This window comes from Mirounga angustirostris, unplaced genomic scaffold (assembly GCF_029215605.1).
Source record: "Mirounga angustirostris isolate CCGP_5_RB_7025 unplaced genomic scaffold, mMirAng1.0.hap1 SCAF_7, whole genome shotgun sequence".
Classification (NCBI taxonomy): Eukaryota; Metazoa; Chordata; class Mammalia; order Carnivora; family Phocidae; genus Mirounga; species Mirounga angustirostris.
Window position 1 is genome coordinate 36,911,135 of NW_026991715.1, and position 288,358 is coordinate 37,199,492.

Consider the following 288,358-nt stretch of genomic DNA (forward strand, 5'->3'; position numbering starts at 1 on the left):
AAAATATGCAGCCAAGAATACTCTATCCAGCTAGGCTGTCATTGAAAATTGAAGGAGAGAAAAAAGCTTCCAGGACAAACAAAAACTAAAGGAATTTGCAAACACAAAACCAGCCCTACAGGAAATCTTGAAAGGGGTCCTCTAAGCAAATAGAGAGCCTAAAAGCAACATAGACCAGAAAGGAACACAGACAATATACGGTAACAGTCACCTTACAGGCAATACAATGGCACTAAATTCCTATCTTTCAATAGTTACCCTGAATGTAAATGGGCTAAATGCCCCAATCAAAAGACACAGGCTAACAGACTGGATTAAAAAACAAGACCCATCGATATGCTGTCTCCAAGAGACTCATTTTAGAACCAAAGACACCCCCAGATTGAAAGTGAGGGGGTGGAAAACCATTTACCATGCTAATGGACACCAAAAGAAAGCTGGGGTGGCAATCCTTATATCAGACAAATCAGATTTTAAACCAAAGACTGTAATAAGAGATGAGGAAGGACACTATATCATACTTAAAGGATCTATCCAACAAGAAGATTTAACAATTGTAAATATCTATGCCCCTAACACGGGAGCAGCCAGTTATATAAGGCAATTAATAACAAAAGCAAAGAAACACATCGACAACAATACAATAATAGTGGGGGACTTTAACATCCCCCTCACTGAAATGGACAGATCATCTAAGCAAAAGATCAACAAGGAAATAAAGACTTTAAATGACACACTGGATCAAATGGACTTCACAGACATATTCAGAACATTCCACCCCAAAGCAACGGAATACACATTCTTCTCTAGTGCCCATGGAACATTCTCCAGAATCGATCACATCCTAGGTCATAAATCAGGTCTCAACCGGTACCAAAAGATTGGGATCATTCCCTGCCTATTTTCAGACCACAATGCTTTGAAACTAGAACTCAATCACAAGAGGAAAGTCGGAAAGAACTCAAATACATGGAGGCTAAAGAGCATCCTACTGAAGAATGAATGGGTCAACCAGGAAATTAAAGAAGAATTAAAAAAATACATGGAAACCAATGAAAATGAAAACACAACTATTCAAAATCTTTGGGATGCAGCAAAGGCAGTCCTAAGAGGAAAGTATATAGCAATAATAGTAAAACTTACGAGTCTCATAGACAAAGAAGGCAAGAAAGGTCTCAAGTGCACAACCTAACCCTACACCTAAAGGAGCTGGAGAAAGAACAGCAAATAAAGCCTAAACCCAGCAGGAGAAGAGAAATAATAAAGATCAGAGCAGAAATCAATGAAATAGAAACTAAAAGAACAGTAGAACAGATCAACGAAACTAGGAGCTGGTTCTTTGAAAGAATTAACAAGATTGATAAACCCCTGGCCAGACTTATCAAAAAGAGAAGAGAAATGACCCAAATCAACCCAATCATGAATGAAAGAGGAGAGATCACCACCAACACCAAAGAAATACAAACAATTATAAGAACATATTATGAGCAACTCTATGGCAGCAAATTAGATAACCTGGAAGAGATGGAGGCATTCCTAGAGATGTATCAATTACCAAAACTGAACCAGGATGAAATAGAAAACCTGAACAGACCTATAACCACTAAGGAAATTGAAGCAGTCATCAAAAATCTCCCAAAAAACAAAAGCCCAGGGCCAGATGGCTTCCCAGGGTTATTCTACCAAACATTTCAAGAAGAATTAATACCTATTCTTCTGAAACTGTTCCAAAAAATAGAAACGGAAGGAAAACTTCCAAACTCATTTTATGAGGCCAGCATTACCTTGATCCCAAAACCAAAGACCCCATCAAAAAGGAGAATTACAGACCAATATCCCTGATGAACATGGATGCAAAAATTCTCACCAAAATACTAGCCAATAGGATCCAACAGTACATTAAAAGGATTATTCACCATGACCAAGTGGGTTTTATCCCTGGGCTGCAAGGTTGGTTCAACATCCACAAATCAATCAATGTGATACAATATATTAACAAAAGAAAGAACAAGAATCATATGATCCTCTCAATAGATGCAGAAAAAGCTTTTGACAAAGTACAGCATCCTTTCTTGATCAAAACTCTTCAGAGTATAGGGATAGAGGGTACATACCTCAATATCATAAAAGCCAATTATGAAAAACCTACAGCAAATATATTCTCAAAGGGGAAAAACTGAGAACTTTCCCCCTAAGGTCAGGAATGCGGCAGGGATGTCCACTATCACCACTGCTATTCAACATAGTATTGGAAGTCCTAGCCACAGCAATCAGACAACAAAAAGAAATCAAAGGCATCCAAATTGGCAAAGAAGTCAAACTCTCACTCTTTGCAGATGATATGATACTTTATGTGGAAAACCCAAAAGACTCCACCCCAAAACTGCTAGAACTCATACAGGAATTCAGTAAAGTGGCAGGATATAAAATCAATGAACAGAAGTCAGTGGCATTCCTATACACCAACAACAAGACAGAAGAAAGAGAAATTAAGGAGTCGATCCCATTTACAATCGCACCCAAAACCATAAGATACCTAGGAATAAATCTAACCAAAGAGACAAAGGATCTGTACTCAGAAAACTATAAAATACTCATGAAAGAAATTGAGGAAGACACAAAGAAATGGAAAAACGTTCCATGCTCATGGATTGGAAGAACAAATATTGTGAAGATGTCAATGCTACCTAGAGCAATCTACACATTCAATGCAATCCCCATCAAAACACCATCCACTTTTTTCAAAGAAATGGAACAAATAATCCTAAAATTTGTATGGAACCAGAAAAGACCCCACATAGCCAGAGGAATATTGAAAAAGAAAAGCAAAGCTCGTGGCGTCACAATTCCGGACTTCCAGCTCTATTACAAAGCTGTCATCATCAAGACAGCATGGTACTGGCACAAAAACAGACACATAGATCAATGGAACAGAATAGAGAGCCCAGAAATGGACCCTCAATTCTGTGGTCAACTAATCTTCGACAAAGCAGGAAAGAATGTCCAATGGAACAAAGACAGTCTAGTCTCTTCAACAAATGGTGTTGGGAAAATTGGATAGCCACATGCAGAAGAATGAAACTGGACCATTTCCTTACACCACACACAAAAATGGACTCCAAATGGTTGAAAGACCTCAATGTGAGACAGGAGTCCATCAAAATCCTAAAGGAGAACACAGGCAGCAACCTCTTTGACCTCAGCCGAAGCAACTTCTTCCTAGAAACATCGCCAAAGGCAAGGGAAGCAAGGGCAAAAATGAACTCTTGGGACTTCATCAAGATAAAAAGCTTTTGCAAAGCAAAGGAAACAGTCAACAAAACCAAAAGACAACCGACAGAATGGGAGAAGATATTTGCAAATGACATATCAGATAAAGGGCTAGTATCCAAAATCTATAAAGAACTCATCCAACTCAACACCCAAAGAACAAAGAATCCAATCAAGAAATGGGCAGAAGACATGAACAGACATTTTTCCAAAGAAGACATCCAAATGGCCAACAGACACATGAAAAAGTGCTCAATATCACTCGGCATCAGGGAAATCCAAATCAAAACCTCAATGAGATACCACCTCACACCAGTCAGAATGGCTAAAATGAACAAGTCAGGAAACGACAGATGTTGGCGGGGATGCGGAGAAAGGGGAACCCTCCTACACTGTTGGTGGGAATACAAGCTGGTGCAGCCACTCTGGAAAACAGTATGGAGGTTCCTCAAGAAGTTGAAAATAGAGCTACCATATGATCCAGCAATTGCACTACTGGGTATTTACCCCAAAGATACAAAAGTAGGGATCTGAAGGGCTACGTGCACCCCGATGTTTATAGCAGCAATGTCCACAATAGCCAAACTGTGGAAAGAGCCAAGATGTCCATCGACAGATGAATGGATAGAGAAGATGTGGTATATATATACAATGGAATATTATGCAGCCATCAAAAGGAATGAGATCTTGCCATTTGCAACGACGTGGATGGAACTGGAGGGTATTATGTTGAGTGAAATAAGTCAAACAGAGAAAGACATGTATCATATGATCTCACTGATATGAGGAATTCTTAATCGCAGGAAACAAACTGAGTGTTGTTGGAGTGGGGGGTGGGGTGGGAGGGATGGGGTGACTGGGTGATGGACACTGGGGAGGGTGTGTGCTCTGGTAAGCGCTGTGAATTGTGCAAGACCGTTGAATCTCAGATCTGTACCTCTGAAACAAATAATGCAATATATGTTAAGAAAAAAAAAAGAAGAAGAAGAAGGTAGCGGGAGGGGAAGAATGAAGCGGGGGAAATCGGAGGGGTAGACGAACCATGAGAGACGATGGACTCTGAAAAACAAACTGAGGGTTCTAGAGGGGAGGGGGGTGGGAGGATGGGTTAGCCTGGTGGTGGGTATTGAGGAGGGCACATTCTGCATGGAGCACTGGGTGTTGTGCACAAACAATGAATCATGGAACACTTCATCTAAAACTAATGATGTAATGTATGGGGATTAACATAAGAATAAAATAAAAAAAAAGAAAAAAAAAGAGTGTATGTTGGGTTTTATCACATGCTTTGTCTGCATCTGTTTGGAAAATCATACAGATTTTTCTTTTTTAGTTTTTCCACTATTGTCAGTTATATTGGTTGATCTTGAAACATGAATCCAACTCTGTATTCCTGGGGTAACCCCTTGGTCATGATGTGTCATCCTTTTAATATAGTTAGATTCTATTTGCTAAAGTGTTGTTTAGAATTTTTGTATCTATGTTTATGAGGGACAGTCTATAGTTTTCTTGTAATTATTGCCTAATTTTGGTATCAGGTTAATTAATGCTGGCTTCATAGAATGGATTGAGAATTATTCCCTCTTCAGTTTTTTGTTTGTGTTTTTTTTGGAAGAGTTTCTGTAGAATTGATATTACTTCTTCCTTAAATGTTGAATAGAATTGACCAGTGAAACCATCTGGGCCTGGAATTTTCTTGATGGAAAGGTTTTTAAGTACAAATTGAGTTTACCTGATAGAGGGCTGTTTTGGTTATATATTTCTTCCTGTTTTGAACATCTTTTTTGAGTTAAAATTCAAATACTATAATATTTACCCACTTAAAATGTATAATTCAGAGGCTTTTCATATCCTCCAAGTTGTGCAACCATCAGTACAATTTTTGAGCATTTTCATTAACCCCCAAAAGAAGACCAGTACCCATTAAGCAGTCACACCTCACTATCCCCTCCTCTTCCTCCTGCCCCTGGAACCACAGACCTACTCTGGACATTTAATATAAATGATTTATAAAATATGTGGTCTTTGTGATTAGCTTCTCTTACTTAACATAATATTGTCAAAGCCCATCTGTGTTGTATGCATGCCCCTGTACTTCATTCCTTTCTATTGCCAAATAATATTTCACTGTATAGATATACCACATTTTATTTATCCATTTATTAGTTGATGAACATTTACATTGTTTCCACTTTTTGGTTTCTTATAAATAATGCTGATCTGAATATTTGCATATAAGTTTTTATGTGGACATGTTTTCAGTTCTTTTGGGTATATTTAAAAAAAGATTTATAGTAGTGATTTTGAGCTCAGAATGTTCTCTATCTCATTAATGCCAATTCATGCAATTTAGTTCACATTTATATGCATCAGTTACAGGGAGAGCCTGGGGGAACTCTGCATGTGGGATGAAAGAGTAACAGGGTGGTTGCCTTTTTTTTGGCAGTCTCCTTACTGACCAGGAAATATTCTGTATAAAAGCCCTCAATCAAATCTGTAACTTCGCCACTTCTCCTCTGATCTTAATTGCCTTGGCACTGCTCTTCTCTGTGAGATACTCATTGGAAATGGAAGACCCTTTCTGAAAGAATGGTCCCTTCTTCTGGGGACCCTTGCCAAGGGCTGATAGTTGGGAATGTATGACATAATGAAAATGCAGGCCAGTATCCTAACAGTGTCCCCTAACCCTGTGTGTGACCTTTCTTTATTAGGGTATGTGAGGTTGAAAGTTTGTATACAGTCCTGGTGTTCACATCATTCTTCATCATTCACTTTTTCTGTGTACTTTTGGGGAGAGCATTAAAAAAAAATTCCCCTTTTAGATTTCCTTGAGGATTTAAAGAACAGCTAACATGTCTTGAGCACTTCTAGTGTGGTAGACACTGAGCTAAGCAGATTAAATACTGTATCTCATTTCCTTCTCTCATTCCTTTAAGATGATGTTACTCCATTTTTCATGTGGAACTGGAGTGGTTATAGAACTTTCCCAAGGTCACAGATAGAGTTAAAAGATAGAAGTAAGACTTGATCCCAGATTTATTGCATTATAAAGTTGTAGCTACCAAGGTCTTAGTTATTAACACTTAGTATTTGAGCCACACATCCTTTGTATTTAAAATGAGCTCATGTATGCTAGTTTTGTGTTTACTTGACATGTTTGTGGTCGCTTTGCACATGGTGGCCGTCTCAGGGTGAGTACAACACAGAATCAATTAAATATTAGGGGAGTACATTCTTGACCATAAGTAAAAGTACATATTGTGAAAAAAAAATATTAGGGGAAAATCTATTACTACTGAGTAAGCCCTTGTTTGTGCTCTGAACTTTAATTGATCCTTTAACGCCCAGCACCATGAAAACCTCTTCTGTAGGCTTCTCAGAAAAACAGCTGCATCAGTCTTTATGTATTCAAAGTACTTCATACTGGCTTCTGATGCAAATGGTGGCTATACATTTGCTTGTCTGCCTGTTATATATTTAAAAAATACATTTCCTTAAAAATATAGAGAGATAACATACATACCACAAAGTTTTCTCACTGTAAGTGTACAGTTGTATAATTTTTATTAAGTTTACTGGGTTGTGCAACCATCAGTATAATCCAGTTTTAGAACATTTCCATCTCCCCATAAAGCTCCCTCATGCCTACTGTCACCCAAGCCCTGTTGCCATCCCCAAGCACAGGCAGCCTTTGATCTGCTTCTGTATCTGTAGACACGCCTCTTCCGGACATCTCATATAAGTGAATCAAGTCACATGTGGTCTTTTGTGTCTGACTTTTTACTCAGCATATTGGTTTTGAAGTTCACCCATGTTAGAGCATGCATTCTGTCACTTTCTTATTGCTGTATAGTATTCTCTGGTATGGATATGCCACATTTTGTTTATGGCTTCATCAGTTGATGGACATTGGGGTGTTTGCACTTCTGGGCTGTTATGAATACTGTTGTGAACATTTGCATGCATGTCATTGTGTGCACATTTTCATTGCTTTTGAGTAGATACAGAGGAGTGGAATTGATGAGCCATGTGGTTACCATCTTTGATTCCTTGGGGGCAGAAACCTCACCTTGAAGTTTTAGTATTGCCTTTGTGGTCTTTAAATTCACTCATTTAGCATGCCCAACACATAGTGGGTCCTGAAACTCATCGGGAGAGATTTATGGTGCATCTTGTATGAACCTTTGGTTTTTATGCACACTCTCCCCGTTTCTCCATTTTGGAGAGTTTTATTCTTATCTCAGTTCCTTACAGTTTTAGCCAACAATCCTAACAGTATTGGATGGCCCCGATTCTTACTTCGAGCACAGCCGCACGTGTACTGAGACAGGACTCTAGGTGACAGTGACACATGAAGGATCCTAGAAAAGCTTATGGCTATTTTACAGTGTGTACACGATTCCTCTGTTGACCTGCATCAGTTTTCCTTTGTAAGCAACTTTATTCTTCAGTGCGAATGTAGCCCATATGCCCCATATCCCTTGGAGAAATGTTGATTTTCCTGTGGCTGTTGATGAGACAGGTTCCTTGTTGGATATTTGACAAAGTCAAGCATATTGTCTCTGGGCAGTTACTGTTTTTGACCAGCAACATCCCCAGGGGCTAGGACACATGCGTTTAGGAGAAGGAAATATCATTGTTCAGTGTCTAACTCGTAATTGATTATGGTAGCAGAAGGGATTAGATTAAAAGGAGATCATGTCACAAGGACTGACACAGAATGCTCAGTATGGGTTCTTCTAATCTAGTTAGGAGCTTCATATTAATAATTTCTCAGTAGTGCTTAAGAGCATGAACTCTGGAGCCAGATGCCCAATGTTTGTGGTTTTTTTTTTTTAAAGGTTCTATTTAACCACTTCAGAGCTTTGTGACCCTAGGCAAGGAACTCAGTTCTGTAAGCCCGTTTTCCCATATAAATGCAATGAAGGTAATCATGGTAGTTGACAGCACTTGTGAGGAGCATTTTACAGTGCTGCTGTGGAGCTTTGCTAACTTAAATGAGATAATGTATTGAAATGTGACGCCTGGCGCTTGGTTGAATGCTCAGTAAATGTAAAACATTAAGAACAGAAAAACAAAACCAGTTCCCCAGGAGGCTTGTGGACAAGAGGCATGTTCTTGGACATGATGGGATAAATGGCCTCATTACAGAGACTTGCCGTTCAGACCTCAATAAAACAGGCGTTAGCTGCTCTGAACCAGTTGCTTAAACTCTGAGTCTGTTGCCTTTTTTATAAATGTAGTCTCTTCCTCCGAATTTTTCTCCTTTCATGCATGCACCGGGTGAGGACTCGCTGTTGTGATGTGTGTGACGGTGTTCTCCAGCTCTGCTACTTGCCGGGGACACTGAGGCAGTGCTGTGCACGCACGCTGCTGCTGGACCTGGGCCTGTGCAGCGCTGAGCGCTGGGGAACGGTTTGCTAGACACACTGCTCCAATCATGTGTTCTGACTGACTGAGGCTACAGGGATCGTATTTGTCTCTCTCGTACTCGTTCTGCAGTATTTATCACCGAGCAAAGCGGGTACGTAGCAAATGCTTGGTATACTTAGGATGGCTAAGGCAAACTTGGGTTTTAAATCATAATGCCTTTTTTCTTGGTAAAGGGAGTCAGTGGTGGAGAAAAGAGTATTTTTTTTTAAATTTTTTTTTGAAAGATTTTATTTATTTGACAGAGAGAGACATAGTAAGAGAGGGAACACAAGCAGGGGGAGAGGGAGAGGGAGAAGCAGGCCTCCTGTGGAGCAGGGAGCCCGATGCGGGGCTCGATCCCAAGACCGGTGGGATCATGACCTGAGCCGAAGGCAGACGCTTAACGACTGAACCACCCAGGTGCCCCGAGAAAAGAGTATTTATAGGAAAGTTTGTCTGTGACATCATCCAGTCCACGGATCTGACCTCACACAAGGTACTTTGGGGAAATACTCAAGAGGTTGTATAGAAGAGCTGGTTTACCAGGTGAGCCCCTTCTGAATTTATGGTTTATACTGTGCCTCTGTGCTGCCGTATGTACTAAATATGTTTTTCTCTGGGAGAAAGAACTGATTTTAAATTAAGGCAAGAACTTTGGCTAGATAACATGTTTACATAAAATGTCACTTTTCATGATAAAGACTGATCGAGTGGGAGAACCCTTGGGCGTGGATTCTTCCTTCCCTTCGTACCCTTTGCGGGAATTGGCGTAGGACCATTCGAGGTGTGGACGGCATGGTCTGTGTCTCTGGCACCAGGGTGAAGTTCACTTGGGATTTCCACCCCATTAGCCTGCAAACATTGCCACATCCACTTCAGTGTCTTAAAAAAGTTGCCTGAAGTGATAACTCTGCCTTCAGTAGAAGGAGAAAAAAAAGGAAAATTGGAACTGCATGAGTTCTACAAAAGCATGTTGGAGTCACATAATGAAAAAGCAGATTTTTTTATTATGATGTTTCTCCATATTTGGCATTGCTGTAAATGGCTAACTAACATTTACTGCCAATTCAATACAAATATGTGGTTTGGTAATACCAGAACAGCAAATTTAAATGAAAAATAAAAGTTAAACATTTCCACACAAGATTTTACAGTCTGACATTTCACTGTGTAGGTAAAAAGACATTTTTTTTTTTTTACTACAGATTATTATTCAGCATGAATAAAAAACTACAACTTTTATTTTTAAACAGGAGTCACTGGTTTTAATTTTTACACATTTTTAAAATTACTGTGATAAAAAATAATGAAAAAGCTTCTTAATAATGCCATACACAGTATAATATAGATTTGTCCCCATTATATAGCATTTGTTTAATATACAAAATAGAATATTGACACACTTGAATCTATATGTAGTTAAGCAAGTTATTTGAGGAGGGTATTTTCATACAGCCTTTCATCAGAAAATAAAATCCTTCTTTTAGGCATTTTCTAGAGAGAAGACAATCCTTTCCTGAAAACCTGGTCACTAATCCCTGGTGGACCAGGCTGACTGATCACAGTCTGGAAAATGATGCAACTTCCATTCAGAGTGGTTAAAGTGTCCTTACATTCTTCTTCTCCCATCCAACTCTCAAACCAGGCACGTGAAAACACATTCTTGAGGGTGACCGGCCAACACTGAAATCTCACTGAGGGCTGCCAGGGTTCTTGAGTTTTGACAGACCAGAGTCTAATCTTACTATTCATTCCACAGTGATGTCGCTTTAGGGTATTAAACACAAAACTAAGCTAAGACTGATGGAGAAGAGGTGGTTTAGGTAAAAAACTGCCCCTGCCCCCCCACCCCCCAAGTTCTGAAGCGAGGTCAGCTTTCCTTTTGCACGCACACCCAGAGCTCACCTGATGCTAACTATCAAGCTCTTCAGACACGAGTCATGTTAGCTTTCCTTTTGGGGTGTCCTTTTCTTTTTCCTCTCTCCAGAAGGTAGATGCCCTTTCAGGTTCCCCTGCCAGAGTTTTAGACAAGCACTTGGACAGTGTCCCCAGCAAGGCCTAAAAACACCGAGAAGGACACATTTTTCCACCAGTAATTAAAAATACTTTTCAGGATTTGCTGTAAGTCACCTCGGCATGTTGCCAACTCTCCCTCAAGTTGCTACAAACTTAGTTTGGGATGACAAGACACCACCTACGTAGAAAATGAAGCTGCTTTCCAATAGCACCGGATCTTTTCTCACTTAAATCGTAACTCTACTCAAACGTAGCTAAGATAACCTTCTTCCTTCCCACTTATTTCACAAGGGCACAACTTCTTTTCCATGTAGGATACAGCCTCCTAGTTTCACAAATGTCAGTTGATTTTCTTTTGACCAAGTGCACGTGTCTCTTTTTTCACTGAACTCTATTTTTTTTGAGAACCAAAGTTGGAACTAAAATAAGAGTAACATGTGATGTGCTTTGTGGTTTTAACCATATAACCTTTCATAATGAACAATAATTTACCTTCCAGAAGCTCTTTTTGAGACTTAACACTGTCATTGATAATAATATTCAAGCGGTATTTCTTAGGCACCAAAAATTTCATATCCAGCTGGGTTACAGACCATCTTAAAATACTTTGAGATCAATTTAAACCATTACAAAAGGAACATTCCCTTTTAGAGAGCATTCAAAAAGCAAATGATTACATTTTTTATTAAATAATTTCTCCAAATACTGAAAAATAACAAATAACATTCAAAAAAGCATTCAAAGAAAACAAACATGTACTCGTTTTGTTTGGAAATGAACTCTAGTAGGATAGAAAGAAATTAGTGTATTATTTGGCAACCTACGGGATTCTGCACTATTTACAGACTGCTGGTACCTCTGCGCGTCTTATTGCCAAAGTCCTGAAGCCCCCGTGTTGACCACACTGCTGGAGGGGCTCTGTGCTCTGTGGGAAAGTAGCCCTGCTGTCAGGGAGTGCTGGGAGGGGGTGGGACGGCAGGCACCACCTCTCTGTCCCCGCCCCCCCCCCCCCAAACTGCACACTTGAGCCAGGGGAGACTCCGCCCACATACCTGGGCGGACAGACTCACTGTGGGAATGAGGAGGGCGGTCACCTACTGTGGGAGGCAGAGGATGACGCGCTCTGTGACCTGAATGGGATGGAGCCTCGGCAGCCTTCACAGCATACGGGGGCCGGTCTCCGTGTCCCTCGTCCCCTAGGGCAAACCTGTTGCGTTTCTGAGACCACTGCTGCCTGTATGAATGCTTGCACACGCTATAAATCATATGGGTTCTCCATCAACATTTCTTTGACCCCTACAAAAAATATATAACATGTCGTGATAAAACAATCTCATCTAAAAATCATTCTTATTTTACACTATACAAGCTATTTTACAATCATTTTAATAAATTGCATGTAAAGCTGCAGTAGCCCTTCCCTTCCCAGATTAGTGAATACCAATATGATATATATCTGAAACTATAACTAAATATAAAAATATATTAGAAGTTTCATATTTTTTAATATTAGATTTTCAGTTTTCTATTACACAAATAATTTGGCCACCTTGAATAGAAATCAGATTTCTTGTGGCTTAGTAAATATAAGTTTTGAGTTTACAGAAAGTTGGTAAGGTGCACACAGAAAGGGCTACTACAGCTTCTATTTTGTTTAAAATCATTCTCAACAGTGAGGAGAAGTTCACAAGACTTTTGTTAAACTCTATGGCACACAGAGGGATGTGAGGCATGTGTAGTCTTACAAACATGGAAGTCTGACAGTTTGAAATCACAAAAATCAGTAGCTGAGCTTTCCTGCACCGCCAGGAAAGAGAGACCAATTGGTGATGGATGGGAATGTGAAAATGGGTGTCTGGCTACCTTTGCCATATTGGAAATTTATTTGGGGGGTCAAGTTGAGTGAGAGGAAATACTTGGTCTGATTCATATCTCTCAGCTGGTTATCTGGAATCCTGACTTTTTCAAGAACTTATACAAACTACAACAAAAGGTCCTGAACGACCGTTGACCAACTTTCTTGCCATCTAGCCATAGCAGAGATAGGGCATTAAGTGCAAACAGGGCCTCTTGGTAGTTTTTTTGTTGGTGGTGGTGTTTTTTTTGTTTTTAAATTAGTCGTTTGCAACCATCATCCACAGTTTACCGAGCAGGTCACTGGACTAGGTGCTCTACACCAGTTAGGACAGTTAATTTGCACAACCTAGAGAATTCTCCACTGAAGCAGATATATACAAAATATGAGCTTTTTTGACGAGAATACTGGAGATATGAGTCAATTTTTGTGGTCTTCTGACAGCTAAGGGCCATCAGGTTAGAAGCACCAACCCATTTTCACACAGAAGATTAATGTTTAGAGTTTGTTTAGGAAAGCTATGAACTAGCTGCCCATCTTAAACAGCTGTACAATAACTTGGATACAAAAATTATGTAAGAAAAAATGAGCAAGCATAGTTTGCTGAATATAAAGGAAATTGTTAAAATCAGACAGTAATAGCTATAAAAGGCACAACTTCCCTTTTCTGATATACACTTGTAAACTTTTTTTCAGGTTTCCATGCATAAATCAAAAAATACTATCCTAACTATACAGGGGAAAATACACCAACAAAAATTCTAGAAAACTTTGTCCAGCCAGCTGTGAAAAGTATGAGCAGAAAGTTTGTCACGCAGACTTCGGGCACTGGGGGTTTAGGTGCCATCCTTCCCTGACAGTGGAGATCACCCCCCATGACTGTGGCTCATTTCTGGGGTCCACCTACTATCACTCTCTACTCTTCCCACCACTGAGAAGCGATGGCTTACCTGCTTCTGTTGCCAAGTCTTGGCCCTCTATAAACCACATGTAGTGCGTATTTAAAACAAAACGAAAACAAAGACCAGACAAAAACAGGAAAAAATAAAACAGCAAAACCGCTACAGGACAAATTGATAGTTTGTACAATAAAAGCTATAAATTCAACTTTCTTTAAGGCAACCTTTCTTGTTAAGGCAGTCACTTTTGATGAAACAGAAGTTTTTTGATATTTCCACTTGAATATTTTGGTATCTGATTGGTGATGATTTCAGCCAACATCTCTGGGAATTCAATACTCATGGTCTTATCCAAAAATGTTTGGAAGCAAAAGTTAAGGAGACTTTCAACCACCTGCAAGAGAAAATATACAAACGATTATTCTTAAAAACTTACTGGTAGGAATATCTTGTACTTTTTGGCCTCTAATTTAGAAAATACATCTGACCTAGAATATACCAATCTTTGCTGGACTCCACCAGATAAAGAAGTTCAGTTAAATAAAGTGGGCATTCAGGTTACCAGGCACATTTTGGATTCTTTAGAATTGTATACAGAATTACATGGTAAACTCTAGTACAATAATATGTGAAGGACATATGCTAATTTAATTGATTAGTCATATAAAAACAGGATATTGATGTTTTTTAGTTAAACAGTGCTATTCTGTACTGGCATCAGGATGTTCTATGCATGTGACTAGATGAAATAATATTTCATAACTGGCCTTAGGAGAAATGTGTGCCAAACTGAGGTTGACAACATGAGCTCCAACCATCACCAAAATCCGCCAACAGGAAAAAAACCAAAACAAAACCGAAACTATTGAGGTATCATTATATATAATCAATCAGATTATATGTAATTATAATTAACCCAATGTCCCAGACAATATTCCGGATATCAGGTCTTAGGTCTGACACTTACATCATGCATGGAGTCCAAGAGTTTTGTCAGTTGGTAAAAGCGCTGCCAGTTCTGGCTGGAGTTCCCTTCCCTCTTCACAATGGCTTTTCCTAGCTCTTTGATGTAGGTCATTCGAATTTCATCAAATAGCTCTTGGCTCTTCAAACCTTCCTTAGGAACTAAAAGGTTAAGATGTTGTCAAGAAAAGAATTTTCTCATGGTAACTCTGCCTGTGTGCCTGTAGGGCATTTGTTATTAATAGCACGCTTCCTGACATACACTATATATACACTCTGAATACATTCTATGAAAACACAAGCATTTCATGGGGTCAGGAAAGTACAGGCAAGAGAGATTAGGGGATAATAGAAAATTGGAGGATTTAACCTGGAGTCATGCCCTGCTGGGGAGCATGTATCTGCCTTCCCTTGTGTACTTAGAAAATACCTTATGGATTCTAGGTTGTAAAACTGGTATCAAGTCAGTCGTTTTATATTACTCTTCAAAAACTGGTACCAGGGAGAAGGACTGTGAACAGAAGGTTAATCATGTTGTCCGTGAATCCTGCAAAGACTGACTTTTGTACACGGCCAAATTTCTCAAAGTGTGTTCCTAGGAACTCTGGTTCTGTGTTAAATGGTTAGGGAAAAAAGGATTTGGTCAAAATGTAAGCAAAACTAAAGGCTAATACAAAGTTAGGCAGATTACTGGTTTTCAGGATTTGTCAGAGCCAAAATCAGGCACTTTCTAGGGAGGTGAGCATGTTGTTTCCCAAACTTCACTTCCTGTTGCTGACCTCTTAGAAAATGCTGGAATTCAGGAAAAGCACTGGCTTTAGGAACAAGAAGTTTTAATTCTTACTTGCCCTGTGGATTTGAGAATAACCTGCCTGAGCTGTGTCTCCTACTCTTCTCATTGAGGGTTTTTTTTTTTTAATTTGTATATATTGCAAAATGTTCACAATACATCTATACTTAACATCCATCACCATATATTAAACATATTTTTTCTTGCGATGAAAACGTTTAAAATTTACTCAGCAACTTTCACATATATAATATATAGTACTAATAACGATAATCACCATGCTGCATGTGACAGCCACGACTTATTTATTTTATGCCTGGAAGTTTGTCCTTTTTAACCCCCTTCCCCCGCTTTCTCCCACCCTTCAATCCGTCCTCCTGTGGAGACCACCAGTCTGTTCTCTGTACAAACGAGCCTATCTCCTTGTTTGTTTTTAGAGTCCACATATAAGTGAGATTCTATACTTATTTGTACTTGTCTTCCTCTGACTGGCTTCCTTCACTTAGCCTAATGCCCTCAAGGTCCATCCATGTTGTTGCGAGTAGCAAGATGGCACTCTTTTCGATGGTGGAATAATATTCCATCGAATATATGTATACTGTATATACCATATATATCCCATCTTTATCCATTCATCCATAGATGAACACTTCAGTTGTTTGTGTCTTGGTTATTGTAAATAGTTATTGCCATGAATATGAGGCTACATATATTTTTCAAGTTAGTGTTTTCATTTTGTGTGGACAGATGCCCAGAAGTGGAATTACCGGGTCATGCAGTAGTCCTATTTTTAACTTCTTGAGGAACATCCATACTGTTTTCCACAGTGGCTGCACCACTTTGCATTCCCACCAGAAGTGTGCAGAGTTCCCTCTTCTCCACACCTCTGCCAACACTTATTTCTTGTCTTTTTGATAACATTCTAATAGATGTGAGATGAGATATGGCTTTGATTTGCATTTCCCTGTTAATCACTAGTAATGATGAGCACCTTTTCACATGCCTTTTGGCCAGTCAGGATTTGCAAGTATTTTCTCCCATTCTGTAGGTTGCCTTTTCATTGTGTTGATCATTTTCTTTGCTGTGCAGAAGCTTTATAGTTAGATGTGGTGCCAGATTTTTATTTTTACTTTTTTGGCCTTTGCTTTTGGTGCTGGATTCAGAAAGTCATTGCCAAGACTGATGTTAAGGAGCTTACTGCCTCTGTTTTCTTCTAGGAGTTTTATAGTTTCAGGTCTTACGTTCAAGTCTTTGATTCATTTTTGGGTTAATTTTTGTGTATGGTGTAAGATAGTCGTCCACTTTCAGTCTTTTGCATATGGCTGTCCATTTTTCCCAGTATCATTTATTGAAGAAACTGTTCTTTCCCCATTGGACACTCTTGGCTACTTTGTTGTAAATTAATTGACCATCTATGTCTGGGTTTATGTCTGTGCTCTCTAATCTCTCCATTGAACTCTGTGCCTCTTGTCTCTTTTTATGCTGGCGCTGTCTTGTTTTTATGACTACAGCTTTGTAATATAGTTTGAAGCCAGGGAGTGTGATGCCTCTAGCTTTGTTCTTCATTCTCTAGGTTTCTTTGGCTATTCTGGGTCTTATTTATAGTTCCATACAGAATTTAGGATTATTTGTTCTGTGAAAAATGCCACTGGAATTTTAAGAGGGATTGCATTTGGAAATATGGACATTTTGACAGTATTCTTCCAATCCATGAATGTGGAATATCTTTCCATTTATTTCTGTCATCTTCAATTTCTCTCATCAGTGTCTTAAGAGTTTTCAGTGTACAGGTCTTTCACCTCCTTGTATACATTTTATTCCTAGATACTTTATTATTTTTGATGCAAATGTAAATGGAGTTATATTCTTAATTTCTCTTTCTGCTAGTTCATTATTAGTGTATAGAACTGCAACAGATTTTTGCATATTGATTTTGTATCCTGCATGGTTAGTAAATCTGTTCTAACAGTCTTTTTGTGGAGTCTTTAAGATTGTAATATCATGTCATCTGCCAAGAGAGTTTTATTTAGTCCTTTTAGATTTGAATGCCTTTTATTTCTTGTCTAATTGCTCTGGCTAGAACCTTAATACTGTGTTGAATAAAAGTGATGACAGGGGATATCCTTGTCTTAATTCCTGATCTTAAAGGGAAAGCTTTCAGCTTTTCACCATTGAGTATGATGTTAGCTGTGGGTTGTCATATATGGCCTTTATTATGCTGAGGTTATGTTCCCTATATACTCATTTTGTTGAAAGTTTTTATCATAAATGCTGAATTTTGTTAGATGCTTTTTCTGCACCTGTCGAGATGATTTTTACCTTTTATTTTGTTAATGCAGTATATCACTCTCCCTGGATTTGGACTAGAGCTAGAACAAGGAAAACATTCTGATTCTATGAAACAATACTTGGCACTTGTAAGATGTCAGTATTACTGTGAAAACGAAGGCTACTTAATCAGAAGTGGTAAGAGCCTACCATGTTAAAAATGGGTTAATATATTACAGATAACCTAATTATTGTTAATATCTTAAATATTAAAATTTAATATTTTCACTGATAGTTTATCCATAATTTTTTTTCTTGCATGTTACCCGATTTCTAAAAATAATGATGGGAGAAGCCCTATGCAGTGCTTACATTTAAAAGAATTTCATCTATCCCAAATTACCCCTAATTATCCTTGTAGCTCCATGAATTTTTTGCTTCGTGTGGTTAAGCCATATACTTAGAATAACTTTCCTGGTAGTAGAATGCTTTATGTAAGGAGTATCTTTAAATAAAGAGCTGTTTTTTGTTTTTTTTCCCCTACTTTAAAGTCTGTGCTGATAATAAATGTAGCTGCCATAGATTTCTTTTGGTTTAAAACAGTGGTCAGCAAACCATGACCAGTGGCCTAGTCCCACCAGGAGCCTGTGTTTGTAAATAAAGTTTTATTGCAACATAACCATGCTTGTTCTTTCTCTTGTTGACTGTGTTCATTCTATACGCAGCAGAGTTGAGCAGCTGTGATAGTGTGTATACAAAACTGAAAACATTTACCATCTGACACCCTATAGTGCAAGTTTATCATCACTGGGTTACTGGTATGGCCTTTTACTTCAGTCATTCAGTAGCTTTATTTACATATTCTCATGTCAACAGCATAAAGTTGGGTTTTTTTAAATACAGTCTTGGATTTTTTTGTGGGTCTTTTTTTACCTTGGAGCTTTTATCTCCTATTTAATGAAATTGCTGATAAATTTATTTATACATCATTTGTTACTTTCCCTTACCATGCATTTGCTTATGCTCTCCCCCCTCATTTCGTTTGGATTGCTTGCTTTTCCTTACCATGTTTGCCTCAGCTGCCACCCCCATCCACCAACTTGGTGGTTCGGTACTTTGCAGTCAAATGCTCTACCCCTGAGTTCGTTCGGTACTTTGTATACTTCTCCTATCTTTAGCCATCATTACTGAAATTTTTTTTTAAAAAGATTTTATTTGAGAGAGAGAGCGCACAAGCAGGGGGAACTGCAGGCAGAGGGAGAAGTAGACTCCCTGCTGAGCAAGGAGCCCAATGTGGGGCTTGATCTCAGGGCCCTGAGATCATGACCTGAGCCTAAGGCAGACGCTTAACCGACCGAGCCACCCAGGTGCCCCTGAAATTTAAACACTCATTCTTATCAACCTATCCTTCTTGCTTATATGTAATTATTGTGTATTTCAATTCTGTTTTTTAGACCCTTCAAAACACTACTGTTATTTTATACAATAAATATTAGTTTAAACGTATCTACAGATTTACCATGCTCTGTTCTTTTTTCCTTTTTGGAGATGGGACTCCTTTCCCTTAGCCTAAGTATACCCTTCAATCTTACTTTACTGAGGATCTCTGGTGGCAAACTTTCTTTTCACCTTCATTAAAAAAAGAATAGACTGGTACATTTGACTATTCACATGTCAGGTAATCGATATATTTGGGTTAAGAGCTATCATGTTTGTCACTGTTTTCTACTCATTGCACTGGTTCTTTCTTTTGTAATCCTTGCCTCTTTTCTACCTTCCGTGGTTTTTGCTGAGCATTTCGTATGATTCTAGATTCTCTCCTCTCAGTCTATTATTACTTATTTCTAAAGCTGTTTTCAGTGCTTGCCCTGGAGATCCCCATATACACAGACAACTGATCTACAGCTCCTTTAAATAAGACGGCTCTACTTGATCTGTAGTGCAGGTGCCTACAAACAGTACGTGTGGGTCCTCTCTCCTGTCGCGCATTTCCTTCATCCGCATGTTATGATCATCTCATGCACTGTTGCTAAATTACTTTCCACGGTTGTGGGTCAGATCACATAAGAAGAAAAATGAATTTTCATCTTTATTGTTTCCTCCTCTCATGCTCTCCTTTCTGTAGATCCACATTACTGAACTGCATCATTTTCATTTCCTCTGAAGAACTTCCTTAAACATTTTACGCAAGGCAGGTCTTGTAGTGACTAATTCTCTGTTTTTGTTTGAGACTCTATTTCACCCTTACTTTTGAAGGATAATTTCACTGGATACAAAATTGTAGATTGATTTAACACTAAATATTTCACTTGACTCTCTTCTTGCATGTGTAGTTGCTGATGAGAATCTGATGTCATTTTTATCCTTGTTCCTCTATGGGTAAGCTGTTTTTTTCCCCCTCTGGCTTCTTTCAGGATTTTTTCTTTGGTTTTCTCCAGTTTGAGTAAAATTCGCCTTGATGTAGATTTTTTGGTATTTATCTTTTTTGGAGTTTTTTGAGCTTCCCGGGTCTATGTTTTGGCATCTGTCATTAATTTTGGAAAATTCTCAGCCATTATTATTTCATATATTTCTTCCATTCCTTTCTTCTACTTCTTATGTCCCCGTTACTTCTATGTGACACATTGTGTAATGGCGCCCACAGTTCCTGAATACTCCATTCCATGTTGTTTTTATCCTTCTCTTTGCATTTGAGTTTGGGACTCTGCCATGTCTAATCTACTGATGAGCATTCTTCATTTGTATTACAGTATTTTTAGTCTCTAGCATTTCCTTTTGTTTCTTTCCTAGAGTTTCCACCTCTCTGCTTACATTACCCATGTGTTCTTCAATGTTGTTTTTTTCCATTAGAGCCCTTAACATAGTAATCATGGTTATGTTAAATTCCCTATCTGATAATTTTTTTTTTTAAGATTTTATTTATTTATTTGACAGAGAGAGACACAGCGAGAGAGGGAACACAAGCAGGGGGAGGGGGAGAGGGAGAAGCAGGCCTCCCGCGGAGCAGGGAGCCGGATGCGGGGCTCGATCCCAGGACCCTGAGATCACAACCTGAGCCGAAGGCAGACGCTTAACGACTGAGCCACCCAGGCGCCCCTCCCTATCTGATAATTTTAACATCTGTGTCATAGCTGAGCTGGGTCCGATGCTTGTGTGTCTCTTCAGACTGTTTTTTGTTGCTTTTTAGCTTGCATACCTTACCATCTTTTTTGTTTTTTTCCTGAAAGGTGGATATAGATAGATCAGAGTAGAGGTAATGATGCATTTAGTATGAGGTTTTATGTTAATCTGGCCAGGAGCTGGACTGTTTCATGTTGGCCATAGAGGTGTTTAACAGAAACTGAAACCTGTTTCCCTGTTTTTATTGGTTTCCCTTGTTGTTTTGGGTTTCCCGGAGAACTCCTTAAATGGCTGTGCTCTGCAGTTCTGGCAGCTGTAATCCAGTTACTGTCCTGGAGCCCTACAGGGTGGTTAGGTGTTGGGGATGTGGGGGGGTGGGTCTTAATCCTTTTATGATGACATCTGTGTTATCATGACCTTCAGGAGCGTTTCTGAACCTCCCCCCCCTCCCCAGGAGACAGGAAGGGAGAGGGGGCTGCAATGATCTTTCTGCCCTTTCCCTCAGGTCCGATAAAGCTCTCTTACAGCGGTTTCCCTCAGAGGGCAAAAACAGGGGGCTCTTTCTCTGATCTTCATGGTGAGAACGTGGTATGGCTTCTGCAGGTAAACTGCAAGGAAGTGTGGGGAGACAACCCCCATAGTTTTTAATTTTCAAGCTCTTCCTCTCTCTCCAGCAATTCATCAGAATTACGGTGAGTGTTCCAGCAGTTCCCAGCTCCCGATGCTTCTGTCCCCAGTAAGCTGATCATGGCTGTGCTTCTGTCTGCCTGTTTCTCTAGATTTTGATGTGGCCATTTGCCTTATGACCTCAATTATCTGATGGATCCAAGAAAAGCTACTGATTTTCAGTTCAGCTTCTTCTTGTTGAGGATGGGAATGGCAGCATCCAAGCTGTTTACTTGTAAGAGCTGAAGCTGGAAGTCCACCTTCATTTTCCAATATTTTTTTCCTTAGCACTGTTTCAGCCCTCCTCCCTCACTCATGCCTCTTATCCTGTTCATTTACGTACATGATTTACATGTACATATATATACATGTAAAAAACTGTATTCTGGCTAAAAATTTAATAAGTTTAAAGACAGAGGTTGGAAACATATGTGTAATATACCCTCTGAGTACAGCTAACCTCTTTGGGTTCTTGCCTGCTGGTGGTCTAGCATATTTTAGTGGGAGGTTAGGGTACCTATTCTAGTATTCTGTCAGACTAGAAATCTGATTATATCTAATGGTATGTATTTTATTCCTTCTTGGTTCTATGCTTTTTTTTTTTAAGGAACCAGTGATACTAGTTCAGTTTACTTTTTCGTATCCTCTGCAATGATAAAAGTACATGTAGTACTGTGAGTGTGGCATGTATAAAACGTAAATCACCTTTTTTTTACAAATAAGATTGGTTAGTATTTGGCACTGATCTGTACCTAGATATGATGATCAGAATTTTAACTGTTTAACTCAAAAGACATCAAGCTCACATCCTTAACAAGTGTGCTGTGTTAGGTAGCCTTAAGGTCTCTAGCAATGATCTTTTCCTTGAGGTTTTCTGAGAACAAAGGTAGTATGAAAGCATTAATGATACGTGTGCCTTGGAAAAGCTGAAACCATTAATGATACGTGTGCCTTGGAAAAGCTGAAACAGTCACATGCAACATCCATCCCTTCAAGTTATTTGACAGCTTTGAAACCAGAATTACTCATGGAAAGAAGACTTTTTGAAACATTGCAAATTTATTTGTATATGAAAGAAGTATTCAGTCATCAACTTTGTATTTTATAAACACTAACCTGGTATGTAATTTTTGTTGGAATAGCCTGTAAGTGTAGAACACCAACTGTTCACAGACATTTTATGGGTTGTTGAAAACGCCACCTTTTACTAACAAGAGACTTTGTATTTTTCAAAAGCTTTCTAGGTTCACTAAGTAATGCCTTTGCTGGCCACAACTAGCCTCACTCAAGTTTATACACCAGTCCCTTTAGATTGTTCCGTAAATGCTTGCTGCTCTTTTCTAGATGGAATACCTCCGTCCCCCAGGGCGGAAGCAGCACTGCATTGGCCAGTCCTTTAACAGCCAGCAGGTACGCCTTCCGTACGCCCTGTTTTTCTCCCATAATTTCTTAGACATAGTCCTCGTGTCACTAATTTTCGACCTAGTGGTGGTACCGAAGGTCACAGGGAGGAGGAGGTCTGTACACACTCCGGATGAACAGAGGCTCCTGCAGAGCTCACATACCTCTCTCTTTCCCCGTGGCACCTAGCTATCTTACTAATCTTGGTATCATTGGCTGTGCCTTTGTAAAATTCGGCATTTATGAAAACCCTAAGTTGTCTGACTAGCAGGGAATATACAAACACACCTCTGAAGTTTCTACACGTTTACATTTCATACTTCTGACATACTTAGAAGTGAATTTTAGAAGCCAAGAGGTGTTCTACCAACCTGAAGAGAGAAGCAATATGGTTTTCATACAGAGATACTCTTCATAAGAGACCTGAAGCCTCTGTAACTCGGAGGAAACATACATCATGTGTCTACATTGGTCATACATGCAGGGGAGGGCCATTCTGTTCCTGTGAAAGACAAACACCAGTGTTTGAGTTAAGTTACCCCCCAAAGTACACTTGTTTGTTTTATCTTACACAACTATGAACTTACAAAGGAAACTCTAACTATTGCTATTAATGCTAATTCCCTATAGGTGAGAACTGTGAGAAAGGAAACTTGTTCCTGGGTCCACAGGACCTAAAGAGAGTACTGAATAATCTAAGTTCACATTGGAGAAATTAGTTTTCTGTTGTGCATGCCATAGATTGTTTTATGTACTTAATTTCCGCAGGAATCCATTCTAAACACTTCTTACCAGTTGCTCATTTAAACCAGGGTTTGATGGCACCATTTGAGTCTGGTCGTTATCTGGTAGAGTGTAAGTCATACTGGCCAGGAAGTTTGTCTGGCTCGATCCCTGCTACTCGGACCAGGCTTACTAGGAATGTGATAAGTACATGCTGTTTCCTCTAATGCATTCTCCATCATGTTATCCTCTGTTTGAAAGCCTCCACTGGCTGCTTTTTGCTCCTGGAATACAATTTCAACTCCATTTCCTGGCCTACAAGCTTCCGCTTGATCCACTTCTCTCAAGCTCGTAAGGGAGTTCCACCTTTTGCTCTCGTTTCTTCTGCCAGCCCCTACTTTTCACACGACTCGTTCTTCTGTACTGTTTGGTGCTCGGCTCCCTACAGAGGTCTTCTGTGGTCCCCAAATCTAAAGTAGACTGCACCCCTTCCTCCCCCCAGTCACACTATTGTATCATGGCTCTCCAAAATAATTTCGTTTATTTATTTCATTTCCCCATTGGAATGTTAGCAGGGGCCTCATCTATTGTGCTCACAATTACAGCGCAAGCTCCTAAAATAGTGTCTGGCACTTGGTAGGGACTCATCTATCACCGAGAGGTATCACCAATAGAGAAAGAACACCAACTTTAACTCAGGATTCAGTTCAGCCAGGATTTCTGGACTAGGGTTTTATGCAGCTAGCTTGCCTGATAGCAGAAAGGTGAAATTTCTGCTTTAGGTAGTTTGTATTTATCCTGCCAGATAAGTGGCCTTGGACTGACCTCGTAGCAGTATAAAGATGTGTTCTGAATCTAGAATTAACCCAGGACTTGCAGCTTCTTTCACAGTCTTTAAAAATATCTGGAGCTAGTATCATCCAGTCTCTATTAAAACACTTAAAATAATGTGAGCTTACCACATGGTAAGGCAGGCCCATCCATTTAACACTACTCCAACAGATGCTTTTCTGGAACTTTTACACATTGTTTTGGGGCCTAGCTCACCCAAAAGATAAAAGAGTATCTCTGTAGGCTCTCCTCCTCACCCCCAACTGTGCCTTTCTCTTTCCTCCAAACATCCCGATTGTTGAATGATATAAATTTCCATACTCTTTGCCATTCTGGACATAATTAAAGTTGTCACTCTTAATTTTAATACAGCATCCTGTTCTAAACACAAACTACTCAGAATGGATCGACTCCTATAGGGTGCAATGGGACTACTCTAATAATGGGATTTAAGGTTTCATCGATTCTTCTGACCTCTGGTCAAAAGCACCCCAGCTCTCACAATTAAATCTTCATTTCTTACTCTGCTCTGACCATGGATATGTGTGTGAGAGGGTGAGAACTCCGTGGCTTCATTCTCCTAAAGGAGATAAGTTAGTAGGCACAGAAAGTTGTAATGTAAGGTAGAAAAGTGATAAGAGCTAGGGATATACAGCAGAGAGGTCTTAGAAGGTGCTGAGTTGAGATGCCTGAGGAACAGAGCCTCTGAGTGGGAGTGCTGTGAGAGAGACAAAGAGGCCAGGTTCTGGGAAGCCAGAAACCATGCTGAGTATGTACCCGGTGGGCAGGGTGGAGACTGCGAGGACATCTGCATGTTGGGGAGGTATGTAATGGGATCAAACTCTATTTTTGTAAGAAAAAAATTGTCAATATGATGGAGGACACACAGGAGGCAGAAAACTAGTCAGGAAACGACTGCAATGAGGTCCAGGGAAGGGATGCCTCAAATACTTCACAGATGGAAGCAGAGGCCTAGTGGAAACAAGAATAGCTCATGTATAAAATCTGAAAATCTGATTGGTTCTCTCCCATTTAAAAACAACTGTCCAAGTCCTAACATGGAGTAGGCCTTGCCATGACATGAGGATCCTTGCCATGACATAAGAATCCTTTGGCCTCCCCATCAGCCAAGATGTCCTCATCTGTAGTTGCCCCTATTCAAAGTGAGATCAACTGACCCCAGAGTTGACCCCAACTATATTAAAAAGTACCCTCCATGGTGGCTTGGTAGGTTAAGTGTCTGACTCTTGATATTGGCTCAGATCATGATCTCTCATGATGTCAGGTCCTGGGATGGAGTCCCTCGTTAGGCTCTGGGCTAGGCGGGGAGTCTGCTTGAGAAGCTCTCTCTCCCTCTTCCTCTGACCCTCCTCCTGCTTACTCACTCTCTAAAATGGATAAATCTTAAAAAACGTACCTTTCAATATGTCCTGGGACAGTAATAATAACGCCCCATGTCCATTTGGCCTGCCATTAAGCATTGATAAACAACTCTATTTCAAGAAACCTGACAGAATTGATTCAGTCCTGAATGATCACAATAGCAATCCATCAGGAAGACATCAGCTGGTTAAAAATACCCTATGAACACAGGGAAAATGACTCACAAATAACTTACTCATTAATAATCAGATCAGGAGCGAAACATAGCATGCTTCCACTTGATTGTCTATATGATCTCCAGCCCAGGGCAAATGCCATGAGGAACATCCATGAATATTGCAGTAGGGTCATTTGGTCGTCCAGGTGTAAGTTCCTGAAGCCTGAATTAAGAGAAGTAAAGGTGTGAGGAAACACTCTAGTCGCCAAAGAGAAGGCTATCTCTCTGGGAACTGCCACAGACCAGATAGGACTTTAGCCTTGTTTGGGGGGACCCCTGACAGAGAAAGTGAAGCACCGAGGGGGCATAGTTCTCCTCTGTCATCTGACACATTCAGATCAAAGCCCACAAGTGCTTTTTAATAGCATCCAATGTAATAAAACTTATTGTCACTTTCTCCCTGTTTAAGCAAATTGAGTCCTGACTTGGTACATTACTCAATGAATTTAGTTTTAAAAATGTCCCCTGATAGTTACACCTCTTTCCTTCTTGACAAGAGTAGGAATACAAGAGTAGGAATGACAGGAGGTCAGGGTACTTCATTCTTGCTCTGTCTCTTCTCTATCAGAGTGAACATAAGCTTGTCAAATCTGCAGCCGTAAAGTCTGGCTGACACCGACGTGGACCTCTGCTGTTCCACACCAAGTTCCAACAGGGGGACTTCAATTTCATATGATCTTAAAAATGAGATGAGCTCAGATTTCCATTCCATTTATCCAGTTAAGAGTTTAGTACATCCTGACAAAGTGTCACCATACCTGATTTTTACCAATTTTACCCTGAGTCTTAAAAGTGATACACTGAAGGAAAACAAATGAAGTTCTGAGAAGTATTCTACATGTTCTTGCCTAGATTTGGGTGAAAAAGGAATTCTGAGTAGGTGCTGTGACTCTAGTTCTGACAGGACCTTGTCTGACCTCAAATCACTCTGCTCTGAGCAACAATCTGAAAAGCAGGGAGCAGTGTACGAGTTTTATTATAAACTCTCCACTCCCATGCTTTCTGGCCTCTGCCCTGGTCAGGCCCCAGAACTGAGGAGGAGAAAACAGGGCAGGTCGTGGGACTTGGATGGACAGAGCCAGAGTGCCCCTGCTGAAGACTATACAGCTCTGTACCTTCGCCAAGTCCCCTTCCGAGGCTTACCTGGTATCGCCTTGGCCCATTTCACTGCCGCAATCACTTGCCGCCCACCTAACATGTTCAGTGTGGTCATGATCCGCCAAGTCGTATCTGGGATAGAGCTGTCATACCCTGCGTATAACACCTCAGGCTCAATGACCTCCAGCAGGGACACCAGCGTAGGGGTGAGCTGTGGTAATGTTGCAGGAACTATTGTTTTGTTAGCAGGATTTTCAGAAGTTTCTTGTGACGTTCCTGGAGTGGCCTGCTGAATTCCTTTTATCTTTTTCTTTGTTTTTCGAGCTGTGGGTGTTAAAAAATATATATATACACACAAGAAATGAGTTCTAATGGGAAGGTCTGGGTGGCAGAGTTTCTTCAGGGAAGTATTTTAATTTCTGAAACTATCAATTATAAAGTGACATGGAAGAAGAGAAGGCAAAGAGTCAAGAGGAACCCATTTGTATATGAAGCCAGGTAATTCTTCATTGGTTATCCTTTATATAAAATTAAGTGTCTTTCAATATTGTGCTAAAGCAATCTAAAGAAAGCACTTCTAGAGATTCTTGCATGAATTAATTTCTGTCTCACTTTCCCTCCAAAGTTGAAATTTTCATTGGTTCAATAAGGCAGTACTTTCACTAGCATTTGAAAGAAAGAATCCAAGCTTGTAATAGCAGACTAGATACTGGGGCTTAGGGTTAACCTAAAATTATGGTATTAAGGAAGAGAGCTATATTACTGGTAACTTCGCACAGGGTCCCCTTCGTCTCAAGAAAGTATTATGATGACATTGCAGATCCCATGCTAGAAGCAGTAACTCCCAACAGCAGAAATGTCCAGTTTTTATGTCTACATGAGAGCTGTTGAGTCTAGAAACATTTGGGGAGATGAAGAGAAAACTTTACATTTCTTCATATATTATTAGTGGGAAATTTCCCTTTTGTAAGAGATTTATATTGATTCCATAAACCTAAAGCATCCTTTTTCATATGTACAAAGTAAAGCTATATCAAATTATAATACAGATTCATATTCTTGAAGTTACAAATGAAGAGTGTTTCTTTTTAACTCCATATGCTGCTGAAGGCAACACAGAGTACTCTTAAATAGAAAGTACTCAGAGATCCAAGGAAGGGCAATGAACAGAATTCATATGAAAGAAGAAATGTATCCACCTCACTAATCAGGGATACAACCCATTTTGCTAAGACAAAAGTAAATATTCATCACCTTTAAAATTAATAATTGTTAGATTCTTTGTCCTTAAAATGACAGAATGGTCCCATTATTGTGTACTGTGTTGAATATGACAGGGAGAAACTGAAGAATTCTCACGTAACATTTCAAAACACAGAAAAAGGATCATGACAGAGCTGTTTTTTTTTACCATGCTCTACTGAAAACATAGTGTGGTGTGGTAGTAATGACCATAAATCTGAAGCCAGCATGTTAGAATTTAAACCCTGGCTCTGTCATGCAGTTGGTGGAGTCTCCCAGTTATTTCCTGGGCCTTAGTTTCCCTCTCTGTACAGTGAGGGTAATACTGGTACCTCGCTCAAAGGGTGGCTGTGGATTAAATCAATTAAAATATGTAAAAGGCTTAGAACAGTTGGTGGCTCCCATTAAGTGCTACAGAGCTATCATTACCTCCACTGGTGGTAGAATAGGGCTTTAGAGTATTTTGAATGTAGATAGTACAGCTGGAGAGAGGAGTGATCAACTTTAAAAAAAGAAAGTGCTACTACACCTAACATAAGGCAACACTTTAAACACCAAAGGTACATTTCAAAATCGTGGCAAGTACTTCATCCCCAATCAGTGCCCTGAGACAGTACTCTAAAGACCCCCATTCTCTACACCTTAACGCCTACACTCCACATGAGAACAGGGTGAAGGACAGTGACAGGCTGGCAGATTTTCAAAAATCTTCTGTATTTAGTATAGAATTAATTTCTTACAATTTATCTATAGCCCTGAGAGAACTAATGCTTTTGAATAAAGCTCAAAAATATTGACTAGAACCAGAATGAGGACTAGTATGTTTTCATATAACCTAAGAAGTTGTTAACTGAATTATCTCAGCAGCCACTATTTTTAAGCACTTGACTAAGATTTTTACTTGATATCAAGTTCCTGACTCCTAGGAGCATAGAGACCATCAGCATCTGATTTCTACAGAAGTGTTCTTGAGTCTGATAGTTTCCCTCCTTTTGTAATAGAAAGAAAGAAATCTTATTTAGTTTAAAATTTAGCTTAAAAATATTAGGTATGAAATCTGATGTCAAAAACCTCCCTGCCTTTAAGTTCCATGTGGTTCTTTATGCCAAAAATAAAGCTGTAATTTGGAATGATTACAATACACCCTAAAATGAAGTTAAAACATTGAGGATTTATCTGTACTCAACTGCCAGCATCGAGAAAGGCCACCTTAAAATAAATCTGGAGAATTACTTGGTATGGGGGGCAACGGCATCAAAATGTACCATTTCTGATACTAAGGTACATTTATGGAGAGAATCAGGCTCTGAGAAGAGCTGACTTGTTCTGCAACGTTATTTTGGGGCAGTCCTGAAAGGGAATGTTTCTAAAGATTATGGTAAAAAAAAAAACAACAAAATGAAACACTTGACCCCTCTCTCTTGTTCTTCAATACAGTTGATCCTTGAAAAACGTGGGAGTTAGGGGCGCCAAACCCCATGCAGTCAAAAATCTCCATATAACTGATTCTCCAAAAAGGTCACTGGTGGCCTACTGTTGAAGCCTTACCAAGAATACACCATTTGATTTACACATATTTTGTACATTCTGTTTGTTATATACTGCATTCCTACAATAAAGGAACCAGAGAAAAGATTTCATTAGGAAAATCCTAAGGAAGAGAAAATACATTTAAAAAATCCATTTTAAGTGGACCCGCACAATTCAAACCTGCATTTGTTCAAGGGTCCACTCTGTTATGCTCTGCCAAACAATTCTGGCACAGACACATACCTACTCCAACTAAAGGTTTTATATATACAGGAATAATTAAAGACAAAAATGAGGCTTTCACATTAAAACCACACAAGAAAACCTCTATGTATTTAGATTTTTAAAAAGCCTTTCAGTTTTTTATAATTAAAATTATGTTACGTATCATACATGCTACCTAGTAACTGATAAGAACTATGGAGAAGTGGACAGAGGTTAATCTGGCCCTGTTCCAAAGTGTTCTTAATAATGTAAGGATCTCAAATAACCTCTGTGAGTAGAAAATAGGATAGAGACTAGCACGAAGTAGCTCTTAACAAATGCTGGTTTCCCCACTATTCTCATATCTTACGTTGACATCTTATAAAACCATACAATGTATCTTTTTTTTTTAAATAGTGTTTTGAGAAACTGCAGCTCCGTCTCAACTGTATGCTTACATTTAAAGTAAATCTGATTGGAAAGGGCAGTGATGGTATTGTGGTAACAGAAACTGCGATGTCTCCAGCTGCCCTGGTTGTCTTGTAGTGAGGGAGGGCACTGTAGTTATTAGAGAGTTGTAAGAGAGAGGAGGAATTTTATATAAAGAAAATAAAATATATTTAAGTGGTCAGACAGCAGCAAATAGAAACTCGGTAAAATCAGGGCAGAAATAAAGAGAACAAAACAATTATCCCTGTGGCCCTTGAAAATGAATTACATGAATGTGCCATTCATCTCTGTGGCTTCTGTAACACCTACAAGAAGATGGGCTGCTATCACTTTCTTTAAATCAGTGCTTAATGTGTTGGCCCTTTGCAGTCAAGTTTAAGCAACCTAGTCACACTTAGAAAACATTGGGTTCAGTGACTGGTGCGTCATGACTGTCTTCAAGACGGCGCACTTCATCTGTCTGTGAAATTGGGGAATGAGCCTCTTCACAGTCAGACCCAGCAATCTATTTAATAGTTGAAAACAGGTGCACACACAGTGCGTGCTAGACAACACCAGCACCCGTCTCCGTTCTGCTGGAAGAACCACGCGCTTGCTCTTCTCCCTCCCACATCACGATGTGTTCTCTGGATTACCTCTAGGGTCGTTCCGCTGGTCTCCCTAGACAAGAGGAGTCTTTCTCAAGTACAAATCCGATGATGTCTCTGCCTGCCTGCCCACCCTCCTTTCTTCCTAACTTCTCCTTAGCTTTTCTAGATTTCAGATTCAATGTTGCTTCTGCCCAGGGAGCTTTCCAGGACAGAATGAGGCACCCCTCCTTGTGCTCCTGGGGCTCTGGCCCCTTCTGCAGCACGCCATGCTGTTCTGGGACAGACTCTGCAACCTCGGTAGACCGTACACTCCTTCACTGCAGACAGTCAGACTCAGTGCCTGTCTCTGGCCTGCCTCCTTGGTGGCTTCTGGAGAAGGAAAGTGCTACTATCCCAAGTACGAAGCGTGTGGGTTCCTCCATAGCCACCGCTACCTTCATGGACCTCGCGTCCTCAACTACAGCAGAATTCCAAACTTCTTTCATAGTGAAGTTTTTTAAATGATGAGATCAATGTTAATTATACAACTTGTTATAGAAACAGGGATATGAAACTCAAAATTCAGGTTTCTTCTTTACTTGGAAAGCAAAACCAAACCTATCCCAGTACCTCCTTGAGGAGTTACTTCCCCGGGCAGATTTATCGTCCATCTGCATCTCTCCAGCTATAGAGCCAAGTAAAAGGTGAATGAGAGGAAAATGGACAGGTAAATACATCTGACAGGGAAGCATTTTTAACTCTAGGGAAGAGTTTGGAGGCTGCAGAAAGGGAGGAGAAAAAGTTACGAGTAATGTTGCTTCAAAGCCACTGTTACCTAGTTGACTTCCTTGGTATATAGTCTGGCTCTAATGAAGGCTGTATGTACCGTAAGAGCTGGTGAAAAAAACTTAAGCAGAATATGAAATATTCATTAAAAAACTCCTAGTTTATAAGGCAGTCCTATAAAATTATATTAGGCACATATATTGTAATGACTAAATTAATACTTTTGCTTACTTTTATTTTAAAAAGGAAAATAATGCATTTTTATATGCATGCAGAGACCATTTCTTTCAGGCATTTACATTACCTTCCAGGTTCATTCCAGCTTGAAGACATTTTCGATAGCGGCATGCCGGACAGTTTTTCCTTCGAATCTTATCAATGATACAATCATTTCTTCCAGCACAAAGATAATTGTGCTGTCCTAGATGGAAAACAAAGGCACTGTCAAAATTTCCCAGGTTTTAAAGGATATTTTTATGGGGAGACTTGCTGTGTTTCTCTTGGGGCTTGAACACAGCCTAGGACCACAGGCACCGATTAAGAAAGGTACAGTGCACTTGCTAACATGGCCTTTACAGAGCTGTGAGCTCAGCTTAAAAAAGTCTCTTACTCTGTTCAACAAATAACTGTAGTTCATGAAAGTCACTGCAGTATATACATAGAGAAAAGGGCACCAATGCTCAGTGTAGCATCTGGTACATTTTCCCAAACTGAACACCTCCCTGACGGAGAAGCAGAACACGTGGCCACCCACCATCCTCTTGCCTCTTCCCAGGCACCGCCCTCCAAGGCCACCTCGTTTGAGATACAAGCAGAAACTTTTTCAAGCACAGTTTAAAAGCTACGGAGGGTCTGTAAGCACTCCTTCATTATGACTTCTCACTTAATGCTAAGGAGGGTTAAACAGAGAGGAAACTGCTTCCCAAATACTGAGTCCCACATGGGAAATGACTCTCACTCAGCATTAGGCCACCACCTGCAGAATCCAGGGTGCTTCCCCTTCAGCTCTAAGTGACCGATGGCACACACTTCATCTTGAATGGGAAGGCTGCCAGCAACTAGTTAGGGAAAGCACACCGCTGGCCAACTAACTAGTACGTGGATCTGCTGCGAATATTTGAATTGACCACTGACCCCAAATATTTACAATTGTTGCTGTCTGAAATCTTCTGGCACCTAGGATTTAAGACTGTGCTAAGAGGCAGAAGTGCAGTTTTCACCTGGCAAAAAAATTTAACAGGAGAAGACCCAAAGTCTCTGTACCCTTACCCACTGCAAAATGCACATTCTTGTACTTTTCTTTTACTCTGGTTATTGAATGTTGAAGGAAATTGAGGATCTGGCCTGCCAAAAACTCTGAAAGGACCCTCCCGCACAAGACCCATGCAGCTACATGAGCCCTGGGCAACTCAGAGTCCGTGAACCTCACACTAGAGGGGATGGTATTCACAGGACTACGGAACATTTCTCTTCTCAAAAGAAACCACCTTGAGAGAAAAGAGAAAAATCATTATCAAGTCACTAGGTTAAATATACCTCGTTCTGATTTCTGCGTAAGGATCCTTCCTTCGTGAGACAGTCTAAGACTTGGATGGAAACATACTCTGTTCACGTCCCTAGGATAAATCACCATGCTATTAAGCATGTATTTTGGGGACATGGTTAACTGTATCAGGTTCTAGTCTGTGTGAGGAGTAGGCCACCGAGGTGACTAGTGACCTACAGTTGAGCTTTGTTCCAGAGCTGCCCTCCAAGGCCAAATGTCTGTACCAGCTGTTTCCATTCCTTTCTGTGTCATGCATGTTTCGTGGCTTCTCTGGGTGACAGGAAATGGAAGCACTAATCCAGCCATCCTAACCTCTTTAAAGCAAAAGTAGGAACAATGGATGCGTCCATAGTTGGAGCAGTTAAAATATAAAGCAGTTCTACCCTGTAAGCATCCCCCAACATCACTGTCCTACAGAATCTGAGCTACTGGATCAGGGGGACACTGATGAATAATTTAAATAAGTTAAAATTAGTCCTTTCTGGCTATTCCTGTGAAGCTGGGCAAGTGTGTTTGTGTCTTATCTATAAAAGGAGGAGTTTCAACTAGTGGGCAGTATTTTACAAGACATGCATCACTCATAGTCACTCCTGGTCAATCCTGATAAGACAGTGAATCATTTTAGTTTGGAGTTCCTGTGTCTTCTACCACTTTGTAAATTCCTCTTCTACCTAATAGGAGATGTGAGGAGAAAAGACTTCAAGACAGCTGGAATTTTTTTTAACATTGTTTTGTTTGTATTGTATTTACTTTTATGGTTACCACCTATTTTTGGCAAGTGATTCTGGTTTCCATTTATGGTTGGTCTGGTAGCCAGCCTCCAAGATGGCCCCCAATGGTCTCTGCCTCCTTGTATTCACACTCCTGTGTAGTCCCTTCCCACACTATAACAGAATTGGTCTGTGTGACCAATAAAATATGGCAGGAGTCACAGTATGTCACATCTGAGATTAAGTCACAAGGACATGACTGCTTCCACAGTCCGCTTCTCCTGTGGATCATTTGTTCTGGGGGAGGCCAGCCGCTAGAGCAGCCCTAGCTTGAGTCCCACACAGCGAGGAACTGAGGCTTCCTGCCAAGCAGTATGACAGGTTTGGAAGTGGATCCTCCGGTCTCAGGCCGGATGACTGCATCCCCAGCCTACAGTCTGAATATGATTCGTGAGGGGCCCAGGACTGCCCTGCTACTCACCTCCTTCCAAATTCTGGACTCAGAAACTGCAGGACACAATCAGTGCCTGCTCTTTTAAGCCACTAATTTTTGGCCTCATTTATTACACAGCAGTAGATAACTAACACAGTAGGGACAGTAAAGTAGTTGTTTTTAAGCTTAAAAAACAACAGTGGGCCAAGAAAAAGGGCATGTTCTGGGGTTTGTGCACTTGGTTTGCCCTATTTGAAACATCCACATCTTAAATGTGAACTCTGTGAGCTTGAGCGTCTTTCTTTACCTGCTTTCAAAAACTGTGTGGTGTGGTAGAACATGCACTCATGAGCACCAGAAAGGCCCTGATATGAACTGCACCTCTGTTTCCCAGCTGTGTGATCTCAGTAATGTTCATTACATTTTCTGAGCCCTTATTTCCCCATCTGCAAAGCTGGAACATTCGCACCTAGCTTGCTGGGCTTCTGCAAGGGTTGAAGGCAGTTATGTAGAAGGCTCTTACAAATGACACCTACACATTGTGGGCGCTCAGCGAATGCTTGCTGGTAAATAACTCCCTTGGGACTGCTTTCATCTCTGTATCTAACTCGCAGACGAGAAAACTTTGGTCATCTACTCTGAGGGTCAGTGGGATCCCAGCGCTGCCACTTCCACACTCAGCCTCAGTTTCCTGGATGATCAGATGGGATTACTACAGCCTCTGAGAGCTCACAGAGCCCTTAATTCAGCGGTGTGACAAACCTAAAACGTAGTACTGGATTCATGGTACACTGAGGGTACTGGATGCTTATCGCCATTAGGACCCACCAACAAAGCTTACACATACTTCTGTGCAAAGGGGACGTAAGTCCGAGGGACTCCGTGGTGGGGGGGGAGGGCATCACTGAACTAGCATACATGGAAAGAAGTGAAGCTACCCAAAGTTTTCTTCTGTATGCAGAAAAGCGACTCCCAGAATACTGAGTTAAAAACCTCAAAATAGCCATTCAACCCAGATCAAGGATTTAGATAATAAATAAATAAAACTTGTGCAAATTTCTTAAAAACAGCAGAATGTTTGGGTATTTATATTATGCCAATCTGAGGGCGGGGGTAACCACTGTTTCCAGCAGGTGCTGAAAATGGAGTGCCAAGTGTAATGCAGACCTTACGAACGGCATCTCTGTAATTATCTAAGAAAGTGCTCCAAAGTAGGTATCTGGGCTTTAAAACACTTCCATCATGTCTAGAAAGGAAGAGTAAAACTGCTAGGAGTTAGGTTATCAAAAGATTACAGAATTTTAGAGCTGGAAAGGTCCGTTGAGAAAATGAAAATCCAAATAGGATTTACTTAACAGTCCACAGTTAAACCTTTTCCTACTAATTATGTCATCGAGCCATCAGACTTAAACACTACATAAACATTTTGAAATGGTATGGCTAATAGTCTATGAAATTTGTACCTAAAAGCAAGTATAAGAATTTAATCCTAAAGCAGGGGTTAAGCCCAGAGGGCATGGGGCCTGCAGTGGTATTTTACTGGGGAGGTATGTTTAGCATTTGTTTGTTTGTTTACACTTTTTGAAGTTAGGCCCTGGATGCTTTTAGGTAAGCTTGCTCTCTCCAACATCACTGCATGCCTTCCTTGCCCCAAATGTCTTCTCTTTGCCAGAATGACACACACTTGGTCCCTGTAGGCATTTGAATTTATAGCCCTGTTTTAAAGGATTTTTCATTCTCCTCCATTTTAACTAAAATAGTTTTTGAACCATTCTTTCTTCTAAGGTTCCATGGTCTCATTCTGAATTTCACTTTCAGAAATCAATTTATTAATGTTACTGTAATATTACTACTGCTGTCACTGTATTTATATCATGGAAATAACTCATGAGTTAGTGAAGTGCTGAAGTAGGTAAAGTGAGGACAAGAACAGGCTTCACTCTCTTGGGTCTGTGGTGGATTCTGTACCAGGAGGGCTGGGCGTTCCATGTGACCCCTCCATAGGACCCGGCAGCTGCTGACCTGGGCAAAGCCTGCATCCCTGTGCTCTGTGTGGGGTAACAGGAGTAATTTTATAGTTGGCTCATGTTACAAACTAATCCAAACAAAAGAAAATGACTCCTCTGACTCTTAAGGATATGCAAACAGTACTCTAGGCAAATAATAATAATGGATAATTACACTTCTTTAAAAATTAATATAATCAGAGCTTTAGGTAATGCATTCAGGCCACACTACCTTCAACCTGCTTTACAAGTTACTAAAGTACATGATTTTTTCCCAAGATGATTCACTGGTAACATGAAATAAGTAATTTGAGTAATTTCCAAAAATAATGGAATGAATTTCTCTCTCTTGAAGGAGTTGGTGTTATTGCCCTTGTCAGTAGGCTGAATCCATAACAAGGGTAAAGTTCATAATATAATATTCATATAGTGAAATCAGCTCCTCTGAAATACCTCTTTCTTGACCACCTCAGGCAGTTTATCACTTGCTTCTCAGTATTTTTTTTTTTTTAAAGATTTTATTTATTTATTTGAGAGAGAGAATGAGAGAGAGAGCATGAGAGGGGGGAGGGTCAGAGGGAGAAGCAGACTCTCCACCGAGCAGGGAGCCCGATGCGGGACTCGATCCAGGGACTCCAGGATCATGACCTGAGCCGAAGGCAGTCGCTTAACCAACTGAGCCACCCAGGCACCCCTGCTTCTCAGTATTTTAACCTCCGTACCTGGAAACTGTTACCTCATCCTTCACTTCAAGTAGACCGTTACCACCCAGAGGACAGGGACCAGCTCTTACGCTGAATTAAGATGCCTGGCTCAATAGGGAAAAAAAAAAAAAAAAAATCCCATCCAGAGACTTTCCCCTTCATAAGTTCTTACTGTCCCTCATTTCTGTCACACTGGAATAGTTGGTGGTTTCAGAACCAACTACCTGCTGGGAGTTAAAGCCCACAATTCTCGTACAATGAACATGATGTTACCACCCGAACCTAACACCGCCATTCCACACGCCATTCCATACCCCTTTCTTACAGTTACCTTCTGTTCTCTGACCAAACTCCTGCCCCTGAATTTATACTTTTCTATTTTATTCTAGTTCTGCTTGTGTTGCTTTTTAAAATCTCTTTCCCACTGGAAGGCCTAAGAGGCCACCTCCCCACCCCACCAGCATCTTCCTGACGTCCAGCCTGAATGGGGTTTACATAATAACAGAAACTTCAAAATCTACCTTGGGAGACAAGAACCCAATAGAGGAAAAATAAAACTCTTCAAAATACACACTACCTTCCACCGCTCTTTTGAAGAATACTTTGCAGCTCCCGCAAGTCAAGACCCCGTAATGACAGCCCGAGGCTTCGTCAGAGCACACAAGGCAGAGTTTGGGAGGTGGTCCCGTTGCCGCAGAGGAGCTGGATGGAGGAGAGCTGACATCTGGTCTCATCCCAGGGCTAAAGAAGGAAGAGGGCAGGGTTATGATGTAACTGTCATGAGTGTCAAAGAAGTATCAAAATCCACTTCTCTTACCTTCTCACTCCCCAGCGAGCATGTTTCACACTGAACTCTGGCTTCACGGACTAGTAGGCATTCCAACTGCCCACCTAAATATATTCAAAGAATGGATTCTTCTTTCAGACAAAATTAAGAGTGAGGTCATTTCTTTTTAAGTATTCCCTCAGAAGAATGGTGAAAACGAGATCCACTTAGAAACTGTAATTGTTAGTTGCTGAGGGCTTGTTTATATTCATCGTCCCCTTTATGAAGGTGTCCTGTGCGTACGGCGTCACTCACCGTTTCTAAGTGTGCAGCTGATGAGTCTGGCTTGCCGGATAGCCTGCATCTCCCACCGGGATCAAGACACAGTATGCATCCGTCACTTCGAAAAGATGCCTCCTAGCCCTTTAATTGCTTAGGACGTCAATTTGATTTTTTATTTTTAAGATCTTGTACAGGCATCTTTCTAAATTCATTCATGTCTCAGGACAGCTCTGCCTACGTCCTGCCCGGGAACTACAGCTTTTTACAGTACGTGAGCCTGGGCCGACATGTCATTCCCGGGGTCGTCTGGGCGGACCCTGCGGCTTAGGGGGGACGCAGGAGCCAGACTGTCTCTCAGCCCCGCGGCTGGCTCACGGTGAGAGCGGAAAGAGCGCGGGGCTTCCGCAGGGGGACCCTTGTTCTGCCCTCCCCACTCAGGAAGGGACGGCCTCAAGAAAAGGGAGGAAAGGGGGAATCTGCTGCTCCGCCCAGCTCCCGTTTTTCCTTTTGCGGACTTCTCACCCTGCTGAGTGCTGTTCTGGTGTTTGAAGATCCTCTATTCCTCATTTGTTTTGGAGATCTTCTACAAGCCCAAAAGCTCCTCTCAATTCTATCCGCAAATGAAGCTGCTGCCCCCCGCCGATCCTCTGTCTGTGGAAGAGGCTTCTGTCAAATGGACAGTGTCCCCGCCGCCCCCCCCCCCCCCCCCACCGGAGTTCCATGATGTTCTGTGCACACTCTCAGGAACTTCTGGAGACTTCTCTCTCAGAAGGTATCGATTCTCTGCTGGGTTTGGGAGAGTGGACGGAGCACATGCTGACAGCCTACAACGGGAGAGAGCCACCTGAAGTGACTCTGCTGTAGGTCTGGCGTGAGGTGCCCTGGATGGACGGAAGCTTGTGACTAATGCAGAGCTGCCGCTCTGGGCCGGAGTGTGACAGGGAAGTAGGAGGGCCTTTGAGGGAGTGAGCAGAGTGATGTGTCAGGGAAGCAAAAACTTCTTTGGCTTACGTCCTGAAGACGCTCCTATTCCTGCTCAGCCCATCTCTGTCATCTGACAGCTATTTTTAGAGACCAAGCAGTTGTTTATGGAAAATGAGTAGTAACATTTAAAGACTTGAAAGGTTGCTTCTGTAATTTTTCCTCAACCAATTATATGTGTTGACATACATTACAAACACATACGTGTATGTATCTTTTTTTTTTTTCAAATAGTGCTTTGTAGTAGAGTCGTAGCTCAGTGACGCTGTAGGCTCCGTTCCAGACCACAGACAGCAGGGACGGGGGTATCGCAAGAAAGCAAGTCAAATAACTTTCTTGGTTTCCTAGTGCATGTAAAAGTTAGATTTATATTATTTTGTAGTCTATTAAGGTGTGCAAGAGCTTTATGTCTACAAAAACAAGGTATAGGGACACCTGGCTGGCTTAGTCAGTTAAGCGACTGCCTTCGGCTCAGGTCATGATCCCAGGATCCTGGGATCGAGCCCCGGATCGGGCTCCCTGCTCAGTGGGGAGCCTGCTTCTCCTTCTGCCTGCCGCTCCCCCTGCTTGTGCACAGTCTCTCTAACAAATAAATAAAATCTTTAAAAAAAAAAAAACCCCAAAACAAAGTATATACCTTAATTTAAAAATACTTCATTGCTAAAAAAGGCTAACCATCATCTGAGTTTTCAGCGAGTCACCATCACAGATCACTATAACAACTATAGTAAAGAAAAAATCTGAAATAGAGAATTACCATAATGTGACAGAGATACAAATGAACAAATGCTGTGGGAAAAATGGCACGGAAAGGCTTGCTTGACTTCGCATTTTTTACAAACTGAAGCTCTGTGCCAACCCTAAGTGCATAAAGCAGAGTGCCCTGCACCGAGGTGTGCCTGTCCTCTAGCTGTAAAAGGCTTCATGAGTACAACCTCGTCGAGCCTCTCAGCAGCCCTATGGAAGGGGGGCGTCACCCCGAGATGAGGCCGCACGAGAGGAGGAGGGTGATCAGGGGGCCTGTTTGTAGTCAAACCGACATGCTTCGGGTCCCTGCCCTACCACTGAAAGGCCTGTGTGACCCTGGGCTGGTGGCTACTGCGTTGAGCCTCAGTTTCCACAAGCGGACTGGGAAGTAGGACATCACCTATGTGTGCGTGCGTGCGCGCGTTCACTGGGAAAACAGGAGAATACACACATCTAGCACATTGTTCCTGCATCGAGCAAGCACTCTGTAGATGTTCCTTCTTTGCGGTTTCAGGAAAACTGGAGATTTTAGGAAAAAGCATTATGTAAGTATTATATAAGTGGAAAGTAGGATAGAGCCTAAAACCCAGGACAGTATTCCCAGATTCTATCATAAATTAGAGCATACGCTGAACCACGAGCGACCGGCGGCAACGGAAAGGGCAAATGACATGAGCAAATGCACCAATGCAAGCGTAGTTAGGGATCTGTAACTCCAGTCCACCTCCTGGCCTCCCCTCAGTCCTTCCGCGCTACCTCACGTCGGCACAGAGTGTGTGTGTAACTGCCAAGAGTACCACAGACAGCAGTGGAAGCAGTCCGTACTTGTCGCACACAAATGAAGACACACGGCCCATGATGAACACCACTGGGAAACGCGGATGAGGACAACACGGTATGCAGCTCCAAGGGCGACCCTATGATACCGCTGAAGGACTCCAGTCCAACCGAAGGGCCAGCACGACAAGCAAACCACATGGAATCGCCATCTTTTAAGAGGGACACATGGCAAATACAGGACAGGAAGAAAGAGCGAGCACATAAGACTCCGAGTGTGTCTCACACCCCTTTGAATAGAAAAGCTACCGTGTCCTGGGTCTTTGATCAGCATGTGCCAACAGCTGTGCCAAATGTTCTGAAGATGCTAAGAGCTTCTCTTACGAACTGACTTTATCCACAGTGCTTTCTTTTAAGTGAAAACTCCTAGGAACAAAATGCCTTGTTCCAAACGCATACTTGAACGCTGTTGCCCATTTACAGTGGAGAGTGCGCTCAACACCAGCTTGTTCCTGAGGTCATGGGGTTTACATTAGAGTTGGGAGAGGAAAAACAACAACAACAACACATGCAAAGCTGGGTTTTTCTCTTCAGTTCTCCTGCAAGAGAAACAAGTGATGAGAGGAGGCTCATGGATGGATTGTGAGAACTAATCACAACTTGAGGAGCATGAAAAATGTGCGGGTAAATTACATCCTTTCATTTAGCCCACATTCACGACACGTGAATAGCAGGCACTGGGACGATACGGAGGTCATATCACATATGTGAGTCACACTGTGGGTGAAATGCGTCACTGAAATAATGAACCTTGAAACTTGGTGAATATTTTTTATCTGCCTCCTGTAACATGGGACTGCCTGGAGGACTGCAGGGAAGAGAAGTGCTATCAACACCCTTCCCTATGAGCCAGGGGAGGGTTAATGGTCCTCCAGGAGCTTAGAAGTTCAGATAATTGTAGATATTCTTTGTGATTCTACCTCAAAATACGACACTGTGGTTTTTTAAAGGTTAGTGCTGCAATGTGCAATGTGAAACCCTATCAGCGAACTTTTTCTGATGCTGTTACATTAACATCCACTGGTCTGTCTTGCACTTTGAATGGATCTTTTACCCATGCATGATTTCGTACCGTCATGCATTAGTCATTTGGAAAATATTGTTTCACTGAGTTAGGCAGATTTTCCAAATATTGACACAATTCATTAAACAATGTAAGAGTCACATCTGTCAAGCTCACAGTGGCAGACAGAAGTCTTAAAAAGTTCTAAATTTTGTTTGAAAGCTCAAATTTTTATAGACCAGCAACAAATACTGTCAGTTGTCTTCTGTGAAGTGATAACCTCACTTCAATCATTTTTGAGAAAACCTTTGCCAAGCACCCAAGGCTAAACACCAGAGTTTACTCACGGTAGGTCATGAAAAAGGTGGCTCTTCACCACACGACATAAACAATCTTACACCTACTCCTCTCTTTCACACAAGCCTAAGTGCTGTGTGCAGCCTAAGTGCATAATCAGCTTTATGCATCTTCCCATTTTGTCACACAGATGGATAGTAAAGGGACATTGTCAAAAGCGGAGGTTTAAGAAAATCAGTAATATTTTGCGTCCTCCAGGACATTCTTGAACTGTGCGCGCATAGCAGTGAAGACAATGACTACTGTACCCGCAGATGCCTGCAGTGTTACTCATCATTGCTTTTGGACCATCACTGCAAATGTCAACACAGTGAAAAAGGCAAACAGACTGTGTATGATCTTGAATGTATTTCTGAAAAGATCTTGGGGACTCCCAGGGGTCTGTGGACTACATAGAGAGAACTGCTGTTACAGAGAATAGTCGGGACTCTAAGGCAGGCGAGAATTCATAACCTAACTGCAATGTAGTAGCTCGGTGACCTTTTAATCTCTCTCAATCTCAACTGCCCTATTTCTAAATGGGGACTATAATGTGCCTGGCAGAATGATCCAGTATTGCTTACTCAGTTAGAGGCTTTCTCCCCCCAAAGACAACGGAACAGGGATGATAAACATTACAAACCCAAATGGTGGTGTTGGTTTAGCCTTCAAGTTAAATGAATTAAATCAACATTTTTTATTTGGAGAAAAAAAAAGGCAAAAACAGTATGACCTCAGAAAATGAGTATTAATTACCATGGGGAGAAAATCCTGAAAATAAAGCTACTACAACTGGATTTTTACCAACTACACATGGAACAGGTGTCTTCTCATAGGCTTACCAGTTTTTGTCCAAGTACTATAAACCAGTGGTTCTCATTTGGGAGCAGTTTTGACACCCCCCCCCCCCCGGGTGTCCCCACTTGGCAATGGGTGGAGACATTTTTTATTGTCACAACTGGGGAAATGCTACTGATATCTAGTGAGAAAAGATCGGAGTGCTGCTCAGCATCCCACAATGCACAGGACAATCCTCCACAACAAAGAATTACCCACTTTCAAATGTCAATAATGCTGAGGTTAAGAGCCCTGTGCCATAAATTCAACAAGGACCAGAAACATATTTTAAAACCTCTTAACTATGGTTAAGTGGAGCAAGCACCCTACTGAGGCAGCCTTAAATATTCTTTGATTCAAGATAAGTTCAAAGGGAGACTGAAAACAGAGCTGACACCAGGGACTATACAGGTCTAGTGATTAATTTATTTGTCCCTCTAGCACTGGCCCTAAAAGGTGGTTTTTACACACCGAAGTCACCTGCATTTTTCTTATCTCTTTTCATTAGGAAGAATGTAAATACTCCGCTGCACACACGAGGTGATTACATTTTCTGACTGCCCATTTATCCCTGCATTAGCTAAAGGATTACTGATGTGTTTGATAATAAGCTATGGACTAGTTTTCAAATCAAACAGAAAAATTGTCTGGTGGAAGGCTTTCACAGTATTTCTGTTAAATGGTTTTAACTAGCATACATTTTGTTGTTTAGTAAGAAACGCCGATGATTCTCTTTGCTTTGCCTTTGTTGAGAGAGGGTTCTACTGGTTTTAGCTTCAAGTGCATATTAAGACAGTTTCCCCAAACTATGCATCATTTATGCGCACTCATCTTGGGGAGAAGGTTAGAGCACCAAACACTATACTCTAATAAGCCAGGAGCATTTTCAGTAAAGGATGCATGAAGAAGGTAACGCCTTTGTCACACCTTTGAGACACCAATGGCCTGTCACTTAACATCTCTGGGCTTAGCTGTTGACTGAAAAATGAAGGTCTTCCATCAGTAAACTCTAAGAGCTTGCCCATGTTTCCCAGGGTGGGGCTGGAGGTATAGGTAGGGAAGAATACATCTGGGTCTGCAAAAAGCTTCTTCAGTCCTGTGTATTTATTTATATGGTCACCCTTGTCTACGTTTCTTTCTTCAAGTCTGATCTAACATGTTTCATGGAAGAAATGTATTTCTTTGTCTTTGGAAGGATCAGTCCTCAGTCTGGTCACTGTGTTAGGTAACTTGAAACCATAGGCTGCATGTGTTCAGCTCTGTTCCCTGCATCGGCAGACATGAATTTTAACCAGTAACGATGTTGTGGAGTGAGGATGTGTGTTCCTCACTTCTTAAGAGCACACAGGGATAATGATGGCCTGGTACATACAGAATTAGGAATGTGACCTCTTCAAAGAATTCAAGAACAGGTGTGACACAATGGCATGCTTACTACCTTCTCCTCATGTCTATCACACTAGATACCGAAGGTTGAAACTGATGGCTGTGGAGTTGTGTTTTTGAGCTCACATCTCACATGTAATGTTTTTTTCCCTATCTTTTCATGATTTGGTTTTTCTCATATACCAATGTATATATGTAGTTTGACTGGATTTTATTTTTAGGGAGTCAGGTGCCAATCAAGTTGGTTAAGCTACCGTGCTGTTCAGTAGGTAAATTCATTATGGGGTCCAGAGCTGAAGGCCATTGTAATTATAATTATCTGCAATCACCCTGTAAGCTTGAATTTAGGCTGGTCCCAGCATCTGTGGGAGTCATCCTGGGTTTCAGTCATATATGTCCAGTTTGTAAGATTAAGTAGACTTTATCAGCTATGGTCTATTTCGGGTTTGTAGTTTAATTTAGAATTGTGTTAAACTGATGGTTTGTATTTGACTTCATTTTACATTAGTTTGAAGTGAACTGTTTTTGAATTCTGGAATTTTGAACATTTATTGTAATCTGTAATACAGTTGCTGTGAAACACTTGAATAAAGATGTTAAGGAAACCAAACACTGGGGCGCCTGGGTGGCTCAGTCAGTTAAGCGACTGCCTTCGGCTCAGGTCATGATCCTGGAGTCCCGGGATCGAGTCCCGCATCGGGCTCCCTGCTCGGCAGGGAGTCTGCTTCTCCCTCTGACCCTCCTCCCTCTCATGCTCTCTGTCTCTCATTCTCTCTCTCGCAAATAAATAAATAAAATCTTTAAAAAAAAAAAAAAAAAAAAGGAAACCAAACACTGCTCATTTCTGCCCCAACTGACAAAAGGAACTTATTTCTAAGTTTCTATGCTTAGTAACTTGGGCTTAAATGCAGAAATTTTGCCAATTTCAACCCCCTTTCCAGTCTTTTTTATTACTCCCTGTGGCATGGTCATGTACCTTCTCCTTCTTGTCCACTGTGACTGCAGCCATCTCAACACACGCCTTCCCTCTCTTGCCTTAACCACAATGATGGTTTATACTAAAGAGTCCTCCTGACTTTCACTGCTTCTCCTTCCGGTCCTTCCCCATACTGCTAAAACTGCTTTTGTCCCTCATGGGTCTTTTAATAAACTCTCCGGGACTCCTCCACTATATATAGTTCAAGCCCAAAAGGGTCCATATTCTGGCTCTTGTTTCTTTCTCCAATTGTAGGTCTTCCCACCCCTCTACACAAACCATTAGGTTTATCACTTAGGGATCCTGGATTCTATAAATATTTATGAAGTGACTACTCTGTGCTACATGTTTCCTGGGAGTACTGTTCTAAGAACTGTTCCCCAAGCCTGGAGTGTCCACCATGGCTTTTCAGTTCCATGACAACCTCTAGACTCCCTTAAACACCGGCATGTAGCACTTTACATAGCTGATCCTGGGATACCTTTTGATAGAGGTTTCTATCAATAACTCCTCTTAGGTAAGGGCCATGGCTTAGGCCTGTTTATATTACCATCATCTTGTACAGTGTCCAGTAGATGTTATTGTATTTAGTTTATTTATACATCTTTATCTGTTCTGCAAAAGAATGTAAGGCAGCTAACATGGTAGATGTTTGAGATTCTAGCCAGAATATAGGTTATCACCTAACTACTACTAGGCGCTACTGTGGAAGCTCTTTCTTTATATACACTATCCCCTTTAATTTGTTCCACAAACCTATGAGGTGAGTTCTGTTTTTGAGATTTAGAGAAGGTGGCTTGCCTAAGGTGACATAGTAACTAGCAAAGCCAGGATTCAAACCCAGGCCCTTCGGCCAACAAAAACAGTGTTTTTAACTGATATTCCACCTCTCTCACAAAGATAAAGTGGCAAAACTAAGAAGCTGAGGTAGATCTAGGTCTTCAAATTGAGGTACGAAGGCCTTCTACTTTGTAGCCTGAGGTCTGACTTCTTTAGTGATACACAACGAAAGGTACCAAATTCCCTTCCAACCAGATTCTTCAAATCAAGATTTTTGCCCAAGTAACCATTGCCCCAAACAGGTCAAACAGATAAAAACAGCTGCCTTAAAATTGTGCAACAGTCTGTATTGTTGGACTAAATTTTCAAATGACCCACACAATAATGCTCATCTCATTCTGCACAATTAGCACAATTCCTAAATCCCTATAAAAACGTTTGTAAAATCAAACAAATTCAGAGCAGCTGTGTCCTTATTCATATTTTATATTAGTATAAAGGAAGGAACGAAACCCTCAGAACCAACCCCAACTTGATCTATGGCCACATGCTTCCTCCCTCAGTTCAAAGCCAAGGATTGATTTTTCATTTCTCAGATTTTTATACTAGTGCAAAAATTTCTTGGTTTCTCTATCATGCCAGTCTACCAGATGAGAGGGTTTTTTGTTGTTGTTGTTGTTGTTTTGTTGTATGGTGTTTTTGTTTTTCTTTTTGCTGTATACATTTTCCCTCGGGTTTTGGTGATGATGCTCTTACTTCACACCCTGGTTTCTAATATCCACTGAAACAATTTAAAGGAAGAATTCTAAGGATTGAATAAACAGTGAAAAGAATGGGCAACTTGTCCCTCGAAGAGGACCAAAAAAAGAGGTAAAGTCTTTAAAACTATGTAAAAGTTACTTAGTGGACATCTGCAATACAAGCAGGCAGATGAAGAATTTAAGACAAAAGGTTTTTAGGAGGTGAAACAAAACACTCCCAGTCATGGTAATACTCATATTTTAAGCCAGGTGATGGATATTTTAATTCTACATGCCAAGCTCCACAAAGCTAGGTACTTTAATAAGTATAATACCTCAAATAATCATTCCTACTAGTCCATTTTACTGATGACAGTTAAGCCATTTGTTTGCCCAAAGTCACATGAACACAACCTGGATCTGAATTCAGCACTGCCTTATTCCAAAATCTTTGCTCCTTATCTTTGTAACTGTGTTGCCTGGCAGAGACTTGCAGGGTAATATCCATTCAAGCTTGACAGAGTTTTTAAAATCTTGTGTGAGTCACCAAGTAGATAGTCTTGAGGTAAAGTTAAACATTAAAAATAATTTCTGCTTTTTCTCTCTTCTGTCATTAGTATCACAATAGAATAGAAATTGCCTATAATTAAGAGATTTGAGAGGTGGGAGGAAAAGGGGGATCCTGGGCTCACCTCCTTGCACGGACACATAAAAACCTGCAACTCTAAGTGGAACAGCTCTCGCAGAAAGAAGCAAAGACGAGCAGGAAAGATCATACGCAATGAAGGCTGTTAGAGAGCCCGACTGAGATGTGCAGGACGGGCAGAGACACAGTTTGGCCAGGCCCCACATGCCTGCTGGGGAGGCCCACGAGTGCGAGGGAGAGCACAACCACAGAGGCCCTCACTGAGGAAGGAGGGGTCTGAGCCCCGCATCAGGTGCCACTGCCCAGGTGAATGGCACCAATAATGACAGGCTTTGAAAAGCAATGGGGCTTACAGCCAAGAGAGCCAGAGGGCAGCAAGAAATGGGGACCGCACTCTTAAAGGGCATGCACGCATTCTCACTTGTGTGGGGGCCCAGGGCAGAGGCAGCAGTTTGAAAAGCACCTGGCTGACACGTGAAGGAAGTACATCCACTGGCGGTGGGGTGTGTGCCAGAGGGGCAGGGATCACTTGGAGCACTCCCTGGGGACATGACCCCGGCGGGCACCATTTTGTACTTGCCACTTCTACCTGGCTGGACTAGCACTGATGGACACCATTTCTAACACTTTCTCTCTATTGTGCTAGCACCATGCCTGGCCCCAGTGTTTCCCTGTGAACTCGCCCCATCCAGCCAACCTGGAGCCCCTCACAAGTGGCTTACCGCCTGACCTCTCCTGCAGGGACCACAGCCCCTGCCAAGCACCCTGCCCTGGGTGCCAGCCCAGCAAGTGGGAACACCTACAACAGCTGCAGCCAGCTGTGCAGGAGGCCTGGCCTGCCCACCAGTCCGGCCATACTGTTGGTGTCGGGCATTGCAGCCAACTCCTGCAGCCCGCCCCACACGCAGCAGTGAGTCCTTATGAATCGGGACCCACTGCAACAGCGGGGTGGACACAGCCCACCCAGGGGTTACTCCTTGGGCACCTGGGTCGGGTGACCAGGGCATTTTAGGTTACTGGACCCCACAGGACACCTTCTGCACAAAGCCACTCCTTCAAAACTAACAGATGTAACTGATCTACTACTACAGAGAAACAGACAAAATGAGATAGAAGTATGTTGCAAATTAAAGAGTAAGACAGAAATTCAGGAAAAAAAAATGAAACAGAGATAAGCAACCTACTGGATAAGGAATTCTAAGTAATGCTTATGAAAATGCTAACTGAATTCAGGAGATAAATGGATAAACACAGTGAGAATTCAACAAAGAAATAGAAAAAAAAAAAAATAATATATATATAAAGAACCAGAGCTGAAGAATACAATAATTGAAGTGAAAAATATACTAGAAGGAATCAAAAGCAGATGAGATGATGCACAAGAAGGGATCAGTGATCCTGGAAGAAAGGTTAGTAGAAATCACCCAATCGAAACTGCATAGAAAAAAATTTTAAAAACCTGAGCAAAGTTTAAGAAAATCCTCTGGGACAACACCAAGCATACTAACATTTGCATTGTAGGGGTCTTAGAAGGAGAAGAGAGAAAGAGACAAAAACCTATTTGAGGAAATAATGGCTGAAAACTTCCCTAACCTGGTGAAAGAAACATACAAGCCCATCCAAATAAGGTGGACCCAAAGAGACCCACACACATTATAGAGGATCTTCAAAGCAGCAAGAAAAAACTTGTTCCATAAAAGGGAAGAAGATTTTTCAGCAGAAACTTTACAGGCTGGAAGGGAGTGGTACTGAAAACACAATCAAGAATACTCTTTCTACCTGGCAAGATTATCATTCCAAACTGAAGGGGAAATAAAGGAGTTTTCCAGACAAAAACTAAAAACGCTCATCAACACCAAACCGGCCTTACAAAAAATGTTAAAGGGACTTTTTTAAATGAAAAAGAAAAGGCCATAACTAGAAATAAGGAAATTATAAAAAAAACCCAACAACACTCTGGTAAAGGTAAACTTATAGTAAAGGTAGTGGATCAAGCACCTACATAGCTAGTATAAAGGTTAAAAAACAAGAACAGTAAAATCATCTAGATCTATAGTACTTAGTCAAGGGATACACAAAATAATAAGATCTAAAATAGGACATCAAAAACATCAAAGGGGGATAAAAAGGTAGTGCTTTTGAACACACTTGAACTTAAGTGACCATCAACGTAAAGGAGACTGCTATATAGAGGTGCACAAAAAATAAAGAGGCAGGAAATCAGACATGACACTAAAGGAAGTCACCAAATCACAAGGAAAAGAGCAAGAGAAGAAGAAAGGAACAGAGAACTACCAAAACAACTAGAAACAATGAACAAAGTGGCAATAAATACCAATCTAGCAATAACTACCTTAAATGGACTAAATGCTCCAATTAAAAGACGTATGATAGCTGAATGGATTTTTAAAAAGACTCATCTATATGCAGCCTACAAGAGGCTAACTTCAGATACAAAGACACACGCAGACTGAAAGGGAAGGGATGGAAAAAATATTCCATGCAAATGTAAAAGAAAGCCATGGAAGCAATTCTTGTATCAGACAAAAAGAAAGTGTGTAACAAGAGACAAAGAAGATCACATAACAATAAAGGGATCAGTCCGACAAGCAGATATAACACTTCTAAGGATCTATGCAACCAACAGAGGGGCGCTTAAAGACACAAAGCAATTATTAATAACATAAAGGGAGAAGTTGACAGTAATCCAGTAATAGGGAGTTTAACACCTCACTTACATCAATGAACAGATCACCCAGACTGAAAATCAATAAGGAAACACTGGCTTTAAATGACACATGAGACCAGATGGATTTAATAGATATATACAGAACACTCTATCCCTAACGAGAAGAATACACAGTATTTTCAATTTCACATGGAATATCCTCCAGGATAGATCACCTGTTAGGCTACAAAACAAGTCTCAATAAATCTGAAAAGACTGATTCAAAACAAGCATCTTTTCACAGTGGTATGAAATTAGAAATCAATTATAAGATGAAAATTGGAAAAAAAAAACCCACAAGCCCATGGAGGCTGAACAACATGCTACTACTCAACAACCAATGGGTCAACAAAGCCAAGAGGAAATAAAAAATAGCTCGAGACACATGAAAATGGAAACAGAACAGTCCAAAATCTATGGTCCCAGCAAAAGCAGATCTAAAAAGTTTATAGCAAGATAGGCCTACCTCAAGAAATAAGAAAAATCTCAAATGAACACTCTAACTTTACACATAAAAGAACTAAAAAAAGAAAAGAACAAATGAAGTCCAAAGTAAGTAGAAGGAAGAAAATAATAAAGATCAGAGTGGAAATAAATGAAATAGGGACAAAAAAGCAACAGAAAAGATCAGTGAAACTAAGTCTTCTCTTTAAAAAGATAAACAAAATTGATAAACTTACAGCCAGAGTCATCAAAAGAGAGAGAGAGGAGGGTCCAAGTAAATAAAAATCAGAAATGAAAGAGGAAAAGTTACCACCAGTACATAAAAATACGAAGGATCCTATGAGACTTCTACAAACAATTATCTGCCAACAAATGGGACAACCTAGAAGAAATGATAAGTTCCTAGGAACAATCTTCCATGACTAAATCAAGAAGAAGTAAAAAACCTGAACAGACCAATTATTAGTAACACAATTGTTGGGAGTTTTTTGATTATTGATTCAAACAAAGTCTAGGAACAGATGGTGACCCAGGTGAATTCTACCAAATATTTAAAGTAGAGTTAATACTTATTCTCAAACTCATACAGAAAACTGAAAAGGAAAAAATGCTTCCAAACTCATTCTCTGAGGCCAGCATTATGCTGATACCAAAACCAGAGACACCACAAAAAAGGAAAATTACAGGCTAGTATCCCAGATGAACACTGATGCAAAAATCCCCAACAAAATATTAGCAAACCAAATTCAACAATACAGTAAAAGAATCTTACACCATGACCAAGTGGGATTTACTCCAGGAATGCAAAGATGGTTTCAGTATCTGCAAGTCAATCAATGTGATATACCACATGAACAACAACAAAAGGATAAAAATCATTTGATTATCTCAATAGCTACCCAAAAACCATGATATAATTCAACATCCATTTATGATAAAAACTCTCAAAGTGGATAGAGAGAAAGCATACTTCAACATAAAAGGCTATACATAACAAAGCCACAGCTAACACCATACTCAATGGTGAAAAGCTGAAAGCTTTTCCTCTAAGATCAGGAACAAGACAAGGATGCCCACTCTTGCCACTTTTATTCAACGTAGTATTGGAGAGCCTAGCAGCACAGCAATCAGATGAGAAAAAAATAAATAAAAGGGATCCAAACTGGAAAAGAAGTAAAACTGTAAAACTTTGCAGACAACCTGATACTATATATAGAAAATCTTAAAGGGTACACCAGAAAGCTAATCAGAACTTAAAATAAATGAATTCAGTACGGTTGCAGAGTGCAGAATTAATATACATAAACCTGTTGCATTTCTATACACTTCTCTTAAGAAAACAATCCCAGTGACGATTACATCAAAATGAATAGATTACCTAGGAATAAATTTAACCAAGGAAGTGAAAGACCTGTATGCCGAAAACTGTAAGATGTTGATGAAAGAAACTGAAGATGACACAAATAAATGGGAAGATATATCATGCTTATGGATTAAAACAATGAATGTTGTTAAAATGTCCATACTACACAAAGCAATCTACAGATGCAGTGCAGTCCCTATCAAAATACCAACAGTATTTTTCACAGAACTAGAACCAAGTAATCCTAAAATTTGTATGGAACCACAGAAGACCCCAAACAGCTAAAGGAATCTTGAGAAAGAACAAAGCTGGAGGTATCCTGCTGCCTGATTTCAAAGTATACTATAAGGCTGTAGTAATTAAAACAATTTGGTCCTGCCAAAAAAACGGACACACAGATTAATGGAACAGAACAGAGAGCCCAGAAATAAACCCATGCTTATATGGTCAATCTGTTTATGACAAAGGCAAGGGAGAAAAGATAATCTCTTCAATAAATGGTATTGGGAAAACGAAACAACAGGCATGACAATGAAATTGGATCACTTTAAGAAACTCAAAATGGATTAAAAGACTTATATATAAGACCAGAAACCATAAAATTCATAGAAGAAAACATAAGCAGTAAGCTCCTGGGCATCAGTCTGAGCAGTGTATCTTTGGATTTGTCTCCTCAGGCATGCAGAACCAAAGCAGCAAATACAAACAAATGGTAATACATGGAATTAAAAAGCTTTTGCATAGTGAAGGAAACAAAAAGACAAAACAAAACAAAAAGACAACTTCCTGAATGAGAGAAGGTATTTGTAAATGATACCCCTGATGAGGCTAATATCCAAAATATATAAGGCACTGACACAACTAAAAAAAAAAACCAAACAATCCAATTTAAAATGGATTCTGAGGACATGAATAGGCATTTCTCCAAAGAAGAAATCCAGAAGGTCAACAGACACATAAAAAGATGATCAACATCACTCATCATCAGGAAAACACGTCAAAACCACAGTGAGATATTGCCTTACACCTGTCAGTCTGGTGTTATTATTAAAAAGACAAGAAATAACAAGTGTTGGTGAGGATGTAGAGAAAAGAGAACTGCCGTGCACTGTTGGCGGGAATGCAAACTGGTGCAGCCTCTGTGGAAAACAGAGGGTCCTCAAAACATTAAAAATACAACTACCATACAATCAAGCTGTTTCCCTTATGAAAACACTAATTCAAAAAGATATATATATATACACACACCATGTTTACTGCAGCATTATTTCCAATAGCCAAGATATGGGAGCAACCTAAGTGTCCAGTAATAGATGAATGGATAAAGCAGCTGTGGTATATGTATGTATGAGGGAATATTACTCAGCTATAAAAAAAGAATGGAATCTTGCCATTGGTGACAGCAAGAATGAACCTAGAGGGTATTACGCTAAGTGAAAAAAGAAAAGAAAGACAAAGAAAGACAAATACTGTGTGATTTCACTTATATATGGAATCTAAAAACCAGAATGAACTAACAAAACAGAAAGAGACTCATAATATACAGAGAACAATCTGATGGTTGCCAGAGGGGAGGGAAATGGGCAGATGGGCAAATACAGGAAGGCGATTAGAAGATACAAAATTCAAGTTATAAATAAGATAGGGAAATGCAATGTACAGCATAGGCAATATACTTACTAATACTGTAACAATTCTGCATGGTGACAGATGGTAGCTAGATTTATCTTGGTGATCGGTTCATGTTTATAAACATTAAATCAGTATGGTGTGTACCTGAAACTAACATAATACTGTATTCTAACTATAATTCAATTTTTTAAAAAGGTATGAAAATATCCATGCTACCTCCATTTTCTTAGATTCTAGTTGTGTTAGCTTAAATCTTAAATTAGCATATTCACATTATAAATGATTAAGATGATGTCACAGTAGCCATTAAACACTAAATTACATGGCAACCATGCACCAAAAATGAAAACACAAATCAGAGTGTTTTGTATATTTATAATACTATTCTTACCTTAGAGGAGTTTTGAAGAAATTATGTTTAACTAACATAGTAGACTTTAGACTTTTTAGAGACACATTTCATTTTGTCAGAATATTGTTCCACCAAAGTATCCTGTTGAGGATATGTAATAATATCAATAGTATTCTATTTTTTTTTAACAAATGAGTAACACTTAATTTTAGTAAAATGAACTTGATATTACACAGCCTTAGCTAGAAAGGTGCTATCTAGCCACACTATCAGTTTTACAGATGGAAGGTTTATATCTATTGACTAGAAAAAAATTATGGGTGTAAATTAACATGTCAACCAGTGTCAAAGAGACTGATAAAGCCAAAAAAAAAAAAATTGTAGTTATTCAATATAAGAGCACTAAGGTACTGTAATTACACATTCAAATGGACTTATATAATAACAGCTACCCCTTATTTTGCATTTTTAGGTGCTAGGCACTTTTTGATATACATGGTCTATAATCTTCAGCACCATCCTAAAAGATCTACTAATCCCATTTTACAGATACAGAAATTAAGGCTCAGAAATGTAGAGAACTAGTCCCAGGGCCCTATAAAAATACTACTGAAAGACAAAGTCTAATTGAATTCAAGATCCCAAGTCTACTACTTCTTAAATTTTTATCACATACCAGTAATAAATTTTGGCTAACTATATGGTAGATTAAATTAGAATATGAAAATGGAAGAGCTCCTATTTCACAGAAAGTAAGGTACAGTGAGGCCTGAAATAACAGTTATCCTAGATCTAGAATTAGTACTTTTCACCAATAGCCATTATCTATTTATCTTGCATTCTCCAGATACAAAGGGTATAACTACATTTTAAAAAATACATGTGAATTGTTTAAATTCAGTACGTTCCTTACTCTGGGAAGATCCCTTGGTTATATAATTAAATGAGTCAAAACACACTGGAAAAGATAATGTACTGTGGTACTGTCTATAATGTGTATGTATACTGATTTAAATATTCAATATTAAAATATTTCTCCACATAATTTTCTCAACAAAATTTTATAAAAACAGTGATAAGCAACATAAGCTATCATGTAGTTCCACTTTTGCTAAATTTAGCAATAAAAAACAAGCAAGCTTTGGTTTTTCAGAGTCCATCTAAGTGTAGATAACGCTAGCTCATTCTAGAATATTCGTTAGAAAAGTAACTTCTGTTTTTTTCTAAAATGGTATCTGCTAACGTTTTAGAAACCATGTGGGAATGGAGAAGAAACTCTGAAAGCAAGTGATGAGGTGATTTTTGTTTTAAAGTTTTGGGGCTATATGGAACGTAAAAATTTCAAGGGCACAAGCAGCAGTTTTTGGAGAAGGGGTAAACGGTAACTCTTGTTGCGGGTGGGAAATTTGCAAGCTGGAAGCTTTGAAAGTGATAAACATTTATGATCAAATAATAGTAATTCCATTTATAAAATAATTTGCAGATTGAAAAATGAAACCAATATTGTATTCTCTCAAACTTGTCTTAAATGCTCTGTCAAAGTTTGTTTTCACAGAAGTGTTACAAAAATCGTTACTTTAACTAAACCAAATCCCTTACTTAAAAGAATAAGAATGTGAATAGTCATCCATTAAGAAAGCATTTTAAAGCTGAATTCTTACATAAGCAGTTGGTTGTGTATGCAGGAAACAGGACCTGCTAAATACCAGATTTGGCATTACTATCAAAGGATATCTCCAAAGTCTAGGAGAAGTGGAACTTCTGAAAATAACAGTCTTCAAGTTAAAATACCAAAGTAGTTTTCAGACTTGTTACTTTCAACAATACCATCACTTCAAACAACTTCACAATTCAACACAGTTCAACAAATAAAGCAACAAAAGAAATTGTAGGCTTTTGAGAATGGCAGGGGAGACAGGGAAGCAATACAACGATGACTTTGACAGAATTTTCATCCATAGTTTAAAACAAAACACAGAACATCTATCTGCCAAAACATCAGTCATAAAATTGATACTATAAGGACGTCATTAATTTATAGCATAAATATCTGACAAGTCTGGACTAAGTGTTTCACTGGCGATAAATGATTCTCCCACATTAATACTGAGAGCTGACATGTATTTCAGAGCAATAAGCAGCACATCACAGTGTGGACTGTTAACTGTTAGGGATAATCAGTGCATGAGCTGAGCTGTTCCAGGCTTATTTTAAGACACTTTGGACACCCTGAGTGTTCATTTTGGTTTCTGTACTTTCTATAAGAACCACAGGCTGAACCGTGACACCCGAACGGTAAGAATTAAAAGTACTGAGAGCAAGATGTTAGAGCCACTCTCTCAAAATTAAATGGAGGTGGTTGGCAAAAGTCTGCCTAGTTAGCTGGAGGAAGAAATGTGCACCCCTCCCAAAAGAGGGGGACAAATGGGCACACACAAATAGTAGCTGGAAACATCCCTGTTTGAAATTTGTTTTAAAGATTTATTTTATGAGAGAAAGAGAAAGATAGAGAGAGAATCCTAAAGCAGACTCCTCACTGAGCACAGAGCCTTACATAGGGCTGGATCCTGGGACCCCGAGATCATGACCTGAGCAGAAATCCAGAGTCGGCCACTTAACCAACTGAGCCCCCTGCCTGTTTAAAATTTTAATTTTTCTCACAATGCTCCAAGAGAGCAAAATAAAATACAGTAAAAATTTTGTGATTTTGAAAATGTAGTTTAACAGTGACTAAGGGAAACTTACAAGACAGAGAACAAGGGCTCACACTCCGCTGCCTCTGGAGTGGGGGGCTGACTGTCCTCGAGCACTGTACCTGGGGGCCTGAGGCTCTCATCTGGGACAGGAAGCCCTGCATTTCTCTCCCTGCTAGGATGCTCCATGCTATGGCAGCTCTAGGTGTGGGCCACCCCAGTTTTCAGTCATGGGGAAAAGAAACCTGAAAAAACTCAATTTTTTGAGTGTGGTTATCACCACACTGAGGAAAGCTCATTACTGTGTCCATAAAACCACACCTGTTTTTGTCCTAGTTCACTTCTTTACACTGAATCCATCAACAACTCCAAGATTATTGCTTTATAGTCATTTAGAAATATTCCACTAGACATAATAATTTGGCAAATAAAACTGAACTACAAGGTATTTTTTTTTAAATTATAAAATAAGTATTTCGTTAGAAAATTTAGAAAGCACCAAGAAGTTTAAATGAGAAAATAAAGCCATCATACATTTGTCAGAGAAAACCAGCAAACACTTTTATACATCTTTTATCTTTTAAAAAATGTATGTATTTATTTTGCGGAGAATATTACAGATGACTGCTTTGTATCCAGCTTTTTATATGTGAGGCACTGCTCATTCGTTCTTCATTCCTTAACATTTTGAGAAAATGTCAACAGGTTATCTATTACATGACTTTTTGATGGTTGCAAAGTACTTGGCAGTAACTTAGCTACTCCCTTATTACTGGCCATTCTTTGTTTCTGTTTTTCCACTGTAATAAATATCAATGCACAGACCTTTGCTAACATCTTCGACTATGTAACTTAAATTAAAATCCCACAAGGGCAAGGAAAGCCAATGGGCAATTTTACATACATGCTTTTTCATGCACGCTGTTAAACTGCCCACCTTCCCTTGTTTCAGGAAAGCAGATCCATGCATTTCCCCACATTTGCTCCTAAGAGAAAAACCTATCTGGTCAACTGTCAATTGATGAACACTGCCCATTTCCCTATTGGGGTGTTTGGTCTTCTCTTGATTTAGAAGACTGTTTTGGACAGTAAGTATTTCAACATTTAAGTCCACTGAGGACATACCTACAAAGCCCTAAATTTTAAATGAAATTTTAAAATATTCAAAGTCTGATGGAATAGCCCATTCAGAATCATTAGTGCTCACGTGGTACTTTTTTTAGCCACATTACCACTTCAAGTGTTGTGTGAGCTTGAAAATAAAATGACCAGCCACATGTAGTTCTGGTTAAACATGCTATCTCTAAGACATGCTTTAATTTCAGCTTCTTCTGGGACTCAGTAAAATGAGAGTAATGGCATTTATTTTTAATGGCATAAACCCTTAAGAGTAAAGACAAGAAGAGAACTGATATTCTGTCAATTATACGGCAATAATGGAAAAAAAAGAGATGATACCAGCAACATTTTACAGTGGAATGGGCATTCTGGGGCCGTTAAGTTAGGGGGCTGTGGGGGGGGAGAGCTAAGAAACAACCTAATATCACAATTTCTTCTTTTTAAAGATTTTATTTATTTATTTGAGAGAGAGAGAGCACATGAGAGGGGTTAGGGTCAGAGGGAGAAGCAGACTCCCTGCTGAGCAGGGAGCACGATGCGGGACTTGATCCAGGGACTCCAGGATCATGACCTGAGCCGAAGGCAGTTGCTTAACCAACTGAGCCACCCAGGCGCCCAGCAGTAAGAGGGGAGGCAAGACTATCCAGTGATCCAGCAACTCCGCCACCTGACATCTACTTCCAGAAATGCATATGCATGAAGAGATTCACGTGTATGGAAGGTGAGATGTGTAAGAATGAGGATCGGCTTTTGTAGAATATCACAACCAGAAACGGGTCAAGTGCTCAAAACAATGGGAAGGATGTATCCGCAGTGGTACAATGGTATACAGCAATGAACTGCAGTTACATATCCTAACGTGGATGAATTGTACGACACAAAATAACACACAGTTTATTTAAGTTCCAAACATGTGAACTAAGCTATGGTGTTGAAGGATGTACACACAGGGGGAAAGAGAGGCCTGAATATAATTATTGTACCTGTCAGGATAGTGGTCACCTATGAGGATGGGGAGCCAAGCAGAACTGTGATCCTGAAAGGTCCCACAGGAGGCGCCCAAGGCACAGGCCCTTTCTAATTACACGAATGCTGCTTTTTAATTATCCATTACATTGTCAGTGTGTAGGTGTATGTGTGTTTGTTCTTATGTATGCTTTGTTTCATAGTAAGAAAAATTCTTAATTCTAAAAAACCAATAGGAAAAGCAGCAGATAATCCCCATGTTACCTCTCCTACTCCAGTCACTGATGGTTTCTTGTTGGCATTTTTTCCCAAAACTCCTAGACTGGATCTCTTTCTTATTTTCTCTCTCATTTTTCCAGCTCTTTGTCTTTCTGCTCTTATTTCTGGCTTATTTTCTTATTACCTCCCAACCTTTCTACTGAGCTTTTTATTTATGCTGTAACCTTTTTAATTTAATTTAAAGTTTGGTTTTATCCCTTGAAAATTCCCTTTTTTAAACATTTTACTCTTATTTGATGAATGCAGTATTTTTCTTATCTCCAAGCATATAACCATAGGTTTTAGGAAAGTTCCTTCTCTCTGCATATTTTCTCTTTCCTTCAAGGTGGATTCTTCTGTTGTTTGTTTTGATCTCTGTTTTTCAAACTAGAAGCTGTCCTTCCTTTCACCCTATCTGTCCCCTTCTTCAAGGCAGAAGACTGGAGACCTTTCTCTGTGAACAGCAAAACAGAAGAGCTCTGGACAAGGATTCCAAACACAGTTTAGGATAGAGGTGTCTTTAAAAAAACAAAACAAAACAAAAAAACCCAGGAAGATTAAGTGAGCTGTTATATATCCAGTATCAATGGAATTCATCTGGTCTGAAGAACAGAGAGGAAAGAAAGATTGAAGGAATGTTAAGAGTGCCTTACGGGAGGAGGAGCAAGATGGCGGAGGAGTAGGAGACCTAAATTTCGTCTGGTCCCAGGAATTCAGCTAGATAGGGATCAAACCATTCTGAACACCTGCAAACTCAACAGGAGATCGAAGAAAAGAATAGCAGCAAATCTCTGAACAGAAAAGTGACCACTTTCTGGAAGGTAGGACGTTTGGAGAAGTGAATCCGAGGCGATATTTGGGAGGATAGACGGTGGGGGAGGGGGCCTCCCTCGGCCGCTTCTGGCAAGTGATAGAGCCTCGGAGCACAAAATCGGGACTTTTAGAAGTCGGCTCCACTGAGGGACGTCGCTCCAGTGGCTAAGCGGGGAGTGGAACCCTCGTGGGCACAGTGTGGTCTCAGGACCCTCAGGGTCACAGAAAGACCGGGGGTGCCTGAGTGCGGCAGAGCTCCCAGGTATCGGAGTGAGGAAGCCGGCTTCAGAGAGGGAGCTGAGGTGCGGGCTCTCAGCTCAGGGTGGCCACAAACCGTGATCCGTGGCACAGTCGGGCCACTGCTCCTCCAGCAGGGACCCAACAGCAGCAGATCCAAGGAGACTCCCCTTCCTCCCCCGGGAGGACTGGCACAGGAGCACACTGCAGGGATCTGCTGGGTTTGGAGACTCCACACGGGGGTCATGAGCCAGAGACAGAAATGCTCGGTCACAGGCCGAGTGAGCACGGAGTGTGGCCGGAGACCGGGGAGACGGGAGTGATTGACTGCTCTTCTCTGGGGGCTCACTGAGGAGCAGGTCCCGAGTTCTCGGCTCTCCAGGGCGCAGATTGGGGGGCCACCATTTCACTCTCGTCCTCCAAAGCTGTACGGAAAGCTTGTAGGGAACAAAAGCTCCCGAGAACAAACCCGAGCAGATTACTTAGCCTGGCCCCTGGCAAGGGCGGGGCAATTCTGCTTCCAGCAAAGACATTTGGGAACCATGGAAACAGGCCCCTGCCCCAGAAGATCAGCAAGAACAGCCAGCCAAGACCAAGTTTACCGATCAATGAGAACAGCAGAACTCCGTCACTAGGGGAATACTGCACATAGAATTCATGGCTTCCCCCCCCCCCCCCGATTCTCTAGTCTTTCAAAGTTAATTTTTTTAATTTTCTCTTTTTTTTTTGAATTTTTCTTTTTCCCTTTTTCAGCCAACATCTTAACATCCCTTTTTTTAAAAATCTTGTTTTTCATGTTTAGAGTTGTATCCTATCCCTTCATAGTAGTTAACTTTATTTTTGGTATATATATAAGTTGTTCTCTCTTTAAAATTTTGGGATACAGTTTCTTCTAACAGACCAAAATATACCCTATATCTCTAGTGTATGGCTTTGTTCTAGTCTCCTGCCTGATCACATTCTCTTTTTTTTTTTAAGTTCTCTTCTTTCTTTTATCAACTAACTTATCAATTCCTTTTATAAAATCTTTTATCATTTTCATCTTTACAGTCATATTTTATCCCTTCATTGTATTTACCCTTATTTTTGTACATATATAAGGTTTTCTTTCTTTAAATTTTGGTACGCACTTTCTTCTAACAGACCAAAATACACCCAAAATCTAGTGTGTGGCACTGATCTATTCACCAGCCTGATCATATTTGACCATATTCTTTTTTTTTTTTATCTTTTTCTATTTCTTTTTTCTTTCTTTCCCTTTCTTTTCCCCTGGTTTCAGGTCTCTTCTGATTTGTTTAATGTATATTTTTCTGGTGACATTGTTACCCCGTTAGCATTTTGTTCTCTCATTCATCTATTCTCCTCTGGACAAAATGACAAGATGGAAAAAAATCACCTCAAAAAAAAGATCACCTCAAAAAAAGAATAGGAGGCAGTACCAACTGCCAGGGACCTAATCAATACGCACATTAGTAAGATGTCAGAACTAGAGTTCAGAATGATGACTTTAAAGATACTAGCTGGGCTTGAAAAAAGCATGGAAGATACTAGAGAAACCCTTTCTGGAGAAATAAAAGAGCTAAAATCTAACCAAGTTGAAATCAAAAAGGCTATTAATGAGGTGCAATCAAAAATGGAGGCTCTAACTGCTAGGATAAATGAGGCAGAAGAGAGAATTAGTGATATAGAAGACCAAATGATGGAGAATAAAGAAGCTGAGAAAAAGATAAACAACTACTGGGTCACGAGGACAGAATTAGAGAGATAAGTGATACCATAAGATGAAACAATATTAGAATAATTGGGATCCCAGAAAAAGAAGAAAGAGAGAGGGGCAGAAGGTATATTGGAGCAAATTATAGAAGAGAACGTCCCCAATTTGGGGAAGGAAATAGGCATCAAAATCCAGGAGGCACAGAGAACCCCTCTCAAAATCAGTAAAAATAGGTCAACACCCCAACATCTAATAGTAAAACTTACAAGTCTCAGAGACAAAGAGAAAATCCTGAAAGCAGCTTGGAAGAAGAGGTCTGTAACCTACAATGGTAGAAACATTAGATTGGCAACAGACCTATCCACAGAGACCTGGCAGGCCAGAAAGGACTGGCATGATATATTCAGAGCACTAAATAAGAAAAATATGCAGCCAAGAACACTATATCCAGCTAGGCTGTCATTGAAAATAGAAGGAGAGATAAAAAGCTTCCAGGACAAACAAAACTAGAGGAATTTGCAAAAATGAAACCAGCCCTACAAGAAATACTGAAAGAGGTCCTCTAAGCAAAGAGAGAGCCTAAAAGTAACATAGACCAGAAAGGGACACAGACAATATACAGGAACAGTCACCTTGCAGGCAATACAATGGCACTAAATTCATATCTTTCAATAGTTACCCTGAATGTAAATAGGCTAAATGCCCCAATCAAAAAACACAGGGTATCACATTGGATAAAAAAACAAGATCCATCGATATGCTGTCTGCAAGAGACTCATTTTAGACCCAAAGACACCTCCAGATTGAAAGTGAGGGGGTGGAAAACCATTTACCATGCTAATGGACACCAAAAGAAAGCTGGGGTGGCAATCCTTATATCAGACAAATTAGATTTTAAACCAAAGGCTATAATAAGAGATGAGGAAGGACACTATACCCTACTTAAAGGATCTATCCAACAAGAAGATCTAACAATTGTAAATATCTATGCCCCTAACATGGGAACAGCCAATTATATAAGCCAATTAATAACAAAATCAAAGAAACACATCGACAACAATACAATAATAGTGGGGGACTTTAACACCCCCCTCACTGAAATGGACAGATCATCTAAGCAAAAGATCAACAAGGAAATAAAGGCTTTAAATGATACACTAGACCAAATATACTTCACAGATATATTCAAAACATTCCATCCCAAAGCAACAGAATACACATTCTTCTCTAGTGCCCATGGAACATTCTCCAGAATAGATCATATCCTGGGTCACAAATCAGGTCTCAACTGGTACCAAAGGACTGGGATCATTCCCTGCCTATTTTCAGACCACAATGCTTTGAAACTAGAACTCAATCACAAGAGGAAAGTCAGGAAGAACTCAAATACATGGAGGCTAAAGAGCATCCTACTGAAGAATGAATGGGTCAACCAGGAAATTAAAGAAGAATTTAAAAAAATCATGGAAACAAATGAAAATGAAAAAACAATTGTTCAAAATCTTTGGGATGCAGCAAAGGCGGTCCTAAGAGGAAAATATATAGCAATACAAGCCTTTCTCAAGAAACAAGAAAGGTCTCAAATACACAACCTAACCGTACACCTAAAGGAGCTGTAAAAGAACAGCAAATAAAGCCTAAACCCAGCAGGAGAAGAGAAATTATAAAGATCAGAGCAGAAATCAATGAAATAGAAACCAAAAGAACAGAACATATCAATGTAACTAGGAGCTGGTCCTTTGAAAGAATTAGTAAGATTGATAAATCCCTGGCCAGACTTATCAAAAAGAAAAGAGAAATGACCCAAATAAATAAAGTCATGAATAAAAGAGGAGAGATCACAACCAACACCAAAGAAATACAAACAATTATAAGAACATATTATGAGCAAACTATATGCCAGCAAATTAGATAATCTGGAAAAAATGGATGCATTCCTAGAGATGTATAAACTACCAAAACTGAACCAGGAAGAAATAAAAACCTGAACAGACCTATAACCACTAAGGAAACTGAAGCAGTAATCAAAAATCTCCCAACAAACAAGAGCCCAGGGACAGATGGCTTCCCAGAGGAATTCTACCAAACATTTAAAGAAGAATTACTTCTGAAACTGTTCCAAAAAATAGAATGGAAGGAAAACTTCCAAACTCATTTTATGAGGCCAGCATTACCTCGATCCCAAAATCAAACAAAGACCCCATCAAAAAGGAGAATTACAGACCAACATCCCTGATGGACATGGATGAAAAATTCTCACCAAAATACTAGCCAATAGGATCCAACAGTACATTAAAAGGATTATTCACCACGACCAAGTGGGATTTATTCCTGGGCTGCAGGGCTGGTTCAACATCTGCAAATCAATCAATGTGATACAATACATTAATAAAAGAAAGAACAAGAACCATATGATCCTCTCAATAGATGCAGAAAAAGCTTTTGACAAAGTACAGCATCCTTTCTTGATTAAAACTCTTCAGAGTATAGGGATAGAGGGCATGTACCCCAGTATCATAAAAGCCATCTATGAAAAACCCACAGCGAATATCATTCTCAATGGGGAAAAACTGAGAGCTTTCCCCATAAGGTCAGGAACATGGCAGGGATGTCCACTACCACCACTGCTATTCAACATAGTACTAGAAGTCCTAGCTACAGCAATCAGACAACAAAAAGAAATAAAAGGCATCCAAATTGGCAAAGAAGTCAAACTCTCACTCTTTGCAGATGATAGGATACTTTATGTGGAAAACCCAAAAGACTCCACCCCAAAACTGCTAGAACTCATACAGGAATTCAGTAAAGTGGCAGGATATAAAACCAATGCACAGAAATCAGTGGCATTCCTATACACCAACAAGACAGAAGAAAGAGAAATGAGAGTCGATCCCATTAAAACTGCACCCAAAATCATAAGAGACTTAGGAATAAATCTAATCAAAGAGGCAAAGAATCTGTACTCAGAAAACTATAAAATACTCATGAAAGAAACTGAGGAAGACACAAAGAAATGGAAAAATGTTCCATGCTCATGGACTGGAAGAACAAATATTGTGAAGATGTCAATGCTACCTAGAGCAATCTATACATTTAATGCAATCCCTATCAAAACACCATCCACTTTTTTCAAAGAAATGAAACAAATAATCCTAAAATTTGTATGGAACCAGAAAAGACCCCGAATGGCCAGAGGAATGTTGAAAAAGAAAAGCAAAGCTGGCGGCATCACAATTCTGGACTTCAAGCTCTATTACAAAGCTGTCATCAAGACATATGGTACTGGCACAAGAACAGACATATAGATCAATGGAAAAGAATAAAGAGCCCAGAAATGGACCCTCAATTCTGTGGTCAACTAATCTTCGACAAAGCAGGAAAGAATGTCCAATGGAAAAAAGACAGTCTCTTCAACAAATGGTGTCGGGAAAATTGGACAGCCACATGCAGAAGAATGAAACTGGACCATTTCCTTACACCACACACAAAAATAGACTCAAAATGGATGAAAGACCTCAATGTGAGACAGGAGTCCATCAAAATCCTAGAGGAGAACACAGGCAGCAACCTCTTTGACCTCAGCTGCAGCAACTTCTTCCTAGAAACATCGCCGAAGGCAAGGGAAGCAAGGGCAAAAATGAACTACTGGGACTTCATCAAGATAAAAAGCTTTTGCACAGCAAAAGAAACAGTCAACAAAACCAAAAGACAACTGACAGAATGGGAGAAGATATTTGCAAATGACATATCAGATAAAGGGTTAGTATTTAAAATCTATAAAGAACTTATCAAAGAACACCCAAAGAACAAATGATCCAATCAAGAAATGGGCAGAAGACCTGAACAGACATTTTTCCAAAGAAGACACCCAAATGGCCAACAGACACATGAAAAAGTGCTCAACATCGCTCGGCATCAGGGAAATCCAAATCAAAACCTCAATGAGATACCACCTCACACCAGTCAGAATGGCTAAAATTAACAAGTCAGGAAACAACAGATGTTGGTGAGATGCGGAGAAAGGGGAACCCTCCTACACTGTTGGTGGGAATGCAAGCTGGTGCAGCCACTCTGGAAAACAGTATGGAGGTTCCTCAAAAAGTTGAAAATAGAGCTACCGTACAACCCAGCAAATGCACTACTGGGTATTTACCCCTAAGATACAAATGTAGCAATCTGAAGGGGTACGTGCACCCTGATATTCATAGCAGCAATGTCCACAATAGCCAAACTATGGAAAGAGTCAAGATGTCCATCAACAGATGAATGGATAAAGAAGATGTGGTGTGTGTGTGTATATGTGTATATATATATGTATATATATATGGAATATTATGCACCCATCAAAAAACCCGAAATCTTGCCATTTGCAACAACGTGGATGGAACTAGAGGGTATTATTCTAAGCAAAATAAGTCAATCAGAGAAAGATATGTATCATATGATGTCACTCATATGAGGAATTCTTAGTCTCAGGAAACAAACTGAGGGTTGCTGGAGTGGTGGGATGTGGGAGGCATGGGGTGGCTGGGTGATAGACATTGGGAAGGGTATGTGCTATGGTGAGCGCTGTGAATTGTGTAAGACTGTTGAATCACAGACCTGTACCCTCTGAAACAAATAATACATTACATGTTAAAAAAAAAAAAAGAAGATAGTAGGAAGGGAAAAATGAAGGGGGGAGAATCGGAGGGGGAGACGAACCATGAGAGACTATGGACTCTGAGAAACAAAATGAGGGTTCTAGAGGGGAAGGGGGTGAGGGGATGGGTTAGCCTGGTGATGGGTATTAAAGAGGTCACGTATTGAATGGAGCACTGGGTGTTATACTCAAACAATGAATCATGGAACACTACGTCAAAAACAAATGATGTAATGTATGGTGATTAACATAACATAATAGAATAAAATTAAAAAAAAAAAGTGCCTTACGGACCTAAAAGACACTATCAAGTGGCCTAACATACACGTAAATGAAGTTCAAGAAGGAGAAGACCGTGAGAAAGGATCAGATACTACAAAAAAAACCCCCACACAAAAAAATTAATTTAGCATGGTCACAGGGCACAATAATCAAAAATCTACCTTCTTGGGCGCCTGGGTGGCTCAGTCGTTAAGCGTCTGCCTTCGGCTCAGGTCATGATCCCAGGGTCCTGGGATTGAGCCCCCGCATCGGACTCTCTGCTCAGCGGGAAGCCTGTTTCTCCCTCTCCCACTCCCCCTGCTTGTGTTCCCTCTCTCGCTGTGTCTCTCTCTGTCAAATAAATAAATAAAATCTTAAAAAAAAGAAAAAAAACTACCTTCTTTCTATATACTGCAACAAACAATTCAAAAATGAAATTAATATCATTCGTGATAGCAGCAAAACACAATCACATTTACAAATAAAACAGGAATGGGGCTCCTGGGTGGCTCAATCAGTTAAGTGTCTGCCTTTGGCTCAGGTCATGATCCTGGGGTCCTGGGATGGAGCCTCTTGTCAGTCTCCCTGCTCACAGGGAGCCTGCTTCTCTCTCTGCCCTTCCCCTCATGCTCTCTCTCTCTCATAAATAAATAAAATCTATAAAAACAAAGCAAAACAGGAATAAATGGTGCAGGGGTGGGGGGGTAACGTATGCAAAAGCTCTAAGGGAAAACCAGAAAACACTGCTCAAACTAAGTAAAGAAGATCTAACTAAATGAAGAGATGGACAGTGTTATCTGATGGATTGGTCTGCAAATTCTATGCATTACCAATCATAATCCCACCAGGCTTTTTTCTGTGTACAGAAACTGACAAGCTGATTCTAAAAATTTACAAATTGCAAAGACAGAGAAGATCCTAAACTTTGGCTCTGCCCTCTCGGGGAGGGCTAAATATCTTGAAAGATGCTATCATTCCTTTACCATATATTGAGTACCCGGCATTAAATATATATAATGAAGGCAGCTCATCCATTAAAACTGAAACAATTCTTCAGTCTGTGGGCATACACAAACTCTTCTTTCAGATGCTTTTTTAAGCTCTTGCAGTTTCAAAATAATAACCTGTATTACTTGGTTTAGTCGAAAGCCTGAAATACATATATATGTATATATATGTGTGTGTGTATATATATAATATTTATTTGAGGGGGGGTATCTAAAGCAGACCCCATGCAGAGCACAGAGCCCAACATGGGGCTCAATCCCAGGACCCCAAGATCATGACCTGAGCCAAAACCAAGAGTCGAATGCTTAACCGACTGAGCCACCCAGGTGCCCCAAAAGCCTGAAATATATTAAACAAGTCACTGCTCCAAACAAAGAATCAGCAAGTGAATAATGGAGTGTTAAAGGAAAGCCAAACAACTTAAAGGATAATTCTTTTTGCCAAAGGCTTGGTTGGATGTATTAACTCAGAATTACAGGTGTTCTTTGATTTATGAGGTTCTCATTTGAGTACTTTTAAAAATTAAAAGTAAATATCCTGATGGCTTACAGCAAAAGGAGATGCTTTGCTTAAGCAAAGTCATTAGAACAGTGAGTCTGAGAAGAGGTGAACAGAGAAGTAAATCACTCAGCAATCAGAATGCTAGGAAAAAAAGACCAAAGGAGAACGAACTGCATTCACCATCGGTCTTTCCAGAGTCATTGGTATACACTGCTCACACCTGCCCTAAGAATCATGCCTTCCAGTGTGAGAGGACAAGCCTTCTAACTGCCAAAACTCTTTTACAGGAACACAGGCATCAGACCCCTTAGTTTTTGCCTCTAGTTGTTCTACCATCAGAATGTTCACAGTAAAAGGACATTAAATGTTTAATATGAGCCTGTTCTTAAATATTCTTAGACAATTATTATTCTTTCATTATTACAGCAGAAAGAAAAGATCCATTTCAAATACACTGAGACGGAATACAGAATTATTCAGTGCCTACAACAGATAATATATGCAAATGCCCTCAATTTTTATTATGAATTGAACTGAAATGTTACTTCTGTGGGCTTGACGTGAATAGTTTGTGGCAAAGAAAATACAGAGCAGGAAGAGGGGAGAAACGAATGCCTTTCATTACACCGTGTCCTGGCTCACACCCATCTGCTGCCTGTCCAGGATGACGTGATTGTTGAGTCAGACGCTGTCCCACTGACGCCGTGTTCAAAATGACAAATTGGTCTCTCGGGCCTTTGACAGGAATCCAGAACAGCCACAGTCAAAACAGTATGAATAACAAAAAGGTGCCATGCAGGTGTTTCATGGGGAAAAAAGGAAGTCCTGAAACAGATTATGTTTCAAGAATAAGAGAATTTCTTTCCTTTTCATTACCCCACTTAATCTGTTAATTAATGTACCTAATTTAATTTGCAATTAATTGTTGCTGATTTTCACTTAATATGTGTCAGACACCGAACCAAATGCTGTATAGGAATTATTTTTGTTATTTTCATCTTCGTGACATATTTGAGATTGGGTTCTGTTATTATCCCCACTTTAAGGACAAGATGGTCAGCTGCTCAAGGCCACCAGAGTGGCAGCTCTATGAGAATGACAATCTAGATTCTCAGACCTCTTGCTGAGGAGTTTCTTCACTGGATTCTTTTGCTGCTCTTCACTTTGATGACATATGGGTAACATTTCTTATGGATACACATTTGAAGAAGCAACTTTTAGAAGTTGGAAAAGCCACCAAAAGGCTTCATGGCAGTTAAGAGAAAATGTTAACAAAAACCATGAGAAGGAGATGCTCCAAAATGTTTGCAGATGGAATCTGAAAATCCTGAGCAAGGAAGGAAGATGGAGTTCTTAACCAGGACCTAGGAAATGCGCTGTGTACTTAGGATTATAATTATAAGACAGACACAAATTATGCTTTCATAAGGCTTCTATGGTCCCTTATAGGAGACATACAAGGAAATGGGCAATTAGAATACACCGTGATTCGTGCTACCATGGGAGAATATGGAATGCAAGGGCCTAGAGAGAGGAATCCGGGAAGTCTACTTGGAGGAGATGGCACAAATGCGAAGAGCTGGAAAGGTAAGCATGAAAGGGAGGTTGAAGGAAACAAGGTAACATGTACAGAGGTCTCTTGGTACACAGAGTAACCTCTTCTGGGAAACTCAAAGTAAAGGCAACAGAAGATGACCGACAAAAATATTACAGAACATTAGAAAATTATGTCCAACCAAGGTTCCAACATAACCTCTAAATTATACATTAAATTTCATAAAGTGCAAATGCAAGATAGCATCTAGGGATGGGAAGATGGTAAGATAGAAATTGTAATAACACAGTGGTCCTCGTGCTATTTAGAATAGCATAGCATTCTAGTGCCAAGCAGACCACTCCCTGCCCCAACAAGAAATGGGCAACCAGAGAGACTTCAGATGTCCTACCACCAACTCACTGGGTAACCATCAACAACCCATGTAGTGTCCCTGAACTTCAAGCTCCCTCTTCCGTTATTCAAAGACAAAGACACTTACATTGCGGGGGGCAGGATGCTTGACCTAATTCTTTAAGTTCTAATATCCGTGATTCTGTCAGATACATGATGGTAAATAACCAGGGAGGACAGCAACAACAACATGATCTTAAGAGAACCAGTCATAGTAGCAAATACAACATCAACAACAAGGGCCTGAACTGCACAGGGCCATTTATATGCGAAGTTTTTTCACTAAGGATGTGGAAAATTATTGGATAGCGGGAACAATCTGAAGACACTTGGAGATGAACTGCTTATCATATCACAACAAAGAATAACGCATGTCCTGAATGCATAAAATATATGTAGATATTAGTCTATTTTACCACTTACTACCATAAAATACACAAATTGTAAAAAGTTCAAACTCATCAAAACCTATGTACACACAGACCTACAGACCGTACATGGTGCCATTAACAGTCAAGAGAAATGCAAACACATGTAAAGATGCAGTATTAAATCAGAACTGCATAAAATTAACAGTAGTCCACACTGCACTCCTGTAATAATTTCACAGCCACCTCCTATTGCTAGTCTCTGCCTAAAACACCATGTGACGCTCATCATCTCTGTGAGCGGTCCATCTCTCCAGCGAACTGCGTATCATGGTACAAAGTGATGTCTTGTGGTTCTCACCTATTTTTCACCGTGTTTCGTAGAGCGTGAATCACATCATGGAACCCATACAAAGTACCCCTAGTGCTGCGGGAAGTGCTCCCAGGAAGCAGAGAAAAGTCATGACATTGTAAGAAAAAGGTGAACTGCTTGGCAGGTACTGCAGACAGAGGGCCGCAGCTGTGGGTGCCCACCATTTCCGTATATAGGAGTTCAGCATAAGGACCACAGTAAAAAAATAAATAATAAACAAATTCAAAAAAAAGGAAAGGAAATTTGTGACATGGTCCCTGCAGCTACTTCAGCAGGCTTCCTTGTACTTTCTCTGAAATACCTTTTTATTTCATGTGGAATAGCATCTTTTATGTGGATTCAGGATTGCCACAAGAAAGACACACCTAGAGACCCTAATAGGATTCCAGAAAAAGCAAAGTCATTATATAACTTAAAGCAAAAGGAAAGTGAAGGATTTAAAACTAGAGAATTTAATGCCAGCAAAAGATGGTTTGATAATTTTAGAAAGAGGTTTGGCTTAAAAAATGTCAAGAGAACAGGCAAAGCAACTTCTGCCGACCAAGAGGCAGCAGACGCATTCCCAGACGCCATTAAGAAAATCAATGAGGAGAAAGGGTATACGCCTGAATAGGTTTTTATTGCAGACAGAGTATCCTATTCTGGAAAAAAAATGCCAAAAAGGAAATTTATTAGTAAGGAAGAGAAGTAAGCACAGGATTTAAGGCAGGAAGGGCCAGGCCAACTCTACTATTCGGTACAAATGCAGTGGGGTTTATGATCAGAGCTGCCCTTATCTGTAAAACTGCTAAGCCCCAAGCCTTTGAAAGGAGAAGATAAAACACCAGCCACCAGACTTCTGGTTATACAACAAGAAGGCCTGGATGGGAACCCTTTTTCTGGCTTGGTTCCATTGATGCTTTATCCTGGTAGTCAGAAAGTACCTTGCTAGTAAAGAACAGACTTTGATGATGCCCCTGCTCACCCACAACCCCAAAGATGCGAAGGTGGTGTACCTACCCCAAACACAGTGTCTCTAGCTCTGCCTCCCGATCAGGGGGTCATAAGGACTTTGGCAACTGATTATACAAGCTACTCTATGCAAAGAATCGTCAACACTATGGAAGAGAACCCTGACAGAGAGAGCACCATGCAAGTCTGGATGACCCCACTGAAGACGGCATTGTTGTTACTCGAGCTTGAAACAATAAATTCCTGCTGGACCAAACTGTGTCCAGACACTGTTGTGCAGGACTTCACAGTATTTACGAGAGAGCCCATTGAGGACAGGATCATGAGAGACATAGTTGATATGGAAAAGAAAAAAAAAAAAGTGGGAATGAAGGGTTTCACGGTATGGATCCTGTCGAAGTTCAAGAGCTCACAGCCACCACAGCAGGGGAGCTAACAGACAACTCGTCGTCTTCTGAGTGCTTCCGAGTCAGGGCCAGACAGTGAGGAGGGAGACACGGAACCAGCAGCGCCGGAGAACCAACTGACAATCTGGCTGAAGCGTTCTGATTATTCAAGACTGCTTCTGACCTCTTTTATGACACAGGCCTTTCTGTGATACAAGCACAGAAACTAAAGCAAATGATGGAAGATGGATTGGTATTACAGAGAGTCACTTTTGGAGAAAGGAAAAAGCAAAAGTCAGGCAGAAGTTAAGAGGTATTTCCATCACGTTACACTGAGTGTCTCTCCTGCCTCCTCTTCTCCATCCTCTGCCTCTACCGCCCGAGACACCAAGACCCACCCGTCTTCTTTCTCCTCCTCGGCCTCCTGAACATAAAGGCAACAAGGACAAAGACCTTTATGGTGATCCCCATCGCTGTACAGTTAATACACGTAGCTGCTGTGTCTGTGAGTGTCTTCGTGTGGAAATCTACTCGCTGTACTGCAAGAACCGTAGGACACGCCTCTGTGTCCTCCTCATCGCCACCTAAGTATTCGGTGAATAGGACACCAAGTGCAGGACTTGGATGGAAGTGGAAAGCCTGTCCGTACACAGGCATAAGATGGGCGACATGCAATATAAAATTCATAATGTGTTAGCTTTGTTACTTTGCTTTCAAAGAATTACATTACCATATAGTATGTGTCTCTTTCTCTCTCTCTTGTCATTGAAGGAACAGCATATGAGCTTATCATCACAAGTTTTTTTTTTTAAATGTAACCATGTTTCCAGTACTGTGTTATAAATATGACTGTAATACTGAATGCCACTAAAACTGTATAACAAGTCATTCATGAGTGGATAGGCTAGGCTACCATAAAGCAATCAGACTGTTGCTTCTTCATTATCAATGCATGAAGCCTTACACATAAATAAGTATGAATTTCTTTTTCACATTATCTTTTCATTTTTGATGTTCACTGTTACTAATACATAAAACATCTACATTGTTTTGTATCATGTAAGACAGTACTGATGTAGATGGTGACAAACGAGTCATCTTGTAGACACACACTTACAGTATCGATACAGTATTGTAAATACATCTTCTTTTTTTTAATCTTTAAAGATTTTATTTTTAAGTAATCTCTACACCCAATGTGGGGCTTGAACCTACAACCTCGCGATCAAGACTCATACACTGTACTGAATGAGCCAGCCAGGCGCCCCCGAATGTATTTTCTGTTATGGTTTTCTTAATACCATTTCTTTTCTCTAGCTTACTTTACTGGAAGAATACAGTATGTAGCACATACAAAATACATGTTAACTATATACTAAATACTGGTAAGGCCTGAGGTCAGTAGTAGGCTAATTAGCACACAGTTAAGTTTCTGAAGCATCAAAAGTTATACATGGATTTTTGACTGTGTGGGGGGGTCGGCCCCCCTCACCCCCATGTTGTTCAAGGGCCAACCATATTATGTATTCAAGACTAAGCAGTGTGCTATCACTTGACATCCCTTACCTTACTCAACCTGCACCACGACCATATGAGGTAGGAACTATTATTATTCCTAAGCAGGCGAGGAAAATGCAGACTCAGAGAAGTTGCCCCTCCGAGGTCATATAACTAGCAATTAATGGAGCCATATTTCTCTTCTAGGCATTCCAGCTACAGAGTCCAAGCCCTTAACAGCACTGTGTGCTCCATGTTGCCTCTATTTTGTGCACTGTTAGGAGAATAGCAGTACTGTTAGCCTGTGTCCATGGAGAGTATTTAGCTTTTTCAAAGTATTTTCATAGTAGTAATTTATCTTATTTTTCATGATATTCTTGGAAGGTAGACTGAGTATTATCATCCTGACTTAGTTCTCAAAGGTCCTGCGGGATTCAGGAATGGCCCTGCGACTAGAATCTAGGTTTCGTGACCACCCTTTCCGCACTCTTTGAAATATAGCACTTTACACACAGATTTAAAAATGCCAACATTGTGGAAACAGAAGTGGCAAATGTTTTCACTCAACTTCATACTTAATTAATTTATAAAAGGATGACTAATATTTGCCTTTTTAAATTTTTTAAAAAGATTTTATTTATTTGACAGAGACACAGCAAGAGAGGGAACACAAGCAGGGGGAGTGGGAGAGGGAGAAGCAGGCCTCCCATGGAGCAGGGAGCCCGATGCGGGGCTCGATCCCAGGACCCTGGGACCATGATCTGAGCTGAAGGCAGATGCTTAACCAACTGAGCTACCAAGGCGCCCATAGAGTTAGCATTCTTATTTCTCATATGTATTAGCCCCATCTTATGGATGAAGAAATTTAGGCTCAGAAAGGTCAGGTAATCTTATGTAAGAAAGTCACATAAGTAGGAAACAGCTGTCTCTGGATCCCGGATTAGGCAGACCACTCTGATGCCAAGCTCTTAACTGCTATGCTAAACATACAAACTTAGGCCTTTAATAAAAGAGTAGATTATTAAGATTATTAAGATGCATGCACTACATGCTGTCAGAGTCCCGAGTCTATGTTATCAAAGTAAGTTACTGCAAAGCTAGAGATAATTGGTAAGGGACTGAGCTATTTGCATTTGGTTAAATGACCTACAGGCTGTGCTCAACCAAGGGGCTGGGTCAGGGTCATTACTTTGCTGTGTCCTTTCCCCTCCCCCTTACAACAAGCTTACAATTCCATGGCATCTGCAGCCCCAACTCTTCTATCAATTATTTTTACAGGGTTATCACTTTGTTAAAGAATTAAAGGTTTCTTCTTCACTTGTAAATCTCATTTAAATTACATGACATTTCTTCTATCTATTATAAACAAGAGAAGGCACAGACACTGGCTTTTTGGGAAATCCGTTTTACTGTACACAGGGCTGGAAACTGCCAAGAGCTTTATAAGATACGAACTTTTGCTACCTATGAATTTTGGCCTAAAAAGGCCACCTATTCCCTCTAATCAAGAATGTGTAAGGGGTGCCTGGGTGGTGGAGTGAGTTGAGGGTCCGACTCTTGGTTTCGGCCTGGGTCATGATCTCGGGGTCCTGGGATCGAGCCCTGTGTCAGGCTCCAGGCTCAGCAGGGAGTCTGCTTGAGATTCTCTCTCCCTCTACCCCTCTCACTTATGCTCTCCTCTAAAATAAATAAATCTTAAAAAAAAAAAAAAAGAAAAGAAAGAATGTGTAAAACATTCCCATTGTAGAGACTTGAGCCAAACTAGACAGGGAGGAATACCATTTGGTGACATGACATTGATACACTCAGACAGGTAATCCCTCTATCAAACATATGGTACTAAAATGGTAGCTTTTTTTTGCAACCCCTGAAAACTCAAGAGCTTAATATGTAGAGGATAAAGCCTGAATTTCTTCACTTAGCAAATACAGCTCCCCATGGTCTGTGCCCAATCTGCTTTTCCAGGTTGAGCACAGGGTCAGCTTTCAATCTCTGTCTTCCAACCAGGGTATCTGAATTCCTGTGCGGACAGGACTTTTTGGTCTGAGGCCTGAACCCTCAGAATACAGATAGCCTGATTTACCCTGCACAGAGTTGTTCGGTGTTCATCTCTAATCTCAGGGCCTCCGTGAAGGTTTAAAATTTATAACTCCAAAATTAACACAGTGGGTAAGCACAGAGTGACAAAATTTGAGGCACCTGCTGCGCATGTTCCAAGCAGAGGTCAAGCAAAGTGACATTGTGCCTCCTTGCTTCAGCTTTTATCCTGGCAACAGTTTCCTTTTTGTGGTATATTTAGTTCCCTGTTTTTTTGCATTTGTGTGCTTTTTGTTGGTGATTTCCCTATTTAAAATGGCTCCCGAGTAGAACGCTGAAGCCCTCAGTATTCAGTATTCATAAGCACAAGGAGGCTATGTAGCTTAGGGAGGGGAAGTGTATCAGACAAGGTTTGATCAGGTGTGATTTACAGAGCCGCTGGCTATACGTTCACTATCAATGAATGAAGGATTTCATTAAATAAGGTATCATTAAACAGACACACAGAAAACAAGATTACATAATGATGGGTTGGCAAAAATATTGCGACCAGAGGCTCACAGGTACCTAACTTCCTATTTCCCCTAGGAACAACAGCTTAGTGTTAACTAATGCAACATTCATTGAGCCTATTTCACAACATAATTAGAGTGAATATGAGAACTGACTATATATCCATATGATGAACGGTATACACCCATTAAAAAGGATGATGTAGATTAGGGGTCAGCAAATTTTTTCCGTAAAAGGCTAGGTAACATTTAAGGCCTTGCAGACCATATGTTACTTATATTTGTTTTTAACACCCTTTAAAAATGTAAAAGCCATTCTTAGCTCATGGCTTTTGAAGGGCTGGGTTTGGCTTGTGGGCTATAGCTTGCCAACCCCTGATGTGCATCTAGATGCATTATCCTTATCCATCCATTATCTACATCCCTTATGTATATCAGTGCATCTATTCATAAATATTATATACATCTATTTCTTGTCAGAATATTAATTGCTTTTCCTTTTAAAAAAATCTAAGGGCTCAATTTAAGATTTTTATATAAATATAGAAAGCGAATATATTTTCCTATATTTGTAGATATTTTTCCACAAATGCTCCTTGGCAAATATCCAGGTAATGACTTTTCTCTCCATAAATGCCGTCCTAGTGAAATTTTATACAAATTCTTAATGCCTGCTGAGTGAGTGGGGGATGGGTCAGGGAAGAGGCCTCCTACATAGGTTTTTCTCTTCTTAGCGCTCCCAAGTCCTTGAGAAAGGATGGGGAGAGACGAAGATGATCATACTGTTTTTTTGTGGTGGTGGTTCAAAAATGGTAGCGCAGTTTTCTCTAGCTGCTTCGCTTTACAAAAACCCATTTCCCCACCGAAACCTTAAGTGTCCTCGCAAGTGCGTCCGATGACGGCCGCCCCTCCTCTGTTCCCACCCGAGAGACTCGCAGCCGAGAAGAGGGCTCAGGCATCTCCTCCGGCATGCCACCGTTGCCGTCACTCTCGTCCCATGGCTCCGTCGCCCTGCAGGTGTGGGGTCTACACAGCGGTGGGCTCATCTTTCGATCCCCAAATCCTTCCAGCTGCCATGTATCACTTCAAGAACTCTGGAACCAGGCTGTCTCCAACTCCGTCCTGTCACCCATGACTGTCTGTTCTCTGATGACTCTCCTCACACCCAGGCCTCAGTTTTTTGCTTCAGGTATCATGGTCTGAAAACACAGTATTTCCTAAAACAGACTCAACTTCTTTTCAACCTCCTAACTTGTTCCTTTCCTGCACAGTCTTGTTTCCTTGCCTCCAAACTTCATCCCTCACCATTCCTTTTCTTCCTGCATTTAACCATTATTTATGGACTGCCTAAATGTATGAGGCTCTGGGTTTACCTCAGTAAGGAAGATAACCATGGTTGTCTACTCTCACAGAACTTTTAGACTAGACTAGAGACAAGTAAACGGGAAGTTGTGATACAATGAGATAAATGCTAGGACAGGGGAAATGCCTGGTGCTGAGGAGGGGCCTCTAACCCAAATGTGGTGGTGGTGGGGGGGCGGTCAAGGATGGGCTTGCTTGGGGATATGATGTTTTAGCTGAGTTTTGGCTACCCAGGAAGAAGAGCGGGCTCTACTGGTGGACAGGATACGGGGGTTAGAGGTGGGGTGAAATATAGGGAACAGCATCATGCAAAGACACAGAGGTAAGAAAAAGGGAAGGAAAAGCAGTTTGGAAGGGCAACACAATAAAAAGCTTACCAGGTCATCATATAAGCCACGATAAGCTATGAGGCTGTCCAGAGGCAGTGAGGACTCCGAGGTGTTATACACAGGGGGCTGATCTGATCATTATCTGTATGTCCGAAAACTCTAGCTGCAGGAGAGAGTAGAGACTGAAGGTGACAACAAGAGAGCCATCAAGATGACGCTGCACTTAGCCTCACAAGGTTACCGCAGCCTGAGCTAAAGGTAAGACAAGGGAAGGAAGGAAGTAGATGGGTTTGTGAGGTATTGCTTAGTCAAGTCTGTGAGGTTTGACAACTGAAATAAGTGGTTAGAAGAAAAAAGGGGTAAATGAGGATTATGTCCAGACTTCTACACTGGGGGATGGGACTGATAAGGTACTGTACTCAGGAAGCATGGCTCAGAAGAAGCTGATGAATCATTCTGGACATGGAAGATTTTGGAAGATACTCAGTAGTTAGCTGGAACCAAGGGTCAGGAGGTCAAAACAATGTCTGACCTGGAGATATAGAAACTCTGGGTGTCCGCTGCATGTGGAACAGACTACAACTGAAGCATCAGAAGACAAGATTACTCAGAGAAAGGGAAAAAGTGAGGAGAGGGCTCCATCCTCAGACAGAGCTCTGAGAAACTCTGAAAGGAAGAGGAACTTGCAAAGAAGAGGCCAGCGAGCTTAGTGGAAGAAATCTCAAGAGTACTATGTTACGGGGCACCTGGGTGGTACAGTCGGTTAAGCTTCTTACTCATGGTTTTGGTTCATGTCATGATCTTGGGGTCCTGGGATTGAGCCCTGGGTCGGGCTCCAAGCTTAGCAGGGAATGTGCTTAAGACTCGTTCCCTCTGCCCTTCCCCACCCATTCCCCCTGCCAAGCTCACTCACTCTCTCTCACAATCAATCAATCAATCAATCAATCTTAAAAAAAAAAAAGAGAGTACTATGTTCCAAAAACCATTGGAAGAAGCCATTACAAACAGGATCCTGGGGTCCAACACAAAGCTGCTGCACAGGTCACTGGAAGTGTCCACTGAATTTAACAAGAAGGTAATTGGTCACCTTGGAAAGATGTCAGTGGTGTAGACAGAAGCCAGTGATTCTGCAAGGTCAAACAGCTGCCTCGTCATATCTTCCAAATGGCTGTCAGATCTGTTCCTGTACTTCCTTCTCCACTGCCACCATTCCAGCTCCTGCTTTTACTACTACTTGCCTTCACTCACCTTTGTCAGTGGCTCATGTAACTACCCTTCTATGTAGTCTTTTTCTGCAACTCCCCCTTCCTTAAATAAAATAAGGAAATATTTAATATCTTCTACACATGCCAGAGTAATTTTTCTAAGATACCGCTTAGAGCAAAGCAATCCTGGCTCAAAAACATAATGGTTCTCTATTGCCTTTAGGATAAAATCTGACTCCTTAGCATGACAAGACTTGTTATTTTGTCCCAAAATGTACATCCAGCCATTTTGCCCACACTCCAAACAGCCCATACTCCATACACATGACTTTGTAAAAAAAAAAATGCTAATATTAAAAAAAAAGTATTTTTTAACATTTAAAAAGTCAACATTTTAATTATGGGCATCAGGTGAAAGTAATTTCTTTTTTTATTAAAAAAAAGGAACGGTTCAGAGCTCTACTTTCTTTATTCCGCCACAATAAACAAATAACATCTGACAAAGAATTGTCATATAACACAGAAACTCCCTGTTATGTTATAGCATGAAGCATGTGGCTTCGAGAGGGCAAAAATGGAGTTTTAACATTCAATAATGCACTGTATAAATACTAATCTGTTACAGAAAACACATCCACCCTATTATCTTATCAGCTCACTCCTTCAACCAGATTCTCAGCTAAGTAAAATGATAAGAAAAAGAACAAAAGAAATAATGGCTTTTTTTTTTTTTTTTTTTTAAGGATTCCCCTTACCAACCTTGCAGAAGCTGTCTAGTGATTTCTAACTGGAAAGGGCAGTTTGTACATACAGTCCCCCCTTTATCCACTGTTTCAGTTACCTGTGGTCAACCTCAGTCCATAAGCAGATGATCTGCCTTCTGATGTATCATCAGAGGGTCAACAGAGGCCCAATGCTACATCATGACGCCTGTGTCATCACCTCATTTCATCTGTCACACAGGCATTTTGTCATCTCCCATGATCACAAGGAGGGTGTGTACAGCACAATTTAAGATATTTGGGGAGAGAGAGAAACCACATTCACGTGACTTTTATTACAATTTAGTGTCATAACTGTTCTATCTTATTATTAGTTGCTGTTGTTCATTTCTTACTATGCCTACCCTACAAATCAGACTTTATCATGGGTTTGTATCTTATAGAAAAAACAGTTTATTTAGGGTTGGGTGCTATCCACAGTTTCAGGCGTCCACTGGGAGTCTGAGAACGTGTATACACTGGGGATAAGGGGGGACTACCGGGCTGCGCTAACCAGCAAGTGTCGCAACTTTCCAGTTATACACATGTCTATTAGGAAATAATTATATGGGTTAAAAGCTATTTAAGACTTTCAGGTCAGTTTTAATCTACACAGATCAGAAGGAACTGAGACACATCTGAGCGATGTGTGCAACATGACCTAACGCATCGAGCAGGTTTTATCACTTTAGGCAGAACTGCATCCCTCATAACATTCCCATTCCCCTAACTTTTTTTGTTCCGTCCCAAGATTTTGCACAATCACACATGTGGACAAACACCCAAACAGTGCAGTGCACTGATGATAAAATACGCTTACCAAAGATGTTGCTCTTTTATAATTTACTCTGCTTGCCTTGGGACTCCATTATAATACATGGTGAATGAAATAAATTATATATAAAACATCAATGTTTATTATATAAGGATATATAAATGATATATAAATGCAATGATCCTAAGATCAATCATCAAAAGATTACCGTACATTTTATAAACCCTATACCAAAATAAATGATATTTATGAAGAATCTTACTGAGATTAATAAAGAAAAATTTACCATTGTGAACTTAAAATTTCAATTATAGTTAATCCTGTATAACTTCTGACTCCCCAAAAACTAATAGCCTACTGTTGACCTGAGACTGCTGGGACAGACCTTCCTCAGTTGACTGAAGAGGCCATGTGGAAAAAAGGATAGGAGGGCTGGAAATATGGCTGGGAACCAAAGCCCTGGCCAGACTACCCACAGTTGGGAGGAATACCGTAAGCATGGAGAAGCAAGAGGTTCAGACCCCACAGCGGGCACCCCAGTTACTAGGGACCTATACTGGAAGAAGAGTCCCCATAACATCTGGCTTTGAAAACCAGTGGGGCTTAACTTCAGGAGCTTTTAAAATCATTAGGACTTAACTCTGGATACTTTAAAAATCAGTGGGCTCAACAGAACAGAATAGAGAGCCCAGAAATAAACCCATACTTACATGGTTAATTAATCTATGACAAGTGAGGCAAGAATGTACAATGGGAAAAAAAGCAGTCTCTTCAATAAATGGTGCTGGGAAAACTGCACAGCTACATGCGAAAGAATGAAACTGGACCACTTTCTCACACCATATATAAAAATAAACTCAAAATGGATTAAAGACCTAAATATAAGACCTGAAACCATAAAACTCCTAGAAGAAAACACAGGCAATAGTCTCTTTGACATAGGCCTTAGCAACATTTTTTTTTTGTACTTTAATTCTATTTATTTTAAACCCTATAGACTTTATTTTATTTATTTATTTTTTTAGTGTTCCATGCAGAACGTGCCCTCTTTAATACCCATCCCCAGGCTAACCCATCCTCCCACCCCCCTCCCCTCTAGAACCCTCAGTTTGTTTTTCAGAGTCCATTGTCTCTCATGGTTCATCTCCCCCTCCGATTTCCGCCCCTTCATTCTTTCCCTCCTATTATCTTCTTCTTTATCCTTATAAGGATATATAAATGATATATAAATGCAATGATCCTAAGATCCTTTTTTTTTTTTCTTAACATATATTGCATTATTTGTTTCAGAGGTACAGATCTGTGATTCAACAGTCTTGCACAATTCACAGTGCTCACCATAGCACATATCCTCCCCAATGTAACAGCCACCCCATCCCTCCCACCCCACCCCCCACTCCGGCAACCCTCAGTTTGTTTCCTGAGATTAAGAATTCCTCTTATCAGTGAGGTCATATGATACGTGTCTTTCTCTGATTGACTTATTTCGCCTTAGCAACATTTTTCTATATATATCTCCACAGGCAAGGGAAACAAAAGCAAAAGTAAACTATTGGGACTATGCCAAAATAAAATGCTTTTGCACAGAGAAGGAAACCATCAACAAAAGGAAAAGGCAACCTATTGAATGGGAGAAGATATTCGCAAATGATACAGCCCATATAAGGGGTTTATTATATCCAAAATACATAAATAACTTATACAACTTAACATACACACATGTACACAAACCAAAACCAAACAGCTGGCTCAGTCGGTAGAGCATGTAACTCCTGATCTCAGGATCATGAGTTCAAGCCCCACGCTGGGTGTGGAGCCTATTAAAAAAAAAAAATTAAAACTAAAAAATTTTTTAAAAAATGGGCAGAGGACCTGAATAGACATTCTTCCAAAGAAGATGTACAGATTGCCAAAAGAAACATGAAAAGTGCTCAACATCACTAATCATCAGGGAAATACATACCCAAACCACAATGAGGTGGTAGCTTACACCAGTCAGAATGGCTAGTATCAAAAAGAAAATAAACAAGTATTGGTGAGGATGTAGAGAAAGGGGACACTTGTGCACTGTTCGTGGAAATGTAAATTGGTGCAACCGCTTTCCTCAAAAAATTAAAAACAGAATTACCATACGGTCCAGTAATTCCACTACTGGGTATTTACCCAAAGAAAGTAAAAACACTAATTTGATAAGACAGATGCATCTCTAGGTTTACTACAGCATTATTTACAATAGCCAAATATGGAAGCAACCCATGTGCCCAGCGATAGATGAATAAAGAAGATGTGTACGCACATGCATGTGCACACACGTGCACCCTGGAATATTATTACTCAGCCATGAAAAAGAATGAGGTCTTGCCATTTGCAACAAAATGGCCAGACCTAGAGAATATTATGCTAAGTGAAATACGTCAGACAGAGAAGGACAAATATCTTATGATTTCACTTATGTGTGGCATCTAAAAAACAACAGCAGTAAACAAAAAGCAGAAATAGACCCTTGAATACAGAGAACAAACAAATGGTTCCCAGAGAGGATGGGGTGGGGGATGGGCAAAATGGGTGAAAGGCTGTAGGACGTAGAGCTTTCCAATTATGAAATGAATAAATCATGGGGATGAAAGGTACAGCACAGGGAATGTGGTCAATGGTACTGTAACAGCATTATGTAGTGACGGCTGGTTGCTACACTTGTGGTGAGCATAATACGATGCTGTATACCTGAAATTAATGTAACATTGCATCAACCATACTTCAATTACCAAAAAAAAAAAAAAAAAAGCATTTTCTCAATTAGAAAAAAAAGAACATTTTCATTTGGATTGCTGAAATCTCAACATCTCCTATAATATGTATTTTTTAAACATTTATTTATTCATTTTTAGAAAGAGAGTGCATGCACACATGCACTAGGTGGGGGAGGGGTGGTGGGAGAGGGAGAGATAGAACGTCTAGCAGACTCCCTGCTGAGCGTGGAGCCTGATATGGGGCTCCATCTCATGACTCCCGAGATCGTGACCCAGCTGAAACCAAGAGTCAGATGCCTAACTGACTGAGCCACCCAGGCGCCCCTACAATATGTACTTATCTTTTTTATGTCCTGTGTCTATTTTTCAACCACAAAATATTATTAATATCTAAATATGACACAGTACTCCTATTATGTCCACAGCTACAATGTTACCAATAGTTCTCAGATGGAGGTCTTTATCAAGATACAGATAACCAATTCCAAGCCTCTAAATTCTGATTTAGTAAGTCTGGGAGAAGCCTGAGAATTTCCCAGATGAGAATTCTGATTTGTCAATTAGCTTTCCATTTTTTACTCATCATAGTCTCTGTAGCAATCCAAGGGGACAGAACATATAATTTACATGTTACATACTTGGGGTGTTTCTGTTTGGAGCCTCTGTCGTTGCTAATTGTTTAGTTTAGTTCAAAGAGAAATGTGTTGGCGTAAATTTTTTTTGGTAAACTGTCATGGATACTTTTTAGAGATAAAAACCAATTTCTTAGTATTGTTTACATCATCAACTGTCCTAATTTTTAGCCCGTTGCTATAATTTAAATTAAGTAAAGCATCATTGTCTGAAATGGCAAATGCTAATCCCAATTTTGACTTGTTTTCCTAGTTTTCAAGAAGGAGTTTCACATTGTTTGAGTTCCTTAAACACTGGTAAAAACAGAGATGTTCAAACCTAAACTTTCTAGGTTTTATTCTGTCTGCAATGTAGACAGAACCACAGGACATATGAACTTGAACTAGGTCCAAGGAGTTCCTCAATTATAACATTAAAATACTGCAAGTATGGTGTTCCGTGCATTTTTTTTTTTTTTTTTTTTTGGAGGGGGGCTGGAACTCGACTACTTTCCTGGCCTAAAAAAGCTTAAAAACATGATTCAGGGACCAAAACTGAAAGGGTCACTAAAATATACTATACACACAAAAAATTATTTTCATATTTTAACAATGAAAGAAGCGAAGGCTACCGAAAATCAAACGTCCTTCTGTTTTTGGCTTGCTATTAGTTTTAAATTCACTGAAAGGACAGACAGGGATTTAAGTGATCTTATAAAGGGAAACATATGTCAACTCAATAAGTGTCTTTTTCACCTGAAGGAAACTTACTGCTTTGTCTTAATAAAAATCAGATTTTACATCATGCAGGTAAACCCTGCCCTGAAAGACTTTCAGATACTGAAAAGCATTTAAAGGTCAAAGATAGTTGACTACTATATTACTGTATTCTCAAGTGGTAGTATACAAAGTTTAGTTGTTAAGAAACAAAAATTTGGGGGCGCCTGGGTGGCTCAGATGGTTAAGCGTCTGCCTTCGGCTCAGGTCATGATCCCAGGGTCCTGGGATCGAGCCCCACATTGGGCCCCTGGCTCAGCGAGGAGCCTGCTTCTCCCTCTCCCTCTGCCTCTCTCCCTGCTCATGCTTTCTCTCTCTCTCTCTCTGTGTGTCTCAAATGAATAAATAAAATCTTAAAAAAAAACAAACAAAAATATTTTCTAACCTTTTAGTGTTTTGTTTTTTTAGAGAGAGAACATGTGCAAGCATATACGTGCATAGGGGGGAGGAGCAGAAGGAGAGGGAGAGAATCTTAAGCAGGATCCATGCCCAGCCCCTCACAAAGCCCAACTGGATCTTGACTTCACGACCCTGAGATCATGACTTGAGCTGAAATAAAGAGTGGGACACTTAACCAACTGAGCCACCAAGGCACCCCTAGTGTTTTAATTTTTAAAATGAATTTTAATTTGGACAAACTTCTTCATACAATTTACAAGTAAATACAAATCTTCAGAAATCTTTTAGAAACCTTCTAATTAGCAATCGGATTCCACATAACTGCTCTAATCTTAATAAAAAACCAAGCACAGGCATTTGTGTTGTGAATACAATAGAAGAGAATACCCAAGAAGACCATTAGGTCTTGGCCAGTTTTTCAATAAAACATTGTACAGAATTTGGAAGCCTCTACTTGTCAGGACACTCAGCCAGCTAAGATTTTTTTTTTGGTTTATCCTGTGTAAATAGAACAACAGAAAACAAAATAATTCAGTTTTTATATCATATAACGTTTCCCCCCCAAATAGTATTGGACAATAAATACTTTGAAAGTACGTCAGAGGAACACCCAAATATAATCCCAGATAAATCAGACAAGGTGAGGGCAAACCGGTTTGAAAAATTCCATACTAAAACTGTCTTTTAAAAACTCTCATTATTACAGGAGAGGGAGGGCAGAGCCAATGAAACAGTACTAGTAACTTCTGGGGGGTTGCTACGAGATTGTGTAAGCCCTAAAAGATCTTGTGCAGAATCTAAAAAATGACTACAGTTGTGCCTTTTTTCCATGTTTAAAGGAAACGGAAATGAACAAGTTAAAAGGCATTTTCCTAACCCGGACTGAGAATCACAAGCCTCAGGTCACCTGCAGCCAGCTGGCGTCCTGCCCATTTACAGTAAGATGTTTACTCGTTGTCCACCAATCACGCTGCGGAGAAAAAGGGCCTCCAGCCACAGGCCCCGTGTCTTCTCAAGATACAGCAACAGAGAAAGAGAAGTTTATAAGCTTTATTAAATTCTTAGAGGTATTACTTTTCATGCTGCTCCCGAATAGCCCAGTCCAGTTTCCACAACCTCAGCATTTTAAACGCACATAATTGTCTCTCAACAGCCAATCTGAAAAATCAGTTCCAGTGTGAATGGGTAGTGTCTTCTGATCATTTTAAGCGCCTTCTTAATTTAACTTTTAAAGGCCACAATGTCTACCTTAAAATGGATTTTAACCTACTTAGACTGAAACCTTTAAATGAGCAATATTTTAGCATAAAAACTGAGAACGGTAAAAGAAACGGAATGTCCAGAGGAATAGAAAACAGAAAAAGTGAACTCTGATTATCATGAGAGAAATAGGTAAGAATGATTCAAGTGAGTGATTCCTGGACTGCCCCCAGAAATCACGTTTGCTGCTTTGCCCTCGGGGAGCCTCTTCCCACCCACACGGGCCAGCTCAGGGAAAATGAGGTAAGAAAGAAACCTTCTTCTCATGGACCAAACTTGTCTCCTATAGCTGTTCCCTCAATGACTTTCTAAGTGACATGCCATCACTGGGGTCAGTTGCTTTTTGGAAAGCTCAGAACCGATCTCCCACGTGGTGTGTTCAAGGAGTGTTCAAGTGAGTAAAAGACATAAAAAGGGAGTATCTCAGGCTTTCTCATCAATTTGATCCTAGAATCAAGTCAAGAAGCACTTTTTAAATATTTTTTACCCATACCAATACCGATTTTACTGGAATATGGAATATAAACAGATGTTTTCAAGCAAACAATCTAACCTTCTAAAAATATATGGCATTACTAAACAGTTAATAAAGAAATCCTCAGGTATGATGCGGGCAGACATGAGCTCTAGGCTAGCTCTGCACACTCCCACAGCTGTGGCATGGCTCTGCAGCTGGGCGGAGGGGGACTGCTTGCAAACCACCTGGTGACAAGTCCCCAGAATGAAATCAGCCCTATTTTTTACTTCTTAAAACAGAATCTAGCTTCCTTCACTAACATGAATTTTGAGCAGACCTCAGCTCAAAAGGCCCTAAGGAACCGTAACTACTCTTTAAGCCACGCATTTGGGTTGTTCCCTCTGCCCCTCTGTTTTAAGTCCATTATGTCCAGTAATTTGGACTTTAAGTTGCTGCAATGTGTGGTCCTATAATACTATTTCTTTTGTTATGTCTTTTACTTTGTGTATTTCTCATAATTCCTATTTCTTCAAAAAAAGATCATGTACAAATTCTATCAAATAATAAATTATATACTGCGTTCTAAATTTTGGGGGGGCGTACAAGTTCAGTGTTAGTTATCATCAGACTGAGTTTAACTTTCTTTTTTTTTTTTAGATTTTATTTATTTATTTGCCAGAGAAAGAGAGAGCATGAGTGCACGCAGAGCAGGGGAAGCGGCAGGCAGAGGGAGAAGCAGGCTCTCGAGGAGCAGGGAGCCCAATGCAGAACTCGATTCCAGGACCCTGGGATCATGACCTGAGCCAAAGGCAGACACTTAACCGACTGAGCCACCCAGGTGCCCCTACTTAGTTTAACTTTCTTTTTCAGGAGCCCAAACAAAAAAGAATATACACAGAAAGTACTGGTAGTAGTTACAGATCAAAGGGCATGTTATTTCTAAGATCTTACTAGGGTGTGAGGTTTAAATTAGACTTCATCAGTAAGTAAATAAGGAAAATAAAATTCTATCTTTGTTATAATAGTTAATGGCTGGAGAGGTGCCACACTCATGGCCTTGGAAATTATATAGTTTGTAAACAGGATTTCAAAATAATGGTGAAACAGCAGTACTTCCTCACTTCCTCAGTCACTTCTGAATCCAAAGGGAAAAAATAATCAACTATTCATTAAATAAGTTGAAAGTTTTATTTGATACATGTCATGTATTCTGAGAGCATTCGCTATGGGAAAGCAGGTTGATTTGTCAACACAATGACAAATAGCTTGAGAGTAAGATTATGCACAATACTGACAAAGGAAATTCAAATTTAATAGGTTGATAATAATTGTCATAGATTATAACTATTCCCCTTCAATAATTATTATAGGAATAGTTCCATTTCTCAAATTTCTAACATCCACTTTTCCTTTTGATTTTAACCAGTGAAAAATAGAAAAACAAAAAACACCATTTCGTTAGTTTAACAAAACTCTTCTATGCAAAACTGAAAAGCATAAGGAATATGAACCTGAAGAAAATCAAAAGATGCTCACTATTCTTGTTAAATGAAAATTCTTCACTTACAATATTTAAATGGTCAACACAATATTACAAACCAAATTCAATACAGTAAAAGGATCAAATACCATAATACAGTGGGATTTACTCCAGGGATACATGTTCAACATATGCACATCAATCAATGTGACCCATCACGTTAATAAAACTAAAGACAAAAATCATATGATCATCTCAATAGATGGACAAAATGCATTTGACAAAATTCAACATCCATTTATGATAAAAACTCAACAAAATGGATATAAAAGGAACGTATCTCAATGTAATAAAGGTCATATTTGACAATTAGCTAACATCTCACTCAACAATGAAAAGCTGAAAGTTTTCCTTCTAAGATCAGGAATGAGACAAGGATGCCCACCCTCCCCACTTTTACTCAATATACTAATGGAAGTCCTAGTTATAGCAGTTAGGCAAGAAGAAGAAAGAAAAGGCATCCAAATTGTAAAGGAAGAAGTAAAACGGTCAATATTTGCAGATAACATGATACTATATATAGACAACTCTAAAGACTCCACCAAAGAACCATCATAACTAATAAATGAATTCAGTAAAGTCCCAGAATACAAAATTAACAAATGGGAATTGGTTGTGTTTCTAAACACTAATAAGAAGCTTTCAGAAAAAGAGATTAAGAAAACACCATTTATAATTACATTAAAAAGAATAAAATACCTAGGAATAAATTTAACCAAGAAGGTGAAAGACCCATACACTGAAAACTCTGAGTGATAAAAAATAATTGAAGATGACACAAATAAATAAAACAATATACTGTACTCACGGATTGGAAGAATTAATATTGTTAAAATGTCCATACTACCCAAAGCAATCTATAGATTCAATGCAATCACCACCAAAACACCAATGGCATTTTGCACATAACTCCCAACAAAGAATCATAAAATTTGTATGGAACCACAAAAGACCCTGAAAAGTGCAAGCAATTTTAAGAACAAGGTGGAGGGGCGCCTGGATGGCTCAGTCAGTTAAGAGTCTGACTCCTGATTTTGGCTCAGGTCATGATCTCAGGGTCATGAGCTCGAGCCCCACTGCAGGATCTGCACTCACTGGGGAGTCTGCTTGAGCTACTCTCTCTCCCTCTGCCTCTGTCCCTCCCACCTCCACACACTCTCTCTCTAAATAAATAAATCTTTGAAAAAAAGCAAAAAACAAAAACAGTGTGCAGGTATAATGCTCCTGATTTCAAACTATACTACAAAGCTGTAGTAATCAAAGCAGTATGGTACTGGCACAGAAACAGACACATAAATCTATGAAACAAAATAGAGAGCCCAGATATAAACTCAAACAAATATGGTCAATTAATTTATGACAAAGGAAGCAAGAATATACAGTGGAGAAAAGATAGTTTTGTCAATAAATGGTGTTGGGAAAACTAGACAAGTACATGAAAAAAATGAAACTGGCCTACTATCTTATAACAGACACATGAAAAAATGTTCATCATCATTAGCCATCAGGGAAATTCAAATCAAAACCACACTGAGATACCACCTTACACCAGTTAGAATGGCAAAAATGGACAGGGAAAGAAACAACAAATGTTGGAGAGGTTGTGGAGAAAGGGGAACCCTCTTACACTGTTGGTGGGAATGCAAGTTGGTACAGCCACTTTGGAAAACAGTGTGGAGGTGCCTCAAAAAATTAAAAATAGAGCTACCCTATGACCCAGCAATTGCACTACTGGGTATTTACCCCAAAGATACAGATGTAGTGAAAAGAAGGGCCATATGCACCCCAATGTTCATAGCAGCAATGTCCGCAATAGCCAAACTGTGGAAAGAGCCAAGATGCCCTTCAACAGATGAATGGATAAAGAAGATGTGGTCCATATATACAATGGAATATTACTCAGCCATCAGAAAGGATGAATACCCAACTTTTACATCAACATGGATGGGACTGGAGGAGATTATGCTAAGTGAAAGAAGTCAAGCAGAGAAAGTCAACTATCACATGGTTTCACTTATTTGTGGAACATAAGGAATAGCATGGAGGACATTAGGAGAAGGAAGGGAAAAATGAAGGGTGGGAAATCAGAGGGAGAGACGAACCATGAGATACTATGGACTCTGAGAAACAAACATGGTTTTAGAGGGGAGGGGGGAGGGGGGATTGGTTAGCCTGGTGATGGGTATTAAGGAGGGCACGTACTGCATGGAACACTGGGTGTTATACAAAAACAATGGATCGTGGATCACCACATCAAAAACGATGTATTGTATGGTGACTAACATAACATAATAATATTTAAAAAATTAAAAAAAAAACTATATACAAAAATGAATTCAAAATGATTTAGCCCTGAATGTAAGACCTGAAACATAAAAACCCTAGAAGAAAACACTGGCAGTAAGCTCTTTGACACTGGTCTTAGCAGTATTTTTTGGGTCAGTCTCTTCAGACAAGAGCTACAAATGCTAAAATAAACAAACAGTATTACATCCAACTCAAAAGCTTTTGCACAGCGAGGGAAACTATTAACAAAACAAAAACAAAAAGGCAACCTACTGAATGGGAGAATTTGCAAATCATACATCTAACAAGGGGTTAGTATCTAAAATAAAGAATATACATACTTACTATAAAAAGACCTGATTTAAAAATGGGCAGAAGACTTGAAAAGACATTTTTGTAAAGATCTGTAGATAGCCAACAAACACAGGAAAAGATGCGAAACATCACTAATCACCAGAGAAACACAAATAAAACCACAGTGAAACATCACCTCACACCTGTCAAATTGGCTATCATCAAAACCACAAAAAATAACAAGGATGTACAGAAAATGGAACCACTGCACACTGGTGTTGGGAATGTAAATTGATGGAGCCACTATGGAAAGCAGTATAAAGATTCCTCAAAAAATTGAACATAGGGGCACGTGGGTGGCTCAGTCAGTTAAGTGACTGACTCTTGGTTTCGGCCCAGGTCATGATCTCATGGGTCGTGAGATGGAGCCCCACGCTGGGCTCTGCACTCAGTGGGAAGTCTGCTTAAAGACTGTCTTGCTCTGTCCCTCCTCCCACTCACGCGAGTACGAAACTCTCTCTCTAAAATAAATAAGTATCTTAAAAAAGAAATTGAACAGAGCTAGTATATGATCTAGTAATTCCACCTCTGGTATTTATCTGAAGGAATCAAAAACACCAGTTCAAAGAGATACATGCACCCCTATGTTCAGTGCAACATTTACAATAGTTAAGACAGTGAAACAAATTGTCCATCGACAGATGAATGGATGAAGACAATGTGGTATATATACATATACACAATGGAATATTATTCAGCTATAAAAGCAAATGAAATCTTGCCGTTTGTGACAATGGTGATGGACCTAGAAGCTATTATGCCAAGTGACGTAAGTCAGACAAAGACAAATACTATATGATTTCACTTATATGGGGAATCTAAAATACAAAACAGAAAGCAGAAAAAGATGCATAAATACAGACAACTGATGGCTGCCAAAAGGGATGGGACAGGAGATGGGCAGAATGCATGAAGGGGAAATACAGGTTTGCAGTTATGGAATGAATAAATCACAGACAGGGATAAAAATACAGCAAAGGGATATAGTCAATAATATTATAATTTTACGTGGTGACAAACAATAACTAGACTTACTATAGGGATCATTTTATAATGCTTAAAAATACTGAAATCAGTATGATATACATCTGAAACTAACAGGATATTGTATGTCAACTGTATCTCCAAAAAAAAATTTTTTTTTAAAAGCAATCTGTAATCCTCAGCTTGTAGCCGAACTGAGGAAGGGCAATGTAGGCAGATATCATGAACTACATATAAGGGAATGCCATGCTCTCTTTTCCCCCTTTTTTTTCACCTCCCCCAGTTTTTTTTTTTAAGTTTTCTGAGTAATAACTTCAAAATGGCATTTCTAGCACTCAAGAAAAAAAGAAAATTTTATGGCAATACATTAGTTGCCCTCACTGAAAAATACACATCTTTATAATTTCACGGTCTTATTTTGATTTGGTACTTCTATTCCTAAAGAATCCTTTCGTCTTTCCCCCATTCCTGACCATCCCTTATATAGTTGTTAGGCTTCTAGCACTAAAACTAGCTCTGAAATTTTGGTTAATAGTTAACCAAAAAGGCTGAGGCAAACAAGAAAAAACTTAAGCAGATATTTTCTTTTCTTTTTTTTTTAAAGAGAGAGAGTGCACGTGACAGCATGCAAGCGGGTGGGGGGAGGGACTGAGGGAGAGGGAGAGAGAATCTTAAGCAGACTCCATGCCCAGCGTGGAGCCCAACACCAGGCTTGATCTCACGACCCTGAGATCATGACCTGAGCCGAAATCAGAGTGGGATGCTTAACCCACTGAGCCACCCAGGTGCCACGAGCAGATATTTTCTTGAATAAATATGTGTTCAAGCCAAATGAACAGTTCTTTCTCAGAAAACATCCCAGTTAAAAGATGTCTTGATCTTTAGGTTATTGCATGCTAATGAAAAGAACATTTATTTTCTGTAAAGTATGTTGGGATTTGGCTACCTTGGGCTACAAGGAAACGAAGGTAGGCATCTCTCCTCTTCATATCCTCTTTTACCATCATCTCTTCCATTCCCCACTTCAATAAACAAAACATGTACATAACTGTTGTTTTGTTCTTTCTTCTTTATACATCCTTTCAAAACTTTTGCAGCCATTTTCCAAACCCATCATTATTTAACACTGACTATGTAGAGAACTCCCCACCAAAGATGTTTTTCTTTATCATATCAGCGAGACCCAGGTTAGCTCAGCAGTGAAAAGGGCCCAAGAGGATACAAGAAAGAAACAAAGGTTTGGGGATGCCGACATTAACAGCAAGTATTCCATATAAGTAAATCTTTTAATTCCGAGGAGGAAGAGCCTTAATGTCATCTTGATCATGAGTCATGAATAGGATACCTTCCTCTGAACACTTCAGCCATTACAGCCATTTAATATCTGATACCGTTAAATATTTATGGAAGGAATTATATTGTATAAACGTTGGCAAAGAATTCTGAACACAAGAGTCTCCGAATAGTTCTCTTTGCCTCAAGTTTTAGTCGGCTCTAATGCATTCCTTCTAGGTGTTTTCAAGCCCGTAGCAGCAAAATCCTTTCTTTTAAAGGATTAAAGCTTATGCAGAAACCCCCCTATCCATAAAACAGGTAACAGTGATATACTGAGAAAGCATATCTTATAAATTCATATTTACAACATTAATTGGTATAGGAAGCCATCAGTGAGATCAGTAAAGTTGTGATAAAACCAGTAAAACTGAAATTGGAAATGTCACGCTTAACATCAAACTTTGTATTTTTTTTTTTTAAAAGATTTTCTTTATTTATTTGACAGAGAGAGAGAGAGTACAAGCAGCGGGCTGAGCAAGGAGCCCAATGCAGGGCTCGATCCCAGGACCCTGGGATCATGACCTGAGCCAAAGGCAGTCGCTTAACCAACGGAGCCACCCAAGCACCCCTAAACTTTGTATTTTAAATAGAGTTTGGAAACCACTGCCCTAAAACCTCACTTTATCCCCATTATCAGGCCCAAGCCTCATTTTCAAACTTCTGTTAAATCTTATAAAAATAAAGCCCAAACTTTAACAAGGCCCACCTAAATCTGGACTGTAACATTAGCTCTCACCAATTAATTGCAGGAACTGTCTTCCTGTTAGTATGTTTTCTCATTGTCCCTCAATATGCCAAGTTCATTCATTCATTAACAAGTATGTTCTGTGTACCTAGAATGGGCCTCTAGATTTTTGTTTATTCTGCCCAGTACTGCTTTAGAATTTTCTTCAACCATCCTCAACAAAAGCTTTCTCCTCTTAATTTTCCAAAGTTCTAAATGACTCCTGCCACTCAGAAATCCTGAAGTGATTGCCTTTAATAAGGAATGGGCCACACGGTATATAGTCAAGACTGCTCAAGGAGAAATGCACTAAAATACACAATTGTTTCCTCAGTTTGGATTTTTTTAAAAATCAAGCTTTTATTTCTTTTGAAGAAAACAAACCCATTTCTGACTTTCAAAACTGAAGAGTTGAGTCCTATGGATTTTATAGAAAAAGAATAAATGAACACATACAGTTTGATTTAAGTTGTATTTGTGGTTTCAACTTACCCTGTTTAATAATTAAAAATTTAAAAGCCACAGTTTGGCACACAGAGAAGTTCCTATGTTGGTGGGGGAAAAGGAAAAAAAAAACACACACACATGATTAAAGAATCATCATCTAAATTGTTTCTCACAGCACAATACTGGATCAGAATTTTGAGATTTACTAAATGCATGAGTTCTAATCTCTACCACTATCTATAAACTTAGTAAAACTACTAGTGTCTTGTATATGATTCAGTTTTGAGATTTATTTAAGTTCTTTCTTTGCAACTTTATGTACTATCAAGCTTTAAGAAAGAAAGAAAGAAAGTTAGTTCATGGGGGGCCTGGGTGGCACAGCTGGTTAAGCGTCCAACTCTTGGTTTTGGCTCAGGTTGTGATCTCAGGGTGATGAGATCGAGCCCAGCCTCAGGCTCAGACCTCAGTGCAGAGGGTTTCTCTCTCCCTCTCTCTCTGCCCCCCACCCCATCCAGGTATGTAAGCATGCACTTTCACTCTCTCTCAAATAAATAAATAAATCTTTAAAAAAATTAATAAATGATGCCTGTTTATGTTTCAGAAAAGAATTGAGTCAACTTTAAAAGATGTGTAAAATTCACGATGCTAATTTAAAAGAGAAAGAAATTTTCAAGCTTATCAATTACATTACTATAGGAATACATTACTAGACAACTGTGAATTTAGAAACACAAAATATGGGGGCGGAGCAAGATGGCGGAGGAGTAGGAGACCTGGATTTCGTCTCCTCTCAGGAATTCAGCTGGATAGGGATCAAACCATTCTGAACACCTACAGACTCAACAGGAGATCGAAGAAAAGAAGAGCAAAAACTCTCATCAGAAAAGCGACCACTTTCTGGAAGGTAGGACGTGCGGAGAAGTGAATCCGAGGCGATATTTGGGAGGATAGACGGCGGGGGAGGAGCCTCCGGCCGCCGCTTCTGGCAAGTGACAGAGCCACGGGGCACAAAATTGGAACTTTTAAAAGTCTGCTCCGCCAAGGGACGTCACTCCGGTGGCTAAGCGGGGGGTGGAACCCTCCGGGACAGTGTGGTCTCAGGACCCTTGGGGTCACAGAAAGACCGGGGGCGCCTGAGTGCGGCAGAGCTCCCAGGTATCGGAGCAGGGAAGCCGGCTGCAGAGGCGGAGCCCAGGCGCGGGCTCTCAGCTCGGGGTGGCCATAAACCGGGATCCCCGGCACAGTCGGGCCCCTGCTCCTCCAGCAGGGACCCAACAAGCGGCAGATCCGGGGACACTCACCTTCCTTCCCCGGGAGGAGCCGCGCGGGAGTGCACCGCGGGGATCTGCTGGGTTTGGAGACTCCACCCGGGGTCGGGTGCCAGAGATAGAGGCGCGCGGTCGCAGGCTGGGTGAGCACGGAGTGCGGCCGGAGAGCGGGGAGACGGGAGTGACTGACGGCTTTTCTCTGGGGGCTCACTGAGGAGCGGGGCCCCGAGTTCTCGGCTCCTCCGGGGCGGAGATTGGGAGGCCGCCATTTTCACTCTCCGCCCCCAAAGCTGTACGGAAAGCTCGCAGGGAACAAAAGCCCCGGAGAGCAAACCCGAGCAGATCACTTAGCCGGGAGGGGGCAAGGGCGGGGCAATTCCGCCTCCGGCAGAGACATTTGGAAACCACGGCAACAGGCCCCTCCCCCAGAAGATCAGCGAGAACAGCCGGCCAAGACCAAGTTTACCGATCAATGAGAATGGCAGAACTCCAGCGCTAGGGGAATACTGCACATAGAATTCACGGCTTTTTTACCATGATTCTTTAGTCTTTTAAAGTTAATTTTTTTTTTAACTGTCTTTTTGTCTTTTTATTTCTTTTTGAATTTTTCTTTTTCCCTCTTTCAACCAACATCTTATCAATCCCTTTTTAAAAAAAAACATTTTTATTTTTCATTTTTAGAGTCATATTCTATCCCTTCATAGTAGTTACCCATATTTTTGGCTTATATATATAAGTTGTTCTCTCTTTAAAATTTTGAGATAGTTTCTTCTAACAGATTAAAATATACCCTAAATCTCTAGTATATGGTGTCTTCTATTCCCCTGCCTGATCACATCCTCTCCCTTTTTTCTTCTATTTTTTTTTAAATCCTCTTCTTTCTTTTTTCAAACTTATCAATTCCTTTTATAAAATTTTTTATAATTTCCATTTTTACAGTCATATTCCATCCCTTCATCATATCAACCCTTATTTTTGTACATATATAAGTTTTTCTTTCTTTAAAATTTCGGGAGGCACTTTCTTCTAAAAGACCAAAATACACCCCAAATCTAGTGTGTGGCACTGATCTATATACCATATAGATCATATTTGATCACTTTCTGGTTTTTTTGTTGTTGTTATTGTTTTGTTTTGTTTTTGTTTTTATCTTTATCTTTTTCTTTTTTTTCTTTTTCTTTTTTCTCTCTTTCCCTTTCTTATCCCACTGCTTCAGGTCTTTTCTGATTTGTTTAGAGTATATTTTCTGGGGACGTGGTTACTCTGCTAGCATTTTGTTCTCTCATTAATCTATTCTCCTCTGCACAAAATGACGAGACGGAAAAAATCACCTCAACAAAAAGAACAAGAGGTAGTACCGACTGCCAGGGACCTACTCAATACGGACATTAGTATGATGTCAGATCTAGAGTTCAGAATCATCACTTTAAAGATACTAGCTGGGCTTGAAAACAATATGGAAGTTATTAGAGAAACCCTTTCTGGAGAAGTAAAAGAGCTAAAATCCAACCAAGTAGAAATCAAAAAGGCTATTAATGAGGTGCAATCAAAAATGGGGGCGCTAACTGCTAGAATAAATGAGGCAGAAGAGAGAATCAGTAATATAGAAGATGAAATGATGCAAAATAAAGAAGCTGAGAAAAAGAGAGATAAACAACTACTGGGTCACGAGGGCAGATTCGAGAGATAAGCGATACCATAAGACGAAACAACATTAGAATAATTGAGATCCCAGAAGAAGAAAGAGAGAGATGGGCAGAAGGTATAATGGAGCAAATTATAGCAGAGAACTTCCCTAATTTGGGGAAAGAAACAGGCATGAAAATCCAGGAAGCACAGAGAACCCCTCTCAAAATCAATAAAAATAGGTCAACTCCCCGACATCTAATAGTAAAACTTACGAGTCTCATAGACAAAGAGAAAATCCTGAAAGCAGCTCGGGAGAAGAGATATGTAACCTACAAGGGTAGAAACATTAGATTGGCAACAGACCTATCCACAGAGACCTGGCAGGCCAGAAAGGACTGGCAGGATAGATTCAGAGCACTAAATGAGAAAAATATGCAGCCAAGAATACTCTATCCAGCTAGGCTGTCATTGAAAATTGAAGGAGAGATAAAAAGCTTCCAGGACAAACAAAAACTAAAGGAATTTGCAAACACAAAACCAGCCCTACAGGAAATCTTGAAAGGGGTCCTCCAGGCAAAGAGAGAGCCTAACAGCAACATAGACCAGAAAGGAACACAGACAATATATGGTAACAGTCACCTTACAGGCAATACAATGGCACTAAATTCCTATCTTTCAATAGTTACCCTGAATGTAAATGGGCTAAATGCCCCAATCAAAAGACACAGGCTAATAGACTGGATTAAAAAACAAGACCCATCGATATGCTATCTGCAAGAGACTCATTTTAGAACCAAAGACACCCCCAGATTGAAAGTGAGGGGGTGGAAAACCATTTACCATGCTAATGGACACCAAAAGAAAGCTGGGGTGGCAATCCTTATATCAGACAAATTAGATTTTAAACCAAAGACTGTAATAAGAGATGAGGAAGGACACTAGATCCTACTTAAAGGGTCTATCCAACAAGAAGATCTAACAATTATAAATATCTATGCCCCTAACATGGGAGCAGCCAATTATATAAGGCAATTAATAACAAAAGCAAAGAAACACATCGACAACAATACAATAATAGTGGGGGACTTTAACATCCCCCTCACTGAAATGGACAGATCGTCTAAGCAAAAGATCAACAAGGAAATAAAGACTTTAAATGACACACTGGACCAAATGGACTTCACAGACATATTCAGAACATTCCACCCCAAAGCAACGGAATACACATTCTTTTCTAGTGCCCATGGAACATTCTCCAGAATCGATCACATCCTAGGTCATAAATCAGGTCTCAACCAGTACCAAAAGATTGGGATCATTCCCTGCCTATTTTCAGACCACAATGCTTTGAAACTAGAACTCAATCACAAGAGGAAAGTCGGAAAGAACTCAAATACATGGAGGCTAAAGAGCATCCTACTGAAGAATGAATGGGTCAACCAGGAAATTAAAGAAGAATTAAAAAAATACATGGAAACCAATGAAAATGAAAATACAACTGTTTAAAATCTTTGGGATGCAGCAAAGGCAGTCCTAAGAGGAAAGTATATAGCAATAATAGTAAAACTTACGAGTCTCATAGACAAAGAAGGCAAGAAAGGTCTCAAGTGCACAACCTAACCCTACACCTAAAGGAGCTGGAGAAAGAACAGCAAATAAAGCCTAAACCCAGCAGGAGAAGAGAAATAATAAAGATCAGAGCAGAAATCAATGAAATAGAAACTAAAAGAACAGTAGAACAGATCAACGAAACTAGGAGCTGGTTCTTTGAAAGAATTAACAAGATTGATAAACCCCTGGCCAGACTTATCAAAAAGAGAAGAGAAATGACCCAAATCAACAAAATCATGAATGAAAGAGGAGAGATCACCACCAACACCAAAGAAATACAAACAATGATAAGAACATATTGCCAGCAAATTAGATAACCTGGAAGAGATGGATGCATTCCTAGAGATGTATCAACTACCAAAACTGAACCAGGATGAAATAGAAAACCTGAACAGACCTATAACCACTAAGGAAATGGAAGCAGTCATCAAAAATCTCCCAACAAAAGCCCAGGGCCAGATGGCTTCCCAGGGGAATTCTACCAAACATTTCAAGAAGAATTAATACCTATTCTTCTGAAACTGTTCCAAAAAATAGAAACGGAAGGAAAACTTCCAAACTCATTTTATGAGGCCAGCATTACCTTGATCCCAAAACCAGACAAAGACCCCATCAAAAAGGAGAATTACAGACCAATATCCCTGATGAACATGGATGCAAAAATTCTCACCAAAATACTAGCCAATAGGATCCAACAGTACATTAAAAGGATTATTCACCATGACCAAGTGGGATTTTTCCCTGGGCTGCAAGGTTGGTTCAACATCCGCAAATCAATCAATGTGATACAATACATTAACAAAAGAAAGAACAAGAATCATATGATCCTCTCAATAGATGCAGAAAAAGCTTTTGACAAAGTACAGCATCCTTTCTTGATCAAAACTCTTCAGAGTATAGGGATAGAGGGTACATACCTCAATATCATAAAAGCCATCTATGGAAAACCTACAGCGAATATTATTCTCAATGGGGAAAAACTGAGAGCTTTCCCCCTAAGGTCAGGAACGTGGCAGGGATGTCCACTATCACCACTGCTATTCAACATAGTATTGGAAGTCCTAGCCACAGCAATCAGACAACAAAAAGAAATCAAAGGCAACCAAATTGGCAAAGAAGAAGTCAAACTCTCACTCTTTGCAGATGATAGGATACTTTATGTGGAAAACCCAAAAGACTCCACCCCAAAACTGCTAGAACTCATACAGGAATTCAGTAAAGTGGCAGGATATAAAATCAATGCACAGAAGTCAGTGGCATTCCTATACACCAACAACAAGACAGAAGAAAGAGAAATTAAGGAGTCGATCCCATTTACAATCGTGCCCAAAACCATAAGATACCTAGGAATAAATCTAACCAAAGAGACAAAGGATCTGTACTCAGAAAACTATAAAATACTCATGAAAGAAATTGAGGAAGACACAAAGAAATGGAAAAACGTTCCATGCTCATGGATTGGAAGAACGAATATTGTGAAGATGTCAATGCTACCTAGAGCAATCTACACATTCAATGCAATCCCCATGAAAATACCATCCACTTTTTTCAAAGAAATGGAACAAATAATCCTAAAATTTGTATGGAACCAGAAAAGACCCCAAATAGCCAGAGGAATGTTGAAAAAGAAAAGCAAAGCCGGCGGCATCACAATTCCGGACTTCCAGCTCTATTACAAAGCTGTCATCATCAAGACAGCATGGTGTTGGCACAAAAACAGACACATAGATCAATGGAACAGAATAGAGAGCCCAGAAATGGACCCTCAACTCTATGGTCAACTAATCTTCGACAAAGCAGGAAAGAATGTCCAATGGAACAAAGACAGTCTCTTCAACAAATGGTGTTGGGAAAATTGGATAGCCACATGCAAAAGAATGAAACTGGACCATTTCCTTACACCACACACAAAAATGGACTCCAAATGGTTGAAAGACCTCAGTGTGAGACAGGAGTCCATCAAAATCCTAAAGGAGAACACAGGCAGCAACCTCTTTGACCTCAGCCGCAGCAACTTCTTCCTAGAAACATCGCCAAAGGCAAGGGAAGCAAGGGCAAAAATGAACTCTTGGGACTTCATCAAGATAAAAAGCTTTTGCAAAGCAAAGGAAACAGTCAACAAAACCAAAAGACAACCGACAGAATGGGAGAAGATATTTGCAAATGACATATCAGATAAAGGGCTAGTATCCAAAATCTATAAAGAACTCATCAAACTCAACACCCAAAGAACAAAGAATCCAATCAAGAAATGGGCAGAAGACATGAACAGACATTTTTCCAAAGAAGACATCCAAATGGCCAACAGACACATGAAAAAGTGCTCAATATCGCTCGGCATCAGGGAAATCCAAATCAAAACCTCAATGAGATACCACCTCACACTAGTCAGAATGGCTAAAATGAACAAGTCAGGAAACGACAGATGTTGGCGGGGATGCGGAGAAAGGGGAACCCTCCTACACTGTTGGTGGGAATGCAAGCTGGTGCAGCCACTCTGGAAAACTGTATGGAGGTTCCTCAAAAAGTTGAAAATAGAGCTACCATATATGATCCAGCAATTGCACTACTGGGTATTTACCCCAAAGATACAAAAGTAGGGATCCGAAGGGGTATGTGCACCCCGATGTTTATAGCAGCAATGTCCACAATAGCCAAACTGTGGAAAGAGTCAAGATGTCCATCGACAGATGAATGGATAAAGAAGATGTGGTATATATATACAATGGCATATTATGCAGCCATCAAAAGGAATGAGATCTTGCCATTTGCAACGATGTGGATGGAACTGGAGGGTATTATGTTGAGTGAAATAAGTCAAACAGAGAAAGACGTGTATCATATGATCTCACTGATATGAGGAATTCTTAATCGCAGGAAACAAACTGAGTGTTGTTGGAGTGGGGGTTGGCGTGGGAAGGATGGGGTGACTGGGTGATAGACACTGGGGAGGGTATGTGCTCTGGTAAGCGCTGTGAATTGTGCAAGACTGTTGAATCTCAGATCTGTACCTCTGAAACAAATAATGCAATATATGTTAAGAAAAAAAAAAGAAGAAGAAGAAGGTAGCGGGAGGGGAAGAATGAAGCGGGGGAAATCGGAGGGGTGGACGAACCATGAGAGGCGATGGACTCTGAAAAACAAACTGAGGGTTCTAGAGGGGAGGGGGGTGGGAGGATGGGTTGGCCTGGTGGTGGGTATTGAGGAGGGCACGTTCTGCATGGAGCACTGGGTGTTATGCACAAACAATGAATCATGGAACACTTCATCTAGAACTAATGTAATGTATGGGGATTAACATAAGAATAAAAAAAAAAAAAGAAACACAAAATATTTGGGATATCCTCAGAGTTTTATCTTTCTTTACTGATTAACTTCAGCCTAGTCTACAATTTTCTACTGCCACATAAAAGGAACATCAGTATAAGCAAATGGAATATGGATGTTTCATCACACAGATGCCAAAATTGGTATGAAGCTTTGTCTTACTTATGACATTTAAAGAAACATTAATGACACTGCTCCACCTACTGACGTTTCTATGGTTTCTGTTATCTCATTAAGGGACTCTTGTAAAGCAACTGATAAATAGTAAGCAGAGTGACTTCCAAGTTAGATACATGTAAGCACACAGCCTACTTCTATTCTAAATTGCCTTCACTATAAACTGACAGCTACTTTTGTAAGGAATCCTTAAAAGTTTTGTCTTGAGACTATCCAGTGAAAAAAAGAAGTAAAGAGAGCACACAAAGGTTACAACATACCGAATACAATTTAAACTGAATAAAAATATCCCACAGAAGAAAGAATAGAGATGAGGAAAAATAATCATGTTGCACAACGCTTCTGCATTGAGAATTACAGCCATCGGAGAGCGTCTACTGGATATTAGTTTGAAAATAATTCAAGGCTGTTTTTCTAAACTTAGGCAATTTCCTTTTTGATCGTTAGGTTAAGCTAGTTTTAATTAATATAAGTAGGAAGTACTGCTGAACAACAGAAGACCAAAGACAGAACAGCAATACAGGAATTCACTGGATTAAAACCTTGCTCTGGATTACAACATAACTAAAAAGTGTTAAATTTTAATAGCATTATAAAAGGAAAGGAAATGAAAGATAGGTTAATTAGCAGAACTTTTTAATAAATTATTTCCTAGATAATGGACAGTCTTGATTCAGTGATAAATATAGGCATTCCCTACTGCTATACAGGACACATTCTTAAAATCATTTGCGGTAAGCAAGAAGACATAGGTTTTACAAGGGGACTAGTGGAATGTTCTATTCCAGGAGAGTTAAAATGTATTACAGAATCCCTATTTGTATTTCATTCTAAAGACTCAATATTCGGTGATGTATTTCTGTATTTCACAGATGTTTTGACTTTTTTCCCCTTTTATTACTGAACATTCCACCTGACTGTACGGGAGCATATAGGTGAAACCAAAGATTGATTGTTTGGTGCATACTCACAGTTTCTATTGATGTCCTAATTTTATTAAGTATAGAAACCCAAGATTGTTATCTCCAGATCAGTACCATAATTTTCCTATTTTCAATTAATTTCTCAAAAAAAAAACCCCATAAAAATGCAACACAATATAAGAAGTAGCATTTGAAATACTTCTTTAAACCCTACAACTCTTTCTTCATAGAAGAGCATTGCTGGAAATACGATATGTACTAAGAGCCAGGTAGATTTCTCTGTGCTTGCCTCCACCTCCCCAGGTTACCACGTAAGTTCCTAATGGCTCTTCAGAGTTGTCGCAAATACGCTGTAATAAGATCATCAGTTGCTGAAATGCTAGCACCCACAGAAGGATGCGCTAGGACTGCGACTGTTGGCAGGCAGCTAAGTACCACCATAGAGCGACTTGAAATGTCTGTCAGCCACTTTAAGAAATTTCTGGATTTCCTATACAAAGCACTTTTGTGCATAGGGCGTCAATATATACTTTGCAAACAAGCCCAACTTCTCCACAGAGAAACCTCGTTTGTTCCAAAGTTGGACGTATGCCAGTTCAAGACCACCTGTAACTGGACAGTATGTAAGATTCAACAGATTCTGAAGTTAAGACAAACAGTAAAATAGTGTTGGATCTTGGCCAATATGAATTCATGTTCCAAACCAAAGGGCCATAATACTATTTTTCACTATTCAGAATTGGAGAGACTTTAAAAAGAAAACATTTGGGTGTTACAAAAAGTGCTACTAATATAAGACAGTAGAGTCAGCAAAAACAGTGGCATAAGGAACTCCAGATTCCATCCCTCCATAGGAGTAAAGGCAAAAACGGTCACAGTCAACTTCTTCTGCATTTGGAAAATTAAGCAAAGGCTGGCAGGAACCCAGAGAGTGTCTATCCCATCCCCTGCCCCCCCCCCACACACACATACATTGATTCTTGGTAAGAATAGTGAACTTTGTAGTGTTTTAACTTTCCCAGTCCCAACCCCTGCTCCCCAGGCTCAGGGGTGGCTATGAAAATAAGAGCCCACATTCTTGGTACCAGAGCTAGCAGAATGAGACTCACTTGCAAACAACTGTAATTAATTATGCATCCCTGGAAGACCACCTCAGAAAGACTGCCTTTATTTTGCTAACTCAGAACTGGCCTAGTGCTAAAAATGTTATATTTTGGGGGTAGGGGGAAGTAAGTTGTTGAAAACCTTCACGATAAGGTCTTCGTTTGCTGCAGCCTGAGGTGATGGATAACGGTATAGTTGGGGGCAAACAACAGACTAATCAAAACGGCTGGAGGTTTGAAAAAGTCTCACCTATTCTTGGGAATCTAGAAGGCCACAGGCATGAGTAGGGATGTGCATATGCTCTGGAAAGATCTAAGAAGGCACTAGGTTTTTACCTCCTATTGATACTGAAGTTCTAATTGAAGTTGAAAGTAAAGGCTTAGGCAGAGTTGCCAAATGCTGGGATGAGAGCTAAAGACCTGCCCTAATGCACACAAAGCCTCTGAGCAAAGACTGGTTAGTTTCTTGGCTTCCACCTATTTAATAAAAGCTCTGGGTAATCATTAGCTGACCACTAAGCCAATGGAACAGAGCCCTCAGGGTCCACATGGATAAAGAATACAAACTTTACAGAATTAATTCAGAAAAGTCACAACACAAACAACATGCTGTAACACACAACAAACACTTCAGAGAGGGGAGAAAATCTGATTTCCAGAGTTGCCACATTGTAATATTCCAAATGTCCAGTTTTCAACAAAGATATGCAAAGAAATAAAAAAGTATGGAATATGCGCAGGAAAGAACAGAAGCTCCTGGGGGAAGCCCAGATGTTGGACTTTCTAGACAGACTTAAAATCAGGTATTTTAAATGTGTTCAGTGACATAAACTATGTCTAAAGAATTAAAGCAAAGTTAAAAATAAAGTCTCATTAAGTTGAGATTAATAGATGGAACCACAAAGATGGAAAAGTACAATAAAAGAAATGAAAAATTCACTTGAGAGGTAAGCAGGCAGAAGAATCAGCAAGCTTGAAGATAGGTCAACTGAGATTATTTAGTCTACAGAACTGAAAGAAAAAAAACCAATGCCAAAAACCCAAACAGAGTATCAGAGACCTATGGAACACCAACAAATATACCAACATGTGCATAATGGTAGTCACAGAAGGAGGGGAGAAGGGGGGAAGCAAAAATATATCAACAAATAATGGCCAAGAATATGCCCAATTTGATGAAAAACAGTCAAAAAACCCAACAAACCCCAATGGGGAGATTCAAAAAATTCCAAGCCTAGATACACCATAATCCAACTTCTGAAAGATGAAGAGAGGGAATCTTGAAAGCAGCAAGAGAGAAGCAACTCCTTCTGTACAGATGATTCTTAATAAGACTAAGAGACTATCATCTGAAACTACGCAGGGGCAGGCCAGAACACAGAATGACACCGTCAGAGTGCCTAAAGAATTAGATGTCAACTAAGACTTCTTTATCTGGCAACACAATCCTTTAAAGATGAAGGAAAAATTAACCCATTGCCAGATAACAAAAGCTGAGGCAGGGGCACCTGGTTGGCTCAGTGGGCTAAGCAGCCGACCCTTGATCTCAGCTCAGGTCTTGATCTCAGGGTCGTGAGTTCAAGCCCTGCATTAAGTAGTGAGCACTACTACTTTAAAAATAAAACAAAACAAAAAACTTGAGGCAATTCATCACTACCAGACCTCCCCTCCAACAAATGCTAGTGGGAGTCCTCCAGGCTGAAATGAAATGATACTAGACAGTAATTCGACTTCACATAAAGAAATAAAGAACACCAGGAAAGGTAACTACTTAAGTAAATACATGAGACACTATAAATGTATCTTTTGTTTTCAACTCCTTTTTTCCCCTGATTTAAAAAACAATTGCATAAGCAATAATTATATATCTAGATGGCTAGGCACACAATGTATAGGGAGGAAATCTGTAGCATAAAAGGAAGGGAACAGAGATGTATAAGGACGTTTCTGTACACTACTGAAATTAAGTTGGTATTAACCCAAAGCGGAGTATCCTTATTAACTAAGATGTTAATCTTCAGGGCAAACAGTAAAAAATAATTCAAGAAATATAGTAAAAGAAATGACAAGGGAATTATAATTGTCACATAGACAATATCTAGTTAATACAAAAGAAGGTAGTAATGGAGGAATTTAGCAACAAAAAAGACCCAACATAAAGAAAACAAATAGCAAAATGCCACAAGTCCTCCTTATCAATAATTACATATCAATGGATTAAACTCTCCAATTAAAAGGCAGAGATTAGGGGTGCCTGGGTGGCTCAGTCGGTTGACTGTCCAACTCTTGGTTTCAGCTCAGGTCATGATCTCAGGTCCTGGGATTGAGCCCTGTGTCAGGCTCTGCACTCAGAGAGGAGTCTGCTTGGGATTCTCTCTCTCACTCTCCTTCTGCTCCTCTCCCCACTCACACATGTGCTCTCTCTCTCTCTCTCAAATAAATAAATTTTTAAAAAAGGCAGAGATTGGCAGAATAAAGAAAACATTCTCCAACTACATGCTATCTACAGAGACTTAACCTAGATTGAGACACAGACTGAAAGTAAAATGATGGAAAAAGATATTCCATGCAAATAGTACACAAAATAGGGTTAGAGTAGCTATACTAATAACAGATAAAATAGACAACACAAAAATTGTTCCCAGAGACAAAAAGGACACCATATAATGATAAACATGTGAATACAGATATAAACACATATGCATCTAACAACAAAACCCCAAAATATATGAAGCAGAAACTAAGAAAATTAAAGAGAGAAATAAGCAACCCAATAATATTAGTTGGAGACTTTAATACTCCATTTTCAATAACAGAACTAGAAAGAAAATCAGCAAGGAAACAGAAAACTTGACTATCACCATATACCAACTGGATCTAAGGCACATCTATCAAACACTCTGCCTAACAAAAGAAGAATACTCATTCTTCTCAAGTGCACATGGCATATTCTCTAGGACAGACACTCTATTAGGCCATAAAACAAATAAAAAAAAAATTTAAAGGCGAAAATCACACAAATTATGTTCTCTGAGAAATGGAATGAAGTTAGAAATAACAGAAGATTTGGAAAATTTACAAACATGTTGAAAGTAACACTCCTAATTAATCAATGGATTAAAGAAAAAAATCACAGGGAAATTAGCAAATGCCATAAGATAAATGAAAACAAATTTACCACATGCCAAAACTTATGGCATCCAGTAGAAGCAGGGCTAAGAGGGAAATTTATAGCTGTAGAAGTCTACCTTCTAAGGAGAAAAAGAACTCAAATCAATAACTTTATCTTCTACCTTAAAAAAACAGAAGAAGAGCACGCCAAATCCAAAACAAGAATAAGGAAGGAAATAATAATAAAGACTAGAGTGGAAATAAATGAAATAGACAACAGAAAAACAGTAGAGAAGATCAAGAAAATCCAAAGTTGCTTCATTAGAAATCAGCAAGATTGACAAAAAACAGAAAGGGGACTTAAATTACCAGAATCAGAAATGAAAGAGTGAACATTACTGCTGACCCTGTAGGAATAAAAATGATTACAAAGAAAAACAAGGAGCAAATATGTACTAACCAATTAGATAACACTGATGAAATGGACACATTTCTAGAAAACACAGAAACTGCCAAAATGGTCTCAAAATAATAAAATATTTAAGAGACCTATAAAAAGTAAAGACATTAATAATCAAAAACATTCTTTTTTTTTTTTAATTTATTCATGACAGAGAGAGAGAGAGAGAGGCAGAGGGAGAAGCAGGCTCCCGCGGAGCAGGGAGCCTGATGCGGGACTCGATCCCAGGACACTGGGATCATGACGTGGGATCATGACCTGAGCCAAAGGCAGACGCTTAACGACTGAGCCACCCAGGCGTCCCAATAATCAAAAACATTCTAACAAAGCCCAGATGGCTTAGCTGGTAAATTCTACCATATATTTAAGAAGAATTAACAATAATCCTTTACTACTAACTCTTCCAAAAAATAGGAGAGGAGGGAACACTTTTAACACTTTCTAACTCAGTCTGAGGCCAGTTTTATTCTGATACCAAAGTCAGACAAAGGTATAACAATAAAACTATTGACCGATATCCCTTAGGAAGATAAATGCAAAAATCCTCAACAAAATACTGCCAAACTGAATCTTAGAAGCATACACAAATGATTATAAACCATGAGCAAGAGAGACTAATCCCAGGAATACAAGGTTTGTTCAAGGTAGGAAAATCAATTAATGTAATAAACTGTATCAACAGACTAAAAGACAAAAACGACGTAATTGTGTCAATGGACGGAGAAAAAGCATTTGACAAAATCCAACATCCTTTCATGATAAAAGCACTAACTAACAAGGAAAAGGGAACTTTTCCAATCTGATAAAGGACATCTATGAACAATCTACTGCTAACAACATACTTAAACTGGAAGTTTTCCCCCTAAGAATAGGACCAGTACAAGTATGCTCACTCTCATCACTGCTATTCAGCCTTATACTGGAGGTTCTAGCTAGGGCAATTAGACAGGAAACAGAAGTTAAAAAAAAAAAATCCAGATTGAAAAGAAAAAAGAAAAACTCTCTATTTGCAGATGAGAATATCTTTTTTTTTTTTTTGAAGATTTTATTTATTAATTTGACAGAGAGAGAGAGAGCACAAGCAGGGAGTATGGCAGAGGGAGAAAGAGAAGCAGGCTCCCTGCCAAGCAGGGAGCCTCATGCGGTACTTGATCCCAGGGCCCTGGGATCATGACCTGAGCCGAAGGCAGATGTCCAACTGACTGAGCAACCCAGGCGTCCTGAGAAGATCTTATATATGGAAAAATCCTAAGGCATCTACTCAAAAAACCTTATTCGGGTTAATAAATGAGTTCAGCAGTTGAAGGATAGAAAAGAAACACAAAAATCAGCTGCAAAAAAAAAAATCAGTTGCATTACTGTGTAGTAGCGGTGAACAAACTGAAAATGAAATTAAGAATACAAATTCTTAATAGCTTCAAAAATAAAATAAAATTTATTAAAATAAAATAAACAGGAATAAATTTAACTGAAAAAGTACAAAACTTGTATACTGAAAACTACAAAAATACTGTTAAATGAAATTAAAGATGTACACAAGTGGAAAGAAATCCTGTCTTCATAGACTGGAAGAGTTAATGTTGTTAAGACTGCAATACTCCCCAAAATGATCTAAAGACTCAATCCAATCCCCATCAAAACTCCAACTGCCATTTTCCAGAAACAGATGAGCTGACCCTAGCATTCATATGGATTTGCAAGAAACACAGAATAGCTGAAATAATTTTGACAAAAAGAACAAAGTTGGAGGACTGACATTTCCCAATTTCAAAATACAGTACAAAGGTACAGTAATCAAAACAGTGTGGTACTGGCCTAAGATTAGACATATATACCAACAGAACAGAACTGGGAGTCCAGAAACAAACTCATACATTATGGTTAATTCATTTCAATGAAGGTACTGAAATCATTCAGTGGAGACAGAATAGTTTTTTCAACAAATGGGGCTAAGACAATGAACTATACCCATAAGCAAAAGAATAAAGTTTGATCCTTGCCTCTCACCACATAGAAAAATTAACTCAAAATGGATCAAAAACTTAAGAACTAAAAGTTAAAAATTCGTCAGTGCATGGGGCGCCTGGGTTCTTAGTCAGTTAAGCGTCTGACTCTTGATTTCAGCTCAGGTCATGATCTCAAGGTCCTGGAATGGAACCCTGTGTCAGGCTCTGCGCTCAGTGCGGACTCTGCTTGTCTCTCTCTCTCTCTCTCTGCCCTTCCTCCCACCTGCATGCACATGCTTTCTCTTTCTCTAAAATAAATAGATCTTTAAAAAAGTTCTTAGATGGAAAAATAGGTGAAAATCTGTGACAATGAATTAGGCAGCCTTAAAAAAAAAAATATGACACCAAAACCATAAGCAATCAAAGAAGAAAAAGATAAATTGGATTTCATTAAAATTAAAAACTTCTGTGAGTCAAATGACACTATCAAGAAAGTGGGAAAACAACAGAATGGGACAAAGCATCTTTAAATCTTATCTGCTAAGGGTCTAGTATCCAGAATATATTAAAAAAACTCTTACAAACAATAACGACAAAAGAAAGCCCCATTAAAAAATGAGCGAAGGATTCGAAAAGACATTTCTCCAAAGATATACCAAAGGCCAAGAAGCACACGAAAAGATTTTCAATATGATTAGTTATTTGGGAAACGCAAATCAACACCACGAGATATCTACACTCACATGATGGCTATTATAAAACAGACAGACAACATCAAGTATTGGCAAGGACATGGAGAAAATGAAATTCTCACACATTGCTGATGGGACTGAAAAATGGTACAGGCAGTATGTAAAACAGTTTGGCAGCTTCTTAAAATGTTAAACATAGGGTTTACCATATGACCCAGTAGTTTCCCTCCTAGGTATATCCGCATAAGCAATGGTACATCAATATTTGTAACAGCATTATTCATAATAACCAGGAAGTGGAAACAATCTAAACATCCATCAGCTGATGAGTGGATTGAAAAATGTGGTATAGTCATATAATGGAATATCAATGAGTCATAAAAAGGAATGAGGTACTGTAAAATGTAACAACACGGATGAACCTTGAAAACATGTTAACTGAAAGAAGTCAGACACAAAGGCCACAAATTGTATACTATTTATACGAAATGTCCAGAATAAACAAATCGGTAGAGACAGAAAGATTAATGATTGCCAAGGATGTTGCTAAATATCCCACAATGAACAGAACATCCCCGAATTACTCAGTTCAGAATGTCAATAGTACTGAGGTTGAAAAACTCTGTTCTAAGGTGAAGTTTATCTATTAAATGGGAAAAAATAACCGAACGTGTAAAATCATAAGTACTCCAAACTTATTAGAGCTGCAATTCCTCATTTTGACATTATGAAACAGGATGATGAAGGAGTGTTCAAGAATCAGTCTCACGTTTAGAGTATACCTTAAATCTTGCCAATTTTAAGACATCTTTAAGATACTGCAATTCAAATACATTTCTTTTATGAAAAGATGTTGGATATGAGGATTTGGGGAAATCCAAATGTCATCACAGTGTTTTTAAAACCCGTTTTAAGGATGCTTCTTTTGTAGATCTCTCCTTCCAGTTGTACATTTACATCTAGTCACTGGAGAAGAGATTATAGATTTTGAGACTGGGATCCAGGACTTCAAACAGTGGCTTGGAACAGAAAGCACGTGTGCTGCTGGCTGCGGATGCTCCACACTGTAACATGTGCAACAGCAGGAAAGCCATGAGCACACCGGTACCTGAGCATCTTTTCTAATCTTCTCCCTAGAACCGGAACCTGACCAAGCACTAGATCTTTTCTTCTTCTTGGAAAGAGGAGATAAAAGGTGTTCACAAAAGCTTTCAAAGGGAGCTCCTCACCGATGACGGTGTCTGAAAACCATGAATACTGGCAGAAATGTGTCAATTTACAAAACAGACGCACTTCTGAAAAGCAGAAGTAAACATTCACGTGTATAAATCTGTAAGGCAGAAAGCATCTAAGTATACTGGGGAAAAGGCACAGAATCAGAAGTCATGACCTAGTTTCAAATCCTGTCTCTGCTGAATTAACATCCAAGTCACTTAATCTCTCTGGACTTGTTTCCTCATTGCAAAATATAGGGATAATTTTATATTTGCTCTAAATATTTCACCAGGTTAGAGGATCAAACAATAATTTGTAATACAATTTGTATTTACCTAATAAAGAATGCATTTCAATGTAGGTTTTTTTTTTTTTAATGAACAAAATTAAAAATTCATGGACGAGAACATGGAGATAGAACCCAGCTCGTTAGTGGACTACAATATTAAAGCGGCTCAATGGACCTTCCTAACAGTAGTCCCTTGAATCCTCTTCTCCCAACCCCGAAAAAGATGGTTTCCGGTATCTCTTAAAAAATAAGATTTCCAAATAGCTCTCAAAGATGTTGAGAATGCTGTCAACTTATTAAGCTCACTCTTTTTAGCTTACTTGATGTCATCTTGGGCTGGCAGCCAGGTGCCAAAGATAAGATGGTACCCCCCCCCGCCCGCCTCCTTGCACAGCCACCAGGCAGAGGGAACCTGCTGAATTTTTGTTTTTTAAAGACCTGAAAATGTTAACTCTGAGGAAAAATGTCCATTATCATCTTCTCAAAATCCATTAATTATAAATATGCCATTATTATTTAGACAACTTTACTTAAAATGAGGGGATAAATTACTTTTGAGAATCTTTCTTCTGGGGCAGAATGGTAACTTGAATTTCTTCAGCTGTGTATTTACGGAAGAAGAGTCTTGAGACGTGAAGCCTCATTAAGAACACTGGCTACAGATCTGTGTATTACAACACACTAGTCCTCCCAGGCTTTAGCAATGCCTGACATTTCGCTGAGGTTGTACTGGTCTGGCTTTAGGCTATTACTGGGCCCACCCCTACTCAAACACCTAATTATCTCAACAGTTCCATGACAGATGCAGAAGCTCCAAAGTTCCCACTTGGAAGTTCTTACTGACTCTCAAGAATTCAGTAAGAGAGCAACTGAAGAAAAGAAAACCTGAAGTTTAAAGAAAGTGACATTAGGTCTATACAAAAGCAAATCATCGGGGGGCGCCTGGGTGGCTCAGTCATTCAGCATCTGCCTTCGGCTCAGGTCATGATCCCAGAGTCCTGGGATCGAGCCCCACATCGGGCTCCCTGCTCAGCAGGAAGCCTGCTTCTCCCTCTCCCACTCCCCTTGCTTGTGCTCTCTCTCTCGCTGTGTCTCTCTCTGTCAAATAAATGAATAAAATCTTAAAAAAAAAAAAGCAAATCATTGGGAACCTATAAATGCTTGGAAGCTTAGTATTTGAGAGTGAAGGCAATGTGATGCTAGAGGAGTAACAATTCAGAAGAAAACTATTAAAATTTGGGGGCTCAGTTGTTAAGCGTCTGCCTTTAGCTCAGGTCATGATCCCAGGTCATGATCCCAGGGTCCTGGGATGGAGCCCCGCATCGGGCTCCCTGTTCCACAGGAAGCCTGCTTCCCCCTCTCACTCACCCTGCTTGTGTTCCCTCTCTCACTGTGTCTCTCTCTGTCAAATGAATAAATAAAATCTTTAAAAAAAAAAAAAAAGAAAACGATTAAAGTTTGTCCATGGATTCTTTAGACCACAGCCAAATGAAAAGTCAAGTGCAAGGCATGGAAGGCTATTAACAAAAACAGAGAAATATAAGATACTAAATTTTTCTACGAGTTCTACTCTGATAACCAAATGAGTCTCTAACTGACCAAAGGCCAAAAAAGATTTTTTAGTCATCTTTATAAATAATATGTTTGGTTTTTTTTTTTTTTTTTTTCATTACGTGGACAGCCTCCTTTACCCTAGGTGGCTACCTGCAGTTACCAGACAAGTTAGTAATACCTTAAATAGCAGGATGAAAAGGTGTTTTGTTTTGTATTTTTTTTTTTAAAGATTTTTTATGTATTCATTTGAGACACAGAGATACAGAGAGAGAGAGAGAGCATGAGCGGGGGGGGGGGGGAGACAGAGGGAGAGGGAGAAGCAGGCTCCCTGCTGAGCCAGGAGCCCGACGTGGGGCTCGATCACAGGACCCTGGAATCATGACCTGAGCCGAAGGCAGACGCTTAACCATCTGAGCCACCCAGGCACCCCTTGTTTTGTATTTTTAAAGAAAACGCAATTAGAATTTTGAAAACTACTTGTAATTTCAGTTCCCACATTTTTATTCCATTATGAGAAGTGCCCTTGCTTTTGACTGACATTGGTCTAGCATTCCATTAGAAACCATTTTGATCTTGTCTTATTTCGTATCAGTCTTTTTTTTTTTTTTAAGATTTTATTATATTATTTATTTATCTGAGACAGAGAGAATGAGAGAGACAGAGAGCACATGAGAGGGGGGAGGGTCAGAGGGAGAAGCAGGCTCCCTGCCGAGCAGGGAGCCTGATGCGGAACTCGATCCAGGGACTCCAGGATCATGACCTGAGCCGAAGGCAGTCGCTTAACCAACTGAGCCACCCAGGCGCCCTCATATCAGTTTTTTTCGTTGCTCCCTAAGACTGTAAACTCCTGGGCAGAAATCCTGCTTTCTCTTTTAGTCCTCAGCAAGACCTACGAGTGCTCCCATGGCAAAGCATCCGTGCTGGTTGACAGACATTCATCACGGCCGACACTGCAGCTGTGGGGCTCGGGAGGCAGAAAGGTATGACGCAACAGAGCTGTGGGCTGGGCAAGAAGAGCCCCGAGGACACACTCCCTCTGTGTCACCTACAGGAGGGGTGTGTTTGGTCCACCTGCTTCACCTCTCTTACCCTTTGTCTCTTCGTCAGTAAGGCAGTGGTAAATGATACTCTTAGCCTTATCATTAAATGAGATCACAAATGAGAATGTTCTGTAAATGGTAAGAGTTCTGGGTGACTACAGCTAGTACCTGTGCCACTGTTAGTAAGATGAAATACCAACCCCATCCTTTGGTCCTTTCCCAAATAATTGTCTCCCTACCCCTCAAGTGGTGAACTGATCATCTCCAACACTTGTCCCACCTCTCTTCCTCAGCCTTCACTTAGCACTGAGTAGTAAATCTCAAAACTTCTCACACAAGTTCCTTACCTTCAGTCACAGCTGGTCAGCATCGTGCTTATCTAACATGAGTCTTTAAACCTTGGCACAACTATTGGCATAGAAAAGCTGGGGAGACTGAAACTGACCCATAAATAGCCATCGTACAATCATTCAGAAGCAGCTTCCTGCCATTCTGTTCGACAAGCAAGCACGATTACTGGTCTGACTTTTAAACCACACACGCAGAATTTAACACACCAGTTTTATTCGATGAGGCAGAGCAGCTCTAGGGTACCAAGAAAGTTTTTTCTTTTAGGCACTTTTGTAACCAATGTTTATTCCAAGTTCTAATCTCAAGTTCTGCATTAAAACAAAACAAAAAAAACTGCTTTGATTTTTAAGTATTTTTAAAAAAAATCTATTTAGACGGTACTATGAAAAACCAAAATGTAAATACTTCACACCCACCACACTGGCACAAAAGTAAGAGTAGCACTACCACGTGTTGGTGAGGATGTGGGGCAAAAAGAACACTCAGAACACTGCCTGGAAACAATTTTGCATTACCTAGAAATTGTAGATGCATATACCTTATGACCCAGTTATTCCACATCTAGATAGAATTCCCTAGAACACTCTTAAAAGTATACGTACCAAGAGACATTTTCAGAGCAGCACTGTTCAAAATAGCCAAAACACCCGGAAACAACCCAACTGTCCATTACCAGGAGAAGAAATAAATGTCTACCTCTGTATTCACTCAGAGGCATTAACACGTATTGGAATTAATAAACTTCAGCTTCCAAAGATGAATCTTACAACGTCGAGTTAAAAAAGGGAAAAAAACAGGTTGGAAAAGGCTGCATTCAACACGAACCACTACATGAAGTACAAAACATCCAAAACGAAGTGATGCGTTATTTAGGGATATATAAATAGGTGGTAAAACAAGACAAAGGAAAGATAAGCACGAAATTTAATATTACAGTTCCCAAGGTGGGGAGGGAGGCGATGGGGCCAATAGCTAATGTAATGGTAACAATCTCTTCCTTACGTTAGGGGCTGAGTACAGAGAACTACTTGCTCTATTATTCTGTAAATCATACACGTAAATTACAGATATCTTCTATAGGTATGAAATAATTCACAAAACGTATGGTGCCTATGGTAAAACAAGAAAACATGTTTTCAAGAGAGTTCATAAATTTAGTTTCTCTGTCCTTCCAGCTCCTACAAGTCTCATTCTGCCACTCTATTCACATGTAAAACATGCGACTGCCTTTATAGGATATTCCCTATTCAGTGTTTGTATTGTTTAACTTCCCGTATTCTAAATTGTTAATAATTGGCCTGAGCCTCATACCAGCTTGCGGACTCTTCTGCGGAGCAGTAAAGGAAACCAAAAGATGAAACACTTAAGGTGAATCACGAGGAAAAGAGAAGGGAGCTGAATTTAGGGCCTGGAATTCTCAAGTCACGTTTTCCTAAGTATCTACATTATGCTTCTTCTCTGAAGCCCCTTGGGCCTTCAAAGTCTACCCATTTTCAGAAGTGCTATTTTGTAATTGGGGACGGTTGGCATGAAGTGAGGAAAACCACACATCGCAGCCCTGAGATGCTGGCACGCAGGTAGTCGCTAGATTCAACAAACCGCCTTGCCTGACTGCAGGCCACCGTCCTCACGTCAGCAGCTATATTTGCACACCTTCTCCAAAATCCCTCCCAGGCCCTCAGTCTTTCAGGTAAGAAAGCCTAGTCATCCCACCTATGCTTACATTGAAGACTTCAGGAATTTTACGCAAAACAAACTAGTGAAAGCCAGTCATATGGATGACACATTATTTTAAAAGAAAAACATAAGAAAGCTATTTAATGCTTCTGACGTTACTTAAGGCAATTTCAAACTTTACCTTTTTAAGACTTTAACCTAAAGAAATACCTCAAAGAGGCGGATAAATATACGTGTGTACATACATACACACACGTACACTACAACATTGTTTGTAATAGCAAAAAGAAAAATGTTATTCTAAATTCCCTTCAATGGAGGTCTAATTAGACATACTACAGCATGTCCACTGAGCTATTAAAAGAATGAGACAGATTTGACAGGGAAACAGGATACAGACTTAGTTTATATACAAACACACAAACATACACATACATATTTTACAAATAACATTACTCAATTTTTTTTTTAAGATTTTATTTTATTTATTTGAGAGTGAGAGAGAGAGAGACCGTGTGAGCATGGGTGGGGAGGGTGGGCAGAGGGAGAGGGAGAAGCAGGCTTCCCGCGGAGCAGGGAGCCCGACTCGGGGCTCGATCCCAGGACCCTGGGATCATGACCTGAGCCGAAGGCAGACGCTTAATCAACTGAGCCACCCAGGTGCACCAATATTTTTAAACATTTTAAAGAATTAAAAATCGGGCACTTTTACTGACAAGTAGATTGTCAACTTCTGGAGACTATAAAAAATTATCAAAAGTTAGCACCCATCCTAACAACATACGACCACTTACCAATTTCTGACAAGAATCTACGTCTCTGAGAACAGACTCCTGTATCAGTTTGCACTATGTGTGGATTGATTAATGAAAGCGGCAAGTGTAAAGTGCTTTAAAAAACTAAGAAAAAAGTCCTTATTTCAAAATAATCCTGTTAATTTCTTAATCGTCTCTGGATGAGTATTTGGGAGAATGTGAAACACAGGGCACAGTTTGGTATTTTGCAACATTTTGCTATTTCTTCCCTCTTAAAGTAGGCACAGTGCTATACTCTATTTTCATAAACCCTCACTGTTACTTGGCTTTCGTGGGAGGCTCCCTGAAATGAGGTCTGTGCCAATTAGAATTTTTCTAAGGCAAAACAAGAAAAATCATTACCCATCTGAAAGGTGTAGGGAAAAAACAAAGCCAGAGTAAATGTGGATAATCACAGGAAGCTGAAAAGGTTCTCGTGTTTGACACGCAAGGGCCGTGGGAGAAAATAAAGTGAAATGTTACGAAAGGGAGGAGGGGTAGAGCAGCGGACTGCGGGGGATCGGCAGGAGCCTCAGGCAAGTCCTCACACCCGGACACGGAGGGCCTCGCAGAGCTAGGGCCCCGGGGGGGAGCCCCCTTCCTCCTGGCACAGGATCCTGTCCATCACCCCTCGGCCACCTACAGCTGCCTCGGTAGCTGCGCCCGTGTTCCCCCACAGGCCGTGACATCTCGGGAGGAAAGTCGGGCCAGACAGAGTGGGCACGAGCAGCCAGAGCCCACAGGCCCCGCCACTGCTGGCTTTGCTCTTAGGGAACTGGGGATGCGGACTCCCGGGCTGCGGCAGGTTTCCCCTCATGTCAGCGGGGATCTGAGGCCCATGATCACACCTCCTTGCCAAGAGAGTTTATTTGGCATCTCTGGTGTCCTTCTTAGACCAGTGGTTCCAAACGTGGGCCATCTCCTCAGTTCTGTGGAGTATCTGAAAATACTCAGATTCCTGGGCGTATCTACCGAGAGGCACTATACAAAAATCAGTTGTTTTCTTCTGGCATCCCAGCAAGAGCTTGGTCCTACTAGTTCTTAACACCAGTCTTGATGGACTCCCGCTCTCGGACTTGAGGACAGCGGGGTTTAGAAGTGGTGCAGTGGGAATGACCAGGGGAGAAAGAAGAGCAACAACAAGGCACAGCCTGCCCCTTGGGAAAGACAGGAGGGACGGGCTTCACGTATATGGGACTCAGGTACACTGGGAAGGCTCTTCTGCCGCAAACTCTCACTGGCTTTTTTTTTTTTTTTTAAAGATTTTATTTATTTATTTGACAGAGAGAGACAGCGAGAGAGGGAACACAAGCAGGGGGAGCGGGAGACGGAGAAGCAGGCTCCCCGCAGAGCAGGGAGCCCGATGCGGGACTCGATCCCAGGACCCCGGGATCATGACCCGAGCTGAAGGCAGCCGCTCAACCAACTGAGCCACCCAGGCGCCCCTATCTCACTGGCTTTTTACTAAGAAAAGGAATAGGTCTGAGGTTCCACCGTCAGGATTTCACTCCTTCCTTAAAGCTGTGTCACACGTTAAAACAAAAACAACCCTCAGTATGAAACTGTTACTTCTCACTGATGCAGCTAAAATTCATTTGCTTCTTTTTAAGAAGTCACTAAAACAAAGCAGGTTGGGGGGAGGTATCCCTTGTCCTGGAGGGAGAGGAAGGGGGTGCCTCCCCCAAAGGCCATGACTCAGGAGGGTGGATTTTGCCACTTGCCTCAGGCCAGCTTTATGGCCGTTATCTAGGGAGCAGCTGTGTGCCTGGGACAAGACTCGGCCCAGAGGAAATGTGGCTCTGCGTGAGGAAGAGCCACCTGAGGATGTGTGACGCTGTCCATTCTGCCACACTTGCTTGGCCATTCTCTGACCTCCTCCGCACGCCTCAGCACCTGTTACAGCTAATTGTTTAATTACTGCACGAAGCTGTCACCGTGTCTTCCCAGCCAGATGCAAGCTCTCTGCGATCAGGAAGAACTTAGGAGTTCTTCTCCCTCCCCAGAGCCACAGAGTGCCACACTGAACAGGTGGGAGGTCCTCAGTAATACATTCACTGACCCACCGAAGCAGCAGGTGATACTGGGCAGAAACACTCTTCTCCTGCCATCTCTTTATGAACCCTACTTCTGAGTGCTGAACTTCACTTGCCTGTCAGATTTTTCTTCTTTCCAATTAACTATCCCTCTCAACTAAAGTTCCTTCCTCAGCACAGTCTATTTCTGTTGGTTCTTGCAAACAGGTAGAAACATGAAATCACCACTGAACATTTTTGGGAAAATATCCCTGCATCTCAAATATGTTTGCAGAAGATGAAGTTCACCTCCGTTTACGGTTCAAAGTGGTCTGTGTAAGGAATGAAATAGGGAAATGTTGATCAAAAGCAGCAGCAAAGACTGAAATCCATACAGACCAGTAGCTTAGTCTTAAAAACAAACAACTAAGGGCTTCTAAGCCAAGGACTTTTACTGTCCACACTAAAATATTTTATCTATCATGAATCAAAAAAGTATACCCAACCTTTCTTAGAGTAAAGCGTAATTAGAAACATGAAAGGTAGCTACGGTGCAAATAGCAACTGACTTGCTTGCATGCACGTGATCAGCTAATGCCAGAGGTGGTAGAGTCTGTCTTCAGTTCTGGGACCTCTCCTGAGAGACGCAACAAAAACCCCAGTTAACATTTCTGATTATCTGGATTCTGAAATATCTGGCTCTTTGTGTGAGTTCTGTGTGTGACCTTTTCCATTTCCTACTAGTAAGATGGAGAAAATGAAGTGATTTCTAGGTGTAACAAATCCCCAATCTAGTGTTAAGGCACCTGGTATGTCTAAGAGGGACCAGAATTCTTTTTATTTATTTATTTTTTATTTTTGTAAAGATTTTATTTATTTTATTTGAGAGAGAGAGAATGAGAGACAGAGAGCATGAGAGGGAGGAGGGTCAGAGGGAGAAGCAGACTCCCCGCCGAGCAGGGAGCCCGATGCGGGACTCGATCCCGGGACTCCAGAATCATGACCTGAGCTGAAGGCAGTCGCCCAACCAACTAAGCCACCCAGGCGTCCCGAGGGACCAGAATTCTTAAAAAAAAAAATTAAATCTAGATTTGGATTCTATCTTATGTTACAACTCTCATCCCAAGAACCACAGTGAATCCTACCCAAGGACACCCATGGGTTTGTTTGTTTGTTTGTTTTAGATTTTATTTATTTATTTGACAGAGAGAGTGAGAGAGCACAAGCAGGGAGGGAACAGTAGAGGGAGAGGGAGAACCAGGCTCCCTGCCAAGCGTGGAGCCCGATGCGGGGCTCGATCCCAGGACCCTGAGATCATGACCTGAGCTGAAGGCAGTTGCTTAACCATCTGAGCCACCCAGGCGCCCCCATCCGCGGCTTTTTATCTTAACTATGGGCCTCAGCCATCTTTTCTTATAGGAAAATACCCCAGTGAGTAGTCACTTGTTATAAGGCCACAATTAGTCAATTACTCCTCTTTCCTTACACACTTTCCCTTTGTTTTTATTCCAAGGAAGTGACTGAGCCTTGCACCCTGAATGGAGTGTGGGAAACAGAATAAAAGCAACTTTATTTTGCAGGAATAAAAGCAATTATTTAAGTACTTAGCAGATACCTAGCCCTTTCTTTTACATAAATTACACATGAAGAATCTGAAGTTCAGGTGCATCAACCATTACTGAGTGCCCAGTAGGGAGGTTAGGTGGCTTGTGCAGGATTTCAGAAGTGTGTGCTAAAGCTGGAACCTGAACCCCAGTTAGTCTCTAAATTCCACGCTTTTATCCTTTTGGTCATGATGACTCTGCTTTTCCACCCTGGGCAAGTTTCATAAGCAGCTAGAGTATCACCATCTGAAACATCAGAACTTTCAAATGCACCCAATTCCTATAACTACTGTGACAGATGGCAAAAACCCCCGACTCCCCCACCCCTCCCAATAGTCAAGGCTGGGCACTTTAACTCCAAAGCTCCTCCACCTTCTGAATACAGGCTGGTCTTGCAACTTGGTTTGACCAATACAACGTGGTGGAAGTCAGGGTCGTTCCACACCTGGGTCTTAAGAAGCTTGGCCTGCTTCTTTGCTGGTTATTCTGGATCCTTGTTGCTGCTACACTGTGAGCATGCTCCAGAGAGCCTGCTGAATAATGAGACGTGGCTGTCAGCCTTCACTGCCACGGTCAACCAGCCGGCTGCCACAGACACCCTGGGCCTCGCTGACATCATCGAGCCTGGCCAGTTCAGGAGAACTGCCCGGCTGACCTGCAGACTCATGAGGAATAATAAGTGGTTCTTATTTAAAGATCCCGAATTTCGGGGTGGTTTGTTACAGAGCAAATACTACCTGACACAATTCTCAAACAAATCCTTTTTGAACAGAGAAACTTAAACAAAAAATTACTTCTAAAAGACGGGGCCTCAACGTGGAAACTCTCGTTGATATAAAAATGTCAGATGTTCAGTGAGTCCATTATGCGATTTAATTTGCAAAACAAGGTTGAAACTGTGATTTGATCAACTCAAGAACGTGCACGGTGCTTCAGGAGAGGTCATAACTTTAGATACGGACACAAACAAGTGTGTATGTGAAAACAGACATCCAGAAAGTGAAGTCCTGTTCACTGGGGGATTTAATTCATACTGAATCACAAAAAGCTAATTTTTAAGTCCTTCTTTGAAGAGGCAGAAACTGTGCATTGTATTAGGACTCTGAGAGTTAATATTCTCTTTAAGAAAAAGCCAAAGATATATAAAGAGATCAAATAAGCAATGACTTACTTATAATACCCCAAGAATTTGTCAAGAAATGAGAAGATTGCTCTTCCTCAGATAGTGATTCTAGTTTACCTTAAGTTCCTAAGAGGTTCACGTAGTAGAAGAGCGATTCTAAAGGAATACTGGCAAGGATGGGGGGTAGGCAGGAGTGGGAGAAAGCCAGACAGGAAGCACTCAGCACTCATTTCAACACAACATCCATCACCTATGCATTTTTCAGTTCCTCTTCTAACTTACGGCAAAAGAAAAAAAAAAAATGTTAAAGGTCCCAGAGGTTCAAGTCTCCAGGACATAACTATAATTCCTTAGTCTCAGAGTTAAGATCATAATGAAGCCAGTTTAACAACTATCAATTTATGAAAAAAGCTTAAGAATAGGGTGGTATGGCACAAGGGACAGAGTGGTCAAGCATGAACCTGTGGCCTTAGGGAGTGGTCTCATCTCAGCCACCCCACCAAAAGTAACAGTGACATTTTGTGAGTGCTTGCGAAGCGCCAGATACTGTGCTGGGCGTCTGTGTGCATTACCTCACTGTGCTCGTTTTAAAGGTGAGGGAAAGGAGGGTTCACAGGGTTATGAACTTGCTCAAGGTTCATACCCAGAGAATGTGACCAGAGTCCTCATTCTGACCCACAATACTGTCCTGATTGTACCAGGCCTTAGTTTCCTCTTGTGAAAAAGAAGGATGGGATATCAAGACTGGCTCCAGCTGGAATTCTAGGATTCTGTGACAGCCACAGGAACACCTCCTTGTGGTGTGTGTTTTGGATAGGGACGGGGATTGGCACCTTCTCCTTGCCACTCTATCTACTCCTATGCTTCTATCCTCAGCAACAGAAATGGTGAAGCTGGTTTGGGAAACAAGTCTACTATCCACGAGCCGTCACCCTGGTCCATTAGCCACCTCTTGGCAAAGGTCTGACTGCCCCTGGGCTTTCTGGGAAGTGCCTGGCAGGGTAGGCATTGAATGAATGGATAAATACTCCACAGCCTCTGTTGGAAAAAGCCTGAAATTGGTTGCCACTGCTTTCATGCTTCCTACAAATCTTCTAAATGTAACATCCAAAGACCATAAGCTCCACAAGGACAGAGACTACTTGGCCTCACTTCCTGCTCCATCCTTTGTAACTTGAATTGCGCCTCACATATTCTAACAGCTTAACACAAGTGCTGTTCTTATTGTTGTTACTGGATTCTTACAGTTCCAAACTGCCCTAAAATGGGTAAAATATATGCTTAAAGGCCAGGCCATGCTATTTGCTCCCTCTTCTAGAGGATTCTTTGTTCAAACAGCCAGCCTGAATTGAGTATCTTAAGTGCTAGGTGCTGTAGTGAAAACAGTCCTCGTCCTTAAGAACGGATCTCGTAGAAGAGAAAAATCAGAAATATATAAGGGGGGGGAAAATACATAAAGAAACTAGTATTAATTCAACAACTATTTATTGGGTACCTACTATGTGCTAATCATGGAGTTGGGTATAAAGAACTGCATGCTGGGCAACTGCCCAGGCTACCATCAGGGAGGATATCCAGAGCGAGAGGGATGTGCAGGGCTACATAAAGGAAAGCGTAGAAAATAAGTGGGCATTAAAGTGGTCTAGAAGGCTCCACAATGTTAAAAGCAGAAGAGAAGAAGCCTGAATTCCAGACCACAACAATCCTCAGTTCCAGCATATGGCACACTGGGATGCTGTGATCAATTTTGGGATTTGTGGCCAAAATGTTAGTAGCAATCGTTTTTGTATTTTCATTGTAAAGAAAAAGTATAAACACTGCCAGATTAGACTGTGGTTTGCTGTAATCCCTGTGAAAAGTAATTTGGAAGTACACATTAAAGATGTAAATATACATACCACTGCCTCAGCAGCCTGACTTTGGGAGTAATCTATCCTTAGAAACCAAGTTGCTACATGTTGAGTATTCATAGAAAAGGATGTTTATTGGAACCTTGTTTGTCGTGGCAAAACTCTTTCAACAACCGGAATGGAGTACTCTACAGCTATTTAAAAAGAATGGGATGCACATGTGTTGATCTGGAAGGATGTTCAGGATGTACTGTAGGTGAGAAAATCAAGTTGCAGAGAAACTGGTATACGATAGTTCTATTCTTATTTACAAGCAAACAACCCAGAAAGCCTTATATAAGTGTTTATGCTGACGTGACACAGACAGGTGCAGGATAAGGGGGGAGACAGGCAGGAATGGGAGGAAGAAAGAGGGAAAGAGAGGGCGATGTGAATAAATTTATTGATTAATGTTTTCTTGGTATAATCTTACTGAAGGGAATTCTGCCAGGTTTTTTTTTTGCCAACTTTGAAAAAGCATTTGGAAAAACGATAATAAATAAATACAATTTAAAAGGAACCGGTTCACAGACTATCCCTATAAATTCACTTACATGCAGTTCTTCTTTCCTGGATTAAGACAGAAGAGCACAGAGTTGTATGAAACTGTGCAAAAACCAAATCCTCCAAGGATTCTGGAGTATTCACGGGGCTCCGTGCCATGTGCATATGGGTCATAGTGGGAAGAACATGGAGAACCACTAGCCCACGAGCAACAGAACCACAGACATCTCTTGATCAGGGGAATAATATTGAAAGCAGTATCGTAGGAAGATTAATCCGACAGTACAGTGCAGAATGGATTGAGAAAGGAGAGGGGGAAACGAAGAAAAAAATTAAGAGACTACTGAGGTGCTAAGAGTTCAAACTAAGGGATGGCCAGATTTTTTTCCCTCGTGTGCTGACTTCTTAGGGAACAGAAACTTACTTTCCTCCTGGTTTCCAGCCTTTGTCTCTTACTCCTAGCCCAGCCTCAGGGTCTCTGCGGTCTCAGAAGTGTGTTTCTTATTATTCACTTAAATATTTTAATCTAAATTTCAGAAACTGACTAAGCTCTCAAATTTAGGGTTTCTTCTTAAAAAAAAAAATAAACTAATCACTAGTTACGTTGTTCCATTTAGGGTTTCACTGATTTCTTTTGACTTTGAGTTCTGAGAATGTTTCCATACTTGGAAGGACCAGCTTCAACAATGATTTCCTCTTTTAAGGATAGTCTGTCCTGTCTCTTCCACCCCAGCTGACTGGACAGCACGAACCACTCTGTCTCTGCCCCGATTTAAACCTGCTGCCTCCCAATTCTCCAGCTATACATTATCTTTTGTGGCTACTCTCTTTGGATGCTTTCCAGAGCCCTGTCCTTGGTCCTCCCCTCTTTTTTTCTTAAACACTAAAGCAGTTTATTCTTAAATGACCTCATCTGATTTTCTTGCTTTAGTAGCTAATACCTACTTACTTTGCATTTTCTTTTTTCGGTAACTGTCTTGACCAAATTAGGCTTAACTCTCCTACAACTCTCAGTAGAAGAGATAACTCATCTTACTAACCTTTTGAATTGCTGCTATACACCATAGGTGCAATAAGTCAGAACTATATGTAGAAGAAGGCAAATCTAAAATGTAACTAAGTTAGAGAAAGGTAATTTAGAATTCAGGCAAAAATAAGCTACCTCTCGGAGTACTGAGTAATTATACACACACATGAAAAATGGGCACATCAAATTCTTGCCTGACTTTCTAGGTAAGTCAACACAAATGCATATATTAGATATCTGCTAGAATCATTCCAAATCTTAAACAGCTGAAAAACACAACGATGACAGCTTCTATTATGAAAGGTTACTACCTAGAACAAGATAAATAAAAGAAAGCTAAACCTCAAACTTTATTTACAAGCTTTGGTTACCCCAATTTGTTCAATGGTAAATGTACCAGAGTTGTTTTAAGAAACTATGAAAAGTGGTCCATTTCTAAGCCATAAAGCAAATTTAAAGAATGACAATTAAAAACACATTTGCTTTATGTCTTCTATGGATACAGAAGCACTTGTGCATCTTGAAGCCAAAAATCTGGAGGAGACAACCTGTGCTAATTCCTCTTAGTGAGGCTGGAGCAGTTGCAAGGATCTTAGAGACCGCATAAGTTAACCTCCCACTCCAGTTGTCTCAAGAATTCCTTTCCCAGAACATGCCTTTGTAGCTCTTCCTCCTATTAACACGGCGTAGCTAGGCTGCTTATATATAAGCGGTCTGCTAACATTTCCATTTCTCCACAAAGACAGAAGTGTGATCCATCCCTACATATCTCCTTGGTATGTATGTCAATTTTGTTTATTCCTATCTTCAACATGGATTTGCAGAGGTCTTACGATGTGCTAGACAGACACTCTTCTACTTGCTGGGGTACAGAAGTACAATATAGTGGCAGACAGGATCACTGCCCCACAGAGCTGACGGTCTCGCAGGTGAACAGGTAAGGTACACACAATCAGTCTAACATGGAAGGCAAGGGAACAGTGTGTGTGAAACATGCTATTTCTCATAGAGCAGTCTGAGAAGGTCTCTCTTACGGAGTTGGCCTTTAAGTGGAGACCTATATAAAGTGAGAGAATAAATGTGATAAATGAGAGAATTAATGTGGGTATCTGGGGAAAGAAGATTCCAGACAAAAATTCCTCAAGTTTGGGCTCAAGCATGGGAGACCCAGAAAGAGGACTAGGCTTCTGGAGCATAAGGAGATATTCTGAAGTGACGAGAAAAAAGGTGTCTAACACCAGGGGTGCATAACCTTAGGCTATGCAATAAGGGTGAAAATCGTGTTTTCTCCCTGTCTTGTATCACATAATGTATATAATGACGGTGTGTACGTATCAGGTTCCTCCACAAGTGATTGAAATCTCCTGCTGGTTCATTCCTAACTACAGTCTTCATCTGATGAGCTCATCCATTCCATCTTTTTATTCTTCTGTCTCAGACTCCTTGTTATCACCCACCCTCCCCCCCTCCTTTTATTTTTTCCAAATAGCAGACTCAACTCCGGTTTCCCATTCATCCACACACTTTCCCCTTTGAAGTCTCAGTCATGCCTTCCTGGGGAGAAGTTTAACCTCCTTCAAGTACACATTTCAGAAAGCCAATTGCACAGGGGTGGGTGGAGGGAGAGTGGAAGAGATACAAAGATCTGGGGATAGAACATCACCAGACTGCTGAGTGAGGTCGGGGATGTTTATCTTCTTCGCCTCTGTATGCCCAATGCCTAGCTCCACAAACTGCTGCTGCTGGAGCAGTTGGAAGGATCTTAGAGACCGCATAAGTTAACCTCCCACTCCAGCCGTCTCAAGAATTCCTTTCCCAGAACATGCCTTTGTAGCTCTTCCTCCTATTAACACGGTGTAGCTAGGCTGCTTATATATATTTCCCAGTGCTCATACAGAAACACTCAGGCACAGAAATATCAAATTTAACCGGATGCTGGAATTGGAATGTAGAACTTTCCTTTTCCACGGATTTCTGAGTTCTAGCTTTTCCCTCCGGCTTCGTTTATGGTTTTCTCTTTCAAATAGGTCTGTGGTGACTCCAAAGCACTGCAATTCTGCTAAATGACATTATGAATTAAAGGGCCACTAGTCCTTAATATGCTGAGTTAGAGACTGTTTCACCTATTTGTCTTACCTTCCCTTTAAGAATATTTCTTCTTATATTATATTTAAAATCTAGCACCTGTAGACTGCACCAACACCAGATCATTATAAGTGCTTAGCAATGAGAAACATTTTCTACTTAATAGGAAAACAGAATGTAACAGAATGGTTACAAAAGGTATATCCCATTATGCATGCCACTGCATGTATCTTTATGAATTCCAAGGCTGGGATCTATTTCAATCTTAGCATTTTGTAAATAATGTTTTAAACATGACTAAATTTAGAAAATAGTGACAACCAAAATTTGCTTAATTTTTTAAAAGTACTTTCAACTATGAGCAGGACATTTCTTTTCAGGTTATAAGGAATAAAAGAAAATGTGTGAATTAACATGTGAATTTTATATTGTAGCTTTAACTCTCCGTTAAACTATTTTATTGGTGTAAGTAATTTGAGTGTACTTTGAGTTCCTGCCACACTGATTGTCAAGTAGGTTAATTCCTTGATGCACTGAGGATTGAAATGGGAACTTAAACTCTTTGGGAGATGAGGAATTACATGTAGGAATTTACCTTTACTTTTTATAACTTATGGTCATATTTCCTTCAAGTCCAAAGGAAAGACAGGCACTTTATTTGAACATAAACATGAAAAAAATCAGGCTTAGGGAGGAATACTATCTCTTTTTTCTATACTATGTCAAGAAAAGAAAACACATCAGCTGTTAACATAAATCTCCTGGATAGCTCATAGAGAACAAATCACAACTTAACCACTGAGCACCATCCATTTCAGACTGGTCATCTTGGGAACCTAGGCATTTATTCCAGGGAAATTTAACACAGTTTTAAACATCTATAGAAATACCTACATGGTTTCTTTTAAGTAACCTCAATGAAAACAAATGTTATAATGTGTGAGAGGATTAAATTTCTAAATTTCTGGAAATACTGAAATTACTTGGAATCACATAAAAAAGGTAAAAGGTAAACCATCAAGCTAAGGAATAAACACATTTTCTGATTAAGCAAGAACATTCAGGTGTTCCTATAGTGTAATGAGTCCAGTTTCTTTTATGGCTTACAAGGTGGGTCTGAAGGCAATTTCAAAAGAGGGATAATATGTATACCCTTCCAAGGTGGAGGCTTAGAAATGCAACATTCATTTAGGGTTTCTGTTTAAAAAAAAAAAAAAAAATCCATCTATTTTATAGTCACACTTTGTCCTTAATAAACTCAGCTGGATTCCAGATGACAAATTTCACATAAAGTTCTAATTAAATTTTTTAATATTTCCTTTTTAAAAAGCTGCCTATGAACTTAAGTTATATTTAACATTGGCATGTTTACCATTTTAAACGGCCACTTAACTGGTTTCTGTACTTGGTTCTTTGTGATATATTAAAAAAAAGAAAGATTTATAACTTTGGTTTCATCCATCAAATTTGTTTGCTTTTTTTTTGTTTTATCACTTGATCAATAAAGAAAGAAGTTATTAAATGTAGTCAAGTAAGTTACATAATCCTCCCCAATGTATGCACTTAGGACAAATTTTGGTATTCGATATAGTCAGAAACTCCTTTCACACAGCTTTGCTAAATATAATAAACATGAAAAAAAAATTAAAGCTAATAACTTCATTCTCATTTTCAGACAAATTCAAATTTCTTAGTGAAACTTTAATGAATCTCTGCACAAATCGTTTTTTAAGAATACCAGACAATAAAACAAGGGAATCTTCTAGCATTTATTAATAAAAACCTAACAATATAGCTGACGTTATCAACATGCAATTAAATTTAGATGACATACCTAATAAACAACAGAATGCACTGAAAAGCTAACAAAAAACCAAAACTGAAAAAAAAAATTAAGGTAAATACAATTACCTTGGCGCTTGAAAGCTTTAAATACAGTCCTTATGGAACTGGAATCCATGACTGTTAATGATCACACACAGTAGACCCGGGAAAAGTCTTAGGGACCGATGAACAGGATATACCTAACACAGGCACAGATGTCCTCCTGTACTTAGCCAATGAGGGTCATGCTGGTTTGAGCTCAGGAGACTTGGCAGAGCTTTAAAAATGCCACCTTGAATTTTTTTTATAGTACTTTTTAATTTTCAAAGTAAACATCCACGCACAAATCCTGTCAGGCAAAAATGCTGGGCGCTCTGTTTTACAGAAGCTGAAACTGTCACAGAAAGCTGGAAGTGACTATACAAATATACAGGGAGGACAGGAGAGGCTTCATCCCGTTTCTCCTACATATATTGTTTCAAGATTGTCTGATGGCCAATAAAAACTCGCAAAGACCTAAGGAAATTTCTAACACAGTATTTAATATTCCCCTTCAGATCAGGGTTAAGTTTTTTCTGACTATTCTTTTCTCTTGAAATATCTTGTTTTCCACCTGTAAAATTAAGTTAATAACAGCTGTCTCCTGTACCACATAGATAATGGCAGAACCAATAACCTGATGCAGAAACTACAGTTACAAACCCTCACGGGTTGCTAAGAAGTTTAAATGAGATGAATGCATACAAAGAAAGCCCTTAGCATGGTGCTACTGCTTAATGCACACTCAACATTAGTGGGGGAGAAAAGGGTTAAAAAAATACATAGGAAAGAATATGGGGTACTGTACATTTTTTAAATCCAAGCTAGTTGATTTCATAGCAACTTTTATAAAACACCTGGTAATCTGTATTATGTTTCAAGTCTCTAGAGCAAGAGACCAGATGTTAAGAGAAGCCTGCTAGGGAACCTTAGACAACAGAGAATGAGGCTAGTCCAACGCAGCAATACCACAAACTAATTCTACAGTGTTTCTCTAGACATTTTCAATGGGTCTCATTTCCTCATCTGGAAAAATGAGAACGCGGGAGCAGATGAGCTCTCAAGAGCCTTTAAGCTCTAATCTAAAGCCATTGTACCTAGCACATGAAACAAGCTCGGAGAACCCAAGAGCCCCACCTCTCCAGCTCCACCAGTAACAGTGTTTACCTGTCATTTTCTACGTACCACCAACTACACTAATTCTTATAAAAATACCAAATCCCAGTTCGTTTTTTGTCTTGTACTTGATAATGAACAAAAAAAGTCAAATAAGCAACCTAAGTGTGCCATTCCCTAGGACCCCACTGCCTCCTTCACTAGTGATAGGTTAAGAGGACTGTAAAATTTTAGAAAAAGAAACACACGTGTTAAGAAAAGAATTCATCTGTAATTGTCAAGAAAGTACTTTGATTCCACAGTATCTAATCACTCGAGGTCAAAGACTGGCTCTGCTCAGCCTTAGAACTCAAGTCTTCTGATTTTGAGTCTAGTTCTTTCCTACTTCTATTACTGAGTAACTAAATCAAACTGAAAGGAATTTGAAGGGGTTTCTTTTTTAAAGTAACAAAATTTCAATTTAAATCATCTTAAAATTAAAGAAGCCTTTATCCTCAATAATTATAAAACAAAACATTATAACAACAACAAAGTCTATCCGTAACAAAGTGGTAGAGCTTTAATGTTCAACATGTGATGATCCTGAGGGTCACAAGTCACTGCACTGCCCCAACAGCATGAAATAATAAATCAGGAACTAAACTGGATGTCATTTCAAAATAGCTTTAAAAAATTGGCTATCAAACACACTTTCATAATAGCACTGTTAAATATTATGGATAATTATGAAAACAACTAGAAGAAAGGCTCTTTTTAATATAAAAAGGAGTAAAAAGTTAACATTTATTGCACCATACTATATGTCATACAGCATACTCAAGTTGAATGCTCCAAATGTTGGTTACAAAAATAAAAAATCACGTTAACATGGTGTGTTAAACATCTGCAACTAATCATAGCATTAAACCTTTCTCTCCTTATATATATACATGTATGTATATATGTATGTATATATTTGGTGCCTTACAGCAAGAATTTTAAAAATTCTAAAATAAGAGGTACTTTCACTAAGTTTACTGCATTATTAGACACTATCAATCTTACAGTATCTTGAAACTGACTCAGAAAGTATTTTAAAGCACTCAAAATTAATATTTGAATGACTCTGAAAAAGTATATTTAAGCATACAGCTGTACCAAGATAAATGATTAATATTTAAATTGGCCCAGAAATAAAATTAGGGGATCACACACTTCCATTCAAAATAATTGGCTTTAAGGACTACAGTGCAATACAAATAGTTTAAATCAATTGCAGAACCCCCTAATTTATTCTATCTATCTACCACTGAATAGAATTTAATTTCCTCAATATTCCAGCAGCAGCCTCTGGAAATATATTACTAAAGAAAAAGGCTACATTCCACAGTAGGATGACAGTGTATATAAAAATGTAATAGTAAATATAAAGTGGTTCTATCAAGTGGATCATCATTATTTCAACTTCATTGCAGTAACCAGATTTTCATTGATTAAAGAGCAGATTAAGTAAAAAGGGACAAATATGAACTTGATCTTAGCTGGAATAATGTAAAAGGAATTAAAACATCCATTCCATACTTTTTGTAGTAATGAAGCACAGCAAAAGACAAGAATGTAACCCTATACACAGTTAGGGCTATATTGTCACCAATTAGCTTTAGATTTCCACCTCAAATGAAAGAAGCTAAATTGTAATACAGGTTAGTGCACTCCCTCATATATAAACACAGCCCCAAGTTTCTCTTTAGTCCTCTGAATTTCTTGACAATTGATCCAAATTGCTGGTTTTCGGAAGCATTCTTGGTATTTTTAAACTTATCCTCCACCATTCCACACTTCTAGTGCTCCTCCCTCTCCCACCCCCTTGCCCCCTTACTTAATTAACAAACTCCACGGGAAATCCTGCATTTAAGGTACATATGTAATGGCAGTTCAGATAAAGACGACAGCCTGTTAAAATTAGGTCTTTGGAAGTTGAAATCACTGTCTACAACTAATTTTGAACTGCTATAAAATTGCATATTTTCTAAAATATACACTTTAATGAACAAAATGAAGATAAAAATCTCCATTAACAGTCACATTCTAATCCAGTTCGGCATAGCAATTCACAGGAAAAAGAACACTCAGTGGGATCTTTTCTTTCTTTAAATGGTAGGAATATGTGCTTGCTTCGGCAGCACATATACTAAATGGTAGGAATATTTCTATTTACTTGAGAAATACAAAACGTAAGCAGAATAAACCAGAAGAAAATGAGAGCAGTTGGCTCTCTGAAACTACAGAAATAAGAGCATGGGCTTTTAAACCCTTCTGAAGGGTCAATAATCAGGAATTGATTTTTTTTTCAGCTATAGCTTAATTCAACAATATTTCTTGAAAACTCTTGTGCAACAAAAGTGACCAACATGTATTCTGCATGACTCAGAAATATGGAAGCAGGTGCCTGTTAATATGGCAAATACCTGTAAATACTACCATATACAATTACTAGAATGCCTATTTAATTTGCTCACATAAGTAGTAGTACATAAACAGCTCACTAATTAAAACTAGATGTGATCTTTTAAAGTAAAAAAAAAAAAAAATGTTTTAAGAAATATGCCCCAGACTTATTTTAAACCTAATGTAAATTAAGATTTCCTAACTAGGCTATTTCAATCACCTGCAGGCCAGAGTGGATTAAGACTTATATAACCAACCAATTAATACAGATGCTCTTTCACATTAGGTACTCATACTAAAATAAACCCTTTTGATCCAATCTCTCCTTCACTAAAATCTCAAAAGGCCCCTACAGTGATCTCCACCCACATATGAATTTCATTATTAATACAATTTGCACTTAACCTACATTTATGCAAGGTATGTTACAGAGTAAGTCTTTCATAAAATTTATAAACATTCAATGATATATTTAAAGTGGTCCAACTAAAGTATCTGTAACACCAAGAGACAAAACCATACAGCATCACAATACACATTATGTTATCAATTATACAAATATAATGGAATGACCAAATAAACATTTTAAGAAATAATTTCAATAAAATCTGACCACATACTAATCCCATATTTCTATATCGGAGTCATTCCACACTAAATTGACACACCTGAATACACACAGTATGTTTTATCTTTTTTTCTTTTACTAAGACAGCCCTAATAAAGTACAAGTGTTAAAAATGAAAAAGATACTTATCATAAAGCTAAAAGTAAGTATGTAAATAACCTAAAGCAAATCTCCTTTAACATTAAACCCAAAAAGACAATGAAATACTCACTGCCAGAACCTCTGGAAGGAGAGGAAAAACAAAAGGTAGGAAGTAAACCAACTATCCTTTAAAAAGGGGAGTAAATCATAACCAAAACAAAATCTCTTCCTTATGCCTCTTTTTGGAGACAACATTTAGCACAGTGTTAATAGGAAAAAAAAGGGGGGGACGGGGAGAATTTGCTTCGCTCATCCTGTGTTTGTACAGGTCTTCAATTTCATTACATTAATAAAATTGGACACGGATGCAATTAATACTGACAGATGTTTAAAATCTACATAAATTTTCAGAGCTTTATAAATCAAAGCCCTCAACTCTCCCTAAGACAGAGTTTACAAATTCATCTTGCATCATTTCTTCTCTTCAACAATCTTACCCTTCACAAAATGGTCAACCTTTTAACACTTAAGTTTCAACATAATCCCAATAAAAGCTCTAATTCTACCTAAAACCACTTACTCCTCTGCCTCCTTTCAGCAGCTGCACCATTAATGCTTAAGTGCAAAAATGTGTTTTCATCGATGTTACTAGTTTATGCTAAATTTGTTGAATTTCAGTATTTAAAAAGCATATTCAGTTAGTATGGCTAGTTTGTTTTACTTTAAGAACGTATGTGAATATCACTATGTTTTCTCTTGTTTTAGGATCAATGAACTTAACCCTTAAAAAGAAAATATTTGACTATACTCAATCATGATAGTTATAATTTTACAAATAAATGTGAACTGGATGTTAACCTATGTTGACAAATCAGTAGGAGTTGCCTTCCCTGGCAAAAGAGAGTGTAAAGTGTTTTGTTTTGTTTTTTAGCATTTTGAGAAAAAGCAATTTTAGGTGACAGCTCAAAAAGTCAAAGTACAATTTATGTTTTTTTTAATTAAAAAAGGAATGCAAGCGAAGTTATTAGTGGCACAGAATATTCTCAAGTCAGAAAGTCAGTATTCACTATAGTTGTGGTCTCAACATGTTGATCACTTGGGTCACTGCTCATAGCTATTGTTTGACAAGAACCGTGTAACATATAGAGAAGAGAAAGCACCAATTTTAGTTATATCAGGGCTGTTGTGTGGAAACAATAGACTAATTCAATGCTGGTTAGAAAAGAAACATTGTTTCTATTTACTTGGAAGAAGCTTTGTACTGGATAATCACAGTCCCCCACGTTAATGGCATAAGGTATGAAATTTTCAAACATTAGCAAAGTATCCTGTATAAGATACTACACCTTTTCATTAGGACACAAACTACTGATTATAATTACAAATCACACATCAGCAATAAAATAATCATTTCATTGGATAGTAAATAATCTCGAAAGAGCCACATCATCACTGCTTTGCCTATCACCATAAGGTTGTTATGAGGCTCAAATTAAAAGTGAAGACACTTTATATGTCCTAAACTCTTATGAAAAGCATTAAATTATCTTTAATGATGTAAGGGTATCTATGTTCATCTAAGACTTACACTCCAGATCCCAGATTTTAAAGGCTTAATCAAAGTTCACCGTGGATGAAAAATGGTTAAGTCTTGATCTATGCCTTTTATTTATTTTTTTTTTACAGTAAGAAAAATGAAAACAGTACCACGGTGATTATTAGAACAAAATGCATTAATAATCCCCAAAGAGCTTCCTAAGATGTATTATGTTTCTTTGTACAATTACATGTTTTATAAATTAGTGTAATAGTTTCCTACAGACAGCTCAGTCAAATCAACAGCACTTATTCTTTAGGACAACCAAGCACACTGAATCATTAACTCCATTGCCAAAACTTTGAGATTGAAAAATTTAAAACACAGCATGTCTTTTAACATTTAAACACAACAACTTACACGATAAGAAACACCTCAAATCTCCTTACTGAAAACATTTTAAGCCTTCCATTCAGAATGACAACAATAAAAAGCTGAAGTAGTGTTCTAAATAAAAGATTATTATTATTTAAATAATAGATTACTAGATAGTTTACATGAAGACACACAAGAACCAAGGTCTTTTCTATTGATAAGAAACAAGTGAGTCCTTTAAAGGAATAGAACATAGCCAAAATCTGTCTGAATTTTTTCCCCTACCCAAAAACCTTCCTCCTTAAAGAGGATAGAAAAGAAAACACGTTAGTGTTAGGATTTATCTTTAAAAGAAAAAGTATCTTACAGAGAGTTTTAAATAAAATCTTCATTGACTAATCACTGGGAACAATGAATGCCACTAACAAAAAAAAAAACCAAACCCTTGAAAAGCTCATGTACAGATAAATCACTGTCTACTACTATGCCTTTCAAAACAACAACAACAACAACAAACACCACCACCACACCCAATTAATCAATCCTGTTTCTCTACAATCACATTTTTATATTTCCTTCACACCTAAAATGTGATCTACAACCCAGTATTTATCTGAATTGGGGACAGGGGTACATGGTAGAGAACTTAACTCCTATCAACAGATACCTCTAAATTTAGCACCTTTTCCTGGTAATTCCATTTTAACAGACCTTTTTGAGGTCAAACGGAAATGTCAGTATACTTACAAAGGACTGAGAAAAAAAGAAGAGAAATCAAATGACAGCTGAGATTCAAAGCTTCACAATGTTGGCCATCATGTATCTATTTGAGAACTTGTAGGAACTTTTCAAAGTTAGATTTTGTTTTGTACCATGTTGCCACCAATTCCTTTCCTAACAAGACTGAACAGCAGACACAACTATGTACTTTAGGATCGGGAACCTATGGGCAAGTCCCACGTCTAAGGCTATGTATGGTCAGGTTCACTGCTCACTGCATTGCTTTAGCAATCTCAAAACTCAAATTCTGCCACAGATAGTTCAGTGTGAAGAAAAGGCTCTTTGTTAGATCTTTAATTGTTAACCCTTTGACCTCCTCAAGCTAACATTTCACAAGTGTATGAATACAGCACACACTTTTGCTTCTATAAAATATGAAGGGTACTTTTCACTTTAATATAAGAGCGTATTTTAAAAATATATCAGTGAACACACAATCAATGAAGTATTAGATATCAAACTCCCTCGAATTTATATAATTTTTACTCAGGATACCTGTTAATGAGCAACATTATTTTGAATTTTTAAATAAACTACTGGCCAATGATTCCTGAATGCCATTATTTCAGAGAAAACTTGCTTATGTACAGATAAATCACTTAGGGTGTCTTTCAACCGTGTCCACTTTCAAAAGGACCACTTAAACTTAGTCACACGAAAAAGCACAGGAGTCACTGGAAAACACATACAAATCACTGAAGATATAAGTCAATCAATCCATTTCATATCCGTTCTTAAGAAATAGAAAAGCGGGGCGCCTGGGTGGCTCAGTCGGTTAAGCGACTGCCTTCGGCTCAGGTCATGATCCTGGAGTCCCGGGATCGAGTCCCGCATCGGGCTCCCTGCTCGGCAGGGAGTCTGCTTCTCCCTCTGACCCTCCTCCTTCTGACCCTCCTCCCTCTGACCCTCCTCCCTCTCGTGCTCTCTGTCTCTCATTCTCTCTCACAAATAAATAAATAAAATTAAAAAAAAAAAAAAAAAGAAATAGAAAAGCGTTCTTACCTTGAATAGCCATTAGAAAAAACCGATCGACCCGAGAAGTTCAAAGTCCCCAAGGAAGCCAAGTTGTCATCTCCAGATCCTTGGCACCTATTCCAATTTTCTGAACCAACAGGAATTGGTGGCATGACATTAAAAATAGGCTTCTGATCCTGTTGTTGAGAAAGCGATGCTGTATTCATGTCATAGTGGTACATCTGTCCCCCAGAGGTACTCACACCATGAACAGAAATGGCAGACATTTTATTACCAATTATATTTGCCCCAGAAAAGCTTGCCTGACAGTAAACTGGGCCCAGTTTCTCCTGCTTAATTACCCCAGGGGTGCAGAGTTCAATGAAATCTTCTTTTTCCATTTTCACTTGGGGCAGTGGCACACTGTTGGGGCTTGATAGGATCAGATCTCCATTATCCTTAATTTTAGGTTTAGTGTCCGGTAAAACAAGAGGCTTACAGTCCTCATTCGAGTTTCCTTCCAAGAGGAATGGATCATCCTCTCCTGCCAAAGGAGAAAGCAAACAGTTTTCATCTATCAAGAGGTCAGATCTCCAAGGACTCTCACTCGACTCTTTCTCTGGGGACCCAGGAAAAAACTCCAAATCCTGGAATTTTTTCCTCCAAATGTCAAAGGTGCTTTGGTCTGTGGAATACAACTTCACATTGCCCCCGTTGGTGCCAGTCTGGCCCTTCAAATTTTGCTGTTCTGAAGACACGTCCGAGAGCGTTTTTGAAAACTCCCTCTCTGTGGGGGCAGCAGAAACAGCAGCAGACGCTGAACTCTTGGGCTTCTCTGCAACACTGGTCGACCTACTGAGGTTTGCAATGCTTTCTTCCAGAAGCCGAAAGTCTGTCTCCCCAGAGGAAAGGCTGATTTGGCCCTGCTGTGGGAATCCCAGGTCATTTCCCATCACTTTAGTTTCTGTCTCTCCCATATATAATCCCATGGAGAGTGAAACCGCCTTGGACAGATCTGGCTGCTGTGCATTGCTTCCTGAGCCTTTTGAAAAGTCAACCCCAAGTCTTGGATGCTTGGAGTCGGACTGAGAGGCAGCCGAGAGTGAGGGTGAAGAAGCAGAAACCTTCACAGTAGCTCCTCCCCTTAGGGTTTTATAGAAGTCCATCACATTTCCCCTCGCCCGACCAAGCACACTGCTAGAGACTTCTTTACTCGGGGGGCTTAGTGATTCCTTGGAGTCCATCAGATATTATCATCAGCTACCAGGCAGGTGAAAAAGAAAAAAAAAAAAGGAAAGAAAAAAGAAGGGGGGGAAACATAATAAGCTATAAAGTCACATTATCTCAGTGATCTGATTAGTAAGAGCCTGTTAAATGAGCCTTTTAGTTAACTCTGAATCTAATTCCTTGTTATCAGAAAAGTAGTTTCTGTCTCCCAGAATAAAAAAGCCATATCCCCTGCTCCCATTCAGTGTGCCACATTTAAAAGAACAATGCAGTTCAATTGCACAGCTGAGGGCAAAATTGTATCAAACTAAGCTTGGCTATTCATCCTGCCACTCACAGAACTGTAACTTTGTTAATCACAGACATTATAATTCATTACATCTGATTATTCCTAAAGTTCAAATTGATGTCAAAGTATTTCATTTAAAAAGAGTATGATCATTAAAATCCCTACTTCCTTTCAATCAGTCAAGGCTGTTTGCTTTTCTGAGAACCCATACACATAAAATTTGGTAAATACTATCACAGAATTCGCTCTCAAACTGCTCACAAACTGCCCTCCCACCTGCTAGTCACACAACCAAACCTTTGGTACAATCTATTGGTCACCATGCACATTTTATTTGAAAAATAAACGATGATGATCTTCCAGTATACTAAGAAAGGCTCTTATTTTTTAACCCCTATTTCTTACTGAATGTGTCTGTTTCAAACTTTGCCTTCAAATTTTGGATATACCAAATGAAATACGTTGTATATGGGCCAACTAAAATTTGGATTCTAACAAGCAAAGTAGAATGTGCAGTAGCTTCTCACTACAATTATAGCTTATTTAAATACAACAAATACAGCTCTCTTGAATCTTACAACATAATAAAATCTAAATGAAGCTACATTTATTTTTCAAATTGCTTAAGACCCTCAGTATGAGACACTATTATACCTCTAAATTAAGATGTTTTTCCTTTCCAAATAACCAGGTACTAAAAACAGGAAAACCCCACAACTGTGAAACCACGTTCATATAAACCCAGGTAAAAGAACAGCCAATAAAATGCTCAGAATAATTTTCTCTGTATTCTAAACCCTCACCAATCCCCATTCAGAGGCTGTTCTCAAGAGTATTAGGTTGGTAGTATATTGTTTATAATCAGGATGTTGTAAGAGGCAGGCGAACACTTTGATAAGCACATTTGGGACATCATGGTCAAATCCCATCCAATGATAGGAAACTTTTGCTGTACGGAGACCTTCCGAGGCAGAAACTTCACCGGCCCTCACGGGAAGTGGAGTGGGATTAAGGTAGAGAGAGGGCTGGGACCTGCCTCTACACATCTTGAGGGTAAACTGCTCATCTCCCCGCCCCTCCACCGTGTTTATCTGATATCGATCTCTAAACACAAGGTATCAAATGGAGCCTAATGAATTTCCACGCCGCTTTGACAGCTGCCCTCAAACTCGAAACCAAAACAGTATTTCACAAAACGAAACGATCCCTCCAACGACTTTAGCCCCCAGTTTAAATTGCAAGTAACTGTCACATTAATGGGCCTTAGTGAACCGTACCAAGGGGTCTTAAGTGGTATTACAGTGCGGCAGTTACCCAGCCTGCGGCCCCGAACGTCCAACTAGCGCTGGACAAAAGACGCACCTCAGCACTATTCCGGCTGGGGAACGTCTTCTTCTACAAGGGGCCACTTAGGAGCGGCAGGCGCGCAATGATGCCAAGCGCTGAAGAACCAACCCCCTCCCCGGGGAGAAAAAAGTGCAAGGGTAAAAAGAGAAATGTGTCCAGACCTGTTGAGTTCTTTCTCCGACACGCCCACTTCCACCAGATAACGCCAGCCCTGACCGAAGTCTCCAAGCTGCAGGCTGTCAGCCCCCTGCGTGCGTACAGTCACTCACTCACACGCACACACCCCGCGCGCCCGCCAGAAGAGAGACGCGCCGCAGCCTCGACAGAAACCCTGATCGCGCTCGGGCGCACTAGGGTGGAGTGGAAACATTCGGCCGAGTAGAATTCAAACGCGGCTCGGCGTTCACCATAAAACGCGTGTTTGGGAGGCCCCCCGGGACGGCACTGACAGGGGACTTCGGGGTGGGGAGGCTGCAGAAGCCAGGATTCCGCGCCAGGGAACCCGAGGACCGAAAGCCGGGGCAGCTCGAAGAGGCTCCACTCGCAGGGAGCTCAGGTTCCTCCCCCTCAGCCCGACCCGGGGACGGCGGCCGAGGGAGAGGAAGAGGCCAGCGCTGTCACCCGCGCGCTGCCCTTTCGTCACCATCACCCGGCCCTCGCCAGCCCCCACCCCCATTCCCCGAGGCTAATAAAAGTTTGCAGGCTCCCGCGGCAGCCCCCGAGCCGGCCCCGCGTCCCCGGCCCGCGCCTCGGGGGAGCGGGCGCCCGTGCGGGCCCCGGGCCCCCCCACCTCTTACCTCTGGCAGGGGCGCCGATCACCCGCCACCGTCCGCAGCTCCCACCGCAGCCGAGATAAACAACTTAACGTGTGAAAGCAGGAGGAGCGGTAGGGAGAGATTTTTTTTTTTCTAAAAAAAGGAAGTAAACAGCCGCCCCCTTCTCCATGGGGGGGGAGGGGAGAGCCCCTATTTGAGAAAGTCTCCCATTTCCCGGCTGACAAGCCAGCCCCCCGCCCCGCGCCGATCCCCGCGAGCCCCGGCTCTCAGGCGCGCGTCCTCCGTCCCGGCGCCCCGCAGCTTCGGCCGCTCCGGGTGCGGCGTCTCCTTCCACCCACTAGAATCCGTCCCCGACGGGCGGGCGGTGACTGGGGCTCCAGTCACAGACTCGAGCTCGCAAAATGGAGGAGGAGGAGGAAGAGGAGGAGGAGGAGGGGAGGGAGCGCGGACACGCGAAAGGGCCGCCCGACCGCGGCGAGCGAGCGGGACCGATCGGGGGGCGGGCGGAGGCGGCGCCACAGCGCGCACACACTCGCACACACACGCGCTCCCACTCCACCCCCGGCCGCTCCCCGCCCGAGGAGCCGCGCGGCGGCGGGGAACGGTGCAACCTGTTGGCGACGCTCGGCAACTGCAGGGGAGGCTGCGGCCCCCGCCCCCACGCCCTCCGCGGGGGCTCCGCCACCGGGGGCGCGACGGCGCCTGCACGCCCCCGGCCCCCGGCATGGCCCGGGACGTAGCGGCCGGCCGCCGCCCCCCGAGCGCGCAGGACTTCCCCTAGCCCACCCACCCCCCTGGCAAGACGAGAAGCGACGAGGGCCCGACCTGGTCTCTCCGGGGCGGGCTTGGGAGGGAAGCCGAGTTTCTCTAGTTTGTCTTCTCGCTGCCTCCTTCCCGCCCCCGCCCAGCTCCGCGACTCCCGACCCACTCCAGAGCTGGCCGGGTCCCTCCGCGGCAACCGCCGTCAGCGCCCCTGCGGGTGACAGCGGGCTGTCTGGGGGTGGGGGGGGGCCGGGGCGCGGCCCGCAGCAGCGCCGCGGGGGTGGTCCGCGCCGCCGCCCTGGAGCCGAGTTGCACGAAGTGTGTCACTTAGCGCGGGCTACTAGGGTTGCACGGAAACGGTGCCGCAGCGCGTCTGCCGCTCTCGGGGCCGGACCGCCAGACACGCCCTCTGTGGAGGCTTACGGAAGGGAGGGCAGCGGCGGGGGTCGACGCTTACGTACTCTTGGCCCGGGGGGAGTCGCGTTCCGGCAGGTCTCCCACCGCCGCTTCGTCTGGGCGGCCCGCTGTGCCGCCGCCGCCGCGCTCTCCCATCGGGAGAGAAGTTGCAAAGCAGAACCCACCCTCCCCCGCGCACCGATTGTCCCCCACCCTTTTCCCCGAGTCTGCGAGGCGGCGGCGGCGGCAGAAGGAGGCGCCGCCTGCCAAGTTCAACCCCCACCGTCCCTCCCTGCTAGCGCGCTCACACTTGAAGGAAGTTGCACGCCAAATGCAAAACCTCCGGCGAGCTGAATTTCTTTGCACTTTATTATTATTATTTTTAAGGAAAACAGGGGGTGGCAGGCCTAAAAGCAAGTTGCAGGCGAAACAGTAAGTTGGTAGCAAAGTGCGCCCTCCCTCCCCCGCAAACTCCTGACCTCTCCTCCCACCCCCTCCAGGGCCCGCGTCCAAGTTTCCCGTGGAGGCCCCTCACCCGAATCTTGACATTTGCTGCACTCCACTCAATGCGTCGCCCACCCTTTCGTGTACACGGGACCCCTGTCCCTCCAAACAAAACAAAACACACGCAGCTTTAAAATGTCAGCATTTAACTCCCTCCAGCTGTTCCCGTTACGCGCCTCCCCCTCAGTCGGAGGGAAACACGTGGCCTTTCCCCAAGGAGAGGGGCGTGGGGCTAGGGGAGTCCGCGCTGGTGACGCCCGCCCCGCCCCCTAACCCAGCTTGCCGAGTCCGTTGCGCTTGGGCTTTGCCGGGACCGAGCCTCCTACCTTGTGCGACACTTAGTATGATTTTTGTGACTCGGGGAAAGGTGCTGTGTGGCTTTAGGGTTTGGGCGGTAACTTTTGCGCCCCCACAGGTGACAGCGCTTGCCAGCTCATGACGGGGGCGGAGGCTGCGGCAGCTCCACCTAGTCCCTGCCCGGGCGCTCGGCCGCAGCCACTCACTCCTCAGGCAGCGCTCAGACGCTGGCAGCGGCCGCCTCTGCTCTGACGTCTTGAAGAGGATTGGGGGAAGCGCATGCCGGAAGCCGCTCGCCGCCATCTTGGTAAAGGACGATGACGCCAGCCCGGCCTCGCGTCCACCATCTTGGCAAAGGTTCTCCATCGCAGGGAGCCGAAGTAGCCCTTCCTCGATTCTGAAGGGTAGGCGCTACCCCCCTGTGCTATCCGATGTGAAAGGAGAAAACTAAGCATTTTAGTCACGCGCTTGTTCGGAGACGATCTATTCGGGCCGCCCCCAGGCAATTCTAGGGCCGCCATCTTGGCAAAGGAAGAGCCGCTCTCCGCCTCGGAAAAGGGAACCAAGACGTTTGCCAACGTAGAACCTTCAGCCCATGGAATTTTTACGAAGGGCGCTGAGCAACCCAATTGTTAACACAGCCTCTTTCTGGGTCCAGAAGAGATGGTTCCCTTTTCCTTTCCCTTGGCGCTAGTTAACTAGAGGGAGGCCCTTGCCGTGGGTGCTCGTAACGGACACTGAGGATTTACTTCAAGATCACTGTTTTGCCTACTTGCCAGTTTTTCCACCTTAGAAGCCTCAATTACTAAAATCAGATGTCTTGCGTGGATTGGGTCCCCAAACTGCCAAATGGTTGATGAGAAAAAATCAAGACCCAAACTTAATGTAATATTTATGTTTTAAAAGTGTGTGAAATAACTCATGCCAATGTGATTATCCTTCTTTGCTTAAAAGTTATACTAGGAATTTATTACGTGTATGGATACCTTATAAAAATATATAATTTGTATATGTTTAACATATGTAAAGGTACAGTAACAGTTATCTAATAGAACGCTTCTCCCCATACCATAAACCTATTTCATAATTGAATCTCTGCTGTAAGAAAAGAATCCACCTCATCTCTTACCTCTTTAAATTTGGGTTATATATTCCGTTTTTTAAATAATAACTGATTTTACAAGAGTTCTCCATTAACTTTCTTGCCACTCATTTTGTCTGCAAGTCCAGGAGATTGCCTTGAAATGGAAAAAGACTCACATTGTTTTCAATTAAAAATTGCTATTGAAAGCACTTTCAGTTGGGCAGAAGTGTAACATTTTCAGTGGTTTACATATGCCTGTTAATTTTTTGATAGAAAAAAAAATCTCATTCTTCAGTCTGTCACATTCATCTGAATGCCGGCAAAGACTGTAGATTAACCCAGTGTCTGTTTTTCAGAGTTAGAATTGTTATGCTTTATGGCTAACATTTATTGACCATGGCCAACATTTATTGACAGAATGGTTTTATCATTCCCATTCCCATTGAAATAATCCAAGCCTCACTGCAGATTATTCTTCCAAAATATTAATTAAATCATGTTGTGCTCTTGCTCAAGTATCTATAATAATTCCCTTCCAGCATAGAGAGATCCCAACTCCCATTCTGTTAAAACCAGCATCTTTCACCTGCTCATTTCTTTCTTTCTTTCTTTCTTTCTTTCTTTCTTTCTTTCTTTCTTTCTTTCTTTCTTTCTTTCTTTCTTTCTTTCTTTTCTTTTTTTTTTAAGATTTTATTTATTTATTTGTCAGAGAGAGAGAGAGCACAAGCAGGGTGAGCAGCAGGCAGAGGGAGAAGCAGACTCGCTGCTAAGGAAGGAGACCCAATGCAGGACTCCATCCCAGGACCCTGGGATCATGACCTGAGCGGAAGGCAGATGCTTAACGACTGAGGCACCCAGGTGTCCCACACCTGCACATTTCTTGAAGGCAAAGTCTTTTAGCTGTTGGAATTGGACTAGTATTTGATTAAACTGAAAAGTCAGTTAAAGCAAAGGAATTATTTAAAAAAAAAATCACACTTGGAAATATAAAGTTTTAAATGTAAAACCCAACATGTATGTGCTACCTCTTTGGTGAAAGCTTTTGTGAGCCTGCTAACTGGAGTTCATGTCTTCATTTGTGTACAAACTGTACCCACATTGCATCAGTACATCACAGCTGTTAAGAACAAGACTGGCTGGCTGACTTGCACCACTATGAAGAATATAACCTTGGGTGACCTAATTTTTTGTGCCCCAGTTTCAGTCATCTGCAAAATGGGGATGATAATAGTATTAACCCAAGTTACTAGAAGGATTAAGTGAGTTCCATATATGTGAAGTGCTTAGACTAATTCCTGGGACTTATTAAGTGTTTAATCAGCAGCATCAATTATTATTAATATGTAGTATTACTATTTCCCTCATTTTTTAATTGGAACAAAAAATTAAAAGTACTTACAAATATAAATGAGTGTCAGTTTCTGAATTTGTATGATTTATGCCTCCTGACCTCACCCCAATCTGTTAAAATTGTCTTGCATCCACCTAATTTGACAGTGATTGTTTATATGGCATCTTTCCATTTAGATTTTATAGAACAACTATTACTTTTTTAATCCTATTTCATCATTTAATTATTTAATTACAATAACAAGCACAAATGGAATTAAGATTTTTGGGGGGGGGGAAACCCTAAGGAACTGTTGGTAAACCTATAGCTTAACTTGGTGGGAGCAGAAATGTGTGGAACATAAGAATTAACCTTGGCTGCAGTGTTCAGCATTCCCTAAGCATCAGTCGATTGTTTTCCAGGGAGGATGGAGAACTTGAATTAGTTGAGATAAAGGCATTGAGTAGTGTCATTTAAGAGGAGTCCATCCTGCTGAAGAAAGGGCATATACAACATCCATTCCCACCTCTACCATTGTTTATCACATATATTTCCTTTTACATAAGGATACCTCTTTGTGACTTGGTTTCCTATAGCCCATAATTCTTTGTCATGGCTCTATCTTCCATCTGTTCTATTCCCTCACCCCTACCCCCAACACACACAATTTACATCTGTGATAGTAAATGTAAATTGGAATCAAATAAATACCTACCACATTTTTATGTATTAAAAATTTTGAATATGATGGTTCATTGAGTATGCTAATTTTATATTAAGCCAACCCAAACAACTTACTTAAAAAAATTATTTTTACAGCTATCATAGCTATTAGATGACTCCTTACAATAAATAACTCGACTTTGCGGGGCGCCTGGGTGGCTCAGTCGTTAAGCATCTGCCTTCGGCTCAGGTCATGAGCCCAGGGTCCTGGGATCGAGCCCCGCATCGGGCTCCCTGCTCCGCGGGAAGCCTGCTTCTCCCTCTCCCACTCCCCCTGCTTGTGTTCCCTCTCTCGCTGTGCCTCTCTCTGTCAAATAAATAAATAAAATCTTTAAAAAAAAAAATAACTCGACTTTGGGAAACAGTCCTATTCTTGTTTAACCTTGTGAGGTAAGAAGTTCAAGAGAACCCAGCTAAGCTTTAAATGTCCCATCTCTTTCTGCTTCAGTATTTGCATTTTACACCAGACATGCCTGTTGTAAACAATTCACACTTAGTACAGCGAGTTCTTAATCATAATGAGTTCCACTTTGGTACCTCTCTTTGTAGTTGGAATTAACATTCCCACATGAACTGGGAAGTGCTAAATTGTTACCAGCATCCCTGGTGTCTTTCTGCTTCTCATAATGCTTTCAATGATTTCATCATATGCAACCTAAACTATCGCAATTTGTGCTCCTAGGCATGAAATGCTCTATGGGTGTCCTGCTAAATCTATATTCCGTATGCTGGCAGAACTTGTTTTAAGCAGTACCTGATTCAAGGATAAGGTAAATATGAGCAAATAAATGGGGGAGATGTTGAAATAAGCCAGGAACCTCATGTTTTTAGAGTTTGGAGACATTAGAGCAAGTACACTGAATAATTGTAACAAATATTACGTACTTTGTTTTGCATTTGTGCCTGGCCATTATGTCATTAGCTTTCTTCCTCTTCTGATTTAATCTCCTTTTTCTGTCCCATGTTCCTTTGGTAGAGATTGTTTCAATCTGCTCCATTTCCAGGTGGAATCGGTCAGCGAATTTTTGAAAACCTACATTTCCATTTTGGTGCTTACAACTTATTTATTTATTAGGCCACACTGGGTTGTATTTTGTTTTTAAGCTAAGTCAGAAATATTGGAGTTTAAAAGATCAAAACATCCTTGGTTTAAGGATCCCGTCACAAGATATAAATATACTTGATATCAGACTCTGGAGTGTTATAAGGACATTTGTTACATTTTTAAAAAATGTGACCTCAGTATTAGTTAAATTTTCTCTAGCCTCCTGTTTACTTTTCACTGTAAGCCCTAGTTTTGAAATCCTGTTGGGCCACTTAACTGAATGAGCTGGGGCCAGTCATTTATTCCTTCATAGCTTGTTTTTCTATCTGTGAAGGAAGGATAATGATAGCTACCCCGCCTATCAACTCATAGGAAATCTATAAGGCTCAAATGGGATGATGCATGCAAAAGGAGTTGAGAAAACAGGGAGGGACTCATAGAATTTTGGCATCAATTCACCACAACAAAAGTGATTACTAATTTTATTGAAAATTGTCATGGCCTCTCTTTGCCCGTTCCCCAGATAATCTGTGCAATGGACAGCTTTAAAGTTTAAGTAGAGGAGTGACAATTCAGGAGAGAGTTTGAGCCAGCTGTATCAGCTTGCAAGAGGTGACTGGTAAATTTTCAGGAATTTTGTCTGTCACTTGTTAATCACAGCCAATACTAAAAACTAAACTATTTACAAACTTACAATTAAATATTCTAAAAATGAAGGTAATAATTGCTCAAAACATCACTTCATAATTATTTTACAACATTTTACTAGTATCTATGATTTAAAGTTATCTCCATCTGTTCTTTATAATGCATGTATTATATAGTGATATGATACAGAGTATCTCTTCCAACTCTGCACTCAGAAATGTTGTTTTGGTACTTTGAAATCAACTGGTGGAGTATTTACAGAAATTGGAAAACTACAATTCAGAGCTTGATTTCTTTTGTTGATTGTCTAAACTTAAGAAAGTGATAAAAGAAATATTAGTAACGAAGGTTAAACTTAAAGCTGTTAGTTTATGAATAATGCAAACATTTGAGGAAATATTTTTCTCGTCGTTGAAAACTGTTATCCAATTAGCAAAGAAGTTGCTCACATCATTGACGAACGAATGTCATCCTAATATATATCTTTGTTGTTTCACTTTCATCTTGCTTGTTAATGTAAAAAAGCATCAACCAACATTCATGTTTGAACTTCAGTGGCATGCGCGACTTCTTTGCTGAACTGGAATTTTTTTCTCCCTGAACTGAATTTTATTTATTTTTCTGAACTGAATTTTAATAAAATATTTATTCATAGTCTGCTTTTGCCAAATATGGTTGAATTCCAACTGTACATTGACAATGACTATAAGTTTGCTGAAACCATTCTGTGAAAATCAGTTGGCTGTACAGAATTTAAAGAGTGATTTTTTTTTAATAAATTGTGTGCTACACATCTTTTATATCAGCAAAATGTGTAACAGACACATGGGTACTCCCTCCCCTCCTTCCCTGGACAGCAGTGGTCAAACATTTATCAACACGCTAATGGACATAACTTAATTTACTATTTGAAAAGTTCATTCCACCTGTAATGTGGAGCCTGGGTGGTAGGAGCTAAGAGAGGAAGAAGGGAGAGCAGTGAGGAGGCAGGTGCAAAGGTCCAGGGAAAGGTGGAGATTTGTACTGAGTGGTGGCAGTGGTGGTGGGAAGCTATGATTGCACAGGGGGAGCATTTTGGAGGCCAAAGGAAGGCAAACCAGTCATTCAGTAGCTCTATGGAAGACATGGAACTGTCTTCGCTAAAGGAAGGCCATGTGGTAAAGACTAAGAAGGCTCAGTGGTTGAAGGAAGCGAGGGCATAGGAGGCTGGACCTAAGAAAAGGAGTCAGGAGCTGCATGTAGAAGGAGGAAAAGAAAGAGGCAGTTCTAGAGTTTAAGTAAATATCTCTGAAGCACACAGAGAAAGTTAGACTTGATTGCCTTACAGTGGGAGGGGGAGGGGAAACCCCAAATACCAGTAATGTGTCATAACTGGAACTCACATACTCAGAAGTTCTCTTACTCATCTAGAAATTACAAAGATTTTTGCCTACATAGAGGGATTATTTGCTCATCCCAATGCCCTGATCCTATCCCGGTGTCTGGTAAATTTTTTTTTAGCATTTGTCCATTTTAATTACAAAACTCTCACTCGGTTACCTTGTGCTCACAGACAGTGCTGCCCCTTTTATGCTGCTCTTGTTCCCAGTTTTTCTTTGCTATGTCATCAATAAGGACACTACCAGAAGCCACCCTACCCTATTGCCTACCAGGCAACAGTAAGTTTTTGACTACCACTGTTCTTCCTGCTTCCTCCCTTACAACCTACGGCCTATACTCCCCACTACAGGTTGTATGTTTTGGTTTTACGTCATATTACATATTGTTTTGGTCTTACATCATATCACATATTTGTAATATTTTATAGGAGAGGTTATTACAGGGGCTCCTGGGTGGCTCAGTCAGTTGAGCATCTGCCTTTGGGTCAGGTCATGATCCCGTCCTGGGATCAAGCCCTGAGTCGGACTCCCTGCTCTGCGGGGTCCTGCTTTTCCCTCTCCCTCTGCCTGCCGCTCCCCCTGCTTGTGCTCTGTCAAATAAATAAATAAAATCTTTAAAAAAGAGAGAGAGGGCGCCTGGGTGGCTCAGTTGGTTAAGCGACTGCCTTCGGCTCAGGTCATGATCCTGGAGTCCCAGGATCGAGTCCCGCATCGGGCTCCCTGCTCAGCAGGGAGTCTGCTTCTCCCGCTGACCCTCCCCCCTCTCATGCTCTCTCTATCTCATTCTCTCTCAAATAAATGAATAAAATCTTTAAAAAAAAAGAGAGAGAGAGATTATTACATTTTATGGAATTTTTAAAATAGTAAATGTTTTGCAAAGAAGGGACCATCTCTCCCCATTCATCATGCATATTGACCAGAAAAAGGAAAAATTCCCAACCAAACAGCTACCAATGACTGATACTTTGAGGGTTTAGTTTGGATATAGCAATTTGGTCTACTTTGGGTCTTCTGATATTAGTTGTTTTATTGATGGTTTCAATTAATCATGGAATCATTATTAATAGAAGGTACTTTCTGAACTAATTTTCTCTCCCATTCATTTATTTCTTCAGCAAAATAAAATTCTTTCAACAAAATAGCAACTACTACATGTTAGGCGCCAGTGTAAGGCAGTAGGAATATAAAAATGATTAAGATACAATACCTACGTTGGAGGAAATGGAGACAGATACAGTAGTAAGTCATTATCAAACAATGCAGACTCATGTGAAAAATAGAGAACTATGTGACAGATGCATAGGGTACTACATTTGCATCAAGAAGTCATTTGGGTGTTAAGGGTAGCGAGGTAGGTGTGGGTATGGAGGTGGTAATATAATCAGGGAGTGCTTTTAGGAGGCCAGCATGACTGATTTGAATTATGAAGGGTTTCCTCCAGGTAATTTGATTATTTCTGACAGAAGCAATACTTATAAAGAAAGCTTGTCATTAATATTCTAGCAGGATGGGTTTTTGGTGCATTTAAAAGAAACCCCACTGCTAAGGCAAAAAGAAAGTTTATTGATTTACTTAAAATCTAGAGGGCATAGTTTCAGGTATGGCTGGATCCAGGGGCTCAATGATGTCAAAAGTGTTCGGATGATCTGTTAACTTCACTTTCCTCTGTTTTGGCTTTTCTCCTGAAAAGGCTATCTCCACCTGGTGGCCCACAGCACCTGGAATTAAAATATTTTACCAGCTTAGTAATTTCAATGGAGAGTTCTTTTCTACTAATTTTAGTGCATGTCCCTGGGAGGGGCTTCATTGGTGTAGTTAGGTCACATGCTCATGTCTGAACCAATGACTATGACCAAGGGATGTAAGGGAAATACAGTCTGATTGGCAAAACCTAGGTCGACTTCTCACCACTGACATCTAAGACTGGGGTAAAATGAGAGAGAGAGAGTGAGAAGAGATGTTCGCTACTATAGCTATTTATCAAAATATTCCCAGTGATACATAAACATCACATTTGACATTTTAAGGGAATTACTCGTGACGTAAAATGTTTGTCAGCAATGGAAAGAACCCCGAAAATTTAGCATAGCTGTTAGAGGTCTTACTGATTTCCCTTCCTGACTTCAATAGAAAAAGAATGTGGATTTGTACTTTAAAATTTTTAAAGAGTACACACATGGATTGACTATTGCTTTGCCGAAATAGTACTTCTACTTAATTGGGCCATTTTCAGGTGATACAGGGATGTTTTTAACTTTTAGGCTAGGTTCATAGTCTTTCACAGAAGGAATTTGTCTTGCTTGACTATGATTCTAACAAACATGATGGGGTAGAGATAGAAGGCTGCTGTGAGCCTCTGCCTGCTTCTTTAGCTCCTTCCGTCTTGACAAGCTGAATGTCATGCAAATGTCTCCAGCCTGGGCACTGGGCAGGCAAGAAGCCAGAACCAGTAATAGAAGCAGGAGGTACTCCGTGAATACTTGCTGATTAATTTTAGCTCCATAGGCCTGATGGGTTTTCTATCCCTATAATTACCATCAGCAAATAGCTGTTGAATGATGTCCAGCATATTTTTATTCCTCTTTCCTTGGTCCTGATTTTCATTTTCTATTTTACCTCTCTGTGATTTCATCCCATGTGTTTCTGTTCATCACACCAACAGAGACTCCTTGATCAGTCTCTAATTGCTTAATTGTATTCCATCTATGAGATATCTCTACCTCTCTGTCTAAATTTATTTTTATTATAAATAGTCGAAGTCCTCTCTGGAACTAGTAAGGGATAAATTGTGAAAAAAATGGGTCACTAAATGGATATTCTGGTAGTATATTCCACATATGCCTTATAAGTCAGGTTTTTTAAATTAGAAATAATGCTCAATAAGGCTCTATGTCCTGATCAGGTCACTCAGTGGAGCAAAAGGAGAGCAGTGCGGACTAAGGGAAAGATATTACGGAAGGAAAATCGTGGGCTTCCAAGAAGTATGGTTATCTCTGTGTAAATAGCATTAGAAGAACGAAATGTATTTTTAGATATTACTTCTGTCTTAAAAAAAAAACCTTTAAAAATAATACATGCTAAAAAATATACACTTATTTTAAAAATCCAAGCATAAAAAAGATAGAAATGTATAAAGTAAAAGGTGAAACCTCCCCCCCCCACAATCCCATTTTGCAGATGTAACTATTTTTAAGAGTTGGTGTGCATTCTTTCAGAACCTTTTTGTCTATGCATGCATGTATACACATGCAGAATTTTTTTTAAAGATTTCATTTTTTTTTAAAGATTTTATTTATTCATTTGAGACACACAGATACAGAGAGAGAGAGAGAGAGAGAGAGAGAGGGAGAGCATGAGCAGGGGAGACGCAGAGGGAGAGGGAGAAGCAGGCTCCCAGCCAAGCCAGGAGCCAGACATGGGGCTCGATCCCAGGACACTGGGATCATGACCTGAGCCAAAGGCAGATGCTTAACCATCTGAGCCACCCAGGTGCCCCAAGATTTCATTTTTTAAAGTCATCTCTACACCCAACATGGGGCTCCAACTCACAACCCCAAGGTCGAGAGTCACATGCTCCACCAACTGAGCCAGCCAGCCACCCCCCCCACACACTTAATTTTTTTAAGTGGGATTTTACCATGCATATTTTTCAACTTTATTCTTCAAGTGTTCTTGGACACCTTTCCATGTCAATATATTCAGATAATAGTAGCAGGTTTTCATTGTTTGGCTATATTATAATAAATTTAACCTTTCCCTTATTGATGAAATATTTGTTTCCAGTTTTTCACAATTGGAAGCCATGCTACAATGAGTATCCTTGTATCTATATCTTTGCACCACTGTGAAAGTATTTCTGTAGTATAGAATTAGAATTGCTCAAGCAAATGTAATTCATAACAATCATTAAGCACCTAAATGTGCCACATTAATGGGCTTATTAAAAATAGGCTTGTCCATTGCCAGCTTGTTTTCTACTTTCATCTTCCTTTAGGCATTCTAGAAAAATTCAATTAGAGCAAGAGTCATGGATGGCTGTGCAGAACAGGCTTCTACCTGAAGATCCCTCACGTGTTGCTTATGGACCCAGTTTTGCTGAATCCATCCTTATGTTACCTGTATTATAAATTCAAGAGGATCAGTTTACATATGAACTGGGAAGAGTCACCTGCAAGGGATCATTTAGGGATATCACAATGATTGTGAGGACCAACCTCCATCCTTTGTGGGCATCTGGTATGTCCTCTACCATGACCAGATGGTGGATTGATTGATTGATTGATTGATCTGCCATGAATCCACTCTCCACATGTGGTACTAGAACTTCAAGTTTCCTTTGGAAAACTATCCTTTTCCCAAATGCAGCCCATGTATTTGTGGTGGGATTAACTCCATCCCAAACTCTATGGATGGGTCAGGCCTGTCCTATCAGAGATGGGCACATAACAGGCACAAATGAGCTTTCTTTTTAGGCCTCCTGGTACTATTCAGAAACTTGCCCTTTTCAAGCTGATAAAATGCAAGCCTGGAGGAACTGTATTTTACCACTTAGAATCTCCATTGCAATGAAGCTGATTGAAAAATAAGAAAAACGGGGCACCTGGGCGGCTCAGTCAGTTAAGCATCTGACTCTTGATTCTCAGCTCAGGTTTTGATCTCAGGGTTGTGAGTTCAAGCCCTGCATTGGGCTCCATGCTGGATGTGGAGCCTACTTGAAAAATAAATAAATAAGAAAAAAACAAAGAGATCTGGAGATAAACAGATTTCCAGTTATATAATTTGAATGTCTAGATCCTGAGGCTAGGGCTACCCCTAGACTCCACTATTACAGACTCTGATAAATTCCTCCTCCCCCTTCTTCTCTTTTCTCTTCTCCTCCTGCCCCCCACCCTCACCTCCTTCTTGGCCTCAGCCAGTTGGAGTTAGCTCTTTTAACATTTGCATCTGAAATGATCCTGACACAAAAAGTCAAGATCTAAAACATGGGTGCTCCTTCTTCTGGAAGTGAGACACAGGCTAAGATTACTAGGCATCTAGGGTGGCTCTAAAAGAAAAGGGAAACCAGAGAGAGAAGCCAGCTGGATGCCTAAAAATAAACTTTACCTGCTTTAAGAGTTTGGCTAGAGTTTCCTGTTAATGATTAACCAGGTGAGATGGTCAAACTATTTCTTTAAAATACATGTACATAAATGAGAATATCAACCTCCATTCATTCTGCCTCAACTTTCCATTTTTAGTTAATATAGAAATTACTTCTCTATTTTAGGATGGCTTTAAAAGAAAAAAAATAAACAAAACTCCAGTAATCCTCCAAAAGAAATAACTTACCTAGTTTCTTTTTAGGACTGCCTAAATTATTACTCTGCTTTCCATACTGATCCAGCCTTATATTTATTGCTTTGTTTATTGTAGACTTGATAATATATTACCTTAAATACAGTATCTGTAACTATGGTCTAGTGAAGATATTTTAATATCTTATTGTTTTTGAAACCCAAACCAGATAGTGAAGAAAAAACTCTGCTAATTAAAAAATCACTTAGTTGAATTAAATCTGTAATTCTTATAGCAATATTGCTGTATATACATAAGCTTTATACTCCTCTTTCATCCATTGTAGGGAAATAAGACATGGTGGTGGATAGCGATATCACTAGTTGGATTTGGTAAACATTTATTTAGTTATTAATAGCTCCAGCTCAGTCTGAAATAGACTTGAGACTCTACCTCTTAGTAGACATGCGCCTTCAGGCAAGTTACTGAACCTCTCTGAATCTTAGTTTCTTCATCTGAAAAATAAAGATAATGATAGTATTTGCTTTGTAACAATCACATACAGATTAAAGAAGCTACTCTAAATAAACCATAATCTCTGACATTTCATAAGTGCTGTTATATTATGTGATTATTGTTGTCACTAAACCCTGTGCTAGGGACTGGCAATGTAAAGAAACCAACAAATTACAATCTCTGCAAAAAGTGAGAGGAAACATAGGCATACCCCAATCAGAAAGGGGACACACACACACACACACACCAGTAGGTTCCTTTAAACTAAGCCACTTTCCTCTGTACGTGATGGATTGCAAAGTGAGCAATCTCACTGAGCACCTGCTGGGGGTTCTGCAAAAGAAGTTCAGCTACTAGCTGGGCATATTCACTATGTGATTTATCAGACTCTGCACAGCTTTGGGGTCCTATAATTCTATAAACCACACAAGTTACATATCCCTGTGGGATCTGATCGTTATGAAACCTAAGAGAACCATAGATTTCCCATATCCGCTGAGCATGCTCAAACAGGAAAGACATTTAAAAGCAAAGAACTTGATCTCACGCTCTTTAACCAGCAAAAGTCTATAGCCAAAAGAAAGAAAAGCACAAAGAAAAGGAATGATTTGTCTGTAGTCTCACCGATTTGCCAAGGAACCAAAATGAACATGCAAGCTTTCCTAGCTCCTGGTCCAGTTCTCTACACACTAAACACAGTGATACATAATCTTCAGATGTCAATATTTATCTCCCATGAATTTATTGCTGGCGATATGTCAACCCACAAATTCATTTGTTTACTTATGTCCACACCATCAAAACCCCTTTCACTTCATCATCAAAGTTTGTATAACACATTAGACAAAGCAATGAGTGAGGCAACAGACGACTGGGTTTTGGTTTTGGCTTTGGGACCCTTTCCTGTTTCACACCCCCACTACCAGGGATACAAATGGCTAGCCACCTGAGGCTGGCTCCTGCAGCCTCAAGGGGGAGGGAGCTAAGTGCCCTTGGAGTTCTCATAGTTTTCCTAACTACACTCTCGCTGGAGCTGGGCCAGCAACAGGGGTTCAGAAAGGTTTGTGCATTCATTTTGCTCAAGTGAGAATTTGCTTCAAGTAGCATTTCCAAACTGCAACATTAATGGGCCTCATCCTTCATTCTGTCTTTTATCTTCCTTCTAGAAGCAGCATAGTGGTGCAGGGGATCAGCTCTGGGGCAAAACTGCCTGGGTTTCAATCCAGCTCCAGCACTTGTTACCTATGGGACCTTGATAAGCTTCTTACCCTCTGTGTGCCTCCGAGTCCTTACCTGTAACCTGAGGGAAGACAACAGTACCCACCTCAGGAATGTTGTGAAGACTGAGTTCTGACGTGGAAAGCACTTAGAACATAGCCTGGCAATGACAAGCAATAAATACACGTCAGCTGTTTCTCGTGCTTTTGAGGTTCATTCATTTGCTGCTAGGATACCGTGAGGGAGACTGAGGGTGTGATATGGACTTGGTAGAAGGTACGTGCCCTGCAGAGTAGGCAGCATAGGCACAGAAGGCCAACTGGGGGCCCGTGGCTGAAGGGGTGTTCATTGCCTGGTCTGTTCTCCTTCTGGGTTAGACTACAAATAGCTTCTTTTTCTTCACCTGTTATCTTTACTAGTATCCATGCGTCTCTTACCATTCCTGGCTTTTCCTTCCAAGGATGACATCTCACCAAAGTCTTCCCTGCTTTGACCCTCCATGTGTTTTATTTGGCCATCCCTTGCAGTGTTGGTTGCCAACAGAGTTGTCCGTCAAATCACTGGGTCATTTGTTTGAAGTAAAGATACCTGGGCACCACCTCAAACCTGCTGAGCCAATCTGTAAGAGTAGAGCCCAGGGACCTTTAGTTGAGTCTTTATTTGACAGGTAGCATGGTGTGTTATTTAAGACCACAACCGAGGAGCCAGGCTGCCTAGGCTACTTGCTAGTTGTATGACTTTGGGCAAATTATTTAATTCTTTGTCTTTCTGTCCTTATCTGTAGAATGGGCATTATAAGAGTACTCACAAGGCTGTTATGAACTTGTAAGATACTCGTAAGAATGTGAGATGATGCCGCTTAAGACAATGTGTAGAACATCATAAACATTTAGTAAATATTAGCTGTTTCTTTTCTCTTTCTCTTTTACTTTCCCTTCCCTCTTACCTTCTCACCCATCTTCCCTTCCTTCATTATTGCCTTCTCTCCTTCCAACAAACACATATTAGTCATCCACTCAGGGCATGACTTTGGGGATGCAGAGATGAATTAGATGCCATTCTAGTCCTTTATGGGAGGTATAGTATAATGGGGGAAATAGACACATGAACAGAAATAGAATGAAGTGTTCCAGGTGCTTGAATAGATGTATTTACAGAATAGGAATGAATGAGTTATTTTCTTAGAAAGGAGATGGACTTGAGGAGAGGCTCCAAAGAAGTGACTTTGGTATTCAGAGTTTGAAGAGAGATGAAATTAATCTATTCCATGAAACAAGCATTTTCAAAGGAACCTGCTATATACAAAGCAGAAGTTAGAGTGTCTTCTTGAAATTGTCTTCCTTTAGAGAGTTGCAGCTTCATTTTTAGCTCGATGTTTTAAAAAGTTACTAAACCAGAATAAAAATAATCTTTAAAAAGAAGAGTAAGTTTGGAGGACTCAAGTTTCCTTATTTCAAAACTTACTACAAAACTATGGTAATCAAGATAATGTGGTACTTGCATAAGAATAGACATAGAGATCAATGGAAAAGAAATGAGAATCCAGAAACCCACATGTCTGTTGTCAACTGATTTTTGTCAAGAATGTCAAGACTATTCAATGAAGAAAGAATAATCTTTTCAACAAATGGTGCTGGGACAACTGGATAGCCATGTGCAGAAAAATGAAGTGGGACCCTTACCTCATACCATATACAAAAATTAACTCAAAATGGATCAAAGGCTTAAATGCAAGAGCTAAAACAATAACACACTAAGAAGAAAATACAGGTGTAAATCTCTATAACCTTGGATTAGTCAATGGTTTCTTAGATATGACACCAAAAGCACAAAAACAAGGAAAAAATTGACAACCTGGACTGCATCAAAAGCAAAAGCTTTTAACATTGCTTCAAAGGACATTACAAAGAAAATGAAAAGACAACCCACAGAATGGAAGAAATATTTGCAAATCATAAGGATCTAGATCCAATACATGTAATGAATATTTACTACTCAATAATAAAAAGACAATACCTTATGTTTTAAAAAAATAGGTAAATGACTTGAATAGATAATTTTCTAAAGAAGACATACAAATGACTGATAAACACATGAAAAGTTGCTCAACATCATTAGTCACTAGGGAAATGAAGATAAAAACACATGAGGTATCACTTCATACCCACTAGGATAGCTATCATAAAAAAAAATGGGAAAATAAGAAGTGTTGGTAAGAATGTGGAGAAATTGAAACTCTCATATATCGCTGATGAGATATAAAATGATGCAGCCACCATGAAAGTTCCTCAAAAAGCTAAACACAGAGCTACCCTCTGACCCAGAAATTCCACTCCTTAAGTATCTACTCAGGAGAAACAAAGACATACATCCACCAAAAAACTAATACATGGATGTCCATAACAGCATTTTTTTAAAAGATTTTATTTACTTATTTGACAGAGAGAGAGAGAGAGACTGAGCACAACCAGGGGGAGTGGCAGGCAGAGGGAGAAGCAGGCTCCCCACTGAGCAGGGAACCCAAGGCAGGACTCGATTCCAGGACCCTGGGATTGTGTCCTGAGCTGAAGGCAGACGCTTAACCGACTGAGCCACCCAGGCCTCTCAACAGCATTGTTCTTAATAGCCAAAAAGGAGAAATGACTAAATGTTCATCAACTGATGAATGAATGAATGAATAAACAAAAATGTATCTATACAAAAGAACTTTATTCAGCCATAAAAAGGAATGAAGTACTGATTGATACATGTCGCAACATTATTTCAGTGAAAGAAGACAGACACAAAAGGTCACATAAAATTCCATCTCTATTAAATGTCCAGAAGAGTCAAATCCACGAAAACGGAAAGCTGATGAGTGGTTGCCAGGGGTTTGGGAAGAAGGGAATGGGGAGTGGCTGCTGACAGGTTTGGAGTTTATTGCTGGGGTGATGGAAAAGCTCTGGGCATAGGTAGTGAGGATATTCAAAATTAAGAAGATATTAAAACCCAGTGAATTGTATTTTTTTTTAAAATGGTGAAGTTTATATCATATGAATTCTATGTCAATAGCAAAAAGAAAAAAGAAAAAAGTTATTAAAACCAGCATAAACTTTCTATTTTCTTTGGAATGTTGATACATCGATACAAATCAGCTGAAATAATAAAGCACAGGAGTTATGCCATTACTCTTTGTTTTATAAAAACATATGTTCCATTTGAGATGACAAGTTAAGGTTGATTCAGGTTATGATCAAGAGGAGGCAGGGGCCAAGGGAAGGCTGAGTTGAAAGGACCTGGTTGTCAAGACTCCTTTGACTAACTTCTAAACTCCCATATAATAACTCCTGTGTTCATCAAAACAGCACTTTGAATAAACGTTTTTATTAAAACTTTATGGTACACTAATTAGTGGGTCAAACCTTGTCTCAGAAGTACCAGTGAGTCACTTTGGGACATGTCCGAGCTTCTGAGGCACACTACACAGCTGTTAATCTGGGGCTAACCCGTGGCCCTGGTGAGCTCCTGCCTCCTCTCAGCACGTCTGTCTATAAGACGACGCCAGCAGCACCTGCTCTGTCCCTGACACGCGCTTTTACTTCGCTCATTCTGCGGGCAGAGCATTCGTGCAGCTAGCCGTAAGACTCGGTATGTTCTTGGGAATATAATTCACAGATCAGATGGACTTTGTCTTGTCCATTCAAGCAGATCTTTTCATTCATTTCTGCTCTCTTTCAAAAGAGTTCAGGGGGCACCTGGGTTGCTCAGTCAGTTAAGCATCCAACTCTCGGTTTCGGCTGAGGTCGTGATCTCAGGGTCATGGGATCGAGCCCCACGTGGGGCTCTGCGCTCAGTGGGGAGTCTGCTTCCCCTCGCCCTCTGCCCTTCCCCCCACTCTTGTACACACACACACACACACACACACACTCTCTCTCTCTCTCAAATAAATAAATAAATCTTAAAAATAAAAAAGAGTTCAAATGTTGATTCACTCTCCTCAGTGAACTCCTGAGCATATCTGGGCAAGTGTAATATTTCTAATCCTTGAGGAGGGATGCTGGTCTACACAGTAGGAGGTTAGGATTTCATTACTTAATGTGGCAAACTGTTCTTACTGACGATTGCACTCCAGATATGCCCCCCGCCCCGCCCCGTGAAGATATAAATAAGGATTCTAAAGCATTTTGCAGTCTTACTAGGTGGGGAGATTAATCATGTTGGGGACTCCCTGATGGGGGTGGGGGTGGGGCCGAGGGAATTACCCTCAGAGTTTAATTATGAAACTCACATAAAATGGTTGCAAAGTGATCCAAAGGCACAGAAAGATTAAGATGAGACACTGAGGGAGAAGAGAGTTGATAAACCCCAGCAGTACTGCCTCCAGGCCCATCCGGGAGATAAGAGGATTTGGGAATTCCTGTCCCAGTAGGAAGGCCACTTTGGCCTGAGGTGGAGGCGGAGAAAGAGCTTTGGAACTATGGGACTATGAGCTGAGGACCTACCTGCCCGCAATGTGGTTCTGCAGCGAGATGAATGCCTGAGATGGTAAAATTGGATTTCCCTGCCTTCCTTTCCCCCAACCGATTCGATGTTCACTAGCAACTTTCTGAACAGGTTTGCCTCCCCTGGGACACCACGCTGTAGTGGTTAAGTGCCCAGACTCTGGTTCACACCATGTGGGTTCAGCTCCCGTCGCTAACACTCACTCGTTTCATCATCTTACAAGTTAGAGAACCTCTGACTTTCTCTGTGAAGGGGCTTAACCACAGTTTCTACCAGATAGGCTTGTTGTGAGGATTAAACCAGGTAATCATATAAAGTGCTTTCTAAATGCTAGCCACTAGGATTATTGTTATGTTGTTCAAACGTAGTTCTGTCTATGCAGAGTGAATAGGCTGCTTACATAGGGCAATTATGTTTTCCATGGACACTTACTTAGTTGCGCTTCCGATTTCATATGCTAATCACCTGAATTTAGTGACAAGAAGAGAGCGATGGGGGGACTGAGATTCAGGGTTCTGATCCTACCTGAGGTTCAGTGATAAAGGCATGGCAACTTCATCTAGGTTATAAATACCACCTTGTGCAGCCCCTTGGGGTCTGCCTGCTGGTCTTTCCTTGAAGATACCCTCTTGGTCAGGATCTCGCTTTGAATTTCCTTAAGAAATTCACAGAGGGATACTTAAATGGGGCCAGTGGTTCCCATGGTGGTTGCAAGCTGAAACACCAATCTACTGAGGACTGCGTTTATATATATCAGGCCATACCCCTTTCTAAAACCTTCGGAAGCCTTCCTTCCTGCTCTGAGGATAAAAGTTAACTTCACGCTAGGGTCCATGAGGTCCTTCCTATCTGGCAAGTTCTGCCCTTCCAACCACTCTGTGTAACTCTCCTTTGCTCGCCATGCTCTAGTCCAGGGGTTGGCAAACGACAGCAAAGTTTGGACAAGTTTTATTGGGATACAGCACACCCATTTGTTTACCTATTGTCTAAGGCTGCTTTCACGCCGCAATGGTAGAGTTGGGCTAGTTGAGACAGAGACCCTATGACCCACGGTGTCACATGGTAATGCCTAATTGCACGGGACTTGGGACAGGAGGTCTAGTTGTGCATCCAAGATGAAGAAATGGTTTTTTTCGTCAGCTAACAATTCTTGCCATAAAAACAAATCTACGTGCTTGGGGGTCCTGAAGACCCGGCTGCCCTTACCATTCGGATTACCACTCATCCCCCACCAAAGGTCTCTGGGCCACACTCTACAGAACTTACAACTTCAGAGGGCACATATTTTGAAAAACACTGACTTTACTGATTTGATTTGACACTTTGAATATAGTTACTTTGGCATTTTGGTTACATTTTAACTACTCACACTACCCATGCTTTAAGAACATTTAACAGGAAGTAAGTGGCAATTTCACATTGAGTCTAACTAATAAGTAACAACAATAATAGGCACTAACACATGATGCACGCCTTAAATACCTGATTTTGCCTAATCCTTACCTGTGAGGTGAGGGCTATTATCCATTTTAAAGATGAGGAAAAGAGAAGTTAAGTGACTTGGCCAAGATACATAAGAATACAGAATAAATGATGGACGCAGGACTCAAAACCCATTGCCTGACTCCAGGGCACCAAGTTCACTACTTCAGCTCTGTAACCACATGATACAGTGAAACTAATACCTCAGCCTTGCAGAACCGCTCACGGTTCACAAAATCGATGAGCTTATCCTCATTTTCCAGGTAAAGTAAGCAGAGGCAGAACAAAGTTCCATGATTTGACACAGTTGTGTATCTACTCTCAGGCAGAGGAATATTGGAAACTGCGGTCAAGATTCCTCCCACCAGAAGCAAGAACCGAAGATGTGCTATAAGCCACTGCCTCTTTTGGCCCAGTCTCACAGCTGGAACCTGCCGGACACTGAGTCAGAACCAACTATCTGGATGTATTTCAGCTACATATATATATGTTAGGAGATGCCAAATACATACATCCCTTAAGAAAGAAGTTCTGCCCCTAAGAATATGTTCTCCCTCACTGAGAAGAGAGGCAGTGCTGTGATAATAAAAAAATTGGAAACTACCCTACTACTGCCCTCAAAGATCATGTTTTTCAAATTATCTGGGAAAATGCTCACAATAAAATATGCATAAACATATACATTTTCATTTATACTCATTAATATCTACTTATACTCAACAATATATACTTATTTTATATATACATACACATTTGTATAAATTGTATGTGTATAAGACCATCCCTGTTTCCGATAGATCTTTGTGTATTTTATGCTTTATATTAGACGTTTCCTAAAAGATACTAATTTATGCTAAATAATTTCACAGGAGATGCATTAAGATATTAACCATGGCTATCTGTGGAAAGTAGATGATAGTCGATTACTATTTTCTTCAACGTATTTTTCCGTGCTTTTCTAACTTTATGCCATGAAGGTATTTAACTTTTATGGGGAGAAAATGTTCACGATGCATGTGATGTTAAGGAACGATGCTGGTACCCCGTGTTTCACAGACTGCGTCCTCAGCAAGGGCCTGCCCTACTATCCGGGGGCACTAAGCACTAAAATGCAACCACTAAAAACATAGCTCCACTTTGAATCAACCCCGAATCGCACTCAGAAACTGCCAGTTAACCATCAGTAGCAGCTAAGCGTGTTGTGAATTTAATCATCTGTACTGTTGCTTGCGCAGAGACACGAGCAGGAGGGGGGAGATTTGAATCTTTGTGGTTTCATGGGATGCACTGTCTGGGGTCCCTTCAGAGCAGAAGACGGAAAAGGTGCAGACGTGATGGAGGACTGCAGGGCGCTCCGGGAGCCGAGGCAGGCCACGCCCTTCCCCGATGCATTCATTTCTATCTACTGATTTTCAACAGGGCTTAGGAGCCTCCTGAGAAAAATCAAAATCTTACCCACCAGGTGCAGAAAGGAGGGCGCTTCCCCATGGAGGACAGTTACAGGGAGGAACAGGTGCCTCTAGGGAAGAACTAAACGGCTTCCCACGGGAAAGGGCGCCGTTAGTGCAGAGTGGAGTTACTGATAGCATCTCAGCTGACACCAGAACTTGCCCTCTCCCAGACAGCCCACGGCCATTGCCTAGGCAATGGCTTAGGCAAGGAGTTGACCGTCCTCGAAGTGGGGATGGTAGCTGCAGCGATGTCAGGAGCAGAGTTTATACCTTGGAGGGGCAGTACTTCTGGGGAAGTCTCAGGGTGGGGGGTGATGACTGTGCCGGGCGGCCACACCTCCAGGGAGAAGGCGCTGCCACAGACCGCCATCGCGCCCGAGGTTGAACAATTTAATGTGGGACACTCCTCAGCAAGCCTTTAGCTGTCGCTTTGCTGCCTTCCCAGCTTGACGGGCAGGTATTCCAAATTTACCAACATTGGGCCTGCAGGATTTCCAGGTGCTGGTCACCGTGACAGCGACGGCGATGGGGACAGACCTCTAGTCCTGAGGGACATCTTTGCGGAAGCAGTGGAGGCCAGGTCCCCGGGTTCCTGTCGTGATGGGGACACTCGAAGGAATGATTTCTGATTACATGTCAGCACCCCTGGGCATTTGCAAAAGTATTTAGGGGAAAGGGACTCTTTAAAGGCTCAGGCAAAGCAGGGACACCCATAATCGAAGAAGTGTGCAGTGGGGACCAGTTTGTTTAAACAAAGCAAGCCAAAGGGGCCATTAGAGCACATGACTCTGAATTCAATGTTTTTCTAGAGCAATTTGGCTTCTGTTTGTTAAAATTATTTCAAGGAGGTGTGCTTCTAGGACATCATTTTTATTAGAGGAGAGAAACACCATGATGTCAGGCAAATCCGGACAACAGTTCACCGTAGACACAGTTTATTTCTGGAGGCCCCTCCCCCAAGGGATCTTCTCAATCCGTCCACAGTACACTCAGCAGCCCCACAACAGTTGTATTCTCTGTCCCATATTTATTCTGTCCTTTCTCCCATTGCAACTTAAGTTAGCTAGGATGGCAGAAAAGCAATCTGATATGTCTAATCACCCAAAATGACAAATGACTGACAGCAGGTCAGGTTAAAGTTTCTATTTTAAAGGAGGCTGTCTGAGGTCCACAGTGCCTTAACAGAAAGGAATCAGGCTCACTGTGAAATTCTTTCACTTTGACAAGCCGTTGGAGAGAGAATTTTGGGCAGGGGAACTTCCTAGAATCTATGAATGATACACCAAAGGCAACTCAATTGACTCATAAAGTTAACTCTGATGGTGCTGATGACATAACTAATAAGCCCTAAGCTGGCACTGCCTCATCTTTACATAGTTTTATTCAACATCCTTTTGAAGTAGGAACAGCAGAAATGATCATCCCTAATTCACCGCTAAGACCCTAAGGAGTAGAGAGGGCTACTCATTTGCCCTAGCCTTTTGGCTAGGTGGAACTGGCACTGAATACAGTGTCGTCTTATTTAGGCCAAAAGACGGAGTGCCCAACACAAGAATGTTTTCCTGGGCTCTGATGGGTATCCTGCAATGCTAAGTTGCGAAGGACTTACAGGTCAGCTAGATTATCTGATCTAAACCTCTCTTTCCCCATTTCCAATCCTTCAGCAAATCCCATTGACTTCACGTTCAGAACACAAGCTGCAAATGACCGCTCCCCCTGCCCCTTCCACTGCTGCCTGCCTCCCCGACTCCTCACCCTGTCTCAGATGACAAGATCTCAACAGTTTCCTGACTGCTCTCCCCGCTTCCACACTTGCCCCTCTAAAGTCTGTTCTTCTCACACCAGCCAAAGGGATCCTGTGAAAAGTAAGCCATGTCCCGGTAGTCCTTGGCTCTAATCCTGGATAGCTCCCATCCCACTGAGTCAAAGCTAGCATCACCACCCTGGCCCCTGGCTGCCTTGCTGGCCAAATCTCCGCCTCTGCCCCAGCTTCTCTCCGGCCACACTGGTCTTTTTGCTGTTTCTTAAATTTATCAACTACTTTCCTCCATGACGGTCTTCCTCCTTGCTGGTCCCCCACCTGGAGTCCCTCAGATGTCCACATGACAAGTCTCCTTCACTTCATTCAGATCCCTGTTCAAATATCACCTCCTCAGAGAATCCCCCACCCCACTCCATCCAAAGCAGTGCCTCTACTCACTACCCTCTCACCAGGTGTTTATTTTCTTCATAGCACATTATATATTTTAAAAATGCATTGTCTGGCCCTCCTATCTAGATGTAAGCCCCCTGTGAGTTTTGTTTTGTTCACTGCTAGATCCTCCTTGCCTAGAGTAGCGCCCGGCTCTAACTTGCTGAATAAAAGAAACTGAGAAACAGAGCAACCCATTTCTTTTTAGATAAGCCCACATACACAAAAACATTTTCTTCCTTTTCAGTTTAAACTGCTGAGCGTATGACACAGTCCTGTGATCATTTCTTTCTTTCTTTTTTTTTTCTGATGCTCTGACCTCTGGGTGACCGTTAGCAAGTAAGTTGACTTCATTAGAACTCACTTTACCAAGCTGGAGAATGGGAATAAAAATACCACCTACCTTCCTTCCCTGACACTTCAATGAAGCAGCCTCTGAAGAGCCTTCTTTGTGTTTTAGAGAAGGAGCCACACAGATGAAAATTCTCATTATGAAGTTACAATTAAAGCCCCAGGGGGGTAGGAGCCTTGCTCTGTTTCATTCTCAGCTGGAGAAGGCATTCAGTAAGTGCTTATCAAAGTTAATATCTGTGGGACGCAAACCACACCTGCCCTTGTAGCAGTCATCACAGAAACTGGCTCCCTTTCTGGGCCAACGCTCTGACAGCAAGAGAACGAAATCTAACTTCGAAGTGACGCAGATTCCTTTTTTTCTAGAAGAAGCCAACTGCATGACACTTGGTGGACAAAAGCTACTGCTGGTGTGTTCTCTGCTTTGAACGTTAAGTAGGGAATTTCACGAGAAGAGGAAAAGTCACATCAGAGCATTCTTTTTTTTCGGTATAACTTGCTTCAAAGTGACCCTGATTAATACAGTGACTCTCCTAATTTTGGTGCATTTCCTGGTTCAGCTGAGAGCTACTGAGTCAGCAGATATTCCCCTGGTCAGACCCTAGTGAAAACTAGCACGTGCGGTCTGGTGCTGGGCTTCCCATGCCCAACGAGGATTTGCTGGATCGATGAGTGCATGCATATTCACACTAAACAATGTGCTTCCATCTTTCCCTCTTGCTTTCTCCCCCTCTTCCCTTTCTAACTCCTTTTTATTCCTTCCCCATCCTGCCCCTGTGTTTGCCCAGACACACAGGTCTTCTCTGGTGTTGCTGGGCTTGAAAGTTTCCTGATCCTTTCAAGTCCAATAGTTTGGTGTCTGAAGATCTGAGTTCTCTCCTGGTCTCTGCCATTTAAAGAGATGTGTTGTAATTTCCCCAGCAGAAGTGAAAGTGATCTGCATCTACCTGAATATCTGCACAGGCCCAAGAATGAGTGGGAGAGGCCACCGGAGAGGAGGAAGAGGGGACTTCTGAAGGGGCTGAGGGCGAACCCTCCCAGGCGTTCTGACCACCCCTTGGGAGGAAATGAAAACTTGCCTTCAAGGGCAATGTTGCCATTGATTATAATTCTCTGTCATCAAACAGGTGCCAGGAAAAAAAAAATTTCATTTTTATTTTTATACATTAATTTGAACACTCATTTGCCTGAGGAGGAACTATACAAGGATGCAAAATTTATAGTTAAAGATGAATAAAATAGTAACATATCTTTTGTTTCCCCTAACTCATAACACCTAAATCAGCACAGCACCCTGATTACTATCCTACACATGCATTTAGATTATAAATTAGCTCAGTTTTAAGCACATTTGTTACAGTTGAGCAAGTTGAGAGATGCATTCTGTGGCCACATTAATACTAATGATGGTGACCTTCAGAACTCTCCTAACCCCAGGAACACTCACAGCAGAACCAATAATCTTGGCTTCTTTGGCCCCAATCAGAAAGTTTTCATCTAGTGCATTCAGCTCTAATCGCAGCAGAATCTTTCAAATAGATTTGTTTCCAGAAAGCTTGTTTGACACAGGTCAAATGGCAGAAGTTACAAAGGATGTCATTATTTTACATAAAATATCTGTGGAAATTTCACCTAGAAACTGTTGCCTTTTTATCCTATTAGCTGGCATAAAGAAAGTGACAGCTAGGTCAAATTGTTACCATGGTGGCAAGAATCATTTTATGGTACATTCCTAATAGTTCTAAAACATATTGATGTGAAATAAAAGTTATCAGAATTAACTGGTGATGTTTCGCTTAACAAGTGGAAAAGATGAATAATTTCTTAAGAACATTAGAAGACCTAAAAGTGAGACCTGAAACCATAAAACTGCTAAAAGAAAACATGGGCCGTAATTTCTTGGCCATTGGACTTAGCAGCACAGTTATGGATGTGTCTCCTCAGGCAAGAGAAACAAAGGCAAATATAAACTACTGGGACTACACCAAAATAAAAAACTTTTGCACAGCAAAAGGAAACCATCAACAAAACAAAAAGACAACCTACTGAATGGGAGAAGATATTTGCAAATGATAGATCCAATAAGGGGCTAATATCCAAAATACAAAAACCATATACAACTCTACACGAAAAAAACAAATAATCCAATTAAAAAATGGGCAGAGGACCGAATAGACATTTTTCCAAAGCAGATATCCAGATGGCCAACAAACACATGAAAAGATGCTCAACATCACAAATCATCAGGGACATGCAAATCCAAATCACAGTGAGATACCACCTTGCACCAGTCAGAACGGCTAGTATCAAAAAGACAAGAAGTAACAAGTTTTGGAGAGGTATGGAGAAAAGGAAACCCTCGTGCACCGTCATTGCATTTGTTGAAAGAATATTGTCAAGGTCTTTATCTATATTTTGTGGTTCCACAGAACACAGTTTCTTTAGATTTTAGTCTTAGTTTCCACAATACTGCTGGTTTGTTTTAGTCTTATAGAAACTGTAGGTTTTTATTTAGGATCATATTGAGAACTTTGCTTTGGTTGGTAGGAGGCTCAAAACCAAATTTACAGACTATCTCTAGTGACTCCACAGAACTTTATGTATGCATATCGTTTTCTTTCTTTTCTCAAGGGTGAGTGGGAGTACATTAATTTTATCATTGCCTTTATTTTATTACCAGTATTTTCTCTTCACTCTTAGTTTTGCAAGTTTTTTCTTTTTTCCTTTTCTATTATATACATTCTTTAAAAAAATACCCAGATAGTAGATTCTTTTTTAAATTTTTAAAAATTTTTAAAGATTTTATTTATTTATTTGATACAGAGAGAGAGAGAGAGCACAAGCAGGGGGAGCAGCAGAGGGAGAGGGAGAAGTAGACTCGCTGCTGAGCATGGAGCCCGATATGGGGCTCAATCCCAGGACCCTGGGATCATAACCTGAGCAGAAGGCAGGTGCTTAACTGACTGAGCCACCCAGGCACCCCAGTAGATTCTTTTTTTAAAAGATTTTATTTATTCATTTTTAGAGAGGGGGGGAGGAGCAGAGGGGTAGGGAGAGGGACAAGCAGACTCCTCCCTAAGCACGGAGCCTCCTGTGGGGCTCAATCTCAGGATTCTGAGATCAAGACCAGAGTGGAAATCAAGAGTCCAATGCTTAACTGACTGAGCTATCCAGGTGTCCCATCTATTATATACATTCTTAAAAGTTGTCATGCAAGGAGATGGAGCATGGACATATAAATAAATGTGGTCTTAAGGCGATAAACTTAACACATCCAAAATCATCATCCTGGTGCTACTATTTATCCTATCTCACTCTCTTTTTAGAACTAGAAATTTAGAATGTTGTCCTCCTTGAAGTTACAAAAAGATTCTTTGAGTTTGCATACACCGAACTTAGGTTTTCTTCTAGTCTTAAATCTTGTTCTCTGTTTTTTAAACTTTGCCTCAGTAAATTAATATGACCTGTGACTGTAGGTTTTAGTCATCAGCTTGGGGAAGACGCTACTGCTACACTTCCAGTGAGCATCTTATCTTTTTTTGATAGTTGCGCGGGGGTGGGGGGGAGGTGATGGCTCTATTCTGATCCATCACCTTCTTTTATTCTGTCTGCCCAGTAACTGTGTTCTTGCATCTGTTCCTTCACTTTCGAACTCAACTCATCAATTTATTATTTGGCCATTTCATATTCTCTGTCTCTCTCTCTCAACCCCTTCTTTCTTTGTCTCTTTCCCTGTATCTCTTTCTCCTGTCCATCCATCCATTCTGCCTTCCTGCTATATGCTTCCCCAGAAGTTTCCAAATTAACAACAAAGGCTCCTATATAATCAGGCCATTAAAACCAAAATAAAATTCTAGAAACCACAGAAAACAAAAAAGAAACAAGTATGGCAAAAAACTAGCCGTGATTGCAGTCTTAAACTCAGTGTGGACTCTGCTAATCCACATCAAGGGGAGAACCAGAATCGATTCTGTAAGTCCTAGTGGCAGGCAACTTGTATTAACATACTGGCTGTCAGCACAGCTGGACCTGGGCTGGGTGGAGGAGAGAAGAGGGTTGTGGGGGACATTGGAGATTTATTTGAATAGACAGTGGAATGAAGATAACCAGACCCCATTTTGGAATCATCCAGAGAGAGTCCTCTCTCTTTCATTCCTCACATCCAATCCATTAACAACTTCTATTATTCCTAGTCTCAAGATGCATGTTCATGTCTTCATATACCAGGGGGCATCTGCCATATCCTTCTTCCTCCACTGCTATCTGGCCATGCTGGTCACCATCATCTCTGGCCTGGGTTGGCATAGCCTCTTTCAGTGTTCACTCTGCCCCCGCCCTTGCCCTTGAATGCATTCTTCTCCACCCAGCCGCCAATGTGATCATGTGAAAATATGGATCACATCCCTCTGCTCAAGCACTGCCAGTGGTTTTTCTTTTCATCTCGCTCAGAGTTAGAGCCAAAGTGTTTCCCATGGCTAGTTGACTCTACGAGACCTGGACCCCCCCACCTCTCGGAGCTCTCCCTCCGCTTCATGGCGCTTCAGCCAAGCATCCTGAATGGCTGTCCTCAGGATGTTCCCTTTGCCTGCAAAGATCCCTCAGTTATACTCATGTCTCACTCCTCATCTCTTTCAGGTCCTTGCTCATCAGAGAGACATCTTACCTGAATTCTTTATCATCCCATCTAAAATTAAAGCTCCTCTGCTACTCCGCCCTCTCTATCCCTTCGTTTTATTGTTCTCCATAGCACTTATTTCTACCTAACATACCATGTATGATTGTATCCATTTATTTATTGTCTATCCTCCACCACCCAGTAGAGTACAAACTTCGTCAGGGCAGATGTTGTTGTTGCTATTGTTTTAATCTGTATTGTTTATGCTGTATGCCCAACACCCAAAACAGCGCCAGGTGGGGAAGTAGTGCAATAAATATTTGTTGAATGAATGAATGGAAGTAAATACTCTGGCCTCACTGGCACAAATCTACACAGCTAAGCTTATACACAGAATGCCATCCAGAAAAAATTAACAGAATGAAGGAGCAAGTTCCCCATTGCCAGAGTAAAATAGGAAATTAAAGCAATGACCAGTTAATTAGGGCACAGGGATTACGTAGTGTTATAGGATCATATAGAATCATGGACTGACAGGAAATGTGAGCTCTCTCATCCCTGCCTCCTGACTAAAGGAAAGAGAGGGCACATTTACACAACGTTGAAGGTGATATTCTCTGTACGTAAGTGCATTTGGAGAAATACTTTGGTTTTCCAGTCATTCACAATTTTTTCTTTTGATGTTCAACAACTTACTCTCCACTTGTCTTCTTGGGAAACTCACAAATCTACCTTAAATCCCACTCACTGAATGAAAAGTCAAGTGTAATGACATCAACCTCCTGCTTTTCTTTATCTTTGACTATCTGACCTCAAACAGCAATAGAAAAAAGTACAATGTTCCTCAAGTATCAATAAAAAAATCAAAATTCTACCAAACGGTATTGAAGACTGTAGCCTTTTCCTAAGTTTACTTCAGTAATTTCCTCTGAAATACATGTTTCTATTATAGATTATGAACAACTTTTTAATTTTTTTTTTAATAGGAAGGAACTGCTAGCTCAACTGTCTTTTTAAAGTTTACACATTAAAGGTCAAATTCTGTTATGGCAATGTGCTGCAGTTAAAAAAAAAAAAATCCCAGGGGGTAAGATTTTCTGGTCTAGCAGAAGGTCCATTTTTGGCTATCGTCTTATTTTTGTTAGATATTGCTTTAAGTCAGTTTAAGTCAGTAGCAAGCTTCCAGTGAACTAAAAGAGCGTGAGAGAAGGCAGGTTAGACTGGGAATTGGAAGACCTGGCTGGAATCTGGTTCTCATTCTGGTATGAATCTGCTGTGGGAGTGTGAGGCAAGTTACTCGGCCTTTCTGGGCTTGAGTATTTCTTCCAATAAAACAAGAGCTTTAGATATAAGGAAACTGTGTATTCTCTTTCATCTCTAGGATTTATGATTCTTCGTATAGTGAGAACGGATTTGGCCTTACTTTTTTTTCATTTTGTCCTTCTCTCCCTCCCTCTCTTCCTCCCATCCATCCATCCATCCATCCATCTTTATTTACAGTTTGATTCTCTACTTTCTTTCCTTCTGCTCTTTCTCCTTTTCTTAACCTTTTCTTTTCAAAAACTTTCTTTCCTACTTCTTTCTTCATCTTTTTCCTTCCTTTTCTTGTATTTTCTTGTATCCATTTCCTTCCTTTTCTTGTATTCTTTCCTTTTCTCTTTGTTTGTGCCCTGTCTCCTTTCCAGCTTTCTTTCGCCTTCTTTCTTTCATTCTTTCTCTCGGCAGCAAATCACTTGACATTTCAACAAATCCATAAAGTAGCAGTAGTTTTATGGGCTGGTGTTAACACCTATTATGACCAGCCAGGCATTACAAACTGATGGGAGTGCTGATAGAGTGGCTGTAAGGCTTTGCGTGGAAAGTAGCCAAATCAGCACATGGCTATTATTTAATGATGCCCAGAGACTAACAGGAAGCTTTCGGCAAATTGCCTCACAAATTATACAGTGGCTCCCTGCCTTCTCGCTACTGGCATGAAATTGATTTGTGAAACTGGGTTTGACATCCAAATTCTTTCCTTGTCACTGGAAGCCTCAAAGCTACCTTTTTAAACCTCAGTATTAAAAGTAAATTTAAAAAGAAAATGCCATAAACAAAGGGAGTGTAAACAACACACTTGGGAAATATTTACAATATAATGACAACCAAAAGGCCTAATTCCCATAACATATAAAGCATTCTTGCAAATTATTCGTATATACATGTGGAGATTTCCGTAGGAAATGGCAAATTTTATGAGTAGCTAATTTGCAGAGAAGAAGATAAAAATGGCCAACAAACAGAGGATACTCAACCTCAACAATTAAAGAAATTCAGTTTTAAAAGATAGTTTTTTTGAGGGGTGCCCGGCTGGCTCAGTTGGAAGAGCAGGCGACTCTTGACCTCAGGGTTGTGAGTTTGAGCCCCTCCTTGGGTATAAAGATTACTAAAAATAAATAAATAAATAAATAAATAAATAAACTTAAAAAAAATAAATGAAAGGTAATTTTTTGAAAGGAAATTTATTTTAACAAGATATCATGCTTTACACTGGCCTGAAGGCGAATATTCACGTACCTTTTCTCTTAACTTTTAATCTCACCACGCACGCCTTTAGAAGTGACTTTAACAATACCTTCTCCCAATAAATAACTTTGCCAAATAACATCCCTTTACTATTCTCTTAAAAGTCTAGCTTGTAAAGACACTGGGGGGTATTTTTCCTTTTTTCTTTTTCTTTTTTTTTTTTTCAGATTCTATTTATTTATTTGAGAGAGTGCACGGAGGGAGAATGAGAGGGAGAAGCAGACTCCCCGCTGAGCAGAGAGCCCCACTCTGGGCTCAATCCAGGACCCTGAGATCATGACCTGAGCCAAAGGCAGACACTTAACTGACTGAGCCACCCAGGTGCCCCTGGGGGGTGGGTAGTTGGGTATTCTTCCGAGTGATGCTTTATGTAAGCCCATTCTTCACACTGGATCGCCAGTTATTTTTCTCTACTTCCCACCCCTTACCGAAATACTCAGAATTTTAGTTATCGCTGCCATTTTTCAAATACATGTTGGAAAGAAACTGGGGCACCTTTGAGAGCCCCTTCACTTTTATCTCTTCTTTAGTACAGTGGAAACCTAAGATCACAGGACTCAGAGTCAAACCAAACCCAGGTTCAATCTTGGCTCTGATATTTAGGACTGCATGTCCTTGAGTAAGTAACTTACTCTCTTGAGCCTCAATTTTCTCATCTGTAAAATAGGACTCCCACTAGCACCTCTTTCATAAGGTTTTGGTAAGGCTTGAGTAATAGGATGCATCTAAAGTGCTTAGTGGAGTCCCCAACACAGGACCAAATAAATACACTGCCGGGATACGGTGGGGATGGTGGGGATGCTGAGGAGGAGGAGGAAAGCTGAAGAGAGTGAGACACCTGATCGTACCCATGCGGGGAAACTCCACATGGTATCTACACAGTTAGAAAGAAGAGGCTGAATTTCACCTAGAGGTGAAGGAAAGAACTTTGCAACTTGTTCATGGTTGGAGTCTAAGTCCCTTGCAATCTCACTGAGTCAGTGGAATACAGAAGGATATCTCATTCTGATGAACAGCCGAGCTGTAAAACCTCTCGCACATCTACATGCAGTTGAATGAGGGAAGCAGATCAGAAAAGAGTGATAATATTTGCAACAGTGGGGAAGGCAAACACACATCCAGGTCTCTGTATAATTTTGACACAATATGGGTCAACATCTAATAATATTCCAAAGATGCTGAGAGGTAACCTTGACAACTCAGCAGATGCAGGCACTGAAAGAATAAGAGATTCACAGAGAGACGCAGGAGAAAATCTGGGCCATTTTCTTGGTGCACTGATGGCTCATAGCTTTCGCTTTGGGAAAAAAAAATCTGCTGTAATTCATATGGCAAAGTCTTCTTTGACTTAATCAGCAAATCTTGACGTAACATGTGTAACATGCAAAGGCACTGCGTTAGGTGTTGGGACCGTTGGGACCGTGTTGGGAAAAAAAAATCTGCTGTAATTCATATGGCAAAGTCTTCTTTGACTTAATCAGCAAATCTTGACGTAACATGTGTAACATGCAAAGGCACTGCGTTAGGTGTTGGGACCGTCCCTGCCCACAGGAAACACCTCTGGAAGGACATTCCCCTTTATAGCCAAATAGGACGCAACTTACCCCATACAATAGCCCTGCGAGCTTTGCCTTATCGGTGCCATTTTCTTGGCTGAGGAAACGGAGGCTCAGAGACAATATAACTAGAGAGGGTCATGGCTAATATTTAAACCTCACTTGGCCTGGGTTCATTACTCATGCTGACAGCAACAAAAATGGAGAGATTGATTTTGATGAGGATGACACGAACGAGAGCAAGAAGAACAGACTAGGTTTTGCAGCGGTAGCAAACCATCTCCAAATTTCAGGGCCTCATCACAGCAACAGTGTATTTCTTGATCTCGCTACAGGTGCGGGCAGGTCGGCAGGGGACCCTGCTTCGCGTGGATACCAAGCTCTACCACCTGCAACAAGCAACCTTGTCAGCTGCAGAGGGAGAGAATCGCCGGGTGCTGGCTCTTCAGGGTCACTTCCAGGGGCAACTCATGGGCCAGACCCTGTTGCACGGCCTTCCCCAGGGCTGGGAGTAGGTGAGTGGAGGGAAGTGCCTAGAGAGAAAGCCGGGAAGGCCCTGGCTCTCAGTGTCATGCAAGCACGGGGTTGGCACTTGTGTGGCCCTGGGGGCCAGTGGCTCCTCAGATTTTTCACCTTAGATACCTGCTGGTCTCATTCACCCTAGTTCTGGCCCTGGCCCTTCCTAACTGAAGGGGGGCTAGGGAATGTAGTGCTTCTCATGATTAGGACGGAGAGGTGGGGAGGACACTGGAGAGTACTAGGAATGTGTAGTTACCTGGGCTTGAAACTGCAACCTCACCTGTGACCCTGCCTCTGTTCCTTTTCCCACACCTTCTGGTCCAGGCAGTCACCAACCCTTAGACTCTAACCAGATGGAGCAAAGTGCTAATACGTCAGCTGCTTGCATGTGTCATGCATTGTACTATGCGTGCTTATTCTCATCAGTTCATTTATTCATTACTCACAGTAGTTCTATGAAGAAGTTCCTACTACTAATCCATTTTTTTTTTAATTTTTAAATTTTATTTATTTGGGAGAGAAAGAGAGAGCATGGGAGGGAGAGGGAGAGAGAATCTAAAGCAGACTCCACGCTGGGAACAGAGCCCCAGTGTCGGGCTCGATCCCACAACCACGAGATCATGACCTGAGTGGAAACCAAGAGTCGGACGCCTAACCGACTGAGCCACCCAGGCGCCCCACTAATCCAGCTTTTACCTGAGCAAACTGAGGCTTAGAGAAATTGAGAAACATGTCCCAGGTCATTGTTTATAAGAGGTAGAGTTGAGATTTGGACTCCTATCTAGCTACACAGCCTTAACTATATGCCACTGATCCTCATGGGAGCTCACACTCATTTTGCGTTCCCAATTTATTAAATGAGAGTGTGGCTAGATCAGCCCACCCCATGAGATAGCTGGAACAAAAATACTGCCTTGCAACCACTGGGAAGTATATACAGGCATCAACTTCAATGGTTTCAAGTTTATGTCATTGATAAAAAGTGACGGTATTTTGTCGTTTTGTTTTGGGTTGCCACAGGAAAAGTCAGCGCCATCCGTCAGCTGGTAGCAAATGTAAGATCTGGCATAAGACATCGACGTCTTTACTAATCTAATCAGATGCATGATTAGGGCAATTACCTTCCTCTCAGTTTTGCCACCTCTCAAATAAAGGGGCTGAATCAGATCCCCTAAAGCCACCTCCGGTACTGAGCTTCCAAAATTCTGTGCAGACGGTAGAGATCGATAAGGAAGGAAGGAAAGGAAGGGAGAAATATTTAAAGGAAACAGAAAAATATTCTCTGGCAAAGTGGAAAACACTGCTATCTGAGACAAAATAAAGAGACAGTGCCTCACCGCTGATCCCGATGCCAGTTCATCATCATATTTCCACACAGAATCATCCCTGAAGCAGAGGAAAATGGAAGGTTAATTGGAGAGATAGCAGCTGCTTCACGCGTTCATTTGCAGTGACTGAGTTTTCTTTTGTCAAATGTTAAAGTATTTACTTTGAGTTTGTGGTGCGGAACCTATAGAATGAGTGCGGCTGGAGCTGCAAGTCTGACTCCTCCTGAGGGCACAGGGGACAATGACCCGTGGCTGGGATGCTGAGGGACTGTGGACACGGAGACAATAGGTGTTCTTTACAAAGGAACCCGGGGAGAACTAATTCGCTTAATTAAGGAGGAGGAGCCTTCTGAAGCAGTCATTAAGGATGAAGTCATATGCACCAGTGCACACAAAAAACTTTGCCTTTACATTTCTTTTGTGGAAACATCTGGCAAAAACATGTTGAGAAGAGAAAACTTTTCTGTGTTGTGCAGCAGGATCTTGATGAAAGATGAAAACTTGAGCTAATTACAGGATGTCTGCAAAAAGAAAGGGCTAGCTTTATAGTTTAGACCCATTTTTCTCCCTACAGTGTAGAGCGTCTAATGCAAAAGCAGGTATGCTGTGGAAAATACATATGGGGTAGGACACGATGGATCGTATCTAATATATAACACTGTCCCAGAAGGGTTATTAAAATAGCATTCAATTTTACTTGCTTTTATAAGTGCGCCAAGAGAAAAACAGACAACTCTGAAACCCGTAGGATAAACACACCACAGCAGCGTACCTTTGCTTAGGTGTAAAATGTTGCAGACCTTTTCTCAAAAATGTCCCAGCTGTTGTCCTATATACTAGTAAATAATGCACATTTTGGACTTTTGTCTTGCATGTATTTTAAGACTACGACAGTCCCAAACTCTTTTCTCCTTTCTCAGTGTCCTTCAGCTCCTTTGGCCTTTCCCTGTAATCCTACTTTATTTTGTTCCTTTTCCAGAGCTTTGTAGACTATTCCATCTATAAAAGAAAAGTTGGATGCAGCCTGGTTCTAATCTGTCTTGGAGCATCCCGTGTGACCCTGTCAAGACTCTAATCATAGGCATCCAGGAAGTTAAGACCATCTCCAGCCCTGTAACAAATCCTATAGACGATTAACCATTCTAAAAGGATTAAGTGAAGCTTAATCCCATTGGCTTCTTCTGGTAGGAATAAGATGCTTGAAATCACTCAGAGGGGGATTTTCTGAAAGCCTTCTCAAGTTGATTGAATGCAAACGTTTTTTTTTGCCCCCCATCTGTAGAATTTGGATGAATATTTAAAAAAAAAGTCTTTATAAAGAGCTAGACTACTCATTAACTGCCTCCTAGTTGTGTGACATCACCTGTCCCGCCAGGTACCTGGCTGAGACTTGGGGGTTCAGGGAAGGGAATCTGGCTCCTGTAACCCAGGTTCCTGAGGATGATGCTGTACCCTGCCCATATCTCTTGCAACTATGCACCATCCTCTGTCCATTATGAACACCCCACTGTCAAAAAGCCGTTCTCCTCAAAGCCCGAAATCTCAAACCCATACGGAGAATGTGCCATCTTTATCATTCAGGAGTGACATCCTCCTCGGTACCTTACCATACCCCCACCACTCCCTAGGGTCTCAACGTGAGACCATGGCATCTTTTGCATCTCCCATTTACAATTATTCTTGCAATGTTGGTTTTCTTAAAGTTGAGAACGATTTCTCTGTAACTGAGCATCTATCATAAGTGAAAAAATGAAAGAGATTCTCCAAAAGGATTGTGTGGCTTTTCTCACATCTGCCAATTTCCTGTGAGTTTTTTTATTTGCAGTCTTTGCAATAGGACTGTAATCTCTATGAGGGTCTGTGTCTGTTTGTGCTCATCCCTTTCCCTTCTCCTAGACCTTAGACCTGTTTCTGGAACCTTGTAGATGCTCAAGAACTTGTCAAGCATGGTTATGAATGTACTTACTTCAGCCATGGACTGTGCTAGGTGCTTTGAATATAGGTATGAATAAGATACAGTTCTTGTCACCTCAGCCTGAGAAAGGACTCATCTCTCCAATATGCCTTTCAGTGCCATTGGCTTTAAGCTAAGCAATTTAGATGGAAGTTGCCATGAAAGCTCTGGTTCAGGGATCCTAAAGGAAATTCTGCTCCCAAATGTTTCTCCAATGCATTAGCCAGACAGCACATGTTTTTTTTTCTGCATTCACTATGAATGGTAACAGCAATGGCAAGCATAACTGATGGGTGCTTAGTCTAGGTTGGGCACTTGTACAAAGTACCCGGCATATATTCTATAATTCTGACAATCCCCCTTATACAGTGGATGTTAGGATCATTTTATTGAAGACAGAAGACAAACTCAGAGAGGTTATGTGTCCTAGTTGGTAAGCCACCTACATGGCTGTTAAGGGCACATGATTGCCTTCAGCCCCCGGCTTGTTGGATTTCACGCTCCGTTGCCACGCTCTGTTCTGCTTCCCACTCCTTCATTAAGGATAGAGTCATTTTATCCGGAAAAGGCAATATATTGAGAGGCATTGCTTTGTCTGACTATCTCTTAGGCAAAACAAAATCAGGTAGCTTCCGATTTGATTCTTCCAAACTTCTCTGATCTGCAGGCCAAGTATCATATTTGTACTGTACAAATACAGAACTTGGGGCTCTCTGGAGGGCACACAGGCAAGAAGCAGCAGACTGCTGGTCTGACTAGATCACCATATAGTGTTATCTCCACTGGAGGGGGAGGGAGGCCTCCAGGGATTGCAGAAAAACATTTTCTGTCCTGTGTTTTCACCAAGGGATGGGATATCATGAAGCATTTTTGTACCTGACACAAAGTGGACTATGGAGACCAAATTGGTGATTGGAAAAATATATGACCAAAAAGCCCAATGATGGGCTTGCCCCATCTCTGTCTGCCTTTCTTGAAGGATAAGGAAACAGTCTCTGCCTGCTAGTCTCTACCATGCTGTAAAACAGTGATTCCCTAAGGGGGTGATTTTGCCTCTCGTGGTATTTGGAACTGTCTGGAGATGATTTTTTTTAAAAGGATTTTATTTATCTATTTATGAGAGAGAGAGAATGAGAGAGAGTGGGGGAAGGAGCAGAGGTAGAGGGACAAGCAGACACTGTGCAGAGCATGGAAGCCCGAGGTGGGGCTCGATCTCAGGACCCTGAGACCATGACCTGAGCCGAAACCAGGAGTCGGACTCTGAACCGACTGCTCCACCCGGGCACCCCTGGAGACAGTTTTGTTTGTTGGGTGGGTGGGCTGGGTGGGTGCTCCTGGCGCCTAGTGGGCAGGGACCAGGGATCTGCCTCACATCCTACAACGCACAGGACAGCCCCCAACAACGAAGGACTTATCTGGTCCAAAAAATCCATTGGAACATTGCTTTGAAACATGCATGTCCCATATAAATGAAATCCCTATCCTTCCAAAAAGTATAGACAGATAAGACGGTTCCACAGCAAGGATATCCACAGTAGCCATATAAAATATGATGTGTAGGACCATTGAGGAGAAGGGAGATATTTTACTTATTTATTTGAACATGATTTTCTTAAAAAATATTTCTCCTACTCCCAAAAGACACGTGTAGTACCCTAAATAAAAAAAATCCAGTATTTTGAACCCAAGTTATTATACAAAAACTAATAAAATATCAATCGGGATCCTTTTGCTTCCTGAATAGCAAGAAGAAAAGAACATGATGAAGCTAAGCCCTAATACAGTCAGTGAAGTAAACATCAAACAGATGGACACGGAAAATTAAAGCAGTTTTCCGTAAACAAAAAGAAATAGGAATTTGTGAGTGAATATAAACCTTTGATTCACTGACTCCATTCCGAGGCTTTGAGAAGCGTTCCGTTTAGAAATGGTCCCGCTTCCCTGGCACACAGTCTGCGCTGGGGACGTATGTGGGTAACCAAGAACTCACCGTGAAGCCTCCTGCAACGGGAACTGGGGCCCTAGCCAAGTGCCTTTGCTGGCGGCCTGGGGGACCGGGGCCGAGGGCTCTCCACTCAGAGGCTGGGCCCTATCTCTCCAGGCCCTGCGACACCAACCTGCCTTCAGAAGCCGGACTCTCCACTTGAGGCTTCTCCAGGCTGTGTCCTCCACCGAGTAAAGGCTTCTTCTTAAATCTCTCGAGGAACGTTTACTTATTTTTTGAAGCAAACCAGGCTCTGTGTGAAAACGGAGAGTATGTACAGTGATAGAAGGAGGGCCTTCATGGAGCTTACAGTCCAGCAGGGGAGAAAGGGAGGCAACTGATCATCTCATAAAGGACTGTTCAATTGCAACTGTGGTAAATACTGTATGTTAATTGTACTTGAATTAAAAAAAAAACAAACCCTAAAAATAATTACAACTGTGGTCAACGTGACAGAGAAAATCACATAGGATTTGATGGGGGACTCTTTCCAAGTCTCTGCATCTGGGGGTAAGGGTGGGACAGGGGGAGTGTGAGGACAGGAATGGTTAGGTGGGTTTCGGGAATGAGGAGGTGATGTTTGAACGGAGACCCACAGGATTAATGAGTGACCCCGGGAAAACGGGTTCCGGGCACATCGGCTGCCTCACAGCCTCCATTTGCTTATACTTTTGGCTCAAAGGTAAATTTCGCTTGCACATGGGTCTGTGACTTTTCAGCTCCTGCTACTTCTGCCTATGGCCGATTCGCTGATAGCTCTGCCTTCATATTCATAAGGGAGGGGAGGGGATTAGGTCAGTTCATCTTTTTACCCCTGGCTTGTATGACTTTCGAGTTATTCCTGTTTCTGCAACTAGAGTCACATTTCTCCTTGGGCAGAAGCCAGGGTCCTCAGACAACCTTGCTTTGCATGCTCTGGAAGTCTTCTGGCTGTGGCCACATGGCAGTCCTTTTTCATATGGACAAAGATGGGATTTTGGACCACATGGCAATGTCACACTTGGCCTGTTCCATGGTCTTGTATAATTTACTCGAGTTACAGTGAGAGGCAGGAAGGAAAGTATAAGCTATTCTTCGACATCTTTATATTTTTCTTGACATAAAACATTTTGGGTCTGGGGCACCTGACTGTCTCAGGCAGTAAAGCCTGTGACTTTGATCTCAGGGTTGTGGGTTCGAGCCCCATGTGGGGTGTAGAGAGTATTTATAAAATCTTAAGAAAATTTTTGGGTACAAAAGAGAGAGACATGCTCTCTTGTCCCCCACCTTTATCCCTCCTGCCCGCCATTTCTACTGAACTGAGCATGGCTGGAAATGGACTTCTCTGTCTGTGCTTCCCGAAATAGGATATGGTCTTGTTTGGACTTCTCAAACAATTTAAGAAAGAAACCTTTTAAGCAGAAGGCTGAGAAGTAATATGGATAATATCTTGTTGTTACTTAATATTATCTAGAGTAGCAAATGAAAGGGTCTTCATTGAAAAACGCTTTTGGATGATTCTTGTCTTTTAGCGTTCAGAATTTTTTCCCATGTCTTTTCTTTTCTTTTATTTTTTTTAAAGATTTAATTTATTATTTATTTGAGAGAGAGACAGACAGAGATAGTGAGAGAGAGCACGAGCAGGGAGGAGAGGGAGAAGCAGACTCCCCGCTGAGCAGGGAGCTCAATGTGGGGCTCGATCCCAGGACCCTGGGATCATGACCTGAGCAGAAGGCAGCCGCTTAACCAACTGAGCCACCCAGGTGCCCCAAGAAGGGAATCCTTTAGTTTAGGCCATGAATTACCCTAGAGCAGGGAGGGATACCACCTGACACTTTTTTCGTATTTACCACAGTATACAGCAGAGGTGAACAGAGAGTGGTACCTAGTAAGATAGCTCTATAAAAGTTTGTTTAATCAGTGAAGGAGGGAAAGCATGAAGTCTTAGCCCTACCTCACTCTTTGGGATCTCATCACCATCCTGCCTGGGACTTTTTTTTTTTCCCATTCTTCTGTTGTAACACTGATCATATTACATCATCAAATTATTAGTGCTTTCATCATCATTGCCAACACTCATTTTCAGTTGCCTACTAAAGGTTGTTATCAAGGGTGGCCTTGGCTAGCTTTTAGAAGCTTGATTGTCTTGGTCATTCATCTGTCTATCCACCCATTTGTCTGTCTACCCAACCATCTATCCGTCCATCCAACCATTCATGCATCCGTTATCCATCCATTCATCCAAATGTCTAACTGTCGATCCAAACATCCAGCCCTCTAAATAAGAGTCATAACCCCCAAGTTATTGATAGTCCAATAGCACCTTTTTGACCACAGACAACCACTTCTTACTGGTCTGAGTTCTTAAGCTACATCAAGTTGGAGAAGAAGGTAGAGTGGGGAATAAGTGAGAGAATGTGTATGTTGTTTGGGTGAGCATGAATATGAGTAGACATAGTATACTGTGGTATAGTATAGAATCATTTGGCAGCTACTTTTGAAATAAGAGATCAATAAATAAATTAAAACTATTTTGGAGATTTTTATGGCTTTCCCTGGGAAAAGACCAAAGTCTTAAACAAAGACCTTTTATGAGAAGCCACAAATAATAAAAGCAACTCATTTAAAGAGAGAGGGGTGTCTAACTCAAGGCAAACATTGAGAAACAGGGAAACACTGAGAAATAAGGAAGAATCTTAATGAAGAGGAAGTGGAGTGGGGGTGCAAGTAAATCCATCATGCTTTAAAAAATTAGGGGAGCTATCTTAAATCTCTGCAAGCATAGTCTTAGACATCAAGGCAGCAAGTGGGAGTCCAGAAGGACAAGGGACCATGACTTTGGCCTAAAAAATTTCTTACAGTTCCCCTTTGACTCTCCCCACTCCTACCCCACTACTCAATACTAAACCTGTTTTTGCTTCTCTGTGAAGCCCTCTTTGATATCCCAAGGGAGAATAAGGCATGACCTCATTTCTGCACCCATAACTCCTACACTATTCATTCTTTTACTAAGGATTAATTGTTTTATTACATGTTACTTGCTTGTCTAACCACAGCTAACCTGGCTGTGGACTTATGGGCAAGAATTTTGTCTAAGTCATCTGTTAATTTCTAGAGCCTAGTGCAGATGTCCTATTGATACTTAATAAATATCTAAGATGTGGAGGAAGAATAAAGGAAGAGTTAGGTGACTCTTCTATAGTTACTAGATAGAAAGACACACTCAGTGAGACTTTAGACATTCGATTCATTCATCCACTCATTCAACCAGTCAACAAATACCAGTATTTACTACATGCCAATCACTGGAATAAGAAATGATCCTAGCCCTTGAAAGTAGAATCCCCATTGATAGGCAAATAAAATGCAGTGTGATACAAAGAGGTAGATAGTGGTGATGATTGCACACATTGTGAACGTAATTAACGCCACTGAATTGTATACTTAGTAATGATTAAAATGGCTAATTTTATGTTGTACACATTTTACCAAGATAAAAAAATATTTAAAAGCACATACTGCATACTAAACTTACATGTAGTCCAATGACTGGCAAACTAAAAACTATAGTCCTAGAAATCAGAGTACGGGCTTGAGATGGTGGGATCTTTTTTGGAAAGGGGTGACGGTAAACTTTTGGGGAGTAAGAAAACTTTTTTTATGTTATTTGGGTTGGTGATTACGTGAGTGTACACAATTGTTAAAACTCATCAAACTCAATATGTAATATCTGTGCCTTTAATGGTATGTTAGTTATTTCTCAATTATTAAGTCAGGTAAAACAGAAAAGGAGGTAGAAGAGGAGTTTGGAGGAGCAAGAGGGTATGTGGGCACCAATTCTTAGGGGGGGGACAGGAGTCAGGGAAGGCTTCTTAAAGGCACCTAAATATGTGCAACATCAAGGAGATGTTTACACATTTGAAGGAGGGGAAGAGACTCAGAGATGGGAAGTGACATGTCCAAGGTCACACTGCTAGCTGATGGCAGGGCTGGAAATAAAGCCCAGTTTTCTGATTCCTAACCCAGAGTGCTTTCCTTAAACCTGTTTTTCTGATTGTCATCTAATGTCTTTTAGCCCCGTTGCTCCATGTTCTGCTCTGTGCTGCTGCATTTCCCAGACGCCTGAGCTTCAAATTCGGTTCTGTTAATGCGAGCCAGCAATGGAAAACTGGAAGGACGGCGGGAGGCAGGAAAAGGGGCACCATGCAGCTCTAAGCCCATTGTTTCCTGGTAGTATTCCACGTTATCAGTGACAAACATCCACTAGAACACCAGCCTCGCATTGTTCCCTGACAGGTTCAAGTACTAACTACCTGGCGGACCGACTGAGAGGTGCCAGGGCCAAGCCCCTAACTTCAGAGGTATGAGTCCAGGCAATGCAGTCCCCCTCAGAGGCCTGAACTGAAATGAAAACCTAAGTCACGGCCTGTTCCCCCAAACTGTGTCTTCTCCCAGTGCTCTCAAGCTTAGTGAATGACATCAGGTTATCCAAGGAGGGAGCCTTGACACCTCCCTCTCCCTCACTCCCTCTGTCCCAAACCAACACCAAGTCCTCACCATTTTACTTCCTAGAAATCTCTTAGCTGTGCTCACTTCTTCTCCCCAGGCTTTGCTATCATCATCTCTTGCCTTCTATAATAAATTCCTAACTGATCTGGCATTCACTTTGCCCACTCTTGTTGACTACCTATCTTCCTTTGTTTTAATGCCGTGATCAGCCACTGAATCAGGAGACTTGATGTCTAGTCACAGCTCTGTTAGTATCCGGGACAGTCATGAGCAAGTCAGTTCATGTCCCTAGTTTCTAGTTTTCCCGATTATAAAATATCAGGATCTCTACATACACCTGCACCTTACTGATCAAGCAAAGTTTTACAGATAGCACCGTACCTGGACATTGAAGGAAAAGGATTTTGCCTTGTGTCTCAAGTGACAACCACAGCCCCTGTGTAACCTGCATGCCACCGGCCTCGGCCAGCGCAGTCACCCACCATGTGCTTCTGGCAAGTGACTCTGCTGCGCCATGCTTCTTCTGGCCTCAGTGCCCAGGCTCTTCTTGTTTGTTCCTCTGTCTGGAAGTCTCTGGTCTTTGCCCTTCATAGTTCAGTTCAAAAGAGACTTCCCCAGGGAATTCATCCCCGATCCATCAGACCAGGGCAGGGGTCCCGCTTATAAATTCCCACAACACCTTCTACTTTCTCCCGGCACTTGGCACTTAGCACTTATCACATGTTTGCGAGCAATCTTTCCTGCTAGAATATAAGCTTCGGGAGGGGGGTGATTTTGTCTGCTTTTTACCCACGTCTGCTTAGTACTGAGCAGATTGTGTTACGTTCAACAGATGCTGACTACATTGATTTGTTGGATGAGTGAATGATGGAACGATTTAATTCGTCGTCTTGTCCCTGTGTGATAGGAGGAAAAAGGCAGTAACGGGGCCTCCGAGTCATTGCGGCTGACAACAGCTCGTTTTTCCTACTCATGAGAAAACAAAACAAAACAAAACAAAACAAAACAAAACAAAACAAAACAACAACAACAAGAGAAACAAAAGCAGCAACTTAAACAGAAAGAGTCTCTGGACCACAGCCAGAATGAGAAGCCCAAGCTCCTGGTCACAGCGACAGTCAGCTGAGGCTGACTGGTGAGTGTTTCAGCCAATGGGGTAATGAGAACATCATAACCTCGGGAGAGGGGAGCAAAATTCCTTCTCTGTGTCCAATGTGGACTTACGTGTGTCCCCAAACATGCACAGTGTGCCAATTAAATGAGACTCAATTCAAGTCAAGAAGCATGGTCTTTTCTTTCAACGTTCTCGAGGTTTCCATGTTTGTATTGTAATCGTTGATCTTTTTGGAATTTGATCTGGGGTACAATGAAACAGCCAACTTAAAAACAAAGAACATATGAAGGCCCTTTAAACTATGACTCAACATCTAGAAGCCACAAAATAAAAGATTAATAAAGTATATAAACATTAAAACCATTTTGCATGGCAGGAAGCCCATAAAGCAGAGACCAATACAAATGCCACACCGATAAAACGTAACTACAATTCACATTAGAAAATATTTATCCCTCTGGTATATAAGGAACGACTTGAAACTGATAGGAAAAAGACCAGCAACTGTGTAGAAGAATGGGCAAGGGATAGGTACAGATAATTCACAAAGAAGGCAAAACAAATGGCATCTGAACACGTAATAAGATTCTGTTTCACTCTGAGAGAAAGCACACTGACACACCATTTTCTACTCAGGACATTAGCAAAACTCCCAAGTATTTGATAGCTGATTCATTGGCAAGGGTGTTGGGAAGCAAACACCGTCATTTCTTCCTCATGGGTGTGTAAATTGGTAAACTCCTAGGGAGGCTGATTTAACGGTATCAATTAGCAGTGCACACATCCTACATCCCAGAAATTCCACTTTTAACAATTAATCCTATAGTTGTACTGGTACATATGTGAAGGGTTTATTGTAAAAAGTTCTCATTACAGCAGTGTTTATAACAGCAAAAGATTAGAAGTCACCTAGAACACATCAATCAGTGGGACATTTATGATTGATTCCTCTAAGTAGTGATCTGCAAAGAGGTCCAAGATGTGTTGTTGGGTGAAAAAAAAAACAACACACAAAACGCACAAGTGTTATGGTAGCTACCTTTTATGTAACACAGAGGGAGAAATGAGAATATATATCTATTTTCTTGGAAAACTGTGGAAGTAACAGGAGGTTTTTCCCCCAATAATCTTGGTGGTGGTGAGGGGTGGTGGGAACTACGTAGAAGAGAAATTGGAGGGGGCTCGTCACTGAATCTTTTATTACTTTTAATTTTTGAGCCATGTAAGACTTACTCCTGAATATTCCTTGTTAAACATTGGTACTACCTATTCACAAATGAAATAATAACACAGAGAAGCACCTCACACTCTGCCAGGGCTAGAGATAGCAAAGATAGCTCTCTTGTCTCAAAGAACTTGCAGACTACGGTGGAGATCATATTGAAACCCAGGACAAAGGGGAGAGGACCAGAAAGATAATGACTATCCAAATGTGAGGTGAAGAAACTAGGTGCTGAGCCAGAGAAGGACTAACAACAAAGCCAGGAGGGCTGGTTTCAGAGGCTGAATTCAGGGAAGAGAAAGGAACGAGGTCTTTAAGACCCAGCTGGTTTGGGAAAGCACAGGTCAAGCCAGGCACCGCACTAAGTCCTCTTCAGGGGGTCACACTCTTAATTTTCCCCACAACCACCATGAGATCCGGGGTCTTATCATCTCTGTCACTTGATGGGAAATGTGAGTTACAGAGGTGGGGTCGCTTAGCTTGTAAGTAGTAGAGCTGGGATTCATATCCACATTGTCCTTCAACTGCACACCCACTTTTAAAAAAGAGCATACTGTTTTTATGGAGGTAAAATTTACATACAGCGAAATGCAAAGATCCCAAATCTGTGTTCATTTTGGTGAGTTCTGACATACACGCATACTTTTGTAACCCATACTCCAATCAAGACACAGAACACTTTCCATCACCCTAGAAAGTTCTGCCATGCCTCCTTCCAGTCAATCTTCGAACTGCTGTAGAAAACCACTCTTCTGGTTTCTATCACAGTAGATTAGTTTTGTCTATGTTGTTGAACATATCGGTACTGTGTTCATTTTTATTGCTAAGTATTCCATATATTCTGCTATACGACATTCCACAACTTGCTTATCTGCTTCTGCTGATGGAGATTTGAGTTGTGGTCACATTTGGATATTAGGAATATAGCTGGTAGGAATATTCTTGTACAGGTCTTTTTGTGGATGTACATTTTTATGTCTCTTGAGTAAGCACCCAGGAATAGAATTGCTCGGTTATAGGAGTGTATTTTTAATTAATTAATTAATTAATTAATTAATAAGAAATTGCCAGATTTAAACTGTGGCTATTTCATTGGCAATCCCATCAGAGCTGTATGAGAATTCTAGCAGTTCCATGTGCTCACCAAAATCTGGTATTATCTTTTTGATGTTAGCTACTCTAGGGGATATAAAATGGTATCTCATGTTTTGATGAAAGGTACTGGGCACTTTTTCATGTGCTATTAGCCACTGAGACAACTTCTCTGTAAAGTATCCATTCAAGTATTTTGCCCATTTTTGTTGGTTCTTTGTTGTTATTGATTTGCAAAAGTTCTTTGTATATTTGGATACAAATCTTTTTTTATATATATGCATTACAAATATTTTATCCCTATCTTTCGATGATCAGAAGTGTCAGAAGTTTTAAATTTTTTTTTTAAAGATTTTATTTATTTATTTGAGAGAGAGAATGAGATAGAGAGCATGAGAGGGGGGAGGGTCAGAGAGAGAGGCAGACTCCCTGCTGAGCAGGGAGCCCGACGTGGGACTCGATCCCGGGACTCCAGGATCATGACCTGAGCCGAAGGCAGTCGCTTAACCAACTGAGCCACCCAGGCGCCCATGAAGTTTTAAATTTTCATGAAGTTTATTTTATCATTTAAGATTAGTGCTTTTTTGTGTCCTATAAGAAATCTTTGTTTATCCCAAGCTCATGAATACATTATCCTTTTTTTCCCTACAAGTTTTTGTGTTTACATCTATAGTTTAAGCTTTTGTGTTTAGTCCTAGGATCCATTTAAAATTAATTTCCGCATATGGTGTGAGGTAAATAGTAAGGTTCTTTCTTTTTTCCTATATGCTTATCCAGCTTTCCAGGACGAGTCATCGAAAAGATTTTATTTGCCCCAATACATTGCCTTGGATTTGTTATTATAAATCAATTGAAAAATATCTATAGGTCTGTGTCTGGACTCTGGATTCTGAGTCAAGGATCTCTTTGTCTACCCACCTGCCAGGGTCACTCTGTCTTGATTCCTGTAGCTTCATATTAAGTCTTGCAATCAGGTAATGTGAGTCTTCCCAGTTTGCTCTTCTAGTTCCAACTTGTTTTAGCTGTTCTGGTTCTTTGCATTCCTATATATATATTTTTTATAATCATCATATCATTTTCCTCAAAAAACCTACTTGTTCTTATTAGGAATGTTTTGAATGACTTTCAAGGAGAGACAAATGACTTCCAAGGAATTTGTCCAATTAATCTAAGTTGTCAAGTTTTAGTGGCCTAAAGTTGTTCATAACGTTTCCTTATTGCCTTTTTGATGTCTTTGGGATCTGTAAGGACATGCCCTCTTTCATTCCTGATAATCATAGTTTGTGCTCTCATTCTTTCTTCCTTAATCAGTCTTGCTAGGGGTTTATCAATCTTACTAATATTTTCAAAGAATAAGCTTTTTGATTTGTTACATTTTTCTATTGCTTGCTTTTCATTTTGTTTCATTGAATTTTGCTCTTATACGTATTATTTCTTTCTATTCATTTTGTAATTTGGCTTTCTTTTTCTAGTTTCTTAAAATAGAAACAGAGATTACTGATTTTTGCCTTTTCTTTTCTAATATAAGCATGTAATTTTATAAGTTTCCTTCTACAGGCTGCTTTGGCTATATCACACACATTTTGACAAGCTGTATTTTCTTAATACCATTTTGAAATATTTTCTAATTTTCCTTGTAATTTCTTGATGCACACATTATTTAAAAATGTATTGTTTAGCTCTAAAATATTTGGGGATTTTCTAGGTATCTTGCTATTAAAGTTCTAACTTAATTTAATTGTTGTTAGAGAATATACTTCCATTTCAATCTTTTAAAATTGATTGAGACTTATTTTTTAGAGCTCCAGATATGGTGTATCCTGATGAATGTTCCCCGTGCACTTAAAAATAATGTATATTCTGCAGTGTTTTCACATGGTTTATAAATATCATGTAGGTCTAGGTGATTGGTAGTGTTTGGATATTCTATACACATCACTTGCTACTGTCTACTTGTTTACTTGTCCTATCAATTACTGGAAGGAGGAGGTTAAGATCAACTATAATTGTAAATCTAATTTCCTCTTTAGTTTTGTCAGCTTTTGCTTTGTATATCTGGAATTTCTGTTTCTAAGTTAATATACATTTATAACTGCTATGTCTTCCTGATGAAACGGCCCTACTGTCATTATGAAATGTTTGTCTTTATCTCTCATATTATTCTTTATTAATTCATCCTTGATACTTTATAGCCACATTAGCTTTCTTAGGCTCGTAGTTTGCAGGGTCTCTTTTTTCCATCCTTTTGTTTTAAACCTAACTTCTTATTTAAAGCGTGTGTCTTAGGGACAACAAATGGTTCGGTCATGCTTTTGTATCCAATGTGAAGATCTCTGCCTCTTAGTTGCAGGCTTAGTCGATTTGTTTCTAACGTAATTGTTGATAAGGTTAGTTTTAAGTCTACTATCTTGCTATTTGTTTTCTATTTGTCTGTGTCCCTTCCTTCCTCTCTTTGTTCTTTCCTATTTCCTGTTACGCTAATCATATATTTAAAAAAAAATTTCCACTGAATTCCTTTATTGACTTTTCCGTCTTTTTTCTAGGGATTACAGTAGGCAGTCTATGTGTATCCCCTTATATAAAATACTTGGAAAACTGTTCCATTATCTCTATGCCCTTTGTGGTATTCTCATCATACATCTTCCATCTGGCACCTAGTAGGAACACGATAAATATACACTGAATGCGTGGATGGCAGGTCAGAACAAAATATCTAAGAGAAGGGAAGTTTTGCATTGTAACTTTGACTACAGTTAGTCTTGCTGTGTTTCCTAAGTCCAAGATTGGTGGTATTTTTATGGATTCACTGAGATCATCATTCTCAGTTAATGGCTTACTGAATATCTAGGGGGTACAGTTGTGACAGAATAGAAAGAACAGTAAACATGGAGTCAGGGCTCTTTGTTTCAAGTTATAGAAGACCAAATTGAAATGGCTAAGCTAAAAACAAAACAAAACAAGAGCAGGTGTTTTTCAGCTTTCAAAATCGAGGAGTTTAGAATGCACATCCAGGGACTCAAAAAATGTTCTTAAGCCTCTCTATATGTGTCTCTCTCTGCTCTTTGCCTCTGTTTCTCTTTTGTGTGCTGGCTTCATTGTCTCTGTTGGAGTTAGACTCTCCCCACACAGCAGGTCAGATAATTCCTGGGAATCCCAGGCCTGTATTTTTTTCAGCTCAGCAAAGTTACAAGATTCTTACTGGCTCAGCTTAAGTCACATGTTCTGCCCTGAACCAATCATTGTATGCCAATGAATGTGGAATTGTGATCGACAAAGACTGAGTCATGCGCTCTGAGCATTGGTAGTTGGTCAGGGAATAATTGACATTCCCAATAGGGTCTGGCGGAATGAGGGATGAGATACTGAGAGGAATTTGGAGAAAACAAATGAGAAAGTGTGTTGGCCTGTCCACTGCAGGTTACTAGAATGTCTTTTAAAGTCCTGCCTCCATGATTTTCTGTGTGACTTTAGCCAAATCGCTTCCCTTCTTTAGCTACATTTTCTCATCTGCACAGTGATCTCTGAGATTTCTTCTATCTCTAACATTAGAAATGATATATCTGTCCTTCAAAAGTGGAATGAATGAATTAAATAATATTCATATAATGAAATACAGTAACAAAATGAATTAACTAAAGCCACATATTTCAATATGGGTAAATCTCAAAAACATAAGGTTGGCCAAAAGTGTAACTTGAAAAAGGCTACATCCAGTATTATACATGTAAATAAAATTTTAGAACACAAGATAAGAATATAAAAGCACAACTCACCCCAATTTGGGACTGCAGCCATGGCTGTGAAGGGAGGATGGGAATGGAAGGTGGGAAGAGTACAGAGGGGGCTTCAACTCTGTCCTACTCGTCATGTTTTGCTTCTTAAAAAAGATGCAAAAAAAGTATGGCATCATATTATGTTTGATAATGTTGAGGGGCAGGGGCGTGTGTATTCGTTGCTTTATACACTAAACTTTCCTGTATGGTTAAAATATTAAAAAAAGGGCGCCTGGGTGGCTCAGTCGGTTAAGCGACTGCCTTCAGCTCAGGTCATGATCCTGGAGTCCCGAGATCGAGTCCCGCATCGGGCTCCCTGCTCGGCAGGGGGTCTGCTTCTCCCTCTGCCCTCTTCCCTCTCATGTGCTCTCTCTCATTCTCTCTCTCAAATAAATAAATAAAATCTTAAAAAAAAAAAAAAAGTGTGTGGCAGGGCGCCTGGGTGGCTCAGTTGGTTAGGCGACTGCCTTCGGCTCAGGTCATGATCCTGGGTCCCAGGATCGAGTCCCGCATCGGGCTCCCTGCTCGGCGGGGAGTCTGCTTCTCCCTCTGACCCTCCCCCTCTCATGTGCTCTGTCTCATTCTCTCTCTCTCAAATAAATAAATAAAATCTTAAAAAAAAAAATATTTTAAAAAAACAACAACAATGATACCTATTGATACAATACGATTTACCATGGCCCAGGTCCTCATCTAACTTTCCATAAACCAACTCGTTCAATCTATGTATCAGTTACCTATTGGACAGCACATAGCATGACTGGGAAACTTAGAATCACTGCACAGGCAACCAGTGGGAACCAGCTCCAGAACTATGGGATGTAGTGGAGTCAGGGAGGCTAGAATACTAGCCCAAGGCTGAGGGAAGTCTAGCGAGATTTCAGGGTGGAGAGAGACACCTCAGAGCTGGGCTTTGGGAAAGGCAAGGACAAACTGCGAGATCAGAGGGAGAAGCCTAACAGGAGAGAACCAGTCAGAGGCTGTCTTGCAGCAGAGAGGGCTTTAGGGTGGTGGCTAAGAGGTGGATGGGTGGAGATGGACCAGTAGTGACCAAGAAATGTATCTCATTTATTCCTCACCAAGGCCCTGAAGGGTTAGTACTACAATGCCCATTTTGTTGATGAGGAAACTGGGTCCCTACTGTCTACTCTCTGAGACTTGGCTCCTGGTAGTGAATCCTTCTGTTCTGAAAGGGAAAAAGAATTTATGACCTTTAAGTTCTGTTGGCTCTTCCCAACTTGCACAGTTTCTGAGAAATTCCCTGCATGACCTAAAAAAAACCTTCCTTGCTGCTAAGTATAGACCAGTGAAATTACTCATTATTAGATAGTTCTTGCCTTAAAAATATGCAGATAGATTCCTGGAATGATGGCATAGGGAAGAAAATAGCCTTATTTAAAACAAAATAAATGGGACTATTAGGTGCGGCTAATGCATTCAAGTTTCACAAGGAGAGTTAACCCCCCAGGTAAGACTGTGTTGTCAGGAAGTTTGCTTTGGTGGTGCTCTGCCCCTCTGCCCAGGCACTCCTAGGAAGAGAGATGGTACTTCCTAGAGGTTGCTCCTGGCCGTGAGTATCACCACATTTTAGTGAGGACAGGCCAGAGGCCAAGCCCTGCATGTGGGTGGGTGGGACAGGGTCCTGTCCTCAACCTGCTGACAGCTTAGCAACAGGTAACAGCAGGGCACAGAAAGCCTTCACAATTCACACTCATAAAATTACCTTTCTGTCAGTTTGCCTGTTATCACATCACAGGAAACAGTGGGATGAATTTTTATGGAATCTGGAGGGTATGTTTGAGATAGTCTGACGTAACAAGTAGGCTCTATGGAGTGCACAAAAATTAACTTTAAGGGGCCTGAGGAGGGCATTTCCAGCAGATGATTGCCCTCCCCTGCACCTGAAACTGAATGGGACTGCAACTGGGAGAATAATGCATGGCATAATAACACTGTTAAGAATAGCTAATATTTGTTGAGGGCTTACTATATATTAAGATGAGACAGAAGAGAACAAACCAGTGGTTTTGTATATGAGCCTCCAGAGGAAAGTCACTGAGGGCAGATGCTCCCAATTGTCAACTCTCATTAGCAACAATCCGGTTGCTTCTCACCAAGGCAAATATATGAACTGCTCCAGGATGAAGAGCAGCAGGAATTTATTTATTTCACTACATTTAATAATTCTCCTGGGCATGTCAGGGAGGCCAGTTACTTCCTCTGTTACCACCATTAATAATAGCTACCATTTGCCACGTGCCTGCTATGTGCTAGGCAATGGACTACAGGCTATGACAATGGTTCCCTCTCCATACTGTAGAGAACGAGACCGAGGCTGAGTAATTAGGCACTCACATGGGCTAGGCTGCCATGATTGTGATAAAATCATCTCAAACCCAGGTCAGACACTGGGATGATGAAAGAGTTCTGTGTGATTTATGCATTTGTAAGAGTTTTATCGAGATATAAAAATTCACACATGCTTACTCAATAACGAATCCCTTTTATTGAAAATATGAAAATGGTATCACATAAACACTGTCCTTGGAAAGTTTGTTTTGGAGGATTATTGGTTTGGGGTACCAGAGGGGGAAATGATCCCTAACACAGGGATCAGAGCCTGTCACTCGATTCCTCCTTGTACCGGCTCTGCGCCCTCTTGAGCATCTCTGCCCAGATGAGTCCTGCCTCCTTCCATCGCCAGTCCTGACATTCAGATCTAATCATGCTCCTCATCGGCTAAGAAACCTTTCACAGTTCAGCATCTTCAGAATTAAATCCAAACTCTTCCACGCAGCTTCTGGATTACTTCTAGTCTGGTCACAGCCTGCATCATCAACCTCTTGCCAAGAAAAATTTTAAATATTTAAAAATAATGTCATAATTTCAATGAAAAAGAATTTTAAAAATAAAAAAAATTTATTTAAATAAAATAATGCTTAAATATTTATATTCGTGGTGTGCATCAGAGTTTAGAAAGTACACTCGCATTCTTCACATCACTTGCTATTCCTAACAACCATACCAGGCAGGTAAGTAGGTGAAAGCATCCCTAGTTTTTAAAATACACTTTAGATTTTAGAATAGATTTAGATAAACTGAAATGTTCAAAGATAGTACAGCGAGTTCCCAATATACCACATCCAGTTTCCCCCCATTACTTATATTCTGCATTAGTATGGGGGCATTTCACACCTTTATGAGCCAGGATTGATACATTAGTATTCGCTGAAGTCCATACTTTCTCCAGAACTCCTTAGTTTTTACCCACTTTTGTCCTTTTTCTGTTCCAGGAACCCATCCAGAAAGGCACATCACATTTAGTTGTCACATCTTGTTAGGCTTCTCTTGGCTGTGACAGTATTTCAGACTTCCCTTGTTTTTTATGACCTTTACAGTTTTGATGAGTACTGGTGAGGTATTTTGTAGAGTGTCGCTCAATTGGGATTTTTCTAATGTTTTTCTTACAGTTACCTGAGCTTCTTAGGTACTCTTTTTCTTTCTTTCTTTCTTTTTTCTTTCTTTCTTTCTTTCTTTCTTTCTTTCTTTCTTTCTTTCTTTCTTTCTTTCTTTCTTTCTTTCTTCTTTCTTTCTCCTTTCTTTCTTTCTTTCCTCTTTCTTTCTTCTTCTTTTTTAAGATTTTATTTATTTATTTGTCAGAGAAAGAGAGAGAGAGAGAGCACAAGCAGGGGGAGAGGCAGAGGGAGAGGGAGAAGCAGGCTCCCTGCTGAGCAAGGAGCCTGATGCAGGACTGGATCCCAAAGATAATGTTTGAGCCAGAACAGAAAGAATGAGCAGAGATATCAAGAGGATGCCTTGTAGGACGTCTGAACTCTCCTTACCTCTGGCCTCCCCACTTCCCATTTAGAGTTCTTCCTTTTGGTTAAGATTTATGGCACCTTGTGCTGAAGACAGAGTCACAGAGTCCCTGAAGGTGATCTAGGCAAGGTTTTCTTGGTCTTAGACTTAGAGCAGTTGTTCCTAAACTTGACTGCACATTATAATCACCTAGGACCCTGTTAGTATATGGAATCCCTCCCTCAACCTCCACTCCAGAAATGTGATCTCAGAAAGTCTGGAACGGGGATTGGAGATCTGTATTTAACATCCTCCCTCTGAAAAAAGAAAGTCAGTAAAACCAAAGCAGGCAGTCTGCAATCTAATCATCTTGGCGCTTCTGTGAAATACAGGCTCTCCAATCCAATCTGTAATATTGGAACTGTTAAAAAAAATTATACTAGAATCTGGCACCCATGAGGCGTTGGAGATAGGGTATCTACTCTCACAGGGGACCTATGGGGAAACGAAAATATATAAGCGTAAGTGAGGAGAGAGATATTGCTGCAGAGGAACCTCTTGGAGACTTTTCAGTATTGTAACATTAAACTCCTCTTTACAAGATTAAACTGGGCCAAACCAAGTTTAAAAGTGACAGTTTACAGCTTGGTACCTGGGCAGCCCATTTCGTCTTACTGCTCATGATTTATCTGAAGCTCCCTGATCTTGTGCTGTGGTTCTGAGAAATCCCCTACTGAGAACAGAGAACTGAGTTACCAGGGTATAACTTGTCCATCATTCCAGCTTTTCCAAAGTTGCTTACTAATGAAGCCTGGCTCATTTTCCACAAGCAAAGATTGTTTTACAGTTTTCCTGTTTTCTAGCCAGTGTCTTCTTTTCACGTAAATTTATGAAGGCCTTATTTTCCTTTTTTCCTTTCCCCCCCTCCACTCCCTGCTCCTCCTCTCCCCACCCTCCACCCCCTCCTTCCCCTCTCCCCGCCCCCTCCCTCCCCCTCCTCCCTTCCTTTTCCTCCTTCCCTCCTTCTACAGTCACAAAACTAATTTGTTTAAACTAATTGTATTGATTGAATAGGGTAAAATCTGAATTTCAGAACATATTAAAAAGAACTGTAGTTTATAGCTTTCAACTCCTGTATATTTAGTGACAGAGATGAAGCTGAAAACCTATGGACAGAAATATTGATACAATGAGATTTTCCCAAGTTAAGGATTAGAGAACAGCAAACTTGTAAATAATTTGAATGCACAGTCTCTGGTTAATTGTTTTTACAAAAATTAATGTTGCTGATGTCTTAACATTTTTTTTTATTGTAGACATACATACTATAATATTTTATTATTTTCCTTAATAGGATCATTTTTTTCATACTCAGGAAAGGTCAACATTTTAGTGCTGCCCCAAATGGCCACACATCATACTAATTTTTGTGATGATGATGATGATGGTGACAATAAAGATAGTCACTGATTTTGAGTGCTTTCTTTTTTTTTTTTTAAAGATTTTATTTATTTATTTATTCGAGAGAGAGAATGAGATAGAGAGAGCATGAGAAGGGGGAGGGTCAGAGGGAGAAGCAGACTCCCCGCCGAGCAGGGAGCCCGACGCGGGACTCGATCCCGGGACTCCAGGATCATGACCTGGGCCGAAGGCAGTCGCCCAACCAACTGAGCCACCCAGGCGCCCTGATTTGGAGTGCTTTCAATATGCCAGTCACTTCACATGCATTATTTTATCCAACCCTCATTATCAACCCTCTGAGGTAGGTAGGTTATTATTCCCAACTCCAGAGAGGTCAAACAACCTGCCCAAGGTCAGACTAACAAAAGGAAGATTTCGCTTGACCGTATAGCACGCAGACCATGATTTGACTCTTACCCTATCTCCAACGCCTCATGGGTGCCAGAGTTACACACATGCATGTGTAGAACTGATGAGAACCTGATGATAGACACATATTTATATTCTGGGAGGTCAGAGAAGGATCTTTAGACAAAATGTCTAAAGTTTTCTCAAACTTTCACTGAGAGTGACATCATCAAGATGGATGATGATTCCTATTCAGGAACTTCCAGCTCTCTGTCTCCCCATTGAACATAGATCTGACAACCCCAAGGATGAAAGTGGGCGTCCAGGGGTCCAGTGGAAAAGTTCTAGCACACCGCTGCAGCAAAAAACCCAAGGACGGTTGCATCGAAGAGGCTAAGAACAATAGTTTCACTTTACCCACATAACCCCTCTCCTGAGGGGGCAGAGCTCAATGCCAGATGCCAGAAAAGATCTCCGTGCCCTGATTTCTTTCACAGGGGAAAGCAAGAGTGTAGGGAGTAAGTACCCAGCTTCCCAAGATGCAGCCCACGAGGCCCACTTCCTGCTCGCTCATCCAGAACACTGAGGGGATCAGTATGGCTGAGTCTGAGGAGCTGGGAGCAGGGAAGAGAGGTGGGCACTCACAGCAATCAGGATTCAGAACTCAACAAGGGGATGTGGATCTTATTAACTGCTTCACAGACTCCATCAGGAGGCCAGCACCGGGGATGCCCTGCTTGCGGGCCCCCTAAGTGGCCCATACACACAAGGCTAATTCTCTGGGGCCTCCTCTGCACAATGGCTGGCTCCCTGCATGCTCCCCCACTGTCTGGTGAGTGGGAGCTTCTACACACAGCTCAGCAGCACATGTGGAAAGCCAGCTCAACACTTGGGACTGGGAGAAGGCACACCAACTTGAGCATTTTAGGACACTGCCCTAGGGAAAACAAAGGGGAGTCCCCTTGACATTGGTCTTGGCAATTTTTTGAATTTCACACCAAAAGCAAAGGCAACAAAAGCAACAAAACAAAATAAGACACCGAAATACAAAAAAGAAGTGGGGTTACAATCAAACTAAAAAGTTTCTGCACAGTAAAATCAACAATGAAAAGGCAATCTATGGAAAGGGAGAAAATCTTTGCAAATCATACATCTGATAAGAGGTTAATATCCGAAATATCTAAGGAACTCATACAACTCAATAGCAAAAAGAAAAAAAAATTAACCTAAATATGAAATAGGCAGAGGACTTGAATTGGCATTTTTCCAAAGAAGATATACAAATGGTCAACAGTAAGGGAAATGCAAATCAAAACCACAATGAGCTATCACCTCACACATATTAGAATGGCTGTTATCAAAAAGTCAAAAGATACCGAAACTAAGTATTAGAGAGAATATGGGAAAGAGGAATGCTTGTGAACCGTGATGGGAATGAAATTGGAGTGGCTATGAAAGAAAACACCGTGGAGGTTCCTCAAAATAAAATAAAATAAAACCACCATATGATCCAGCACTCTCACATCTAGGTATATATCCAAGAGAAATAAAATCACCACCTTGAAGAGATATCTGAACCCCCAGCATTATTCACAGTAGCTAAGATATGGAAATAATCTGTGTCTGTTGATGGATGAATGGAGAAAGGAAATATGAGAGATACGTATACACGTATATAATTTACATATTATATATCTTTATGTATTATTTTATACATATTTATATATTATATTTTTTATTTCATACTATAAGAAAGGAATATTATATATATCATGGAATATTCTGTTTGTATATATATTATATATAAAAATATATATAAAATAGAAATATATTTATATATTTATATTTAAATATATAAATATACATAAAATATATATACACACACACATACACCATGGAGTATTATTCAGTCAAATACGGTCAATCATGCCATTTGCAACAATGTGGATAAACCTGGAGGACATTATGTTAAGTAAAGCAAGCCAGACACAAGGAGACAAATACTCATGATCTCGTGGGTATATGGAATCTACAGATGTCAAACTCAGAAATGAAGTGGATTGGTGGTTAGCAGGGACTGGGGAGTAGGAGAAATGGGGAGATGTTGGTCAGGGGATATAAACTTGAAGTTATAAATTGGGTAAGTTCTGGAGACCTACTGCACAGCATGGTGATATAGTTAATAATAATATATTGTATACTTGAAATCTGCCAAGGGAGTGGATCCAAAGTGTTCTAGCCATTCACATGCATGCAAGCATGCGTGAATGTGCACATGCACGCACACGCACGCACACAAATGGTAACTATGTGAGGTGACGGATATGTTAATTAGTTTGATACTGGTAATCATTTCACAATGCATATGTATATCAGGACATCACAGTGTACACCTTAAAAAAATAAAGTTTTTTTCAGACTTTCAGTGCTACTTTAGGGAATTTAAAAAGGCTTTAGTTTGGGGACTCATACTTAAGTAAAATGTGTTTTTCCTATTTTTTTTTCTTCCATACTAGGCTACCTGTAGAATAATACCAGTAAGGGTTTGGTTAATTTTGACAAAAACTACTTTGGAAACTACTTTACAAACCCACCATTTTTAACTCATAACTCTGGCACCAAGTCCCTTTAAGATGATAACTTGCCATTCTGTGAAACATACCACCCTCCCAAGTACAGCTTTCAACATGCTTTTGAAAAGTTCAAATAACTCAGAAACTCAGAAACTTAGCACGTCTTCCCAGTCTGTGTTGACTCCGTGGAAAGAGAGAGGAAACCACTCACATATAAGCAGCCACGGGTTGCTGTCTTCCGACTGGGACCATCTCCTTTCTCACCTAATGGACTCTTTGAAGTCTCTCCGGGGTCACTTTGCAGAAACGTGTTTTTCCATGTTTTATTATTGCTTCTGGAATGAATACAGTTTCCATCATTCATTTGGCTGCCTCGCGACATAAAGCATGTCTCTCTTAATTTCACATTTAAGAATGATGTGGGGGGGAAAGCTGTAGTCTGACAATATCATTGCATGAACCTTCTTTTTACAGAAGAGAGAACATGTTTACCAAAACCACGTTGTTCTCCGCATCAAGTGGTTATGAGAGTAATTCGATAACATCCCCTTTCGGGCTCACAAGCAACTAACTGCCATTCTTTCATCCAGGTGAGCAAGAATATTCGTGGCGTACTTCCTTATGGTAGCAGTCCCTGTTTGGTAAACAAGCTAGACGAGATCTTCACCCATGTGAGGATCACCATTTGCCACAAAAGGTATGCAAAGAGAAGAATAAAGTTGCTGGATTTTCTTTACTGACCTATCATGATTTGCCTGAAATTAAATAAGAGGATGGACGTTTTTGTTTTGGGCTTTTATATGGATGGAATGGCCTCCATTTCAGTTTGGGCTAGCTGATTTTACTGTTTCTCTATGGTCATGGAAATAGATCTCTCATCTCACCAAATCTTTTGCAAAATACATTTTATTGATCACAAAGGGCCTGCGTGACAGTATGTAGATGGATGAATCTGCACTTACCTAATTCTAAGCCAAGAAGTGAAAGGGCATGTCCTATGGACTGATTGATAATGCATCAGCCAGCTTCTCTATCATCAGAGCCCCTGAATTGTCTTCATCGTGCCTCCCGAACACTTGCTAATAAAACAGAATTAAGCATAAATGAAACAAGGACAGACAGATAATCTCTGTATGTCTTTTGGAGTCAAACAAGTCTCATGCAGAGGCTTCAAAGTTCAAAAGGGAAGACACTCTTACTTCAGCATCGGAGAATAACATAACATTGTAATTTGGTTGCAGTCTTTCATACTGAAACAAGAGAACAGAAGGTTCATTTGTTCATTCGTTCATTCGCTTGTTCCTTCCATAAGCACTTTTTACCTGCCTACAATGAGCCAGAAATGATGCAGGCACGGCTGACAGAGACACAAATAATATTTGGTCAACAGCTTGAGGCATCCTGCACACTGGAGAGGGAGACAAACACACTCAGGCCTCTTAGGGATGCGCCCTGAAGATGGGTCAGGGCCCTGAGGCTTGGGCCAGGCCTCGCAAAGAAAACCAGGTTGTAACCGAGTTTTGAAAGATAGGTAGATTTTTTTTTTTTCCCCAGGTGGAGGGAAGGAGGTTGAGGACAGAGAAAACAGCAGGGTGTGCTTGAGAAACAGTAGGTTAGGTGGCTGTGCACGGCGTGGATGAGGGGAGATTAGTAGGGAGGGTAGACAGAGAGGAATGCACCACGAGTAAGATAGAGCTCCTGACGGTTAGCAAGGCCAGAGGGCCCTACAGCACATATCTGATTAAAGAGTTTTGCAATCTGTTGTCTAAAAGACCTCTCCAAGAAGAGGAAGTTTGTGAAAGTAAATTGATTTTTTTTTTTTTTTCCTCTTCGCATTAGTATCAGACTGTTTGGGTTCTATTTTGCTTTCACTTGGACAGACTTTCTCCTACATCATAATGCAATCTCACAGCTACAGTTTTATGTTCCTGACTGTAACCTCTCCAAGCAGGTCACAAGTACTATAACAGGAAGGAAAACTTACAGAGGCCCCAACTTTGTACCTCAGATCAGAGAAAAAATTCAGGATGGGGCTGCCAAACTGGCAGCTTTCTTGATGCTGAAATCGGTGTGAATTTGTCGAACTTTTTGCAAAGAAATTTAAAAACATCAGAAATTATGTAACTTGGCTTTGAGAAACATTTTTTTTTTTTCTCCTTTTGGGGGTATTTGGCCTCTCCTCTCTGTCCAAAGAAATGTGCCCATCTGAATCTAGCCCAGAATGGGCCTCCCACCTTATTCCTGGCCCCTCACCCACAGTAGATTTTTCTCACTGCTCATGGGACTCTTACTCAATGTGTCCAGATAAGCTGCTGGAAGGATCTTGGCAGCCAATACCCATCAGTAGTAACCGAAACCTCTGTGCTGCTTGTGTCCGAATATGAGTCCCAAACATAATTCAAACTTTTCCAGTGTGCACACTAAAGAAGTAAAAAGGGACAGGGGAAATTAACTTTAATAATATGTTTTACTTAACCAAACATATCCAAAATATTATCATTTTAGAAGGGAATCACTATTAAAACATGAATATTTTACATTCATATTTTCATACTCAGTCTCCAAAACTGGTGTGCATTTTATACTTAAAACACATCCTATTTTGTACATTTCGAGTGTTCAAGAGCCACACGGGCACGGTAGCTACTGTGTTGGGCAGCCTGGTTCTAGATTTTATCTCCGGACCTGGAAATACTTTTCTTCCTTTGGCAGCTAAACCCCTTAAATGCTAGAAGGGGCTGAATCAGGGAGAGACTAGAGAAAGCCCACTCTCAGGCTGGCTCCTACAGAGAGCCCCAGGCAGCAGGAACTGCCCTTGACAGAGTGGGAATGTCTGTGAGCCAATAAATATTATCACACGTTGCCTGTGGGCATTGTAGAGGAAAAGTCTATGATCAAAGTGAAAAACATTCCTTTATTGCAGCTTCTGCTTTACGAATAAAGGTGGAGATCACAGGAGTCCTATGAACAGAATCCTGGCACTTAGAGAAGATTTCAGAAGAAATCAAAGACTCCAGAACATCAGAACCGGATGAAATTTCGAGGCCACGTTTACATGTTTGGAAACTAAGACCCGCAGAATTTAAGGGGCTTTGTGAGCCAGCAGCTGGATAGAAGCAATGTCACGTGTAAGACCTGGTTCTCCCAGATCCTCACCCTAATAGTGACACCTTGGCCCTCTATCACACAGTGATACAACATGAGGATGCAACAACATCGGAGGAATATACAACTAACTTTAAGGTTGCATCTGCATAGAATGAGTGGAGACCCAGGTATCACGTGGCTAACCTCATCCATGGGAACAAACAAATAAATTCTTACCATAATTTTTTTTTTTTTTGAGGGTGAGGTGGAGGTAGGTATTGGTTTCCTTCCTCAAATGTGCTTTTTTTTTTTTTTTTTTTATATGACAGAGAGAGACACAGCGAGAGAGGGAACACAAGCAGGGGGAGTGGAGGAGGGAGAAGCAGGCTTCCTGCAGAGCAGGGAGCCCGATGCGGGGCTCGATCCCAGGACCCTGGGATCATGACCCAAGCCGAAGGCAGACGCTTAACCATCTGAGCCACCCAGGCGCCCCTCAAATGTGCTTATTTTTAAAAAAATATTTTATTTATTTATTTGAGAGAGAGAGAGAGCATGAGAGAGGGCAGGGTCAGAGGGAGAAGCAGACGCCCTGCTGAGGGGGGAGCCCAATGAGGGACTTGATCTTGGGACTCCAGAATCATGACCTGAGCCAAAGGCAGATGCTTAGCCAACTGAGCCACCCAGGTGCCTGAATGTGCTTTTTTTTTATCCTGGTCATTTTATCCAAGCAACAGTCACTCTACACTTTAGAGGAAAAATAAAAAAGAGAGAGAGAGAGATACACTGAGAAAGTAAAAGAAGGAATAAGGGCAAATCTTTGGGTAAAGAAAACTGTCCCGTGAGGGCTGGGCTGCCCTTTCCATCCACCCCATTTTGCTGGACTTCATGACCTTGAGGGTTTCCTTTAACCTCAAGAGCCCAGGATTCTAAGATCTGTTTGACACCGTCTCCCAGAACTTGGGGCAGGAGGGAAGATTTTGGGTTCTGAGTGATTTTTAAAGGGAAAAAACTATAAGCAGATGATTTAATTACCAACCCTTGAACCGATTTATTTTCGGCAGCAGAAGCAAAGTCGTACAAACCAGTGACAAGAGTCAAGTGATTACTGTTTAAATGTGAGAGTTGAAGAGGAGAAAGGAAAAAATAAAAAGCTCTGACTTCATATTATGGCTTCAGGCCAGACTGCAAAGAAGGAATCTGTGAAATTCAAGGTCCTTGAGTCTATTATTTCTCTTCGCTATTATTTCTGAAACAAGACCTGGGCGAAATCAATTCAGGTTCAGAAAGAATATTACTTTAATTTTCTACATAAAATTGTCAGGAAGTCCGAGTTAGAAGAGGGGAAAAGACAGATGACTATCACCCAAGCAGAAATTAAATGAATAAATTAAATGAAGCAAAGTACATTTATATTACCAAAACTCTGGTCATGAGACAAAACACATCTTTTGGCGTAAACTCCTAGGGGTTTAAAAAACAAACCATCAACACAAATGATGAGATAATGCCCCTGAAAATAAACTCTCTTGGGTGTTAGAAGATCACTTATAGATCAAACAGAATTAGTTTTATTTTGATGCAAATGTATCCTTAAAGCTTTTAATTAGACTTCATCCTAGAACATGAGATTTTCATAAAAAAAAAGTAGCTTCTATTCACCCTTCTCAAGTAACTGACACACAATTTTTGAAAAACGGGAAAGCTCTTGGGAACATCATTCTGCCTAACAATGATGAAATACCAACTTTCTCGCCCTATTTTCAGAGTGGGTTTTCCACTAACCATAAATTCAATCTGCCTGTAATTCAATCTCTACCAGATGTTGAAAGAACAGCAAGGAATCTGAGGAAGTTGGTGATAACACTTATATGAGTCTTCCCTGCAGAGATATTCAAGTAGCTCACAGGCTGGTGGGACCATTTCATTGTTATTAAGCTTTTGGCATTTTAAGGGACTTTAGTTTTTATGCTTTACATATTCCTCGTTCCCTCTTGGTTAGCAGAAACCTTTCTAGAGTTTGATCAGCCTGAATTGCTGGCACGGTGAGATCAGTCAGGATAGTCTATGGTTGTTTGTATGATACAGACTGACGTTTCCATGGTTCTCTCCTTCCTCGGTAAATACCAGCCCATTCTCTGGGTGGAGAAGCAGATAGAGTTGATTTTTGCATTCAATTCAGTAAAAGTGTTGAGTGCTTACTTGGTGACCAGCCATGCTAGACGCTGTGTCTATGAGTGCCCACATGTTCTATGTGGTGAGCTTACAATCTGGAGATCAAATGACTCTATTTTATATCGCCTTTCTTTCTTTCCTTTTTTTTTTTTTTTGACAAACACACTAACCTTATTTCCTCTTAGGTATACAAAATTCATGGGCTGCCCAATTGGGGCAGGCATATCTCCTCTTGGTTAGGATTTATTCTGAATTTCTGTCCCTGAAATAAAAATTGACCTCCCCTAGGTCCCATTCTCTCCTGATTTTGCTCTCTAGTGACAAGAGCTAGTTTGATCCATGATCTCCCAGAGCTGGAAGGAATCATACAGCTCACACAGTCCAACATTCTCATTTTAGATATGGGGAAATGGAATCCCAAAGTGTTTGGTTCAACAAATATTTAATAAGTATCTACTTGGGGCCAGTGAGTGTGCCATTGTCAGAGTAAGACGAGATTCCTCTCATGATTATTTTGTTGGGATACAATTACAGTAGGTAATTAGAATACTTTAAGTGCAAAGAGGATGGTATGTTTCAGGTGTTATGGCGCTCACGGGGAAGGCATGGGCGGGGGCTCCTTGGATATGATGTCTAGGCCAAGTTGTAAAGGATGAGATGGTATTGGCAGGGTAAAGGCTGGCTGAGGAGAGGCAAAGGGACGCTGCAGGGAAAGGCAAGAGTGAAGTCATGAACAGACTCAGCTTGGTATGTGTGAGTCTAGAACCCTGGTCTCTTCCTTGTGAGCCTAGCATTCCACGACCACCCTGGATTACCTCCATGGACTCGTGGGAAGCAAATGCCTGGAGAAGGTTCTAAATGATTTCCTTGATTTTGTGAACATCTGCTGCTTTTGCCCGATGGGCAGCCATTTCCAATGATAACAACAGTTCAGTTTCTTTTTTGGGGGAACCATCTCTATCCCACACTCCATCCGAGATTTCAGAGGAGGCTGACCCTTGTCTGAAGGCTCCAGGGGTTGGTACCTGACCCGGCTCTAGCTAATCAATATATTCGATCCTCCTAGGAAAGTGACTAGCGCAGCAATGTGCACATGAACCAGGCCAGGCCAATGAGACTCAGTTCTACCATGGATTTGTTTTCATTCATGTGAATCCCTTTTTTAGCTTGAGATTCTTTCATCAGCTATTGGAAGGTTCCTGACATGCACATCAAGAAACATTTCTGAAAGCTTTCTAGTCACGGGCATTGTTTTAGGACAGAATTTACGTGGAGATTCCAGATGCTTTGGCACAGGCATAGACCAGGACATTTGGGAGCTTAGATCCATGGATGTCTCTTTCCTACTCTGGCCAATCCTGAAAGCCAGCCCTGACCTCTAGACCCAACTGCCCATGGCAACTAAACTTATTAAAAGATGAGTCTTGTGAAACTTCCGGCTTCCTTGTTGGGTGGGATGGGTGGTAAAACATACAAGGGTGAGGTTTAGGGGACCTCAGCTCGGTCTCCTGTGGGTGGTGACCCATTTTTCTCTTCTTCTCTGAATCACAGGCCTTGGTACTGAGAATGCCACTCAGTGATTACTGGGTCAGTGGAGAAGGACTGAGTGAGCCCTGTCCTTGGTCCCTCTACACTTGTTTGAGTTCTTAAAGGAGCAGAGCGGTTGTCCTGAGAGAAAATGGGGGCAGTAGAGGCTGAGTTTTCCCTCTCAGATTACCCCGGCAGCAGTGATGCTGAGCAAGGGGGTGTGGGGATGTGAAGATTGGGGAGGGGCGTAGGACCCAGCACCAACCAAGACCTCCAGGAAGGCAGTGAACGCTGTGTTCCTGGCATTGCCCGACTGCCACTGAAGAAACATTTGGAAAACCCGGGAAGGCGTAAGGAAGAACAGAAATGTTGCCAGGGTCCCACTCTGCAGAGCTAACTTCAGTTAACGGTTTTGTGTGTATTGACTTCTAGGCTTCTTTTCCATGTGAATACATGCCTGCACACCTCTAAGCGCATGAACACACAGAGACACCCAGGGCCCTTGGGAACTGCCTCTGTTGCTTTATCCCTGGCTTTTTCTACTGCACAGTGTATCCTGGGCATTTCCCTCCCATGCAAAGTATTCTTAAGCCTGCTGGATTAACCTCCGAACAGTTCCAAGATGACCTTATCTGACTCCCACGTTTCTAAGTCTGTGCCAGCCGCCTGAGAGCAGTTTTCTCTTGGCCACTATTTCAGGGGTGCAATCTGCCAGCTGCCGCCTTCTCCTCCTTCGGCAGCAGCCAAGCGATTTATTGGCCCCACGAAAAAGCCCAGGGCCAGGATCGGGGACCAGCCCTAGGGACAGGAGGATGGGAAGTGCCTTACTAATTCCAGACAGGTATGGAAAGCTGGTAGCCATACTGTTCACACCCTGGTTGATGATGACTCAAACGCAGATCTCATCTCCCACCATCCGCCCCCTGCTTCAAAATGCTCAGTGGCTGCCCATTGTTTTTAGGACAGCTACCTAAATCCTTATCACTGGGGGACCCTGAGCGGTTTGGCCCCTGGGGACCTCCCCAGCACCCTCTCTACTGCCTGCCCTTGTGGCCCGGACTTTCTTTCTCATTCCTAGCAAGGTTAGTCTCTTTCAGGCCTAAGGGGCTCTTTTCTACCTCTTCTGACTTTCTTCCTAATCCCGGACGACTATTTAAAGTCCTACTTATCCTTTGGCCCCATCCGGCGACATGTCTTCAGGGAAGGTGCCCTTAGGACCGGTGTGCTGGTTTGGTTCCGTGTATCTGCCCTTCGCTGCACTCACTGCACTGGGATTTGCAAATGCCTATCATCCTATGGGACCGCTTACTTGAATCTCTGTGTCTCCTGCTGGACTGCAAATTTTATGAGGGCAGAGATGTTGTCTGTGCTGCTCCCTGGGTAATCCTTAGTGCCTGGGTCAGCACTGAGCATATATAGTAAGTTCTCAAGAAATCAGTGTAGGATGAATAATGTCATATTGTCATTTTGTTCCAGGATTTTGTGTCCCCTTAGTACCCGCGGTTCTTGGTCATGCCACTTGGAGGAATGAAGAGGTAGACCAGACGAAGAGTGGTGGACAGCAAAGCCAAGTTTATTGAGCAAGAGTACAGAGCTCCTGGGGAGGGAGGGGACCCGAGTGGGTTGCCCCTGGAGTTTCTAAGTTTAGGGGTTTTTATGAGCTCTTTTTGCGGAACTTTCTTAAGCAATCACGGTGTGCTGAGTCATGCCAATCAGGGCTTTGGTCACATATCTGTCTACCTATTAGGTTAATGTCCACGTGCTGATGTCTTCTTTTTTTCTTTTTTTGCTGACATCTGGGGGCTTAGGTCTTAACTGCCCCTTGCCCATGGTATTGACAAATGTTTTTGTGGTTAATTGTCTTATTTTAGGACGTTTTGCAGAAGTCATTTCTGCAAAGGCTGCAAAGCAGAATGTCAGTGCAGTCCTGTTTAAGCTGCAAAACAGGATGTCAGGGCTATTTTATTTTAGCTGTCCTGACTCCATATTTTCTTGTTGGGGACCCTGGCCCTGACTACCTAACTGTCCAACTAACTCCTAACAGTTTGGGTGGGAGGGGAGGCTGGGAGGCACACAGAGAGGAATGGGCTTCGTTGCTGCCCCTCTTTCTTCTCGCTTCTCCTCGCCTGCCACCAACTCTGGTGATTTTTCCAGCATCCCCTTTTTCCTTGCAAAACCCCAGAAAGGACTCCAAACCCCTTGATCTTGCTTCCCTTCTCTTTTTGCCTGCCAGAAATAGGAAGCAGGAGGGAGAGGGGTCGGGACCACAGGGCTTTGTTTCTAAAACACAAAGATGACCCAAACTGTCCAGAGGACTCTGAGTGTACTGGAGCAAGAAGAGACCTCATACTCATCAAAATGAACCAAGGTCGTGAGGCAGAATTGATGAAGGCTCTGCTGTGGGAACCAGGTCATCTCAACACCTTGAACCCAGCACAGCCCATCCTTATATAACCCAGCAAGTCAGAAACTAGGGCGGGAAATAGTTACTATTTCCCTGTTTTTGGTCTAGAGCTCTGCTCTCCTCCACTTCCCTTTGGAGAGGTGATGACCATTGGCTGTGACAATCACACCCTTCCCATCCATGAGCGCACAGGACGGTGTGACACATCTGCCCACTTAAATGCGTGTTTTTGTCCGTTGCTGCTGAATCTCAGCTGGAATTTGTATTTCTGAAGTGTATCCCCACTCAGTTACCAAGAAGGAGAGCATCTCCCACAACCACAACCACTGAGCCTCTACGTGACCGTACGCAGTCACCTCTAGGCTCAGAAGCCACCAGTGACTCTTTTTGGTCAGACAGGAAAATCCAAGTTCTTTGCCAGACATGCAGGGCCCTTCCGATCCGGGTTTCTTCTGCTGTGTCCCCTTCTGGGAGGTTGCTGTGTAGGCAAGGTCTGCTTGGACGCAGGTGGTTCCACAACTGCTACTTTGTTGCTGGGGTTTCAAGTATTGCTGTGGCCCCCTGCCCGGAATGTCTGTCCTCCTCCTGCCCACGTCTGACAGCCAGCCCCACCATCAGTTCCTTCAGGATCAGCACAGACCCTGCCCTCTCCCCCGCCCAAGTCTTTTCCAGCTACCTCGAACCAAAGCCAGCAGCCCCCTGTGTCCTCACTCACTTGGCTCTCGGCAGCATTCACCTCTGCGGCTGACCTCTCTTGTCCCCTTCGTCTCTGTGATACCCACCGGTCCTTGTCTGCTTTTGCTGTGGTTACATCCTTTTCGACCTAGACATTAAAGGTGGCATTTCTCCAACTGTGCCTCCAGACTCTCTCCTCTCATTTACCACCGACAGGCAACTGACTTACAAATCTCTATCTCCATCCTAGGTATTTTGTCTGGGTTCTAAACACTTATATCCAACTCTCAGGTTCTCAACAGTGTCTCACTCCCAGGGTGCCCAAGACAAACTCATGATCTGCTCCCCACTTGCTCTGCCTTCAATCTTGCCCTTTCTAGGGTTCTTTTCCCTCACTAAGCAGCATCACCATCCATCCAGGCATGCAAGCCAGGGCTCCGGGAGTCATCCTGGGCCCTCTTGTTACAGACACACTTATTCATGCCTACTGTGTGCCAGACTCGGGCTTTCATTCATGTGTGTCATACTGTCTTCGTTCTCTGTAGACATGTGAGCTCTCTGCACGAAGACTGCAAGTTCCTGGAGAGAGGAGATTCTATCTTTTATGCATCATGCCAGGCCCTAACTTTAGCAGACTGCTACGTTCTAGCAGGCACTCCGTAAAGGTTTACTGACCAGTTAAGCAGCCATAGAGCAATCAATGATGCACAACCAAGATAGACAGGCAGAGGCTAAAAGAGGACTTCAGTGATTCTTTAGTGCCACCCGATACCAGATGTCCGATTTAAGAAAATGTAAAGGATTTTAGGGTCTCTTTGTGCTTTTAAACATGTGATTTAAACAGGGGAGTGTGTGTGTGTTTTCTAAGTCTTTATTTGAATTCGAGTTAGTTAACATTTGAGTGTGTGTTTTTAAACCAATGGAGAGCCTAATTCCAAGTGTTAAGCTTCTAAGTTTTTAGATGCACACGAGGCAATGGAAGGGTTGCCTTCAGAACAACAATTCTCTTCCTTACAGAGCAGGGTTGGGACAGGAAGCAAGCATTTCTTCCTTGTTTTTTCAAGTCTTGTGGTGCAACGCATCAGGTCATCGGCATGAAATAGAAGGTTGAGTCCATTCTGTCATAATGTGAAGGGTTATGTAAGGTGAAAAGACTAGAAGAGAGGTGACTTGTGAAACTCCCTGAAGACATAAGAAAGGGCCAGATTTACTGCATGGGGTGAGCAATTACAGGCATTATTAGTATTTCATTTTTTAAAAAGATTTTATTTATTTATTTGAGAGAACGAGCAAGAGCGGGGAGAGGGGCAGAGGGGGAGAACAAGCGGACTCTGCACTGAGAGTGGAGCCCAACGCAGGACTCATTGTGGGGCTCGATCCCAGGACCCCGAGATCATGACCTGAGCTGAAGGCAGATGCTTAACCGACTGAGCCACCCAGGCGCCCCGATTGCAGGCAGTTTAATATGAAAATCATTAGATGGATAGATGTGAATTTTACACATAATTATGAGGGAATTTTTTTTAAGTGGGATCTTAAGTTAATTAAAGTGATACACTGCATTTTATAGAATTTCAAGGAATAGAGGAGGAACCCACCTAGTCCAACCCCTCATCTAATGCTCTACTCCTTATACAAGAGGTTTGCAAAGTAATCAGGCTGTACTTGAATGCCTCCAGTGATGGTGGGCTCACTACCCTATATTTGAATACATCTGATTATTAAAAAGTTTTTGTTACGTTTCGGCCAACATGTTTCTATTCAGTCTTCCCTTTAGAGCTATGCAGAGTAAGTTTGAGGACTTGTCTATATGAAGCCAGGGACAGCTCCCAGATTCCTTAGAATTGTGCTTATTTGTTGTTCATTCATTCAACAAATTTCTTTATGTTCCACACCTAGTTGAAGAACTGTAAGGACACGGTACTGTCTCCGGGGCAAGGATCTGTATCTCCAGCACTTCCACAGTGTCAGCACATGCTGGGCATTCAGGGGATAGTAACTGAATGGACAGTGGAAGTCCTGACTCTTAACTAGAGATGTTCACAGTCTAGTTTGAGATGCTCACAGTCACAGACATGGATAAGGAAAAGACAATAAATGCATGAGAAAATGGGCAAATGATTTCAACAGGAAATGAACGGGAGATGAAAGCCAAATGGCCAATAAACACCTGACATAATGCTCAATCTCACTAGTAATCAGGGAAATGTAAAGTGAAGTGACAACATATTCAATACACATGAAACTGGCACAAACTGAAAAGTCTGATGACACCAAGTGTTGGTGTGAAAGTGGAGCAATTAGGACAATAATACCTTACGTTGGTTGCATAATTGATAAACCAGCTTGTAGAGCCAGCTGGAACTATCTTGTAAAATTAAAAGTGCAGAAATTTGACCCAGAAATTTCCTCTCTGGGTATATGCCTTAGAGAAATGATTTCATGTAATCAGAAGGAGGTATGCATAAGAAGTTCATTGTAGCCTTGTTGTAGTAGCAGAGAACTATAAATCACCTAACTGTCCATCAGTGATGGAATGGATACATGGATTGTGTTATATCCACCAAAGCACTACTTACCAGATAGCAGTAAATTTGAACAAACTAGATTACTTGTAAAAACATGAATAATTTTTAAATATTGCAACTAGCTAAAAAAAGCAAGTTGAAGAGGGCTAAGTTCAGTATCTGCACAAAATTTTATTATTTTTTATTTTTTAGAAGATTTATTTATTTAAGGGAGAGTGAGAGAGAGCACGAGTGGGAGAGACAGAGAGAGAGAGAGAGAATCATAAGCAGACTCCCTGCTGAGCACAGAGCCCGATGCGGGGCTCCATCTCACAATTCTGAGATTATGACCTGAGATGAAATCAAGAGTCAGACGCTCAATCGACAGAGCCACCCAGGTGCCCTTGCACAAAACAGATGAAGCAGTATTATAAAAATAACCATATATGTTGAAAATACATAGATAACCAAATTCAGGGTAGTACTTGGTTATGAGGCCAGGGTAAGGAACTCTAACTGAGAAAGAGCATGCAGGAGGCTTCAGCTGGATTTGTGCATGTGTACTGGTGTCTGTGTTTAGCTGGGTGTGGTTGCACGGATAAACACTAAACTTCTTCTTCTTTTTTTAGATGAACACTTTACAGCCATGTTTGTATCCTTGCCATAACTGATCAGATCTGATGGATACCTCACTGCCCTGAGCCAATCAGATTCTCTCTTTTACATACACCTGAAATATTTCTTTTTTTCAAAAAAGGATAAGGAAACAATGACAATGGTGACAGATAGTGGTGTTCGGCTGAACTATAGCTACTGATTAATTTCCTTCTTCCTTACCACCTTTTGCCAAATACCTTCCCAGTCTCTCTTAGTAAAGGTGGCCATGAGACAGAGTACTAATGAATGAGACATACACAAAACTCTTATTGGACTCCTCAGAAAAATTTTGCTTTTCTGATAATATGGTCAAATCAAGATGGTGGCACTCCTCCTCTCCTTTCTCCTGTTTTGAACATGGATGAGCTGTCTGGAGCTCTGATGGCCATCTTGCAACCATGAGGAAAGGTCAAGAGAATCACAGAGACATTATCTTTAACATCATTGAACCACCGACTCAATGCCAAGGTCTCTAGACATCTTGCTATGAAAAAACAAACTGACAAACCAACAAAGACTGTTTAAGACCCTATAAACTAGTGTGTTTTAAATGCTTTCTAATTGTTGTGATGGTATGTTATGAAGAAACATTATTAAGTTCCACCATATCCTGTTCCACTTTGCTAATATCTCTTTTAGTTAGGCACCTCAAACTGAAGGCTATGCTCCAAGGGAGTCACATTTTTTTCCAATAAAGGAAGGATGTCACCTGTCTCATTTTAATGTATATATATTTATGTTATTATGATCCAAGATCAAGTGTGCTCTTTAGGTAGCCTCATAACACTGGAGATTCGTCCTAACCTTATAGTCAACTCAGGTCCCAACACGCTTAACTAGTAATTTAAGGTTTACAGAGCAGTGATCCTTACAGTAGGAGGCAGAATTCATTTCACTGATGAGCAGAGGCTCACAGAGGACCAGTTATTTCCCCCAAGGCCACATAAGTCCCAGAATTCCCTGGATCCTTCCTTCCTCTGAGAACTTCTCTTCAGCCTGCTCCAGTAGATTCCCACTCACCCAAGCTTGCATTCTTGGTCTGAGCTGATTGGCTTAGGGGTAGATACCTGCTTGAAGCTGGATCAGCCGAATTATCTCTTTGGGATATTATCAGGATTGGAAACCGCTCTCATTTCTAAGACTTCAGTACAATGGATGGGACGAGGGACTCAAAGCCCAAATATTATTTCAGGAACCTGTTAATCTGACAGAGCGGGTATGCACAGGTTATCAGAAATGAGAGTGGAAAATGCCTCCTGCAGAGATTGGTATGCCCCCGACACTGTGTTCACACCTTCCCTGACCCAGCCCTGGTGAGCACGGCATCCTAACCCAACACTACTGTGGCTTAGTACTTAGGCTTTTGTTTCTCTCTCCACATACAACCTAATGTTCTTCTTCCTTCTTCCCTTGAAAGAATTATGTGCTATTGCATCCCTTGTCATGGACTGAGAAGCGAACATTTTCTTGTAGTAATGTACATTCATTCTGTCTATGTATCTATCTATGGTAAGAGCCACAGAAGGAGAGCAACAGAAAGAAAACACTGTTCGTTCCAAGGTAGAGAAAGATTTAATGAACGAATAGATGACAAGCTATTAGGAATGGATGCTATTTTTCCTCCTGTGGTTATTGAGGGTTTTAAGGCAGTTTTCGTGAAAGGCAGAATTCTAACATTAGAAGGAAAGCGGTTTTCGTGCAAGGGCCTCTTTGGCATCAAAGGAACAGCACCTAGGGTTGGCCTTCTTCACATGCATGGGATTGATTGTCCTTGAACATTTTTGGTTTATGCAATAACTTGGGTGGATCTTGTATTTTCATTCATGAAGAGTACAGTGAGCTTTTTCTTCTGAGAAAATCTACAGTTGAGTGATGTGTTTTAGATCCTAAAAGCCCTCAAATTTCAACTTTAATTAGTTGAAACTATCTGATATTTTTACCCTTTCTTCCTTCCACCCTTCCTTCCTTCCTTTCTTCCTCCCTTCCTTCCGTCCATCCTCCTTCCATTTTTTTTTCTTTTTTCTTTTGCGTAGAAGCTTTGAAGAATAATGATTACTCCTGAAGAATAGTCTTCAGGAAGAACAAAATAGTTAAGGCAATTTCCATAAAGACCCCTGTTCAGGGTAGCAACCCCCATTGGTAATTGAACCCATTCAGAGAGATGGGTATGAAATTCAACTAACATCTTGTTTCTCTGCAGGAAATGTTTAAATATCTACCATACTGCTGACTATCACTTGGGACTAAGAAAATTTTAGAATGTGAGGGGAAGATAGAAGAGACTCCTTGGAAGCAAATAAATCAGCCTATTAGGTCAAAATGATCATACAGGGAGTCCCTGTGGGTTCTGCATGAAGCATAGCTTTATAGAAAATACAGATTGAGGCAATTAGTCCTTTCCAATTTTATGCAAGCAGTAGCAATGGGAAATATGCCAAGAGGGATGATTAAGGATTAAACAACAACATGGGAACTTGATCAGAAGCTCCGAAATCCTGTTGCCAGCATCTGATATTTTTATATCACCTCCTCCTTGATTGTGAAAGGCAGGGGCACTTCGCCTGGACCCCACCCCTTAGTCTACTCACTGCTCAAGGGGAAGTCGAGGAAGAGAAGGATCCCATCTCTGAAAGGGAGCTCAGCCAAGAGAGGCAGGAAGAAGCATGCTCATTTCCAACCTTTTTGGCAAGCTCGAATGGGAGCAAAAGCCACTGCCAATTCTATTTTTTAATACAGATTTAAAAAGGGTTTTGTCCATACATGTGAAGGGAAGTGCAGAGTGCCCTGTGTTAATTTAAGCAGCACAGTAATTTTTTTTTAATTAAAGAAAAAAAAGGGACCTAAACCTTTGCCTCACTATCCAGGGACTTGTTTTCCATGTGGTCGATCCAAATTGGGGTGAGAGCCTAAAGTGCAGCGATTTCTTCCCTCAGTCACGAGCATGCTACTCAGCCCCACATTCATCACCTCACCTTCCCCCACGGGGTCAGAGACCACCCCTGGGACTTTGCAGTCTGAACCTAAGAGCGAAAAACTCTGTCCTTTTGGAAACAGTGTTGGGATTCTAGATCTGGTGGACCCTGACCAGAGTGGCATTTCCATGGTTTGAGTTGGAAAGCTCTCCAGATAGAGGCAGAAATGCGAGAAAGTGAGTGCCAGAGAATACAGGAAACCCAGTTCTGCCTCCCCCAGCCTGCAACTCTTCCCACAGCCTGCTTGTTCCCCAACAATATTTCAAAAGTTGATTTGACATTTTCCATAAAAATCTGTGCTCAAAAGATCATATAGGGAGAAACATTCATTTACTTACTTCGTACCAAATGTCACAGCCTTTTTATATTCTAGTTTTTTTTCCCTGAAACATTATCTTGGTCTTATGCCATCACAAATAATGCTGCACTGAACATCCTTCTACTTATGCCTTCATACACTCGTTCCAGTTTTGGTCAAGGTCTTAGAAGTGAAACTGTTGTCAAAGGGTGTTTTTGTCCCTTTGGCGTATCCCACAGTGCCCAACCATGCTCACGGGGTAATGAGCACTTGGTATGAGCAGTGCAGATCGGGGCTGGAGCACCAGCTCTGCAATCAGCCAATCCCAGCTTGGCAACTTAGAGCTTGTGTGACCTTGGGTAAGTTACTTGACCTTTCAAAACCAGAGTTTACCACCTGTGACATGGATCAATAAATGGCGACATATTTAAGTACCTATGTGCCAGGTAGTGTTTTAAGCACTAGACTCATTGACTTCACAAACAACCTTATACTATTAGTATCCCCCTTTTAGAGATGAGGAAACTAGGCACAGAGAGGTTACATACTTTGCCCAAGGTCACACAGCTAGTAAGTAGTGGGGCCAGGTTTCACTCCCAGGAAGTTTGGCCGAAGAGCCCATTTTTTAAACACTTTTTCATAAGGGACTTCCACAGGATAAATGAGAACTGATGACGAAAAGACAGGTAGATATATAGGTAGGTGGGTGGGCAATGGAGAGAGAAAGAGCGAAAGAGGGAGAGAGAGAGGAGAGAGAGAATTTAGTATGGTATGTGGCCTTCAGTGAATTCACGGGGCTTGGCTACAGCAGAGATACAATGCCAAGCCTTCCTCCTGCAAGGCACATCCTCAAAGAATCCTCCAAGCTGGCCTGATGGATTTCTTTAAGATTTCATTTCTATGAAGAGGAAGGCTGGGAACCGAGAAGCACGTGATTCTGGAGAACTTTTGGAGTTAAATCTTTTAGCCCAGAAATCAACAGAATCATGGGAATATGTATATTTCTTAGACTGGGAATCAACTGGTACCAATTAAGAAAGTTGCAATAACTGTGAAAAATGAACCTTTCATCTGCACAAGCCAAAACAGGAGGATGGAGCTAGTTAGGAATGTGACCCCGGCAAGGAACAATGGACTGTGAGGCCAGACCATTTGGGAAAATTTTTTTCTGATCAAGTAAACTGTGATCGGTGGGGTTCCTAGAGGGTAAGGCCAGTTGTTTCTGGTTAAGTGCTTTTCATGCATCCTCTCATTTAAGCCTCATAGTAGCTGTCTGAGGTAAGCAGGATTACTCTTGTTGTTTGACCAATGAAGAAGCTGAGGCACAAAGAGGTGATGTGACTTCCCTAGGAGTCTGTGCTTTTACCCCTCACAGTTAGCTTGAAGAGGATGTAGAAATTCCTCCCACAGAGAGCACAGTCAAGATGGCAGAGATCAGGGTTTGTGTCCTGTGTCGGCCACTAACCAGGTAAGAGACCTCGGGCAGCATACTTGGCAACTCCAAATCTCTGTGTTCTCATTTACAGTTGGTGGAGTAGTTGAGGCAACTCATACAGAACACTGAGCACATAGTTAGCACTCAAGAAATACATAATTAGGAGATGGACACTGAATCATGTATAGAATTGTTGAATCACTGTCTTGTACACCTGAAACTTTGTATGCTAATTATACTGGAATTAAAAAAATAAATACATTTGAATAAGACTCAGGAAATACAGATTTATTATTATTTTACTGGTGTAAAAAATCACAATGTCTAAAATTAGGCACCTTATATCTAGATTGTAACTATTTCATGAAGTACTGAGCATCAAAGTGTCTCTTGCTTAGGAAGGGAATAAATACAGGGTAGGCCATATGTCAAGAGTTCTAATGAAGCCAAGACTACTGTTACAGATTACTTTTACCAGCAACTTGCCAGACTCCCTGTGGCTTCAGACTTGCCCTCTGTGGGACTGAACTGTGCCATCCATGGAGTCAGGATCCAGCTGTTATCTGTCAATGATTAACAAAACTGAGAAATCTAAGGAAAATTCACAAAAATAATCACCCTAGCATAAAGAATAAACCCTTGCCTGGTCTTAATCCATGGAAGAACTTGTCTTAGTGGTAAAAAGGCAGGTATAGATTTTTTTAAAAGAGAAATTGTCTTTCATCATAAAATAATGATAATAGTCACTGTTTATAAGCTCTAACTGTGACGTAGCCTGGGCCATGAGGCTGACACACATCGGCATCATCAGTCCTCACAACAGTCCTGTGAGGTCAACAGTGGTATTTATCTCCTTTTCATTAAAAAAGAAGCTAAGAATCTCAGAGAGAAGTGACTTGTTGGATTTATCACCTTCTCAGTTATTCCTCTGCCCCCAAACCTTGTTAATAAGAGGTATAAATATTGCGAAGTCCCTGCGAATAGCTGGACTAAACAGCCAAAACACTTCGGTAATGGATTATTTAAAAATCGCTGTACATATACTTTTATTGTATGGCATAGTGACATGTGGTAAGTAGTTTTCTGGCTTCGTTCGAATCACAGACTTTATCAATTATGTGCTATAATGAGCTTTAAACATGTAGGGCCATGCTTATTTTGAAATCCTGAGGAAGAATGATGGGGAAAATAGATTTCCTGACTTCCTGGGCCCCTACCAAGAAGGTTCCCTCCAGGGCGGAGTTGGCCCAAGGCCATTCTCTCCTCCTACAACCTGAGGAAGACTCCTTCTGGAAGGTTTCCTTGCCCTCGCCTCCTGCTGTGGCAGTGGGTGATGATGAGGAAAACGGCTTAGTCGAGGTTGTTAAAAGACAGAAACTTGGGGGAAGATGGGCTTGAAACGAAGGAGCTGAGTGGGATCCCCAAGTCAGGGTCAGCAAGTTTCAGAGCAGTGGGCATGGACGGAGCCTCGAGCATGACTCTTACACCAGGACAGCCCTGCTGCACACAGGAAACAGAAGGGGTGAAGCTGAAGCTCCCCGAGGAAGTCTTCCTTGTGGACCCCCCTTCAACCTGAGAGGACCAGCTGCAGTGGGGGCGCTAGGCTGGCTCACTGGCACTAGCTACTCTGGCCTGAAATGAGCTTCCATCACATAAAGCTTTGTACATCATTTCCAGTTCCTCTCTTACATTTCCTTGAGCACCCCTCGCAAGCTTCCTGCGTCAGAACTCATGACCTATTGTTTCCCCTGTAAGGAAATTTCTTCCCTCAACAACTATTTCGGGCTTCACCTCCCCAGAGCTTTTCCCTGACCACCTTGGCTGAGGAAGGTCTTTCCTGGTATTCCCCCTTCACTCTGTTCCCTTCAGAGTGCATGGTATGAGTTTAATTCCAACTCTTGTGATTTGTTCATCTGTTTGGTGTCTGCTTCTGCCATCAGTCTGTAAATTCCAGAAGGGCACGTCTGACCGTTCAAGCATTGAATCCAGGGCCAAGCACGGAGCTGAGAACAGAGTAGGTGTTCAATAAATGTTTGCCAAATAAATAAAGGAAGGAATGAAATGCCCAGCCTCCCCCTGGGCAACAGATTCGGAAGAAAATTTCAATATACCTATGGATGAAAGAATTATTAAAAGCCCTTGGAAAGAGGTTAATTCAAGTTTTAAAACATTCTCGTAGAAAAATCCCAGGAGAAAAAGAAACATAAATAAGTTGGATTGTGGAATTTCCTGGAAAAGTCTTGATGAGAGTGTCCATCTGACATCCAAGAGCTGTGGGAATGCTGTCTCTTCTCAGTTGCATTTCCAGGAGGATTATAATGACAGAAATACTAAAATATCGAAGAGTTTGTTTTCCAATTATCCTGAAATTACATGTATGGCTTTGGAAGGACTGTCATGGCAATGTTGACATCTTGGCCACTTTGCTACTTCTCAGCATGAGAAATAAAAAGAGCATAAAATCTGGATATTTATTAACCATTCTAATAAAGATGTGGGAGGAGAGGTTGTAAAAGTTATTGGCCAATGTTACATACCAATTTACCTCAATAAAAAAAAAGTTATTGGCCAGACTGAGGTTTATATTACAACAGTAAATTTCATTTATTTAAGATAGCCCTCTGCCCCACAACCATAGAATATCTGAATCAGAAAGCCCAAGGCCAGACCGACACAGAGGTGCTTGTAACTGTGATTGGCTGGGATTAGGCCTAGACCTGGTGGAGTCAATTGCAAGTTGCTTCACTGACCTGCTGGTTGGGGAGCTTACCTTAAGCTTCAGGGATATTATTAAGGCTACAGAATTAATCTGAGCCCAGAAAGCAAATCTATTCCTTGGAATATGGGCCAAGCATCCAGATGGGGGAGAAACTATGACAAATCACACTGGCCAGGGAGGAAAAGAATATCCTCATTCACCATAGTGTTTTATATAAGTGAAGACCAATTAGAATTCATTCATTCACTCATTCACTCACTCACGCAATCCAACTCAAAACTGTATCTGTGTGAGTGTGTGTGGTAACTAACTGCAATGTAGCACTTCTCACTTGGCACAGGACCATGAAAATTATCACGCACGCTGAAACGGTGCAAAGTGATCTTCCTTATTGAGGGGAAAAATTATGGTTGTTCCACGACCTTTACGAAATCTCTGTCAGTTATAAATGTACAGGGAAATGAAAAAGACAGTAAAACTGTTATTTATCCAGTACACTGAAATGTAAAACCGTAGAAACATTGAGAATTAGTGCAAAAAACTTATCAAGAGCCAAGGGGTTGCCTTCTTATCATGTAACAATACAGAGCAGATGTCCTTTCTATGTCTGGGGGCAAAGTATCAAACTCCTTTGTAAATCTGGATCAGTTCCTACCATCTTGTCCTTTGTTCTTTGTAGGTCAATGTGAAGTATCGCCAAAAGTTCCTTTAATGTGAATTGGTTTGCCAGCACCCCTTCTTCTGGGACATCATCATCTTTTTGGTCATGACCACTGTGCTCATTTATGTCGAAAATTTGCCTTCACTAAGTTCCTCTGGCCACATATGTAGATGACATCCAATGGGAATGACGTTAACATTCCACGGCCAGCTATTTCTTCTGTAACTCCATTGACATTTTTTTTTTATTAACATATAATGTATTATTTGTTTCAGGGGTACAGGCCTGTGATTCATCAGTCTTACGCAATTCACAGCACTCACCATAGCACATACCCTCCCCAATGTCCATCACCCAGCCACCCCATCCCTCCCACCCCCCACCACTACAGCAACCCTCAGTTTGTTTCCTGAGGTTAAGAACCTCTTATGGTTTGTCTCCCTCTCTGGTTTTGTCTTGTTTCATTTTTCCCTCCCTTCCCCTATGATCCTCTGTCTTGTTACTCAAATTCCTCATATCAGTGAGATCATATGATACTTGTCTTTCTCTGACTGACTTATTTCACTTAGCATAAGACCCTCTAGTTCTATCCATGTCATTGCAAATGGCAAGATTTCATTTTTTGATGGCTGCATAATATTCCATTGTGTGTGTGTGTTTGTGTGTGTGTGTTTGTGTGTGTGTGTGTGTGTTATATCACATCTTCTTTATCCATTCATCTGTTGGTGGACATCTAGGTTCTTTCCATAGTTTGGCTATTGTGGACATTGCTGCTATAAACATTGGGGTGCAGATGTCCCTTCAGGTCACTACATTTTTATCTTTGGTGTAAATATCGAGTAGTGCAATTGCTGGGTCATGGGGTAGAATCTGACTTCCGGTGTAACCACTTTTCCGTTCTTTGCTGCACTTTCATCTTTTCTGGCTAATTCCCCATTTCGATTGTCCATAGTTGTAAAATGTCACATGGGTTAATCACTGGGAGATAAGGAGGCAACACAACTACTTAGCCTTTGCTGTCTGCGTGTGAACTGAGTAACAAACGCGCAGTGACCCAGCACCCATACCCTTGGGAAGGAATGACATAAAACGTCACTGGTTGTGAAGTGAAATCTGATTTTTATGAAGTGATTGGATAGACCGAAAGCAAGCAATGAAATGTCTAGCATATGCAATTACAGTTTACCTACTGTGGTCACTAAAGTTGGAACCACATCTTTGGAGGACTGATGTTATCTAACTGAATCGTGGTAAGCGAAGTTCATGTTTCCTGGAACTATGCAAAGTAAGGATGGCCCACACATCATAGGAAGAACCAGAGAACATCACGGAGATTCCCACCCAGTCTGTGGAGTCAGAGGTTTCCTGAAGAAGGTGCTATGCAGGCTGAGACTTGATAAAGGAGCAGGAGTTAGTGTGATGAAGGAAGAGCGTAGGGAAGATTGTTCCAGGCAGAGGTGAGAGTATGTGTAAAGCCTCCAATGTAAGACAGTGCACGGGGCGGGGGATGACAGCTGTGGCTGTTTCAGGTGGATTGTGGGAGGTAACCCCGGTCCACAGCTTGGCAGTCCCCAACCCCACGTGCTGTTGCTCTTGGTTACCAGGCAGCCCAGGCTGCTGTGGGTGGGAACCTCAGATGCTCTGTTTTGGGACGGTCACACTAGGGCAGTCTGCTGCCTCCTCCACACGGAGAGGCCCCCCTGTGGCAGCTGGATAAGTAACTGGGAAAATGGAACCAGACCAAGACAAAATGAATTTAGATACCGGTTTGTATACATAATATAGTAAGCCCCAATAATTCAGATACAAATGCTCTAAGTACAGGGTGGTAGGAAGCAGAAAGAAAGTCCCTTTCACAAATCAGAATTCAGAAGGTTGGTTCAAACCTTTAAACGATAAACTGCCTTTCTAGTCACGATAAATGCAGAGTACAGTATCTTTCGTATTGTGTTTGGCTAAAATCTAAACAGTTACTATGAGCCATCTAGCCCAGGCAATGCAATGAAAATAATCTCATCTAATTTCCACAACACTCTTAGGAAACAGCTATTACTATCCCCATTTTACAGATAAGGAAACCGAGATTGAGCCACCATAAAATCATGGAGCTTTGGATTCAAACCCAGGATTTATTCTAAAGCCAGTGCTTTTAGCTACTACACCCCCAGCGTATTTCATTATAACTAATGAAAACAAACACAAATGTCAAATTGAGTGATATTTTCTGTAAGGCAAACAGATCAAGATAAATGCTAGAGAATAGAGCAAGAATGTTTCCATCCTTGTAGAAACAGGGAGACACAGAGAATGCTTAAGAGCAGCAGTTTTAAGAAAAGATCAGTGAAAATGAGTGGAATCCCAGGCATGAGCAATGAATTCAAGATTCCATTAGGAAAGCAAAACAATGAGATTATCTCAAATACTGAGTTAACAATGAGATTTCACCATCTGCATTCTAGCCATGAGTAAGACATTTATTTGAATTAGATAAGAAGATATAGTGCCATTTGAAGGAGGCCCAGTAAATTTAATAAGAGCGATAAATGAAACTGACAATGATCTCACACTTTATAAATCTAAACATGGGACCAAGGTTAGACACAGAGACCCTAGTGGTTGATGAATGAGCTTGGGTGCTGCTTTTTGCACTGTCTATTGCAGACTGGACCTGAGTTTTGTGTTTCCTTCTTCTAACCAAGGAGATTAAGAAAGAATTAATTCAATTCCCTTTAAACCAAAGCACGGGAGCAAGAAGCAACCTTGAACCTCCCTTACTCAAATAGCAGCTCTCTCTTGGTCATTTAATCACTAACCGAGTTGTGTAACTTGCCTATGACAAAACGGTAACATACTTTCAATGTGGAAATCTGCCAGAACGATTCCTCCAGAGGAAGGGGAGGGGGGATGCCCTAGCTGGCTCACCGGCACTTACAGCCTCCTTGTCTCTTGCTCCCAGCCCTCACTTGCTGAACTCGCTTCTGTATTAGGCTAGAATACGGGAGCAGTTCTGGATCTAGCCAGAGTGAAGTCGCCGAAACATTTTAGGATGCTCGGCTTCCCGGCCCTCTCCTCCCCACCCCCACTTTGTACTTGCTGACATGTAGCCCCATATCAGGCACATGGCTGGGACCCCAGTGAAGGACAATGTTAGCAAGGACAGACCTATACATACGGAATACAAACTGATGGCTGCCGGACGGGAGGGTGTGGGGATGGGCAAAATGGGTGAAGGGGAGTGGGAGAGACAGGCTTCCAGTTACGGAATGAATAACTCACAGGAATAAAAGGCACAGCATAGGGAATACGGTCATTGGTATTGGTCACAGCATTGTTTGGTGACAGATGGGAGCTACGCTGGAGGTGCGCACAGCATAATCTAGTTGTCGAGTCACTATGTTGTACGTCTGCAAATAATGTGTGTGTGTCACTGTGTGTCAACTATTCTAAAAAAAAAACCCTCTTGGGGTTAGCACTGTAAAAGACTCCTGAATTCATAAGATATTCAGCATGTAATAAAATAATAATAAGAAGAAAATGTTAGCAAGGAGTGAAGGTGAGGTCCTGTCTGGTCTGGCTCCTACTCATTGTTCAGCCTTAGCTTGTGCCTCTTTCTCCCTCGCTCGATCTGACGCTTAGCTTTAGATACGGACATTGTGAGTAGAATTGATGTGAGCTGTTCTTCCCTTCCCTAATACCCCAAACTTTTCATTCTTCATTTTCAGTTTAAGCTTCGTTTTCTCTGGGAAGCCTTCCGAGGTCATCTGAACTATATTAATCTTCTTGTCATAAGCTCCCATACACGAACATGCTTCTGTCTCCTCTGCAGGATTGGAGGGTCTGAGGGCAGGTGCGGTACGCATCCCGTCCCCACTACATTCCAACATCGAGCATGATGCCTGGCAGGCCACCTGCCTTCAGTCAAGGCTTGCGGGGCGAATGGTTGCTTTTTTCATTTTCATTTTGAAAAAGATATGATAAGATATTTAAGACCTGCATCAATGCATCAAGAATATATCACAATGCCCAGGTATTGACTACTGACACAGGCTGAAGAATGTGTTTACCACTCCCTGATCACACTCTGCTCTCTAGAGGCCATGCGTAGTGTGAATTTAGTGACTACTGTTTCCATGCATTTCTTAATACTTTCCCTAGACATATATACAAACTTACACTATTTTGCATTTTCATACTTTAAGGGTTACGGTCTATATATCCTCCTGGAAATGGCATGTTTCTTTCAACTTTTTGTGATTCATCCCTACCCTGGCTAGAGGTCATTTATTTTCACTGTTGTGTACTATTCCATTGCATGACTATTCTGCCATTAATCTGTTTACTTGTTGATGGACTATTTTCTAAATGTTTGCGGTTACAAAATGCCACAAATGTCCTTGTACTTGCAGTGTTTTTCTTTTCTTAGATAACACTATGGTATCCAATATAACGGAGTTTTCGTTTTTTGTCTGTTAAAACTGACCTGTACTTGGTCTCTGAAAGCCATACAAGAGGCAGGTAACTGGATAACCCAATTTATGTTTGTGTGAAATGTCTATCAGTGGAACTCTGAGAAGCCATGTGGAATAGTGACAAGAACACTGATAACGGGAGTCAAGCTGAGCTGGAGTCCACTACCCACTCATCAGGTGAGCAGCTGGGCTGCCCTGGGAATACAAAGCCTCAGTTTTCATTCTGTAGAAATGGAATGAATCTTCCATCTACCTATCTCATAAGGTTGTTAACAGTGATCAAATGAAATCATGTTGCTGAAAAGATTCTGGAAGACTGATATATTATGCAATCAAGAATCAAATTTCATTACCCAGGCAAAAGAGTTAAAATAAAACATTACAACAGAATATAAAATAATTTAAAGTCATTTATCACTGCCTATAGTGAAATTTGTTATCCTCTACAATTTATTATCCCCTATCTACATTAATTGGGGTATTCTAGAAATAATACCTTATTCCCAGGGAACAGACTGGGGGAAAATCAGACTCTTGAGAGAAATCTGTCTGGATCCACGGGGTTCCACTGCTTGTAACATCCTACTGAGTTAAGGTGGTTCCAGAAAGATGTTTGTTGCAAAGGCTGTGTCTTCAAGCTCAGATGTATGCCGAGGTAAGAGAGGAGGAATGGTAAAAACAAGCGTTTTAGAATGCGAAAGACGGGAGTTCAAATCTTGGCTCGACTTTTCTTTAATTAGGACAGTACATAATCTTGTAGGGCTGCAGGGGAGATGAAATGAGCTCATGTATGTAAAGCAGTGCCCTCAGCCCTTCAGTGTGTGGCTCAAAACCAGGCTTTGTGGAAATTTCCCGATAGGTGAGGCGAGGTTGCTGGGCTTTTGTTCCCCTCACGTGATCTCAGTTACCTCAGTTTAACTCCCCTTCATTTTTTCTTTTTTTTTTTTTTTTTGCAAGTGTGGGTGCAGGATTTCTGTCAGGACCTTCAGCTCTCATATGTCTACCGACACTTTCCCCAAAATGACCAAGGTTTGTTCAGAGTAGCAAAGAATGCTAACATTTCCACAAAGTTTTAGAGGTGCTGAATGCTTTTGACCTGCACATATTGACTTCTGGCTTGGAAACTGAGAAAGAGCCGCCTTGTTCATGTGTCTGATTCATTAGCAAGGCGTCAAAAGAAGAGGGTTTCACATGAGTTAATAAAGACTAATTTTAGTCATGCAACCTTAGTCTGCTGCAAATGCTAGGAATAGATGAAGTTAAAATCCAGTGTCAAAATTCTGGGTTCCTACAGAATTTTTGCTATCCGTATTTGCTTCACCAGAATTCTTCTATTTTATTCTTATGGTCAAAACGAGTCAAAGAATAGATTTACTTTGTGCACTGCACACTGATGTCTGGGTTCCTGGGAACTGGCTTGCTGTGAAAGCATACTTCTCTCTTTATAAACACATCTCCTGTAAAGGTCTCTCTGTGAATAGGGAGGAGGTGAAAGAGCAGGGAGGAGGGAGGACAGAACAATGTCCTTTCTATTCTAGTAATCTGGGGAGGCTTCCTGGAGGGCATATGCCTGGAAAAGGTGGGTGGAGTGAGTCCACGGAATTTTGCTGTCAGAGATTGCTTCTGTTGCTCTCTATCCTTCACTTGTTCACTCAAAGAGATTTATTAAGCTCCTGCTACCAGGCATAGAGGTTTGGGAGCCAGACTCCTAGGTTTGAATCCCAGTTCTGCCACTGACCAGGTGTGTGATCTAGGGCAAAGTTTTAACTTCTCTGTATCTCAATTCCCTTGTCAGCAACATAGGAATAATAATAGTACTTGTCTCATAGGGTCACTACTGGGGTTAAATACATTAATTTTCTCTGTATCTCTCTCTATATCTTTAAACAGTAGCTAGGCCATTGCAAGAGTTCAATAAATATTACCTGCTATTGTTACTCTCTGCTAGAGACTGAATTGGTATTAAAAATAATTGTCCTGTAAAACTTAAAGACAGAGCTTTTCTGATGAGCTCATCAGTTCTTCAGGGTTAAGAAGAGGCTTTTCTTTTTCTTTCTTTTTTTTTTTTTTTAATAAAACAAAAGTACTAACGTTATAATCTTCTTGGCCATGACAAACAGCTCAAACTTGGAAGGCTGAAGCCTAGAACTGGTCTGGGAGGCAGACACCAAACTATGTTTAATGGTAAAGAAAATAAATGCTATTATGTATTTGCTAAATAAGCCATCCTTTCCAAATGGAAAACATCAGTCATTTCATTTTGCCACTGAGCTCGGCCAATGCCGTGGGAGCAGCACAAATGGAACGTAATATAAAAGTATGCACATAATGTACTGTTCTAAATTCAAAAAGCGCATTTCTCTTACATGGCTATTCTCCGAAAATTTCAGAGAGATGATGCATGGAATGAGGTAGTTATTAAGCTAAATATGAACAACGGTAAAACAGGGGACGGATCGAAACCCTGAAAGAGTTGAAGGGAAACCATTAAATGCAGGTGATAGGGGATGGAGGGGGATTATCAGAAATCACGTTTGCCCGCTTACTTCAAGGAAAGACAAACCCTACAGTAGCCTGGAGTTCACAGACAGCAATCTTCAGAGAAACAAACCAACAAAGGATGGCCATAGATGGAGAACTGACATGTTTGCTCAATAGCCCATTGTTCAGAAATGCTTCTAAGAAACTGACTTTGTGTAACCTGAATTCCTCATGCGGCAGCTGAAATCTGCCTAAAAGTTGCTGTTGCGACTATAGGGAAAAAAAATCCCACATAACTAGAATTCTTCAGAATGGGTTGGGTTTATTGTTGCTGTTTTTGCTGTTCTGCTTAGCTTGGCCTACAAAGAAAATGAATGTATTTCAACCTTTCTGTTCACAGACTTCTGGGGGCGGGGGGTGGAAGCCTTGGAAAAACAGTAGAGGGGAAAATATCTTAGCCTTTTTTGCAGAATTCAGGACTCTACAGGGCTTCAGGCCTCCTTGGGAGGAAGATGATTACGACTGGGCAGGCCTGCAGACGCAGAGGGTTGGGAAGACCTGACATAACCTTCATGCGGACTCGGCCCTTTAGGACGCAGTGCTTTTTATGGAAGGGGGAGGGCTGGAAAGACAGTATCAGAGCCTTTCTTCCGGAGCTGAGAGTAGAAAGGGAAAAGAAAAAATGCTGTTCCAGTAAACTTGATGGTTGTGACACTACTAGTTTATATGATTTTTTTTTTTTAAGAGGGGGTAGAGAGATGTGGGGGAGCGGCCGGGGGAGAGAGTGAATCCTAAGCAGACTCCCTGATATGCGCAGAGCCTGCCCCGGGGCTCGATCCCAGGACCTCGAGATCATGACCTGAGTTGAAATCAAGAGTCTGATGCTTAACTGACTGAGGCACCCAGGCGCCCCTGAATTTTTAAAAATATATATGAAATATAACTTAATGCCATAAATTCACTCATTTAAAACAATTCAGTGGTTTTTAATATATTCACAGTTGTGCAACCGTCACACAATCAATTTTAGAACATTTTCATCACTCCAAAAAGAAACCCCATACTCATTAGCAGCCACTTCCCATCACTGTACCCCATCCCTGTCCCAACCTCAGGCAACCACTAATCCACTGTCTATCTCTATAGCTTTGCCTCTTCTGGACGGTTCACACAAATAGAATCATACAAAATGTGGTCATCAGTGATCTGCCTCTTTCATTTAGCATAATATTTTTAAGATTCACGGATGTTAAAGGATGTGTTGGTACTTCACTTCTGCTGATGTATAATATGCCTTTATATAGATATAATACATTTTATTTATCAATTCATCAGCTGATGAACATTTAGGTTGTTTCCACTCCTTGGCTATTACAGATAATGCTTATGTGAACATTTGTGTATGAGTTTTTATGTAGACATACGTTTTTATTTCTCTTAGGTAGATACCTTAGGATCTATACCCAGCTGAATTGCCGGGTCCCATGGTAGCTCTTTGTTCACCATTTTGAGGAGCTGCCAAACTATTTTCCAAAGTGCCCGCACCGTTTTACATTGCCGCCACCAATGGGTATTACATTCCCGCCACTAATCTCCACATCTTTGCCCAGCGTTTGTTACTGTGTCTTTTTTATTAATAGTCACCAAATGAGAGGGAAGTGGTATCTCATGGGAGTCTTCATTTTCTTGTCCCTAATGACTAATGATGTTGACTGAGCATTTTTTCTTGTGCTTATTGGCCATTTGTTTATCTTCTTTGGAGATATGTCTTTTTAAATCCTTTTCCCGGGGCACCTGGGTGGCACAGTTGGTTAAGCATCTGACTCTTGTTTTCAGCTCAGGTCGTGATCTCAGGGTTCTGAGATCAAGCCCCGAGTCGGGCTCCATGCTCAGCAGGGAGTCTACTTGAGATTCTCTTTCCCTCTCCCTCTACTTCTCCCTCTCATGCTCTCTCTCTCTCCAAAATAAATAAATAAATCATTAAAAAAAAGTTAAAAAAATCTTTTCCCATTTAAAAATTGGACTGTTCGTCTATCATTGAGTTCTAAGAATTCTTTTTATATTCTGGATGTCCCTTGTCAGATATATATGATTTACCAATATTTTCTTCCATTCTGAAGGTTGGTTTTTCAATTTCTCTGAAGTATCCTTTGAGGTAACTCAAAGCGTTTTTAATAAACCCTTTTCAGGGGCGCCTGGGTGGCTCAGCTGGTTAAGCAACTGCCTTCCGCTCAGGTCATGATACTGGAGTCCCAGGATCGAGTCCCACCTGGGGCTCCCTGCTCGGCAGGGAGTCTGCTTCTCCCTCTGACCCTACCCCCTCATGTGCTCTCTCTCTCAAATAAATAAATAAATAAAATCTTTAAAAAAAAAACCCTTTTTAATAATCATTTTTAAATTTGATGAAGTTCCATTTATTTTCTTGATTGCTTGTGCTTTAGGTGTCATTTGTAAGAAACTGTTGTCTATTCTAATGTCACAAAGATTTACACTTAGTTTTTCTTCTAAGAGTTTTATAGTTTTAGCTCTTACATTTAAATCTATGATCCAGTTTAATTTTGTGTATAATGTAAAGGAGGGGTTCAGCTTCATTCTTTTGCATGTGGATATCCAGTTTTTCTAGCATCATTTGTTGAAAAGACTAGTCTTTCCTCATTAGTTCATACACTTTTAAAAAATTATAGCTAAATATTAGAAAAATCAGTTATAAAACTTATCTGTACACATTATATCTGATAAGAAAAATTGATTTTATCATTTTTTTTCCTCCCTAGTACATTGTTTGACTTTGGACCAAACAGTTTTCATGAATTTGTCCACTTGCTTTATTCACTTACCAATCATCTGTTGAATGTCTATTGGGCAACATTGGGCACACAGTGAGGAATTTGATAGTGGGTGGATTTAACCTGAGACTAGCTCCTCTTTCGGTAGAGAGAATGACACAGGGAGGTATGAGAGAAAGGACAAGGACAGTGGATGGTTGTTTTAATAGATTCTCGTATCTCCTGTTACTATTCCTCTCCAACATGCCAGTATGTCCTAATCAGGGTCTTCAAATACGCTATTCCACTCTATCTGAAATGCTTTCCCCTTTTCTCCTTTTCTGGTTAGCAACTACTCATTTCAGCTCTAAAAGGAACCATCACTTTCTCAGGGAAGATTTCTCGATTCCCCAGGTCAGTTGCTCTTGTTCAACATACACGAAGGGCCCTCTGCTTCAACTGTGTAGTACTTTCCATATTGGTAATGAAACAATTAGTTGGGTAATTAGTGGCTTAATGTAAATCTCCTCTATTGTTGGGATAACTTATTCAGGGTGGGTACTGTGTCTATCTTTTCATGCTCACTATTACATAGAGCTTGAGAGAGCAAGCTCCAGAGTCAACAGACAGATGTGGTGAGAAGCCTAGCTGTAGTTAAACACTATGAATCTTTATTTCCCCACCTATAAAATGGGGATAATAATGGCACATACCTCATAGGGCCTTTGGGAGAATTAATGAATAGCTCATGGAGGCCCCAGCATGGTGCTTGGCACATGGGCAGTCAGGTGCTTGGAATCTATTGAATCAATGAATACATCAGCCCTGTGGGGTAATCTGTCATACCCAATGGACCCAGGTGGGAAACGTGCACTTCCCATGGATACTGGGGAGAGAAGGCTGAATGACTGAGTGGCACAACGACTCCTTAGTAATATTCTGGTAATATGCATTCCCTCAGTATCCTGGTTAGAGGTCAAATCACATAAGAAAGGTATGATGTCTTTCAGAGGCACTGTCTGTAGCACCATTAAAAAACAATTAAACTATGTTTTTGTATTTCCACAGAACACCAAGCAACCAATTTGGCTAATTTAAAGAAAGTTTTTTTGTGCCAACATTATTGTAGCTTAGTGTTCAACACATTGCTTAGGAAGGAAGCCTCTGGAGTACAATTGCCTGGGTACCTGCTCTAGCTCCTCCACTTAGCATGTAGGCAAATTATACAACCCCACTGAGCCTCAGTTACCTTATCTGTAGAATGGAATCATTAATCATACCTTGACTGTGGGGTTGTTGAGAGGATTCAGGAGGATGGTGTCCTTAGCTCAGTGCCTGGCACATCCCACAGACTCACAGAACTTGAGTTCCTTCCAGTTGTTAGTGTTGGAAAGGCTCTGGTTTCTGGTTCTGAGAGATCTAAATCCCAAAGTATTAGTTTCATTAAACTCTTGACAATCTTCCAAGGAGAATGAGAAACAAACAGCATATAAAACACCCATTTAGTGCTATTTTATTGTAAGCTACAGTTAATCGGATTGCCAAATTTTCCATTCATTCCCAAGAAGTCATAATTAGGAAAACAAATACTGTGTGTGTGTGTGTGTGTGTGTGTATTACTGGGGTGGTTAAATTCAGCCAACTTATTTTTGTCTGAGTTTACACAACATGAAACAAGTCACTCTCTAGAGGATTTCAATTGTTCCAGATTAAGGTAAAAAGTCAGTTTCCATTTATACTATTCCTGATCCTCGGAGAAATTTCTTGGGCCTCAGGCCTTCCACAGTCCTTTTTCTTCTATCCCAGAAGGAAGCTAAGAGCTCTGCCTGTTGTCCTCCTCTCCCCTTCCTTCCTTCTCTTCCCCCTTTTTTCTTCCTTCTCTCTCTCACTTCCCATAAAGTGACAGCATTACCTCTCAATGTCAAATGGGGATAATTGAAACGACATCGACTTCACAGGGCTGTCGGGAGAATTCAGTGAGACATGTCGATTTCCCAGTGCAGTGTGTAAAAACGTCTCTAACGTGGGACTTAGGATTTTTATTACTATTTGGATAAAAGGCAAGTTACCTATCTCATTCCTTTCCTCTTGATTCTTCTGATTTTGTTTTTCAAACTCCATGTCTTGGCAACAACTTGCCGGTATTCCTCCCCCTAGGTCTCCCCATTCAGGGGTGGCTAGCAGTTTTCAGTAATGGCAGCACGTTGCTAATCAGTGGTTTGCGTATGAACTCCTTAGGAGCCAGGCATCGGGCCAGCATCTCGGATGGGAACTGGTTCCCAGCTGGGATGTGCTCATGGCATTGGTTAGTGTCTGCCTAGGACCTGGCTGCCACTGTCATGTTAGAGCTGTCCCAAGGGTGCTGCGGCAATGGCCTTTAAGGTGCCACAGACAGGCAAAGGCAGGCTCAGAAGCAAGAAGTGCTTCCGTAGGGACGGGTCAATACCCCCAGGGTCAATTGCGAGTGCCTGCAGCTTTGTTCACCACATTAACTAGCATCACGTGGTTCTCTGAGGTTCAGTGTTCTAAGTTAATGCGCATGGAGGGGTCAAATTCAGTTCCTCATCGGCCAGTTGTGCAACCTACTGGAGAGGTTTCTTTTTTTTTTTTTTTTTAAGATTTTATTTATTTATTTGACAGAGAGAGACAGCGAGAGCAGGAACACAAGCAGGGGGAGTGGGAGAGGGAGAAGCAGGCTTCCCGCTGAGCAGGGATCCCGATGCGGGGCTCGATCCCAGGACCCTGGGACCATGACCTGAGCTGAAGGCAGACGCTTAACGACTGAGCCACCCAGGCGTCCCTACTGGAGAGGTTTCTTGCAGTCCGCCTCTCTGACCCGAAGGACTAGGGTGATAGGAAAAGCAGGAAAGATGCTGGTGTTTCCTTTTCTGATTCCAGCGCTGAGCCTCACCAGTGAGAGCAGTCCCCCTTAAACTACAGAGAGCATATGAATTGTCTTCTTAGATACAGATTTCTAAGACCCGCCCCCCAAGGCTCGGACTCAGTACGTGAGGGGACACCAAGACCCTGCATCTTGGCCAAGCCCCTCAGGTTTAGCACTTCTGTGACCCCTTCCTTGCTTGCAGTCCGGTTGGTCTCCCTCCAGCAGTGTGGAGGCGCTGGAAGGCAGGACCTTGTCTATACTGCTTATTGCTATATCCTTGTGGCCTGCCTTCCAGGAAAGGGGTGAACTCAGTCCAGCACCCCTCAAGCTTCAATATGCACACCAGTCACCTGAGCTTGTTGAAATGTCCACTCAGTCCGGAGCCGGGCCCAGCAGTCTGCATATCTAACCATCTCCTGGCCAGGGCTGGAGGCTGCCTCTTTGAGGAGGCAGGGCGGAGTCTCTGAGAGCAATTGGGAACAGATCACCTGAATTTGAATCCTGGTTCCACCCCTTGCTAGTGGGGAGACCTAGGCTGTTCTCTTTTCCTACAAAATAGGGCCAATGAGAAGACATTCCTCAGAGGGTCACACATGAGAAGCATTTGGCCCAGTTTATTGTGAGTGCTCAATTAAGATGAGCTCGTCTTATAATTGTGATGAGTAATACCAAGAAGTTAAATCTCAGATCACAGTTCAAGAAACTGGCATTGTTTCTTATGCCAGAAAACTGGCATTTCATTTGGCATTATGGTCAATGTACTGAGTCCAGCGTGACACTGTGTTTGCATCCTTGCTCCACCGCTTATTAGTTGTATGACCTTAGGAAAGCTTCTTAACAACTCTTTGGACCACAGTTTGCTCATCTGTGAAATGGGCATAATGGTGGCATCTGCCTCCTATGGTTGCTGGGAAGACTGGGCAAGATAATGCATCCAGACTCACTCGGGTACCAGGCATCTGGAAACCCCTTTCATGTTGTTGTTGTTGTTGTTGTTATTATTATTATTATTAATCACCTTCAGCTGGAGAATTTTGGTATGAGGTTGTGAATTAGGGGAACCTCTGGCCTGGCTAATCCAAACTGTTGGTCAGGTGCATCGGGCATCTTTGACTAGCCATAAAGTGTCAAGATAGCTACCACCCATCAGCTACTCCTCTGGAGTAATCACAGCAGTGTTTATCAGCTGTGTGCCTATGGGGGAATTATTTACCACCTGTGGACCTCAGTTTCCTAATCTGTAAGTAGAAGAAAATAATAGCAGCTGCCTCATTACATTATGATAAGCATACAAGCAAAGAATAATTAAAACAAAGTTTGGCACATGGTAAATGCTCAGTAGACGTTAGCTATAACAGCAATTATTGTCACTGTTTGGTTATCATTACTTACAATATGGTGTGTAAAGTAGGCGTCAGCTATAATTACTATATTGTAACACCGTTACATATTATATAAAATGTATGTTATATAATATAGTAATTAATACCATATGCTAATGCTTCTAATTATGCTGTGATAGTTCGCATTATTTTTTTTTTGTCTGGAAATGCCTTGATTTTGCCTTTAAAAATTTAAAAACTGTGGTAAAATGCACATAGCATAAAATTTAGCATTGTCGCCATTTCGAAGGGTACAGTTCCGTGGTACCGAGTACATTCTCATTGTGCCACCGTCACTACCATCCACCTCCATGATGCTTTCCCTCTTGCAAAACTGAAACTCTGTACCCTTCATTTTTAAATTTTTATTTAAAATTTTTTAAAGATTTATTTACTTATTTGAGAGAGAAAGAGGGAGAGAGAGCATGCACACAGGAGTAGGGGAGAGAGTATGGGAGAGGGAGATAGAGAGAATCTCAAGCAGACTCTGCGCGGAGCCCAACACAGGGCTCGATCCCACGACGCTGAGATCATGACCTGAGCTGAAACCAAGGTCGTTCGCTTAACCAACTGAAGCACCCAGGCGCCCTAAAACTCTGTATCCTTTACACAATCACTCCACATTGTCTCCTTCCCCCAATGCCTGGCAACCACCATTCTACTTTCTGTCTCTATGAATGTGTCTACAGCAGGTACCTCCTATAAGTCGAATCCTAGAGCATTTGTCTTTTGGTGACTGATGGATGTCACTCAGCATAATGTCCTCAAGGTTCATCCATGTTGTAACATGTGTCAGAATGTCCTTCCTTTTTAAGGCTGGATAATATTTTATTGTATGTGCACACACATCTTGTTTTTCCATTCATATGTGGATGGACATTTGGGTGGCTTCCACCTTTCTGTCGTGAGTAATGCTTCTGTAGATGTGGGTGTGCAAAAAATCTCTTCAAGATGGTATTACTTCTGTGGTCATAGAGTAATATCTGTTCTTACACCTTCCGGCCCTAGTCAGAAATACTTCTTTTTATACTATCACACCCCATGGTAAGGAGAAAGCCAAGAAACGCATAAGCAACAAACTTCTTGCGTTTATTTATCCATGCTCTTATCTATTCACTAATTCCCAGTATTTCTTCAGTCATCGGCCAGGTGCAAGGCATTAGGCTAGGTGCTGTCAGACTTTGACAGGGACCAATATTCCATTTGGCTATTGTGTGCAGAAAAGTTAGTGCCTTTTATTTTTCTCCAAAGGTGACCTCGGAACTTTCCCTGGTATTTGGATAGAATCCAGCCTCAGGCACTCTCAGAAAGTTTGCCCAAGTCCCAGACTGAACAGCCCTCTCAGATGAAGTCATTTTTCTACCCAAAGGATTCTAAAAGAGTCTCACTCAAGACTGCAAGAAGTGAGAGTCTGTAGAGGTCAAACCTGTTAAAAAAAATTGTGAGGAAGTAAAAACCTATGGTCATACTTTCTGTCACTGAGAAATATATTTGGGGATTCTTTTTTGGGGGGCAGGTTATTTTGATTTAACTTGAGGCAAACCACACACGTAAACTTTGACACAAAAGCACTTTCCAGTGCCCCGTGTCTTAAACCCCGTGTGGTGAGGTGGCCGGCAGCTGCAGGACCTTGTTCCCCGGGGGTGAGGGTGGGGCAGCGGGCAGCGTATGAATGCCCAAGCTGGGCCGCCCCGGGAAGAAAACCTAGCTCACTTACAGGATGGGAGGCCTTGGACTCCGGTCTTAACGTCTGAATCCTAACCTCTCTCATTTGCAATTTCCCCATTAGTACAATGAGGTGAACCATAGTCCCTAGCTCACAGGATTGCTGTGCAGATTTAATGAGCTAATACTCATAATGGGTCTGCTTGTCACAGAGTAAGTATAAATTAATGTTGGATATCCATCACAAAAATGAATGTGCTCCATGCTCCCTGCCTATAGCTGCACAGACCATTTTTTAATCCCTCAAATATGCCACATTCTCACTCTTCCGGGGGACCTCTGCCCATGCTCGCCCCTCCGTTCCTTCTCTCCTACCCTGGCCCCTACTGCCTTTCTAACCCTTTTCATTCTTCACGCCCCATTCTAGATATTTTCTCTCAGCAGACTCTTCACCCCGAGGCTAACTACTTGTTTCTTTCTTGAGCTCTACAAATACCCGGCATGAATCCCTGCCAGGGCGCCCATCACCCTATACCGTCACGCAGGCCGGTCACCCTCTCACTAAGCTGTGGGCTCCAGGAGCTCTGGGCCTGGCCACCTGGTCTCTGGAGGATCTCAAGTGAGAGACATTAATGAAATGTAGACTTGTATGGGGCGTGAGCTTCCACTGCCAGGACCTCCAATGTGGACGCTGGACCTCCGGCACCATGGAGACCCCCTAGGGCAGCATACCTCGTGATCCTCCCTCACAGCGTATCTGGGAAAGCGTTTTAGTCAGTTTGCAAGTAAAATGTCTACCTCCTGGTGAGCCATGTTGTTGGCTACCAAAGGGCAGGCACGCGTATGATAGGACTGCTTTGGTTTCTCAGGACTCCGATTCAGCTTTTGGGTGGAGTGGTGAAGATTTTCACAGTATGTTCTTGTCTGGGAGCACCGGCCAGAGGCTCCATCCACAGCACACTAGACTGATTTGCCTTTTCTCTTCCTCAAACCACTGTCTCAATCCTCATTAGCAATTCTCTATCCTGGTTCTTACAATGGCATATTTGTCTCCGTTTCATCCCAAATGAATTGTAATTAGCGATTGGGCTTGCTGGGTCGCTTATTTCTCAGAAAGGCTATGTTCTCAGTGATAAGACGCTTCTGTGCTATTTCTATTTCGTCCATCAACCTTCCTGCCAAATGAATTCCTCTTGGATTAATGTAAGAATCATGGCTGTAATAATAAACATTTATTAAGTGTTTCTCTGTGCCAGGCACTTTGTGAGCGTTTTACGTGGGTTATCTCATTTCATTTTTACAGCAATCCCGTGAAATAGAAACTGTGAGCATCCCATTTATGGCTGAGGAAATTGAGGCACAGAGAGTTTAAATAATGTGTTCAAGGTGCCCAGAAAGAAAGTGACCAAACAGGAAGTGAAACTCAGGCCTGCATAACTTCAAAGGCTGTGCTCTTAGCCGTGAAGCTCCATCACTGCCCTATAATTTTCAGTTATTATGATGTCCTGATTTGAAAGCTCCAGGTACACTCAAAAATATACACTTTGTACCCAAAGTGACTTAGCTACTGTGATCTTACCAAACCCATGCTTTTCATATTACACCCTCGCTTACATTTTGTCTTTTGTTTGAAAGGTAAATGGGACAGACATATTTCATTTTCCCCTCTTCTTCCTTTTGGAATCAGGCACTGTTTTGTTTGTTTTGGATGAATGCAGAAGGTTATGAGATTGTCAATGGATGGTTAGCTGGACTGGTACCCGGCCAAGCAAGATTAATCTGATGATTGTGTTTTTATGGGAGCCACTTTGCTCCTCTTTGATTCCAGAGCTGACTGACAGGCCTAACACACACCAGCCAGTTAGCAGAAAGTATCCTTGGATACAAGAGGGATGGAAGGGACAGTGTAGATAGTCCTGTGTGCAAATCCACTTCTATTACGGAAGAAAATATGCTCTTATGCTCTTATGGTGTTCTCTATACTGCGTCTGTTATTCCTGTGTGTGTGTGCATGTGTGTGTGTGTGTGTGTATTGCGTTTTAAGATTAAGAGTAGGGAGAGATGTGAGGGAGATAGGAAATCAGTAACTCCTACCTTTGCTTTCAAAGACAATTCTTTTGAATTACCAAATTCAGAAAATAAAGTTCAATAAATATAGCAACTTGTTCATTCTTACTCAAATTGCTTTTACGTAAAAACTATGATAGAGGAAGAACTTAATACTTTTCAGGAACAAACAATAGGGATTAATTGTTTAAATCTCAGATTCATTCATTCTTCAAATACTTATTGAGTATCTACTATATGCCAGGTACCATGTTCAGCACTGGGGTTGTGGAGGTGAATAAGTCAAAACCCCTGCCTTCGCTAAATTTATGATCTGTATACAAATACTTAGAGGTGATGAATGAAATCAACTTGACATCAGAACATAAGAAAGCCAGAACCATTTCACAGGTATTATTGACACATTGTTAGATGAGACTCTTAGCTGGAATGCAAAACAGTAGAAGGAGTACTCTCTTGCCTTTGGTCTATGTAATCTGTCATTAGGAATGTATTTTCCACATTTTCCATTGGGTTTGGTATCAATAGCAACCATAGCTACTGTTCTATTGCCTTTTTTCCTCTGTATAACTTGATAAATTATTGATTTATTTTGATTTTACCAGTCAAAATATGGGGAGAAAAAAACCACAAGAGGTTACCATTGTTTTTCCTATGAGCAACAGGCCACTAAGTGGTATTGTGGAAAGGATGAGAACCTGGTGAAGGTGAACCTCCCATTAAGCAAGGAGATTCTAGGCACTCATATGTGTGTCCCAGGGCTTGGGAAGTTTTCAAATGACTTGGGTAGGCTTGTCATAGGCAGAACTTCTAAAATAAGTCTAGCTCAAGAGATATATAGATATTAAAGACTGTAGGGTGCCTGGGTGGCTCAGTTGGTTAAGTGACTGCCTTCGGCTCAGGTCATGATCCTGGAGTCCTGGGATCGAGTCCCGCATTGGGCTCCCTGCTCGGCTTTCCCTCTGACCCTCCTCCCTCTCATGCTCTCTGTCTCTCATTCTCTCTCTCAAATAAATAAATAAAATCTTTAAAAAAAAAAAAAGACTGTAATTCTGACTGCCCACTGTGAATAATTCTAATGAAGAGAAAAGGGAACATCTAAAGCAGGCACAGTGAATAGATTTAATCTCAAATGCCAACTAGATTGATTGGTAGCAGGAGTTGGAACACTATTTGAGAAAGATTCTGAGCCTTATCTAGAATACCACTGATAGCAGACTAAACACTAGATACACTGACGTTAGACCCAAATCCCCTTGTATAATGTAACTCCACTGGAGCGTTTGACTGAATTAGGACTCAGAATAATCTTAAAATACTAAAGCATAAATCAAAGCCAACAAGATGAAGGCTCATAAAGATAACTATATATTCCTGCACTTAAATTCAGAATTCAGTAATGGGTTACATTTTGGGACTGGGCAAACTTGGCTTAATGGCAGTCCATGAAAGAAGGCTTGACCCTAGGTTCCACATGAATCGACAGGGTGGTGTGGCTACAGAACATCCTAGAGCAATGGTGGGCTGCTACAGTTGAACAGGGTAGCCCACCATTAGCCACTCCACTGGAACTGAATGTCAGCGTCTCTTTCTTCCAGTCTGCTGCTTTGCTTGTAGAGTTGAGGGTGTGGATACAGTCTGGGTTTTTGGACTTGGACATTTTCTCCCTCTGAGAATAGGAAGGAATATGCTTATATAAAACAAAGAGGGAAGGGGCCTAGAAAGACCAGGAACTCTTTGCCTTTGAAATAGGCCAGATTTGGAATCAGTTTTAAAAAAAAAGTACATCAAGTGATTTTTGCAAATATATGGGTTTTTGAGAAGCTTGAAATGCGTTTTGCCCCAAGTGCTCTACCCTTAAACACACCCACATGCACTTGAGGAAGAATGTCATCCATATGGTAATATACATTGGCAGTTAACTCATCAAGATCACTGTTGTGTCAGAACTATTTGATTTTCAACTTGCCATTTAAGTTGTTCCAAAAAACTCCTGAAAGCTTATTTTCTTGAGCTAGGATATGGAGTTTGGTAAAAGGAATAAGGAGAGTGTGCATTTTTCAGTTTCAATTTAACACAGAGGGGACTCTCAAAAATCTTAAGCTTGCTGGAATCTGCTCTTTTAAAACCAGGCTGGTCTTTGCCACCCTCTTATAAAAACAATGATGATGATTGTGGTTATTTGGCTGATTGGGTTTGGATTATTTTCTGATTGTTCCTTGAACAAACTTTTTCCTAATAATTATTGTGTAAAAATAGAGCAGGCAAAGAACTGGAAGGGAAAGTTAGAACATAATTGGGGATACTTGGGCTAACAGATTGGAACATTTAAAGAACATTAACTTTGAAGGCAGAAAATTTAGTTTGTGACTAGACTTTCTAGTAAAATACATCTAATTAGCTAGCTCCCACTTAGTCTCCTTGTAGAGAGGCAAGTTCCAGGGTTGGGAAACCAACAGTTGGTTTGGTAGCTCCTACCCAGGGGCCATCTGTTTGACATCCAACTCATAAGACGACATGGAGACCTGGCCTAACCTAACACAGTAAATGCAGGTCAGAGCAGAACTTCCCAATGGCTGTGTAATGAATATTGCTGTTTTTTGACTAGTTTTCATATTCTCCTCATTTAATTGCCTTCCCATCAAGGGCATGAAGAAAGACTTGAGGAGTATTCTGAGGCATCCTGCATAGTTAAGTAAGATTAACTTATGGGTAGACTTGACTCTGCTATTTGGGTCTTATTAAGACATGCTCTAATGATCAGTCAAGTCCTGTTACCAGATCAGTGTCCCAGCGGTCTTTTGACTTGATAGGTGATGACTGAGAGGCTAAGTACTTTTATTTTGTAGTCTTTGAATTCACTTCTTTCAACCTTACATTTAAGAAGAGGGCCATGAAGAATCTTAGCTAAATTGAGATTCACAATAAAAATTACAAAATAGGTGCCAAATAAGAAGGAAAGGTGTAGGCAGTTGCAAATAATATCAACTTGGTTATTTTAAGTGAGTACATAACGAAGGGCCATGGAGTAATATTTAAGCATTGGATGGCAGGGAAGAGGAGAGGATTTAACATCTTTCATTTTAATTCTGCATCCTCTGGAAAGACTTATTTGTTATGTATTATATTATTATTCCAGAGGAATAGTTAGCTTCAAACAGCCCATACCTCATCTCCTATGCTTTTTTTAGCCAAGAAACTTTGAACATTTTTTAGTGACAAGAAGTCATCACTGTAAGCTGTAAGTTATAATAGGCACAAGCAAGTTGCAAGTTCATGGCTGTTAAGGTGTTCCTTTTCCCAAGGATGTCATAAAAATACATATCACCCTAGCAACTCTTTATAATATTCTAGTTCTGTGCTCCTTTCTGAGATTCCAATACTTTCTTTAAAGGCCAATGGAACTGTTAAATTGGCTCCAACATTTTATAAAATAGCAAGGGTGGTTTTGATTTTGAAAACAAAAGTATAGGGGCGCCTGGGTGGCTCAGTCGTTAAGTGTCTTCCTTCGGCTCAGGTGAAGATCCCAGAGTCCTGGGCTCCCTGCTCAGCAGGAAGCCTGCTTCTCCCTCTCCCACTCCCCCTGCTTGTGTTCCCTCTCTCACTGCGTCTCTCTCTGTCAAATAAATAAAATAAATAAAATCTTTTAAACAACAACAACAACAACAACAACAAAACAAAACAAAAAACCCCAAGATATAAATGTGCTGTCCAAGGGAGGAAATAAGACATTTGTAGATGCCCTCAAACTCACTGTCTCAGGAAGAAACTTTGCAGGTAACTGGCTAAACCAGACTGACGTCAGGAACAATTGCTAAGAGAAATTAGATTCAAGCTTTTAAAAAAGCCTGAATTCTATTTATAGATTGTGGATTCTTCCGTACTTCCATCAGTTTTGTCACCAATTCCCACCCCTTTTGGGTCAAGAGTGGTAAATAAGTGGGGGAAAGGGCAAGGTTTTTTTGTTCAACATTCTATCCAATCATAAAAATCAGATTTCAAAGAGCTGGATTTTCCCACATCATCTCATGAATTCTCTGACCAACATGCTGGTATTCTTTGAGTGAACAAAGAGGATTATACTATTTTTAAGAAATTACAAACCATATCACAACGTGGAATTCAGTTGTGTATGTGGCTGATAACCATCACTTTCTTTGGCAAGCTCTTTTTCTTCCTTTTTCTATTTTAATTTTCAAAGAGTTCGCCTTACTTCCCTTTATTTTATTTTTCCCCTCTCTGTCTTTTATAAGCCCAATGAAAAAAATCTCATATATATATCTCCTGGTTATTACTTATTTTTATTTCTGTTTGCCTTAAACTGCTCTTTGAAGTACACATAAAGTCACAGTAAAGGAAACTACAACATATGCTCTAAGAATAGAGGAAGTTCTCAGTAAAAGTTTGTTAAATTGAATAGCAAATGAAGGTCTAATGAAAGACTCTGACCAGGAACACTTGATCAATTCATTTATTAGTTTAGCAAATATTGTTGATCACCTAGTCTGTGCCAGGCACTGCTGTAGGTGCTGAAGACTTGGAGGTGGACAAGAGATTTAGGGCCTTTGTGCACGTGGAGCTTACTTTCTAGTGGGGGGAGGCAGACACTAAGCAAACCAACCAAACAAATAAGGAAACCAGCAGGGCGTGCTGTGCAGAGGACTAAAATTAAATAAGGTGATGCAACAAGCAGATCACAGCTTTAGGTTGGGAGGTTAGGGAAGACCTCTCTGAGGTCATTGAAGCTGATGTCTTATTCCAGTTACTATGCCTGCATAATGAATCACCCATGAACTTGGTGGCTTAAAACAATAATTTATTATGCTCCTGGGATTCTCTGGGTCAGGAATTCTGAGAGGGCATAGTGGAGACAGCTTGTCTCTGCCTCACAATGTCTGGAGCTTAGCTGGCAGATCCAGAAGGTGGGGCTTGGAAGCATTTCGGGGTTTTTTTCAAGCACATGTCTGATGGTTGATGCTCACTGTCGGATGAATACTTAACTGGGACTGCTCTGGGCACACCTTCATGGGGTCTCTCCAGGTATCCTGGTCTCACAGTGGGGTGGCTGTGTTCCCAGGGCAATTGTCCCAAGTGAGAGTGAGCCCAGTGGAAGCAGTATTATTTTTTTAGGACCTAGCCTTGAAAGTCACATAGTGTCACTTCTGCTGTATTCTGTTGGTTAATTACAAAGACTTGCCTAGTTTCAACAGGGAGCAACATAGACCCCACCTCCTGATGGAGGAATACCAACCTCATATTGTAGGATATGTATTGATGTGGCCGACTTTGGAACATACAGTCTGCCATAGGTCTGAATAAGAGAAGTTAGGAATGTGAAAATCAAGGGGAAGAACATTCCAGGCAAAGGCCCTAGGTAAAAGCTAATTTGGCACATATTTGAATCACAGAAAGAAAGCTAGGGTTCAGGATACAGAGAACAGGGAGGAGAGTGGTGCAAGATAAAAGTGGGAAGGTGGATGGGGGCAAGATCATGAAAAGCTAAGAACTCTCCTCACTCCAGGCAGAGGGTGGAAGAAGACTGGGTTGGTTTTGGGACTCATTCATACCTTCTTTGGGAAGTCTCTTACTCCTTCTTTGGGTCATTGTGTCAGTTTGGCCCTCCATCTCTCTAGCTTCTCATAGTATGCTTCCTAGCGGTGCTCTAATGTGAAATCCGCCCCCAGGTCTAAATTTCCCCTTTCTAGATACTGCACACTGTGGGCTGGGGAATGAAAAAGAACCTTTTATTCCTCCAGGCTTTCAAGTTGCTTTTAATCTAGTTGGATGGATTAATATACATACACACACACATACACATACCACATATGTTAGCTAACAAATGACTCAGTAAAAGTTTAAGTGTCAAATATATGGTAAGAATCACATGTGTTCCAGAAGTCAGCAAAAGAAGAGATCATCAAACATCGAACTAGAGTGAATATATTCCAGCAGTTATTAAAGCATTGTACATTTATCTACATAAATGAAATATTTCTATATTGTAAGAAATGCCACAGGCAAAGTAAAAGGATAAATGATAAACTAGGAAAAAAATACATGCTGTATATGTGACAAAGACTATCTTTAGAGGCTGTACCATTCACTGCACAAAAGAGAAAAATAAATAAGCAAAGATTACGAAGAGGATGCTTGCAGGAAAAAAATACAAGTGACTAATAATTATGAAAAGATGTTCAATCACATCATAATACAAGGGGCACAAAGCAAAGCAATATAAGTTACTAAAATGACAAACATAAAAATAAACCATTTTTTAATGAAATTAATAACACTACAAAGTTTGATAAAACTTAGTGCTGGTGAGGATGTGGGAGATTAGTGGCATTTTTGTACACCATCGGCCTAAAATTTTTCAGAAGGAACTTGGTGATGTTTCCAGAATTTAAAATATTTATTTTCTTTGCTTTAGCAATCCCACTGTTTGAAAACAATCTTATGGGTATACTTACTCCTATATGCAATGAGATATGTTTGAGGATGTTGAATTCTGTATTATTTAAAATAGCAAAAAATTAGAATTATTCAGATGCCCATCCTTTACGGACCATATTTATAAACTATAGCACATTTAGAGGAGGAGGGACCTTTGAAATACCATACAGGTATTTAGAAGAATTTAGAAGATAAAAAAATGCTAATTTAGAAAGCTGCCCAAAATGTATTAAGTAAAAAGGTAACATAAAGACAGTATGAATAAGATGATATTATTTGTTTGAAGAACTTTTATGCACAATCATCTAAACATATATGTCTATCTATCTATCTATCTATCTATCTATCTATCTATCTATCATCTATCATCTCTCTATCTATCTAATATACATTACTCAATTTCTGGAAGGATATACAGCTTATGAAACCTTAATAGTTTTTGAAGTATGGAATTCTAGGCTCAAGGAAGTGGAGAGAATTTAGTTTTCATTGTACACTTTCTGTAATGTTAGTTTTTTCTTTAAAATCTTGTGCATATATTAATTTTAAAATTGAAGAGTAATACTAAAAACATCATAAGCATGTCTGCGAGGCCCTGAGGGAGTGAAATTAATGGTGGGAATTTCAGGAGCTGATATGTTGTCATATTTTAGGCCCTTGGGTGCCCCTCAAGTTATACTGTTTGCCATCCTTGTTGGCTGAGTGTGAGTCATAAAGCATTGTTCCTGTCTCTTTGACTGCTATTACCAAATCTTAAAAGTTTCCACCCTCAAGGAAATTATACTCCAGGGTGCAATTGCAAAAGTCCCCTGTTCTAATTTCAGTGGTGGACTTTTACCTCTCAATTCTACTCTCTTATTTTAGTCTGGTATCAGAGACGTGGGCGTGTTGGAAGCATTAAGGGCTGGTATGGGGTGGACTGAAAGCACCATATTATTCAAGAAGACAATAATCTTTTTGGGTCTACTTGGGTCTTCAACACTTGTAGATGTCTATCTTTCGCCTTCCCATTCTTTAAAGTTCCACCACCTAACACACCATCACAAGACCCCTGTGCCTAGATTTTGAAGGAAACATGCATCTAAAGTAGTGTGCTTACAATTTTTACATCTACATTTAAGTCTAGGGTTTCAAATGTTCTTGAGCTTGGAAAGACTAATTGGATGCAAATCGGTCACTATCTTGCTTATAAATATCCTATTGCTCTTTAGTGCAAATCTGTCACCTTTTGGGAAAATTCATCATTGTGATGTGTATATTCTATTTTACAGTATATGAACTGGCTGTCAATTGCCTAAGTCCTTCTTACTAAATAAAAGGGTTCTTTAGTTTTCCTATTAAAGAGAATTCAGTGATAAAACACTCAGTGGTAAACATTCAATGATGATATGTCTGTCTTCCTCACCCACGTGTGTGTACATTCACATTCTAGAGCAGTTAAGATCAGAATACTAGCTTAAGCAGAATACCAAGGATAGTGTAGAAGGGAAAAAGAAAGCTCAGAAAGGCAGAAGGCAGTCTTTGGATTGAGAAAAAGGTACCGTAACTTCAATCTTGACAGTGGATGGGATTTGGGGGATGTTGGCATGTACACAAATGTTTCAAAAGCAGCTAATGCATCCACCTCCTTCATCTCCTTTTTGACTTTCTTGAGTCATTGTGGAGATACCCTTCCTACGCTCTCCTGCAGATGCATGTTCTTGCTCATGGCCTGGCAGCACATTTGAAAATGAAAATGAGCCCTGGGAAGCAGCAGTAACATCGCTAGGTATCTACCCTAGTGATCCCTTGTTTGTGCTCAAGGGACCATTGACAAGGATGTTTAGCACTGTATGGCTTAGAATAGCTCCACAGTGGAAATGACCTCTATAGGTCCAACAGAATGGAAATAAGTAAATTATGGTGGAATCATAAGATGAGATGCCACATGGCACTTAAAAGGAATGACTAGATATATATCAATATGGTAGATCTCCCACACACATTTTGCAATGAAGAAAACAAGTTGCAAACAGTATACTATTAATGTAAAAAAAACCCCTTATATATTTTATATAAATTATGAATATGTGTGTGTGCACACATGTGCGGAGGTATGGTATATATATATATATACACACACACACACACAAGTAGGGGGCAAAACACTCTCATTACCTCTGAGAACAGGGGGAAGGGGCTGGAATTGAGGATATTGGTTGAAGGGGACCTTAGCTTTATTTGCAATGTCCTAATTTTCTAAAAGGAGAATTGAGTCATGTGTATTACTTGTGGAACTAAAAATAAGTTTCAAAATGAAGAGATTTCTTAGCATTCTATCTCTAAAGAAGGCCTGGATAAGGTAAGATAACATTCCCCAAACCGGGTTCTTTGGAACACTAGTGCTCTGTCAGGTGTGAGTGGGTATTTGTTGAGTTCTAATATTATTAATCATACAGAGGTCAGGGATGGAGAGAGAATTAGGAGTGAACTCAGAAGGAGCAGACAACTCTGAGCCTTTCTTCCCATCTTTAATCCCTGCCAGAATGGCTGTGAATGCCCCAGCAGTTTCTTTTCTTTTAGTTGTGTTAGACTAGTCCTGTAACCCAAGTATGTCTTTAGACTTGAGGACTTTGTTTTAGGTTCCTGTAAGTAAGAGTGAGGGAAGTAAAGAATGTATGCTGCCATCTCGATATAAATTCAGGATTCTGAAAGCTAGTAAAGATCCAAAGGAGTCTGGCCATGCCCATGTGCAATATTAACAAATGAGCTGAGACCTAAGAGGCCAGCTGTTGCCGTCTCTCTTGACAAGCTCTTCTTCCTTCTCCCCAACTTTGTCATGATGCAGGAAGCCATGGTGTATGTTAGCGATAGGTTGGAACTGGTGGAAGAGATTTGGGGCGGTTTTCATTTTGGAGCTTTGTGAAACTCTTCTGGGTCAGGATGTCCTACGACTCTCAAGAAGGGGGTGAGGCGCCACGAACTCAATGGAATTCCTACGATTCCACTGGTCTCTGCATGCTGCCTTCTTCATTTTCATTACCTCAGAATCCAAGGGCCACGGCCACTTGGGAGAACTTGGTTTTTATAGCCATATGAACTCTCACCCTCAAAGAGGTGGGTACTCAAATAACACTGGGAAGCACGGGGTAAAAGAAGTCCATCTGTGCCTACACAGCAGGACTCATCAGAACCGTTAATAGTGCTAATCCCCACCATGACTCTCCAAGAGGGGTGGAGCAAATGCAGTGAGTTTCCCCGTGTATTTGACCTTTTTCTCCCCTTGCCTTGCCTACCCCTGCCACAGACAGCACCTCCAGAGCACAGGTTGGTAAAATGCAGAATTAGGAAGAACTACCTCCCCTCGGTGAAGGTACGGTTCACAAACTGCCAAGGGAAAGTGATGCTTTACGAGACTCGATAGCTGGCTCTCACACTGATTCTAGCAGGAAAAGAGTTGAGCCTGTGTGTAACTTTGCTAATAAGAACTCACAATTCCACTCGCATAAAAGCCTGCCGGCAAGTCAAGCAGAAACGCCATGCCGTTGGTATGTGTGAGTGCCGCCAACTTGGCTGGTCCACAGCAGGCCCACGTCGCTATAATGATGACCTTCCAGAGTGAGGTGAGGAGCCTGGGGAACCAAGAGGGCAGTTCTGCTCTGGTCAAGGGGAGGTGAGGCAGGGGGCGGGGATCTAAACCTCAGGGTCTGGGAATCTGTAGGCCTTGGGCAGAGTTCAGTTCTGCTCTGTTTTGATTTCTTGGAGGACACAGTGTCATCTTAGCCATGACTGACTTTTGCCTGAATTGTGTGGGAGCCCATGATGACAAATTACTGAAAAGACTTGGGGCAATTATCCCGTTAATTTAGGTCGAGCACCTGCCTATATTATCTCTGAGTCCACAGAAATGGCCTTCTGCTAGCAAGAGAGCTCATCTATTAACATTATGGCCGTATAGAAAAAAAATGATGTCGAGCAGAGGGCGATGGGTCCTGAAGTCTGCGGGTGCTTGCTGACAATGAACAGCGCAGACAAATGGTGACAGGTAATGATTAACCGGAAGTGTCTAAATACGTCTGAGGCTTGCAGAACCAAACACATAAATCTCAGAATGGCCATCAGCGTGGGGGAACCTTGTGCAGTATTTGCAGGGTCTGTTTTCTTGTACCAGTGCCCCGTGTCAGGCAAAGTGCAGGGACGTGATTGCAAGCACAGGCTCTGGAGCCCGGGGCCCGAGGCCAAATCTCAGGCCTGCTGTGTCGAGCTGTGTGCACTTGGGCTGCATTTTTGTTGCGCCTTACGACACAACACACCCGGCTTGTCATAAGGACAGGAAGAGTCAGTGCGAGAATGCGAAGTGCTGAGCGTACGGAGTGCTTGGCACACGCTGAGCACTCAACAACCAAAGACATCACCGCCGCCGCCACCACCTTCGTGTCTTTGTCCCACTGACACCCAACTGCTTGATAGGAGTGTAAAGCGTAAGTTGGCTTCTGATCAGAGAGGACTGTTAAATAGGTTTGATACTCAAATCGCTTCGATCCTCGTCAACTATGGGACAGTGGCTTTTTCCTTATTACGTTTTAGTAATAGTTCTTTGGTTTTTGTAGAGATTGGGCTTCAGTGGTTTAGCTGTGTGTGTGGTGGGGAGGACCCAGTGTTTTAGTCACATGGACTTGGGCTTGAAGTCCAGCTCTCTTGACCAGGGAAGTGACCACAGGCAACGTGCTCTACCTCTCTGAGTCTCGGTGGCCTTATCTGCAAAATGGGGATAACTGTCCCTGGGTCTCAGGGCGGATGAGGTGTCAGATAACATTTGAACAGTGCCAGGCACATGTAGGCTCATGAGCTGTTAATTCCCGTGTCCGGGGGCAGCTGGATGAGCTCACGGGTATTACAAGGGAGCATTTTAAACTGCCTCACAACACAAAACACCTGGCTCACAGGTGGCTGGATCTAGTATTTCAGCAAACATCAAGAGCGCAGCTAAATCACAGCCAAGCTGATCTGAGCCCTGAGGGACACTTAACTCAGCAGAAAAAACCCTTAACAACATCACGGAGCCAAGAGGATCTTCTGAGAATGTGTAAGGCCCTCTGCCAATGCAAGGTGTCAATACTGGTGGCTAATTCCTAAAACAGGCTAAATCTGTGGCTGCCAGAGTTGTTCTTGAGGCTGTGCATTAAACCATCTAGGGTATATACACAAATGAATGGCCTAAGTGTCTCTTGTTCCCACCTCACAGTCAAAATGGCTTCCCGGCATGCTTCTGCTGGTCTTGCCTTAATTCCCACTGCGAGAATCATGGCCTCAGCAGAACTTCGGGACGACAGCGTCTTAGGCGCTCTGGCTTCAGCATCTCAGCTTCTAGCCAGTCCTCTTGGGGTTTCCGACGGGCTTCTACTCCAGCGTGGCCAGACTGACAAGGGAAGGACTGGGGAAGGGGGGGCACACGGAGGAAATTCCTGTCTGAGCAGGGATCAGGGGCAACGAGCAGTTTCTGCACAAACGGGAAGGGCAGAACTGGATGCTTTGAAGCGCTGAGGGGGCCAAGGAGTGCTTGTCCTTGCTGTTGCTGCAGCATTTGTAGTAGTAGTGAAACTCTGGAACCAACCAGAATGCCCATCACTAAGGGGAATTGCTCCCTAAATAGGGGGGCATCCATACTATCGTAAAAATTATCCAACTTTTAGAGAGCTAGAGATCTATCTGACCTGGAGGGATTCAAGATACAAGGTGCAGAGAAATGTATGTAAAAATAAAGTCAGTATGTGCCCAATTATGGCTTACGGTTATTATTGATTGTATGCCGGGAACTGTGCTCAGTGTTTCTCCTATGTGAACTAATTTGAATCTCACATAACCTGACTGGAGGTATGGTTATTATCCTGATCCTACAGAAGAAAGATTCTAAGGCCTGGAGATGCGTAGGGACATTGAGTTGCTAAGAGTTGAGTCAGAATTTTCATCGGGATCACAGCCAGAGCTCTTGACCACTTCTCTATACTGTTTCTCATATATGTTTATATGAGCACAGAGAAAGCTGTGGAAAGATTTATATCAGAACCTGGCTGTCAGCGGTTAGCTGAAGGGGATAAGGAGAACATATCCTCCAATAATATGGGAAAACTTTATGATTTTCCATACCTTTATCTATTATTACTGCAACACAAAAAATTGAATGTGCAGATGGACAAAGTTCAGAGTGGAATGGGAAAAAATGAACACTTGGACTTGAGAGGAAATGAGACTCTGGGCACTCTGGACAATATAAACCTTGAATTTCATTTATGATTTTAGTTTCGTTCTAGCAATAAAGTGATTTTTAAAAGGGAATAATCCATATGGCTGTGTTAGTGATATGCAGGCTGGTCATTCCCGTTATTCTCAAGTGGTCTCTGGATCATCAGCATCAGCAGCAACTGGAAACTTGTTAGAAATGCAAATTCACCCCAGGTCTATCGGAAACTTCAGGGAGGGGCCCAGTAATCTGTGTTTTAGCAAGCCTTCCAGGTGATTCTGATGCACCAAAGTTTCGAAACCACTGGCTTAAATAAACAAATGAACAAACTTTCCAAGGGAGAGGAGATGTTAATGAAGATGGATCCTGACAAAAAGACGGTGCATGTCTTTGTTAGTTTATCCCCTTAGAAGAATGTATTTGATTTTTTTGGCCCTCTCTGAAGATGCTCAAATCATTTTGGCTCAGTCCAGCCTTTGACCATGCATGGTTCCACCATTATTTTAGGCGAGTCGTGGCACCTAATGCACTGGGACATTCCACCACACCCGCATCTGGGTCAGAGTAAAGACTAATGGTCACAGAAATGGTAACTAAGTGGTTACCAGTTGTTAGCTGCTGCTGTTTTAGATCATAGAACTGACTCTGGAGTTAGAATTTTAAAATTTGGTTGACTTCAGTGATCAAATTAATCAGACACTTGATCAATTTCTTTTTTCTTCCATGTGGATACAGCATTTTGACTGCCTTCTCCCTCCCATTACAGAAGTAATAGATGCTTACTGTAACAATTTCAGAATATATAATATAAAGAAGAAAATGAAAGTCACCTGTAATTTTATAATGCAGAGGTAACCGCTGTTAAAACCTCTAAACTTTTGAGATATATCTTCATAGGATTTTATCAGTGTGTACACATACACACTTTTAAAATAAAATGTAATCACACATTGTCCTATAATAGGATTTCTTTTCACATAACAACACAACACAATCCTCTTTCCATGCCAACAAACATGGATCATTTGTGAAGACTGCAAGAATACTCCATTGCATGGATAACAAATATTACATTTACATACTTGCCATTTTGATGCAAATTCTAACGCTTAATATTACATGCAACATATGATTATAATTCAAGTACGTGTATTATAAAATACTAGTCTGATCATTCCTGTAGTCTAAATTATTAAAACTGGTATTTCTTGGACAAGGGGCTTTTAAGAATATTGATATATATTGCTAAATTGCCCAGAATTGTCCCAATTTATACTCTTACTATTTATGTATAAAAGTGCCTGTTGTTCCAACCCCTTGGTAATATTGGGTGTTATCAGTGTTTTCATGTTTGCCAATCTAATGGGTCAAATGTGTTTTTCATTGTTTTTATCACTATTCTTTGATTACTTGTTAGACAATTTCTTATATTTACTTACTGGCCATTTAAAATTGCATCTTCCATTCTTTTGATGATTTTTCTTTCTTTTACAAAGTACTTTACTGATGAGGCAGTTTCCCTAAATGCCTTCCCTTAAAATTAAGTCCCTAACAGCAGTTAATGACTAATTATGCAAGTAGTCGATGTGAGAGTAATAGCTAGCTCTGTTCTAAATATGCTCACAATATTAACTAATTTCATCCTCCAATAACCCTACACAGTAGATACTATTATTTTTTTTTTAAAGATTTTATTTATTTATTTGACAGAGAGAGAGAGAGCACAAGTAGGCAGAGTGGCAGGCAGAGGGAGAGGGAGAAGCAGGCTCCCTGCTGAGCAGGGAGCCGGATGTGGGGCTCGATCCCAGGACCCCGGGATCATGACCTGAGCCGAAGGCAGCCGCTTAACCGACTGACACACCCAGGTGCCCCAGTAGATACTATTATTATACCCGTCTTATAGATGAGGGAAGTGAGATCCAGGCCATAGTCCATACTAATGTTCCAGAAGTAAACGCATGCAGCCTATTTCCCAGAGCCTTTGCAATTAACCCCTGCAGTCTTCTATCATCACCACCACCAGCCACATCATCACCGCCATTTCTACTCCCTATAATTACCATCATTATAGATATTCATTAAACACCTACTAGAACATATCTAGTTCGAATTGCTAAAATACATGCTTTTTCTTTTTATCCAGCATTCAATCAACAAATGTAGCTTTTGTTGAGGACCTGCTATAATTTTGGTACTATTTTAGCTGCTGGAGATATTATTGTAAACAAAGCCAACAAAGCTCCTTGCCCTGAGGAAGCTAACAAAGGTTATATACATAACTATATAAAATATGATGGTTTACTTTGTTATCTCCCTTAATCCTTATGGCCACCACATGAATTAAGTGCTGTTATCGGCCCCATTTTTTATATTAGGAAAACCAAGTTGGAGAGGTTGAGCATCTTGCCCAAGATCACCCAGCTTTAAGTTGGCAGAGTCAGGATCTATGCCTTCAGTCTCTTTCTCCCTTGATATTCTTGTCCATCCATCTAATGATGAGGCGGGCATAATTGCCATGTGCCATGTTCTCAAACCATGTTCTCCTCTTTTTGAAGATGAGGGCAGAGAATTGTGTGAATGAGATTTTTTTTTTTTTTTTTTTGGTGTGATTTCTGGTCCTGCTCAAATTAATCCACTGCTGGATCCTGTGGTCTCCTTTACTGATGTTAAGAAAAAGTACTGATGCCCCTAGAATTATTTTAGTATGAATGAAAGACAAAGATGGGGTGAAGAATCTATCATTCTGGGATATACGTATAAACTGTAGACATTTCCCTAGAGAACTGAAGACATTTAATTGAAAGGGGAGGATAGTAAAAATCCCTCCCTATAAGTACTCTATCTCTTTTTCATTTGTTTTAAAATGTATGTAAACTAGCCAAACCTGTTTGGCTGTGTCTATTCAATTAGTGATTTAATTTGTGTTTTCTGACAGCTTTTCAAAAGAAAATAGCTTTATTGAATCCTCAGGACCCACACACAACACATATTAAAGACCAAACAGAAATAAGTCATCACCACAAAATACCAAGAAAAGCTTTTTCCTCAAAAAGTACATTTCGAGGCCTTAAGTGAAATATACACTGCTTAATAAAACCCATACTTGAATGGAGAGTAAAGGCAGTAAAAAGGCAAGCAGAACAAACAACTGATGTTCCAAGAGGTCAATTGTAAATAGAAAAAAAAAGTGTACCCATGGCTGGCTATGTTAAAATGTCCTTTTATATAAAACAAATTGGTATAAACCCAAGAGGGCCAAATAGTGCCTCTTAATTATTATTACTTAGAAAACGCTGGAAGTGTACAGGGAAATTCAAGGCCACATACAGGTTATGATTTTCCCCTGGAAATCCTTCCTCCTTGTTTAGAGATGAATTCAGTGCCTGAGAAAGCAAGTGTGCCCAAGGATTCATCAAATACCTCCTTCTGATGGGGCATGGGCGTCTGAAAGTAACTCCTGAAATTAGGTTAAGTTTTATGGATTAATTTCAACTCAAAAGAAAAACAGCCTGAGATGTTTCTGATTACATAAAAGCAAAATTTTAGTGTAAACCACTCAGACTGTAACAACAAGAACATAGAACATATTGAAACATAGAAATTATCTTTAATCCTATTCTTGGTAAAAATTTCTAACATTTTGGTATATTTCTATCTATCATAATCGAGAGTTTAATGATCAGCAATAGCCTAATAAATTTGAAGACCTAGATAAAATGGATAAATTCCTAGAAAAAAAGGTGAAATGCCACAATGATATAGAGAAAAAACACAGAATTTGACTATATCAGTGTGTATTAAATAACCTGAAGTGATAAAGATCTATTCTTCTCAAAAAGTTCCAGACCCAGATGGCTTTTTGGAAAATTCCACCAATTTTTTCAGGACTATTAATCTCTACCTCACACATGTTTTTTGGAAAATAGAAAAAGGGCAAAATCTACACATATCATTTTGCAAGGTTAGCATCGCCTTATTCAAAGTTAGGTGAGGACAACACATAAAAGAAAATAATTGGCCATTTTTACTTATTAACATGAATTCAGAAGTTGTAAATAATATATTAGCTAACTTCACTGTAGATTTAAAAATAATACACCAAGATTTAGAGTTTATCTCAGACATACAGGATGGCTCAACAGAGAAAATTTATTACATATGCTAGTGTATCAACAAACTAATAAGAAAAAAAATGTGTGATGCAATCAATCAAGATAAAAGTACATTTGATAAGATTCAACACAAATTTATGATCAAAACTCCTAGCATGACGAGTAGCAGGAAATTTCCTTAACTTGACAAAGATTCCTTTTATTAAGTATTACATTTGATGGAGAAACTTGATTCATTCTCTTCAAGATGAAAGTAAGACAAAGATACTCACTATTACCACTAGAGGTCTTGGCTGAAGCTAAAGAAAGGACAAAGAAATAATAAGAATGAGAGTTGGTGGGGTGGTAGATTATATTCTTGGTCACAATTATTCACTACCCCCTTCCCTACAAGAGAAAGCACACTCGTGGCCAAACGCCGTGTCATTTGTAGAGCCCTCTTCTGGGATGAGGAAACTTCTAACTCTATTGTCATCAGGTTTGACCATGGGATTTGTTTTGTCCAGTGAATATGAATGGATTTGACAATGTGCCAGTTCTGAGCATAAGCTTAACAACCATTGTGTGGATTAGCTGACACCCTTGAGCTTTTCCTCTGCTATAAGAATGATATGGTCCTGAATGGAGCTGCTTCCTCAGCTTGAATCTCAGAATAAGAAAACATACAGAGCAGAGCTGTAACCAATATGTATTCAGTGTGTTACATGGATGAGAAATAAATTTTTGTTGTTATAAATCACTGAGATTTGGGGATTGTTTGTTATTGTAGCATTACTGAGTGAGAACTGACTAACAGAGACGGTAAGAGATAACACTGTATTCATTTACATATGATATAATCTTTTATCTAGAAAAACCAACAGATTCCAGAGACAGACTATTAGAACCAGTGAGAACTAATTAAGATCACTGAATATGAGGTCGGTCTTTTTTTTTATAGCATTAGCAACAGCCAATCAGAAAATAGAATAAATAATAATATATCATTCCCACTCTCAAGAAATGTATTAAATATCTAAAAGTTAATTATATTAATAAAATAATGTATCTACAGAGAGAACAGAAAACTTTAAAATATTAATAAGGGATATAACAGATGATCTGAACAAATGAAGAAAATCCTATGCTTTTTATGATACAACTTAATATTATACTATAAAGACATCAATTCTTTTATTTAATTGATAAATTCAGACAACCCCAATAAAAATTCTACTTAGATATTTTTGGGGGACATGGTAACATCTTACTTTAAAGTTTATTTGGATAAGTCTGTTAGTGTACTACCAGACTGACAGAGACAAGTTCACAAAGTTTGTGAATGGCTAAGTCCAGCTTAAAAAGCATGAATAGAGAGGGAGCTTGCCATCTCTATGGAAACACACAACAAAACCATAGTAACAAAAATAGTGGTGCACTGGTACAGAAAGCAGATGAATAGGCCAATAAAATAGGACAGAGAGCTCAGATACTGACCCATATGTATATGTGGAAATTTAAATATGGTGAAAAGATACCGAGTCAACAGCTTACATTGGGAAAACTGACTCACTATAGAGACAAATGAAACCGGATCCTTGCCTCACATACCATACAAATGTGGACTCCACATGGATTAGAGGCCTAAGGGGGAAAGGTGCCACCATAAAGGTTAATGGAGCATAATGTAGGGAAATATCTTGGTGACCTAAGCGCAAGGAAAACCTTTCCAAACAAAACCCACAAATCATAAAGCAAAATACTGATGATTGTGAGTCCATCAACATTAAGCCTTTCTGTTCCAAGACCCCCTACACCCATTCATTACACAGAAGGCATTACTGGAAAAATACTTAAAATGTCTAGCCCTCACTAAATGAATCACATAAGTAACCTCTATAAATCAACAAGAGAAAGGCAGTGACACCAATAGAAAAACAGGCAAAGGATACAAAAAGGCACTTTACAGATGAGCAAACTTCAGTGACAAACTAAACATATGAAGAGAAATAAAGCCTCAAATCGTTAGTAATCTAAGAAAAATAAATTAACAATGAGTTAACTCTATATTTATTAGACTGGTAAAAGTTATAAAAATGGATAAGGCTGAGTGTTGGTGGGGAAGTGGGGATACAAGGAACATCATCATTCCTGGGGGACTACTGCAGCATTTCTGGAGAGCATCTGGCCCCACTCAGTCGATTTAAGAATACACATATGCCAAACCCAGCAATTCTACCCCTAGGTATGTATGTCAAAGGAGATCTTGCACGGATCCTTAAGAGGCTTTGCTCCAGGACATTTATTGCAATCTTATTTGTAGCAGTGGAGTGTCAGGAGCAAGCTGAGTCCAATTGCTGAGAGAGCTGTTGGATAAAATGCCGAGAACACGCACTCCATAGCACTAAACAGCATTGAGAAGGAATGAAGTAGAGGTGGGCATAGTAGCATGGATGGATCTTAAAGACATAGTGCGTAGGGACAAAATTACTATTGATGAGACAGATGATAGTTTCACAGGATTAAAAATCACATTACAAAACATCCCTATTGTGTTATATGCATATACAAAAAGTACATGTTAACACATTAGAACAGTTGGCTAAAATAGGGATGGGGCCTAAAGAAGTACATAAAAATCATTCTTAAGTCTATATCCAGAGATAATAGCTGTTGACACTTTTGTATCTTTTCGCCTATGATCATCATCATGGGTGTCATTTATAGACTAATTATTGTGGGCCAGGCACTGTGCTAAATGTTTTACACACATCATGCACTTAATCTTCCTAATAACCTCAGAAAGCAAATTTCATTGCACTTCGTTTAAAGAAGGAAAAAAATGAGATTGAGAAAGTTTAAACGACCTGCCCAAGGTCATCCAGTCAAGCAGAGAATGGATTTGAACTCATGTCGACATGACTCTAAAGTCTAGGTACTTAATCATTACCTGAGTTTGCTTCCATCCAGACCTTTAGGTATGTGATAATACAAGTTCACATCTTCTGTTACAGGAATGGAATAGTACAATCGTACTGCTTCATAACATGCTATTTTTTTAATTTAATATTTAACCATATAATGAGTCTCTTTACCTAAGTAAAGATAGATCTTAAATCTCATTTTGAAAAGCTTCATAGTATTTCACTCTGTGAATGCATGATAGAGGTATATAATGGTAGGGAGATGAGGGATGACTTCTAGCTCCAAATGCTAGATATTTAACAGGCAATGAAAGAAAGATTCCACTATATCAGACATGTGTCAACTGAGGAGACATTCTTGACAACAACTAGCAGATAGGGAACCTAGACCTATCATGTACTCTTCCAGTCTAATTGAAACCTGGAAATATGAAGATAATGAAATTCTGGTGATTTGTTACACTGGAAACAGTGCCACCAGATAATGAAACTAATAGTAATATATATATATGTATATTTTTTTTCTTTTAAAATTTAAGGCAATAGTTAACTTTTAAAAAACAGACTTTATTTCTTCTTTCTCAGGATTGGTTTAGCTATATGGGGGTCTTTTGTGGTTCCAGTTTTAGGATTGTTTTTTCTCTTTCTGTGGAAAGTGTTACTGGAATTTAGATAGGGATTACATTGAATCTATAAATGACTTTGGGTGGAATGGGCATTTTAACAATATTAATTCTTCTGATCCATGGATATGGAATATTTATCCATTTGTCTCTCTCTTCTTCAACGTCTTTCATCAAAGTCTTGTAGTTTTCATTGTACAAATCTTTCACTTCCTTGGTTAAATTTATTCCTAAGTCTTTTATTGATTTTGATGCTATTGTGAATGGTATTATTTTCTTTATTTCTTTTTCAGGTATTTCATTGTGGTGTACATCAATGCAACTGATTTCTGTATGTTGGTTTTATATCCCACAACTTTACTGAATCTGTTTATAGCTACAACAGTTTTTTTTTTTTTTTTGGTTGAGTCTTTAGGATTTTCTATGTTTAAGATCATATCATCCTCAAATAAAGACACCTTTACTTCTTCTTTTCTGATTTGAATGCTTTTTATTTCTTTTTCTTGACTGATTGCTCTAGCAGGACTTCCAGCAATATGTTGAGTAAGAGTGGTGACAGTAGGCACCCTCATCTTTCAATCTTTCACCATTGAGTATAATGTTAGCTGTGGGTTTGTCACATATAGCCTTTATGATGTTGAGGTGTGTTCCTCCTATGCCAAATTTGTGGAAGAGAACAAAGCTGGATGCATCACACTTCCTGGTTTCAAACCATGCTACAAATCTGTAGTAATCAAAACAGTATGGTACTGGCAGAAAAATAGATGCACAGACCAAAAGAACGGAATAGAGAGCCCAGAAATAAATCCTCACATATGTGGTCTACTGTGGAGCCAAGAATACTCAATGGGGAAAGGATAGTCTTTTCAATAAATGGTGCTGGGAAGCTGGATAACCACATACAAAAAAATGAAATTGGACCCCTATTCTATACTCACAAAAATTAACTAAAAATGGATTAAAGTCTTAAACATAAGACCAGACGCTGTAAAACTCCTTGAAGTAAACATGGGGTAAAAGCTGCCTTGAAATTGATTTTGGCAATGCTTTTTTGGACATGATACAGAAAGCACAGGCAACAAAAGCAAAAATCAACAAGAGGGACTGCATCAAACTAAAAAGCTTCTGCACAGCAAAAGAAACAATCAGCAAAATGAATAGACAACATATGGAATGGAAGAAAATGCTTGAAAACCATATATCTGATAAAGGATTAATATGTAAAATATAGAAAGGGCTCATATAATTCAGTAACAGAAAAACAAACAACTTGATTAAAAAACGGGCAGAGGAACTGAATGGGCATTGTTCCAGAGAAGATACACAGATGGCCAACAGGTCCTGAAAAAGTGTTCAACATCACTCATCCCCAGGGAAATTAAAATCAAAATCACAATGAGCTATCATCTCATACCTGTTAGAATGATTGTCATGAAAAAGACAAGAGATAGCAAGTGTTGGTGAAGGTGTGGAGAAAGGGGAACCCTTGTACACTGTTGGAGGGAACGTAGGCTGATGTAGCCACTATGGAAAATAGTATGGAGATGCCTCAACAAATTAAAAAAATAGAATTATCATATGATCCAGCAATTCCAATTCTGACTATATATCCAAATGAAATGAAAAGAGGGTATGGAAAAGTCATCTGCACTCCCATGTCCAGTGCATCATTATTCATAGTAGCTGAGATATGAATACTACCTAAGTGTCCATCAGTGGATAAATGGACAAAGAAGATGTGTATATGTAACACACACACACACACACACACACAATGGAATATTATTCAGTCACAGGAAAGAAGGAAATCCTGCCACTTGTAACAACATGGAGGGAACTTGAGAGCATTATGCTAAGTGAGAGAAGTCAGACAAAGAAAGAAAAATACTGTATGATATCACTTATATTTGGAATCTAAAAAAAGATGAAGTTACAGCAACAGAGAAGAGGAGGGTGGTTACCAGAGGCTTGAGGGTGGCGGAATTGGGAAATATCAGCCAAAGTGTACAAACTTGTGGTTAGAAGATGAATAAGTTCTGGAAATATAATGCACAACATTGTGATTATAGTTAACAATCCTGTATTATTTACTTCAAGGTTGCTAAGAGACTTGATCTTAAATGCTTTCATGACAAAAAAGAAATGATAATTATATGAAGTGATGGAGGTATTAGCTAATGCTACTGTGTTAATCATGTTGCAACATAAACATATCAAATCAATATGTTATATACCTTAAACTTACATGATGTTATATGTCGTTATATCTCAATTTAAAAAAAAGATAGACTCTGGAGATGCTGAAAGATGCTCAAGGGAGATGATAAATTTCACTCGTTGTATTAATCCTAGTAGTCTTAAAAACAGTGATGTCCCCACTGAACTTTCTGGGCATGCCTCATCAGAGCTGATTCTTCTCAAGTAGATAACATTAGCTTCAAAGGATTTAAGTTCATGAGAAGGGAAATGTTTATCAGCTTGTGCTGGATACTCTTCGTAATAGTGATAGCACATGACATTGGGAAGGAGCTTTACACTTCTCAATACACTTCTCAAAATGCCAGCCCAGTCACCTGGCCCCTTTGATCCTCACAGCAGCCAGATGAGATAGGCCAGGGAGTGAAATTATCACCTCTTTGAAGATGAGGAAACCGAAGCCCTAAAAATTTAAGAGATTTAAGATTTAAGAGACTTAGAGATTTTATGAGACTTTCCCAAGTTCACAGCAGTGTTTTCCTGGAACTGCAAATCCAATGCTCTTCCTACTATTCCATACTTCCCTACGTCTTCTGAACCTAAAAAGGAACAGCATTCCCTACACTGAATTGTGCACAATTATGAACTTAAAAATGATGTAGTGATTGTACAGCAGAGGAAATATCAAATGACTTCCATGTGTGTCTAGATGAGGTGCTTTGTGGTGCACGGGTAGGAGCAAGCTGATAAGCAAATTATCATTTTAACCAGCAGAATGCAGCTCAATAGACAATAACTTGTCTGCATTCCCACCCAGGGGATTTTGGTGAGAGAGGAGAGAGCAGTAAAAGGGTAGGAAATCCATACTGTTTTTTTTTTTTTTATTCATAAAGACTTTATTATCCATTAATACATACATATAGGATCTTCAGTGAGATCTCTATTTTTCATTCTCAATATTAGTAATTTGTGTCCTCTCTTGCTCTCTCTCTCTGTCTTGCAAATCCATACCGTTTCAAAGAACAGAGGGTGGAGTTTATCTGAGAGACAAGTGTTACATATTTTGTCTTTTGGTCTCCCTGTGAGTTAGACAGAGGTCATTCACTGTGATGTCATGTAATAAAAGAAAACCACGAACAACAAAGACTTCCTTCAGATCACAATCTTCTGCGAAGAGCAACTCTATAGAAGTGAGCAATGAAGGTCCATTTAAAACATGTATGTTTAGTGCCCACTCAATTATCACCTTGACAATTTGCAAAGGTAGTAGAAATACTTCAACTGCTATTTGGTGAACAGAAGAATGCAATTGGCATTCCATTACAGCTACTATCAGAACAGAGGAAGAGATGGATCACACTGGGGTGGCGTGGGAGAGTAGGGAAAGTGATGTGAATCGGGTCTTTGGGTCCAGGAAATGGTTTAATAGGCAGCAATGGAAGGAAGAGACAGGATGGGATGGATAGGACAGCCCGAGAGGTCAGAGGTGAGGCAACGGATGACATTTGCAGCAAATCCCTGTTGAGCTGGTATGGCTGTGGAGAACAGGGTTCTTTGTCCCCTGCCTTTTCCTATTCCCATCCTGTTTCCTGTGCTTTGCAAGCATTGCTTACTCCTTCTCTCTCCTTGTTCTCCTGGAAAATGCCTACTCATCCTTAGGAGTAAGCATAAGCGTCTCCAACTTTGAATGCCCCCTTTCCCCCCCTCCTAAACATGACTCATCCCTGTTATCGTATCTAAACACACATCCATTGCACTTGATCCAAGGTGTGACATCCATTTGCTCGGGCACAATTTCTCTCTCCAGCCTGTTGGCACTGGAGAGTGGGAACAATACATCTTACTTTGTATTTCTACTAGCTAGCTGAGTGCCTGGCACACTGCCAGAACTTAATAAAGATCCTTTAAATAGGCTTATAGTTTTCTACATAAAGCTTTACACATCTTTTGTAGGATTTGTTCTTCAATACCTTGTATTTTGATAGTTATTATAGTGGTATCTTTTTAAAAATATAAATTTTTTACCTGCTTATGGCTGGTCACTAAATTTGCAACTGATTTTGGTATGTTGATCTTATATCCAGTAATATTGCTAAATCTGCTTGCTAATTTTAAGAATTTGTAGATTTTTTTTAAAGGTTTTATTTATTTATCTGAGAGAGAGAGAGAGAGAGGGCAAGTGGGGGGGGAGGGGCAGAGGGAGAGAGAGAATCTCAGACAGACTCCCTGCTGAGCATGGAGCCTGACCCCGGGCTCCATCCCACCACCCTGAGATCATGATCGGAGCTGAAATCAAGAGTTGGATGCTTAAGCAACTAAGCCACCCAGGCGCCCCTGTCTGTAGATATTTTGGGGCTATGTAGATAATTATTGTCAATTGTGAGTTTTATTTATTTTTCAAGACCTATGTATTTCTTTTTCTCTGCTTGCTATTCTGCCTAGGATCTCCAGTACGTTATTGAATACAAGTGGTGATGGAGGGCATCATTGTCTTGATCTTGATTTTTTTTGTTTTTTTTTTTTAAAGATTTTATTTATTGATTTGAGAGAGAGAATGAGAAAGAGAGCACATGAGAGGGGGGAGGATCTGAGGGAGAAGCAGACTCCCTGCCGAGCAGGGAGCCCGATGTGGGACTCGATCCTGGGACTCCAGGATCATGACCTGAGCCGAAGACAGTCGCTTAACCAACTGAGCCACCCAGGCGCCCGTCTTGATCTTGATTTTAATAGGAATGCTTGCAATGTTTCTCCACTGAATATGAGGGTGGCTCCAGGTTCTCTACAGTTACCATTTATCAGGTTAAGACTGCTCCTTTCCATTCCTAGTTTGCTAAGAGAGGTTTTTATCATGATGGTTGTTGAATTTTATTGATTCCCTTTTCTGATCTATTGTAATGATCACATGTTTTTTTTTTCCCCTTTCACTAGATGATATGGGGAACTACATTAATAGGTTTTTGTAAATTTGAACTAAATTTGTGTTTTGGGAATAAGCTCAACACCTAAGTAATGAGTTATGTTTTTTATACATTGCTTAATTTCTTTTGCTAACATATTGCTTAGGATTTTTTTTTGTACCTATGTTCATAAATGAGATTGGTGTGTAATTTTCCTTTCTCCAGTTTTTCTTGTCAGTTTCTCTATCGAGGTTATACAAGTCTTTAAAAGTAATCGGAGACTATTTCCCCTCCCACCTTTTCTTTTTCTTTTTCTCTGTTTTCTGGATAGTTCAAGATTAAAATGATCTGTTTCTTGAATATTTGATAAAACTCACCTGTAAAACTGTCTGGAGCCTATGTAATAATCAAGGAATATTTGTAACTGCTGTTTGATTTTTATTAACGACCATAGTACCATGTAAGTATTCTGTTTTTTTTTTCTAGGAGGTTTTGGCAATTTTCACCATCCATTTTATATGTATTTTCAAATTTGTTGACATAGTCTTGTTTATAATATCCTCTCATGTTGTTTTATTATTAGCATCTTTCCAGCTTTTTTGTGTAATTGAAATGCAATGAATTAATCCATTCTTACTATAAATTCCAATGAGTTTTGGTAAGCATGTTCAGGGATGCAAATAACACTGAGTGCTTTAGAATACACTGGTCACCTCAAAAATAATTCTTATACCTCTTTTTGTTCAATCCTTGCCCCTAGGCAATCATATATTTCTTTCCTGACTATATGGTTTTACCTTTTCCAGAATTAATATAAATGGAATCATGTGGTATTTAGTCTCTTGTACACTGCTCCATTAAGCATGATATTTTTGAAATTCATTCATGCTGTTGTGTTAGTAGTTTCTTTCTCTTTATTGTCGAGTAATATTCCATTGCATGGCTATACCACATTGTGTTAAATTCATTTCCTTGCTGAGGCACATTTAGATTGTTTCCACTTTTTGGTTATTTTGCATAATGGCTACTCTGAACATTGTGTACAAATCTTCCCGTGAACATAGGATTTCGTTTTTCTTGGGTAGATACAGAGGAGTGAAATTCCTAGATCACATAGGAGTATATGCTTAACTTTTTTTGAGAAACTGTTAAAGTGTTCTTCAAAGTAGCTGTATCATTTTGTATTCCCATTAGTGATATATGAAATTACAGTTGCTACACATACTTGTCACACTTGATATCATCAGATTTCTTTTTTCTTCCTTCCTTCCTTCCTTCCTCCCTTCCATTCATTCCCAATTTAAAGAATTTTAACCATTCTAATATATGTGTATCTTATTGTGGTTTTCATGACCAGTGATATTGGATATCATTTCCTATATTTGTTCTTTGGCAAAGTGTTTCTAAAATCTTTTTTTTTGTATTTTATGCATATGCCCATTTTAATTTTTATTGGGTTGTTTGCTTTTTTTATTATTGAATATTGAGAGTTCTTTATAGATTTCAGATACAAATTCTTTGTCAAACTTTCTTACCTTTTTAATGTCTATGCCATATGTTATTTATGTTCTGGTTTGCATTTATAATATTATTTGTGCCTTCTTTCATTATTACCTTGATAAATCTTGTTAATTATTGATTGTATTATAAATTTTATTAGTCCTTTCAAAGAGCCAACTTTTGGTTTTGTTGATCATTTCTGGTGAGTGTATTTTATTAACTTCTACTCTATACTTATTATTTCTTTCCTTCTACTGTCCTTTAAAAAAATTTCCCTAACACTCAAAGTAGATAGTGAAGTAATTTATAGCTTTTCATATTTTCTAATGTAAGTATTACATTTGCCTTTAACTGCTGCTTCAGAAGTGGTGGTACTTTCATTATTAGTATAAAAGATTTTAGTTTCATCCTGACTTTTAAAAACTACACAATCAGACCTTTTCCCTTTGCTTTCAGTTACGTGGTATCGATTATATATTTAAGCATGTGTTCTTTCTTTTCATTTGTTCATTGGTGCTTTCTCCTCCCCCACCCTTCTCTTCTTCCTCTTTCTAAATCATGCTTGGGATCTTTGAATTTGAATATTTATTTCATCAATTCTGGAAAATTCTAAGTCACTTTCCTCTTAAAATGTATCTATTCTATGATTGCCTTCCGTAACTCTAATGAATGTATATCTAGACTTTCTCACTGTTTTCTTTGACACTCATGCTATATTATTTTTTTCCTCTTTTATTTTTATATCCTTTTTTTTCTCTTTGTGCTTTTTTCTGGATATTTTGTTCTATCTCCCAGTTCATTAATTTTCTCCTCAGTTATGTCTAATTCGCTTTTAATCACTCCACTGAATTTCTTTTTTCTAAAGATTTATTTACTTGAGAGAGAGAGCGTGCACCTGCACATGCACACATGGGGGGAGGGGCAGAGGGAGAGAATCTTCAAGCAGAATCCCCTCTGAGTGTGGAACCTGACTTGGGGCTCGATCTCATGACCCATGAGGTAATGACTTGAGCTGAGACCAAGAGTTGGATGCTTAACTGACTGAGCCACCCAGGTGCCCCACTCCACTGAATTTCTAATTTTAATTTTTATATTTTCATTTATGGGAAATATGTTTGCTTTTTTCATATCTGCCTGATCAATTTTGATAGTGTCTTCTTTCTTTTTTTTTTTTTTAAAGATTTTATTTATTTATTCATGAGAGAGAGAGAGAGAGGCAGAGGAGAAGCAGGCTCCCAAGGAGCAGGGAGCCCAATGTGGGACTCGATCCCAGGACCCCGAGATCATGACCCCAGCCGAAGGCAGACGCTCAACCATCTGAGCCACCCAGGCGCCCAGATAGTGTCTTATTTCTTTGTTACAACTTCAGTATCATTTAAACATTTATTCAAACATTCTTAAGTTCTGTAGCTGATACATTGTATATAACTAGACTTTTTGGTTTGTCTGATTCTGTGCTTTGTAGATTTATCATCTCTCATTCATCGCGGCTTATTTCCTCATGCATTTTTTTGATTTTTGATAGAGATCTCATATTTTTTTGCAAACTTTGTCTGTGAGGTGTGTCTTGTTCCAGAAAGGATTTGTGTTGGTAGAAGCAGGCTTCTGGGGAAACTCCTAACCTCATACCAATTTAAATTTTATTTTTCTTTTCTTTCTTTTTTTTTTTTTTTTTTGCCACAAAAGTTTTATAAATTACAGTCCCAAATCTATGTGACTGCAGTATTATATTTAGGAATTTTCAGAGGGACTTAATTTTTTTTTTCCATGCCGCCGCTTCAGGCCTTTACTCAGACAGACATCTATCACCACCATCTCCTACTGTAGGATGGTTCTTCTCTTTTTTTAACCACTGAGGTGTCAACTATGAGTCTCATGATCTAGTGTACTGCCCTGCTTGTCTCTTAGGATTTGCTTTCATTCTCTAGATGAAAAGCCTTTTTACGTCACCAGGAATTAGTCGAAAAGCCCGTGGCAATGCCCTTCCGGTGCTTACTCAAAGGCTTCCAGTGACTTTCCATCACACTGGAACGATAGCCGGAGTCCTCAGCATGGCCTGGAAACCCTGGCAAAAGTTACTTCCTGCTACCTCTTCAACCTCATCTTTTATTTCCTCCTCACTCATCCAAACACCCTGGCTGGATTTTTTTTCTTTCTTTCTTTCTTTTCTCTCCTTTCTTTCAAGATTTTATTTATTAAAAAACTAATGATGTACTGTATGGTGACTAACATAACATAATAAAATAAAAAAATAAAAAAAATAAAAAAAATAAAAAAACACATTGTGTAAAAAAAAGATTTTGTTTATTCATCTGTCAAAGAGAGAGAGAAAGAGTACAAGCAGGGGGAGGGCACAGGGAGAGGCAGACTCACCCCCTGCTGAGCAGGGAGCCCAACGTGGGACTCGATCCCAGGACCCTGAGATCATGACCTGAGCTGAATGTAGACTCTTAACCAACTGAGCCACCCAGGCGTCCCCACCCTGGCTTTCTTAAAGTTCCTTGAGTATTGCCAAAGATGTCCCTAGCACATGGCCTTCACCCTTGTTCTCCTGTCTCCCTGAAACTCTCCAGATATTCATATGCCTTGTACTCTCATTCCATTTTGGTTTTCTCCTTGAGTGTCACCTCTTCTGAGATGCCTTATACTCTGTAAAATGGCATCTCTTATCACTCTTTATCCCCTTTCCCTACTTTCTTTTTCCTCACAGTACATGACATCATGTAGCTCTTGAACTGTGTATTTACTTTTGCTTTTTAAAATGTAATCACCATGAAAGCTTGTCTGCCTTGCTCACCGTGGCATTCTCAGGGCCTAGAATAGAACTGGACACATAATAGGTGCTCAAATATTTGCCGAATGAACAGATGAATAACGCCATCATTTTAATAAAAAATTGAGTCATTCCTTCTTAGTAAGGGAGCTATTTTCTGGGGCATGTGGCTTTGAAACTAACGCTAAAAAAATATATCATGTAACACATGGATTCATTTGTTTTTATTAACAAGTCAATTCAGTTTTTTAAAATGCACAATTCCCAAGCAGCTGCTTAAAAATGAGGCAATTCATTTTCAAGCTGTTTCCTGCAAGCACATTTGATAGTGTTAAATATTTATTAAGTGCCAGGGTGCTAAATTAGGTGATGGTGGAGAGTGACCACATTTAAATCCAGCCAGTGTGGGTTCAGAGAGCCCAAGGAAGAGAGGTGTGGAGTTGCTCTGGCCCCCTTCCTCAGAACCCTCAGGTTTCACTCCCTGGAGGGGGAGAGGTAGTTGTAGAGAAATGGAATTATTGTGTGTTGAGTGTTACTGACCCCAAATATTTCCCCCCAGGTCAGCATTTCTTGTTGCAAAAGTCATTTGGACAGGAAGGTAAGTCGGGATCTTCTCCTGGGACACCTTGTTGTTCTGGAATGTCTAGGTGCTTCTAAGTAGCAGGAAACTCAGAATGTCATGGTGTGAGCATGCATGTATTTCTGAAAAGGGGACTTGTCTCAGTGTGTTCCTGGACTGTGCTTTAACAATCGCTCTCCAGTTCCTTCAACTCCTCTAAGTCCTGACTTACCTGGGGCCCTACTTGCTTCCAGCTGCAGGTGACTCTTGTCATCTACAGTGGTGTTTCCCAGGCTCTGGATACTGTTGCACAACTTCCCCAAATCCCCAATCATCTGCTGATTTCAGCCCTCTGTTTTGTCAACCATTTCCTAAAAAACGCAAGGAGCTTCATAAAACTGCCACTTTTACATCACTTTTTTTTTTTTTTTTTAAACCCTTCCTTAGCTCCTTTGTTGTGAGTCCAGCTCCACTATTAGTCCACCTTTACCAGCCACTGTGGATCAGGACTGTACAGCGAGGCTAAAATGAACGGCAGGAAGAGGCCAGTCATGCAGGGTAACGACCCGCTCTGCTGAACCACACTCAGCTCAAGATGGTGCAGTGGAACCTCCCGTGTCTGAGAGCGAGGTCTGGGTGGTAGAGCGTACCTTAGTGGCTGAGGTGGGATAGTGCTATCTCCATTCTTGGCTTGAGTTTAAAAGAATACATGAACTATACGCTATAAAGGGTCATTTCATCTTTTTTACTTAGGAAAATGTTTCAGAGACATAATTATAAAGAATTGGTTCTATACAGAGTGATTTTAACCAGAGTATGTATATACTATGTAGAATTCTATGACGTAACTGACTTCAGCTGTGATCACACAGCTAAGCCCTATGGGCTTTATATAGTTTGTGTATGAGAAGGTATGGGGCATAGCCTGCCTTTTTAGGATATCCACCCACATAGGACATTTACACAATGTGTTGACACATATAAACATGTATTACAGATATGTATAGATTTTGCAAAAATCCGATTTCATTTAGCAAAAAATTACTGAGTGCTCACTATGTGCCAGACAATTTTTTTTTTTAATAAAAAAAGATGGATCAAAAATAGACTCTGCCCTCAAGAAGTTCAGTGTGGTTAAGTCAAATAGACTTATTCCTTCCCTCCTTCTTGGCAAGGCTGGGTATAGTTTCTAAGACCCAAGAGGGGTTAAACCATTCACTTATTGTTTCAGCAACCACAGTACTTCCGAAGTTGTCATTTGGCTTGGGGTGGGTAGTAAGTCACAGTTGGCTTTTTCCCTTTTTTTTCTTTCCAATAAGCTTTCAGCAAAAAATATCCAATTCCTGCAACTAATTTAAATAATTAAATTATTGCTTAAGGTTTCTTGTATTTTGGCATAGAACATGGAAAACATTTTTGATTATGTCAAGTGAAAGACTGCTTAGTGTTGAATGTTTAAATTAGACTCAATCCAGCTTGGTTCCACTTATCAAATATCACAGATAGCTGATAAAAGGGGGGGTGGGGGGGAAGGAAAACAAAAAAATGCTGGAAAAACAGTGTAATATGTCAACAAACTGATGACACATTTCGTTTCCTTGAGATAATCTTTGAAGGCGTGACATGAACCGAGGAACACGTTTGGTAGAAGATAGTCTCTTTAATCTCTGTGTAATGAACTTTCCTTAACTCAATAGACAATGAGTCCTGACTATGCCAGGCACTTGGCTAGGCACTGAGGAAATGGAAATAAATCAACTATAGCCCTGTCTTCAAAGAACACATAATTTAATAGGGGGAACTAATTGTATAAGAAAGAGGCACTAAGTGAGAAAGAGAAAGAGATTGGGGTGTGTGGGAGAAATACTATTCAAAATTTAATAATTTCCATACACAGAGGTAATCCTAATGTCTGATTGGAACTTTTCAACTTGTTATGATGGACACTAGGATTTTTTTTTTTAAATTATGCTCATGGTGTTTTATATTAGTAATGCATTCCATTTGGCAAAACAGGGTATATGTTACCTGGCTTCTGGTTGGAGTTCTTCCAGCTTATAGCTGAGTGTCCTTGGGCTAGTCACATCATTTCTCTGAGCATATTGCCTTATTTGATGGAAATGGAGTCAGCTTCCTATAAGAGAACACCGATAGGAGGAAGCACTTTGCAAATGACAAGTATGATGTGGTAGTGACTATATCCCTCACTACAGGACTTTTCCAGCTGGATGATTTCTAATTTTCCTAGCTGCCCATCTTGCACTTCCAGTAGACCAAGACAGCTTAACCTAGATCCATGGATTAATGGTTAGCTCCCCAGCTTGGAGTACTAGCTGAGATCATCTGTAGAGTTCTGGGTATATATGCCCATGCACATTGTCCTAATTCCATGGTTTTATCAGGTCCTCAAAGGGGACCATGGCTGCAAAAATGGTTAAGAACTGCTGGTCTGGATAGAGTGTTTTCTGGGGGGGCAGACAGAGGGTTCCTTAGTTATCTTTGTATTCCGATTCCTATGTTACAGTGCCTAGCAGTAGCATGGGTTCCTAAATATGTTACATTAATACCTATCAAAATGGATTCCATGTTGTGGAGGCAAATATTAACATTCAAAACAAGGCTGACTTCATGCGAGGGATGAAGTATTGAATTGTGATGAAGTCTGTCATTGGTTGGCAAACAGGAAGTGGTGCCAGGGTTAGAAGGCCTGGCAAAGGCATGGTTTTAAGCAGCTGGTTTTGAGAAGTTCATTATTTCTTTGCCTGTGTCTTCAACCAGCTTGGGGAAACTCCTTCTCTCTTCTTTGTTGAACTCGCAGATGGCTTTGTTTGTTTGATTGTGTCAAGGCTGAAGCCTGCTCAGTCACGCAGGCCTCCTACCGACTGTCCTCTGGACACACGGGAAAGATCTGGTGTGCACGTGCCCCCTCCAGGAGAAACCCTGGTGGAAAAATAAAGCCAACTTCGGGGTGGCAGACATAAACTTTTCAGTAATTTGTTTATGTCTGCTCTGCCGAGATGTTTCCTATAAAAATCTGAATCTGCTAGTACAAAACCTTCCTAGACGCAATTACCTGAGATTGTAAAGTTTAGATACGTGCTTCTACAGAACAGTTCAAAGAGGTGAGGAGCTTGGCCTGTGAAAGTGTATGACAACTAGAGGTAGAAGTACGAGGTTGTCCCCTTCATCGTTAGTGTAACACCAGACGACTGGAAAACAACATAAATACCCATCAAAAGGAGACTAATTAAAAGAATTATTAGATATCCAAACAATAAAATATTAGTAACCCAGTCAACAGAGTGAAGTAGTTGTAATGTACCAAAGTGGCACCATAACCAAGATACATTTTTTTTTTTTAAAATGGAAGGTTTCTTACTTTTTTTTTTTTTTAAAGATTTTATTTATTTGAGAGAGAGAGAATGAGACAGAGCGAGTACATGAGAGGGAGGAGGGTCAGAGGGAGAAGCAGACTCCCTGCCGAGCAGGGAGCCCGATGCGGGACTCGATCCTGGGACTCCAGGATCATGACCTGAGCTGAAGGCAGTCGCTTAACCAACTGAGCCACCCAGGCGCCCCAGGTTTCTTACTTTTTAAAAAACCATTTGATTCTGAAATATTAATGGACTCCCAAGAAGTTGCAAAAATAGTACAATGGGTACGAAAAGTCTTGTGTACCCCTCCTTCAGCTTCCTTCAATAGGACATTAAGATACATCCTAAAGATAAACAAAGTATGTTGTAGAACCACATATAGGGTAGGATCCTATTTGTGTAAAAATAAAAGTAAATATGTCAGATTGTTAGCCCGGGTTTCTCTGGGGAATGGGATATGATATGCAGCAGGAAAAGGAGCAAATGAAAGGTACTTTTTAATTTAATGTAGATACCTATATCTACATATCTCATAGATGTCCCTATATTTATATGTAAATATAGATACATATTTCAATGAGCATGTATTGTTTTTATTTTTAAAAACACCCAAAACAATAAATTTAGGTGAATGATTTCTATGATGGCAAATCTGTGCATATTACTTCGAGTTTTAAAATATTACTTTTTCTAAGTTTGAAAATTTTAAAAGAAATAGAAACTATAATTCAGATTTGCATTATGGGCACTTGATGCCTATCGCTCTAGAATTCACCACTACACTCTTCATGGGATAGGTCCTATAAAGGGCATTTTTCATGAATCACACAGCAATGCCCTATAAAGGGCATTTTCATGAATCACACATTTTCCATGATTCCATTGATTCTTGGAGCCTTGAGGCAAGACTAGACTACATACTTGGAAACCAAAGTACAAGGTAATTCTAAAATGCCTTGGTTTCTATATTTAAAAGTAATTTTACTAGTAGAATGCTACCATGACCATTTCTCCCGAAGCCAGCTTTTGGATGGGCACCAGCAGTTAGTAACCAGAATTCAACCCGGCCTTGGTATGCAATCTTGACTATTTTAAGCTCTCTGATTCCTGATGTGCTTTTTATCAACCTTTCTCCATTCTGCAACTATTTGAATTATCTGGTACACAATCAAAAATGCATTCCCAGCTGTATTGTACCAGTCAGTAGTGGGTGATGGGACCTTCCCATATCATTTCTCTGTAAGCATCAGCATATGTGTATTTGTACTCTTCATCCTATCTGTTTGGAACTGTCCCAAATTCCACAGGCTGTTCTACCGGGGAGGTGGAGAGGGAAGGAGGCTGCTGCCGAGTGTCCAGGGCGTGTAACATAACACTCAGTTGGTCACTGCTAATGTACTTAAACATGTGTTTATTGAGTAATTTATCTCGGGCACATTACGATTTGTTAATGGTGTTAAAGAGGAGAGATTGCTGTTTTGTGATTAAGTTGAAATGAACAAAGGTGCACAGTTAACAAGACATGGTATTTATATGATTTTCATAAGTCCTATACATAGATTTTTCTTCCCTGAATGCTAACCAGAATCATTCATGGTGTTTATGTGCCTGAATGAATGCTCATTCCATAAGTAGAATTAGTGAAGAAGTTGATTCACATGAAGAATAGTGTTACTTCTACTTTCTGCTTATCAGAACAGTCTAAATTAAAGGAAGCTAAATATATACTGGGTAAGTTACAGTAGCAATAGCCCCATTACCTGACAGACACACACATGCACTCACACATATCCATCTGTCCATCCATCCATCCATCCATCCATCTGATATTCACTGTAAGTCAACTATGTGCCAGGCTCTATGCACAAGGCTGAGGTGAACCCAAAATAGATCCAGTCTATATTTGCACAGGATTTACAAAATCTTGGGTGGAGAATGCCAATGATAACAAAGTACCCAAATGGTTATATAATTGCCAGCTTAGTCAAGTGCTCTGAAGGAAAAGAATAGGTTCTATGACAGTATGTAAGATAAGAACCTAATCTAACCTGGGAGGGTCAGGGTAGGCTTTCCTGCAAAAGTGGTGCTTGAATTAAGATATGAAGGATGACTAGGTGTTAACTGGGTAGAAGAAGGTGTGTAGTGTATGAGTGAGTGTGGTTGGTGAGTGTGTATATGTGCGTTTGTGTGCATGTGTTTGTGGGCTGACTTGTCCAGCACTGGAACTGAATGTATAAAGGCTCTGGCGGTGGGGCAGGGAGGACAGAGGTGTCGAGGAAGTGTAAAGATGACAGGTGGCTGAACCACAGAGCAACAGGGTCAAGTAATTGAGCCCGAAATGAGAAAAAGCAGGGCCCACAATACGCACGGCATTGTAAGCTATGGCAAGAGAAAGATGCAATGGGCAAACTTTGAAGAGTCTAAGCAAGATCATATATGCTCCCCTTACCCAATACATATTAGACACAAGAAAAACAAAAAGGAAACCTATATCCACAAGCCACCAGGACATTGTGTTATATTGTACACACCTGTCTATGAAAACCACCTCAAATTCTTGTTCAGGGATCTGAGCAGAACCATGGTAGAATAATTCCCAGAGATTTTTAAAAATGACACATTTGTTTACTTTTGTGATCTGTCCATCACAGAGCTCTTTCACAGAGCCCTTTATGAAGCTGAGACATGTAAAAGTATATGGCCACTCTGCAGACATCAAGAAGGTACAAAATTCCCAGCTGGACCCATAAGGCTCTCCTAGTGAAGTGCCTGGTCTGGGCTTTCTTTGTGTTCATAGAGCAAATAGGACTTCACATTTAAAAAAACAAATGAGAAAATCAATAGAAATAGGCTGTGCTGCAAACTGAGAACAATGAAAATAAGCGTGGCATTTCTGCAACTTCTGAACAACACCTTGGGTGTCAGAGAGGCTGCTGTACTCTCACCCTGTTATTTAAATCCCCAAGAATTTTGATGGTTCAGAGGTGGTTTATGCAGCTACTGCCTTGCAGAGCATTTGGCCTGAGAAGATAGCACAGCCTCTCAGCTGTTTTCACAAGAATCGTGCACCATCTACAGGTGCAACCCACCCAAGAAAAACCAACATGCTAGAGTCAAAGAGGAAGGAGGAAGTGATTGAGTCCACAGGCTGTTTGTTTAGTCATCTAAGCTTTGTGACTTGGAAATATCAACACAGACATACATCCATCACTCACCAGGGCAGGGATTCAAAAGCCCGCTGTGTTACAGAAGGACACACCTTGGATCTGGACAGTAGGTTGGAAACTTGTGAATGAACCTCTGTAAGCTCAGCCAAGATATTTATGTCAGAGAAACAGACCAATGGATGAATGGATAAAGAAATTGTTGGATATATGCACACACACACACACACACACACACACACACCCCACAGTGGAATATTATTCAGTCATAAAAAAGAAGTTTGCCATTTTGTGACAACACAGATCAACCTAGGGCATTATGCTAAGTGAAATAAGTCAAGTACCATATTTCTATGTGGAATCTAAAACAAAAACAGGCTCCGAGATACAGAGAAGGGATTGGTGGTTGCCAGAGGTGCGGGGAGGGGTGGAGGTGGAGGTGGGGGTGGGAGAAATGGGTGAAGGGAGTCAGAGGTTAAAAAAAAAAAAGGAAATCTCAAAAGAAACCCATCACAGGGCAAGCTCAGGAGGGCTGTCCAGCCAACAAATTCTGAACGAAGGAGTTGAGGGGAAAAGGAAAATCGATGCTTCCTACACATCTATGAAAATCATCTCTGCTACTAGCTTTTGAAATCAAGATAATAAAATAACAGCAAGTCTTTGAGGATGATGAGAGGAATTTCATTTGTAATTTGTAAAACAATAGCATCTGCCTTTAGCAACTAATCTCAAGAGAATCACTTAAAGAGTCCAGAGTGGAAGAACACTTAACTTGGAAATTGCTCTTTATAAATATTAATCAGATGGTTTACAAAAGTCTTTAAGATATGAAAGCTATTTTAACCTAAGTAGGAAAGGCAATTGATTGTTGTAAATATCTGTGTACCTAGCTCTGTGCTAGGAGCCCTGGTGTGTGTGTGTGTGTGTGTGTGCGCGTGCTCGTGTGCTTTGTGGGATGGAGAGACGGTGAATTCATTCAGGTGCAGGAAAAGGCTTTTTTTCTTTTTTTTTTCCTTGACTGGTTATTATTATTATTATTTTTTTGACAGCATGGATGAAACTGACTATTGTGGTGTCATGGAAACCAAGCCATGGAAACCTTATAGAAATATCAGGGGATTAAGGGAGGGAGTATTGAAGAAAGCATCATAGAGAGACTGCTAACAACTGACTCCTGTAAATACTATAAAAATAACCACTCTTATCTTCCTATTTTCAATGACAGCATCTCACTACTGGGAAAATGAGGCTTGCTATTCTGCAGCTTTTCTGTACAAATAGCTAATAAACAACTTAGAAAATACTCACTCATTTAGAATTGAACTGGATGTCCAGTTTGGAGGGCTGAGCAAACGAAGCTCATCTTCATACCTAGGGCGTCCCCCCCAGCCTCCATATCAAGTAAGTCGCATTAATTTTATGTCACCAATATGCCTTGAATCAGCTTCTCTTCATTTTTGCCTCCAGGCTATATCATATACCAAATTCCCCTTTTATATGCTTTCCTGCCACTCTATCCTTTCTTTCATAGCGCTCAACAAACCTTACGTTCATTCATGTGGTACTTGATTCATTTTCTTATTCTTGTATAAATTCATTCACTTATTCACTCAACCAACATTTATCAGGAGCCTAATCTGGATCAGATACTGTTCTAGCCACTAGTGAACAGTAGTGAAAAAACAGACACAGTCTCTACTCTTCATGGAGCTGACTCTCTCGAGTGGACACAGACAGGTGTAAGTGAATCAAAAGCAAATAAGAATAGTGTCTCCTGTCCACTTGGAAAGACAGACATTCAGGCCATTATCCCCTTGGCACCCAGCATGAGATTTAAACACAAATCGGACCAGGTCAGTTCCCTCACAAAAGCCTTTCCGTGGCTTTCTGTGGCACTTAGAATAAAACAGAACTTCCTAACATAACCTGACTACATTGAGCCACAGAAGATAACATTTTGGTCTGAATATATCATTAGGGGAGCAAATAGGGTTTCAGGTCTACTTGATGAAAAGCAAATGAAGTCTCAGAAGAATGAGTCTCCTCCCCAATCTATTCATTTTCAACATCCACACGAATGAGCTGATGATGCCTTTTGTTTTGTACCAACATTTTTCTTAGGTTTCTTCTTTTTCTTTTTTTCTTTTTAAAGATTTTATTTATTCATTTGTGTGAGAGAGAGAGAGACAGAGAGAGCACAAACAGGGGAAGAGGGAGAAGCAGACTCCCCTCTGAGCGGGGAGCCTGATATGGGGCTTGATCCCAGGACCTGGAGATCATGATCTGAGCTGAAGGCAGACGCTTAACCATCAGAGCCACCCAGGCGCCCCTCTTTTTCTTTTTTTAAAGATTGGTTTTCCTTTGATGATCAGGTCATCTCCAGGAAAACTGCTATGAGATGAGTATTTAGCCCCTCCAAATCTCAGTTTCCTCATCGGTCAAATGGGGATGTTCAATCTTCTACTTTATACATTTGCTTTGGAGATTAAGTGACCTAAAGGGGAAAACACCTGTCAGCGCATGAACACTGCATTCTGTCTTTCTGCCTGTGAGCAAAGGAAGCAGCACGTATCCTTTGCTCTTGCAAATAGACAAACTGATAGGGGAATAAGGGAATGTCTCTGAAATAAGGATGACGTCATTGTTTACTTCCAGCAGGGCAGTGGGTGGGGCGAGGAGCATCTGCAGCCTGGGTCACCCGTGGCTTGTCATAGTGACTGAGCTGACACCAAGCCTTACTCCGGAGCAGGTATTTTTGTGCAGTTAACCTTCCCTGGGCCAGTGATTATGCAACATGTTTGTTCCCTGAGTACACATTGTTCTCAGGTGGCTGGCGTGGTCACTAAAAATCCTACCTACTTTAGAATATTCCTATTTGCAAATCCCAGGCAATGTCATTAAAAAAAGCTTCCAGCCTGGGCAGGGGAGGTGATAGAATCCCGAGGGGAACAAGCCTCTCCTTCTCGTGTGCCACTTCCTGAGGGAAAGGTGTCTTCATGCGCCGGACCTCGACCCGAAGCCAAGCTCCTGCCCCCAACTCACCTCTTCCCCTGCCTCACTCCTACAGATCCACTCTTCAGATGCTTTTCTACCCTTATTGACTGTTTCTCATTGTACAAGTAAAATAGACTCAGGGGAGAGAAAGAGAGAGAGAGAAAGAGAGAAAGCGAGAGCGAGCACGCACACGCATAATAGAGAATATAGAGCAAGAATAAAATACAAATCACCAAGTCATTCTACCCTCTCCCTCTCTCCAAAGAACCAAATGACTTTGATTGACATTTGGTTATAGCCTTCCAGATTTGTTCTCTATTCATCTATATATACATATTCAGTGGGTAAGTGCATGGATTATGGAATCAGATTGCCTGGCTTAGATCCCAGCTGTATCTGTTATTAGCTGGGGGCCTCAGGGCAGTTATTTTTAGCTCCTCTGGCTCAGTTTCCTCATCTACAAAACAGAAATTTCTCTTACTGTGAGGATGAGTGAGACCATAAATGTAAAAATAGTTAGAAGAGTGCCTAGCACATAGTAGGTGTAAAATCTATTTAAATGTATAATTATATATAAAAATTGAATTGGGAATGTGTAACTGTGTACCTTGGGGAAGAGAAGAACCATGTCCCTTACAGCTGATACTTCAGAGCACACAGTAGGTGGACAATAAACATTTGTTAAATGAATGATGGATTAAGCCAGTTAATGAGTTAATAAAAAAATATATGAGTGGATACACCTGAAACTAATGCAACAATGTGTGTCAATTATACTCAAATAAAAAAAATAAAAAGAATTGCAATGAATTGAAACATTAGAAGAAATATGAGTGGATAAACAATCAGAATGGGTCAGGGTGAATGGAACCCAAAGAAAATCACTGGCTAAAAGAACCTTGGGATGTGGGTGATTTTTCTAGAAATATTGATAAAACTTACATTAGGCAATTAAAGCCTTCTTGGGAAAAATAAAATCTCATGGAATCACCCTGGAACGCAGTGGGAGGAAGAGGGAACTGTTCAGCTAGGTCCATAACTTTGAGTAGATGTTGGGATCTCCTGCTGTTCAAACATCATGCCCATTGTTCTGAGGGGAGCTGAAGGTTTCCATTCCTGAGTCTGGCCTCTGATCTGCAAATGGTAGAACACTCTCCTAACCCTAGGCACCTCATTGTCTCCTGCTACTTGGGTTTCTTTATAGTCTTGAAAAAATGACAGAAATTGGTCACTCACCACTTGGTCTGTGAAAAACTTCTACAGAATTTCTCCAAGCGAAGTGCCCCGTCTTAACCTTCCAACTCAGACTGGGGAAACGCCTGTAGCTGATGAACAACTCCAAGTTCTCAGTGAAAGGCAGTGCTTGGGAGGCAGTGCTTGGGAATGGCCTACACGTTAATATTTTCAGTCATGGGTGCTGAGAAGGCAGAGAGGGGGCTAGGAGCGGAGGTGTGAAGGCTATGTGTGCCAGAGATGCACGGTGGGGTGGGCTGAGGGCCTCTCTGAGGCCCAGCATGACAGAGGATGGTTTACACAGTGCTCATGGTCAGGCCTGTTTTCTAGCCTGGTTCAGTACCATTACATCACTCCTCCAGTTCCAGGAAATCCAAGTGCCTGCCACAGCAATTCCCTGAGATCCAACTCAAACACACCGCCTCTCCTCAGCCCCGGAGGCTGACAACGTGTGAAGGAAAAGCCAATTCACAACATCCTTCTGTTGGGCCTGAGAGGCGGAGGGTGAATTCGCTGGGCCGGTGGACAGTGGGCAGCTTTCTGAGGGCACATACAGCCAGGTATCCGTGACAATGCCCTTTATCTTTTTCTTTCTTTTTAAAGAAACATTATTTGAATTCCATTTTTCCATTTGCAGACTACCAGGGCTGGAATCCCAGCTCTGCTGCTTACTAACTGTAAGACCTCAGGCCAAGTCCTATGATCTTGCTAAACCCCAGATTCTTCATCTGTAAAATGGGAGGATATTAATAGGGCCAATCCTCTTGGGACATATGAGAATAAAATGAGAGCATCCACATAAAGTACTTAGCACCGGGCCTGGCATGTATTACCTGCTCAGTAAATGTTTTCTCTCTTTTTTTCAAAGATTTTATTTATTTATTCATGAGAGAGAGAGAGAGGCAGAGGCAGAGGGAGAAGCAGGCTCCCCGCTGAGCAGGGAGCCTGATGTCGGGCTCGATCCCAGGACCCTGAGATCATGACCTGAGCCTAAGGCAGATGCTTAACCAACTGAGCCACCCAGGTATCCCTAAATGTTTTCTCTTATTGTTACCACCAAGGACAATGGTCAGTCCCTATCATAAAGGGCTTTTACTGTCTTTTCTCCCTCAAATACAGAACTTCTTTTTTAAAAGGTAAGATTTACTGAGGCAAAAAATCTGCAATGCAAGGGGCAGAAACCATGAGTAGCTTGATGAATGTTTGCAAAATGAAGGCCCCATGTAACCACCACCTATCAAGATATGTAGCTTCTTATATCATCACTAGCTCCCAGAATCTTCTGTGTGCCCCTTCAAACTCACTATTCCCGCTATTCTGACTTCTATCACTAGAGATTAGTTTTTAAAGTGAAATAATTATCCTAAGCACCACCCAGATAAAAATAGAGAACACTTTCAGCAAGCCAAATGGATCCCCATCCCACCCAAAGAGGACGAGTCTTTTGATTTCTAATACAATAAATTTTGTTTTGGTTTTATATGAATGGAATTATACAGATCATGTATAATGTACACAGAACAGTATGTGCTGTTTTCTATCTGGGTTCTTTTGCTCAACCGTGTGTTTCCTTGTGAGATTTGTCTATGATGCTGCATGAGCAGACGTTCATTTCTTCTCGTTGCTATATAGTATTGCACCATATGAATATTCCACAATATATTTGTCCATTTTATGTTGATGAATATTTGTGTGTGTCCCAGTTTTTTGCTATTACAAATAATGCTGCTGTGAACATTCTTGTACATGTCTTTCAGTGCTCTTATATACACATTTCTGTTTTTTATATCTCTAAGAAGGAAATTGGCAACATCGCAGAGTGCTAATGTGTTTTTAGTAGACAATGCCAAGCAATTTCCAATGTTGTACCAATTTACATGCCAGCAATACAGGAAAGCTCTGGTTGCTGTACATTCTCACCAACACTTGTAATTACAAGTTCTTTTTTTTTTTTTTAATTTAGTGATTCTGGTGGGTATACAGTGTTATCTCATTGAGGTTGTAATTTGCATTTCCCTGAAAAATAAGATGTTGAGTCCTTATATTGGCCATTTTCATATCCTCTTTTGTGAAATACCTACTTAAATCTTTTTGTCCATTTTTCTATTGTATTATCTGTCTTTTTCTTACTGATGTCTGACAGTTTTAAAAAAACATAAACACATGTCCTTTGTTAGTTATGCAAATATCTGTTCCCACTCTGCTGCTTGCCTTTTCATGTTCTTGACAATGCCTTTTGATGAGCAGAGGTTTTTAATTTACTATAGTCCAATTTATCAATTATTTTCTCATAGTTGGTGCTTTTCATGTCCTGTTTAAGAAATCATTGCTTGGGACACCGGGGTGACTCAGTCGGTTAATCATCTGACATGCTGGGTGTGGAGTCTGTTTAAGATTCACAGACCTGTACCTCTGAAACAAATAATACATTATATGTTAAAAAAAAATAATAAGATAGCAGGAGGGGAAGAATGAAGGGGGGGAAATCGGAGGGGGAGACGAACCATGAGAGACTATGGACTCTGAAAAACAAACAGGTTCTAGAGGGGAGGGCGGTTGGGGATGGGTTAGCCTGGTGATGGGTATTAAAGAGGGCACGTTCTGCATGGAGCACTGGGTGTTATATGCAATGAATCATGGAACACTACATCAAAAACTAATGATGTAATGTATGGTGATTAACATAATATAATAATTAAAAAAATTCTCTCTCTCCTTCTCCCTCTGCCCCTTCCCCACTACTTGTGCTCTCTCTTCTTTCTCTCTCTAAAAAAAAAATCATTGCTCATCCTAATGTGATGAAAATATTTTCCTATGTTATCTTCTAGAAGATGATTGTTTTTCCTTTTACATCTGAAGGTGATTTTGGTGAACAGTGTGAAGAAGGGGTCATGTTTCCCTTACGCTCCCTCCCCATATGGAAATTCAAGTGACTCAGCATCATTTGTTGTAAAGGTCATCCTTTCCTCACTGTGGAGTAATGACATTAATGTCAAATATCTGGTAACCATATATGTAGACATCGTCTCTGGATTTTATTCCATTGATTCGTCTGCTCCTATGTTATTATTGCACATTCTTAATTACTCTAGCTTTATACTAAATCTTAAAATCTGGTAATACAAGTTTTCCTGTTTTCTTCTTCTTACAGCTTAAAACAACTTGGGAATTTTTTTTTTTTTTGCATGTACATGCACCACACACACACAAACACACACACACACTGAGAGACAAATCTGTGATTTTGATTCAGATTACATTACATCTATAGACCAATTTGGGGATAAAAATATTAAATCTTTTAATCAATGAACATGGAAGAGCCCTTCATTTATTTAGCTTTTCTTTAATTTCTTTCAGTTATGTCTTGTTTTCAGTGTAGAAGTCTTATACATCCTTCACTATATTTGTCCTAACTTTATGAAATATTTGTTTGATGCAATTATATATGGTATTTTAAAAATTTCATTTCCTAATCATTGCTGGCATATACATAGAAATACAATTGGTTTTTTTGTTCACTGACTTTGTATCCACCAATTTTGCTAAATTCAGTTATTAATTTGAATCTGTAAATCTATAAATGATTAATTTGAATCTGGAAATTTAAAAAAATTCTGTGTACACAATCTTATCATCTGCAAATAATGAAAGCTAAAATTGTATTTTGGGGGGACTTAAATTACTTATGTTTCCAATTTACAGAACAGACACTTTCATAATCACAACATTTAAAATAAAACATTAACAGTTTTTTATACCCTTAAAATGTTTAACTTATGTTTTTGTGATTATGTGGGATAAACAAACTCATGTCTCAAAAGCAGCATCTACTTCTGTCCACAAGAAAATTCAGCTCCCAAATGAACCCTCACATTTCTTATAGGGAAGCAAAGTTTTCTTTTTGTATTTTACCATGCTAAGGTGGAAACTAATCTCTGTGGACAAAAGTACTGAAAAGTTAATTCAAGTTTGCACCTACATCAGCAAGTACCCTCCCGTATGCTTTCATACAATTTAAATATTTTTCAAGATATATTATTTTCTACCTAAATATAATTGGACACTGAATTCATTATAATTGTCAATATCAATTGAGATACTAGTACTCAGGGAATGGACGATAAAATATAAGACACATGGTCTCCCACATCAACCATCTGTGATCATGGCAGACATTGCTGATCAGTCATGACATTCTCTACTATTAGTCCAGAAGCGGTCTCAGAATCCTTCTTGATGCAGGGTTCCAGGCAATTACTACCACCAGTTGACTGGATCTGTTACTTAAAATAAAAGCTATTTGCTATCTTTAGAATTTCTGGCAGCTCTGAATTCTCCTATATCCTTAAAGCTCCTAGAAGCTTTACTCCTTCCAACATAATCATCCTAAATTTTTCTCGGAATTGTCTAATATTAAATAGCTATGATTGAATTGTACTGCATTTAAGGTGGTATGAAAGAAAACTGGCTGGCTGGTTCGCTGCCTCCAGCAGGTCTGCTCAGGTAGGCAATTCCTTGGGAAGGTAATCTCAGGACAGGCCCTAACCCTCACCTTCGTATTTTTAGAAACTGTATTCAATCAGCTGTCCCTGAGTTTATCAAGCTCCCAGGCACTGACTCAGAAGGATACTAAGTGGACAGATTTATAAATGAGAATGCCAGCTGACTGATTCATAGTGGGAGTACAAAACTTTCCAAAGGGTAGAACACTGCTTTCTCTTACTCGGCAGATTCACTCCTTCATATTGAGCTATCTGGATAAGTGTTTTAGGAATTTGAGGTTTAGTGGTTAAGAATTCAGATTCTGGGGTGGAATCCCAAGTTTGAATCCAGGTCTTGGTGATGTCAGAAAAACGGGGCTTAGCTTCTAAATCTGTTTTCTCTTCTGGAAATCTGGGGTGGGGAAAGTTAGAGTAATTACATCTGAGGGTTCAATGCACATGCATCATTTAATAGCTTAGGGTTGGTAACATAGAAAAAGTCAATACACAATGAATTATTAGTGCAGACTCAGCATAAAGGGTAGAGGATATTTTTAAGGACCGTTTTGCCCAGACTGTGGAAAAGTTTTGAACTGCCCCTCCTCCTTATTAGGAGCGCAAATCATTAGCGTTCCTCTGATAAAGTACCTGTCACTCTCTTTTCATTGGATACTTTTGGATGAATACTAATAAATTCTTTTTTTTTCTTTTTTGGGGGAGAGGGGCACGGGAGAGGGAGAGAGAGTCCCAGGCAGACTCCCTGCTGAGCGGGGAGCCCAACGCTAAACTCGATCTTACGACCCTGAGATCATGACCTAAGTCGAAATCAAGAGTCAGACACTTAACCAACTGAGACTCCCAGATATCCCAATACTAATAAATTCTTAAACACCAAATCTCCCTTCTCTAGATTTCATGCCTTACTTCCATCCTCCTCTGATGGCGGTCATCATATGATTAGATCAAATAAAAGGTCTAGGTTATAACTTTTTTTTTTCTATTGGTCGCATTCTAACTCTGAGGGGAGAGGCTGCGCATCTCAATTAGACAAAAGACTGAGACATACTTTGGTTTTTGCCTGGCCTTAGGAGATACCTTGACCTCCTTGATAGAGTTTCGGGAGAGGCAAGGAGGAACACCAAGGAGCAGGTGTGTGCATTTCTATGTGGTTATACTGGAGGTGGTGGGAGAGGAAGCAGGGAATGTGTCCGGAGTGGTTGGTGTGTATTATAGTCACTTCACATGTGCTTATTCTTCCTAATGACCCTATAACTTTAGTTGTTTATCCACATTTTATGGACAATGTACAGAAGGTGTGAATAATTACACTAAAACCCCAGTGCTAGCAGGTGCATTTGAACATCTGGTGGACTTGAACCTATAGCTGTCTGATATCACAGTCCCATGCTATTTCCATCACACCTTACTGACTACTTTTAGCTGGATTTTCAGAGGTTGACATTTCTTCTGACATCATCTCAAAGGTTATAGTCTGAAGACTCCATATCAGTTAGTGTGATCACAAAATCTCTGTCCATTTATATAAATATTAGAAGACAGAGCTGTGAGGGTGAATGATACCATGTGGGAGGATGATACTCAGTGGGAAGAAGAAATGATTTAAACCAGTGGTTCTCTGACTTGAGTGTGCATCAGACTCACCTGCAGGGCCAGCTAAAATATAAGTTGCTGAGCCCCACCCAGAGAGATTCAGGGTGTCTGGGAGAGGGACTGAGAATTTGCATTTCTGATAAATTCACAGATGATGTTGCTGCCTCTGGTCTAGTGATTTCACTTTGAGAAACACAGGCTGATTTAAACAAGAATGGAAAAGACACTAGGCCGGAGGGTTAAATATAAAATAAGAGATGCCCTTCAGCAGATTAATGGATAAAGAAGATGTGGTTCATATATACAATGGAATATTGCTCAGCCATCAGAAAGGATGAATACCCACCATTTGCATCAACATGGATAGAACTGGAGGAGATTATGCTAAGTGAAAGAAGTCAAGCAGAGAAAGACAATTATATGGTTTCACTCATATGTGGAACATAAGGAATAGCATGGAGGACCATAGGGGAAGGGAGGGAAAACTGAAGGGGGAGAAATCAGAGAGGGAGACAAACCATGAGAGATTATGGACTCCGGGAAATAATCTGAGGGTTTCAGAGGGGAGGGGGTAACTGGGTGATGGATATTAAGGAGGGCACGTGTTGTGATGAGCACTGGGTGTTATACACAACTAATGAATCATTGAACACTACATCACAAACTAATGATGTACTATACAGTGGCTAACTGAATATAATAAAAAAAAAATGAATTATCAAGGTTAAAAAAAAAAGGAGTTCTATTCCCTACAGTTCCATACCCTTTGTTTTCCAGGGTCCACACTCTTGCTGTCAATGATTTCCATGGCCAGTCCAATGTAGTAGCTATTAATTCTGGGAGTGGTGGAGAGAGGGCTGAAGGGGAGAAAAGCAAGATGCGCCAACTGGTGGACAAGGGAGAGGAGGCTGTTAGCTTGGGGAACGAGACAGCAGCTCTGTTACCTGCCAGCATCTAGGCTGCCCTTTCCAGAGGAAAACTGACCCTGGTCCTGCCTTCTGCAAGGAAGGGTGGACTAGTTTAGAGAGTGGTGCCAGGCAGCAGAGCCACTTGGATCATCCCAAGGTGAAGGGTGTGGACAGCCAGGCCTCCAAGAGGAAAGGTTCACACCACAGAACTGGCTCTTGAATTGCTCACTCACGCTTCTGTACTGATGTATGAACCAAGCCAAGCCCAAGGTTTCCTATCAAACTGCTCCCCAAGTGTCTCCCACCCTGTTGCAGAAGAGAACAAAACCCAGCGAGGAGACTCTTGGGACCCTCCCATGGTAGATCTGGAAAGTCACCTAGGGAAAAGGAGCCTGAAAAGTTTAAGCAATTTGCTTTACTACTTACTATCCAATATTGGACTTCCAGTCTGGAATGTAGTTTGAAGTAGATAGGGAAAAATATTTTCTTCTTAACAGATTGTCCTTGGGCAAAGAAGAATGTCAACAAACCTAAGAAAAAGCTTTATCTGCAGTTATCTGCCACAGCGGAGGTGTTTCTTTTTCTATCTCTCTAGGTTCATATGTTGCTTTAGGTGAAAATAATA

The 288,358-nt window shown here is 40.7% G+C and overlaps 1 protein-coding gene and 1 long non-coding RNA gene across 12 annotated transcripts; one reads left to right on the top strand and one right to left on the bottom strand.

The window, feature by feature from the left end:
* Positions 1-9,669: 9,669 nt before the first annotated feature.
* Positions 9,670-143,205, bottom strand: NR3C1 (nuclear receptor subfamily 3 group C member 1). 10 transcript variants are annotated; one of them, XR_010413050.1, is made up of 10 exons: positions 141,401-141,540; positions 137,789-139,000; positions 37,667-37,833; positions 31,998-32,114; positions 26,958-27,236; positions 25,833-25,977; positions 23,032-23,162; positions 14,420-14,577; positions 11,797-13,846; positions 9,670-10,740 (listed from the first exon to the last, which is right to left on the bottom strand). XR_010413050.1 is itself a non-coding variant. In XM_064596108.1 (10 exons), exons 2-9 carry the CDS (start codon positions 138,982-138,984, stop codon positions 13,694-13,696), a joined length of 2,346 nt encoding a protein of 781 aa, XP_064452178.1. In that variant the 5' UTR covers positions 138,985-139,000; positions 141,401-141,540; the 3' UTR covers positions 9,670-10,740; positions 13,677-13,693. The 10 variants fall into 10 exon arrangements, 8 of the variants coding, with proteins under 8 accessions (XP_064452178.1, XP_064452177.1, XP_045750492.1 ...); XR_010413049.1 differs by having other exon boundaries at positions 9,670-10,449; positions 10,588-13,846; XM_064596108.1 differs by having other exon boundaries at positions 13,677-13,846.
* Positions 141,364-186,766, top strand: LOC123857603 (uncharacterized). 2 transcript variants are annotated; one of them, XR_010413052.1, is made up of 4 exons: positions 141,364-141,489; positions 143,457-147,245; positions 175,584-175,763; positions 186,354-186,766. It is a non-coding gene; the product is annotated as an uncharacterized LOC123857603 (long non-coding RNA). The 2 variants fall into 2 exon arrangements; XR_010413051.1 differs by lacking the exons at positions 175,584-175,763; positions 186,354-186,766 and having other exon boundaries at positions 143,457-148,825.
* Positions 186,767-288,358: the final 101,592 nt, after the last annotated feature.

Excerpts from the sequence above, each read along its gene's own strand:
- NR3C1 (XM_045894546.3), bottom strand. The coding sequence starts at position 138,984 with ATGGACTCCAAGGAATCACTAAGCCCCCCGAGTAAAGAAGTCTCTAGC. Across the intron at positions 25,978-26,957 it reads ATGGGCCAAGGCGATACCAG|GCTTCAGGAACTTACACCTG; the intron begins GTAAGCCTCGGA and ends CTCTTAATTCAG. Across the intron at positions 14,578-23,031 it reads CATATTGCTTCTCTCTTCAG|TTCCTAAGGAAGGTTTGAAG; the intron begins GTTGGTAGAACA and ends TTAACCTTTTAG.